Source organism: Tympanuchus pallidicinctus, unplaced genomic scaffold (genome assembly GCF_026119805.1).
Source record: "Tympanuchus pallidicinctus isolate F22 unplaced genomic scaffold, pur_lepc_1.0 scaffold3, whole genome shotgun sequence".
NCBI classification, from domain to species: domain Eukaryota; kingdom Metazoa; phylum Chordata; class Aves; order Galliformes; family Phasianidae; genus Tympanuchus; species Tympanuchus pallidicinctus.
In genome coordinates this window covers 77,257,972-77,505,626 of record NW_026294747.1, presented here as the reverse complement: position 1 = coordinate 77,505,626, position 247,655 = coordinate 77,257,972, and the positions used below count along the sequence as shown (strand labels likewise).

At 36.6% G+C, this 247,655-nt stretch overlaps 1 protein-coding gene across 3 annotated transcripts; it reads left to right on the top strand.

Annotated features, from left to right (window-relative positions):
* The first annotated feature begins 16,722 nt into the window (after window positions 1-16,722).
* Window positions 16,723-247,180, top strand: PLXDC2 (plexin domain containing 2). Of its 3 annotated transcripts, XM_052693988.1 has the most exons (15): window positions 94,153-94,220; window positions 103,523-103,657; window positions 132,652-132,863; window positions 146,625-146,771; window positions 149,855-149,924; window positions 185,673-185,795; window positions 188,605-188,723; window positions 196,646-196,745; window positions 205,548-205,643; window positions 206,527-206,608; window positions 221,065-221,125; window positions 221,486-221,639; window positions 223,167-223,205; window positions 233,759-233,919; window positions 244,227-247,180. In XM_052693988.1, exons 1-15 carry the CDS (start codon window positions 94,217-94,219, stop codon window positions 244,341-244,343), a joined length of 1,620 nt encoding a protein of 539 aa, XP_052549948.1. In that variant the 5' UTR covers window positions 94,153-94,216; the 3' UTR covers window positions 244,344-247,180. The 3 variants fall into 3 exon arrangements, with proteins under 3 accessions (XP_052549950.1, XP_052549948.1, XP_052549951.1); XM_052693990.1 differs by lacking the exons at window positions 94,153-94,220; window positions 103,523-103,657 and adding an exon at window positions 16,723-17,524; XM_052693991.1 differs by lacking the exon at window positions 103,523-103,657 and having other exon boundaries at window positions 94,164-94,220.
* The last annotated feature ends 475 nt before the right edge of the window (window positions 247,181-247,655 follow it).

Sequence of the window (247,655 nt, the reverse complement as noted above, 5' to 3'; positions counted from 1 at the left end):
TTTCCTGAGAGATTGTCACTATGCTCTATTATTTCTGAAGCAAGAGAAAAAACAAATTATTGGTCTTTTACCAAATTATTTTTTGTTTCTACTTATATAGAATATTTTTAAAGAAATTATTAATATTCAGAGTTTTCATCTTCCCGAGCTTCAATAATTTTTCACGATTCTTATTTCAGCAAAAACAAAAGAGCCACTCATCCATCGAAAGTAACATCTAACATCTAACAAAGTTACATCTAACAACTGAATAACAGCTCAAGAATGAAATGTTTACTTAGAGATAAAAATTATAGTTTTTATTTTATTTTTAGAAACCTGGCCGTACTTTGAACCAAAGCAGTAGAATTCATATTTTCATTCACCCTTTCTACAATTTCATTTCTTAATATCTAAAGGGAATGTCAAGGACAAATAATTTCTTAAATATTTATACATAGATTTCTTTCTTCTCCTAGTCAGTAATAGTCCTTGACTAACTAGCCTCTGTGTACTCATTCTGCTAATGTTGTAAATTCCACGTAGTAAAAGTGAATTGCTTCCAACAGAGGCTTGTTTTCCTGGAGTAATTTGAAGATGGTTATTTTAGCCAGATGATGAATTGTGTATTTATTCTAATTTAAACTTGTTTGTACAGTAATGATCCAAGATAACAGAAGAAATATATTGCAAGACAAAGCCTTTAAGAAAACCTAACGCCTCCTGCAATGTGGTCGGTACGTGCTTTTTAGAGTTGTTTTAGCTCCCTGAATATTGGAGTAGTAGAGAATACAGTCCCTTGATTTTGACAAATTTATCAAAACAAAGCATAGTTATGATTCATTTTGACAAACATGTTTTGTACACAGATAGCCAGATCCTGACCTTGATGTTCTAACTTGTGATGGTCCAGTAACTTTTTTCAAACACAAAGTAATGCTTCTGGCTTAGCTGTTCCATACTGCAGGGAGTTAGTAAGTCTGCTTTGCAGCCTGTTCCAGTGCTTGCCTTGCCATTTGTCATTGACTAGTACTTTGCGATTTTGAAAACCATGGAGAAGAGGAGAAAGATCTTAACTCCTCTTTACATTAAGAAATTTTAAGTGCAAACTGGTGCCTTTGTGCTCTCCTCCTTGCCAGTAAAGAGGGGCTCAGGGCTTGCTTAGAGCTTCCCATTGGTTGAGTTGTTTTAGGCTCATCAGTGCTTTGTATTGCTATCCCATTTGAAATTCCTGCATCCATTGGCTACTGCAATTATAAATGAAGTTCCCACCAATGCTGATGTATTTGCTGATGATTTTCTTGGGTGCACTTCTTTTTGTCCAAATTACTTCTAAAAAGAACCACAGATTATAAGAGAAGATCCTAGAAGGTATCCAAGAACATAACACTTCTGACTGAGCATTCAAGAAGTCAGAATGAGACACACTGGATGCACTAAAATAGATCATGTTGTGATGCTGTACTCTGGCCTCCTATGGGACACAAATCAAAACATATTTGACTCCCAACATGTATTACTGTAAGCACTAGAGAAAAATCAATTTTTTTTCAAATGTATATCTCTCCTTTTTAACATTTCTTCATAAAAGCAGTTCATTTGTCCTTGTGTTTTTGAGCAAGGTCAATAGAATATGCTTTGGAGAAGAACTGGTTAAGTTCACAGAAATGTTTAAGCAATAGCATGAAACAAAAATCGTTATCAGCTACAAGGGATGGTGGGTATTCTACTTTTCCAATGAAAATAAGAGTCTGAGACAAGTCAGCAGGCGTGCTCAACTGGGTTAAATGGGTATAACAGAGAGAAATGAGCACAAATTATTCATGGGAATTCTTTAATCTTCTGTTTAATTATGTGATCATTCCTAGAACAAAGACTTTGATTGATCATAATGGCAAGAAAATGTCAATTTGCACTCAGCACAGTGATTAGCTACAGAGAACAAAAAAAAAGAAAAAAGAAAAAAGAGAGAATGTAGTGTTTTAATTTTTTTTTGCATGTTTTAAAAGTTTGGGATGTGAACTCTAAATAATTTAGAGGTCATTATAAATATTCTCCTCCAAAGAAAGCTGTTTTCATTTTATTCTTCTTTTCAGTCTTTGAGTCCTTCCTACTTTTTCAAGTCACTCATTTTTCTTTTTTCAACAATTTTATGCTGTTCATGAAACAGTATAATTCTGTGACAAGTATTTTATGTTATATATGGCATGTGATTTTGCAAAGCTTTAGTCAACATTATTAGAATTTTGATAGCTAAGACTCTGAATACAATTAAATGAGCAGTAAGATATGGTTAGTTTAGAAACATAGTGTATTGAATGCATTAACATTAGTAATCTATTTGGTATTCACATGGATATGTTAGCAAGAAGTGGACATTAATAAGCACTACTTACAATTGGCCTCTGATGAAACTGTGTATTACAGCTGCATTAGTAGTTAAAGTATACAGCATGATTCATGTAAAGTGTTGTCTGGGAATTAATAATAAAGTGCTTTTTTTTCCTTGTAAAATGGGGCTGTGTTCATTGTAACAACATGATCAATCGTGCAGTAAATGCGGAGGTAAGTAGGACTCTCAGGGTTATGTGCTACCCTGAGATTATATGCAAAATCTCTTACTGACATGAGGTAAATCATAAGGATAAAGGACTAACCTCCAAGGTATTTTAAAACCTAAGCACAAATATCTGGAAGAGAAAAGGAATTAAATTTTTCTGCACTTCCTGTTTCTCTGCTTTACTCTTCAGGTGGATCTTCTGGATGCTCAAGAAAATTCAGGGGTCAAAATAGTCTTTAACTCAAAAGGTCTGATAACTCATAATAATTTCCTTTGCATATCAAGGCAATTTTTAGAGGAGCATTTAGTAACACTTCAGCTGCTACTTTAAAACACTCTAAAATCTGCCTATGTTATTCGCTTTCAAGATCTGTTTCTCAGAGGTGAGAGTTTTGAAAAGCAGCACCATAAAAGTATCTCTGCATTGTGTAGTTTACTTATTTTGAATATCAGAAACATGCCAATTCAAATGGAGTTGCCATTGAAGAGTCTGGGGTGACTTTGTGGACAAATGTAGCCAGCAAACAACTTTTTGGGTTGCTTGCTTTTTTGCTTTTGAGATAGATGTTGTTTGTAGGGACAGGAATCATGACAGACTGCCTTAGTTTAAAATTCATGCAAACACATGTCCAAAAGGCCAGGATTGTTGCAAAGACCCACAGTGCTATAGTACACACAAAAACATATTTAATGACTCTCTTAACTACTGAATTCAAATTCATCAAAAATGTTTGAGAAAAAAGAAAAAATAGTCTACATAAATTCTCTTACATTTAACCCTTTTATATAATTCGCTTCAGGTTTCACAATATTCTGGATTTAATAATGTGTGATTAGTGAGAAAATATTGGTATGTCTCTATTTTATACTGTGAAATTATTAACTACGGAAGTAGTAGAGTGCCACCAGAAAGGAACACCACACCACTTTTCCATTTCCTTTATGTTAAAATAAATGCTTTATGTAGGACACAAAACAGATTTGTAGGAGGATCCTGTATATCAGAAGATATTTAGTCCTTCTCTGACACCCACGTGGCATGTTTGACACTGCCAGTACTGTAAATCACCTAGACAGCCTTTAAGTTTAACAAAGACGTATCACTATTCCCTTCGAGCCATACTTTTTTTGGTGATAACACTCACTACTTTACACAGCAGCCAACAGAACTCTGTATCAAACTAGATCATTGTGTGAGCAGAAAGCAAATGTGAAGTTTTCAATTTTAAAACCACTTCTGCTGCAGTACAGACACAACAATGCTTGCTTTCAATAGCTAAGGGGAAAAAACACAGATTAATAGACATACCAGTCAAATTGCTGTAATTTCCAATCCGGTAAAACAATGGCAATTGGCCCAAAGGAAATGCCCAAAATATTTTATTTCAGTTATGTTGATAGTGAATTACACTTTGGGAACTTTTAACTTTAATGATTAAATTTAAAAAGGAGAAAACAAAATGCCACTCTTGCTAAAGGTACCTTGTCTGGTGGCTAGATTTAGGAAGTAATGTTTGAGAGGATAAATTCAATCTGTATATGTTCAATGGCTTTCTGTAAAATTCATTCCTCTAGCAATGTCCTAAGGATCTAAATTGTAAATTAGCTGGTTTAAATTTCATTTATGCATAATGTAGAACTATTTGCTGTTCACGCTTATGTTTGTGCATTTTATGAGTTATATGTATGTATTTTATACCAATATGCATTTTAAATTTTATTTTGGGGTGCATGTTAAATGCAATTTCAAGTGGTAGCCTAGTGAAAAGAAATATTCAGTTTGATTACTATTTATTTAATGTTATTTTCTTTTAATTATTTTGTTATGCCGTAAGATTTTCTGTATAACGTTTCAGCATAAAGTAATGCTGCACTGTTGCTGTTAAACGCTAATGGCAGACCTTAAAGAATAATAGAAATAGATCATGAAGTTATCTGCAACATATAATTACACATTCAATGACCCAATCTGTGCTGTATTTTGTGTATGATTGGGATCAGCATGGGTTGACAAAAGTAGTTTTTAGAAAAGATGTCATACTCTAATTGGTGATGATTTGAAATGGATGACAATAGGTATTCTGAAATGTCAGAAGTGTTCTGTAATGAGAGTGGCATTGATGAGAAAATATTAATGCGCAAACTCAGAAACACAAAATTCTACATTGTTCTATTATGAAATTAAGGTTCTGTTAGTAGCAATGGATAAATATTGGCAAGTTTAACTAATCCCCTAAAAGCTGGCATACCTGCCAACTTTCCATTAATATCTATAAAATGATTATCCATGCAAGTGTTAGTTGTGAAGAGATATAATTAAGTGACAAAATTCAGACCAGTTTTATTGAAGGGAGTAACTGAAATTTTTAAGCACCCATCTAACTTTTAAGCATCTGGTGAAAGTAATTGTTTAAGCTTTACTGGAAAACATCCTTAAATTTCACTGCTGTAATTTACCTCTTTACTGTCTTTAGCACTAGATGTCTGAGCTAATGACACAAATACTGCTCTCCAACTCATCTAGTACCCTTTCAGTCTCAGATCCCTGAAAGGAGGCTTAATTTCTGGTTCTTAGCCTTCATACATTTTCAGTAGTCATCCCTTGAAATCAAATGTGTCTTCTCAGGAGCCAGGATCAGTCTGCAAGACCCAGTCACCATAACAGACTTAAAGAGAATGAATTTGTTATATATATATATATATATATATATATATATATATATATATATGGGAAATATATGTATATATATCTCTGGGAAAGAACATCTGTGCTGTGAAATTTTGTTGTTTGGTTTTGTAGATAAGCTTGTAGCCATGTGCTGGAGGACTCTGGGGGAGAACATTTCTCTTCCTTCTCAAGATTTCTCAGCAGTTGGCCTGACCGCTTCTCCCAAGTGGTCTACATTGGATTGCATCTTCGCCTGTGCCCGGCTTACTTTGTTTACCTTACAAGGACATTTAGTTGTTGAATTTCCCCCAGACATTCACCAGTAAAGTGTCTCACTCTTTGCATGCCCCTGCTCCACTGGGACGCTAGTCATGAGTCTGCACTGAAAGGGTTTGCCCAAGCCCACAGAAGAAGCACAGAGTTGAATTTTCTAGTCTTATGATATATACACTCTTTCTTTCATGGAAAAAGTGCATTTTTTTTTCAAGTGATCTTGGGTCCTAACTGAGCTGACCATACACTAGGGTCTGTACGTACAAGATGCTGAAACAGTAACCACAGTGCTTTGCTTTGGCTCCTTTGAGCCTAACGTCTGCAAAAGACCACAAACCAGTGAAAGACCACTTTCCCTTGATTCTCATCATCTGTAAAACTGCTGTCCTCAGCTAACATCATCAGCAGACACAGCTGAACAAAGATTTATCTGAGTAGTAATAAATGAAATCATGTTTTTTCCCCTAGCACTTTGTAACTTAAAGATGCCCGAATAAATAACATGGAGATGCTAATATCTGCAAATGAGAATATAGACAAGATGATGTATATACTTTTACATCTATTCATTAGTAGAGTACAGATGTGCAGATTGCCTAATGAGCAGAGTTAATTCAATGTATTATACACAGTCCACCAAATTCTGGAGTGATTTCTGCAGAGGTTAAAGATTTCACCTAAGAGAAGACTCTATTTTGCATCCAGTTATAATTTTTTAAAATGTAATTGGAGATACTGTGCTAGCAATATTCTTAATTGAAGATTTTCTTACAGTGTCCAGAAAGTATTTTTATTCACCTTCAGTCCTGATTAGCCAGACATTTTTTCTTTTGTTAATTAATTCATAAAGGTAAAAAAGGGAATTGGAACCTAATTGTATGATACTGTATAAGGAACAGCTCTTCTAAATGGTACATTTTATGCCCTTTTAAAACCAAAATGTCTTAAAAGCACTCAGAAAAAAAGGATTATTTTTCATCATTGATAGATATATTCTTCTTGTTCTGTTTCTAAACTTAGAGTACACACATAATAACTTTCACAGATAGAAGAAATTTGCACATACTTTTACACTTTAAAATGCAATTACTTTCCTGACAGCTTTTTAAATACATGATCAATTTGGCCGAGATCTGGGGAAATTGCTTTGTTTTTGTAACTACAGTAATCAATCAAAAAGTAGAACGAGATCTTTTATCATTGATATTTCAGGGCAATGGCTAAAAAAAATTGATAGCTGAAGTTCTCTTTAGCAAATATTTTACTACACTTTTCTCTCTGAAACTCAAACATGCTTCTTTGTGATCTGCACAGGTGTGAAGATGGTTGTATCTAATAGCAAGAAATGACTAATGGCAACAGTACCCATATAGGTCAGATGCAGGATGCCTCTGTAAGACCTCTTTTCCTGCTACTTTAGTAATTTCAGTCATAGGTAGGTCTTTATATAGAACATGATTGAAATTATATAACTTTTCAGATTACTTTTGTTTGACAGTTAGAAACTTCTCACCACTAGCTGGAATTACCAAAGACTGCAATGAAGAATAAACACTTCATACAACAGAAGTCATCCAGAAAATGCTGATAATATCCAAGCTGCCCTTCTCCCTCTTTCCCTCCCACTAAGAAGCTAATGAGGGGCAGCTGTTATAAAAGACTGCAATTCAGCCTGTGGGAAGGTGGTGGGGTGGGGAATTATAGATGTCTCTTGTGGTTGGAAGGATTTAGTAGCCCTAGGGAGCAATACCTTGCTCATGGTAGGCGACGACAGTAAGCTAGCACAGATTGTATCCTCGAGGAAAGGATGAAGTAACGTATGGTTTTACCTGCAAGATGAGAAATGGTGACTCTGAGATCAAAAGACTTACAGAAATAATCTGTGCTGAATTTTAAGTTACTCAATAACATTCAGAGGCTTTATGTGCTATGTGTGTGGGTAGGGGAGGGATTGTTACGCAGATGTCATGGAACATGTTCTCAACACTGGTGTTTGCTTTTGACATCTATCCTGAGTTATTTTATATATTTTTTAAGTGAATTTGGGCTTTAATGACTGCTTTTAAGCTTATATTTATGTTTTTTCTTGGTTTAGGTAAGAAAAAAAATGTTCAGTTTTTTTTTTCTCACATTAGAAGTCTGTCTTCAGCATCTTTTCCAACAACAGTCCTATATTGTGCTGTCACACTGTCCTGGTTTCCGGGGCCAAGCCAAATTCTGCTATCAGTTGCACCAATGAAATTATGAGGAAATCCTGATCCTGGTGATGAAACACTTGAATTGTGGAGAGCAGTTTTGATGTGTGTCTACAGTGGTGTTGTTTTTACTTGAATAGCTCTTATGGCAGTTTACTTTTTTCAGTTGTGTAGTAAAACACTTTTACTGCGGTTGGCTTAATTCTCAAAGCTTTAAAAAAAAAAAAAAATCAATTTGTTTCTTTGTACTCAGTACACTGGAGCTGAAAGCCATAATGTACTGTTACTTCAGGGTCACTTCTTAACTTTTGTTCACCCTTTTGTCCATGAATATTCCCTTGAGTTCATTACAGCAATCTAGTTCCTGGATTTTTTATTTTTTTTTTAATGCATGAGCTTATCTATGGTTCTTAAATAACTGCTATCAGAGTTAAGAACAATGATAGATCTTGGGTCAGAAACAATTTACCACATGCAGGAACACAATCCATTAGACACTTCACATGAATACCCATTATACTGCAAAGTTTATGAGGAGAAAGATGTGAATGTTACAGACAGAGCAATACAAAATACATAAATAAAAACTGGTAGAGCACAGCATAGCACAGATCAGACATACTAGCAATTACTATTCCATCCTTTGGGATAATTCTGAGTTAAGTATCCACTGTTGTACATCATAGCTTTTTTCTGCAAGAAGAGGAATACCAGGAATGTTCAAAAACTCTGATGGGTGTGAACATTTCAGCAAACACTAAGTCTGAAAAATTATTGAAAATGAACTTTTCTTGCTACAGAGAGATTTTAAGAGCTACTTAGAATAGTGCAAGGGAATGGGAGAATGGGAGAACAGCATTGGAGGCAGCCCAAGGTTCCTGTCCAACCTTCCAAAGAAATGGTTGGCTTGAAGGAGTTTCTTACAGGTAGCCCTTGACAGAACTGACGATAGCAATCTATGTTGTTTATCTCTGTTGCTAAAAGTTAGTATCTACTTTTTTTTTTTTTTTTTTTCTCCTGGGGGGAAGGAATGGGGGGAAGGAGGGCGGTGAGCAATCCGTGTTGTATTTATCACAAGACATCTGAGTAATAAGATATTTGTCTGAACACACAAACATCTGTACTCACCTAATTCATCTCTTATGTCATATTGAAAATATCTAACACGCTTCTTGTCAACAAGAAGCTCTTTTACATGGAGGCTTCTAGTACCTCTCTACTAAATTTAGATAAATGTACTGTTTTTCCTTCCTAAGAAAAAGAGGTGGGTGGGAGGGAGGGTTTTCAGCACGTAATATAATTTTTTTTAAACTGTAGTAGATAGCATGCTTTGAAAAACATTTGGGGAGAACTAGTCTACTGTCAAACTTCTAAAAACAATTCACTTTGAAGACTTACAATCTCTTTAGAATTTAAGTATGTTTGACACAGACATATTTGCAGTCTACGGTTTCTAACTTCTTTTGCTTCAAAGCATCATTGTTTATGAGAGGAAGAAAAAGGTGAAGGGAGATGCAAAGAAAATACAGAAGAGGAAAGGTGGATGACGGATTATAAAGGAGAGAAATTTCGTTTACAGAACAGAGTTTGACTTGTGATGCTGTTGACCTGCCTTTTTAAGGTACGTTCCATAGTGGTGGAAATTTTCACCTACCAACATAACAAATATGGTTAATTTATGGTAAAATCCTCAGACTTTATGCAAGGGTATCAGCTTTATGGACTTATTATTCTTTACAGAAAGGAACACAAGAGAAATATTTATTTTGCATAATTTGCTTGCCCTGTATTATTGAACAGCTGCTTGGTGCCACGACAGTAATGTGGGCTGAGGAGAAACTGCAGGTGAGTCAAGATTTCATGAGTTAGGCCTCAGTTATTTTCACTCTGTCCCAAAGAACTAACTGCTTCTAAAATGACTTAATTTTTCTTAATTTAGAAGAGCAACTTTGATGCTTGTAGCTGGCATGAGGCAGACCTGGCATGTTAGTCTTCTGTTTTTATGTCTGGCTTGTATTAGGGAAACTTTTGAGTTTATATATAATTTAAAATTAAGCAGGAGTCTTCTTTCCTTACCATTTTAGATCTCTTTCCCTACTTCCACTATCTTGTAAGGCTGTGTTAAGATGGCTGTAGTAACTTAGTCTTCTCTTCCCCTGTTCTTTATCTTGCATTAAGTAAATGCAGCAACACTGGACATTTTCTGCACTTATCTCTGGGATTTAGTGTTCTTCAATTAACATTAATTAAATAGCCCTTCTGCAAAAGTTAATGTTTTCAAGACTGTTAAATGAGAAATACTAGCTGTAAATGCTTATTAAACTCCTTAATCTCTAAGTCCATACTGAAGTCTTTACAGGGGCTTTATGTGACCTAGCACTTATCAGATGTATTGACGTTAATAAAAATAACATTTGTATCCAGGATCACCTTCTTCTCCACGTTTTTGACTGCATTAGGTGCATGCAGTACCACAAAAACAAGCAATATATAAATAGGGTCATCTTGACGTAAACATGTTAAGGTGTTGAATTGTTGCCATTGAGATTAAAAGAGGATGTAATTGTCTCTCTCCACAGTCTAGACATCCAAAGAGGTTGTCAAGACTACAGCTACAGTTTACCAAGAATCTGCTTTTGCTCCATGGGGAAGGCTTAAACTTGGAGATCAAAGTGTCATGATGAACACTTAGCTGGTATGGATTTCTGATGTGGAAAAATCACTGTGCTATCCTTCTCTAGACTGTAGCTCATCATTTCTTTCATTAGGTATGTGACCAGGCTCCATGGTGTATGTGGGAGCAAAGACACATCTGGTTGTTTGTACAGGGGCTACGCAGCTCAGGGGAAGATCAGATCAGGGAAACCTCACTGCAAAGAGGAGTGGCAGCTGTTTGAAAGTAGGGATTACTGCTTTGGGCAAGCCTGTTACTTAGAAGAAGAGTATGCTTACTTGCAGTGAAATAATTCTTGTTTCTCAGAGACAGGAACCACTATAGAATCACTTTTCAATCTGCAAAATCCAGGTAGTGACCACTTCAAAATAAGACAAAAGGAAACATTGATCTGCTTTAGCCTCTGACGGTTCCTAGAGTTTTCAACTTCTTGGAGACTTCCCTGGCAAAGGAAGTATTGCCACAAGTGGAAGGAAGAAGCCTGCTGTGCTGTACTCTTCTCTGAAGATGTATTCTCTCTGTAAGCCTGTTATCAGCATGTGTCACAGTGGCATTTTGCAAATTTGCTGTGTTCCTACACACCAAATGTGTATTACTCATTTTAAGATGTTCCATCAGAACATATGAGAAAATATGCTAAGGTATTTGGCCCAGCTCTATATAGAAGGTAATTCAGTCCAGTCCAGTGGAACCAGTTTTAAAAAAAAAGTCTCTGACAAATTTCACTCTCTGCTGGCTGATGTCACTGCCTCTGTGACTTTTATTGGCCATGTCCCTACTTGCCACCTTGGTGTGGTCTTAGAAAGCCTAGGTCAGGGATGAAAGCTGCTGACATGCTTTTGAAGCAGGTTTTAGGGCATACATATGCCATTCCTGTGTGAAATTCAGGCTCTGCAGGTATGTGGAAACCAGGAAACTCTTGCAGAGGTCAGATGAACAGAGAAGCAGAGACCAAAGAGGACCAAGGAATGAAAGGGCTGCATTGCAGCTGAAAAATCATCCTCCCCTCTTTGGAATTGAGAAAATCTCTTCCAAAGTGTATAGTGTAAATTTCCTACTTATTAAAACCACGCAGAGTAAAAGACATGGACTTGAGCATGAATTTGTGGTCTTTAACTAGGTTGCACTTGCTAGGAAGACTTGGTGATTTGTTTGCTGTTGGGGAAAAACTCTTCAATATTTCTCCTTGAAATTGGGCACCTTCTTGTCAAGAACTTAGCAGAAGTATTACAATGAGTGGGTAGACAAGAGCGATGCAAGGAAAAATAGAACTCTGACACCATAAAATGTTAATGCACCAAAACCCTATACTGCTTTTCAAGAAGAGCACATGCTGTCTAATAGGACTTGTGTGCTTGTCTAAGCTGTGCAAATACCAAATAGATGTATGTTGGGCCAGAACAAAAGCAGGACTTACATGTTGGATGAAAAGGCAGGTAGAAAGGAAAGAGGAAAGGTCAACATTTAGAAGGAAAAAAAGAAAAAGGAAAAGAAAAATCTTGTATTGCGAGACATGAACTTGTATTGTGGAAGCAGGGAGATGAGAATATGGAATACAAGACAGGATAAAAGTGTCTTACCTGTTGCATAACCCATCACAGTGCCAGATACATAGCACTAGTAAAATTGGGTCATTTTTTCTGTTCTTTCTCTTTCACTTTTATTTTTGCTTACTCTTCTGTCATCCTTGAGCATCTTGTAGTTCTCCTACAGTGTTAGCGTAGCCTGCTGATCAGCACTATACGGTTAAAGTCAGCCCTATGACAAGCAATCAGGGTGCTTTCTGGTTCTTCTCTGTCCTTAGGTCCTGTAGCTGTCACTGTACTGAACATGATGAATGAGGTTCTCAGCCACAACCTTTGCTAGAGTTACAAGGATGGGACTTAGAACTCCTTGATCCTGTTTTGGGCTTTGCTGCCTTGTGGTTGTCAAATCTGAGCAATGTCCCTAGAGCTTCTGGTCACAAGCAGGCACAGGCATTGCTTGACACAGTATTGCTGCTGCCTGTGTCAGTGTTGTTGCAAAGGCATATTAATTGAAGGTCTGTGGGAACCATCTCCAATTCAGATAATTCCACTTCAGCTGAAGCTTTTTGTTTTCTCATTTTGGAAGGGTGCTTCAAAAACAAACAAACAAACAAAAAAAATTCTACAAAAAAAATCACTCTCTTAAAATTGTTACAGAGTTCAAGTAGGAATTAAAACTGGTTTGAATTAAACTTCCTGTGTAACCTCAGACGTTATTCTGTTTTATGTTGTCTTGCTTGCTGAAATGTTTCTCTTTAATTTTTTTTCCCTTCAGCCACAGGCGCTTTATCACTACAAAAGATAATGAGACTGAGTTCCAGTGGCTACCATGCCATGAATCTGAACTGTCTCTTTATACCCCTAGGAAGCACTCCACAGCCATAGATTGAGGCAGAAGCGCGAAGCAGTTCATGTGGGAGGTTTGTCATGCTGCTGTCCTAGAGATAAGCAGAAAGCTTCACTGAACAAAGCTGCACTAGCATTAACCACACAGCTCTTAGAGACAGCATACAGGCACATCCTAATTAATCACAATTATGCAAACTCATGCATTTGCATACAGCAGTGTGCACGGAGTTACAGGGAATTTGGCAGTGAAGCCTCTTGGCTGTGACTTAGCCAAGAAGGGAACCTCAGCACCTGCCCCAGGAAATCAAACAGAGAGACAGACTCTGCACTCCTCCAGCTGGGAACAAGGGAAAAAAAACAAAGGCTTGCTTAAGGTTGCAGTGTAGCTTCTATTTCCCTACTTAATGAGGAAGCTACCTTTCTGTTTTATACTTTCCACCTGAGATTTGTATGGCCCTTTAGTGATTCAGCTAAACCACTGTGCTCCTCCTTTGAACTGGGAGACTCAAAAGCAGCTGCCAGCTGGGCAGCACTCTGAATTCACAGTTCTAACACCTCACTTTGACCATGTGAAACTCATTGCCTCAGCCAGATTCCCAGCAGTGACACTACTCACCTTCCTGGGCCCTTCTCAGCTATCAGCAGAGCTCCAAAGAGAAGGAGGTGAATCTCAGTGCCAAACTGGCTGCAGAGCTTTGCGGTCTACGTGCAGCCTCCATCCGTGATACTCATAGCACTGAGCTGTGTACTGCTTGCCACATAAAGGCCACGTCTTCAATTTTGTCTCTGTATGGACCGATGCAGGAAGACCAAGTATTATTTATGACTCTAGAATTAGATGCTGCTCAGTTACAGAGGAAGATGGTGCTGTTATAGTCTGTTTCTTATATTCAGGCACGATTGCCTGCAGCACAACTACAAATGCAAATTCACTAAACAGGAAAACTCACTTTCATTTGCTCTGGAAGGGAATACAGAGATTCTTCCTGCTCTCCGAGATGCGGCAGGTACCTGTTAGTTCCTTTCTGCAAACAAACAGAAATCCTCCCCTGACTCTTCAAATTCAAAAGCAGATACCTTCCAGGCTGGTGCTGACTGCTTATGGCCCCCAGCTGCACCCATCCCAGCTGAATAAATAACAATATGTTAAAATGAGAAATGCTGAAAACTTTGCTTTTTGTGATCAGCGACAATAAGATCGGAAGACACGTAGGTTGAAGAGACTGTGCTCATTTAACAAGAAAAAAAATCTTAAGAGAATGTGTGAATGAGGGTGAGCACTTGAAAGTAGTATGATAATAGAGCACAATGAACAGGGAGAATGTTCCCACCCTTCTTTTCTGAATGACTGATATTATAACCAGAGATGCTGGTGCAATGCATGAAGAGAAAAATATTAGGCAATATCATCGTGTGCTAAAAATGAAATCCTTCGTGTTTGATTTCTATGGAACCAGTGCCACTGCAAGATACAGCCCAAGACAGGTGAGAGGAGTGTGAGGACAGAAGTACATGAAAGTAATGAGAAATGATCACAGGTACTGAATCCCAAGTGAATACAGCTCAGGAAGCCTTCAAGAAGATTTTCTTTCCAATTTACTTCTGATTTATAAATAACAATGAACAAATATGCTTCTCTGAGATGAATGCCTCTCTAGCAGTGAGATCCTGTCATTAATAATTTATACATGTATCCTTGTTAGCTTTATTTTCAGTGCAATACAGTGTTTTACTTGTGGCTTTTCACACAATTATGGCAAGATATAGCTATGTGCTGATCATCTTTTTGAATACAAGAGGGGCAGTGCAAACAGCCTTCATTGGAGGGCACCCTGAGGCATGAGGAGCACTGAATGCTGTGTGCCACCCTCTCGGCAATCATGCTGCTAATCTGGTGCGCAACTAGATGGAGCACTGCAAATTAGGGCTGCAGGATCAAGATGTTGCTGGCACTTTTATCTGCAGCTGCACACTTCAGTTGGCTATTGCTAATCGTTAACATACAGAGTTTTTGTCATCCATCCATGAAGAATATACATCTGAAACTATAAATCTTCTCTGCAAGACTGAGAAGCAGCTTGAAAATGAAAGAAAATTTGACTTGCCCTCATTTAGGCTTTTCTCAACTATATACAGAGGGCTTAAAGGATTTATTATTGTATAGTTTAGCAAGATGTGCACTTTTTCTTCTAGTGATTCAAGCCTTTCTTAACATTTACTATAATATTGTAATATGCTAATTTATGTTTCAAAAGAACAAAAGCATATGAAAACAGGCCTTGAACATTCTCCAGCTCTTACAGTTCTTATTCTTATCTAACAATGATCCTGACAAACAGCTGAGAGAGGCAGTTCTTCCTTGGCACTGACTTCCCACTCCTTCCAGCAAAGGCCAAAAGCTCAATAATATGCTCAGCAGCTCTGGTAAAACTTGGGGGAACTTTGGCAGTACCACTGAAAATCAAAAAACGTTTCTGGTATCAGCCTTCAGATATACAATGCGTTGCTATTTACATTGTATAGCAACATACATAGGTTGCTCCAAAAGTGATGCCTCCCATTTATTTCCAAGGAAAATATGACAGATACAAAGAGAACAATAACGTTATTTGATAGAGCAAATTATCAGCTATAAAACACCATTTTTTGACATGGTCACCACCATTAGCTATGCATTTTCACCAGTCATGAGCAAGAATCTGCACGCTGTGCTTGTCAAAATCTACACCAGTGGAGGTGACTAACTATTGCCATCATCACTGCTGAAACTCCCATCACCTCAGTGCTCACATTCACTGTTTGGTCTCCATAAGCATTCAGCAAGTGTCAGTGAATGACAGTGGGTGCCATATTTTCCACAGCGAGGAATTCAGTTCCACACCTTTGCTTCTTCTGCACTTCTGACATGATACCACTCTGTCAGACCAACCCTCTGCTGCCATCTGTCACATGGCAGCAATGTGTAATGGAATACTGGGGGGAAGATTCAGCATCTACCACCATGCCACCAACATCTGCCTCTGACACTGTGGGACAACATCACAAAATAGGAGGCATTACTTTTGGAGCCACCCTCGTGAATTCTAATATTTTTGTTTACACGTCAAATACTTCTGCTTATCCTTCAAATATTATTCTCAAAACCACAAGGGTTCTGCTTTCATGGACACATAAGTGCATCAAACATTAAAGAGCAAGGCAATTACAGTGGGGCTGATGAATTCTTAATCTCACGAACAGCAGTAAATTGAGGGAGAACACAGTCTCATCACTGGTCGTTCCTTTGTGATTAAGTATTAGATATCTGCAATGTCAAACATTCTGTAGCCCTATTTATTTGATTAATTTAATTGTCACTCTAATTAATTTAATTATTTCGTAGCAAGGGTTGAGAGGTGCATTCACGGCTCTGTAGGGAGCTCGGCTGATTCTCAGCTTCGTACTTCGCCGAGCGGTTACAAAGCCACTGCCCTTCTCGTTCGGCTGTGTCTGAGTGATGGATGCGCCCTCTGCTCGCTTCTGCCTCCGTGCCGCTGTTCGCAGATTAACACAAGGGATGGGAGAAATCACAGAGCGTTAAATTAAGCGTGTGGATACGTTGTTGGAGGACGGACCTCTCAGTCCTTGCACTTTCGTAGCGATGAGCACACCTAAGCACCTCTGACTTGCGGAGGGGAAAGGAAGAAAGACAGAGGAGGGGTTTGCGGGGGGTGGAGAGGGAAGGAGGATGAAAGGAAGCTGGTTTCTCCGGAAGCCAAGTAAAAATATGGAGTAGGGGGAGGCAGTAGAGGGGTCTTGCAGGTTTGTTGCTCGGCAGAACGGACCCATCCTTACAAAGCAACTTCTGAATCTCCGGGCGAGGCTGGGCCCGGATCTCCTCGTCCCGCAGAGCGGCGGGTTCGTGCCGCGGGGCTGTGCGTGCCGCTCCACGGCCTCCCCCCGCGGCTCCGGGACGGCGCCTCCTGGGCCGAGCGGCAGCCGCGGAGCGAAGCGCTTGCGCCCCGCCGAGCTCCGGGAGGCGGCAGCGGGGGCTGCACCGGGAGCAGTGGAAGCGCCCGCCTCCCTCCACTGCACTCGGCCTCGCGCTGACAGCCGCGCGGCGGAAACCGCCCGAAAAGAGAACTTGTGCGTCCCTGGCTGCCGCCCCGCTGCTCGCATCCTCTCCTGCAGCGCATCCGCCCGCCCTCCGGGCGCTGCCCTCCCATCCCGGGGCTTGGGGCCGGCCCGCCTGCTCCGAGCAGGGAAGCTCGTTTCACTCGGAGGGGTTTTGTCGCTCTCGGTGTGCCGAGGGGAGGCACCGTCCCTAAGGCACCCAAGCCTCACCCTGCGGGGGAAGGGAGTTGGGTGGGGGCAAGCCAGGAAGGGAGGATCTCCGCGGCTCTCCTAAAATCAATCAGCAGGCTGCAAGGAGGAAGAGTTTGGCACTTCGCAGGCGAGGCTGGGCTTGTTTTCCCCAGCGGGGATGCCGCTGAACTGAGAGCTGCCGCGCAAGTTGGGGGGACGGAGCCCTCCCCATCCGCAGCTCCCCAACCCCGCTCCAGCCCCCGCCACCCCTCAATGAGAGCTCCTGCGAGGGGAGGGCGACTCGGTGCCTGTTAGGGCTGCTTCCCGTCGCCTGCCGGACTTCCACCCTCCGACGAGGAGCGGCGCGCACCCCGCACCCCGGAGAGTTGTCTCGGCAGCTCCGTGCTATGGCGAGGCTGCGGAGAAGCAAACTAGCCGCTGGATTTCTATTACTTTTCCAGTTCCTGAGTGAATGCTACCAGCTCGCCGGCGGAGAGACGCCGAGTCAGAGCCACGGTAAGTAAAGCTGGTACCTGCCGGACAGGGCAGCACCAACGGGCCCGGGGCCGGGGGGGGGGGGGGGTCCGCGCCGTCACTCCCAGCAGCACTGTGGGCCCTGGGGCCGGAGGAAGAGAGCGCGGATTGTGGATTAGACTCCCACTGCCACCCGGGGTGACCGCGGCACAGGGTCTGCACCCCTCCTTCGCCAGCTTCTCCGGGAAGAGCTCCCCCTCTCTTTATTTATTTATTTGAATGAGAACTCGGGACTTTCCTCCCTCCACCATAAGTGGGAGCCGGTACTGTTTTCCCTAGTCTCTCCGTGCAATCTCTGTAGATTCCTTCCCTGCTCCCGAAGGAGAAGAAAGGGCTCTGCTGGGAGTCGAGAGAGGCTCCGGGAAGCCCGAGGCAGCAGGGGAGGCGGGCGGGGTGCCCGGTTCCCCCCCTCTCCACAGCGGCGGGGCCCCACTGCAGCCCCAGCAGCGAACCGTAGAAGGGGAGGCAAAGTTTCCCTCCTCACCCGCTGGGAGAGCCAGCGGGCACTCCGCTTCCCTGCTGCTTGCAGCTTTCCCTGAAAACCGAGAGCTGAGAGAGGGATCTTGGAGCAGCCTCCGAGGGCTGTGGGAGCTGTTAGTTTAGAACGAGAGGTTTGTCCTGCTGCCTAAGTTTGGTTTCGGTGGTATCAGGGTCCTCCCGGAGACACCTGTTAGTGCGTGGCACACAGCACCTGCGGTGCGTTTCAGCGGGGCTCCCTGCTGACCGCCAAAGCCTCAGCGTCCCGCATTCCTGCGCTGCGGAGTGGAGAGTTACCGAGGGAAGCTCAGTGCGTCTGCAGATAGGTGTTTGAGTAGCGAGTGAGGAAAAGCTCGGTTTTGCACACCAGGGGATCTTGCTGCGGCACCTTCTACTTTGTATCTATGTATATGTACTTGTAAAAGCTCTGCTTTTATGGTTGAAGTACCAGCCAGTTTTATACCAGCTGAAATATGTCCGTGGTGTAGCAGAGCTGCCCTTTCCTCCTTTTCTGTAAGGTCTGGTACAGATGTGTGGCATTCTGTGGTCACAGAGTAAGTGCCCCAAACAGGAGATCCATGGGAGCTCTCTGCAGTGCCGGCTGAGACACGTGCCAGGCAGAGGGGACTGTTCCCAAACAGGGGCCTATTGCTGGGTTGGGAATGGTTAAAAGACCAGGTAGCTCAGCAGGTTGCTAGGGGCTCATATGGCATGTAGGGCTGAAGGGAAAAAGCACTGTCCATGCAGTGCTGCAAGATGCGTGTGGCTGTTCACAGGGGTTTGGATAGCAGTTGTTGGTGTTAGGTAATGTTATTGGGTGAAACGAGCATGGCTGTGAGAGTACAGAAAGAAAATGACTGTGTTGTGTGGCAGAGGACTAAGTTTACAAAGTTTATTCACTTATTGCCATCATATCTTTAAAAGAAAGTCTTGTTACTGACTAAATGAAATACAATTTATCAGTAGACAAAGAATAGCTGCTTGTTACTCAGTGAGGCTATTGAGTTGTAATAGTCAACAAGATCTGTGCTGGGGAGGTGCTCAGCAGAAACTGCACCAGCAGCAAGCTTATCCCTAAGTCATTGGTTAGTGCCTGGTGTGTTGCTGAGCACAAGGGGAAGTAGCAAGGAGTTAATAATAAGCAAATGTTACCTTGACATGTAATGCATTCTGAAGAAAATATATGAAGAGATTGTTGCCTTCTGCTGCTAAGGTGGACAATCTCATGCCAGTTCTGACAGATGGGTGTCTATAACCATGAAGTCTTTTCCTTTCCACCTTGAATAAAAAAGTTTACATAATGACAGCAACACTCAGATGTCATTAATGTAATCAGAGTCACATTTAACATGTTTTCATCGTTACAATTTTAAAAAGTTTTTAATGTATGTTGCTTTTTTACAGTATATAACTCAGTATATAGACTGTGTCTAGCCAGTAAGTAAAGGATTATTAAATAAAGCTGGAGGGACTCAACTTGAGGTTCTGTGAGCCAAAATAAAAAAAGAGTTGTTTCAAAGTTTCACTCTATTTAGCATCCAGTGTATCTCTTCGGAGTAACTCAGATGAAACCTTCAAAGAATTAAAGTAGAAACTAAATCTTTGAAGTAGCTGCAGTTACTTAATGGGAAGCCAGTTCTGATATGCTCAGTGGCAAAACACCATACTGAAAGTGAATGAGATTAACAGTCAAGAAATGCAAATGTTAAGTATGCCCTTAAGAGCTAGAACCAGGAGAGGGTTTCTGAGGATGGCACCAGAGGGCTACGACAATGCTTCAACAGAAACCGGGGGGGTTGGAGGGGAGAAATAAAACAACCACCAATAAATACATATATACTGCTCGTTCTTTTCCCCCCCCCCAAGTTCCTAAAATTTCCTCCCTGGGCACAATCTTTCCTCCTCCCCCCCCCACCCCCCCCAAGTTCCTAAAATTTCCTCCCTGGGCACAATCAGGTGAGATTCATTGAAGCGAAGTCATTTCCCAGGCAGGCTGGCACCCTCCTGCTGCCCCTGGGTGATGTGATGGAGCCGGGGCTGCGGGAAGCGAGGAGCGGGGCTGTCCCCACCAGAGGGCACCGCGGCCGCTGCAGCTCCCGGAGCGTGGGCACAGTTTCCTCTGCCTTGGGGAAAACGCTCTGCACCAAGAGTGAAAGTTCTTAAAGGTTTGTGTTCAGTGCGTGTTTGACATAGCCGAGCTGCGTGTGACACGAATTCAGTGAGCTGAAGCAGTGTGCTCTTTTGAAAGCTTGCCCAACAATGAGGGCTCCCGGGTGTTTGAGTGAGGGCTGGCTGCTTGCTGAAACGTTGCAATAGGAAGCCATGAAAATGTGTTCTTTAGCTAACGCTGTCAGAATAAGGAAGCTGTTATTGCAAATTCTCTTCTGTCAAAGCATATTCTGGGTATAATTTATATTCATTGGACTGTTGCTGTTTCTAAGCATCGCCATTCAAAGAGGGGTAGAATTACTTTTATGGGATAAACTACTATTAGTGCTTATTTAGTATTTATCTACTGAAATAGTCACAGGTTTGTACAGCTTGAGTTTACACTGTTTAGAACATCGCCATCACCTGCAGCTTTTATCTTACAAGTATCAAGCAAATTATTACTTAAGGCATCACATGTACCAGATTTTTTCTCTTTGCATTCAAAATTACTTTGTTGTTGTTGTTGTTGTTTTGTTTTGTTTTGTTTTCCTTTTGTACAAGATCTGCAAATAGAAACAATCACTGAGGTATCCCAGTAACATTTATGAGTAAATCCTATTGGCATATGTCAAGTTTTTTTTTTACCAAGAATTCCCTCTGAAGAAGTAATGTCTTAACTTTCAACCTGGTTCTTCCTTTTATTTTTATTTTTTCCAATTTTTGTAATCATCATTTCTGCTGAAAGTGTGGTTTGAAATATTGCTAACAAATGGCAGATAAGCCAATCTTATCACAGTCTTGATTTAGTTATTAAAGTCACTCTCATAGAAACTCATTTCCACAAATTTAGAGTGAGAAAAGTAGCGGCAGTTTCCTGATGGTTTGAAAATCCCCAGGGGAAACCAATGTTTCTGTTTGGTTGTAAATATTCCTCCTTGCAATTTTCATACTCAGAAAGGCACTTAAAATCCAGCAAACACTTGACTCTGAATCTGGCTCTTGTTCTGACCCTTAAGTAGGAGTTGATTATAAATAACAGGGAAACCACTTTCCTATGCTGTAAACACGTAGGAAATGACAAAATGATCTTTATATTTGAAAAGTCCTTTCACTGTGGGCATCAATTTATTAGCAACACATACAGGCTGTTTAAAGCAAAGCGCTGAAGCAATGTCCGCTGTGCTGAATACCACGTTCCTCTGAAAACCTTTGCAGTTCACTAAAGCTGTTTCCTGTAGGACAAGAGACTCCTGAGGCCATGAAGGAATCAGAGGAGGGAATTCAACACAGGCTAGTTTTAGCGTGAGTTAGTTGTTCATGATGTGTGAGTTTGCACATTCATTAAAGTGTTTTGGCCCAGTGGAGCAGGGCTGCTGTTCCCTACACCTGCACTGACTTCAGGAGATGGAGGTTTGAACCTGGAGCTGTGTATCCTGTGGGACTATGAGATGCTGCTTTGTTTTGAATTAAGCTAGTGATGGATATCATACCAAAAAAACTCTGTCTGAATCCTGATTTTCTCTATTAAGGAATTGAAAAACAAATTATTTTTTTTTTTCCTTTTTGAAAGAAGCTTCATCATTTGACTCTGTTTTTCACAAAAGTCACTGTTGTTTTGTTGGGCTCTCTGCAGTATTGAGCAGTGATGCTGTTGGTAACTCGAAAGGCACTGGCAATAAGAAAACTCTATTAATGCCCCGTTTTCAAAACCAATCAAGGCTACAGTCCGTGTATTGGTGTAACTGCTATGAGCACAAGTTTCCAGTGTGGTTTGTGCTTCCTAAGGAAAATTAATACCAATGCAATTTGAGAAAGCAGTAGTTAAGGTAAGCGTGTGCTGGGGCCCTGTGCGCAGGGAAGTGAACAAAAGGTCATTTGACAGAAGCATTTCTCATCTAGTACGAGGAAATGTTGTATGCTTGCCAGCAGTGTGAAATTATATCCAACTATTAGGTTTGATGAGGGCTGAGCTGGGAGTGCTAATGTGGTGCAATTGGCAGATGTTGTATTTACTAAACCAGAGAATTGCGTAATCACAGTAGAAACTCAAAGAGCCTTGGAGATTACTTTCCATGGAAAAGTATGCAGGCAAGCCACGCTAAGTGCACGTGGGTTTTGTTTTTGTTTGTGGCTTCTGAAAAATGAGCTTAAAGCATTGCTGTGAGGTAATGTTTGTGAGTGCTGGGTGCAGTATGTCATCATGGAACACTTCTACTTCCTTGCTCTTCTCTTCCTCATCCAACAAATAAACAGAGCCTCAATTAGCTTTCCTTGCTGTCAGTATTGGTCAATCAGTTGTGCTAATTGTCCTCATAAATTCTGGATTTGAAAGAGCTTATGTAACATGTTCATCTCCCTTCACCAAACATCAGTGCGTAGGCGTGTTCTTTCAAGCTGGATTTGGCCCAATGTTTTTCTCTTCTAAAACAAGCATGCGCAGCAGGTTCTTCGACCAGATTCAGGGTCAGGCTTAGCACTTAACTTGAATGCTCAGTTTTAGAAGTAGCAAACATTATGTTTGAATGCATCAAGGGAAACATAAGAATTAATATAGACATACAAGACATACAGTGATGCTGTCTTCTCTGCTCTGCAATTGTCAGATCCCAACAAGATACATAGACCAGTTGGAGAGTGTCATATGAAGAATAACTGAAAGAAATACTAGAGAGAATGAAACTAAGAGGTGACATGATAACAACCTTCAAGTACATAGGAGGCTTCTGCAGTCATGGGAATAACTTGTCCTTAACAAGAAATAATGACTTGAATTGCAACAGGGTGGATTTCTGAATAATACGGCTATGGAAGTAGATTATCTCTGAGTTGTCTTCATCACTGAAACAGGCTAGATAAACATATGTTTGAAATGTCATTCTGTCCAGAAAGGCAGCTGTTCCTGCCTTGGAGCAAATGGCTGGATGGTTTGACCTTTCAAGTTCTCTCCTAGATAATTTGAATCATTCTGTGTGAGTAGCTTTAAGTTTGTAAGAGTTCACCTTGAACTCAGCAGCTAGATAAAATTCAAGCATGAATTCCAGTTCTCTCTTAGCTTGAGGCCTCTGTCCCTCATTTGTCAATGATATGCATGGCTGTATGCATGTGATTTTAACTTATACTTTCTCTAACTACTGTATGGGAACTACTGAGTCACGGCCTGAACCTCTGATTGATCACCTGAGGTGAGCCATGAGTCAGCCAGAGGAGCACAGGTGAAGGCAATTCACCTGTGCTGCCGGAAGGGGTGGAGCTGGGCTCCAGCCCTCCTAGACCTATTTAAGAGCTGGCTACCAGTGGGGAAAGATCTCATCTGGAGATCCTTTCTTCCGGTGTTTTGTGGTGAGCCCAACATAAGGGTAAGCCTTCTGTTTATTCTCTTTTGTTATCATAGTCCACTTCACCTAACTCTCTTGTTTATATTGTGATTGTAACATCTTGACATCCATTGATTATACATTGTGATTGTAACATCTTGATATCCATTGATTATACAAACTACAGACAAGAGAAGACATTTGAAGTGCTGCTTATTAGAGTTTTCATGTTGAGAAATAAGGCTTTTAAAATGAGGTCTTATTCTAACTAGTTTTAGGGCTTATCTTTTAATACTAATAGTACCTCTGTTGCATTATAAGCAGGTAATTCAGATAATTTTTAAATCTTTTTTTTTTTTTTTTTAAAGATGTTCTCGTAAAGGCACTTTTGGACATTAAGCAGACATAAAGTCTTCTATGTTATCCTTACTTAGTAAGAAATCCTTGATTTGAATAGAAAGAGTTCCACAAATTGAATACATAAACCTTCCAATTAAAACTAAGTTTTGTCTTTGGTAACATTTCAAATGTATGTTTCACTGTGAATTCTAGGAGATATGGTCCATTTCTTTATAGATATAACTAAACCGTTTGAAAAGGCTGCTTATATTACAGAGGTGGAACACCGAGCATTTTAAGCAGCTTTTCTTACTGGCTGTGGTTACTAAGGCAGGTTCTTCTGGAAGTTTCATCTAAGCACCTAGATTCCAAAAAGAGAATAGGATGCAGTAGTTATCTAGTAATGAGCACTTAGAACTGTAATTTTTTCTTGTATCCAAGAATTACCCTTTTATTTTTTTCCCCACTGATTATAATATGAATTCTGAAAACATTGAATGAGCGATAGTGCATCTGGGCTGAATTATTACAACTTTCCTTTTCAAAAGACTTGCTACTAGGCTGATTGTAAAAGTTGAGTATCATCCATCATAAATTCAGTCTCTTCTGAAAGGTGAAGAGTTTAAGAGGGAGAGTTCATTACTATGCTGGCTCTTCTTTCAGGGAGTCAGCGATTTAACCAGAAACCCATTGGAAAATGTTATTTTGGCATCCGTAGAAAACTGAGAGCAAGTTGATTTGGAGGTTGGCAGGACTCTTTACTAGTAGAGTTGCTCTATGATGTTCCCCAGCTGCATGTTTCTGTTTTCACGTTGTGGGTGTATATGATTCTCCTTTTGAAGCCTGCGGGTATGTGTTTGAGGTGTAGCTTCAGTAACCCTGAGATATAAGCCCAAGACCTTCTGTTAGTAATCCTTTTGTGGCTTAACTGTTTTCAGAGTAGGCTCTTCTTTCCCTTCTTCACCCTCCTGTTGCCCTCCTTGCCCTCCTCAGGGATTGCTTCCTTCTCATCTGCAGTGGTTCAGTAGTTCATGTGGCTGTGCTGTAGGTCAGATTTTCTCATTCAGATAGATTTTGGAAGGTAGGAAAGGCATCCTTCAGTTTCAGTTGTGGAAAGATTTTGCAACAAGCTCAACTATGCTAAGCCTGGCTTCATGAACAGCAAGAGGCCAAATTTAAGTCTGCTGAAAGCTTAAAGGTCATTTTATTGCAGAGTATGAGGTCCATTTCACCTTGGTAACTGCAGCTGGACCTAGTTAGTAGTAGTAGTACTGATGTTAGTATCCTATAGCTGAGGACACTGCTACTGTCAAGCTTCCTATTCATTCACTGTACACAACATAGATTCCCTGAATATTTTTTGGCACTTCCCTTTTTCTACCTCAATACACAAAAGAATGTGTTAAGTAAAGAACAAATAGAGACAAACACAAAGCCTTATTTAGTGCAGCATCATATGGAACAGATTGAAAAGATCACACTGTCATCGAAGACAAGGATAAAATGATGGGGAGAATGCATGCAATATTTTTAAACCTCTCAGTATTACAAATCCTCTTATAAGAGTAGAAAAGCCTAGAAGAGTAAAATATGTGACTTCTCTTCAATATTATCAATTATTGTATAAACTAAGTAAAAAAAGGCAATGAAACAGGCTGAATTTAGAAAATTGTCAGATTTTACATGTCAAGTGGCAAGTGTAAAAAAAAAAAAAATTAAATTTATTGTTTTGATGGTGACAAAATGCTTCATTTAAAATTTTCATTTTGATTTTTAGATGAAAAGTCCTGATACAGCAATATAATCTAATTGAACAGCACTTTTGCTTGGAGTTCATGTGTGTGTATAAATACATATTCATTCATATCCTATAGTAAGCATTGACCTTTTATTTTTAATCAGAACAAGATCAGAATTTTGACTTAAGGTGGGAAACTAATTTTCTACTCATGTTTAAGGGAGATTTCTGACTGTTGAGAATTTGGCCAAGTAGGTGCTTTAAGAACAGACCATCTAATCTTGTAAAAATCTTACTATTATTTGATAACAGGAAAGGGGAAAATGACCAAAAAATTCCCAAAAACTTGTCTTGATCATGCAGTTAGAAAACTTTTCACTTGATAACATATTTCTCATTCAGGTTGCTTCTTGTTAAAATGATATTCATGAAGCAACTAAATTAAAAGAGAGCACATTTTCCAGATTGCGGCTGCTGTAAAGATAATAGATTTATGGTTTATTTGCAGTGGAAGCATTTATGTACTAGAAGCTTAGCATTTGGTGTATTGCAGAAACCTGACCTCAATATCAACACAGAATGTTTCCTATTTAAACATATATCTACTGATCTACGCTGTGGTCTGAAAACAAAGAAAATGGATAGGGTGAGTAACTATTATAGATTAAAATCAGCTCTGGTTTCCATTGACTTTTTTATTGAATCTGTTATCCATTTGCTTTAAAAATAGTTTTGTGAAGAAAGTATGTGTGATGAAATACTTTTTAGTTAAGTCTTGCATAATTTACATAGTAAATAATTTCAATGTGTAATTGGAAGTTCAGTGCTTCTTGTGTTTGCATTTAATGAAGGAAAACAGAAGGGATCTTTCTCCAATTAAGCATCAAGCTAAGCAAAATACAACAGCTTTCAGTTTTGCTTGTATTACTGTATCTAGCCTTCCTAAAACTTTCTATTTCACTTGCAATACTGCAATCTGTTGGAAACATTTACATCTTTTCAATGAGCAGATGAAATAATAGCAATTTGTCCTTACAATTTCTTGCGTAGGAACCTTGCTTGAAGGGGCCACCTAGGTCATCAGGACTTTCCCTGAGATGAAAGACAATTGTGTCCTGGATTTGTGGACCACACCCTCCATTCCACATGCCTCCATGCACTCCAGACCATCAGTCGCACTCTTTCCAGCACCCCATAATAATTTCCAGGCTCATGATAAATCAGCAGCAGCCATAAGTATAATGTGCCATAGAAGATAGCAGGGCCACTGACAACAGTCTAAGTTTCTAGAGTAGCAAAGAATTTTTAATTCTTGTATACCTTGTTTGAAAGCTTGTATTTCTTTACCTGTTTTTGCTTGGCTTTCCTGTTTAGTTTGCTTTTATGTGTGTGTTTCATTTCTTTATTTTTTTGGGTTTGGTTTGTTGTGTTTTTTTTTTGTTTTGTTTTGTTTTTTTTTTTTATATTAACATATACATCTTGTCTATGAGGACAGGCTGAGAGAGCTGGGATTGTTCAACATGGAGGAGAGAAGGCGCCAGGGAGACCTGAGAGTTGTCTTTCCAGTATCTCCAGTAGGCTGTAAGAAAGAAGACAGACTTTTTAGCAGGGTCTGTTGTGACAGGATAAGGGGAAATGGTTTCAAATTAAAAGTGGGGAAATTTAGATTGGGTATAACGAAGAAGTTTGTTATGATTAGAGTGGTGAGGCACTGGCACAGGTTGCCCAGAGATGTGATGGATGCCCCGTCCCTAGAGACATTCAAGGTCAGGCTGAATGGGGCTCTGAGCAGCTGATCCAGTATAGGTGTCCTTTTTCATTGCAAAGGCATTGGACTAGGTGACCTTTAGAGGTCCCTTTCAGCTCAAGCAGTTTTATGATTTAGCTTTTTCAGCTCATTTTCTCTCTTGCATGATCATTTGGACATTTACTGCAGAGTTAATAATGTTGATTTTGTTTCAGTTCAGGGTCATTTTCAGGAACAGCATACATGACTTATAAAACAACTCTTTCTTTAGAACACTTGTCAGATTGAATGGGAAAGGAACTACTATTATCTTTCGTCAGCCCCTTGAGCAAGCCATATCCTGAAAAGAAGTTTAGCACTTGAAATGAGTAGGTTTACATACAGTCTCAGCTGAGATTACTGAGTTCTAGCCATACTAGGGACAAGCTTAATACTACTTTCTTGTAATATTTTTCTGAATATAGTTTGTGTGTTATTTCAGCTTATTAGAGTAATTTTAGTCCTCTAATATTAAGCCTTACTGTAAGCTTGAATTCAACTTGTATTCCTGACTTTGCTTAGCTACTCTCTAGTGTATGGCCCTGGATTTTTGATTCCCAAAATTTGTCAGCATGTACTTCGTGAGTTCTGCTTATCCACTGCTGTGTTGCTGGCCACACATGTATTTCAGCTTCCTTAATTATTCCCATAATTATCGTTATCCATCAGTATCTTTATTCTTGGAAGAGGTAAGGCAAAAGCCTTATTTTATAAACAGGAAAGTGGTTTGGAAAAGTGACAACCTTGCCAAAGTAAAAAGTGTGCAAATCCTGTCTCAGAGTGCAAGAGTTACTTGCTTCTACAATAACATGCTTATCTTTCCAGTTTCCCTTTGCTGCATCAAATTCAAAGCTGTAATTTCTCATCCTTAAATTCCCTAAGATAAGATTTTAAATTCTGATCAGATCTTTGTTCAAATGACCTAAGGCTATATGGAAAAAAATCCAGATTCGAGTTGACTAAGGGTTCTGATTAGTGCACAGACAACAAGACTGACTTTGGGACTGCTGTATTCTTGCCATTTCAGATGTTCCTCTCCTCAAAGAGGCTTTCAGAAGGAGAGGGACGGATGTATCTCTTGGCTGTTTACAAATCGGATCCCAAGCTGCCATGTTTTATATTCTAACAATAATATAATCCAGTACTGATACAATCAGTGTCTCTGTCTGAGATTTTATCACCAGTGGTGAGTTTTTTGTGTTCTGCAGAAATGATGGTTGGTTTTTAAAATAAATACTGATTTTAAAATTCTGTTATTCTTAGCTTGCTAAGTGCATGAATTCCCCTCCCTCCTTTCATTTGGAAAGGACCTGAGACTATTTAGTCTAGATTAGTAAAGCCATCAATGGAAAACAAACAGAAAACCCATCAAAAATAAAATCATAAGACTTAATGCTCTGCAATATATGGTCTTACCTTCTGTAGACTCCAGTTCTGGAAAGCTTCCCACTTGAAGATTTGCTTAACAGTAGCAACATATGCCACTGTTACACTGAAGATGGGAAGACTGAAAAAGGTGTAGATGTTTAAGATTTCTGTCTGATCTTGGACCTTGGCCCAGGAGATCCCACTCCATTTACGGTAGTTGCAATTAGTTCTGCAGCATCATTGCAGACCCTAAAAAATTTTCTAGAGAGGCTTTTTTGAACGTGCAGAAAAGACCAACTGCAACATCCCCTGCTACTGTATAATATACTATATATACTGTAGTGGGTAGGAGCAGAGACCTATAGAGAGTAATGTATTCTCTAATGTACTTGTTGCATTCTTCTGTAAAAGCTGGACCCTGTGACATATATTTATTTGTTTGTGATATGCAATACACATTTAGTAGATGCACGAAGTAAATTTTCTCTTAGAATTTAAGATCTGCCTGCATGGGACTGAAAAGATGCCTGAGCTTGAGTAGTAGTAAGCATGCTTAGCTTACATCAAAGTTAAGTGCGAGCACTTATTGCATGCAGCTTCTCAAATGCAAATTTATGATTTATTGTTCCACTCTTTACACAAACAAAACTCATGTTCACTTCAAGAGATGACCCAGATATGTTAATGAACCATGTTTTTTTTTCCAACAGGCAAGTTTAGATAATGATCTGAAAGTGAGGACTTCAGGTTAGGAAGTTGTGTTCAGCCTTATCTGCGTAAGTTTGTTGTAGTTATTGTGAACTGTATAATAAAACCACTTCTTTTCATTTTAGCCCTGAGTCTTCCATATGTATATTTGAATTTCATTACTTTATCCCTATTCTGCTGTTTTATGGCACAGATTAGTGGAGGTGCATACCAAGCAGGCATTTCTACTGAAATTTAACGACTTTGGGGCCAGGGAGATTGTCAAGTGCTTATGTCTTGCAATAACACAATCAAGCATTATTGATTGTCATAAATCCACTGCAGTTTTAAGTTCACCTCTCTAATTACCAGTTAGTCTTTGAGACTGACACTGGTGCAGTTATTGGTTCTCTGTTTTCAAGAATCTATTATTTGGAGATCTAGGGAAAGATTTTCAGACTTTCAAGTAGAATTGAAATCTATTCAGTTTTTCATAAAGAAGGCAGGGAAAGATGTTGATTTACTATAAAAATAACAATAGTTGCTACCCTTGCAAGTCTTAATTTGGCACAGCACATAAAAATTTGATTGAAATATGTGCTTGAAGAAAAGTGCATATCTAAGGTCTTTGCCAAAGCTGTTCTAGGAAAAAAAAAAATATGGTAGGTGTTACTGAAATACTTGCAGGAGCATTTACATCTAGAATTTAATTTATAAAAAAAAAAAAAAAACAAGTTAAAAATTCTGCCTTCACAGAGTTTAGCAGAGACAGTTTAGCCATATGACAGCAGTTTGGGCCAATTTGAGAAGAGACTTTAGCCTTTCTTCTGAATCTGTACTGTGCTCAACAGGCCTTCATGATGTGAAATATTGTAGTGTGAGATCTTTGGTCGCGGTGCTACTAGATACTGCTTTCCCATGGATGGTTATCATGGCTTGTATGGTCCTATAAAGAGAATGAGTGGGAGTGATTTTTACCTTGGTACCAAAAGTGTACTGCATTTTCCAGAGTTGTTCAGTGTATTCCTATTTTGGGACTGGTGCCTCTCAACTTCCTTATCACTGACATAGACTATGGTTCAAGTGTAACCTCAGCAAGTTTGCTTGTGACACCAAGCTGAGTGGTAGATAGACACATCCAGAGGTACTCGGACAGACTTAAAAAAATGGGCCCACATGAACCTTGTGAAGTTCAACAAAGCCAGGTGCAGGGTGTTGCACTTGGGTTGGGACAATCCCAGATTTGTATATGGACTGGGAGAAGAATTCCTTGAGAGTAGGCCTGTGGAGAAGGACTTGGGTGTCTTGGTGTACAAAAAAGCTGGACATGAGCCAGCAGTGTGTATTTGCAGCTCAGAAGGCTGAGAGTATCCTGGGGCCCCTGGCACAGGTAAGATGAAGAGCTGTTGGAGAGGTCCAAAGGAGCGCCACTGAGATCATCAGAGGGCTGGAGTACGTCTCCTATGAAGAAGGGTTGAGGTAGACAGACTTGTTTAGCTTGGAGAAGAGAAGACTCCATGGAGACCTTATTGTGTGCTGCCAGTACTAGAGGGAAGCCTATAAATAGGAGGGATGGTGAGGCACTGGCACAGCTGCCCAGAGACTGTACTGATGGGGCTGTAGATGCACCATCCCTGGAAGTGTTCAAGGCCAAGTTGGATGGGGCCCTGGGCAGCCTGATCTGGTGGCTGATAACCCTGTCCCTGACAGGGGTGCTGGAACAAGTTGCTCTTTAAACCCCCTTCCAACTCAAGCCATCCTGTGATTTCAGAGATCTTCAAGCTCTTGAAGTAGAAAAAGAGGAACAGGTACAGTGGAGTATGTGGGTTGATTGTGAGAGCTATCAGATGTGCTGTGCAAAAGTAACAGACTGATTGAATTCACTTTATATGTTTCAGTAGCCATATTAATTTGACAGGGCTATTCAACCTAAAAGTCTATAACAAAGAGATCAAAACATTCATGTAGATTTTAAAAATATGTATGTTACTTTGAGTACAAATATTCTACTCCTTTAATTTAAATCTGTAGGGAGCCAGAAAATGAGGATAGAAAAGATTACATTTAGAAATTCTGTAGAGAAGCATTGTTCTTTTAGGGGAAAATGCTGTTTTCTATTCTAATTCTATTTCTTTTTCAGTCTTTTTTAAATAAAAAAAAAAAAAAAAAAGGGGGGGGAAGACTTTCTCTGACTGTACTGAAAGCCACAGGCAGGAGGAGTCAGCCCTTGCAGAGTTTGAGGAATGTCAGAAACTACTTTCTTTAATTAGAGATGACAGGTGAATTGGAAAATATAGGTTCCTTACCTATGCCTTCCTGCCAGGGGACTGCTCTTGTCAATGTCTGCCTTGTTTAAAAAAAAAAAAAAAAAAAAAAGCACAGAGGAATGAGAAGAATTTTTGTCTACACCCATACTGGGTTATGCTTCTTGGCATTCAGAAGCAAGGCTTCCTTTTTTAGTTCCGAAACACCTGTTTAGCAAGACACCACAGGATGGGGGGGAGGGACTGACAGGGAAGGTAGAGCACCACAGACTGGAAGGCTCCCACTTTTAAGATCCATTTGTTTATACAGTCCTATAAAAATGCTTTTCTGCAGGAAGGAGATGAACTAAAATAAATAAATAAAAATGATAATGATAAACATAAGCTGAATTTGTTTGGCTCTATGATAATTTTCTGTATATTTACAGCTGTACTGTGGCAATATTGGTTCACTTGGAGCTTGACAGAATATCCTCTGCCTACCATTGCAAATCACAGTTAGAAAGCACTAAGAACATAGCCCAAAATAATGACTTTATTATAAATGGGATGCTGAATGTACATGTGTTCTGCTCTCACTGTGCATTCGTCTGCAGTCATGGGCTATACTTCCCTAACTTGTTGGCTCATGTGATAGATCATTTATCTTCATTTGCCAAGGCAAATTGCTCCAGTCTTTGTCTTTCCCAGGAATCCTTAAGCATGTCTGTGGTTCAGGGGTGCCCATCTCCCTCAAATTGCTCTTTCCTTCAGAGGAGGCACTTCTGCTCTTACCTAGGGATTGTGATGCCCAACTGCCAGTGTATTGGTGGTAGAAAGGTCATTGAACTGTAGCTATTCCTGCTGTTTGTGCTTATCCAGCCAGAGGGCATTTGAAGAATAATAGCCATCACTCTATAAACATACTGAGATATCCCATGTATATTTCATGATTTAAAATCATGTCATGCTTTTTCTTCTTCCCATCACTTTTGATATTTATGCTGTTATATGTTTTACTTAGCATTTATGAATTTAGAATGGATGGCTTTGAATTTTGAAATAACTATTTGTAATCTTCTCTGTAGGTTTCATCATCATCATACTTTAAAGTGCTTCGTTAAGACTGATGGATTTAGCCACAAAACTGCCTTGTCTGATAATGGATATTATTTATTTTCATTTCACCAATGGAGAGCTAGAGTACTGAATGACTTGCCAAGATCACACGCAGGAGGTTTAGTATACAGTCCAGAAAAATATCCCACCATCCTAATATTACTTTCACGTTTAACCTTTAGAATAACCATTGTGGTTTTTCACAGGGATGAAAATGCAGACTTAAAATTCATTATGGAAGAAGTAGTCACTGAGACATAAGTTGATAGCCTCTTTACAATTTCTGTCAGAACTTCACCATCCTGCCAGCAGCTTTTTAACTTTTATTTAAATACTTGGCAACCCATGACTGTTTTTCCCTCTTTGTTACTCCAAGATGCCATTCATGCTTACTGAGCCTGTTAGAGTTGCAGCCTCTTAGAGTAATTAGGGAATTTGTTTTGCTTCTGTGAGAATGCTAATATGTACTTAAAAAAAATAAATTAAAAAAAGTATAGTTGTACAATTCATAATTTTTTCTTCTCAACTTTCTCATCTTCTTTTCAATATTTTCCTTCAGTACAGTGAGCAGTCAATAGAAGTGCAACTCAGGTAAAGCTAAAGGAGCAGTCAGAAATCTGTACTGTCCTGGGGAAAAGACTTATTAGAGAACTTGAGACCTAGAAAGATCTGGGCCTACTTTCCACGTCTCTTACATCCTTCTGAAGCAGATAATGAAAGCCCTAGAGATCTCTTTAGAAGAAGATAAATCTGGAGAAATGCCATAGCCCAAGGATAGTAACATGACTGAGACTTTATTTCTAAATGCATTTCACTAGCAACATGAGTTTCTCTGCCTTAATGTGAAAATACAACAGCAAATGTGTGCAACTCTTAATATTGTTTCTTCTCTTACATAAAATGCACCCGGTCTTCCACTAAATTGTACTGCAAATTCACAGGTGCAAAGAGTACTGACTTAACGTTGTAACCAAGTTGGCTTTGAGGCCTACCAGCATTAGAGGTATTCTAAAGATTGAGCTCTGCTGAAGGGCCCTTGTTGTACAGGAGGCTAGTGTGTAGGCTAGAAATCAATATGCCTTTCATTAGCCTAGTTTACACTGACAGAGATAAGCCAAGCTGCTGAACAGTTACTCCCAAAGACATGATGACCAAGAAACCACAGCCAAATGTGAACTGTTAATTTTCTTGTGCAATATATGCAACTGAGCATTTCGTCTAATTTATAGGTCTCTTGCAATGTAAAATTAATGATCTGTACAATTTATTTTAGGGTCTTATATAAATGCATCAGCTGGATGTTTTTCTTTTCTCTAAAGAACAGTTATCTGATTTGGAAATTTAATCTAGTCATCAAAAAAATTATCTCATTTCTGGAAGATATACAATTCACTGAATATTTAGAGTAGGTTTATAGGAAAAAATTTATTAAATTTTTCCTGTCTTTTCTTTAATAATGTTCATGAAGCATATTATTCATTTATCTCAGAATGTCTGGCTTTACACTGATCATACTTTTAGCAACTGAACAACAACTGAAAATATGTGAATTTAGCTGTAAGATGAAATAACTTAGATCTCTCCATTCTGTGGCCATTACTGCAGAGTTTCCTGAGTATTTTATCTTTGTTATTTAGCACTGAAGTCAGCAAGACCTAAATGCTCAAAATCTCCTTAAGTACTTCTATCTGTCAGTGTAAATGCTTATATTTTGCATTTAGTTTGGGCAAGTTTATTCACTTACAATAATGCCTGACAATGTGAAGGTCATACAGTGAACTTAGTAAGAATTTCAATTGTGTGCAGATTGGATACCAGTCATTTAGTGCTAGAAATCACAATGGAAAAAATGACAGTCATTCTTGGAACATGATGGTTTTTTATTATTTCTAACCCTATGTAGAGTATTTGAATATATCTTTCTTGAAGAATGTTTTCCATTGATTCCTGAAGAGCTCAGCTCTGTGACTGCAACCAGGCTGGGGCAAGCTGCTGCTCTGTGGAGCCCTGGGCGGTATGCACAGCTCTGTGATCCTGGTTTTCTTTGTTTCTTGAGACTAAAGACATTTAAGAAAATGTAAAATGTCAAAACTGGAAGAATGCAAAATGAATTGGATATATTTAGTGTTAGAGTTGTAGAAATGGAGGTTTCTTGTGATGAATATCCAGTTTTGCATAAATGTATAGATGAGAGATGTATACATATATATATATATGCACATATCTGTATACTTATTTAAAATTCCAAATTCATAACCCAATATATTTTCATTGCTTTTATTCTTCATTTTCCTATTTATGCAATAGACTCCATGGTCTTTATAGTAAGATATTATTTTGAAGACTTAGTGTATTTATTTCCCAGAGTAGAATTCCTTTTACCATTGGAAGAGTGCTTTCCATTTATTAAAGTTTTACTTTGGTTTATTGATATAGTACAGTGTACTGAGGAGAGCACAACCCAGTTCATCCAAGCATGATTATTATTTTCAGTATTTTATCTTCTTTTTTTTACTCAGTAAAAGTTGAAGTTACAGAAGACTGTAAATATCAAGCAAATATCTTCTTTTATTTTTAAGTTTACTTTTACTTTTTAACTTTTAATTTCTATTGTTGCTAATAGTAGCTCATTGCACTAAGTAAAGTGACTACTAGGGATATTAAAGTTCTTTTTTTCAGTCCTTACACAGGCAGCTTTCTAAGCTGTCTCTGGTGAAAATCCCAGTGGCTCAGTAACAATTTGCCTATTTGGGTTTGTAGCAGACCCTGACAGAACAGGCAGGGTCTAGCTGCTCACAGTTACTGACTGCAGCCCAGAAGGAGGAAGGTGTCTGAGACTCATGAGAGCTCTACAAGCCAGAAGGGAAGCCATGCAATAGAAGCACAGAAGTGCAATATAGTACAATCTGGTCCACCGATGTCTGATACAGTTCTTGGAAGGGTGATAAATCTTAAGGTTTTAGCATGATAGAATAGGGCCTTGAAGGTTTTTAGGTTCAAGAGCTAAAACTTGGGTTGAAACAAAAGCTGAATCGTGGTATCAATACTATAGCAGTTATTTACTGCTTCAAAACTGTACAGAAGTTTCAGAATCAAATTTTGAGGGAGAAAGTCCCCTATTTATTCATACATCAGATTGGTTTCTCTGTAGTAGCTGGATACTATATGTACTTGACATGTTATATGCTCAGCATATAAAAGCAAATAGCAAAAATAAGCTTGAGTTAAGACAAGATGATTTGAGTTTACTGCTCTTAAAATACTCTTCTCTTATTTGGGGAAGTAGAAACTGATGAGACTGGGAATGCCTAATGACTTCATAAATAGACTGCACTGGCAGATATGCCTATGTAATTTCCTGCTCTTGAGAGCTTTATGATCTCTTCAGCTCTGACTATCTGTCTTTTACCGTAGTCTTCCATCTGCTGATGGGAATGAATCTTACGATGAACAGTTGTAAGCAGCAGAACAGCTTTGTTACCTCAGCAAACTATTACCAGCTTCATCAACATTCCTCATTAGGACACCTGAAGTGATGCATTTTGGAAGGGTGTCTAATCATAGGCCCAGTGAAACATGAATAAACATAGCAGGCCCACAGGAGTTGAAAAAGTGGCTTTGTTCAAAGAAGAGTCTGGGTTTTAGAACTCAAAAAGATGTTTCATGAGTTTATCCAAACAGTTTTTGGAAAGAAACTCTTATCCTTCTTTTCCCATAATAGCAGTTCAATTAAAAAAACATTCTCAACTGAATATCAGTCCAAGTTCATCTGTATACTAGTAAGCTTTTCTGTTGTTTTTTGTTTGTTTGTTTGTTTGTTTTCCAGGGAGTTTTATAAACAAAGAAAAATGAATTCTCCATTCTTTTATTTATTTTTTTTCTTTCTTTCTAAGCCTTCATTAAATTAGGAAGATGTAGTTACTGGGGAAACAAAAAGCTTTCACTGTAATACCCTTTGCTGACTCCACTTAGCTGTCTAGAAAGCCCAGTAAGAATATTTTGAATAGTCAAAGATCCCAGAAGGCATGCACAAAAAAGATCAGCAAAAAATATTGGTGCCACAGAGGTTTACAATGAGAAAAATAATGAGAATTTCTAAACATCACCTAAATAAGATCTTTTAAGCAATTAAGAAAACAGTGGCCAGCAACTCCTATAACTAATTTAATTAAAAAGAGACCACAGAAGGTTATGTGAGGTGGCGCTGAGATTTATCATTTATTGTAATCACCAAATCAAATGAAACACTTGCTTTTCATTATGTGGGTGATTGTACTGACCGTGGGAACATACACAAGATGAAGATGCAAATGAGAATGGGAAAAAGGCAAATTCACTACCAAGGAGAAACAAAATGTACAATGTGAATGCACCCATTTCCACAGCACACACTAGACTAATCTGCCAAACTCTGAGGTCTATGGTGGGTTTGGAGAATAGAAAATACTGTTCTCTTGTTCCAGAATGAGAAAAAAAATTATTTACCTTTAATTTTTAATATCTAGGGTGCAATGGGAGAGAATATAGCCAGAATTTGCCAAAGTTATATGTACCTGGCTAATTTGAAGGCATTTAAGAGAAAGAATAGATTATTATTTCCCTTTTTAGGAAAAAGGTTTGTTGTGGGCCTTCTTTTACATCTTTTTCCAGAGAAGTTTAGTATGGTATCACACAGGAGTTGATAGTTGAAGCAGTGAGTAATAAAAGAGTTAGAGTGGACACAGAAAGACCGTGAAAGACAGAGTAGCTTCAATCTAACTAGAGATTATTGTAAGCTAGCTTTGAGATGGATCATCTTAGATCTTTCCCTGATAAAATTGTAAAAAAAAAAAGTTTAGAAGTATGTATGCTGTTGAATTACATTGTTATACTGATGATCTTTTCCTTTTAATTTGTGTCTGAAGAGAACCAGAGAATAAGATAATTAGGAGATGTTAGATGGAAGTAATAAAAAAGTTCAAATTCACACCTTTAGTGACTTAAAATCAAGATTTTTTCAAGAAAATCAAGATTTTAAGACTGTAAGCTCAAGGAAACTATCATCTACCTCATTACTGTAGAAAGACTGGATCTTAAAAATGTGCAGCAGATGTGGAAAAGACAGATGTGCTCCTAAAAGATACAAGAACTTTCAGCAGGGAGAGAGAAGTACAGTGGCACAACTGAACATAGAATGCTAAATGCAATTTTCAAGGAAAAAAATCATTCAAATTACAACAAGTGTCACCAAAGTAAAGCCTGGAAGAAGATGTAATACTTTCCAATTACTGTATCTAAGTTGAAAAAAATGCAGGCAAAATAAAAAAAAAAATAAAAATAAAAAAAAAATAAAAAAAAAAAAACAGAGAAGAGATACTTGAAATAAAGAACAAAGAGTTTCACATTGGCTGTGAATAAATTGATGCTGGAAATAAAAGATTGCTAACCAGTAAAGCATTTTGGTTCTGAATGTGCTTTCCATTAGGAGTCAGAGCTTTTTAAGAGTGCATACCTATGGTTTAATGAATATTATAGCAGATGCACCTTGTTGTAATGTGCTGCAGTCCCATCTTTAGTATAACTGCTTCTTTCAGGTCCTGTTGTGCAACACTATAGATAAAAATATTTTATCCAACTCAGGAGGTAGTGAATGAGCCCTCCAGCCTTGCTCAATACATCTTCCACAGATAGGACCTGCAAGAGCAGAGGAAGGGAAGGGTGTTGCTTTTCTGTGATTGGAGATGTAAGAGAAGTAGACATGTTCATAAGTAGCAATCCATGTTTTGGCACGTTCTTCCTTTCAAGCTTTTTTCTTTGAGGTCTGAAAAGACATTTAAACCATGCATGCTAAACTCTATAATGTGTGCCACAACTCCCACTGCCTGGAGAGCCTGCTAGAGGGGGTTTGTGCAAGAGCATCAGCTTCCAGTGCTACTGCAGCAATTCACAACCTTGCTGCTTCTGCTCCAGCTGTCCCAACAAGAGTCGTTTTCTAGCATCACGATTTGCCTGTGTACGTGCTCTAAGGTGTACATGCAGGATACCTCACACGCGCTGCCCAGTCTCTGTAATGAGCCCTGATAGCTCCCACTGCCTGCAGTACCTGGCTCTCTCTCTCCTCCTGTATACCTAACTGGCTGAACGTTGTACAGCCCCTGCTGTACAGTTCTGTTGCTACAGATTTCCCTATAGGTTTTCTGTAATGTTATCATGGTGGTACTTGCGCAGCCCTGCTGTTCTCCTTTGCAGCCTGTACAAAACTTGCAGCATATCTTTAAATACCAAGAGGATGGCTGGCCATCAATTTTTAAAACCACTGTGGCCCTTATGTAGTGGAGGAAGGAAAGTGTAGCATCCTTCCACTGTGCCTGGTTCCTCAAAGGGATTCAGGCATGTCACACAGATCAGACAACCCACTTCCCAGTTCTGTAATTGTTATACCATGTTTAGATTGCATTGGTTCCTGGAAATAATGAAATAATTTTGGTTATGTTACTAACACTGGTGTCATTACAAAGTTGGTGCAGTAATGGTTAGTTAAATTTTATCATTATGTATTAACCTGTTAACTAAAAGCAAAATTTAAAGCTAATCCAGAAATCAAATATAATTGAGGAAGATCAACAGATATTAAAAAAATAGCATGGGAAAGGAAGAGGGGAAAATTAGTATCTGTGTTTGTGTATGTCCATCCATTCCAGAACTCACACCAACAGGACAGAAGAGCAGAGCTTTGGCATACAAAGTCAAAAAACCCAGTGAGAGGTTCCTAGCTCCCTACTGCTTTGTGCCTCTCTTCTGAAGCGTCATTTGGGCAAAAGAAAGATACCACTTAGGGTTCAGTAGCAGTGAGAATGTTGAAAAAAGCATAGAACATGCAGCCAAGAAAGCTGTCTTAGTGAGACCAAGCAAGTGTAGCTCCTAAAGCTTGCTGGTGTGGTAAGGCCGAGAAGCTTGCTGATCAGTCTTGTAAAGTACCTGTGCTGTTGGAGGTGCTGATATTCTATTTTGATGACTTTGTCTTCTGAAGCTTGATTCAGTCTTGAAAAATCAGTTATTTATGAGGGACGACGAGCACTAAACCACATATCCATTTTTCAGTGCCTTTGTGTTTTCCTTCAGAGAACCCATGGAATAGCAGGGCTGTCTGTATAGGTTGGTTCAGAAACTAGAAGGCAGGTTTAGGGATATGTGTATGAGAAGCATCTACTCCTCATTAAAATAATGGAAAGGGATCTGTGAGGTGCAGCTAAATAACCAATAATCAATTCCTAAGGTTCTATGGGAGTTTGCAACTTCCATATCTTTTTGTTAAAACTTTAGAATGTGCTTTCCCTGGAAGTGTTGAAGAACCATGGAGATGTGGCACTGAGGGATGTGGTTAGTGGGTATGGTGGGGGTGGGTTGGTGGTTGGACATGGTGGTCCTGGCGTCTTTTCCAACCTTTATAATTCTGTGATTCTAAAGGAACACCGGAGTCGAGAACCCAAAATTCTATTCCTTGTTAGTTTGAAATTAAGTACTTTCTTTTGCTTCTGTCTCTTTTGATTTGCTTTCCTGAAGCACTGATTAGCTGAATGATATCCTATCCCGTATCTTTGTTAGTATCCAAGCATTGATTATACAAGAGCAGCAGATTTTAGAAAAAAACATTATAGTAATAAGAACGCAAACGTTGCAGCCAAATTTGCTCTCACTGGAAACCTCCTCCTTATAAGGAACAAGTGCTCCAGTGTGTTGTCTGACACTAGTTTAATATATTCTTCAAAGTGAATTTTATCTATGTAATTGAAGAAAATAAGAGTGTAGAATTTTAAATTTCCTTCGATGTTGGAATATATATTTCCTACTCCAGTGTACAGTCTAAGCAAACAACAGACTCATGCTGGTACAGCTTTCAGCTTTTCTCAATGCTGATGATAATGGGATGTACTCTTGACTTCATGATTCAAGTTTTACCATACACATGTATATTTCTGTGATGTCTTCAGTATTATTGACTCTCAAATTAAATATCATGGACCTCAAAAAATCATGGGATTTGTTAAGAAATAATCCATTGACATATTTCTGCTGGCTTCTTGTATAATTTCTGAATTAGATAGACTTAAATTCTTTAATCTATAAGATAGAGTAAAAGCTGCGAGAAAATTCAGTAGCTGAAAATTTTCAACTGATCTGTAATAAAATGAATTCTGTGTGAGCTAATGGCATTGTATCAGGTCTGGGATCTATGACAGCCCACAAGTAGATTAAGACCATTTAATTTCTTACATTACTTGGCTTCCTTTGCCCACTGGGCAAAGATGTGGTTTGTGCTTCTTACCTGATTTGGAGGTCTCTTCACATGCTTTTTAGCCCATAAATTAGATTGTGCCATCTTACATTGCCACAATCTAAGCTAATAAGCCCTTCTCTGAGCCTTTCCTTACTGGTGCCACTCACTGATGCAGTGAGGTTTGGTTTTAAATCCCCACGTGATGTATGTTAGTCTTTTTGTCCAGCCTGAGACTGAAAAATGCTATGTCTAAATTCTGTGATTTAAGAAAAATTTTGTCACCCTTCAGGCTTCAAGCCTTGACCCATGGATTCTTCAGGCAGCTGCTGTTTAATGAATGAATGGGTTTTATGTAGCATTAAGATGTTAACTGTGTGAAGAGATGTTTATCCCTGCTCTCCTTAATCGGTAACCAGAGCTATAGTGACATATAGTGGCATGGGAATTTTGAAGGCAAGCAATGGGGTTAGAAATCCAACATCTGGATAGAAACACACACTGGGACCTACTGTATTGTTGGGAATATGAAGCTCACTTACAATTGCTACTTAAGCACAGAATGTTCATGAGAGCTGGCTGGATTGCTGGAGAAGATCACAGATTTACTTTCAGTACTAACTTAGGGGAAAAAAAAATGTTTTCTTTTTTCTTTAGGATATTATTAATATAGGATTATGATATCTCTGGATACTGGAAAGCCACAGAGAGGTCTCTCCAGAGCTTTCTCTTTTCCAGGCTGAATAAGTCCAGCTTCCTCAACCAGTTTCTTAGGAGAGGTGCTCCAGCCCTCTGAGCATCCCCATGGCTTCCTCTGGATTAGCTCCAATAGGTCCATCTTTTTCTTATGCTGATGGCCTCAGAGTTGAACACAGATTGTTTATACATTTTATTTTTTTTCCGCTTCTTTCATTTGTATCTTGCTCCCGGTAACCTTTATGTTGCTGCACCATATCTTCCTGACTGATGGATTTTATTTTAGGTAACCTGGGGGTGAGTGTTCAAGAAAATCACTACTGTGATTCTAAGGCTTCAATTATTTCCTGGGGCTCTGCTTTTTGGAAGCATATTTTCACAGTTTCTGATTTCATGAAAAGCTTCTGATTGAATAATAGCTTTGAATTCAATTAGGAGCCATGTGTTTTTCTGAGCAAACTACATAGAAGATGGCTATTTTCCCATAAGCACCATGCTTAATTTTCTTGCAATCTATCTCCACATTACACGTGCTGCTCCTGTTGTCATTCATTAATTTTCCCTTTGAGATGCTTGCTTGTTCAGTCATTTTTTTTAAGTCTGGAAGAATGTATTTACATTGGGATTTTTCAACACCTTCTTTCTGTGAATTAATTACAAATTGAATCATTTGCTATCTGCTTATCTACATTCCTAGCAAATGATAGGTGGATGTGCATTTGATTGCATCAGTTATTATTGTGTGTTCTTCATTTACTGAGGTAATTATAATTTGACAAGTGCTGTCCATTCTTCTGCATCTCAAAGACTACAGTTAGTGAAAGGAAATTAAGCAGAAAACATGCGCCACAACTGAAAGTGCTATGTGATTATCCATTGAAATATAAAGTTGGCTTTTTTTTTTTCCTTTTTGCATCCAACTAGAAGACTTTCGCTTAACCTTTTGAAACGAGGCTTCATAAATAAAGCGTGCCATTAGTGCAGTGAAACTTTTATGTATGATTAAGTATAAAATAATAGTTGTTTTGTAACTGCGACTAAACTGTGGCTACGATTATACAATTGTTGTATAATTGGAAATGGTTTCCTTTTTGTTTTGAAGAGTCCTAATGGATGACAGTGAAAAGCAGAAACGTATATGGTTATGAAACAGTCTGAGACATGGTACAGTGAACCGTGAAGGCTCTACAGAGCATGACAGGTTGGCACATGGGATCTGTCTATCTGTAAGCTTCTTCGGTTGCTGGCCTATTCACTAAGGCTCACAACAAAGTGATTGAGAGAGTAGAAGGCTGATTTGGGCTCATATATTCAGAGTATTTAAGCACTTCACAGCAATAGGATTTAAGTATCTATGTACCTTTCAGTATCTAGGTTTTTCTCACTTTTTGTGATAAAGGAGAATACAGAGAAGTTCAGAAAGAGGGACCTTGTGTTGAACACTTTGGTCCCAATCTAACATAATCTTTAAACTTATATTCAATTGTCAAGCTTTTGGGTAATCCCAGTGAAGTACCTGTGAGATTCATTGGCTGGAGCAGAATAGATTTGGCATCCCTTAGCCTGGCACATATATGTATATATGTATATTTGCCTGCTCAGAAATTGCTTATCACAAATTCAGAAAAACACGACCATCCAGTCTGCAAAGCATGGAAGCGTCAAATACTCTATGGTGTGTGCTTATTGTCATTTTGGGTCAGAGACTGGTAAGCCCTTTCAGCTTCATTGAAATGTTGTCAGTTCAGGCTCTTTCCTGTAAAATAGTGTTATGCCTCTCCTAAAAATGAGCAAATGGGAAGCTATTGATTTTACAGCCTGTTCACTTTACTGAGCTTGATGGTGTGGATGAGCAGAAGGAATGCACTCGGTAAACTTAATTCAATGTTTCAGTAAGCATTTCGTATAAGCTAGTGAACAGCAGACATTGTTCTCTGCCTAGTCTGGACATGGTATGTTGTCTTTTTATGTATTTTAGGGGCCAAAGATTTGGAATCCTGTTGCTCTTGTACAGATTACATGTAAAGCTGAGCTATAGTTTATTATCTTTTAATTATCTTATGCCATGGTGCTGGGATTTCTCACTTCTCAATCCTGATTCACAAAATAGCAGTGGAGATGGAGCTCAGGTTTTGGAATGCACGTTGCTGCCTGGAAGAGTGTCTTGTTACATGCTGTACACACATGAGTAGAGGAGGGAGCGTATTGTGTATCTGCCTTAACACTGATGAAGAAGCTAAATTCTACAGCCAGAATTTTTGGCTGAAGTGTTCACATATTTTGTGAAATGTTATAATGTTTTGGATTCACGGTTTTATGTAGAAAAGTGCATTTGACTTCTGATCTTCGATGATAGTGGACTTTTTACATGGCACCCAGAGGAAGCATCACTCCAGCTCTCAGGTCTGATGTTTCAGAGACATCTTTTGTGCCATTGGCAAGAAGGAAGGTTGCATAAGAGATGGTTTTAGCTGAAAGTGCCAATAGCTATCTGCAAATTACAACCCCAGTACTGCGATTACAGAGGTCAAGGTGCATCCGTATGTGACAACAAAAGGTACTCTGTGGTTTGGTTTTTATAGGGCTTAACAAAGCAATTGCTTTTCTGCTTATTTGAGAAAGGAACTGATTCCAAAAATTACAAAGGATTGTAAATAACTGTAGCTGAGTTGCATCTGCTTTTTGTTGTTTTTTTCTTTTTAGTGGGTTAATTACGATTTTATTATTTTCTTGAAGGGGTTGGTCATGCACCATAAAAGCAACTAGGCTTTTTTTTTTTTTTTTTTTTTTTCCCGAGTGGTACTGCTCTACAATTAGCGTTAAATTAGCAGTTAATACAAAGCAGTGAAAGCAGCACTGGAGACTGAAGTTGTACAGTTGTACTGCTTCCAAGAGAGATGTTAAGAAATTTATGGTTTTGTTTTTTTGTTGTGTTGATTTATAGCCCCACAAATCAGCCATCTGACGGTTTTATCTCTGAAAGTACAGAGTGGGTGTTGGAGTCAAAAAACCCAGGTAACATTTTGTTCAGCTTTCTCCAGCTGAGGACAGAACTTGACTTCTGTGTTTCAGGAAAAGTCTCCTATGTTAGTGTGGAAACATGTTCTCATCCACCCTGTAAGCTTGTAACTCCTTTCAGAATGACTGTATCCTCTCAAAGTGTAATAAACCACTTTAGTCTGAGACTCTGCAGCTGAAACACCTTAGTAGAGCTGAGATACAAAGTAAATTGATGAAGGGGATTGCACAGCCCTTTACCTCTGTAACGTCTCAAGTAAAATTCAAGGCTTCTGCTGCTCCAGAAAAATCAGCTCCTGTTGCTGGGGGGGTGGGGGGAGACAAATTTTACCACAATTAATCATTTAGTTTGAGGTATGAAACGAGAAATCAGTAAATGCAGAGTTTTAGAGGAAAGTCCAGAAAAGTAAAGTATCCGGCAATCTATGCTATATATCTATATAGCTTTATATCTATATCTATATCTATAACTATGGATACTCATTTCAGACATTTTAATTCTTTGGACACAACTGAATAAGCAGTACCCCCAAACTAGAAGCATTAACTATGCCTTCCAAAGCCCTAGCTGCAGTAGTTATGGAAAAGATAAGATTGCCTTGAGATGCAATTAAATTGAATATTTTATCTCTTTTTATGTTATTCCCCCTCATCCTGTTGATCAGAATGGGACTACGTGGAATGGGATTTCACTATGTAACTTTCTCTAAAGGTTCCTTTTGATGTTTCATTTTCATTGTCAGTGAAGTTGTATATTATTCAGGGAACCACTTAAAAACCTCATTCTGCTTTTTGTTTAACATAAATATCTATCTGGCTTGCTTCATTGTATCTGTGCCAGGTATATCATTCCCTGAGGTTTTTTTCTCCTGCTGTTCTCTAAAGATATATTTGATGGTCTTTCCCTAGAATCCTCAATTCATTTAAGGCCAAGCAATGTGAAATCAAAAGATAGAGAGTTCAGATATGACCTAGAAAAGAATTGGAGGTTAAAAGACCTGCCCAGAAGGACAGTATCTCTTTGTCACAGACACCTTAGTTCTGAAAGAGACTGAGGAAAGATGGAAAAGCTAACAAAGATGGAGCATGCAAAGCAAACACATCGTCTTATAAGATTGCAAAGATATCCTATGATATTTTTGGTAACACCAAAGGAAGAAATAAAAAAGCTAAAGAAAACAAAAGTGCTCTTTTTAAAAACTTAATTTTATTTTATTTTTTCATTTAATTTACATTTAACCTGCAAGAAGTCACTGTCAAAAGTCATGCAATCTGAAGATGGCTGAATTTTCAAGAGAATAAGTCATTCACAGAGTTGCTATGAACATCCCCAAACACAGGAGATAAAAATGTGCTTCAGGGGCATGCAACATTCTTAGAGTTGTTATATATCTCTATATATTTTGAAATGCTGTTATTTCATTGGAGATTAGTTTTACTCAGAGGCTGTATTTATCCTTTTCTTCTGGATATTTTGCAGGGGAACATCGAGTGTTAAACTTTAAAACTGTAAAGTGTATTCATTTTTCTTTTGCTACAGTTTTGAAAAGGGCTAGTATAGTAAAACAAATGGAAGTTGTGGTGCCTGTCTGAGGAAATGTAAGCATTAGTTGTTCATATTTTTATTTCTATGCATTGGAGTATTAAGGGTATAAGGAAAGTGAATTTTACTTGTAATAATGGTTTATTGGACAACACTCAGGTTTGCTGTGGCTGTGGGATGATGTACTGACACATCCATTCTCTACTCTGAATTCTTTTATTTTCCTATATCTGTACAGAATTACTGCACAATTGTGTCTACATATTTTCATTTACCACTCAGATATTAATTGGGGGAAAAAAAAAATCAAATCAAACTTCACACTGGGGAAAGCTATGAATACAGAGTTGCCTGTGTGAGTAATCTGAGTTTAAATAATGTCATACATTTAAAAAATGTGGCTAATGAACACATATTAATGTGCGATATATTCATAAGACATAATTTTTTTGTTTGTTTTTACTGTGAATTTGGTCAAATACTGGAGTGAGATGCACAGAGAGATTATGGTGTTTCTGTTTTTGGAGGTACTCATGCCTCACCTGGACATGGTCTTCAGCCTTGTCTAACCAGATCTGCTTTGAGCAAGGCGTTAGAGAAGGTGATTCTGGAGGTCTCCTCTGACTTTAATCATTTTGATTGCATTTATTGTTTTGAAGAAACTCACTGCTAGCACTGTTTTTAGTTAAAATGAGTTCTCTTCCTCTTCCCTTTCTCTCAAAGTTGTGAGATGACGAAAGGTTTCTACTATTCTGTACAATCTTGTACAATGAAACTGAAAAACAGTATTAGTCAGATAAGTTTTTTGAATCTCCTTCGTAAGCAAAAAGTACCTGGGATCTTCAGGGATGCCACCTTTTTATTTCCATTTTAAACCCACTGAAATGAAAACTCAGCTTCTGTATGTATGCATGTAGTCTTTCTTAAAATTTAATATAATGGTATGTTTCACTTAAGGTAATTTCATCTGGATCTTTCAGAATACCAGGGTTAAGCACTTAACTCATTTGGTTGGAGGGGAGCAAGAAGGAAAGCAAGAAGAAAGTTGAAATATGGTGCAAGTAATTAAAAGGTTGCTTCCATCTGCTTTGGTTATACAGCAGGGAAAACTTACAGGGAATACCTCACAACTGATTTTGGATGGCATGTCACACTATACTTACTGATAGAGAAATGTCTTTTGAATTGTATCACTTTAAGACAGCACAGAGTTCAAATGAAAGATCTACAGGGAGGGCAAGAAATGAGCAGTTTTCTAAAGTTGTTTAATATGTTAGGAACTGAGACAGTAGTTTCTATCCTTGATTCAGCAGTAGATAATACAAATCAAGGAGAGGCATGGAATAATGAAGGATAATTTATGAATCTTTGACTTGGAGTATTTGAATTCCCTATGAATTCCAGAAGTTACTAGTTATGGAGAAATGATGGGACTTCAAGTGGTGTTTGAAAGAACTGTGGGAACAAAGAGAGACAAATTCCTATTACAGAGTTGATAGTAGTTCAGGGAGATGATGTATGGGGACATGAAAGGTCTAATGTTAGAGGATATGAGAGGAATCTTTTTATGGTTAAATTAATTGGTTATGATAGAATGGATAAAATAGATCTTTTAGTGCCTTCTTGAATCTGAGTGGACTGTTATCTACATGGAAATATGTGTTGTGGAAATGAATGTTAGAAGCCCTATTTTTACAGTTTGCTTCCTTTTCCAATAAGTTACTTGAACAAAAAGAAGCAAATTGTGTCCAGTAGCTCAAAACTTTTTCTGAATTATATATACCTGTGTGATATATAAATATAATGAATAGACTTAAGTATACCTACATTTCTTTCTGAAATACACTGTGAGTGACTCCAGTTTGTACTCAGCTTCAAAAGCAGTTGGACAGGAAAGGTAGGGAAATTTGGATCTGTTCTTATTTTACCTCTACTGATTCAATCATCTTCAGGGTGAACAGATTTATAACTAGACACCTGAGAAACACTAGTGAAATATGCAGCGAAACAAGAATAATTGTCATGAGAGCAGCAGTGAAAAGGCGTTTTGCCAGTTCCACAGATATCAACTAATCAGAATAATTTAAGTCTTGGACACATTTCAGAAAGGCCATTTATATAATGACTCTGAGTGAACTGTCTGGCTTAGGAGCTATTCTCTCCGTTGTTAATTTAACGCCTTTACTCTGAGAAAACAGAAGATGCTGCTAATAGTTTTAAAGAATTCTGTAGTAAAGACAATAAATGAAATGTAGTACTTTTATTAGCCAGAGCAATGATTTTCTAACTGATGGAGGGATAGATTTTTTCTCACCTATGTGTCATACTTCAGCGACAGCAATAATAACTGTACTCCATATTCTTGTTTTTCAGAAACTCCTTTTGCAAAGACTAGTAGATGGCCTGAAATGACAGAGATGGCATTTATGGAAATCACCCTTTCCATCATCCTGAAATATCCCTAATTACATTCCTTATTTCACAGTAGTTTCTATCCGAAATGTCTTTAGGCTCCCTTCTCACTTCAATTAAAACAGTACTTAACGCTAGAGTAGTTATGTTCATGAAATTGATGACTGTTGACCAGAGCACATACTCCAAGGCCTTTGCTATAAACAGCAATGTGAATTTTGTTTGCGTGAGGGTTAATAATGAAATTCTGTGAGACATCACTTAACCACAGGCACTCGGATGAAGAGTTAGGTACTCTCATACAGCTACCTATGTTGCAATACTAAGCAGTCCAGCCTTAGCTAAGGACTTTATCCAACTAGCACACATAGCTTTGCCCAAAAAGTATTTCATAAATAGTTTAGGACTACACATGTGTTAAATCTAAAGCCATACAAATCATAGGGTTTTTTGAATGTGCATGGGAGGAAAATAGGAATTATTTTGTTCTGTAGTCATGGATTCTATAATATTAATACACAACTAAATGCAAGATCAATTTTCTCTCACACCGGAGAACTCAGAGGCTATAGCACATGCTAGACACATTTACTAATAGCTTGTCAGCTTTGAAAAATCAACTAAGAAATACTTACTAAATTTGCAGATGAAGCAAAGGTGAGTAGATTAAAAGTACTTCAAGGGGTTGGATTCAGAATGATCATGACAAATGAGAGCAGTATACTGAAAGAAATAGAAGCCAATTCAATGTGAAAGCATCTGCAACATTACAGGATGTGAAAAGCTGGGCCAGACCAAAGATTCATATTAATGCTACATCCAGGCTTGTGCACTGCAGGAAAGGTACAAGCCAAACCAAAGGGAAGGACTCAGTGTAGCAATGAGACCTGTATGGATGAAAAGTGTAGACAAATATTAAAGGGACTTGGTTAATATAATAGGCAGCAGGGTAAAGTGGAAAACAAAAATGTTTTTTAGGTGTTTAAAAAGTTATTTCAAAGAGAAATGAAGTATCTTGGTCCATGGGGATAGGATGAGCATCGCTAGACAGGAAGGTAAATGAGAGTAGGGGAGTAGGAATACCCTTGTGACTGCATGATCTCTGCAATAAATTGCCTAATGACATGGCAGATTTTGAGTCTTCTTCTATGTAGACACGTGTGAAAGATAACTTCTTGTTCAATTTTCTTTGCATTTTATAAAATATAAAAAAAAGGTTCTTTTTATCCAGGTTGCTTCCCAAATCATTTTATTTGGAGACATTTCTATTTCTGAATAGCTGTTACTGGCTGAATCTTGACTGTTGTTTCTGGACTGAAGCAAAAGAATTCATGTATTAACCCTGGAAGACCTCTCGCCAGACCCAAACAAAGGAGTATCTGAAAAAAATGTGTTTGAGTTTATATCCCAGAAGCTAGGCATGGGGTACGGACTTTCACTAGTAGAATTTTTCACTGAGAGAGTGGTGAGGTGCTGGAACAGGCTGCTGAGAGAGGCTGTGGATGCCCCATCCATTGAAATGTTCAAGGCCAGGTAGGATGGGGCCCTGGGTAATCTGATCCAGTACTCAGTCTAGTGGCTGGCAATCCTGCCTGTGGCAAGGGGTTGGAACTTGATCCTTGAAGTCCTTTCCAACCCAAACCATTCTATGGTTCCATGAATCCTGAGACAAGAGAGAACAAAAGATTTTATCTATTTTAGGAAATATCTTAGGAAACATTTATTACCAGTTTATTTTAGACAGGCTTTACAAAATGAACATGCTAAAATATTGACAAGATGTCAATCAGTCTACCAATATTGCAGGACAGAAATACAACTACAGTAACAGAGGAAATCATAACAGTACTTCCTTTCAGAATAAATTAGCAGAGCAACATTTTAGATCCATTGCTAATACCCTGACAGTCTCTCTCATGGGGTTAGGACTCTGTCTCGCTTATATAACAGCGAGAATTTCCTTCATTTGTATTCTTGCCTTCAGAACAGTCAATGAAAGTCTGTCCAGGGTCTTTGTGAACCTTGAGAATCATGGGAACTTTTCTAAAAATAGAATGAAACAAATCAGGAATGAAGCAACATTATCTGTATCTGAATGGGCTTCCGAGAGCTGGCTAAACTGGTGGCAAATGCCTTTTGCTTATTTGTGATATGATCTGACACTGGAACTTAAATGTTAGAAGCTGCAAGACATGTTCATGTCTTTTTGTCAGAGTAGGAAATAATGGACGTGTCTGTGAGTATGCTTCAGATGTTTTAAATTCCAGGTTGTGTAATTGCACTTTTTCAAGCTTGAGAAGTACATATTGCAAGTACTCCTCTGGGATAATTATTGTCTTATGGAACAAGAATTTCATTACTTTGCTCAGCTAATCCTGAAGTATTAGGCACTTTAAATAACAAATAAAATAATTGAATTCATATTTTATTTAGTGAATGTGGTGCTTTGTATAATCCAAAATATCTTTTGGTTGGATTCACATTCTATGCAGCACCACCTCCAGCTCTGAGTCCCAGCAGTTGCCCTGGCTCCTAACCTTTACCTGGCAAACATCCTCTTCAGAAAGCCAATGTTTGCAGGGACAGAGGATCAGAAGGGAGCAGCTGCAGACAACTACACCTACTAGAAGTACACCTTCTAGATGTAATAATCTTTGACTCCTTGAAAATTTAAGCAAACCCCCATTTGCATGCATGAGCAGATTAAATATGTATTTTTTTCCGTGACTGAATTGTTCCACACTTGGTAGATCTGTTCCAAAGCTGAGTGGGGATGAAGCAAGCATCTTTCTTTGCAGATGCATTTAGCTTTTTCTTTGTTGTTTTTGTGTTGTTGGTGGTTTGTTTTTTGTTTTTTTTTTTCTTATTCCTTCCACAAACAAACAATTAGGGAGCAGGTTTTCTCATCTGCATTTTAATGGAACTGATCCATATTTAACTAAACTTTTCCAAGGCATTTCTAAATGTGTTGTTTCATTTTTAATCTTTAATCCTCCTTTGAACTCTTGTTTTCTGTAGTTTACCGTGGCATTCTTTAGACAAAAGAAACCAAAACACACACAAAGTCCCTTTTCTTTTCCCATCCCTCAGAAGAAACTGATGGATAATTATGTCAGTATGTGCATCTTTTGAAAAAGCATCAGAATCTGAGTTGCTTTTCAAGCAAAAATAAAGGCTTGGAAGAAGATATAAATTTTCTCTATCACTGTTCAAGGCAGCAGAAATAAATATAGAAAAATCTTTGCACTGCGATAGTGTCTGGTGAGTTAATGCAAAGCATCTATAGGATTCCAGGAGAGCCTTGCTTAGTGCTTAGTTGGTCACACATTGAAGATATTAGTTTATGAACTGAAGGTACAAAAGACAATTTGGAGTAAGTTCTTTTTCAAAGGAGAGCACAAGAATAATTCAGTAGGATGCGGCTTCTGAAAGCTGTCGTTAATGAAACCATCTCCAGCATGTGCTTCATCTCCATGCTGCTGGGTCTTTCCCTTTTCACTACGCAATTTCTTAAATTAATTTATTATGTGCATTATCTTGATGTATACTGCACTAAGAGGAGAGTTTGTCTTACTTTCCAACCAGCAGATGGATGATTTCAGCCAAAAGCATCAAATTATTTTATGCTTTCTTCTATTTCTCTGGTGGAATGAAAACTTATCAAATCTTAGAAGTGCATTGTGCCTCCTTGGGAATAGTCTTGATATTAATATGCATCTAAGCCATTCTGTCCTGTTGAAGAAGCCTGTTGCATCCCCAGTGGTGCATGGCAGTTTCACAAAAAAGCTCCATGATTCTATGCCCTAATTTGGTAGGTCAAATTACTTTTTTTTTTTTTTTTTTTTTTCCAAGCAGGAAAGCTGGCAATCTGGGAACATCTTTTCAGATATCAGTTTTCCCAGAGGTAAGATCATGCCAGAGGATTGATGTTTCTGTATGCAGAAACATTGTTTTTCTGCCAGTACTGTGTTTAAATACATTATTTGAACAGCCAATCACCCCATCTACTCAGAAACACTAATGACAGAAATAAGCTATTGATGTATACATATTTTGTCAGCTATGTGCATGAAAGAGGAAAAGTCTGTTTGATGAGCAATAGGATATCTAGAATTCCTCTCTGTATACCTCCTTCATCCTATAATGTTTATTGTTTATTCACAAATTAAGTGCTGTAATTGGAGAAAACGTACTCCTTTATTCACACAGGAAAAAAAAGAAAAAAAAAAAAAAAGCTTTCACAAATTTGAGATAGAAAAAGATCTTAAAAACAAGGGAAAACAACCAACCAAACAAAAAATCCTATTGTGGCTTGTGTGCTTGTGTTTAGGATTTGGAGACCTTTGCTTCTTCCTAACAGGGACTGTTTGCCACCTGTCTTCTATGTTCTCTCTTCTAGTTGCAAGCGGAAACTGCATTTTTTTTTTTTTAAATAATGGAGTGTTCTTTAACTTGTTAATTAAAAAACCTCCCAGTTCCACCTTCTGAAATGTTACTGACTTGACTGCTGGTTTTCTGGCCATTTTCTCTCTATTCCTATCGTTTTTAGTATTCTGGAGTTCTGTCAGGGGAGATTTTTTACTCTTTCATTACCATTTCTGTATAGTTGATGGATGATGGTCATTCTTTGCTACTTCCCATGAATTATTACTTCTGTCCACAACAGTGGATGTAACACAGGAAAAAAGAAAAAATCATTTTTGTATCTGTAATTTTGCCTTCCCTCACTATTGATTTACTACATAGGAAAGAGTTTTCTTGTACTAAATTGGTAATCTGTCTTACATTTGGTTCCAACATAGCATTCCTTGTTTTGGGCTTTGTCTGAGAGAAAGTAAGAGTAAGGAACGCATAAGGTTAAACTTTCATATGTTGGCAACCTACTTGTTCAGTTCAAAGTTGCTATTTGAACTTTGAACTGTATGTTTGTTTTTTGCTTTGCAAACCTGCTTGTAGGGAAATTGCAGTGGTCCATCAGCATCTTAAAACTGAAGTGGCATCGTTTTTCAAATAGAGATAGGAGAATTGCATGAGTTTCCATTCATCTGGGTAGCTACTGTAAGTTTAATTTGCAATTGGTGAACCCATAATAAGAGAAAACAAAGGATCAAAAAAAAAGAGAAACAAATTTAGCCCTTTTTCTGTATGACTGCTATGAAGGAAATTATGCATCTCAACTTTAGACACCCAAAGGATTTTGCTCAACCTCATTATATGCAAAACCATATCAAATTCATTACTTGAAAGAAGTCTTATGGGGAAGAGGTTCTGGGTAATGAGAAAATAAAGCACATGACATTGAGACTGCAGAGAATAAAACAAAAGTACATATTCAAAACATCTTGTGCTTTCATTTGAAACCTTTCTTTTATTTCCTTTGGCTTTTATTTAATTAATGCTGTTTTTATATTTGGGCTTTGGATATTAAGTAAGTTTGGAATCTGTTCAAATAACTGATGCCTAAATCAGCTACTAAGGCTTCCCGGTTAATCTGTACCACTGCTTAGTTTTAATTTGGACTTATGAAAAGCTTCTAATCTGCTGGAGAGGAGAGGAATGCTTGGGAAGGTGGGTCTTCTTTTTCTAGTGGCCAACAAGAAAAGCTGCATTGAAAATTGTTTTAACTAATGAGCAGCTCCATCTCCATGTTACAGTTTGTTTCAGAACAGTCTCTGAAGAAAAAAAAAAAAAAATGCAAAAAATCCCCAACAATGACTACAAAGACTAACATAAAAAAGCAACCCAAGAGCTTCATTGCTGTTCATTTCAAAAGAAACTGTTCATTTGTTGGGGTTTTATTTTTTTGTTATTCCTCTTCAGATTACCATTCTTTGTCTCAGAGGCCACCTTCAGTTACTTATTTTGAAATTCTTGCTTCATGCCACATTAGATTCTTGTGCTAAAGTTGTATTGACATAAAATCTGCACAAAATCCCAGTTAAAAAGAATACTTAGTTGAAGGAGTTGTTATGAAAACAGCTGCCAGCTGACATCCTATAACTGCAAGGCAGGAGAGGCTGGCAGGCACTTAACATTGTTTCCCTTTCTACCTATTGCGTGTGGACAGCTGAGCTGGCCTGAAATTGCATTTCAGGTAGAAAAGGGTGTCAATTTCTATCACCGGTCATAGTCAGAATCGCACTAACCACTGCTGTGGGTTCTGTTTGTTTGTTTTGTAGGTTTTTATTTTTCCACTTTTGGTTATAAGAATACAGTTTTCTATAGCAATGAAGTTTTATTTTCATAATTACTTTACTACTCCTCACTCTTAATTTCCAAAATATAAGCATATATAAAATATATAAGGATATATAAGAGAGAGAGTAGGTTTTGGGGGAAGAGAAGATGATTTTTTTTTTTTCTCCTCTCCACTGAAAAGTTTTAAGGAATGCTATCCTTGTGTGTTTTTTTTTTTTTTTTTTTTTTTTTGTTTTGTTTTGTTTTGTTTTGTTTTGTTTTGTTTTTCATGTATTGCAATGCCAGGAGAACATTCTGTTGTCACTGATGTAATGCAGGGAGTTGTCATGGACAAATATCAGGCATTTCCGCTGCATAACTTGTGTACAGACATGAGTTAAAACCAGGAATTTGATGGTGCAAGAAACACAACACCTGTTTTATTAGATTTAATATTTTGTAATGGATTGCTGATGTATTCCTCAGGCAATGCAATTTTTTCTAATACACAGTGAAGGACAAGGATTTTATATAGATCTGGATGATAATTGCCCAATGAAATTTTCATGTGCAACTAAGACAGTGATTAATTCTTGACATGAAACTGAGGAATAGAGAGAGTGTCCATCAATACCATTAAAGGGATAATAAGTCAGTATGTTTGTGTTTGGCTTTCAAAGCACAGGATGATGAGAGGAGACATACAGCCATTTGATATTAATGTGTTTATGGCTTATGTACACCTCTGCCATGAATGATACTGTAAAAAATATGTTCTTCACATGCACTTTTGATGAAACATTGAAATAGGATGTATCATTCTGTTGAGGTTATTTTTACTTCTCCGTTCATTCAAGATAAGGTAAAATGTCTTGTTCTCAACTTCCTGACTAATCAGCCAAATGCGTGCCACATTTGGGGTTTTCTTTTTGGCTTTTACAAATCATATTGAATGACTGGCAATTTAAGGACCATTTGAGAGATAGCTGTGGTCTATATATGTTTTATAGATAATGGACTTGAAAATCAGGAAGTTATCTTTCAAAAATGTACATTTTAAAAAGCAAAGCTTTATCTGATAATTTTTTATAAGGAAGTATTATATAGCACTCTAAGAAAAGCATGCACGATGATCATACTTTACTGAATCGTGTTTGTTTGTGCTTGTTGGTTATTTGAAAGTACAATAAGAACCAAAAACATCCTGAACGTTGGTATGTTTTGACAAAATGAAAGTATTTTCTAACAAAATCATTCAGGATCCATTGGAAATTTCACTTTAATGACTACAGACTATTATCTGAGCCCAAACTACTCTCTCTGAGGTACCAGTGCTTTAACAGCTGTACAGCCATATGGCTGGTATAGCAAAGAGCTTGGAAAGGACATTACTCATTGCCCAGATAAGAAAATACAGGGCATTAATTACTAAAAACCAGGGAGACTCTGCAAATGCAAACTTAACAGGGACTTGCTGTGCCTGAAGCTCTTTGGGAGGACAATAGACAAATGTCAATGCTTTTATGCTCACATACCCATTACGAAAGTCACAGCCCTGAGATTCACTGCTAGCCACCTTACAAAGCATTTCCCAATAGTGACAGTTTATGGCCTTTTCTGTCTCTTATTTATGTATGTACCTATTTAGTTGTTTTACAAATTTCATTTAAAGGCAAATGAAAGTCATGTGCCAGTTGTCTAAAACAAGGAACATGATAGTATTTCTTGAATAGATGTCAGCAAAAAATTCTGTTTTATTGTGGGAAGGTATTTACCAACTGAAACAAATTAAATCATGCAGTCATTTTATTTAAAAAATTAGCTAGTGAAGTCAGTAATCCTAGGTATATAATGTACAAGCCTGTACTGATGGATAACTATTAGTCTAATACAGTTAAGGAAGTTACTGTTGCTAAACAATATGCCATTAGCGAATAGGATTCTAACACTGACTTTCATGAGTAGAGTAAAACACTGCACTGAACTGCAGTTACAAGAAAGCAAGAAAAGTATTCCCTATGCATTTCTTTTCCTGCTCCTCAACTTTGAGGAGAACTTCCAAAAGGTTTTATTGCTCTCTTTTTGGACTTCTTAAAGTCTTGTTCTCAGGCATCCTCAATGCTTGTGAAAGAAGTTTGAAAGAATAAGTAGTTTAGTGTTTAAATGCTCAGAAAGTAGCAATAATGGTAGTTAAATGGTATGATTTTCTACCCTTTACCTGCAATGCTGTCAGATATCTGACAGCAACACATTAAAGCAATTCAGACTCTGCATCCCTCAGCAACTTTTGTTTCTGGCTCATGTCCTTAAGTTCTGAATCTGAAAGTTCAAATGCCAACAATGTGCTCTTAATACTGGTGAATTCAAAAGTTGGTGAGAATACTGTCACACCTACGTGGTGGTCTACTGGCTGGCTAATAAGCATTAATTTTCAAATCTAATCCAGCTGATTTAAGTAAGTATTATCTAACAGTGGTAATCTAAGAAAACATCCTAGTAACTGGTGCCTGTATAAGGCAAGATTTGGAGTAGCTTCAAATATTCTCTTCCCTTCAACATAACCCAATGCCTTTAAAAGAAAATGAATTAAGATATATTGTTTACACTACATTCTTTAAAAGTGAACAAATGGACAGTCTGTTTAAAGCATCTTGATATCCTTTGGGAAAATGCTAAATGTCATTTTACATCAATACCCTAAGGTGTGTAATTTTATTTGTACTGGCCTAGGACTGTGATATTCATTTTCATAATGATTAAGATTCTGTGTTGCATTTTGATATAAAGTTCTGGATGAAGCTTGTGTGTACACTTGCCCTTTCTTATGCACTCATACATACATGTGTACGCTCATACAAAAACATCCATTTAGCCTTGCGAGGAAAACCTCAGTTCTATTGTATACTATTAGAAAAAGATGTATATACTAATAGAAAAAGAATATCTATACTAATAGAAAAAGATATATATGCTAATTGAAAAAGATATCTATACTAAAAGAAAAAGAACTTCAGTGATAGAGATAGATAATTATATTCTATCTATCATTATTGCTTTGAGAGGCAGCAAAACCAGCTCTTTCCTCTGGTGTTTTCAGCCTCTGCTACAGAAGCAAGAAAGGCAGAGCTGTGTTCCCTCAAAACAGTACACTAGAGAACCTTGGTAAGCCAGAGGAGTCGCATGTTACTGGAATGCCTCACTTAACATATTAAGGATTTGATATGTAGTAAATTGTTCAGCTAACAATAGTTCATATATTTTCTTGCAATAACATATTTGTGGATTAACAAATGATGCTGCTTTAGGTGCTTTCTAACCACGGAGGAACAAGCATATTTTACAGTTAATTGTATACATGCAAATACGTTCCTAAAAAGTTATAAAAAGCAAGCCAGGCTTTTGAAGGCAAGTTGTAATTCAGATGTTGGTGTTATAAAATCAGAAATGGATGTAAGTCTGGACATACCAATATATTCACACAGTTATTTAATGTAAAAGAAAGGAATGCAGTTTTGAATAGAAGCAAACAATAAAAGCATTAAGCTAGTCAGAAAAAAATGTTGCAAGGATGGTAAACACATCAATTTTCAGAGATGCCAGCTAAGAGCTATGAGATGCTTTTGTTGGAAGGAGTGCTGTAGCAGCAGGCATTAGCAAGGACTGATGGGAGGAAAGGGAAAAAGGAACTGAAAGGTATAGGCAGTGATTCTTCTTGAAGTGTCCCTTGGTTTTTGTTAGAAGAAAATAACTAGGAGTGAGGGTAGTAAAATGATAGAAGAAAAAGAGCTAGATAATTGCAAGCAGGAAAGGTTGTACTGGCTAGAATATCTTCCTTAGTGAATACTTTCTCAGAAAAAAAATGGGGAATATAAATTCAACAATTCTTAGTGGTTAAGCAGAAACTCCAAAAGACAAGGAATTTTTCTGGTTTAGAGTTATGTTTGTTTGTTTGTTTATTTCTTAAGGACTTGGGTATTTTAATTTAGCAAATGATAGATGGGATCCTTTCTTGTTTATGAATAAATCATCAGTGTTCCTCAATTTGTGCAATACACCCAAGAGAGACAAGCAGAATTTTTTTTTTTTTTAACAGTCCTATTTCTTATTTCTAAGCTGTATTTGGGGTTCTCTTAAAATGTCCCAGAAGGGTTTGTCTGATCTGTGATGTGGTCAGAGGTGTCCAAGCTTCCTGGGGTGTCTAAAACAGTGAGTTGGAAATCCATGTAAAAAAATCATGATTGTTTTATTTGAAATCTGGTACCTCTTATATCTGCCCCATACAGACATGTAGGCTGAAGGCATTCAAAATGCTGATCAGTATATTCTTAACAATAACTTTTTATTGAAATCTCTGATGTTAGCAGCAGGATTTGTGCAATAGAAAGGCAGATTCAAACTGAATGAAGGCCTCTGATGCTTGGTTTCTTCTGCTGCTTGTTCATTTTTATATTAATAATGTTGATGACAACATCTGCATAGAATCCCAAGCACCGAAGAATAGCTAGTACATTGCTCAACTTGAATTTAATTATCTTTTCCTACTGAAGTAGGTAAGATCATAAATATGCATCCAGGAGCATATAGCACAGTATAATAGTAATCTCTGAAAGGTCAATGTTATATTTCTTAGCAGTGTTTTTCACAAATCAACATAAATGATCATCATAATTGATCATCAAAAAACTTCTAGTATAGAGCAACAGAAAGACTAATCTCACTTAGAGGAGTGAGAATTTTTCCTGGAAATAAGGAAACTAATGAGAAAATTCATTGTAATTAAGATCTGTGAAGCGTTAGCAAATGAAAAGGCAAGTAAATACTTTTTTTTCCCTTTCACTATGTACGTAATGTATAAATCTTACCATGCTAAAAAACTGTTGGAACTGGAAAGTTTCTGGAAGTCACATTGCCCGTAAGAAAAGTAAGGTGCACCAGTGTATCTTGGAATGCCTGCGGGGAGTTTTCTGCTTAGGCTGGTGGTGCCTCAAGCTCACAATCAAGCTTTCATTTCAGGAGGACTGATGGCAGGGAACTGTTGGGAAATTGCTTCCTTCTTCTTTTCCCAGTCTAGTGTACAGAATTACCTGCCATTTAGAATAATTTCCCATTAACTACCTTTGGAAATCTAGATGAATAATGTACAGAAGGACTAGGATTTTATGTTGTACATAAATCTAGGCTTTTTCCATCTTAATACAGTCTTAAGTACATTGGGTCTTTTTCTAAGCCCTGACAGCTAGTTCTGTTTGCACATCTCAGTCAAAGCCTTCATCCTCTTCAAGATCTTTATTTGATGCTATATTTTATTTAAAGAAACAAATGCCGCTAACGTATAATATTGTGATCACAAAGAAAAGATTTTTTGGAACATCAGGTATTGTGCTGTTAGTATAAATACTGTCTGCCAGATCCATCCTTGTGCTAATTTGGTAGGTAGGAATGTATCCAAAATGGACAACAAGGATATTTCGATACTGTGATATTCTTGTGAGATTTGGCTGTTCTCACACCAATGAGGTTTATGGACACTTATGTAGAATGATAGAATCATAGCATTCTTATAGTTGGAAGGGACCTTTTAAGATAATCTAGTCCAGCCCCCTGCAATGAACAGGGACATGCACAGCTAGATCAAGCTGCCCAAGCCTGATACAGCCTCAACTTAAAAGTCTCCAGAGATGGGACGTCTCTCTGAGCAACCTGTTCCAGTGCCTCACCACCCTCACCTTTTTCCTTACATCTAACCTGAATCTACCCTCTTAAAGCCTGAAACAATTTTCCCTTGTTCTGTCACCACAGACCCGGCTAAAGAGGCTGTCTCCCTATTTCCTGTAGGTCCTTTCAGATACCAAAAGGCCACTATGAGGTCACCTCAGAGCCTTCTCTTCTCCAGGCTCAGTTCTTTCAGCCTGTCCTTGTTCCATCTCTGAGATCATTTTTATGGCTGTTATCTGGACATGCTGCAACAGGTCTATGTCTCTCCTGTACTGAGGACTATGGATGCAGTACTGCAGGTGAGGTCACACCAGTGCTGAGTAGAGGGGCAGGATCACCTCCCTCAACCTGCTGGCCACACTTTTGATACAGCCCAGGATATGGTTGAGTCTCTGGGCTGCAAGGGCACATGGCTGGCTCTTGTCCAGCTTGCTGTTCTTCATTACCCCCAGGTCTTTTTCTGCAGGGCTGCTCTTAATCCACTGTCTGGACTCCAACCTGTAACCAATTCTTTGTCCATTGAGAAGTCTAACCATGAAATCCAAATCTTTCCAATTTGGAGAGAAGGATTTTGTGAGGTAGTATGTCAAAGACCTTACTGAAATACAGATTGATGACATCAGTGGATTTCCCTTGTTTATTGATGCAGTTACATACGTTTCCAAGGTAACAAATAATTGGAATTTTAGCCTTAAAACTAGTTAAGAAAGGTAGAAAAATAAACAATAGATATTAGCTGGAATTGCAGAAATGATTGGTTTTTCTGTAGGGCAGAAAAGAAATCTGGAACAAAACATAATTTCTTTAGGTTTTTTTTTTTTTGTATGTGCTTGTTACTGCCATGTGTGGTATAAAAAAGTTGCAAGAGGCAGAATTTGATGCCATCACTGGTTTCTTGATTAATTTTGCCAATGTATGGTAGCAAGGAAATAGTAAATTTTGATTTATTTTGCCTGTACATTTCTTCCTGGCAGCGAAAGTGAGTTCTTAGTGCAAGCTGAAAAGTATGAAATAGCAACTAGATGCTGTGAAAAGGAATGAAAGAGTCAAAGATTTAATCACATTGACTCCTAGTACCTACTTTTGTTTTCACTGAAATCATATCACCAATAGTAGAAAAAAGAGGAAAAAAAAAAAAAAAAAAAAAAAAGGAAAATTTACACAGAAATACCTACTTTCTTTGCTCTATACCTCTGTGGGAAAATCTGAGACTACTGCAAAGCAGCCAAAAATCGCCCTTGCTATAGGAAGCACACCCTTAGGTTCTGCAGTTTGCAAACAAACAGCATTATCCTGCATCTTGAAGACAACACTTTTCAGGATTCATTGAGGTCTCTGAACCATGAAGATGCCTTTTTATCTTCACGATTCTAAGTATATTGAATTGAAAAAAACATGGATTTTGGAAGCTTATGAAAAGATGCAGCCACAGTATTGCATCTGGGGATCACTGAAGGTTATAAACAAGGAAAAATACAGAAATACTTCTCCATGCACAAGGCTATATATATGCATAAACATATATATATAAGATAGCAATGTGTGCATGAATAGTCTCTCTCTATATACATGGTGTGAGCGTGTGTGTATACATACATGTGTAGGAAGAAAATCAGCTTTTTACACAGGCAAATTGTGATAGGAAAAAGGGAAATGGTTTTAAACTAAAGAAGGAAAGATTTAGATTAGATATCAGACGGAAATTTCCACAGAGAGAGTGTTGAGGCTGCCCAGAGAGGTTCTGGATGCCCCATCCCTGCTAGTGTTCAAGGCCAGGTTGGATGGGGTCCTTATTGCTAGTGCTTGATCCCTTGGCAGGGGAGCTAGAACTAGATAATCTTTGAGGTCCCTTCCAATCCAAGCAATTCTATGATTTTCTGATTGATACATATATACCATGATATATATGCTTATACTGCTTCAGTATATATACCATTCATATATATGCAACAGACTGGAAGAGACAGGTAGGATTTCTCAAGGAAAGGCATTATTTTGTATACCTTTGGCAAGAAATAGCATTGGAGTTTAGTATTTTATCAACTGTAATTTCCAATTCAACATGTTTGTAATGGAGACTTCTTGCTCAATTTATATAGAGGAAAAGAAGTGAAACGAGCACAGTAGAAACAATCAATAAATTAATTACAGAAGAGAGAGGCACACATGATTAGTGCATGTCCACCATGTGCACTTGACTGCACGGACAGCTGAAGCTGACACTAGAGATTCTGGAGAGCAGTCTGGTGTCAGGCATCCTGTTAATTCCCTCAGATTAATTCTTTCACCTTCTGCACCTTCATTGACCACATCATCTGCTCCATCTGGCAAAGTCTGTGCTGCTGATTGTAGTGGCTCAGTTTGAGCATGTTTTTATTTATTTATTTATTTATTTTTCTTTTGTATTTTATGGCTTCTCTACTGGCTTATTGCTGAGTGCTAAACCTAGAGGCAGAAAAATATGTTTATTAACATGGCACAGATCCTGAAGACGAAAGTCCACCTCTGCTGTGTGCAATCTACATTAACATGGTAGTTAGAAGAATATGAAAAATGACTGTTTTTTCATTTACCTTTCTGTATGTGCTTTGTTCCTATTGATAAAATTATGCATGTTGAGCTCTTACTGGATAGATTATGCAACCTATTTTCCAAAAATTCTTATTTTGAAGTTAGTGCTCATAACCCACCTTGAGTTACAGACCAAGCTGCTTGTACCCATAAATAGAATTTTAATGGTAAAATAATTGTAATAAAGTAGCATTTCTCTATCCCACTGTTAGATACCCTTTAGAATGTTTCTGTTCTTACAGTTTGCAAGAGAAACTCTATATAGCCATAAGTCACACAGACTTAATTATTTCAGAAAGGCAAGAGAAAGAGACACTATGTATGTATCCCAAGGCAAGAAACAATAGCTTGAGGGCTAATACTGCATCACTACATTCTGGGTACTAGCCTGGTTTGGACATGCAGCTGTGCTTCATGTAAGCCAGCAAGCCTTGTCTTAGCAGCTCCCTCTTGATATTATCATTTGTTTTTGTGCCAAATTGCTTCTAATGCCAGCCATATACCAGAAGGTTATAAGGTTCTCGATCAGAACAAGAGAAATTGTTGTTTTGAAAGCCATATGTTGACTGTCTTTGCTGTGTACTCTGTTAGAGCAGTTGTTGAAATAACAATGAGCAATATGACTGAAGCACAGTATTATGAATCTTCATCTCCATTAATGCAGAAGGACAGTACCATTATAATTGCATGTCATATCTTATTATTTTTATGTCTTCTTGCTATTGTGTTGTGTGACATGGGACAAAATGTTTTAAAGATTACAATCATATTAATCAATGAGAATAATTTCAATAAAAAAATGAGATGATGCATTTTACTAGTGCATGGTTAACCAGAGTGTTCTGGAAAAAGAGCAAACTCTGTCAGGGACCATTTTCCTCCCAAGATGTACTTAAAAATCATGGGTATTTCTTTCATTACTACAAGACAGAATGAGATTAACACAGGTTAAAATAAGATTAACAAAGGAGATCCTGGCTTAAAACTAAACCTGTGCTTGCTTTCTTCAAGAATGTGTATGACTCCTCTTGAAGATAGAATAAGCCAGGCTGCTTTAGATTGTTTTTCGTTCTCATCTGTTGAACAGTCTTACCCAGACTTCAGTCCTTGTGATTATCTTAGTAGTTCCATTGTTTTCAGTAGGCTTTCTTATCTGAATAGCAATTATTTCTGTGAATAAGCATTTGTACTGGTGAGCTCTTAATCAGTACTTGCAATTGCCACGTGTTAATGATGCACAGCATGTTCTACATGAAGATATGGTGACATTTGCCCTCAGCCTCACTCTGTTGCAAGTAGGCAAGACAGAATTCTGGCCTCCATGCCTTGATTTATCCTTTTTGGTCTTTCAAGGTCTTCTGAAGTGATGCTTAGTCTTAGCAAATGTTAGTTGAATCCTTCACTAAATTCAAAGGATTGCCTTAAAATGTTAATTGAAAAGGAAGAGCAAAACTGGCTTTTGGTTTTCTTCAGCACAGTGTAGGAAGGAGTCACGTTACTGCATCCTTCAGTTTCCCAGTGATTACTCTCTGATTACTTTAGCTGGATGGAAGTTTTGAGTCAGTTAATCTGTTGCCAATTACAAGTCTGGATACAAATTGAAAGCTTTTGGTTTGCATGCATGTATGGCCAGCTGATTGCCTCTTCATCCAATATTTGTAACTGTGGAATTGTGTCACTGACAGTTCAGCAGTAAGTAAATGGTATAATCAATAATCTTGATTTTGGCACAAAATTACCTGATGATTCATTTAGGAATAGGGATAGATCTCTTAAACAGATGTACTGAGACTATCAGAATATTTCTCTTATGTGATATGTTGAAACCACTAGGTGAACGTTTAATTAAAGAATCTAATATCTGCACCTTTCAGTCTATAATTGAGGATATACAGTATGTGATTAATCACTGTTTGAAATTTTACAGCTCCAACTGTGGTAAGTGTAGGGAAATACAGCCCAATTATGTATGAAGATTCTGTTTTTGTCTGCAGTGGAAGAAAGTAGTCTTTTATTTCTCCTATTCTAACTCCAGTGCTGTTTGTGTTCTTGTATTATCAGTTAGTCTGACGCAGCTCTGATCTACTCACAAAACAAATTGCCAGATCTTAGTGATTTTGCTTTAATTTTACTTCCCTTTTATTTGTAATAGCATTAGTTTTTCCATTTTCTATTAAAGGGGGAGTCAAATTCTCTGAAGGCACAAAGAGAAACAGAGAGCACAAACATTGCTTTTGGATGTCTTGTTCTTGAACAGAATGCCACTTTGCATCACAGCAAATGTCAAAAAAGCGATAGCTTGTCATATTGTCCCATGAGATCTGTTTGATTCAAAAGCTGACCATTCAGTGAAGGATGATAACTTTGTTGTTGTTGTTGTTTTGTTTTCCTGCCATAACTCAAGGTTTTTCTTTTCTTTTCTTTTCTTTTTTTTTTTTTTTTAATAATTGTACTTATCTACTTGACACCCCAGGTGAATAAGGTTGTTTTTTAACAATAACTTTATGATAAGTTTGTAACATGAATTTTACTGCCTGCTGTATATTTCTAATAGATGCTGTTTTAGCAACTGATCTTATTTTAGAAAAAATGGGTTTGCTTTTGCTAATTGCATATAGAGAGTCACTTGAATGGAGTTCAAAGAGTTCAGACTCTACCATGACTCGAAGAACAGTTAATTCAATTAGCTGAGTTAAACTTAACATAAATTATTGATTATTCATTATGTGGAACTTTTTGATGGGAGATAGAAGATCCATATAGTAAATCTATCAGGTTTTCTCTGGAATTATTTAAGATTATTTAAGGACGTGATTTCATATCCAATATAGCTCTTTTTGTGTAGTTATCTTTGGAAAAATAATCTGTATTCTCACAGATAATTAGGAGGTGATAGATTGACTTCAAGTATTTATTATATTGATTTAGGGCTGAAGAGAATGTGTTTTGTTGACTGTCTGAGACATTAAAATCTGGTATAAAGTTTTCCAAAAGACTGGCTGGAATTTTGCTCTTAACACACTGATAATCTATTGTTGTTGCTGTTTGAAAAGGAAAGTTTATATTGTCATTCCTGAGCTGTGCTTATCTCACAGTAAGAGACTCAGCTGCTTTTCCCCCCAGCAAACATTGTGGCGTGGGGAGTTCAACTGTGCTTTTCATCAGAGACTGTCAAGTAGGTACTTTTGGATGCAAAATAGCTTTAAAGATTATGCTTAAATGATCTTAAAATGGAAAAACAAAAACAAACAAACAAAACAAAACAAAAGTACTTTTAATCCCAGGAATAGGTATTACCAACTATGTGCTTCTGTGTTCATGTGACACTGTAAAACTTTTGAGTGATACATGTGATTTAAAGATTATAATCTCAACTGTTTGTTGCATCCTTTTTTAGAAAATAAAGAAGTTTAATACCTGCCTTTAGGAAGTAATTGCTAAAAAAGAATTGAAAAAGAAATAAGTCAAGTTTAGGATGAACACATCCGTAATAGACCAGACTGGGAAATTCCCTGCTGTAAACTTCACATGTATAAATGAATCTTGATATATATCAGGTATCACTGTTTGTGTTCTGAGGAGTATATGCCTTTTCCTCTTTCTACTGAAGATAAGCAAGCATAATATGTCAATGAATTTTGACTTCGGAGCAGGTTGCTCCTCTGTCTTATGCTGTTTGTAGGCTTATCACAGTGACATTACAGTTCAAAGACAGCCATAGGGCAGTAAGAATGGATTGTACCACTTGGAGTGAGATTTATAAATGGTAAATTACATATAAAATACCTTATAATTTAATACTGAGAAACTATTAGTTTCAGAGGATAAAATGATAAACACTACTGCATCTTTCATCATTGCATCTTCCAAGATAATAGGAAACAGCCTGGGTTGCTTGTTATACCAAGAATTGCTCTAGACACAGACGAAATTAGGGCAGCTAAGTGCCAGGGACATCCAACCAGCCATGGCTATGCTTTCTGCTGCATGCATCCCATAAGTGAGGAGAATCTGGGAGTCTGCTGCGCCATGTGATGGGCAGTGGGCAGTATAGCATGAAGGGCAATGTGGTTGCATTTTCTCCCAGGAGCCCTTTCCAGTCCACACTTAGGACTGGTGTGGTGAGGCTGAGTTTTGATTTTGCTTTTGTTGTCAGGAAGCCTTGGGCTATCCCTGACCCTATGGTGGAAATGTGATCATGAGGAACAGCAAATCTTCAATTACTATACAGCTGAAGTTACTGTAACACCTCACAGGTCCTGACCCCTGAAATATTCCTCCTTTAGCCAAAACTGAAGTAGTGCAGCTCTGTGGTTCTCACACATCATTATCGCTTGTTCTCTTCCCAAAATGTAGGTTATAATTGACTCTACCACATGGGAGTTTATTACACACACAATTGCTGGAGATCCATGGAAGAGAGACAGTCTTATGTATGGTCTGTTCTTTTTACGTTTAAGACAATCTCTCAGAGCAAGATTTTGTGCTAGTTCTTCAGCTATTTTTCTAAAAAAATACTTCTGCCTGATTTTCAAATTTGGCAGTGGGAGGTTCTGTTGTACCACAATTCCCTGCCCTTTCCCTCAGCTCTGTGCTAATTTGGCTAAGTTGCACATGGTTAAAATGTCCTGCCAGTGGTAAGAAGGTTCATTGGCATAGAGAATATTTGAGCATCAAATATTGGAGGTGTAGAAAAAACAGCAGAGGACATAAATTGCAATGAAAGAAATCTAGTTAGATTTTGGGGAAAAAAATTACAGAGCTGGTTGTGATTTGTAATAGTAGTATACATGTGACCTCCAGAGGTAATTAATCTGTGCTAAGGATTTTAAGGGTCTTGGTATGTTATGTGACGTACTGATGACCTTTGAGAGGTGCTGCACTTGGCTTGCAGAACCAATCTTGTAATTGTGTCTTGCCACACTCTACGTTGATCATAATAATTAGTCACTGCTAAATTCTTCTCTACTGCAAGTCCACCACCTTCAGTGTTACGTATTATTAATTTGCCAGGATTATTAGATTGCACATGTCTGGCTCACTGGGTTATGGCTGTAGATGGAGTGTATTTGACAGATGTCTTGGCCATTATCCACATTCCTCCTGCTCTGAAAAACAGAGAGCATGAGTCTGCAAGTCTGTCAAGCCAAGCCCTTTCACAACCTTTAGATTAATTTATTTTCATGTATTTATTTTGGAAAGACATCAGCAAAATGAAAGTTGTGTTCTTGCTGACAGACTTGTTTGCCAAAATTAGAATATTTTTTTTTACTATTTGCAACCTTATTAATTAGGCTCAGTCACAGAATTATTTGAAAAAATCTGACATTTTTATATGAAATTAAAAAAAATTGATTAGGAGAGTTCAAATAAATACATGACTGTTTTCAGTTCAAACCTGAAACCTCAGCTGTTTTAAATCTTTGACACAAATGTGATCTTAATTTAAAAAGGAAGAACAGAAAACATGGAAAGAGAAAAACAAATTTTTGGCAGGAACATGGCTAGACAGTCACTGGAATAAAAAAGAGAGTTCGCCGTCTCCAAAATATGGCATGATCTCACAAATGTCTCTAATTTCTTCACTATTGTTCTTTTGAAGATGAATCTGCACAGAGGTTAGGAGTGGTGTGGAAGACTCCCTATAGACTAATGAATAAGCCATTTGAAGAAATACATGTGTGTGTTAGAAAAAGGCCAGAAAGATCTTGTTCAGATTAATGTGTTTTTCATGACACTTCCTTTGTTGGGAGCCAAATTCTGCCTTGGCCCCTGCACAGATGTTTTTTCTGCTACGCAGAGAGGAGGGAGCGTTTTGATACCTCACATACACTGTTTGCTTTTGCTGAACACAAGCTTCCTGTGTTGTTTGAGGGTGGAGGAAAGACTTATGCTGCCTGGCATCAATAGTCAGCTGAAAACAAGGAGAAGGCCTCATTAAATAAGAGTTCTGGCACCAAATCAGGCCAGTGTTTGATCCTCTTATATTGATTCCTTTGATGTTCAGTACCAGCTGCATTATAATGCATCTTACATACATGATTTTTTTCTAGTCCTAAATGTTGAAGTTTTGTTTTTTTTGCTCCCTAGATCACATCATAAATTAATTAGTTGTATGTATTTTTATGCTTACATTTAATATTTTAGTGCCTAAATTTTGATTTTGAGCCTTAATATTTTTTTCTTGATGAAAAAATGAAGCCTTCATATCTAATGCATATCTGTTACTCTGTTGGAAAGAAAAATGGAAGCATGGCTGCCTAGCAGCTGTTATACAACAACACTTCTTAGAATTTTTTATCTTCCTGTTTGTACCAAAAGAAATATGCTTTAGGATGCAACACAACATTCTAAAACTATGTTAATACACATGACTGTATGAAACCTGATGCTTAAAAATCCTGCTCTGATAGAGTAAGTATAACAGTATTTTACCTCAAATTATGTAGTTTTTGGGAGGATTGTTTTTAAACTCTCCTTATCAAAACACCTGCTATATTATATATAGTTAATAGTTGTTGTTCCTAACCTTTTCCTAACACTTTGAGCAACTATCTTCTCTACTTTTTGAGAATCAGAATGAGGTTGTCAAGTAGTCAGAATGGATATTCACAAGTTTTGATACAGAAGCATCACTATACTGACATGACATAATTTCATCCTTGAGGCTCCATCTGAAATCCTCAGTTCATGTGTTTAAAAGAAAAATATATCATGTGATCGTGTTCTATCCCTTTTCAGACACTGCTGTCACTTATGAGGTCATGTAATATTTCTTTACTTTCTTTTACTAACATGTATTCTCCTATTCTATGATTCTATGATTCATTGTTCTATAGCATATAGACTAGTCTTCATCACAGTCTTTCCAAGAATTGGATTTTTTTAGTTACAAAAAATATTGGAAAAACTATGCGGATGATGTATCTGCATACTTCTCATATTTGTCCCCTACAGTGTGGACCTTCTTCTTTTGCCTGTGTTTAGCTCCTTCATTTCAGTTTCCTTTTTATGTATTTTGCATTCTGATCTGAGAGTTGCAGGGAATCTGCCTCTTTCAGTAGAGTTAATTACCTATCAATATAGTCAATTGCCTATCGTCCTAATTAAACTAATTTTTCATATTGCCACCCTTTTTATGGTATGACTACCTTTTAGACGATATCGTTAATTCTCCTGATCTCCTAACTCCCCTATTAAGGAAAGCCTGAGTATCTTTGCTCTTCCTTTCCTGCCTTTTAGCCATTGTCATAGTGTCTAGAAAACAGCTGCTCTGAGCAGCAAAGGGGTTAACAAGAATTGAAAGGACTTAAACAAAAGTGTAAGAAGAAAATAATTAGAGAATTACTTTGTGATAGGAAAGAACAAGAGATAGCTTTTTAAAACCACAAGTAGACAGTTCTGCCAGGACAGATGTCATTCTGAAATAGAGTTAAAGCTAAAGCTGCTGAAGGCATAGGACAAACAAAGCATTTGGTGTCTAACATTATTTCTGACCAGCCTATGCTCTTTCATGTTTAATTGCTTAATTATAGTTTACTGTACATTCTAATAGAACAGATTGTGAATCATTCAAGCTAAAGCAATGCATGATGCTGTGGTGCATTTTTCTAGTCTAAGTGGAATTCATTAATGTGCCTATCCAAGCAAATGAAATGATCTTTTGTGCCATTTGCTCTTGTTACTTCCTGATTTTCTCAACAGGTTAGCATCGTTTGGGGGCTAAGAGATCTGCAAGCTTAAAAAATGAAAATAAAAAATTGAGGGAATAACAAGAGTGGAGGGTTGCATTTTTTTTTGCACTACCAAAAATAACAAAGATATTGAATGACGATACTAATTAATCACACATTTAGCAGGAAACAGCAGATTTCCATTTTTCAGATACAAATCCCTGATTTGTTACCTATTTAGCATCGTCCTTAACACCTAACATAATATTGAACTTTCAGCCAGTCCTCCTACAGGCCAGTGCTGAAATATTGCTGATATTCAGCAAATTATTTGACTATGAATTAAACTGTAAATTATTAAGTCATTTCATCTTACATTTTATTTTTTTTTCCCTTCTTTATTACCTTTTCGTTTTCCTTCTTCCCACCTCTCCCCCCCTCTACTCCCTTTCCTTTTTCCCCTCTTTCTATATTAATGAAATAGAGCATAAAATATGCATGGTTTGTTCTGACAATTGTGAAATATTTGACTATTCTGAAATTTGCAAGCCTTGGTTTATAGTGAGTCCATGTTTTAGATATGTATTATTTACTACTAAACCAAGCAGCTATGTGAGTGGTGGGAACATTCTTTTGTATTATGTTAAAAAAACTCACCAGGTTTGACTATATTTTATAAATCATGATGTCTTCATGGCATGTTACAAGTGAAAGTTAGGATCAGATTTCTCCTTTTTGGGTCCCAGTGATTTTTAAGTGCTTTGCTTGAGATCATCAGTAGAGATCAAATTTCTGTTGTCTGACTTATCAATATTTGATAGACATTCATTAAAAGTGTCACCAGCTGGTTTGGATGATACACTTCAGAGAGAAACAAGACTCATTAGCTGTGGAATGAGTAGCTGCTTCTTTCTTCCTCATTAGTCCATTTGGAGTGCCCTCATGAAGGGGGGGGAAGAGGATAAAGGAACAACAACCTGATTGAAATCAAGATAAAACATTTCAAGCAGATCAGACATGTTTGACTTATGGAGGACCACTGTGAAACCTCAAACAAATGCAGCTCCTTTCCTGAGAACTGCGACGTTTCTCATGTCCCAAAGAAAAGAGAAGAGTTGGAGCTTTAAGTACATACCAGTAAGTGGGGTGGAGTTGAAGTCTGAACCCAAGCATACTCCACATCTACCTTTACAGTAAATAAGCTTTACCTTTGTTGTAGGAGTTTCTTTTTACCACAGAGAAATTCTGTTACCAACTTTGATTGTCACCCTTGAGCAGCAGGCAGTCTTTTTTAGTTGTCCTGCTTCTGATCCCCCAGTATGCCTCACAGAAAGGTGACTGCTGCTGCCTTGTGTCCATCTGAATGTTGTGTTCAGGTTCAGTGTCCAACCCAAGGGCCTTGCAACGCCACACTAAATGCTTGCGTTTTATTGTGTTCCATTAGGGGCAAGGAATGGATTATTAGACGGACACAGAAAAAAAGGTTTCAAGTTGGTGCCATGGGCAAATGCGAATTTCTACTTGTTATTACCAAACTGAAGTTGATGGCAGTAATGAGCTGCTGTTAGAAAAGACCAATCTGTGAAAAGGTATTTTCTGCATCACCTAGGAAACTGTTTATTTTTGCAGCTTGATCAGTGCAAGCATGATTTTTCAGTGCTTTCACTATTTTTCTCCCAGACCAAATTGTCAAGAGTGAAAATGAACCATTTTTTCACTTTGAAAAATATACGAACTTCTGAACATAGAGAGTTAAATGGGAGTAGGAACAATGCAACCTTGAAGGGATTAATCACAGATGGCAGTTTAAACATGTAAGCTATTTCATATAAAATATACACCCTTCTTTCTTTGGAGTGAAATAATGGAGGGAACAGTGAAGGAGGAGGGATAAGCTCAGTGAACTTTCATTTAATGGCCTTCCTTGCCAAATGGAAGAACAAACAGCAGCAGAATGAAGGTATATCAAATGTAGCTGTGTGCAGAGGGGTGTCCTGCCCTTTGGATCCTGTGAACAGGCAAGGTACTGAAATGCACAATAGTCCTGACATATATATTGTTTTGGAAAATAAGATTTTTGTGCATTTCAGTCCCATAGTCTTGAGATAAATCAGACAAGTGTGTCATATACAGACACATGCACCTTCCACCCAAGTCAAAATACTGCTAGTAAGGCCAGGCTAAAGTTTCCTAGCCTGGATAATGCTTCTCACTGCACACAGCAGTGTGAACAGAATGCTGCTACGAAGTACTGTAAAATAAACAAGTCACGAATAATTAGTTTTTTTTGTTGTTTTTTTTTTAAATATGTTCTGCTCTGATGTCATTCCTAAGACTCGGTGCATAAGCAGTGAGTAGTTTTGCTCATTTTCTGGACAAGCAGGGCAATCAAAGACATGCTGTAGTTTTCCTATGCTATGTGTCCGTAGGCACGTTTTCACAAACAGACTACAAATTTTTTCTCAGATGTAACACAGCTATCATTTCTGGCCAGTGTGTGCCTCCCAAAGCTCCCTTAGCTCATTAAATTTGAAACACTTTTCTGAGGTCAGAAGGAGCAGGTGCTGCTTATCTGTCCTACCCCTACCCACGGCACAAAATTTCTGGTCAGGGAGAGCCCAGTCCTGTCCACTGCCAAGGAAAATGTGCACAACTGGTCCCTGCCACCAGCTTGTAGACCTCATGACGCTGAAGCCACCAGAGGAGCCTAGGCTCATAGTTTTCTTCACCTTCTACATGCTCTGAAATCTGGTCTAGAGGTGTGCCTGTCAATTTGCCTGTTTTCTACAAACAGATTTTTTGTGTATAAATTATTATCTTTTGTAATAAGTGGGGGCTTGTTGATGATATTTAAACTATTAGGTGGTCAGATTAGCAAAAAGTGAAACAGGATAATCAGTCTCAATTTCCTTTTGTAGGTATGGTGATCATGGAGCTCATAGCTCAGCGGAGCAGAATTCCAGCATGCATTACAAATCGGATTTATAAGCCTAACTCCCATTAATGCAAAAAGTATGCCTGGCTTTCTCCTTGATGAAAATACATCCATTGCATTCATCTCAGATCCACTTAATTGCTGCTTAGCATTGAATTTTTCTCATTGATCAAAGTACACTGCAGTGTAATAGTGGCAGTTATGAGACGTCAGTAAGAGATGGATTCTCTCAAAATTAAGGTTCAGACTGAGGAAATCCAAGCCTGTGCTCATTTGTAGTAGGGTAATTTTATTGTTAACTGGAATGTACTGTGTTTTGAAATCTGGACATCAGGTTTTCTACTGTTAAAAATGCACAATAAATGAATGTGCAGTCCCTACCTGCTCTCTGTGTAGTTCTGATGGGCACGTGATAGTTTAATAAAGCAATTTTGAAACATGCTTCTTAGGGGCTGAAAAGAACTAATGATATCTCATGTTTCCATTTTTTAATGCCAGTGTGGCCAAAGTGACCTCTGGCTTCTTGTGTGTCTCAGAAGTCAGGATTGTTCTATGCAGATATTTTGAAGACATTGGTCTGCTTTATCTTCTGTCCTAGGGGACTGGCTGGGCCTGAAATTCTCTACCATGAAAAGTGAAAATGATTTTTGGAGTGACTGACAAATGCAATCTTATCTTACTAGTTATGCTCATATAGGCTTCCAGGGGTTGCACAGAGGATGGATTTTGCACAGTGTCTGCAGAAGGTGGTTGGTTGTTTTTTTTTTTTGTTTGTTTGTTTTTTTCTGCAACAAGCATAGATTTTTCCAGGAGCCCAGGTGTTCATGTTGTTTAAAATTACAGATGAATTCCAGCTCATCCTAATCCTTTCACTGTTCTGTCCACAGGAGGATTATGTGCTCTTTCAGGGGTGGGGACGCATTAAAAGAAATGTCTGGTGTTGTTTAGACCTACTGCAGCTGGTTTGTAAATAGAAACCAAAGTACCTGTTGCCAAAGCTCAGCTAACTTTTCAAGGCAGTGTGGCAGTAGTGAACCAAAACAGCTTTTCAGGGGAAAGCTTTTTTTGGCCAAAGAGAACATATGTGATGGCAAGTAATACTGCAGTCTGTGTTATTTATTTTTCCTGTGTGACTTTGTTTTGCATTTCAATATGCATTTACTGATTTAGATATTATATTTATTTGGATAGCAATCATATCATGTGCCAAAATTCTATATTGTGCACACAGAAAACACTCTCAAACATGATTCAGAAGCCAGATTTGTTTGAAAGATCTGAGCACATTACCAAACACATTAACACAATCAAACTGCAAAATGCATTAACAGATCTATATTGTCTTTAAATTTAAACCCTCTAGCACTGTGGAAATTCGTAACTGGTTGTGGCAGCATTGATGACCATGTTAGCAAAGACTCAGTGGTTACATAACCTGAAAGAAGCAATGCTTGCGCTAATGTACCATAACTATTAAAAGTAGGAAAGGAAAGCTGAGAATAATTGAGAGGCCAGAGAGAAAATACATTAGCCAAAGCAGAATAAATGCTCAACTAATGTCAGTCTGCCAGGATTGGAAAAGCTCTTAACTTAAATCCAGATAATTCTCTATCTCAGATCTCCTCTCTACGAATTCACATTAGTCATGAATACCAAATACGCTGATTTAGAAAGTAGACTGGAACAGAAAAAAAATATTGGTAAGGCCATACATTGGCATTTGTGATGACATACCTTCCAGACTGACCAAACAAAATTGAAAAGAAAAAAAAAAAAAAGTGAAATCTGCAGAAATCGCATCTCCTCTACGACTCTTAATTGCTAGCAGGCATTTGTTCCTGTGGTTCTTTAGAGAACAGATGGTGCCCCTGTTATTTGTAAATTGGTTGCAGTACTGCAGAAATGAATGTAATACTGCAAGTTATTACATTTAAATTGTATTCTTCCGTTTCAACAGGATAGTTTACTGCATCCACGCCCATCTCTTTTTTGAGTATTTCTAACATTTTATTCATTTTTTCCTCTCTCATGGAGGAAATGTTTGTTCAAAGAATCACAGCCCTTCCATGCCTGGCAATACATAATGAATATGAGCTTCAGCTTCATTCTTTTGAAGTTTTCACAGAGATGGATAAGTCAGAAATTTCTCATCATGATTACGCTGAAAGTAAATGGGAATATTTATAGAGTGTTTAAAGAAATTGATTACATATCTGAAGTGACAGGCTGCATTATATTATTGCAAATGCAGGATAATGTTCCAACACACACTGGCACATATGGAGACACTATAATGATATTTCCTGGCAATTCAGAAAGGAATTTCTGCCCATTTGCAAATAGAGCTTTTTTTTTTTCTTTTTTCTTTTTCTTTTTTTTTTTTTTTTTCCCCATACAAAGAATTCTTTCTCCTCAGGCCTCCAAAATTCAGCACTGAATATGAAAAGAAAAAACATGGTATACAGGTTTTCAGTCAGAAATTTGTAACCTTAAACTTAAGCAAATAATAGAAAACAAACAAAGCTGCTTCTAAAGAAAGGGCTATACAAAAAAATAACCCTCCTAGAAAAGATGTTTTCAAAAGCAGTGACTGATGGTGACCAGTAGAACATGATTTCCAGTGTAGTGAGGGGACTTAGTGCCCGAACGCCATTTGCAGACACATGAATGAGTTAACAGGGACTGGAAACAGGCATTGTTAGTGAGACCATCACCCTGTCCATTCAGAAATAATACTGATAAACTTGAAAACACTTGGCAAAGGTGATGTTTCTCACAGTGAGGAGTGTATCTATTTAGCTTATCAGTGAGCAAGTGGCAGGGTGACATTTCATCTTCTAGAGAAATCCTCATGAAAATTTATTCCAGTAGAGAGCTACTTAATTTAGTTCTCCAGACAGGCATCAAATGTTCTAATGACTGAAGGTGTCTATCAGATATATTAAGACTTGAAATGAGATACGATTTTAAAAGGCTTGTAATAATTAACCCTGAGAAAAATTCACACAGGTATTTGGCAGAGTCTCCTACATGCTACATCTTTAAATAGCATTTATGTGTCATTCTGAAAGCTAAGTTATAGCTAACAGGAGGTTGTGGATTTGATCCAAAGATAGCGAGCTGTGTCTGCACAGTGAGCTAAACTCAGGCCTCTTCCAGCCTTTCCCACCATCCATAATTCCCATCCCTTAACCTGGGCACCTTCAACAGCTTGAACTCTTATGGGGTGTTTAAGATCAGGGAAAGCTGAAGCCTTCTCTTTAATGCAAGGATGGGGTGATGGCAATTCATGATGCTTGGTGGCATAGAAACTACCACTGGCAACTGGAGCAGCTTTTTAACTCAAGTGTGCACTTGTGATAATTATTTAAGTACAAATCCAAGTGGATTATTATCAGACAGCAAAAATGGAGAGACACTACTCACCTGGTGAGTGATTCCCTTAAGGTGATTCATGAAGGTAGTGTTTCACTCCTCTAGTTGCAGCCCTCCAGAATAAGTGGATTCAGCTCCATTCTCCCTCTGGGGAGCACCAAGAGTGGATTAGATTCGCACTAAAACCAGAGACCACAGTGCATCCTCTCTCATGGAATGCATTAGTAGGGATGCAATTACCTGTCCCAGGGCTGGACTGGAGCTGTCATTGCAGATGAGACTCTCCTACACTGCTGAATGGGGCAAGAAGACTTATGTAGCACTTCTGGGTTGCTTAGCTAAGATAGAATACTCAACGATATACATTTGGACATGGCAACAGCAGCTTTAGACAGTTTCTTGGACTAATTGGGCTGTAACTGAGCCACATGTATCCTATAAACATATCCTGAAAATATTTTATGTCCTGTAATATGCAAAGGGTTACATGGGGAGATCACTGTAGTCTCAATTTGCCCAAGGGGAAATTGAAATTGCGTTATTTTGTTTAATGTGGATGGAGTATAGCACTGTCAGAATAAAATATCTGAATGTTTGCATATACATGTTTTCCTGTTTAGTGAGCTCAATTGACAGTTGTAACAGCGAGATAGTAAGGGTTGTGGAATTCCCTGCTCTGAATCTGTATTTATTCATTTATTTATTTAATGGGAAAACTATTAAATGATGAGAATTGTAGAATCTGCTCAAGGAGCAGATTTACCAGACAGAGAACCTACAGAGGCTTTAACTCTTCTGTCACTGCTGCTGCTAAGCTGCGTGTATCTCATGTCATACCACACAAGAGCAGGTATTTGCTTGCATGGACCCCTCCTTTCCATTTTTCTCTTTTTCCAACCAACATCACAGCAATAGGATAATTCCTAGCACTTTTTATTCTCTATGCTGTCGACAAATACTGTAAAGGATTATGCCTACTAACTTTCAGAGAATATCACTGAATGAATGGATAAAGCACAATACTGTTTTCTTTTAAATCGCATTCTCTTCAAGGCAACATCAAATGCCATTTCACCCTCATTTGTTCGTAAAGGATGTTTTGCTGCTGTGTGTGCGAAAGCTACTGTTTTGTGAGCATTCCTATAGAATCCTGCACTGAGTGGGGATCTGCACTGGTTATCAAGGGAAGAAACCATAGAAGTGACTGTACATGACACTACAGCTGCAATTCAAAATGTAAATAACTGCCTTAATGAGAAGCTGCTTTCCTTTCAACATAGTGTTCTCCTATACCTTTCCAGTATTTAGTACAGAAAACATTCACCCTTCTGGAATCATCTGAACTGTTGTAAAAATTTACTCTGATGTAAAATGTTCCAACACAAGGACAGCTCATTTTGCATTGTGTAGCTCTTTTCCTGCGACAATAAAAGCTGTGGTGGGCTAACTGCAGCTAGATATTACCAAGCTCAGAAAATACCAAGAAACACTGAATCTGAATGAAATGTGAAGTTAAACAGGCCCAGTTTGATATGCTTCGCAGGAGCTGATAGCATCTGAGATAATACCGGATAGTTGCCATAGTAAAGAAAAGTACTGAAGTTATTATTTGAACGTATGAATCACAATGGGCACACTTGCATCAATGTGCACTCCAATTGAAATGGAGATTATTATCCTCATACATAGATTGAGAGGACTTTTCTGCTGTGCATTCTCCTCCTATGCACTGAGCCAGCAGTGAATGCCATTCTCTGGGTCTGCTCTGGATCTGTAAATTCCACATCAGCCATGAATGCAGAAATGAAAAGATAGTGTCACGCTTCAGCTTTTCATTCTGGAAGCAGAGTGCACACACCAGAGGAGGAGAATCTCAAAGTATTCAGTAATTAAATTAATGCAAGCATAAGAAGAGGAAAGAAAGCTTTGTCTTGGTTTTGACTAACTTTCACTATGTCCCTTTCAGTCACAGAAAAATGTAGTGTTCAGCTTTGTTCTGTAGTTATTGTCAAGATCATTCATCTACCCTTTTTAACTTATAAGGCATTCATGCACTGCATTTTTATTTAAAAATAAAATATAAGGTTCAGGCCATTTTTTGGGGGGCTGCTCAGTTTGCATTTCTATTTTTTTTCTATGATACCTTGTTGAGCTCCTAGCTGCATGTCATTGAGAGCCTCTGCCTTCTGGCATGGTTTGAAAGGGGCAAGTGGAGGTGTCTCATTCAAATTCCACAGACTTTTCCTTCAAAACATTTGCACACACCTTCTTCTGCAATCCAGTTATACAGGAAAAAGAAAATAGTGCAACAACAGAGGAGGTATTCATGAAAAAATGAATCATGAAAATGATGTATGAAAATCATGAACCATGTATTCATGAAAAAAAAATGAAAGATAGGGCCCACAGCAAGCCACTTTATGTTAATGCTTCTCACTGATTTAATTCCTTAAGGAGAAAAGAGATCACAATTAAATGGCATGAAAACAGGAGGATCTCAAGGGCTGTCTGTTGTATGTGGTCTCAGAATTATGGAGCAACATTTACCTCCCTGCTGAGTTTTCACTTCCTACCAGTTTTGCTGTACATATGTGTCCAATTTATTGTTTATTTTATTTTTCCTTGCATTTTTTGCTTTCCCTAACCTTATTCCCTGGGATGTTATTTCTGGTAGCAGGATGCAGGGTTTAGATGAATGAATGACTCCACAGGGGTTCATCTGCTTGCTATTCTGCAGAGATCCTCCTCCAAACCCTTTAGAGCCTGCTGGCAGCGAGTACACATCACTGATGTGTGACTCCACAAGAGCTTCTCTTCAGTGCTACACAATATTCTCCAGAATATTGTTTCTAATTCTAGTCTGTTAAACTCTGACACTGGGTCAGGCACAAATTGCAGGCCTGTTCTGGTTTTAGAGAGACACAGGATGATAAAGTGCATGGGGAGACTCAGAAGTAAAATAAATCTATATGTAGGTGTGATGTGTGCGTTTAATGCATAAATAGGCTGTCAGTCCCCTGACCACAAGCCCAAACTTTCAGAGAGATTTATTGAAGGAACTTGCAGCAGGTTTAATAGCAGTGCATTTGTACCTGAATAAAGGCATCAATAATCAAGAGGAAATAAGCTGAATGGGAAAGAGTATAATAGGAATAAAACCACACTTGGATGAGCTGGCAAGAGCCCTTTTAATAGATGGGTCCAAACCAACTAGCTAAAACAGTGCAACTTTCATCTTGTTTGAATTGGATGGACCTTCCTCTGATAGAGCTACTTTCACTTACCCAGCCCAAAAAGATGGTGTTCTGTTGTTTTTTTCTGTTTATTTTTTTAATGAATCTCTCATCTCAAAATTGGTTCATTTCCTTTCATAAATGACCATGAGCTCTGTTTATTAGTTTTGTAATTTTTGATAATTTTTTTTCTCACCTTCTATAAAATAAAATCTAATTGCAGTTATCTGCACAATTAGTCCTTTATAAAGATGCTAGTGTTTTGCCACATTTCCCATCAGGTAAATTATCCTCTCACCTTGTCTGTTTGGGGGCACATGGAAGTTAAGATGGCATTTTCAAGAGAGACGCAAGAATCACTATAATGATAAGCTTAGAGTTCCTCAGTAGTTGATTGCTCAGATTGTTTTTTTGCCAGCTGGTCTACTACAAAACAAAGTTGGATCGTCACTTGGGATCAAATCAAAGCACCAAAGTATGTGTTGGTTTTTGAGGGTTTTTTGGGGGGTTTGTTTTTTTTTTCTTTTCATTTATCTCAAATCAAAGGATATGCCTAAACATAGTACATTTCTTTGTCCACTGCCTTGAAAGTATCCTATCTGGTTAAAAGATTGTTATTTGCATGAGTATCACTTCCATTTTTCTAAAAATAGACAATGCTTGTTCCATGTCTATGAAACATAAGCAAAATCCTTATGGAAGGTGCAGAACTCCAATTCTATACAATTGAAAGTCCTTATATTTTTCTCATTCTGCTGGTATACCATAGTAATAGTTATTTTCTGTGCTGTAAGAAGCAATGATTTTAACCATCAGTGAATCTTTCCTCACTTTAGTTCATTACAAATACATTCAAGACCCTGGGAAAAAAAAAAAAAAAAAACCAAGCAAGTAAAAAACAGCAGAGAAGTCAAATCTCATACAAGGAAAAATCAAATCAGACATTTAGCAAGAGAAATAATTTACATGAAATCATTTCTACATTGGAATTTTTCAGTCATTTTTACATTTGTTCTAGATTTTACCTTTTGATCTGTGGAGCATGGAGGCATGGACTATGGATGGACTATGTTAGATTGTATTGTTTCAACAATTGAAGTGAACAGAAAAAATTGTATATCTTGAGACTTAGTAGGAGATGATAAATGAAAACTTATGTGGAACATGAAGTATGTTTTCTTAGGGCATTCAATAATGCTCAGCAGTCTCTGGGAATATGAGGAAAAGCATGCAAGCAGCTCTATGGAAGCACACTTTTCCAAAAAGAGAAAGTGAGGCAATCAGTGGAGCATAACTGTTATATGAATTGGTCTCCAAAATGGTAACAGATGAACTAAATGAAATCTCTTTTTCCTCCTGGCTTGTTCCATTATGCTCTTTTTGTAAAATGGCAATAGAGCAGCTCTTTCAAATTTCATACTTAATTTGTATGGAACCAAAAAGATATTGGTATTGTTCTACTTCCAGCTAGGCTTCTGTGGGAAATGATTATCTGAAATGCAGTTTCAGGCACTGAACTTATGCTAGTTCCAAGCTACAACACCATGACATTTTAATTTTAGGCTCTGATAACCAATATCCTGCAGGTCTCAAGTCCACTGAATGTAACAGTACATTTGAGTTCTGACCTAGCTTCAAAGGGTTGTTTCCAATTGTAGTCTCTCCACAACAAAAGACCAGGAAGACCTTCCTTCCTGAAGGAATCAGACCATCTATTTTCCTAATCAGAACAGAGTTCTGTCCCTAAGGTGGGAGACTTTCAAAATAGGTTACAAGAGTTTGCACATGTTCAGTACTCACTCTGCAAGTGCTGTTAAATTAAATAAATGCTTGTTAATGAGAGCTAAAAGTACATCACTGAAAAATATGCCAAATTGCTTGAAGCCATATTAAAAGCTTAGTACATCCCTCCAATATTCAAGCATGGATGGAATGTGTTTTTCAGTTAAATCAATAGCCTGCAGTGTGTGTTTACAAACAGGCAATCTCCACTTAATGGATCTACTTGTCTTCGGTTTATCTCGTGTGCGCAGTCAGTCACACTGAATGTAATTAAATTCCTTCTGTAGTGAAATCTCTAACCTTTTTCCTTTCTTCTACTTCCTCTATCACCACAACCATCACCACTGTTTCTTAATTCCCTGTAATTGTGATGAAAGGAATCCTACCTTCCTCTTGCAGCTCAGTAGGAGCAACAAGGCTTCCATTTTTTCCTGGAAGGCACAGCAGACTGAATGCCAGACCTTCTCTATTGGTATTGTGTAATTGCCTGCACTTTATCCTGAAATGTAGTAAAAAACTTTGCTGGCAGATAGACTGCGTTTAGTTCTGTATACGACATTTAAAACAACATTTTAAGTAGAAAGTGTATTCAGCATAATGCTCACTCAGTTAATGGATCTGAAATTGCTAGTTTTACTGCAATAGCCAGAAATCTGTATTCATTAAAAATTTTAATATCTTGATGATATAGTTTCATATGCATGAGTGGCTATAATGTCTGACTCCTGAAAGTTAAATGTGTAGCAGTACAGGTATTCAGTCATCTGTCCTGCTGCTTTTCTCTGTACTGTTTGAATCCATGGCTGCTGGATTCACCAATCCAAGCACAGCAGTACGTCATTGACTTTAAAACCAAGGTTAAGTCCCTGGAGCCATCATGAAGATGAGCAGTTTCCGAACTGTTGAGGTCAATATGAAGTTGTATTGGGAGAGGAAGGATTGCCATTTAATGTCATCTATACTGAATATCAGTATGTAAAACTCACTGTCTGGGTGCTGTGATGGATCTCTAGGAAAGAACTTTTTGTACAAGTTCAACATAAGTAAAACTGAATCTTATGCAAAGTGATCTTATAGAAACTTATATGACATACAGGTTAAGTGTGTTTGTAATAACAGCTGGCTCTCACTATCTGAACATGTCTTTCCATATGTTTGGAATATGTTTTAAATCTGTGTTTCCCTATGTGTTGACTATAGATAGATAGATGCCCCATATTTTTACATAAACAAAAAAGAATCAGATTTCATGTTTAAATTACATTTTAATTATATTTTAAATTATAGATTGAGTGGTTTTAAAAATACTGAAAAAAGAAGAAAGGGTGAGGGTACAATTCCTGAGCAGAGGCAGCTATTTTTCCAGTATGAAACCCAGGAGTTCTCCTTTGGTAGCCATGTAAATTCCACTCCTACTGCACAGATGCCTTGCAGCCCTGTGAAAATAAAAAGACTTCTAAATATGCTATATTTAAAAATGCATGCAACTCCAAGAAGCAGGATGATCCACTGAGAAAAATGCTAAACAAAAGGACTTGGCTTAACTGCCAGGTCTTCTCTTTTGTGTTCTCATGCTGACAATATTACTGTGGTTAAAATCAGAATCTGCATAATTTATTTATACATACATTTGTTGCTGAATGTAAATCTGAATTTTTTTTTTTGGAAATCATGACATATAACTGTAGCTGCCTGTGGAGCTGTGTTAGTCTGAGACTAATCATTACCTAGGAGCCTTTTGTAGTCAGCGCGGAGGAGTGTATGAAGTGCTAAGACAAGTGAGCTTCTGGATATACCACTGCCCTGCCTTTGAGTGTTGTAGGAGTCACAGCATCTCATTCAGTCTAAACAGTAACTTTAATTGCTGAAATGAAGTGAAATTAACCTTTTTGCTCTCCCCTGAGCCTCCTCTTCTCCAGACTAAATCCCAGCTCTCTCAGCTGTTCCTGAAAAGACTTGTGCACCAGACCCCTCACCAGTTTCGTTGCCCTTCTCCAGGACCTCAAAGTCTTTCCTTTAGTGAGGGGCCCAAAACTGAACACAGTACTTGAGGTGCGGCTTCACCAGTGCTGAGTAGAGGGGGATGATCACCTCCCTGCTCCTGCTGGCCACACCATTTCTAATGCAGGCTAGGACGCCGTTGGTCCTCTTGGCCACCTGAGCACACTGTGGGCTCATGCTCAGCCGAGCATCAACCAACACCCCCAGGTCCCTTTCCTCTTCACAATCATCCAGCCACTCATCCCCAAGCCTATAGCGCTGCAAGGGGTTATTGTGGCCAAAGTGCAGGACCCAACACTTGGCCTTGTTGAACCTCATCCCATTCACTTCACCCAGCAATCCAGCCTATCTAAATCCCTCTGAAGGGCCTCCCTACCCTCAGGCAGATCAACACCACCTCCCAAATTGGTGTCATCTGCAAACTTACTGAGGGTGCACTCAATCCCCTCATCTAGGTCATCAATAAAGATATTCAACATATAACTTTCCTTCATTCATGTTTAAACCTCGTATTATTATTATTATTATTATTATTATTATTATTATTATTATTATTATTATTATTATATTACATTTATTTATCTCGTCTTTGAGATAGTTGAATCTTGTATAACACTTGCCATTCTTAAGCCAGCTGAAGCCCACTGTGATTGTTGATGCTCAGGGTGTGATTGACAGTCCTTAGTATGGAGAAGAATTAGCTCCCCTTCATGTACTAAATCTCCTCATGGACTATTTAATCTGCAAACAAAGCTGTAATCTTTTAGCAGGAGTTTTCTCTACTTTCTATTTCTAAAAACAACTGCAAGAACAGATAAGGAATGATAATAGAAATAAGAAACTGAAAAAGAAAGAAAAGAGGACAAAAGAGTGGCAAATGTTATAAAAGAAAAGCATATTTGGAACAGACAATTCATTAAACAAGAAAATCAACGTTCTTATTCTCCTAATTCTTAATTACAGGAGATCTTAGCTGCTTCTGTTAATTTAATATATAAATGGGTATGTACATGGATTTCAAACGAGCTAAGGATTTTGCTACTTCAGACAATGTGGAAATATGAGATTAAGTATTTACCCTGAAGAGCTAGACAAATTGGACAATGAATCCATCAGAGAAGGCGGCTATTCCCCAACTTGATTTATTTTACTTTGTTTTGCTTTGCTTTGCTTTGTTTTACTCTATTTGAAACTGGAATGACAATGGATGCTTCCAAGTATTTTCTTAAATTGTCAGAAGCACTGATGTTACACCTTTTTTTCAACTTTGAAAAAAAGCAATAAGAAATTTGATACTGGATAACCTGTGAAAAGATCAGTACAAGCCTGTTATATTCTTTGTTAATGCTTTTGTGTTCGTCTCCTAGTTAGATCAAGGGTAAAGAACCAGCAACCTTGCAGCTGTATGTAGCTTTAAACCTTTGGATTGTCTGCAGCTTGATTTCACTCTCTGTGGTACTAAGCTGTGACTCAATGTGAGGCTCATCAAAGCTTCTTTCAGTATTTTTTGCTGTTTGCTTTTTTTTTTTTTTTTTGGTGAGGTTTTAGGATTTTGAGGCTGTTGATTTTTGTTTTGTTGCTTTTGCTGATGGATCGCTTTTTATGTTTTATTTTAAATTGTTTTGCCCATTTCCCATTTTGTACTTCAGGTATTCATTCTCCTCACATGGAAAAGGGTCTCCATGTACGGCTGAACATGTTGAGATGTCTGGTCTTTTGTTTCATGCTGCCCTTGTTTTCCACCTGGCTTTAGGATTTCTCCCTCAAAAGTCTTTGATCAAGGATGAGATTAATTGATATATAAATTTGTTGTGATGGCATGAAATTTGGACATGGTTATGCCTAAGCAGCTTCATTAGAGGTAAAATACAAAAAAAATAGTTTTATTTCTCTTTGGATTTGCTTCCTAATTGTAAGGAAGGACACAACTTGTATCAGTACATCGTACATTCTGCCAATATAAGAAACATGTTTTTGAGAAAGGGAATGAAACTACTGCCATGTCTTCATGATTGTGGAGCAGATTTTTTGGTCCTTTTGGCATTCTAATAGTACACAAGAGTTCTGTTAGCTTCATTGGACCATGAACAAACTCTTGAACAAATATTCCTACTGACAAATAGACACCCAGAGAAGCATTTTTGGATGCTGAAATTATGCTGTATTGATTTACTGAATATTTCACAAACATTTATTTAGTTCTGTACGCTCTTTACTTCCAAGGCAAGATAGGTGATTTAGAAAGTACTCTACTATGTTTAATCTTCTGTAGGAAGGAAGAATGCAAGACACTAAAAATAAATTAGTAATGTATAGTCATATTTCAGCATCAGATCTGCTCTGCCTAGTAATAAATCAATAATGGGGAAGATTAAGGCAGCATATTGAAAAACTATGAAGACAGTGGTGACACTTGGCAAAATTAATCTGGGGAAAGAAAGCACAATACAGGTTTGAAGAAATTAGTCCAAATACGAAAATATCTTATTTTCTGTAGTTTTCAAAGATCACTGACATGTTTATAGATTATCTTATGCTAGTGTTAGATTTATAAAACATCTGTGCGTTTTTTCTTCACAACAAAGAATTGACTATGAAGTTTCCAAGTTTTTACATAATTTAAAGCATCTCTTCTTAGGTAGTGCTCTTATGCTATCTTATAACAGTTAATTGTGAAACTTTTCTGTTGCTTTTGTTTTTACCAAGTTCACAGTATGAAAAGGATATTAAGGATGCTAAGGGGGGCAACAAAGCTGTTAACAGGCATGTCTGCGAAGAAGGGCTAAAGACACTTGGATTGTCCTTTGTGGAGAAAGGGAGGCCAAGAGGCCACCTAACTGCTCTCTAAAATTTCTTGTGAAGGAGAAGTAGAGTGAAGTGCAGATCTCTTTCAGCTGATAATTGCAACAGGACATAGGGAACAATACAAATGTGTGTCAATGGACTGGACTACAGGAAAAAATTTTTTATTGAGATGATGGACAAATACTGGCACAGGTTTCCTAGAGAGGTAGTTGATTCCCAACTCCTTTTCAAGATGTACTTGGATAATGCTTTCAATAACATGCTTTAACTTTTTGTTAGCCCTGAGGTAGTCACGCAGCTGAATTTGAGGATGTCTGTTGGTCACTTCCAACTGAGCTAGTCGAGTCTGTTCTAATCTAGTCTGATCTATTCTAGTGTATTCTAGTGTAAGGTGTATTCTGTATATGAGAACATTCCAGTATAAAATACCAAACTTGCTTAATGCCAAATTTCATAATGAAGATAATGATGAGTTCAGCAGACCAATACAGCAGGCAAGAGAAAGAATTCTATGACAAGAAATAAAATTTAAATTAAAACAAAAGTTTAATTTTTATTCATACAGCTCCATTAGAAACAGAGTCAATCTTTATCACTGCAAAGTATCAAATATATATATGTCCTCAATTTCCACAAGCTTCACAAGGAGATAATCTGGGCAGTGATCATGGTTGTATAAAGTTCAGTATGTGAGATGGGACTATGTAGTAGTAGGTATTATTGTCGGAATCCTAGCTTCTGTTTACAGCATGAAATGGTTAAAAGCACATTATCTTGTGTGTAGATGCTTTGAAAATGGATGTGAATTCAAACTGTCCAAATTACTCAGTCTGATAAGGACCTGATTGAATAAGGGGCACTAGCAGAGTTACAGAATTGAATTCTGCTCAGAATAACTTTCCTAATACTTTCCAATCTTAGGGAAAAAATATACTTCTTGTCAAATTGCCAGGTTTGGATGTCTGCACTCTCATCTTTTGGTGGATATGTCATATGAGTATTAGTTACTTTCCTGATTAAATCTTAATGATTCAGATGATTAAGGCCAAATACAATGTATATATGTTATTAGAAAAATCATTTTTATTGGTTCTGTTTTTTTCATTCCTATGCTTTTAAAATAAATATATATACATTTATAGTGTGCAGTGTTGAAAAACTTGTAGTAGCTATGCTTTTAAGTCTGCTATGTTTGTTGCTTGTAGTATGCTGTAGTTTTGCTGCCATTTACTTTGCAAGAGTGTACTCTCTATAATACTGCAAGCTTGTTAAGTACTTTGATAGATGATGCTTTCCAACATCTCGTAAGAGGCTAAGCATCTGACCAGCTGGCCATTGTTCTTAACACGTCGTCAACACAGAGTCTCTTGTGATGTGCATGTTCAGTTAAAAAATTGTACAAATGCTGCATTCTGATTTAATAACAGAAGAATTTTGTTCATATGTACTCTGTTCCCTGAGGAAGCAAAGAATGCAATGATTAATAACCTCAAACATCTATATTTACTTCCTCTGAGTATTTTGATTGCTTTGCACATAGTAAGTTCTACAATATTTTTCTAACACACTTCAGGTTATGCATATTTTGCTATCTAAATTCTTCCTGTCGTATTGCTTATATGTTGCTACAGGAATCCCCTAACATTATGAATCACTTAAACCACCTGCATTAGAATCCACACAGGAGATGAATATGACTGCCCTATACACTGGCAGGCATTACTTTAATCTCACTACCTCCCATGCCAACAGCAGTGACATTAAAACAAATATTTTGTGATCCAAGAACACAGAGATCCCAAGCACACCTCTGTTGTTACCCCTTTTTTGGTACCAGGATGGCTGACGTTCTACAACTGTAGACAAAACAATCTGCACTCAGAAATTATTTTCTGGGCAAACCCAGATCTACTCACATACAGCCTTTACAAAGGGTTGGGTAAATTTGACTGCAAATAATAATAGGCCTGGCTACATTCATCATCCTTGGTAATCAGGCTTAATATTTAGTTACTTAACATGTGTTTTTTGTTTTTCCGCTTTGATGTTAAGAAATCAAAACTTTGTTCAAGGTTTAGAAATATTTCTTTTTATTTATATTTTTATTTTTTAATGAATATTTTGATAACATGGATATTTTTGTTTAGTTCTCTTACTGTCAGAAGAACATACAATTTTACTGTAAAGAAAATAGATAAAATGGAATAGGATAAATTATCTGCCTTGCTGTTCATAAAAACAGCATGAAGAGGAGAGGTGTCAGGGGATGTTCTGAAGGTCTCTGAGCTGTTGCTAAGTGAACTCCAAGTTTTTTTTTTCCTGAAAGGAGAAGGAATGTCTCTCAGGCTCTGTGGCTAGTTTGTTTGCTCAGTCGTAGTGCAGAAGTGAACTCCAGAGCAAGCAGGCTTATATGAGCCCTCTCAACTAGTGCTGAGTCTGGTTCAGAATTGGGCATGCTGCAGATGCCAGATACTGACATTTCGAATTGCCATCAACAAGGCCAATCTTAATTTTCTGTCCATGAAAAGTTATTCATTATTGTTGATAATTAGAGCAGATTGGAAAACGTGAAAGAGGCATTATTTTCTTCTGGTTTAATTTTGTGTTACTTTTTGTGCACCCAAGCATTTTCATGTTTAAAATTCCTATCAAGCTCTACTTTTCCTTCTGTGTTTTTTTGTTGTTTTTTTTTAAAAAAAAGTTAATTTGGATCTTCTTATAACTTCAACTTCAATTTCAAGCATCCATTTGTATTTTTGATTAACATATGTATATTTTTTTCATCAATGTTGCTCCTGTTGAAAGAGGCTGGGCTTCCTGAAACAATTACTGTAAAATGCAAAGTGTTTGCTGTGTTTATTTGACCATAGCTTAAGTTTATCTTAATGAGGTAAGTTCTGTTTTGAGCTAATTGGATGAGAAAGGGTTTAGATATTTGCATAAGGATGGGATTAGTCACCAGATACTGACAGCCAGGCTCATACTTGCTGAACATAGCCTGCAGTGTGCTAACAGGAGTGTTACCTTTAGGTAACCTTTAGGGTCTGAAAACATGCCCAACTTTTGCACATACCTGGCATTAATTTTCTCCTCTTTTGGATGAACTGTCAAAGGTCCCAAACCGTCTGGTATTTGCTACTCTAAAGACTAAATCAATAAAACAATAAAACAAAGAGAATAGATATGGCTCCATAATATCAGCAGAGAGGGTGTAAATTTGCAAGGGAAAGAGACTCCTGGTAATATTAGAGGAATCTCAAGTCACTTATTTACTAGGCCAAATGAGTTGGCCTCTCTGCAGAGAGGCAACTTCTTCATAGCTGCATTTTCTCAAAGCAGCATGCACCATGCAGAAGGACAACTCAAAGCTTGCTGATGTTGCTTAAGGGAAATCAAGGAACGATACATTAAATGTTTTGCAAGTAACACAATACAATTTTCATTCTGCACAGATGGTTTTATGTTCCTTTAGAAATACTCCTGAAATTGCCATGTGCAGATACTCAGAAGAAATACAGTGGCCACTACATCCATGTCTACCAGTTTCAATTTATGAATTTGCCTGATGACTTTTCAACTCTTAAAACATTTCGCAGTTGAAGACACTGTGAGTGTAATCAATGTAATGGTGTTCTGTAAATTCAAGTGTTATTTTTTTATATGCTGTTACATGAGCATTTCATTCTTGAAATTAAATGATGTACTTAAAATTGCCTCAGTAACTGTAGTAATTACTCTCAAGTGCAGTTATATAGCACATGTAGTGATATTTCTCTTTTTACCTCATTGTTAGAAAGATTACAGTGTTTCTGATTGTGTTTCTATAGAAAGTTTCTATAGTGTTCTTCTATGGCTGGTCTTCACCATGTTCACCTAGGTACATAAACATGACATTACTACTGAAAAGAAACCTACGATTCATAAACTATGCAGTGAGGCATTTGAGCAACCACATTTCCTAAAACTTAAGAGTATGAGCCCAGGGTTTCTTCACTTGTAAATACAGGCATTAATTATAAGGCCTTGATGAATGTAAGCTTCCTTTTTTTCAGATATGTTCTGCTCTAAAATTCTAGATTGCTAACCTCCAACTAGCTAGTGAAATCACATTGTTTGGGAGCAAGTAAATGTTTCTCTGAGCTTATTAGTATTTCCCATATTCTACATATGAGATTATACATGTACAGATCATTTTACACAACTATGTGTATAAAATATGGTTTCCCTGTAATATTGGATAGAGGGAGTGAGGTACCTCCAGAAGCAATACTTCTATTCTAATGCATCTGCGATAAACAGTGTGGACAGTTCCTTCTGCTGCATGGACAAATTTTATCAGAAGTCTACGTAACTAACTTATGCATGCTGTATAGCATGTGTAGAATTATAGTCCAAAAAGAAATAGAAGAGATAAATGAAATCTTTGTGTTGATGTTTACCACGAAGATGGAAACAACAAAGACTTTCACTAAGAAAATCTTGTGATCGGAGAAGATTGCAGAAATCTTGTGGATTTCTTTGTGGAGGACATGGTGGAGAATGTTGAAAATAAGAGGACTTTAGAAGATGTCATGAAACAAATTGACAAAAAATAGCAGACCTCAAGAATGAGGGAGTTTTCAGTAAAGACTTCTTATATCACTCATAAGTGAGTACTAAAGTACTTAACCTCTTGCCAATTCCTTTGGACTGAGGAGCAGAGGGAAGCAAGTATGCCTGTTTGTGTAACAGGCCCTTGGAATCAATGGCACATAGAAAAAGTACATCTCAAATAAAGGAACAGTTGTGCTTAGAGGACAAAAACGCAATGGTACTAACTTCACAAATAGAAACATGGACCTTGACTTGCTGACCAGCACAGCTGAAGAGTAAGATTGAGATTGATAGTTTTATGAATGCTCCAGATAAATGAACAGGAATCATCCAAAAATAAATAGATATGTAGGTTTTCCTAATAAGAAAATGCAATTTTGAAAATTCTACTCTTCTACATTGCATACTGTGTGCAACTCTGGTCTCCCTTTCCCAAAAAGGGCAGAGTAGAATAGGAAAAGGTAAGGAGAAAGGCATTAAGAACCCAAGGTTGTTTTGTTCATTGTTATATTTTCATTTTCTAGTGTTCTCATAGTATCTACAAGAGGATAATATATCATATAGGACTACCTCAGAGACTGAAAATTAGTTTATAACTATATTAGTTGTGACACATTAATTCTATGACAGGAATCCTTCTTCCAATGTCAGCTAGATGAAACTGACAATAAATAACTTCCTGCAGTAGCTCAACGGAAGCAGTCTCAATTTCAGTATTGTGCATCAATTTTTCTTTATTCTAAACAACACTCTTGCTCAATCAGGATGCTTATTCTCTTTTCTTCATAAAAAGGGATATATTAATGTTTGGGTTTTTTTTAATTCTATCTATGAGTTGAGCGTCTTTATGATTCTCACATGTTTCAGCTATAAGGCCATAAAGATTCATTTTATTAATACAGCCATAAGGATTCATTTTATTAGTTGGACTGACTAGAAGGTTGTCCTCTAAGATTGTGAACTTTTAAATGTCTGTGCTTGCATGACTCAGTTATAGAAAGAGATATCTCGAGGGAAGATGAAAGCTTTTAATAAGTCTGTTTTTCATTTTGACTGTAAATATGCTGTGAAGAGAAAAAGCTTCTAAACACCACTTTATTGTCTACAGCAACACATTGTTAGCAGAACACCTCAGGGGGAGAGTAGTTGTGATTTTCTACTTAATAGAAGCACCAGCAGGCAGAATTCTCATTCTCTCTCTCTTTTTTTTTTTTTTTCATTTTGTTTTATCTAGTGTTTTCATCAGGCATAGGAAATGTAATAGGCAATTACAAACAAACATGGCTTTAATTGTTTGTTTTAAATTTTGAAATAGAAGTAAAAGATATTCATTAATTCCTTTTCTTTCAGATGTTCTACAAGAAATTTACTCATTTTTCATTGTTGTTTTGTCTCTAATATTTTTGTCCCCAAACACATTAAAAGTTAAATAAATGTGTGTTCTCTAGATAAAACTGTTTAGTGAAGTTTGTAAAAATTTTTTTGAACTCTGACTTGTATTTGCATAATAAAAAGCCCCATAAAATTGTAATGAGTTGATACGTTTCTATGCAATGAATACTGTCTGTACATTTGTTTTGCCTAAAGCCAATTCCAAGCGCAAAAAAGAAATAACAAGAGCAATGAAGAGCCTGAAACATGTTTGCTACAGAAATATCATAATCTGCATGGAAGAGTTTCATTTAGGTTTATTCAGTGGTTTCTGTTCAGTGATTTGTTCTATAAAAGTTAAGAAACAGTTCAAAATTAGAAAAGCCTTGATCTTATTTTTCATTTCTAGTCCAAATGCGGCATGAGGGAAAATACTGCTTACTAGTTCTAATATTCAAAAAATGCGCGGACAAAAATGAATTTGAATTTTAAAAATATATAGATAATACTCATTTTGCATTTAAAATTACCAGACTTACTTAATAGTAGAAGTTTACTACTAGAGATGTTATACTAATAGAGAAGTTTTACTACTTCCCTGAAAGAGTGGTCAGGCACTGGAATGGGGTGCCCAGGGAGGTGGTGAAGTCACCGATTCTGGAGGTGTTCAAGGAACATCTGGACGTTGTGTTGAGGGATCTGGTTTAGTGAGAACTACTAGTGATAGGTGGATGGTTGGACCAGATGATCTTGTAGGTCTTTTTCAACCTTTCTGTGATTCTGTTTTGGTAGATGTCATATTTTTATAATGTCTTTAGTGAAGTTAAATATTTAGATTAAATTATATAAGTGAGAACCAGTCCACCTAGCATTAGGCGATGAATTGTAAGTGTAAAGTTTGCCTTCCTAGTCAGTTGTAAAAACAAATAGTACTGTTTTAACAACAGATAGAAATCATCTCATCATGTGAAGGAAGAATCACTCACTGACGTTTCCTCCAATCTCCACTGACTATAAACAGATCCTGACTGACTAAAGGGCTTACATTTTACATGGATAAAGTTAGATTACTGTAAGGGAACTGTTGAGTCGTGGCCTGAACCACTGACTGATCACCTGAGGCAAGGACTGGGTCAGCCATGGGGGAGCAGGTGAAGGCAATTCAGCTGTGTGATCTGAAGGGTGGAGCCTGGCTGCACTTCTAGACCCCATTTAAGGGCTGAATACTACTGAGAAAGGATGTCTTTCTGGAGATCCTTCCTTTATGGAGCCTTTCTTCTAAACCCAGATCTCTAGATATGGGTGAACGTTCCTTCTTTGTTTATTTCTTTTCCTATTTTCACCATGATAACCTTTCCAGCTGTAGAACCAACTATAACAGTTACTCTCAAACTATAATAGTTTAGGTGGTGTGGTTTTTGTTTTTTTTTTGTTTTGTTTTGTTTTTTGTTGTTGTTGTTGTTTGATTGTTTTTAGTTATCTAGAAAAGAGATACAGTTTTCTGTTCAGATGTATAGAATACTATTTAACCATTAGGTAACCAGTAAGTAAAAAATATTTCATTCAATATTTTCTTATTTAAGTAATTGTGAACATTAACAGTTTGTACTGGTTACTGTTTTATGGATATATATTCTTTTAAATATAATGTGGTTGCAAGAAAAGGTGAAAAATTATACCAGTTAGAGGGATTCAACTTTCAGGAAAAACAAACGTAAATATGAAAAAAAAAATAAACTGAAAGATTTAATAACCTTTTCTGTTTACTGATTTACCTTTGGATTGGATTTGGTGATTCCAATCATCTTGATTTAGATCTGCACACCCTGACATACTGTGAGTTGTTCCATTAACTTTAATGAGTCTATTTCACATGCAGAGCTAAACACCTGTGGCAGTGTTTGCAGGAACTTGCACTGGAGCGCAATGTTTCTGTTTTAGTTATTACTTAAGCTCGTTTTTAGTATTAATTTAAAGTACTAATACACATATTAGCCCCTTCATCTACAAGTTATATGTCAGAAGTAGAGTTGCTGAGGAGGTTTTTCTGTAAGCAGCTGCAGTGAGTTGCATGATTCTGATCTATTCCTTCAGCAACTGGTCTATAAACTAGACAGAAAGCAAGGACAGATAAGAGTAAATAAGCAAAACACCTGTGCTTTTCTAAACCAGTTGTTTCTTCTAAGCCTGTTAACACGGATAAGTATGAAGATACTATTTAAATGTGTTCACTTTCTAGTGTAAAACTAGGTAAGATCTAGTAAAATGACTGTGTTCAACTTTACAGAATATCTTATTGTAACCTCAAGTTAAAAAGAAAAGTTTAAAAAGTCACATACGTATTTGCCAGGATTTATAAAACTGACTGTCTGAGCCACGTTCAGGACAGTGTTTAATCTAGCATAAACTCATTCTATTATAAATGCAAAACAATGCCACATAATTTAAGTTGCATATTGCTAGGACTAAACACACAGTAATAGATGTCTCAAGGTAGCTCTTCCTTTTCCATCTGAATATTCATTCTTGCTGAAATTGAAAAAGGGATTTTAACATCTATCATTTTTTGTACCTAAAGTGCAAGTGACAAATGGCAGTGAAAATCCAAGTTAAAGCTAGGACTAGAAGCCAAATCAATTGACAGGCTGCATGTATGGTGTTTCTGATTCAAACAAATTCAGTAATGTTGTGCGTTTTATTAGATTTTCTGTTGTATTTCAAAGGTCAAAGGAAAACATTGATAACAGATGACGGAATTGCTTGTTTTGTTGTTATACACGCTAGAACTCCTTGCAAACCTGCTCAACTTATAATTCAAAATTCATCTTCTGAAAATGCCAGCTCTCTTAAGAAACATTCAACAAATACACTTACGTGAGGCTTTTTCATGAAATATCTAAGGGTAGACTTTTCATTCTGGCAGTGAACTGTCTACAATGCTAACATATTATTCCTCTGAAATAGGCACGTATTCAAGAATAGGGATGAACAGATCACTTTAGCAGAAGTCCAGACATCCAGCAGGCAAATGGAAGTGTCATAGTTTTCCTAAAGCCTCATATTTAAAAAGTAGGTCAGGTGGAGAAGTAGAACTCAGAAGAGAAGACATCTGTGGTTTAGCATAGATATAAAAAGTAAACAAAAAAGTGTCAGGTAAGGTATGGATAGGCAGACTACCAGTACTAGGCAGAGAATGATTACTCGGTCTCTCAGCATGGCTGTTTCAGGAGAAAGAAGAAATACCTCTAACTCTTACGCTGATAGACAAATGTTTTTGTTACAGATGAACAGGATTTTACAAACTTACTGGTATCTTGTGGCATTTTGTTCTAAATATTACAAAAATTTGAGTTCTCAGAACTTTGAAGCAGACTCTTAGAGAAATGGGGGGTGGGGGGGGGGGGGAGATATTATTCTGTTTTTCAAGGTTTTTTTGTTTTTTTTTTTTTCTTCAATGATGCACCATGAACTACCATTCTGAAAGCAGCACTAACAGAAGTTGATCATGTTTCATTCTCAGCCCACCCATATGAATGAACGGGTTTCTCTCTACTCTTGGTTCAAAAAGCAGCAGCAGCTGATGAGAGAGTCAGTATTTTTGGCACTTGTTTGCTTTGTGCATGCCACAGGAAGCAGTTATTCCTCTGCCTGGCTGCAGCGAGCTCAGGTCATGCTCACTGCATTAGTTGTACTGCCGTGTTTATTTTTGCTTACTGACAGAACCTGAAGCATTGAAAAGAAAGGGAGGAGAGAAATGATTCCCTTATTTCTTTTCTTATAACAACCCCAAGCGTTCATAAGGATAGCGTGATGTTTAGGCAGTGTATTGTAGAAGTATGGAAATTCCTTTAGTCTCCAGAGATGTGGAAGAAGGGCAGAACTTTTTTTCTGTAGGACTGCTGCATGTAAGGAGCAATAATATGACACCTGCTAGCCAAGGTTCTATTTATGAGAAGTTATTGTTCGCAATCATATCTACTTCGCAACCTCTTATACAGCATTAAAGAAGATAACAATTTCCATCTAGTTATCTCCAGTGGTTATAGTCTGAATGCTTTTATATAGATAGATAGATAGATACACACACTCTTGACGTGTAAATTTATTCTGTGCATTTTTAGAATACAGATGTCATTTTATGTTACAGAAGACCTATTTTCACATTCTGTAATGTAGTAGACAAAAAACCCTGTGCCAGTGGGAGGTGTACTGATTTCTGATTTCCTACTTATAGTTAATTAGTTTATTCAGGAAACAGCAAGTAAAGATGCTTCCATTCCCTTTCCAAATTCCTCCTATTTCAAAAATCAGAATGAAAACTTTTGACTTTAGGAACTGATCTGAATATAAAGATCCTCTCTTTCTCTACTTTTCTTTACAGAAATTTGGAAATTTGTAGAAATGATTTTGAATATCTGATATCTCAAGCGATTTGTGAAACTTTTTTCCTGGAAATGCTGTTACTTTCTTTATTATGTTTTTTATTTTATTTTAAAAAGTATTAATTTTAATGAAGTAGTCAATTTCTTTCACAACAGCAGAAAGAAACAAACTGAAGTAGTATCCCTTATAAACAGCTTTATTATTTATGTCTACTTACATGACCTGCATATTGAAGTAGTAATGGTATGATGTTTATGAAATTACCTTAGTTCTGAAGATGTGGTTGGCAGCAAGATTCATTGGTGGTTCTGTTGTTTGTTTTGTTTGGTTTGTTTTTTATGATTCTTTGTCACAAATGAAGGCTAATGTAATCTCTATAATTATCATTCTCCAATACCTTAGGCAGCAAAAGCTGCACTCCGTGAATGAAGTTATTATTATTATTATTATTTTTAACAAATTCAGCAGACTTTAGTACCATGTTTGCACCTGAAAAGGAGCCCAAATTCTTGGTGGGAGTTGCCATGTAGGTGTATGGAGAAGAACCTTTCACAGTTGGCATCCTTAGCTAATTTAACAGGTGCAAGTAGATGTCAGCAACAAACGTTGATAAAGCTAGCTTTTTTCCTCAGTTCAGGGAATTTGACCCATTACTTATTTTTCTAGGCGAAGAGGTTATTTCAATGTATTCTAAAATGTTTTCTAGAATTGCTACATGATCTGGTTCACCAACACATAGTACAAAATAGAAGTGTTGCTTATCTACATTTGATCAGAACACTTAAGTAGCATTTATACTATCTGTAAAGACACTTAATATTTCTTGTTTAAATATGTACTGTATAAATATTTTATCCATATTTTAACCATATGTTGCAAAGCTTCTCACTTCCTGTCTGCGTTTTCACTGCAAGGAAAAAAAATTCTTGAATTTTAAGAGTATTTTATTCATGTACTATCACACAATTTTATGTGTCATCAGGTGGAAAAAAATAGGTGTTTTTAAGGGCATATTGATGATCACAGCTTTAATCTTTGATTACAGAGTGGCCCTTATTGGTAATGTTTTCAGGGATTTTTTATTTGTGTGTTTTATTTCACATTTCATTGCTAGTGATGTAGGAAAACAACTGTTTGATATTATGATAGATCTATCTTTTTAAAGTATTCTCTAAATAAATTATTTTTCTGTTTTCGCTAGTTCAGAGTAGATAAGACCCTGGAGATGGGAAGGGGAATTCAAAAATTGCTTAATCCAATACTATCTTTTTTGCAATTAAAGGTATTAATGAACTCATTGCCTTATTTTGTCTTTGCTGCTTCAGCAATTGTCACCATTTGCACCTGTGATGTTCTTTATCAGTAGCTTTTTTTACAGAACTGAGGATTCTAGCTAGACACACAAAAAAGGTAGATTTTGCTTTTTTGCGAAGGTGAAATAAGAAAAGACGTGCCACCTTTTTCCAATAGAAACACACAGTTCTATTTTCCAGAAATGTTTCCAATGTGGCTCACTGGAAGACCCTATGCCAAGAAGCATTTTTCTTCCCTAGTGAAGAAAATGAACTGGGGGGAGGGGCCGGGGGGGTAAGGGGAGCTAGAGGAAAAAATAAGTGAGAAAAAGAAATAGGTCAGAAGGGGGGGCGAGGGAGGAGGGGGTAGGGAAACATATTAGGCTGGGGAAAAAGGGAGGGATTTGGATGAGTAGAATATATGGCAGATGTGCTGTGTAAAGAGGGTGAAGCAGCCATCTATCAATCCACCATGATCAAAGGCTCCACTGGAGAATGGAAGGTCCAAGTTACTGAGGATTGTTGAATTCAAACCGTATCCACACAGAATCCTTCTGCGTATAGGGAAACGCTGGCTACTTTTAAGCATATAACTTTCCATGAATAAATCATATATCTATATACTTCATGTTCATCTGAATTTTAGTAATGGAGAATTGTAATACTTTTAATGATGTTTTCATTTTTTATTTTTAATTTCATTCTTTAATTAAAACTATATCTTAAGTAAATCAACTGATTTATGAATAATTTATTTTTAACTTATGAGTAATTTATATTTGTATGTAATAGGGCAACAATAGAATAGGCAGCATGGATACATAAACTGGCTTTCAGTGAATGAAGTGATAGGACACTGAGGTCAATACTGTCAAGAATTTGAAATGTATGTTCCTAACCTAACTTGATATCAAAACTGGGAAACCTGCTTTGAACTGTTCCTCTATTCTTACAATTGATATGCTGTCATCTTTCCCAGCTGCATTCTCAGAACTTGTAGGAGATGGTATTTGCCTTTGCTTTAAACAAGGTGTATTGAATAAATAGACAGCTTTTTGTTGCTGTTGTGTCTCTGCTATTTAGTATTACTCTACCTGTTTAATATTATTCAGTATGATCAATTGGAGTTGTAGATAAGGAAGAAAACAGGAAGACACAGAACAGTTTCAAAGACAACGTGTCAGTAAAAGGGCCCATGAGAGCAGCAGGAATGCCAGTAACAGGGAAGTGTCAAATGATCCAGTGGACCGACAAGATCGTAAAGTACAGGATTAAACAAGAGAAAGCTTAAAAGTACCTCCCAGCCCAAGAGAAAAGAGATCCAGCCAGTTTCTCTGAAAATTTGCTGAAAAACTGTGGTAGTTCATGATTCTTTGTTGCCAGGACTGCGGAGGCTTTTGCTGAAAGATGAATATTATCTTTAATGATGTTTTTATTAAAATTAATTCAATTTACTAAAATAAAAAAGGAATTCTTCATAAATTAGTTATATTTTTATGTAGCAAGTCAGCAGAGGAATAGTCAGAATCAATACATGGACCAACATTCAGTCAATGAAGTGACAATGAGATCCTTAATCGCATTCTTCATTTCAGTGGGAATTTAGAGATTTTAACATCTTATTTCTGAGGTTCTGTACCAAGCTGTGTAGCTCACTTGTTGAATTAATCCTCACTGAGAAAATAATTAATATATAGTTCTGGTAAAATGTTTTTTGGTATCTTAAAAGAAATTTGGGTTCTAGAGAGGTTGTTTCTGTGTTGTTTTTTACAAGTATCTGTGGGATCTTCATTTAAGAATAAGCTTTCTTAAGTCAAATGGAAAATAACTTGTTCAGTAGATTTCGTCTAGGAGTGAGGTGATACAAGTGTGTGTCAGCTGAGATACGAGAGTCAAGGAATGTAAATAAAATTGTGACAGTAGGCACAAGAATGTTGTGACTTACATTCAGATAAAATACAGCAGGACCATCTCTACAGCTGATCATCTCTAAAAAGACTTGGGCAGTATCTCTCTGATCTTTTCTCAAGAGGTGGGAATAAGAAGTTATTTACTAGAACTCATCTCTTGAGAGCTCTCTTGATTTCAGCTGTTTACCATGTAAGGTGTAGAACAAGCCAATTCACAAATATTAATAATTTCCTTTGTCCCAAATGGTTTTTAGCTTAGTCTGATAGCTTATCCACAGTGTCCGTATAATCACTGAACTTTGTCTAGGAAATATAAGACAAGCCTGTAATTGTTGTTAGTTTCCTGTAGCAACCCTGCTAAACTAATGGTGCTGTTGAATTTTGAACAAATTGTTTTCTGTGATTTGAATTAATTCCAGTCGTCCAGGGAATTTAATTCTTTGCTCTTTTAAATGCATTTAGCTATTCTTGTAGAAGGGATTATGTTGATAACTTGCTTTCTTGAAGAAGCAAGCAACAAAACGATGTGTGATGTCTTGGAGTTGGGTTATTTTTCTTTTTAGAGAAGCCAGACTTCTGACTTTCTGAAATCCAGGAAGCCAGAATTTGTCCAACATGAGGGCCTCTCACCATAGGCTGCTACTAACAGTTACTTATTTTATTTTTTAAAGCTTTTAATGTTTTGTTCATTTTTGATGGCCGTTCTGAAGGATATTTAATTCACTTCATACAGTTCAACTGGTTTTTTTGTTTGTTTTTTTTTTTGGATATGTGTGAAGGAGAATGAAAATTATTAATATATGTAGAATTAATTCTGATGAATTATTCAACATGTATGGAAAAATTGTATAATCTCTTTGGATAATCCTCCCATATTAAAGCCTTCAACTTTTTTGAGATTGAACAATTTTTACTGATAATTTGGAGGTGAATTAAAAACAAATCTGTTTCTAATTAGCCAGATGGATTATTCAAAGAACTAGGCTGTTTGCGGTGTGTTTGAATTTTAGTTTGTGATCTCAGATTAGAGTTTTATGTAGCTGGTTATCTGAATATCTGAAAAATTGCTAAATTTTTGAGTGAATATAATTGACAATTTGAGGAAAAGATGGCAATTGTATTCAAAGTCATTAAAAGACAAACATTCACCATGTGATGTTTTGACCCTTAAATAAATGTTAGGGTTTTTTTCCATCTGTTTGAGAAGAAAAATAGATACCAGATTATCAGTTTTCTCTAATCATATAGGATGAGAGTTTCTTGAAAAATCTATCTTATGTTGCTTGTCCAACCTTTTATTTATTATCTGAAAATATGGCAGTGCCATCTCACTGGTATCAAAAGCTAAGTTTGGCTTTTGAGTAAACTCAGTACAGAAATCCAGTGCAATGTGTTAGACTCCAGCTTATGTTAATTTGATAATGCTCATGATGGGAATTTCTGAAGAGTCACAGAAATAAACATGCTCCAGTGGTGATGTTGTCATGAAGTGTGATATTTGAGGCTCTTGTAAGTAAGAATTAGATTACGTTTTGCATAGAATTTGAAAGATTTTTTTTCTGCAGATTTTTTTTCTGCAACCCTCTCTAGAACCTAAAGCTTTAGTCTTCCATCTTCTGGATGTAGTAACTGAAACTGGAATAAGCACTGAAGAAAAGGCAAAAGGAAATGGAGAGCTGTCAACATGGAGAAAATAGAAAGGTTTTGGCTTACTTAGCGTTCTAAAATGAAGGCTAAGCTGTTGATTCTTATGCTTGATTAGCAGGGTAAATAACAGAGGTGAAGACCTACTTAAGCTGAAGAATAGTATGGCATAAGAATAAGTTTATGTTGAATACATTTAGGCTGGAGTTTAGGATACATTTATGTGAAGCATTTGGATAGCTTTCCATTCAGTTTGTAAGACCAAGATATCTGAAAAGGTAAGGACTTCTGAAGCAATAGAGGTGAGAAGTTTTCTACACTGAACACCACTTTCTCATGGCATGTAGTGGGAATTGCTAAGATATGCAGGCTTTTATCCCACATTCTGGTCATAAAGTGAAAGAGAAATGCAGCAGTCTGTCTGTTCGTCCAACTAATGTCTGCAGAAAGGTTTTAGATACTCCAGTGATTAAGGTCATGTTTTCAAAGATGAAAGTGTCAGAAATGCAAACAAGCATACTGTGGTGTTGGGTTGTATTTTTTTCTCAGAAGCACTTTGTTAAGCTTTCATTTCAATCAGCTGGAATTGAGCACTGAAAATCCAGCCATTGATCTGCCTCATTTGATATGTAGCAAACTGCACATTTCTCCTTAAGGCCCTTGAAGGCAAAGAATAAAATCTATTTGGTATCATATTTTATAAAGAATCAACACCAGGAGAATAGAAATTCTAAACTTCTGAATGTTTGAGGTTTTTTTTAAATGATGTTTGCATATATTTTAGCCTGATATTGCCTATTGATGTAATACTAGTCTCAAGGTGTTTGGAGCAACTCATATTGTGAAGAAAAGGCAATGCTTCTGTTCATACCAGTTGTAATCTGTTATGAATATGTAGTTTTGCTTTTCTTTGGGTCACAACATAGTATGAAGCAGAAAATACTAAAAATATGCATTGCTAAGTCCAAAAGATTCTTTGTCAATGGTCTTCGATGCAGCATTAGCTCTAAGATGTGCCCTAGCACTTCTAGAAGGCAATATTGAGAAATGTGATGCATTGAGTGTGGTTACAATTAAATTCCATGTTGGCTTAACTGCTTTTTTTACGGGATTGAGAACTTGCTTAAAGAAAACTCTAAGTAGAGCAGACTGTTTGTATGCACAGTGTTTCAGACTGTTACAAATAAAACTGTCATTCTTGCTTTCTGTATATTTTGGACATGTATTTCATAGTAATCCACAGCTCAGAATGTGCTTTTGAATTATTTTTCCAAAAAAGCAGGTTAAAACAAACTGATACGTTTGTAGGAAAAAATCCAGATGCTAGTCTATTGCAGTAATCACCATTATGACAAATATTTTGTAATGCACACAGTTTTATGGAGAATGATGGTTCCTGATGTCCAAAATGAAGTAAAGCAGCTGACAGAAGCCTCAACTTATCCTACTCTCAAAGACATCTGCATATCTAACTGCAGTGGCATCTACATGTCTTCTGGGTGTACACAAGGTTAGGCTTAAAGAGACAGTAAGTGCTTTTTTTTTAAAAAAAGAGTAATTTGAGTAGCACTAGGGATACATAAATCTCATTAAATTTACTCAGGGAGAAGGGGAGTAAAAAGTTAACTATTCTTTAAAACATGAATCATTCTCCCTAAATCTATCCAGTGACAGCGTAAGCCAAGGTGGTAGTGTCTCATCAACTGTTAATTGGTTTTTTATTAAGTGCACAGTGGACATCATTGTGATTTTTTTTTTTTTTTTCATTGGGCTTGTCATATCTCTCAGTATAACTGATACTTATTTTTATCCTTTGTAGTGCACACCATTAAATTGCCAATTGAATTATGTTTAAACTTAGTATCTGAGATCTCAAAGTCAAGTTATTTTGGTAGGGGAATATAAAGAATCTTACTTTTTTTTTTAAATTGATTACTGTCAAACTCAAAATGCCACCCCTACTGTAATTTGAAGAAAATCTCTGAAAGTGGTCAAAAAAGTATCAAAAGATGTGAGGTGGGGTTCACAGAACCTTGAAATAGTTGGCAGGAACCTCTGAAAGGCATCTGGTCCCAACCTTTGCCAAAGCAGGGCCACCTAGTGCTGGTTGCCAAGGACCTTATACAGATGTTTTTGGAAGATCTCCAAGGAGGAAGACACAAACTCTCTGGGCAGTCTGTGTGTGTCTTCTATCACCTGTACCTGGAGTTTTTCCTGATGTTTAAACAGAACCTCTTTTCTTTCAGTTTGTGTTCATCTTTTGTTTTTGTGTTGGGCTCTACTGAAAAGAGCCTGGCTCCATCATCTTTGCACCCTCCCTTCAATGATAAGATCCCTCTTCTCCAGCTGAACAATCTCGGCTCTCAGCCTCTCCTCAGTCCCTTGATCATCTTGGTGGCCCCACATGGAACTCTTTCCAGAATGTCTGGATCTCTCTTATCCTGGGGCCCAGAGCTGGACACCAGGTGCAGCTTCACTGAAGCTGAATAGAGGGGAAGGATCACATCTCTACAACTGCTGGTGATACTTTGCCTAATGAGCTACAGACACTATCTTAGTGGAAAGGGCTTTTTCTGCAGGACTGTTTTCCATCTGGGTTCCCCACAGCATGTACTAATACCTGGTATTCCTTCTCAGGTGCAGGATTGTATGCTTCTTGTTGAACATCACTATTATCAACCCAAAAGAGGTTCCCTCTTCTGTCATTTCTGGTTTGAGTTTTTCTTAAATGGAATAAAACGAAATCAAGCAGGTTATTTAATTTCCTTTAATGTGAAATTCTGTGAATATATTCAACAAAGGGGTGGACAAATATCAGCGCTCAAAAAAATGTGATTATCGAAACTTTGGTACATCTGCAGGCTGTTGTTTAAGCAGTTCTTCAAACCTGACTCAAAACATACGCTACTTGAAAGTGTTATTTTGCTATTTAAGAAAAAAAGTCTCCAAAGTTATCTTCCCTTCAGCTCAGTAGAATATCTTTGACATAAAAAGGATTACGTTTCTTTTCCAGACTGCTACAAAGCAATGACAAACTAGTCATCGTCTGTACATTTTCATCCTTCCAAACACGTTTAGAAGGTGACACCTTGGGATAGTCAGATAGTTAATATAGCCACTTCATTAGCTTAGAACAACACATGGAAGAAAAAAATCAGGTCTTAGTAAAGTAATTGAAAGCCCTCATTAACTTAGATGAAAGCAGTGCTTGGCATTTCTGAGTAAATTGTCAATGGAACAGCAGCTGCAAATCTGAATCTGTGTCTGCAGATTGCACGCAGATTTGATTTTTATCTTGTAATTAGAAGAATCCCTGTTAACTCCAAGGCGAAAGCTATAGCTACCAGGTTGTTCCAACTGCAGAAAGGCATTGGCCCTGGGTGGCCCTTCACATTACTCAGGTAATGTTCTGGTTAACTGGAGGAGGGGAGAGAAAAAAAAAAAAAAAAAAAAAAGGCAGAACTCTTCACCTCTGATCTTAAAGAGCAGCATTGTGTAGAAAGTTCTTCACACTAAATGAAATAATTTTTTTATGTAATAATCTTATAACCTGTTACCTTTCTCTCTTTATGCTTATTATACTCCAGTTAATCACCTCAAGAAAACACCCCACCATCAAAAGAAAGGCCTCTTCAAACAACCATCTTTCACCCACCACAGTTAGCAGCTATTTTGAGGATTTAAATGAGGCTTTGTCCTCAGTGGTATGCCTGTTACTGCCAATAATAAAATCAGTTCTGACCACACAGAAAGTAAAACAAAGTCCTTAAGTCTTCCCAAATGCTAGGCTCTTGTAGCAGCTACACGTTACTTTATCTATGTTTTATTATGTTCTATAATTGACAACAGATAAGCTTTAAGGCATTTGATACTACATGGTGCAATTAGTTATACGTGTGCTTCCAAGTATTTTTCCTTCATGTGCAGCCTTGGGTAGTGCACGCTATAGTGTTTGTTTTCTGTTTCATTAGACTTGGCAGAAAGATTGGTACTTTGAGAGAAAGTGATACAAACCATACTAGAGCCTGCTCTTGCACTGGTCTCTTAACAGAGCCTATTTTAGAAGCAGAATTGCTCCTGGAGAATGGTCTCCAGCTACTGAGATGAATGCCTTTGCCTGCCTTTGGTTTCAGTCAGGTACACACAGAATACATTAATGGAGTAGAAGCTGTTCACAGCAGTTAATCTGGCAAATTAGTACTTAGGCTAGAGTAGTCTAGGTGTAAAATTCCTCTATAGGAAGCTTTATTAGAGTTGTTGTTGTGTTCAAATGGGCATTGTATTCTTTCCTGTGAAGTATTGATGCATAGTAATGAATACATCCTGTGGTTCTCAGAGCTGGGTTTAGCTGCATTATGTAAATTATTTCCTATTATACAACAGAAGAGATATTCCACTCTTCCTGTATCCTAGTAGATGTGAATTTAGATCATCAGTGCAGCCAAGCCATTTCCTTCCAGTCTGTAGCCTGTCCTCGTACTGGTAAAGTGAATGTCAGTGTTGAATGCTATTTTGGTAAATGCTGCCCATACTTCCTCATGCTTGATAGTATGAGTTGTCCACTGAAAAGCTGTAATCATAGATCTACAGGTTAGTATATGATGGAAGAAGTGTGAACTTTAAATCTGAAAGAAAAAAAAGCCTTTTGGACACCAGCAATTCTGCTACCATTTCTGGGAATGCAGCATGCGAGACTATGAAACACTTAAGAGAAAATTTGGTTACCATGGCATGGTCCAGAAGATTTGAAAATAGGTTGTATGCCTATATCTTTGATGTGAAGAAGGCTCTACTGAGAATGTGACTGTGACATGGAGCACAGCTTTGGTGTACTGTAGGAGTTTATATTTGATGTTCAGTATTAAATATTTTGGGGATTTTATTAAACCCTTTGGCTTGAAACTTCTTTATTGGCTCTCAAGCACATCTCTTCTGAGGGGCTGAAAAGCACTCTAGTCAAAGTCAAAATGACAGGCAAGTCAGAGCCTCACTGCTTGCCATGCAGTGCCCTTGTACATGATCCTGCCCTCACACTGTAGCTACAGACAGCTGATGGCAGAACAGGGCTCAGGGGGGTGTCCTGCCTGGCTCTCCCTGAGTTCACGGTTGTACCAGGGCTGCAAGGACTGCTAGCAGCAAGAGAAACCAGTCTAGTGGGCAGCGTTCTGAGCAGTGCAAGCATCTGCAGTGCTGTGTCCCACTGCCTCCTGGCTGCTGGGTGTAAACAGCTGTCCACAGACCACAGTATGCTTGGCGGTCCTTTGCCTTTATCACCCAGGCCACCTCAGGGCAGTCTGTTATTAACTTGCCTGTGTGTTAAGCATGGTTTAGTGTTTCAGCCTCTGGTGCTTTTTACTTGCAAAGTCCTTGAACTTCCACAGACCTTCTCAATTTTAATGCTTTTGGAGAGATACTTTTATTCTGCAAATACAACATTTTCTGTAATGAGGAAGCTGGAGGAAAATGTCTTTTCTTCAAATCGCTTAAAAAGAAACTGAATTTCACCCTCCTCATGAATTCCATAACTTTCTGTAAGTTTGTTCCTCTTTCTTCTAAATCTTTTAGTCAGTAAGAATGTACAATGATTTATATCAAAGAAAAAGTAATATAGTAAAAATGAGATAGTAGGTACTTTGATATATAGCCTGAAGAAGTCAAGGTCCTCTATTACTTGTGATTGAGGCAGCAATAGAAAATAGGAGCTTGCTGGGAGACCCTGGAGTAAAAACTGCAGGAGAGGGTCATCTGTCTATGCCATAATGTTCTTCATCTTGTGGTGTGTGTTTACCAGGTTAAGGCAGAAAGGGCTATCAAGCTGCAAAGAGAAACTGGAAATCCTCCTCTGCCTAGAAACTTAGTTGCATATTTAAAGTTTTTTCCTTTATCAGATGATCTCTTGCATCATCACCCACCCAGCTAAAATTAAGGCCAGGATAAACAGGATGTTGAAATAAAATGTTGCAGCATACATATGAGCATTACAAATGTCTGTGCAAACCACACAACTCTGTCTTCCAGCAGCTGGATGTAGAAACTTTAGAGGCAAGAGTGTTCTGGACTGGCAGTCCAGATATATTAATGCATAAAATCTCTAAAAGTTCTGTGAATGCTCTCGGGTTGGTATTGGGGCACATTGTTCTTAATTCGTCCTTTGTGCATGAACAAAAGAGGCAGGAATCTCACTTGCAAGGCTGCATTCTTGTTTTGAGAGCAAAGCATGGGTTGGCAGTTCTGTTTTTTTTTTTGTATTGTTGGTGAGTCATTGGCTTTCCTAGAGTTGGGGGGGTTGGGGAACCACGTTATTTTATCTTGTAGAGACATTTTTTAAGAGGTAGGGAAACACTGTAATGTGTAGCCTCATACCTGAGTCACACCAGGGATTTACCTGACTCTCAAAATCCAGCACATAAATTCACCATTATTTCAGCAATCAGAGGAAGAAGCTGCTTTAGAAAATGCTATTAGACTTCTACTGGGAAGTAGTTTGTTATCAACAGTTAGCTATAGAGAATATCATAATGCATATTCACTTTTCAGTCAGTTGCATTTAGAAATTTGAGTTTACAGCATTTGGCAAAGAATTGTGCATAGTTGTTGATATCACTGCCATTTACCTGCAGGACTGAGCTACACAGTCTGAATTGGTTTGCTGTCACCTTGAGGTAAAACTGTGCAACATCTGTGTCCCGAAACAATAAAAAAGACCTGAATTATAAAACCTGAATAATATTTTATGACCTCCTCTTTAGCTCTATAGTTACTGTAAGCATTTTATTGGAAAGGAACGGCATATTACCTGGAGTGCTAAGGAAGTTGTCAAAGGTTCATAAGAACTTTGTCTTCAGGTTGTATATACTTTTTAGTGAAGTTTGGCTCCTTTTTCTTATTTTTCATCTTTATCTAATCTATAGATATTCTACTTTGGGGCAAGTTTGTCTCTGTTTTGACACCATCTGCATTGTTATTGTTTTATCTGTTTACATTATAGTATATATGAGCAAATGTAAAGCTGATTAATTTCCAAAGATTAGCAATGTATTTTTATTATGTAGACTTGAGATTGTCATGGGGTGTTGAAGGTTATGCATTTCATGCTTTGCCTGTCTGCATTTCCATAAGCCGAAGCACTAGCCTAATTGGAATGCGTGAAAATGACAGGGTGTCAAATGAATGCTTCCCTAGTATTATCCAAAATCAGTTTGTTCTTTTCCTTTTTTATGAGAATGAATGAGAATGAGAACTAAATATTGTGTCATAATTAGTCTCAATTAATGTCCAAGAATCTTCATCTTCATTACAGTAGACTCATATGTGTGCTACCACTGGATAAAATTCATACTGTGTGTAAGAAAATGGAAATACCATGAATTTTGATACTCTCAATGTCTTTCATCTGTATTCTTCAATGCATTAAATGTCTCTTAATGGTCTCACCAAGCCAACAGGCATCTGTATCAGTCAACTGTTATTCAGCTCAAAATTAGACAAGGAAAACACCTAGCAACTTGGCTGTCTTCATGGAGTGAATGATTGAGAACAGATAGAAAATGAGTTTAAAGTAATTTTAGGATTATATGCAGCTGTTAGAACAATTTCCTTGCAAAATTAGAAATGATAACAAAGTACTTTGTGAAGTTCATGCAGTTCTGTCTGTCTTTGCTTTTAAAATATCAAAATCTCTATATTATATTCCTAGTGGCCTGGCTGCATTTTGAATACTTTTGAGCTTTAAGACTGCAATAGTAGCTGTCATGTTAAAGCTCCTCTTCTACTTCTGGAAACCTAAAGAGTAAATCTTAGCTTATACTCTGCATGTACTGAATTTCTCTCTGCTGTGCCAAACCTTTGTTTCTACTTCTGCATTTTACAACACTGAAGTCAATTTATAAAAATAATTCTACTTTTTGATACTTGTAGAGTTCACGGGATCACTGAAGTCAAAATGAAGATAAATAACATAACTATTGCTAAAGCTTGCTTAACTTGGTGAAGAGATTTTGCATCCTGGAGAATGCTGTTTGAAACACTTTCTAAAACATAGCTGAGCAACTAGATATTAACCTGAAATATTTTCCCATGTATTCTTGAGCTAATTTAACAGCCAAACTATTTTCACTGATCTAGATAAATTGTTTTACCAAAGTAGGTAGAAAACATTTTAAAATATAGAAAATATGATTTTGTATAAATTCATCTAACAGACACGAATGATGATTAAGCTCCACATTCTCAGTATATATATAAGAAAATCTATCCAAGCCTCTACATTTCACAAAGAAAAAACATACATGAAAGCAGCTCAAAATAAGTAAAGATTTATAAACAGTTTCTTCTGTTGTTCTATTATGTAATTCAATATGTTTGTAATTTCTTTATATTTAATCAAAATCTAAAATACTTATTTCTTATGTTTATTATTTTGTCCAATCATATCCTTTCCATTTACCATTAGTACATGCATGACTGTCCTTATACTCACTTCTCCTTTGAAAAGCAGAAGTCAGCTGCTTGGTTTATGTGTATTATTTTAAGTGATTAATTCATTGAAATATAAAGATTAAAGGAATATTACTAGGTTATTGCACAGTAAAATGTTCACTAGGGATAGTTTATACATTAAAGGAATTAGCCCTGCAGCTCTGTTTGAATCTTTACTTTTTTTGAAGAGCACCAACAAAGCTGTTCTGTAAAAGCTTTCTATGTCAGTCCCTGGTCTTGTCCTCCAGGCCTCTGTGGTGCAGATACAATAAATCTCACTCTGAATTAGGAAAATAAACTTAGTGACTACATTAATCATTAACTTTTCCATATTGTATTATAATATACTGTTTTTAAGGTGGTGACCCTACTATTCTTCATTTCCAGAGTTTACAGTTAAGTAATTTATTTTTAAATTACACATCTATCAGTCTCTGTACAGCTGTTTTTTAAATTTTAACATACTTTTTAAAACTAATATATATATTTGTATCTCACATTACTAGGCCAATGAAAATAAGTCATCCATACTTCTGTTACTGCCTTTTTCATTATTTGTGTTTTTCTAACCCAGAGAGATTTCAAAGCAGAAGTGAACCCAGAGCAGAGGTGCAAATCATGTAAATCCTAACTTCAAATACATATAAATATATATATTTTACATCTGCATTAATAGTTTGTCTTTCTGAACTCTGAGAAAGTTTTGAAAAGAGCTTCCTCCTTTGTCTTGACATGTGGCATTACCCGAGTGACTTTCTAAATGTGGTCGGTCTGTTAAGCTACTGAATTTTCTAACCTTAACCCAAGTTTATCTCTACCAATAGTGTTATTCACATTTCTTACATTGGGAACAAAGGAAGGACTCCCAGTTTGACAGAAACACGTGTGTATCTATAGAGATTTCATGAGCATAGGATAAGGTTTGCTTCAAGCAGAAGATTGTGCTTTTCATTTAGGATTAATTAAATAATTAGGCAGAAGACAGAATCGTAATGCATTAGGGTTGGAAGAGACCTCTGAAGGCCATCATTCCCCTATAATGAACAGGGACACCGCAGCTACATCAGGTTGTCCAGGGCTTCATCCAGCCTTGCCTTGAAAGTCTCCAGGGACTGAGCATCAACCGCATCATTAGGTAACCTATTCTAGTGCTTCACCACCCTCACTGTAAAAGTTCAAAGAAGAAAAGATAACATTAGGTAAACTTTATATGGTGCACTGCTTGCAAATTCTTCCTTAGTTGCTCCAAAATTTTTCATAGCTAAGATAGAGCCAAGAAACTTGTATCCTTTACCCGTAGGTTGGTACATGCAACAGTACAGCTAAAAGAGGATTTTAAGCATTTTGAACAGGGGAGGAACAGATTATGAGGATTTCTTTGCCGGGTTGTAAGTGGGCTGCTTTGTTTGTTTTTTGCTGTGTGGCTTCACTGCTTGGTATGGAAGCTGTAACTTGTGAAACAGATTTCTGCACAACTGGCTTTTGTTTTAAAAATTTGAGCAAAAAGTAAATGTTAAATTTTCTTTTTGAATATAAAATAGGGGGAAAGACATCTGCCAGAAAAGTTCCAGGTTATGTACCTTTATATGTACCTGCATTTTCACTGTGATTTTTAAATAGTAGATAGTGGTTTTGCTTTATCATCTTGACTAAAATGTCAAATGAAACCAAAGCAGTTAGTATGCAGATCATCACAAAATGTTTGCATGGATATAGTTGTTGTATGTAAGAACACGGATCCTACATTTGAGTACATCTGTGTATTTTTGCAGTTCTAAACTTTTCTGTGGGCGCAGGCACAGTCAGTGTCCCTGTGCAGCCTGACCCATGCCTTCTCCCTTCTTGCAGGGGTGACCTACTGGGTGCTGCCTTGCAGGTCAGGCTTCCCTTAACATGACAGTCAAGGCTCTGGGGTTTCCCTCTGAAAGGCTGGGAGTTTAGGGATAATTTGCACTGGGATAACTTTCACAGGGATCCAAATAAGCAGGCATTCATTTCCCTTATTAAGGACTGGCCCTGTGCCTGCCGAAGTCCAGAGTTTTGGGTCTGCTCTCGAATCTTTGTGTGTGTCGTCTTGGTTGAAAGCTTAACTGGTATCATATCAATGCACTTTGTTTATCTAAATCACAGAAACAAAGGTAAATGCAGATATTTGTTTTTCAGCCAATGCCTGTGGGTTCTTGTTTTTTGTTGGTGGTTTCTTCTTGTTGCTTGTGCATTAAGTTCTAATTAAAATGTCTAGTATTTAGAAACTTCCTTATTTGTCTTCTGCAATTATACTGCTGAGTAAGAAACAGGGGGTCTTTGCAAAGAGACGAGTAAATTAGTTTTAGCTAACTGAATCTGAAAAGCAGAGCACGTGATCCTTTGGCCTTGCTCTGAGAGCAACTAAGCCAACATTTTGGACAGCAAGCTTTTGAATATCAGGCCCAGGAAAAAAAATGTCACAGATTATTAGAAGTGGGATGGATGGAAGCAGGCTTTACTGGAAACTGGCTAAGCTTACATCATAATTGCTGTGCTGAAGCAGTAAACAGCTGCTGATCCTGTGATCTCTCTGGTGAAAAACAAGCATTTGTTGTAGTTATTTTTCAGATGTATGTTGTTGTTTGCATGGTATTTCAAGAGTCCTGCTTGGTGTTTATATCATTAGCTCAGTGTTCTACATTACAATAAATGTGTTTACTTATTACAGAAGCACTGACCCTTAAAACATCTGCTTCTCAGCTGAACATCCACGACTTAGTGGGTGTGGGTAGCTTCTGTTAGCCACTCTTTCATAATATTTTGCAGTCTTTGGCAAGCATTTTGAGTCTGATTCTGACCTCAGATGCACTCTTGTACAATGGGAATTGCTGCATTTGAGTCAACAGCATTCTTCCAGTTTTATGTCAGTGCTGAGGACAGAGGACATTGCAGTCAGTGGGCCTCAAGCTAATTTTTGCCTGCTGGAGTTCTTTAAGCAGAAGATACAAACTCTAGTGGCTTCAGACTAATGTCAAATATCTTCTAGACACTCACTAATAGAAAATATGGTAAAAAAGTTAATCAAATCATCACGATGTAAAAAGGATTCTGTGGTTGTCAGCATCATTACAAGTTGCAACCACAGTCTGAAGGTTTTGGAAGAGATCACAGAATCCTGGAGATTGGAAGGGACCTCTGTAGATTTCTAATCCAACTCCTTGCTAAAGGAAGTTCCCTACAGTAGGTTACATAGGAAAGTATCTAGGAGGGTTTTGAATATCTGCAGAGGAGGAGACCTCACAACCTCTCTTGGCAATGTGTTTCATTGTTCTGTCACCTTCAAAGTAAAGTTTTTTTTCCGTGTTTGTATGGAGATTTCTATGTTCCAGTTTGTACCCATTGCCCCTTGTTCTGTGATTGGGCCAGGCTTTTTTCAACAGCGTCCAATCAATTGATTCCTACCTGTTAGATATTTATAAGCATTGATAAACTCCCCCCCTTCCCCCCAGCCTTCTCTTCTTCAGGCTGAACAGTCACAGCTCTTTCAGAATTTCCTTATACAGGAAACGCTTCAGGCCCCTCATCGTCTCTGTGGCCTCTTGGCTGAAATCTCCAGAAGTTCCCCGTGTTTCTTGAACTTGGGAGTGCAAAACTGGACACAGGACTCCAGATATGGCTGCATCAGGGCAGAGCAGAGGGGGAGGATTAGCTCCCTCAACCTGCTGGCCATGTTTTTTTTTAATGTACCAGAGAGGTACAGTGCTGGCTCATGACCAACCTGCTGCCCACCATCCAGGTCTTTTTCTGTAGAGCTCCTCTGTGGCAGGTCATCCCCTAACCTGTATTGATGTGATTATTTCTCCTCATGTGCAGGACTCTGCACTTTGCCTTGTTGAACCTCATAGGATTCTTCTCTACCCAACTCTCCAGCCTGTACTACTGTAATATGCCTTTTTATTCTATATGTCTCTGACCTCAATACCTAAATCCTGGACAATGACTCAGAAGATTTTTTTGGAGAGGATGAGAGCTCTGATTGCTTCATAATCTGGGGAAATGGCTGGGAATACCTATCATCACCTTTTCCTGCTGTGGGGGGAAGACTATATTAAAATATCAGTGGTTGTTGTAGAAATGGAGAAACAATCATTTTAAGGGCTTTAATGTCATAATGAAAAGTCACCATTTTTCTCCCTGCCCCATTTCCAGCCTTCTGTTCAATGAGAATTTCTCAGCACACTCTCTTTTTCTCCCATCCCAAGCAATTTGCCTCTTAGTTTGTGATCCATGTCTGTTCTGTCTTTCATATCCAAGTCTTGCCCTCCCACCTCCGTTATCATGCTCCAAGCCTGGGGAAGTGGGAGCCCCATCTCAGACCTATCCCTCTTTAGCTGTGTATTTGCCTTCTCTGCCATGGAGGCCATGTGAGAGAAGTAAAGATACTCAGTAATTCTGAAAATACTGTTTTCAGTCAAGATGTCTTCAGTATTCTACTGGTTGTAAATTAAACATGATTAAAATATTATGAGGAATCAGTCATCCTCTGTAGCTTATCTCAGAGCACAGCCTTTATCACATCCTTAACACTTCATGCAGTAATTTTTTAATTAATCATTTTTTTTTTTTAATGGATTAAACTGTTACATTTTTCTATTACAAATATTTAATGCTGACAAGAGTTTTCATGAGTTGAATGGACTCTCCTAAGAACTTCAGGCTATACAAATTGTTTGGAGGTAGATGACAGCTATCCAGAACCAAGTGAAAACAGGACTACACAATACACAGAAACATCTTCATAGTGTTAATTTGACATGTAAATAAACCACATTCACATCCTGAATGAAACCATCTGCTAATGGAAAGTAATCAATGTTTTATTTGTAGCTTCTTTTTGATATGGAAAACTGGAAAACAGTTTTGATATTTCCAGGTCATAGTTTTAGTATGTCTCCTTAAAGAAAGATCTTGATAAAGCTATTCTGATGTTGATGATGTCCTGTGGAAATTAGTGATTGAGCATGGAGAATGGAGCAACAGATGGCATAGCCCCACATGAGGTCAGTAAGCTGTGGAAATTTAAAAAAAATAATAATAATAATAAATAAATAAAAAAAAAAAAAAAAAAAAGCCAATCCTGAAATTAAAAACAGGTGGCAAAAATATCACTTGGAGACTTGGCATCTGTAAGTAATCAGTTACTGTAAGAGCCTTGGTCAGGCACAAATTAACTTCATTGCTAATTGTATTTTCAATAAGTAGAGGAAAAAGCAGCTGTATTTATTTAGAATCACAATACAGCATAGAAATATGAGAAAGTATTTGGAACTACTTTGGTGGAGGTTTTTTTGTTGTTGTTTTTTGGGGGGGGGTAGGAGGGGAGGATTAGCTTTATTTTTTCCTTTATTTTTCCCTAATATTTGGGTTGAGAAAAAGCATGTTTTACAACAGTTTCAGCAGTGCTGCTGGGATCAGGGCTTCTCAGAGCTTTCAGACTGTTTTTCACAATGTCTACGTAGTTTCCCGCTATTAAAAAGCGCAAACGAATAAACACAGCTCATCTGCATTTGATTTTGGGAGACGATTTCTAATTAGGAACTACAAATGCTGTTTTGACTAAAACCATGATAACAAGGGGTGTCATGTTCTTGAACTTGATCCTTTATGGTAACCCTTTCTACTCCCTGCACATAATAGTTACCTAACTGATAATACATGTGCTTGACTGACCCAGCAATGATTTTCCTAGCAATTACAGGGACTTGCAGAGCAGGCAGTGTGTCAGTGGGTGCTATTCTGAGGAACCTAAATATTAACATAGCTACTTGTATGCCATATTGAAGTTTTGATCAGTTTCAAAGCATATAAACAGGAGTTAGTATAAGTTGGTGTTGTGACAGAAGTTGTTGTGTGGGCTACTGGTCTATTTGAAAGATTTCTAGTACCCAAAGGGGGAAAACGGTGTGGGTGGGGGGGAAAGTTTGGTGTTGATCACCTAAAATACTCCGAGTATAAAGGATTTCAAGTTATTCAGGAAAAAGTAAGCTTTTGTCTAAGGAGTAAATTAATCCAGTAATGTTACAGCCAGAACAACCTTTAGAACTGTGGTATTTGAGAGGATTTAAAAACAGGCTAGATGATCTCCACCTGATGTTGTATGAGACATATAGATTTGTGAGAATGTAGAGGTATCTGCTTCCAGAAATGTGAGAGTCTGTTTCAGCTAAAATAACTGTTTTCCAAGGCTGGATGTTTCAGAGAGGCTCTCACCTCCAGTGAGATTCCATGCAATATGGAAAACAGCTTGATATCAAAGGGACACTGAGCCTCCGTAGGCCCACTGAAATCACTTGATCATCAGGAAGACACACACATTTACATATTCTAGAATGTGTGATTATAATTCTAACTCTTGAACTCTATGCAGATAGTACTATCTTATAAGGATTAAATCGACTTATTTAATGGAAGAACCAGGAAATGAAGCTGGTTTTCTGTGGGGGTGTATTTCTTGTTGGCATGATGTTCAGGAATTGCAACTATGCCGCCATACAAAAATTTTGCCTCTTTGAGATCCTCAAGCCAGGCACCTGCAATATGTAAAATACTCAGTCACATCAAACAATGCCAGTGAAAGTGCTTGGTAATATAAAACATTCACAAATTCATGTTTTGACAGAGATGTTCCCTCATGGGCCCATTTCCCAGCCTATCTGCCATTGCATAGATCATTATCTTTTTTTCTGGCAACAGAATAATATTCCCGTGGCAATTGTAGCAATCGCTTATATGGAACAATAAATATCAAACAGTCTTAATGTGAGTTTAACTTATAAATGTGGTTTAATAGCTGAATACAGACAAAGCAGCATCCTGTGACTAACCAGCTCTCTGCAGGCCACCAGCAAGTACTCTCCTAATCACTGTGATGTACAGCACATGTTTTCCAGATTGCTTTGTGAGGTGTAAAGATGTCCATTTCTTGGATATGTAGTGTATCTTGAAGTAGAAAAATACTAGATCTCTATCTTTCTGAGTTTTCTAAAGTTGAAGTTATCTATCTAGCCACAATATAAGCACCACAATATAAAAGGAAATATAAGAAAAGTATAAAATTATTAGAGAAGGCTACAAAGATGGTGGAGGGTCTGGTGGGCAAGATGTGTGAGGAGCAGCTGAAGTCTCTGGGTTTGGTCAGCCCAGAGCAGAGGAGCTGAGGGGAACCCTCATGGTGGCTGCAGCTCTTCTCAGAGAGCAGAGAGGCAATGCTGAGCTCTGCTCTGTGTGACAGCGACAGGGCCCAAGGGAACGGCATGGAGCTGCATCAGGGGAGGAGCAGCAGGGGGTCAGGGAAAGGGTCTGCATCAGAGGGCATTGGGCATGGTGCAGGCTGCCCAGGGCAGTGGGCATAGCCTCAAGCACAGGAATTCAAGGAGCGCCAGTACAGCGCTCTCAGTTGTAGGGTTTGGATTTTGAGTGGCCCTGTGTGGAAACTGGGAGTTGAACTTGATGATCAGTGTGTGTTCCTTGCAGCTTGGGAGATTCTAAACTCTCTGAGAGATGCAAAGTGAGCCTTATCCGTGACTATAAATTTTATGGTATTGCTGCTCCGTATTATATGTAATCAATAAATCAACACCTCCCCCTGCCCCTTTTTTTTTTTTTTTTGCTGGAATCTATACGTCACACTGGACTCAACCCATAAAGCCATTTCATTCCAGTCCATATGTACATTCAAACTTTGCTATTTTGCCACTCTCTTGACTCATTCTCAGATTTTTTTCCTCCGTGATTTATATTATTCATGGAACACTAACAAATGATAATATACTTATGGATCGTTCTTTAGATTAAAACATCTAAGTTCACTGTCCGTGTTTGAACAGTGCCCATAAAGTGCAGTGAGTGCTACACACTCCTAATGTAACATATTTCTGATGTTAATGAGAAATATGAAAGATCTTGATTTTAAAATTTAAAAATACATAGAAATTCTTTTCCTAAAACTGAGAAAATATATATTAGCCAAATAGCTTTCAGGCTTGTTGGGTTGCTTATTGGAGCAGTCATTTCCTCACTTTGTGCAGAGCTCCACAGAGTCTTACTCTCCCCTAAGCTTCTTCATCTTCCTCTGACAAGTCACTGAAGAGTGTAACATCTAATTTCAGGCAATAATGTTAGGAAGAGGCAGTAGGCAAGTGGGACCAGAAGCCATGGTCAAGGCTAGGACACAATCTGGGCATGCAGCAATGCCTCCTCACTCTGCTTTGCTTCTTTTCCCTGGCAACCTGGTTGAACAGAAAGGGTGCAGTGCAGGGACTGACACTGTGCAGCTTCTTGGGTGACCAGACTGAGCTGGAGGAGCACAGGTAGCTGAAGGCATGGGTGACGTAGGTAGGTGACTTACTGAACTGGGAACAGGAAAAAACCTGAGGAAACATCTGAGAGGAGAATTTTCCTGTATATTTCTCTAGCTGGTAATGGAATTGTAAGGGCTTTGAGTGATGGAGCTAATTAAAGTCAGATGTTAGGATACGGGAAAGATAACTAGATTGGATGGGAAGAACACTGGAGGAAATAGTTTGGGTTCTAATACCAGGGCATTGCGTATGGTAAAAGGGGAATGTGCACATGTGGACAGAGGGAAACACAAGAAAAGGATAAAGGAGACTCAGTTTGCAAACATTTGAGTGTCTCAGTGCACTACAGATCTAAATGAGATTGTTTAAACTGGTATTTATGAATTTACTGCTATTTAAAGCTTAAGCTACAAAACAATCTATTAATGAGTCCATATTTACCATGAATAATGGTGGTACTTGAGAGTATTAATGGTATTGAAATATCTTTCCCTCTGAAAACAAATCTCTCTCTCATTTTAGGCAGCTTTCAGTTTCCTTACTTCAGCAAAACTGCTGTGGATAATACATCACATTGTTGGTTTTTCCCTTCTCACTGCATTCATATGAGGGGAGGAGGATGAATGTGCTGTCTTTTATTACTTTTCTCCTCCTATAAGTGATACTTTCATCCTCTTTTTATATACAGATGTTATGAGACAGGCTTAGAAACTGCTTAGCAAAATTATGTAAAGGCAAGCATACGCTGTTGAAAACCTGCAGTTTTTAGAACACAAGATTAGTCTGAGGCAGAAGAATTTGTGACTTTTTGATTTGCCATTTAATGGAAAAAAAGAGAAAATGGCCACTATGAGTTAAGTCTCTGTCTAAGGAGCTCAAAAATCCTTTATAGATCCATTCAAACTTAGGATATGCTAGCATTCTATGATGCTAAACAACAGTCATTTGAAAGCCTGTAGTTCATGGAAGTGTTAGTGGTTTTGGTGGCTTATTTAGAGCCCAGCAATGTGCCCGAATGCACCAAACTACGAGAAGCTTCCACATGGCTTGACATAAAATCTGAGATAAGTAGCTTTTACTTTTGAAGCAAGTGGGTATTTATTGTCAACATCCATTAGTGTCAATATTGATTAATAAACACTTTTTTCCAACTGTGCTTAAGGTTATAGATGTGATAAAGGATATGAGCACTGACAAACTGTGCTGTCATAACAAATTTGTAGGTTTCAAACTCTCAGATGTCATTAAAGCCTTGTGTTTCTTGCTGCTAATACTTGAATCCCACTCATTTGTGAGTGTGGAAGGTACCTGACAACGAGAAACTGTAAACAAGTATAGATTTCTTGTAGTCAGATCATTTCCTATTGGTTAAGGCACTCCTGGGGGTGGGACGAAGAACTCGAGGCTGCTTTTTTCCTGGACGAGATATGCCATCTCCTGTTTTTGAAGTTCTTCCAAAAAATATTGCAGTCTAATTGGAAGAGGAGAGAAAGGACAGTTTATAAAATTGCGGGAACTATGACTAGCTCTATTTTAAGAAAATTTTATGCTGCATTTTCAGAACATTCTTTTGCAGTGAGCACACCATTTCTGACAACAGAAAGCAGGAACAAGTGAGCGACTCAGAGAAGAAAGGTGATCAAGCCAGCTCATGGTGAGGCAGGGATACCAGATTACTTTAATGACTGAGTTTTCCTGGATCCTTTAATGCTAGATAGTGCTGTGCATACATTTATCTGAAAACAAAACAAACAAAAACAGAATCCAGGCTTGATGACAGTAGTTGTTTTGAAAGTGTTAGGTCTGTGGGACATACAGCAAACAGAGCCAGCATGTACAAGCTTACTAGCCACTTGTCTGGACACTTAGATCCAGGAATTGATAGTTTACCCTGCTGTAACTTAGACATGGAATTACGTATCTGTAGTGACTAAGCTGTTTCTTGGCGTGTTTAAGAAATAAGTCAGCATTCAGCTAAAAAATTAATTTAACATGAACTATTTAATGGAACGGAACTGACAGCCATGTGGTGGGTGAGAGGTTCTAGGCACAGTTTAAGTCCTATTTAAGTTCACCAGTTGAGACTTGCTTGAAAAGTAAGTGGTTTGGCAAGTGTGAATATAGGTGCCATTGACGCGGTGTTTCTGCCCTACTACTTCTCTTCATTAAGCTTATTAGGAATGAAACCAAAATGACTACGAAAATATTCTTGAGTAATTTGATTTTTAGTGTCATACAGTGCCCAGGAATCAGGTAAATATTTGCACTCTTATGACACTGAATGATGTCTGGTAGTTGTAGAATTGGTTTTTCACTGCAAAATGTAGAGTTGGTTTCCAAACCTTACTGGGTGTCTGTGGCTCTTGATGGGCTGTCAGCCAGTCTGCAGGATAAAACTTTAGCAATAAACTGCATTAACATGCAAATACAAGACTGCTATAAAACATATCTTTTCATGAAATTAGTTGGTGCTGTGTAATTGCATCTCAAAGGTAGATTATGGGGAACCAGAACTGACTGCTGACTCCATGCTTCATCTGGAAAGGTGAAAGAATAGCATATTGAGGTAGTGTTTAGTATGTTCTTGTGAAGAATAAAATCTCGAATGAGAAGAAACAAGAGGGTGATTTTTTTTTTATTTTTTATTTTTTTTAATCTGTTATATGGATATCTTATCAGTCCCTTTGTAACCATAGCCATATCTCAACTCACTTATTTTCCCAAATCTTTCCTTGTGTGGAGGAGTTCTGTTGTTGATTAATAATCCATGAGAAGGTACACATTTAAGTATCACTGTGTCCCATAACTTTTTAAACCTGTTATATTCAGACACGTTCCCTCTTTCTTTGAATTTGCCTTCTGACCAGGGATAATAAAGAGGTCAAGCAAGTGCTGAGTAGAAAAGTTAATGTTGTGTGCCCTGATGATTGTCCAAGAAGAAAACAAACCTTTCCTCAAGATGGGTCCCTTTCTCATAGATCCAGCCTTTCAGCTATCAATGCATGGGCAGGGTTTTGAATGCATCTAATGTGATGGGTCTGCCAAATCTGAGCCTCTCTAAGCTCAGCTCCAGTTACAGAATAAGCTCCTCCAAAACATTTAAACATACCTGTATTTTTTTAAGAAATGTACTAAGCTTTCTTGTTGTTATATATTGTCTCCTACCCTCTGAAATAGTAAAATAACATACTCCTCATGTGACAATCACAAAATGTTGATCTTCTCTCATTACATAGCTCTCTCTTCCTCTTAGTAAGCACAAGCACAGCTAAGAGTGTTGTAAATCTGTCCTTTCATAAGTGAAGCATGATGTCATTTGAACTGGTTCATCCCTGCGCAGTTTTCAAAACACCACGTGCTTTGTAGCGTGGGAGTGTCAATCTCTGCCTCCTGGTTAAGAAAAGACGTAGATGAATCGTACCTACGCAGTATGTTAGCAAAAACACTCCATCAGAACTGCAAATCTGTTACTGTTTTTTTTCTTGGGAATGTTGTGGTAGAATTGGAAGGCATACAAGAAAAATATCCACATTTATTCAGTCTTTTTTAGGACGTGTCTGTCCAGGTAACTAATCTCCATGTAAATTCTTTATAAGTAGATGCCACCCATGCAGCCTTTGTTTTATCTGGGCATGAGGGATATGCATGTAAGCAGTGTCAAATGTAAAGTATGTTAGCAAGTATGCTTGCTTATTTGTAAATTCTAAAACTGGTTTAGAGGAGTTGAGTCCTTCCAGTGCTGTTGGTTGATTTAAAAACTACAACATTATGTGCAGTGCAGTGGAAAACATGCTGTTTCTGCACTTTACTCTGTGCTAGTTTGTCTGTCTTTTGGGAAAAGATAAATGCAGTATTCAACACACCATATACTGAACAGTCCAATTAAACATTTACTAGATAATTCCATTGCTTTGACACATTTCAAGATTGGTGCAATATTTTCTCTTCTGTTTCTCCATTATCTCTGCCAGTTTTCAAAAAGACTGTTTTTCTTCTGCCAAACAAAAAATGCCTTTCTATCATTCATATCTCTCCTGGCTTAATTCTTTTATGTCTGTGCTTCTTGATTGGTTTGATACAGCTGTTCTTTGACTCTAAACATACATCTACAACAGTCCTCCTTGCTGTATGATTTATTTATTTTTGTTCCCACATCAAATCTAGCAATGCAGATTTTTTGCCAGAACTTAAGAACTCTCTTAGCTCTAATTTCCTCTCATTAGTGTGCTAGAAACATGTTTTTCTCCACAGATCTCCTTATGAAGCTGAGATTTTTTTTTTTCCTGGAAAGGAGCTGAAGGCATTTAGATGCATTTTAATTTCAGTTACAAAATTAATCTGGTTTTGATAAGACACAAAATAGTTTTCCCCTGCACAGTAGCAGTGTCTGGAAGAAATAAACAGTTGCATTTGGAAAACAAAATGAAGTATAGCTGTTGTCTAGCACTTGCCATCAGTAACGCTGGATATGCTTAAGAGGAAGTCAGTATCTTTATCCACGTCCTACAGGTAGCAAAATTGTTGTATTTGTTGATCTACTATGCACCAATACTATAAGAACTTAAGTAATCCAAGCATCTACAGCACATTTTGCTTCTTTTATAGACTCAGCCTCTACACCTTTTATGTTTAACACTTAGATTTCTCCTCTCCTTTTTCTTGGAAAGTTGAAAGGTTCTGACTTCTCTCATGGCAAGTCTTACAAAGAGCCAAATTTTTGGTACTCTGTTACTGAAGATTTCCACTTTAGATAATTTACTGTATAAAATCACTGTTTTGGAAGTCTTTAAAAATACGTAATGCATACGGATGAATGGGTAAGGCAAGATATTTTCTTTTAATTATTTTTTTTACTATTGTTTTGAAACAAGAGATACAAAAATGAGAGAACTAGATAAATATATTGGGAAATTTATCTTTGAGCAGTATTTGTGAGTTTGGGGGTGAGAAGAGGAAGTGAAACAATTTTCAAGCTCTTCTTTTAAAAAAGTCATCTCTGTCATTTCTTGGCTGTGTCATCTCTAGCCTAAAGAATAAAACACTATAAGCATAATTCAGTGTATCTATAAAGCTAAGAAAATCAGGTCAAATGCATCTTGAGAACCTTTAAGTACTAACACTTAATGTATTTCTCAATCACTGCTGACCTAAGCAAGTAACCCCACCGCATAAGCCCAGTGAGACTATCTTAATTTTCCTGACCTTTAAAGCAACTCTATTTTTTAAAATGTCCATTTATTACTTTTACTTTCTACGGGACGTTTATGAAAACTCTGTCTTGATACCACAATGTAGTAAGGACTGGCACTAAGCTTTTACTTTTTAATAAATGTGTTAATTAATTCCCCAAATGATCTATCTATTTATCTGCAGTTGGAATAGTCTCTGTAAATCCTAAATTGCTGTTGGTCCAGGAAAACTTCAAGTGTAGAAAATGAAAGAAGATGTAAAATTTCTTTATTTAATCCATAGTGGGAAAAAAAAATAAATAAAAAAGGTTATATTTTAAATTTTGTCTAAAATGACTTGGAGAGTTTTAGCATTGAGCTGGAGCAATGCCTCTACAAACAGCTGTAAATTTTAACCTTTCCATCTTTGAAAACTGTCCTTTACTGCCACAGTGGAAGAAGTCATGCAATGCTTTTCTGCAGTTTTTATGTCAGATACTATTGCACTCCTCACTACATGTTTCTGTGCAACTGTGATTGTTTGTTCGTTTTCCTGCTTTCCAAATCCTGTGCCCTGTGAAACAACTTTTTCCGCAAACCGCTTCCTTTCTACCACTGAGAGGGAGGCCAAGAGAACTGAGGGTACAGCAGGAGAAATGTTTAATGTTCCAGTCACTCCAGGGCTGCATTGCATGATCTGCCTCATTTGAAGATGTTCAGGTTTACTCGCATTCTGAGCAGCTACACATTTTACACGGGCTGTGTTTTAGCCAGTGCCACAGGCTCAGTAAGGAACAAATTAGGAACAACTAGGCAACGTAAGAGTTTGTCGCAGTTTGCAGAAAAAAAGAAAAAAACATTGTTAACAAAGTAATTACAGTCAGAATCATGGAATTGTAGGGGTTGGAGGGGACCTCCAGAGATCATCGACTCCAACCCCACTGTCAAAGCAGGTTCCCTACACCAGGTCACACAGGTAGGCATCCAGGCAGGTCTTGAACATCTCCAGAGAAGGAGACTCCACCACCTCCCTGGGCAGCCTGTACCAGTGCTCCGTCACCTCACTGTAAAGAAGTTCTTGCTCACATTTGAGCAGAACTTCCTATGCTGCAGTTTCCGGCCGTTTCCCCTTGTTCTGTCTCCACTCACTACTGAAAAGAGTCTGACAGTCAGTTAGGCACTCCTGACATGGAAAGGTAGGGAAACCCTGATTTATAAGTGTCTGTCAGTGTTGTACTGGGTGAAGAATTATGCCACTTTTCTTATCTTTTCCATTCTGTCAGGTTGCTCAAATTTTAATCTGTCTGCGCAATCATGTTGTGCACAAGTGTATGTTAGGATAGCTCCATCACATTGATATTTGAGCTTTGTTTTCCTATCTATATGCCTTCTTTGCTTGTGCCGCTAAACTCAGTGAAGTTACCTTTTGTGTGAAGACTGATATCTATCCCTGTGCCTGACTCCAGGTCAGCCTGACAAAGCCACGCTATCCTCCTGATGCTGCTGCAGTATGAGTATGAGCACAACAGGCCAGCTGTGAGCTCATAGACATCGTCTTGGCCAGAGTGGTGTCCCTGGGATTGCTGCTCTTTGCACGCTATGAAAAGACAAGCACTGCTTCTCCTAATCTGTTTTTCAAGGACCAGGTTTGCATCTCTCTTAGACATTAACTGTCGCTGAGGCTAAAAATGAAGATAAGTCTTCTACCAAAGTTGCACTTGCTCTGCCTGCTAGGAACAACATAAATTAGCCAAACAAAAATTGTCTGACATATCTGAGATATTTGTTGCCTTCTGCCAGGGCAGCTCATGCAAAAACAGTTCCAGACATATGCTGCAGTTCAAATTATGAATAAGTCTGTCATTTTTGTATGCTTTTCTCTATTGCCCAGAGACAGAAGTTAGACTTAATGATCTGATTGCAAAATTGTCAGTCTAACTTTTTTAACTCCATTTTATTAGCTACATATGCACATTGATGCATGCCTTCTAGCCAAGTGGATTTCTTACTTATCCTAGTTAAGCCTGAATCTTGAAGAGAAGCTGACTCACCATGGTGCTGGCATCCTTCAGCTTTTCTCCAAAATAAAGATGCCTCCAAATGGGAGCTGTGAGATGAATGTATTGATGATCGCACTAAATGCTTGAGTCTGATGTTGGCAATTGTGCTGCAATCCATTTATTGACTACAGGAAAAAAAGCCTGCATACACTTGTAGCTGTTATATTTAAATAAAGTAGAATTAGTATTCTCAGGAAAACCCTTGAATCTAGATTGGAAAAACAAGAATTTACATATAAATAGAATATTGTAGAGTCATCTCAATTTCTCTTAGATTTCTCCTTATCAGGACATTTTTTTGTTCTTGTTGAATTCTTAAGCTTTTCTTGCTTTTTACACAGATAATTTTGTGACTTCTTGAGAGTTTGTGATATAGTGAGATTTGGACACAAACCCTGTTTTTCTGTGCTTGAGTTTGATAACCCACAAGAAAATATAGTTTGATTATTTTGAGTTGTGTGCCAGGAAAGCAAAAAACATACAAATATGCTTCTTTTTGTCTTATGTGTGAATTTAATATGTGATAGATATCCATCTAAGTTCATTTGGGTGTCTATATTACCAATTGGGAATGCTAATGGGAATGTGGATATGAAACTTTCCCATAGTGTAAGCAATTATTAAGTGATTTTAATTATGTTGATTGTCAATAGCTGAAAGTAAAATGTAGAGTGAAGAATCCCAGCACTGTTCAGTGGAAGCAGAGGGACCTGTTATCTTCTTTTCAGGTGGGATTACGACAGTCCCTTCTGTAATGCAAAACTGTGTGCTGGAAAGGAGGGCAGGAAAGTAATAACTAGAAGTATTCCTTTGAGTAAGCTTAAATCTACAGCTGTAGTAAGACATTTATAGGAATCTCCAGATGAAAAAAGGTTGAAGGCTATAAAATAAAATAAATTGTTTGTATAGCAATAACCAAAACTAGATGAGGGGAAACAGAGAGTTATGGCAGAAATTACACAAAAAGGAGTTAAGATGCTCCTTGCTAAAGTAAAGAGAAAACTTTTTACTTTCCTATTTTTCAGTTTGAGAAGCTGTTCCTGTTGTGCATTGTACAATGAGATTAAGTTCCCTGATCCTTTTCCAGCAACAGTAGCTGATAGGCTTTTATAGCATACTACTGAATTTTTTCATGGGTTCCATGAAGCCCAACTTCCTGACCCTAACTTCCACTGAAATTTGATGGTTTCTCATCTTTTCTAATGGTTGCAGTTGAAATACAGATTCATGAGGCACGGTATAAAAAATTACTTAAGCTAAAGAAGTATGGTGACATTTTCTGTTCCTTGATAAATAAATTTGTGTATTTGATATTTGATTTAGCTAGCATTTGAGTTGTGGCAGATTTAGAAAGATGACACTATATCTTGTACACAATCTGTTGAGTAAAGGTTTCAACATGTATTTCTGGGCTTCCAAAGAAAAAAATTCTTGTTGATTATGGTGCATTTATGAAATTAGTCAAATTGCAGAGCTGGCCTAAATATGTGCAATCATGAAATGTAATTAACACATGTTTTAGAAATGCAATCCTGAAATTCTGATGTACTGAAATAACCCAGAAATCTCTGTTTAACCTCATGGAAGGGGGGAGAAAAAAAAAAAAAAAAAAGAATTTGAATAAGAGCAATGAGGGAATTAGGGGTAAATTATTTACCTACTTGACTTTTTTTGTTTCAAAATAGAGGTTCTTTCCTCTTTGGTGACATTTCTGTCACCAGACAGGTGCAAAGCAGAGACCCTCTGTCTCCACCATGGCTGGGTACTTACTTACTTATTAGAAGATATTTTTATAAGAAAAATCCACTTAGCTGATCTGTAAGAACTGCATTCAGGAATCACAATATTGTAGTAGACAAACTCCTCTACTACTCATTTGTTGACTTTCAGCATTGATTTATGTTAATAATATAACTATTGAGCAGTTCTGGGTATTTTTCTAATGTAGGCACATCTTCCTGTCAATAACCTCAGACTAACTGCACTACTTCAATAGGCAGGTCCTGATGTACAAGAAGATAAAGGTTTCTGTCATGTGTTCTCTGTCAGGTTAGACTGCTAAATTAACCTGCAAGTTAGTAAAAAAAAAAAAAAAAAAAAAAAGGACATGCTGAGCACATAGTGGTTTAACATAGTGATAGTAAAGCCCTGGCTTTAGATGTGAGCAGAAGTGAGTCTGTCTGTAATTCTACCTCCACTTCCCTTACCAAGTTTACTTTCTAATTAATTCTTCACTAGGTCCATCCAGAACTAACTCTAACTTAAGTCAAGGAGGAATGATCTGCAGGCATAATTACTTGCATTGCGAATTTTATGAAAACTTCTGGGAAAATTGTTGAAGGATCAGGTCAAAAGACCAACTTAATTACACCCATTATAAAGTCTATTTTCACTGCTTCTAAATTGCTGTGGTACAGTGTCACTCTGGTGACACAGGTATTTGCACAGAATTAGAAAACATAACTGCTGTTATTAATGCAAAAGCATAGTAGGCCATGTTGAAAACTGTGGTTCCAATTTTAATAGGCTTGAAGGCTTATTTCAGTTCTGAGTCTCTGCTCTTACAGGCTGAACAAGCTCTCGCTCATCTGGTTTGCCAATATTATAATTTCATTATTAATCAGATACTACAGCCTTTGGCTGCTTACCAAATGATTTGAATGATATGCTCTCCTTCAGTGTTAATTAGTGCGAGCTCTGAGATCTCAAAGATAAGAGCATAATACTTTGGTACATTTCCTCTAAAGTGCCTTTTATGTGATTTATTAGTTACACAGAGGTTTCAACCAGAAATATAAAATAGTTCTAACTTGTAAAGGATTACAATTTTAGGTTTCTGAATGCTTTTCCTTCATGAGCTGCCTGTATTTAGAATCTGAAAATTTATTTGATCTATCAATTATCTGAGAATGTGTATATATTATTTATTTCAATTAAAATTACTTGAAAGGAATAGAAAATACCCTGTTTGACTCACTTCAAAATATATATATCTTATTTATCATTTTCTCAATATTAGAGGTATGTCAAGATACACCTCAGGAGCCATGCTGGATCAGAAAGGGTCATGCCAGGCCCATCGCCTCTTTCTTTTTATCCCCAGTAGTTTGAGGAAAATGCTTTGTGAAGGAGGTGGTCTACAGTAAGTTTCTGTCTTCACTCTTTTAAAACACATCCAGATTTTACCTCCGGTTATAGCTTGAGCATCTCCACTCTGTCAGTCCAGGTCCATTAATCACATCTAGGGGTAAAACTGGTAGAAGTTTTCACAAATACCGAAGTTACTGTCTGTAAACTGAAGATGTTTATCAGATCGTGCTTTTAATACTTTCTGTTATTAGATTTAGAAGTATATAGTGCATTTTGGATACAGTTAGATCAATACAAAGCATCTTGATGTTGATATGGTTAGTGGGTGTGAAGTAATATTTATCAAAGTAGTAGTATGCTAACAATATGATTTAGAACATTTTCTATATTTCAAGAGAAAAAAATCATGTAATTAAAATAGTTGAAACAGGAAAAAAAAAAACTATGTACTGATGAGATCAAAGTTTTCTTCTATATGGAATAACCCATAGCAAATTTTGCAGGTGCCATGATGCAATTGTACTGTATAAAAAAAAAAAAAAAATAAATCATGAACTGTTAGGAGATAAAAATGTAGATTTGGCAAGCTACTAGAAGTACCCTGATGTGCTAATTTTATTTTTCTCTCCAGCACTGTATTTTTACTATTTTAGAAAGTAGTTTGTTATGTTACAAAACCTTACAGCTTAGAAGTCGTATTCATTTTTATTCAGGATTTGGTAAAACAAATTATAATCCCTTCCTTTGCAGGCAAGACTCAGCCTGAGGTGAAAGGGATTTAAAGACCTCCTGTAACTTTAGTATTTTTTGTTTTCTAATTTAGATGATTACCTCAACATATTAGTTGTTGACCATAAAAAGAAAATGGGCTGCAGTGGGAATGTGGAATGAGGGTAGATGTGTCTTTGCCTCTTTCTTTCTGAATGTAGGTTTGGTGCAGGAAAGGTGATTCAGAGGAAGAAAATGGGGTTCTGCAGATATTGCACTATAGTTCAGGAAGCCATTTATATGTATCTAATGCACCTTGGTCATTGCAGTGGGTGTTGAGATGTCTTAATACAGCTGTGGTGGGTGGTAAATGTTACTTCCATGGATCAAGCCTTTGGTGTTCTGCATCTCAGACAGAAGGCATGTATCTGCAACTCTGTCGGATTCTTTTCAATTTGCTAGCTTGTGGGCATCCCTATCCCTGTAGCATTGTGGCAACTTCTTCTAAGTTGGAGCAGGGAGGGCAGCTTTGAATAGATGCTGATGAAGACAGCAGAGGAGTGATCGAGTTCATCTGTAGAGCTGTCCCTCTGCATCAGGCAGCTGATTGCTTGTTGAAGCAGGCAGCAAAGTAGCAATTTGTTGAAGACAAGTCTTCTAAGCCTTTTAAGAAATTCAAGAAAACGCGTTTTGAAGAGCCACCAATTAAAGGAAAACAAGCTTGATTACTCAGGGTGTAAGGAAACTTCTAGCTAGAGATTGCTTATTTTGTCTGTCTGTTAAATTCTGAGTTCTCTAAGTGACACAGTACTACAATAGCATGCGGTTGAGAGTGATTAAATAACTTAGGAAATGAGTTTATTAGATTTTTGGCCAATTAGACAGGAAGAAAGAAAGGATCACTGGAGCTTAAATTCTTACGGAGATTTTTTTCTGTACTGTAAACTCTTTCTGGTCTGTTAAGGACAACAACTGATAGACTTTGGGGCAGGGTGCAGGGATTATTCCAATCGCTTGTCACCAATCAAGATCTGTATCCAGCAATTCACATAAACATGCTTAACTTTGAACTAGAGAATTGCTGGTGGGAGTTTCCTTATATACTTATGGAACCCTGTCAGAGCTTTGAGAAACAGAGGAGGGGTTGTGCAGTTAGGGCTGGGCTGGTCTTGTCTCAGCTGTTTGACTGCATCCATTTCTCCTTATAATGTTGATATTTACCATTTCCTTTGACCCCAGAAACTGATTTAAAAGCAATGTCTTTGTGCACTTCGATAAAGTTTCCTTTTTTGGAGTGGTAATGCTAAAAACAGAACGTCCTGCTCTGATGTGGGTGATGTTCGTGAGCTTTGGCAGCATGTAGGTGTCACTACAGACAAGGGTTTGGGACTCGATGACCCTTAGGGGTCCTTTCCAATCCAAATAATTCTATGACTCTAAGATTCTCCTGTAGTACTGATTCCTAAACGATCTATGATGTAGGAAAATGGTATTTATTATATCTTTGGTAGGTAGTTTTCTATTTTTCTGTGTCTTTTGTGTCCAGACAGCATATTTGATAGTTAGTATGGAACTTGGAAGTAGTGTCTGTTGCTCAGAAGCTTCTGCCAAACAGAAGGAGCAGATTGCTACTGCAAATGAACTATTTTCCAGTGTATTTCTTCATCTGTACTCATTTTATTTTACTCTTTGTGACTTCTAGTTTGCAGCTAACATTTCATTTGGAACCTCCAAGTACTGCTCTTAGAACAAGTTCCACTTATTCCTGGAAAATGCAAAATAGAGCAGTCCTCTGCTTCTCCTCTGTGGCCCAAAGCATACAAGGCAATATGAAAAGCACGTTTGATTTTTAGTGCTAAGTGTGATAAATTACTGGAGCCTTACTGTACTCACTGTAGCTGAAATCAATTAACAAAAACTAGTTGGGTTGGGAGAATTGGAAACTACTTAAGAATTTGTGGATTTTTTTGGTAGTTATACTGGCATGAAAAAGTTGTGAACAATGTGAATAAAGTGCATAAGGGATATATAAAGCACACCACCCATCTCCACTGGTGCTTTACAGGGGATGTAGTGAGTGCCTGCAACCTTCACACACCATTCACATTTATCAGTTGAGCAGCTTTATTTCTGAACAGCGACAGACGTTCATGGGAATTTCATGCCTCTCAGAATGTTTATTTGGCTGGCCATCACCATGACTTCCAAGCTATTTCCACATAAAATTAGCAGCAGAGGTTAAGTTGATACACAACTTCAGTGTTTCTCAGTCTCCTTTATTTTTGGACTCCTTTTGATTAGATGTTAATTATTCTTACATTTGTTTCATTTTGGAAAGTGACAGCTATAGGTAGACAAATGTTAAAGTCAAAAAATGTAACATGGAAAACTTTTCCCAGACTTAAAATAGGCAGGAAGATAAAACACATGGGATGGTTAGAGGAGCCTACAAAACTTAGTCCAAATTATTATATTTTTTCCGAAGCAGAATTTGCTGCTTATTCTCTCAGACTGTTATGGTTTTGTTGGTTAATCAGAGATATAATTGGCTATTCTACAGAGTAGTTTCAAAGCATTATTTTAAAAATTTAATATTACTATGTTTTAGACTATGATCAGTAAAAGATAGTCCCAGCTGATTTATAACCTTGTTTTGTTTTGTTTCTCACACAGGTGTGCTTTATCAAGTTGTTCAGAGCTTCCCTGGCGTGGAGAAAAACTTGCAAGTGGATGCATATGTAAATAGCCACAGGTGGAGAAGGCACTCAGAGTCTCTTAAATCAGTCAGCACTAACAGAGCCAGTATGGGGCAGGATTCTTCTGAGCCGGGTGGTTTCACAGATCTGCTGCTAGAAGAGGGACATGAGAATGCCACTCAGATCGAGGTACAAATTCATTTCACTTTTTATTTAATTTGTTATTTTTGAAAGGGGGGGAGGGGAGGAAATAAATCAAAAAAGGTGAGTTCTTCAATACATTCATGCCTTAGCAGTTGAATATAGCCTTGTGATTGTGTGTCTGTCCCTGCAAGCATGTGGAAATCTGTTTTTCCTCCTGCCTTGAGATTGGAGAACATCTCTTCTGGTTTCTGTGGAGAGTCTCTTGAAGATGTCTGTCTCTGTGGAAACTAGTTATGGAAAGTACTCTGTTGTAGCAGTGCTTTCTACTTAACTGGAAAAGGAAACAGTATATATAAAATAAAATAGAAATTTTTAAAGTTCCTCCATCTTGCATAGATATCATGTAAATCTCCTTGAAAGTCAGTTGGGTCTTTAAAGGTGTTCTCAGTTTAGAGAACTGTAGGTATAGTGGAAGTTGTCCATGAATAACTTCAGATCCATTGTTGTTTTCAATTGGTGCTAAACATATCTAGCTACAATGATTTGTGTAAATTCTATTTATCTTACAGATAAAGCTGTAAATAAGTATTGTATTAGTATGGATTTTTTTTTACGTACTAGATTTGGTTGTTCTCTAATTAATAAAATCTCTATTGTGTTTATCAATAAAATACAGCTTGTAATAGACAATACTTAAAATTTTCTATCTTTGCTCGCAAAGCTTCAGTGCTTTTTTCTACTGTTGAGGAGCTCATTCTCAAACGAACAACAGTTTTTAGGTTTAAGATTATAAACTTATACAGTAAGAAATGCAATATAAAACTTGTCTGTGGAGATAATGATGAGTCAAAATAATAACTCATTTTTCAATGTTTTGTGCTTTTTCTTTTTTTTATTTGATTTAAAATGATTTGTTTATTTTGCCTCATTCCCCACCATCTAGCCATACTTGTAGCAGCTCACTCCAGCACAAAAGATTTCAATCCGGTTTCTAATTATTTTAGCACATAAAGTATGGTGTCTTGGATACAGGAATGTTTGTGTAGCTGATCTTTCCATGGCTCAGAGGTAGACCTGTGTGCATTGTCACTTGTGTATCCAGTCTGTTGACTTCCGCGCTCCTACAGCATAAAATGAGTCAGAGCTGCCTCCATGATACTTGCATTTGGCAACATTTTGGGGAAAAATGAATGCTTGAAAATGGATGTATATTGAACGATGTTTTCTGTAGCTACGTTTCCTGCCTGATTAATGGCACTGCAGAGTCTTATCCTCAAACTATCCCTACTGAGTTTATTAAATTCAGATTCTGTGCTCCCCTATGTCCCTTTCTTATTCTAGTCTTCCTAGCATGGTAAAATAACTCAATTATGTTCTTGCACGTTATCGGATCTTTTTGTAAAATCCCCACTAAAACACACAGGTTTTTTTTTGTTTTTTTTTTAAAGTGAAAATTGGTGATTGGTGCCTACCTTTACAGAAGAGGTAAAGTGTATGACCAGAGTTCACAGTAGAAGTGTTGCAGTGTTCTGCAGCTTAGGAACTGGAAATGCTTGCTGGAAAGCATATTCATTATTATTTTTTTTTTTTAAAACTCCTCTTCTGCATGTGTTGCATGTCTTGTGGGAGAAAATCCATAGAATGAGTACTGCTTGGCACTCGTATTTAATAACACTGCAGTACTACTACATTTCTTTATCACATGTACTGTTTATCTCTGAATTATTATATGGACTTTCCCTGCATGTATGGAATAATCTTCCACTGGAAGCCTGATCAGTAATGAACATATCTTTTAATTTTTGTTTTTGTTATATTCTTCCCTCTACTGATGAGTTTACTTTCTACCCAGATTTTGCTCTTTTTTTTTTTTTTTTAATGGCAATTAATTCTGCGCTCTACTTAAAAATAACTCAGAATGTTTCCTGTGTGATCAAATCCATACAGCCACCACGTGGCAAATGATAGAATCCATCTATGTGCATGATAGCTCATGTCCATTAGATTTTCTTGATTTAGGGCAGTGAGATTTATTTTACTTTTGTTTTCCTTTAGAATGGCACCACTCCAAATCTCCCTAATCCATAAATTATATTAAGATCAATCGAATATGAACTTCAGACCTCCAAGAGCAGCCTCAAGAAAGTGCATTTTTAATCAGTTTAATCATGTCTTTGCAGGGTGGACCTGCCCCCATCCTGAAGGATAATAGTGGTCAAATTGTCTTATGCTGTTACTCTGGTCTGAAAGCCCGAACAGTGCAACCACTAGGGATGCCAGAAACATTCACTGTCACCCTTCTCAGCTTTGTTTGTCCTCTTTCATTTGTTTGACAGTGTTATTCAGGAACTCATACAAACTAATGCATCAGATGTTTTCTTGAATAAGATGTTCTCTTGAACCAGACTCTCTGGAAGTTGAAATATATTGCAGAGATAAGCTGAAGCATTGGATATAGTCATATTATGTGCAGAACCATTGGAAATGGACATGGCCTTCAGAAGGAGGTGATGGAACCTTCTCAGAGATCTGTCCTGTTGTTGGAGGGATAGGAATTGCATGGGCCCGAGGTGGAGAGTGGTGGCAACCCAAACCAAAACTGGTAGTGCTAAGAAAAAGGCAAGGGGTGGGAGGAACACCTTTCTGCTGTGGAGTAGATCTTCTGTGTGTATGGCATGTGTGGTATCTTCTGAAGAGTTGACAGTGAGCTGGAGATAATAAGGTAAGATTAATTTATAGCAAATGGATATCATAAACACATTAGCAAATGGTATGAGATTATGAAAGCACTTCTTCCTCTTAGTTTAATAGGATTTTTAATAATGTTCCAGTTAGAGATGAGAATGTTTTAAATCTAAAAGAATTTCCCAAGGATAGAGGTTGGTCCCATCTGCTTTCTGGGACCAAGATCAGTACGTATTTTAATGTTTGCATTTTTACTACATAATATAAGAAGAATGAGTGAGTGAGACCTTAATAAGTGTGGAAAAGGGTGAGATACAGTCTTGTACAAATGGACACAAATGCTACAGCCCTATAGAAATCCCTGAAGTAGATGGCATTTAAATGCGTGGGGAATACATTGTCAGCAGTCCAAATTTACAGAAGAGTGAACCCTGAAAATGCAGTACTCTGGTGACGCAGTGCAACCAGATCGGCTTCTTGGCCCTGTGGCAAATGAAAACTTCAGAGTGTTTCTCTTCAAAAGTGGGAGCTTCTCCGGGTAAGGCTTGTATAGGAGAAATACGAATTGATTACTGCTGTTTTGTGTTTTTGTTCTTCCCCTTCCAATCTATTTTGGGACTCTGCTTTCCAATCTTAGGAATCAGGATTGGTTAGGTTTGTTTTTGTTTTTGCTTGTTTGCTGAGTAAATTACCTCTTTTTTTAGTGTGCTCAGAAAATTCAGAAGTGCCTTTTATTTATGGTAAACAAGCCCAGGAAATGCAATGGGTAGGTTAGGATTTGTTGTTGCAATCACTGTATGTCCTTGGAAAAGTAATGAGCATGAAAATAGGTCTCAATAAATATGTCTAGTTTGACATATCTTCTTTCAAACAAGGAGAAAACTAGGACAATATTCTTTTTTTTCACCTGTTCTCATAAAAGCATGGTTATTAAGTAATTGACTCTTTATTTTAACAATGTTAATGCTTCTAGTTAGATTCATGGTCACGTTTTGACTTTTGTATTAATATCCAAAGCACTGAAGTCATCCAAAGGTAATGAAAGCAGGTAGCAGAAGTTCTTGTTCCTCTCTTACTAGAAAGGGAGCTGATCTCTGAAATGCATCCAGTGTGGATGTCAGGTTCCTAAAACCTGAGCAAATGATTTTTTTTTTTTTTTTTTTTTTTTTTTGTCACAGTGCTCTCTAATGTAGGAATGACCATAGGGCACTGAACAGAGGGGCTTAATAGTGCTTTAATATATAATTATGCGTCACACAAAATATAGCATAGTTTTCAAAGTCTAAAATACATATCATTTTCTAAGTGGTGATGAGACATTATGTAAGAGCTCTGTACAGAGATTATTCTCCAGCATTTATAATTTTTTTTATCTTGTTTCCCAGGTATTCCCATCAAAGCAGCTCCAAGCACAGACTTTATAAATAATTTCTAGAAAAATTGCTTGGTCCCATCCCTGACCATAATACTCGTGATGATAGAAATTATTGCTGTTTCGCAAAATGAGCATAGATTTTTGGTAGGAAAGATATTCCTATGGATATGACTGATATCTCTTCTTTTGTGTACTGCTTTTAACTAAAATAGAGTTGATGCTATCTGAGGGCTCTCTTCTTTTTCTCCTTTCTTTAGTTTCTCTAGATGTTGTTTGGAATGTATGTTTTTAGCAATCCTTGTAATTTAGACCTGGAAAGTGTCTTGTCTGTCAGAACTCTAGTGGATTTCTTTCTGGCAGCACACTTCTGCTGAACTTTGCATTTTCTCCAGGAGTTACTGTCCAAAAAGAGGCTTTTCCCTTATCAGTCCCTGTCTCTTGACAGCAGTGAAGATGTCTGGTTCTGACTGGCAAAAACAGCAGAAGGGATTGAGTTTGACAACCCTTGGGATTTGAGAGCAATTGTTCTCATCTACTGGCAGTGGTGTTAGCATACTCACTGCTCTATTCTTACTGCAAGTCTGAGCAAGGAAAAAAATAATGGTTAGGATTAAATTCCACTCAGCTGAACAAATGATAAGGTGTTCCTGGAATTACTGCTCCAATGCACTGCATTAAAAGTAGAAAAACTTGTTTGTGCGCAACTGTGTGTAGCCTTAAAACTAAGCAGTATTGTGATTGCACAGTGAGCTGCTAGTTTGGCCAAGCCCACCTCTATCTTGCTTCTATATATAAAATTGTGTGTATATATTGTATATGCATATGTATATATGTAATTGTATATATACACATATATGTGTATATATAATATATGTATTTATTTTTTTTCCCCATCACAATATTTTAGTGCCATTTGTGGCTGAAGGAATTAGAAATAAAGACCAGTGAAGCCAGGGCTTCCTAACTAATGCTTCCTATTTTATTATGTTGGCTCACAATGTCAGAGGTGAATGTCAGTGGTATGGCAACAGAGGTTAAACCTTCTCACCAATATCCCATTACGTTTTGTTGTTATGTGACAGATGGCAGCAGTGGGGCAGTCTGACAAAATGGCGTCACGTGGAAGTGTGGATGGGACCGTAGTCTGTCACCAAATTCCTCCATGTGGTGAAAATTACACCTGTTGACATTCATCAATGCTTGCTGAATGCTTATGGAGTTCAAACAGTGGATGTGAGCACAGTGAGGCAGTGGGTGGTGCATTTCAGCAGTGGTGACAGGGAGTCACCTTCTGTACTTTATAAAGTGCACTAGTGCACTTTATTTTTTATGAATATATGCATACAGGCTGTTGTTCATTGATGGTGAAAATGCATAGCTGATGGTGGTGGCTGCTGGAAAATAGTGTTTTGTAGCTGAGAATTTTCTCTATCAAGTAGTGTTGTGCTCTTTTTATCTGTAGTTTTCATGGAAATTCATAAAGTATGTCTGGTCTAAGAAAGTACTGCTGCTCTTGTGACTTCTTGGCACTGCACCTTTAAATCAATGCCATGTTATTTTTTTTCACAATGAGAACTGAAAGATTAAAATAGAAATTTATGATGTACCACAGGAATCTTGGAATATGCTGGAATTCAGTGAAACAATCATAGATATCTGTTGGCTTTTCTATGTAGCAGACAACCCTGAAAATAAAAACCATTTTATTTAGTTTTCATACTTAATTCTGAAACCTAGAATACGCTCTTTAAATGGTTAAAAATTGTCTATCTATCTATGATTGTCTATCCGTGTTTCTGAAAAGCCTCTATTATTCTCTGCTCAGAATAGTTTGTTGCTATTGAGGGTTCAGTTGCCATTTTAAAATGTTCACATTCAAAATTTTTGAGAAATTATTCCAACTAACAAGGTAATTTTTAGGAATATGTCATTTTGATCTCAACATAATATCCTCCTTTTCCTCAAATTGAGAGGGGGAAAAAATATTTTTGACATCTTCATGTGGTTTCAGGAGACACTTGCACATTCTCAAATGAAGCTGCTTCAGATTATATTCTTAGATGCAAGTTTCTATGAATTATTGCTACATCCAGTACTTCAATGATTATTTTTAATATCTACTAAAAAAAAAAAAAGCTAGGAAGTGATTTTTTTCTGGAATCTGTACAGGTGAAATGAAACAACCAATCCTCTACTCTCACTGATTCAATACATTAAACATCCTAGTCCTCTTACTAAGTGAGAACAAACAGTATGTCACTTGCAACTAGAATTAGAATCTGGGATCATCATTAATTTACTTTTTTTTTCCCCACACTTGTCCAGCTGAATTTTCTACCAGTGATGTCATACTTCCTAGCTAGCCAGCAGACCCATATGTCACTGTCTCATTTCCTGTCAGTTGCAAAAGGGTAAACTGGACAAAAATGTAATATATCTTTTTGTATTGAATTTATTAATTGCTTGCTTAAATCAAAGCAATTGTGACACTTGCATAGTGATGGTCTTTAGATGGACTTGAATTCATTATCAACCCTGCAAAAAGTGCTGAAGAAATGATCATATTGGTAGTTTCGTTTTTCTAAATCTAAAGGAATGATAATTCTACTGCTAACTCAAATATATCTGAAAAATGAAAAGGTTAAGACTTGAGGGAACAACTGTTCTCTTTTTCTTTTAAACTTCCATGCAGGGAGAGGAAAGAAATTAAAAATGAGTTTTCCTTACTCCTAAGTAAGGGAATTCACAATTCTCCATGGTAATCTTTCGTTCATTTCCACATGCTTAGCTATGTTGGCATGTGAGGCGTTTAACATACTGATGATAATGAATTTTTACAGTAAGGAAGGATACAGGGGATTTGGAATTTAATGGAATCTGCCTTTGAATTTTCTTGATGGTATTACTTCGCATTTCTGTTTCCCTCTTCATGTTCCTAAAAACATATTACAATTACTCCAAAATCACTGAACTCATGACTGAAAAGCTATGAGAGGTATCGGCAACAGACCTACTTTTTTTTTCTGACTTAATTCTTTCAGTCATGCATATCACAGCCCTTGCTTGCAGAAGTTGGCTGAAAATATCTTCAGCTAATGGAAGATGAGTGTTAGGTGGGACTGTGTACATTGGGTAGGCCACTCCAGTCACTTCCTTTCTGACCACGTTCAACTTGGCTATATCCATTCACAAGAGATATAACAAATACAGAAATAGATAAAAATTTAAAAATGTGAGAGAGACCATGGGGACTTAAGATGAAATCCAGTTGCCTAGCTTTTTGGCAGAAAGGTTATGCTGGATGTTTCTTTCCCCATGTGTAGAATACAGATCTCCTAAACGTGTTGAACCATGTCTTACAGACTCGCATGGCATTGGTTCCTCTGCTTAGAAGTTGCATCTCAGCCCTGGTCATTACAGTCAGTGTTTGGGGTTTGTTTTGTTCTGAACTCTGATGAGCTGAAAAGAGACCTAAACTGACAGTGTCTGGCTTCCATAGAGTAGTAGAAATCTGAGCAACAACTTCATAATTTTTCATCTCTATCTTCCTCTCTAAGCTGTGAATTAAATTTGGCATGTTCATTGTGGATTCCACCGAGCTCTATGTTTTAGTAATTAAAGATTCAATAATGTTATATGTGGGAGTTAATTTAGAAAGTGATTGACTTGTAGTTTTGTTTGCAATCTGTTTAAATGTGATGATCTCTAGAGAAGCCATGGTAGTACAGATCATTCTTAAGGCTCTAGGATGGACATACTGATGTCTGAACAGCATGGTCTTGACAGAGTCATGAGTGAGGTGGAAGTTTCAAATTAGGCTTTATCCTTACTTTGGCCATCTTTCCCTGAATTTTGCAGGAAGAAAAGCTGCTGCTTTAGTAAACGAGCATTCCTGTTTGTATCAACTTGATATCTATCAGTCATAACTTATTCTTACAGCCTACTGCTTTATGATTTCAGCTGTGATCCCTGACAGATCCCTGAAAGGTGTCATTAACTGTTCAGGAATAACAGCACCCAAATAAGTGTGGAGGCAGCTTCCTCAACTGACCTACAGAAAGTCTTAGTCAGCTTAAAACTACAGCTCCTGCTATTAATTTAATTGCTCAGAGCTTTAACACTGTATTTCCTGATTTAAGTTTGCCATCTTCTCTTCTTATGTGATGCTTCAATATCTGGATCCAAAAGAAAAAAAGAAAAATGAAACAAAGTACAGAATGCTGTTAAACCAAATTTATGCTGTATCATGAGGATAAAATAAATACTGTACAGATGATACAGATGAGGCTGTATGTATGTCACAGCATTTGCATGCCCTCCACTATAAGGGCAGGCTGAGGGAGCTGGAAATCTTCAGCCTAGAAAAGAGAAGGCTTCAAGGATACCTTATAAGCAGCCTTCCAGTACCTGAAGGGTGTCTACAGGAAAGCTGGGAACAGACTTTTTAGAAAGAAAAAGGGGAAATTGGTTTTAAAGTGGTAGAGGGTAGATTCAGAATAGATACGATGTGGTGTAGGCCTAGGACTTAGCTTTTTGTTACATTTACAATCATTTATAGAGTTTCAATTTTATAAATGTCACTTATACATTAAAAATGGAAAAAAAAAAAAAAAAAACCTGACGTTTAATAATCACGATAAAATCAATTTGCTGCTAAGTGTTTTCATAGTAATTTTATTAAAATGTCTTCCATGTATTTTCTTTTTAGTAGAGGGGGTGGCACATAGCAGTTGAAGGCTTACTGCGAGAATTACTCAAAGTCCTGCTCCAGCAAATCAGAAACAAAACTGCGTAATTAACATTTCTCTACTGTAATTTTTTAGTGAGTTACTTGATCTTTTTTTATTTTTTCTTCTTTAAGAAAGATGTTGGTGAAACTTTTGCTCTTTTGAAGCTTGTCTCTCATGACAAGACATTCCAAGGAGCTTTATAAGACTGCTAAATAGGCTGACAGTTTTCTAGCCATCCCTAAAAGGGAAGCTTCCTTTCAGAAGCAGCTGAATATCATGAAAAAGGCAATGGCTCCAAGCTGACTCTTCACAAAGCCAGTAAGATTAAATGGCTTTTTGGATTAATAGCAGGTTTATGGCTTCCTTCTTTGCCAGGCTGTCTGTCAGCATATGTGATTCTTCATTATAGGCGCTGTCAGGTACTCCAACAGGAAAGTGCACTTTAAAATCCTTGGCACTAAAGCTCCAAGTTGATGCAGAACCATAGAAATTCATATGCATACAAAAGGGTTAAAGTCATGAGCTCAGGTCTTGTTTTTGAGCCCAGTTGATGGTGTCATTGAGTGTTTACAGAAACAGCCTCCAGATGCAAATCTGTGAGATTCTAGGACTCAGCCTCCTCTGAAAATCCCATTATTTGAGGACTCCAACACATACATGAGTGGAATTCTAGTACTTTGTGGAGAAATCATATGGTGTATTCTTAGAGAATACAGTGTGAGATGAAGTCCTTAATGCCAATGTATGCAAATAGAGGATTTCCTCTTCTTTTAGGATGTGCTCTTCTCATTCATTAGACATGGCATTCAAAATAGATAGGATGTTCAAAGGGGATTTTGCTAAGGCTTATGTAATCAGTGGTAAAGTTCACAGGCTGTCTTCAAGTTACTGACTGTTGATGTGGATGATGTAGGTTATGTAGGGGAAACAATGAGGCAGTCTTGTAAATTCTGTATTTCCTGAGATGCATATAGAATAAATGTTTTTGTTAAGAAACTGACCAGCAGAGGTTATCCTTGATACAAAGCACTTACTAAAGGAAATTTTTGAGCATCGGAGAACTCCTCATAATAATCGTGCTCTTTAGACAGCAGCCACTATATATATTCTCCACAAGATTTCCACGCAGTAGTTTGTGTGCCTCCTATCTTGTGAAATTAGTGCTTTTACTTTTTGAAGGGTCAGGAAGTGTCTGATCTTATAAATCTTTAAGATTTTATCACTGCTATGTTACAACTATAATTGCATGCTCTTGTGTTAAAATGCAGTTAAATGAAAGCAGCATGTTAAGTGTTGTTTTTCCTCATTTTCAGTGACCTTAACCTTTCTATTAGGACCTCATCTCAGCATCAAAAGTCTTTTCCCATGCTCCCTCATTTCTCTTGCTAATGACTGTAGTGCTGGGTAATGCTGAACATGCAACATGTGTCTTTTTCAGTCCCCAAAGGTAGAGGTTGGGCAGAGAGTGGCCTGAGAGCAGCCCTGAGGAGAAATATTTGAGAGTGTCAATTGAAAAAAGACTCAACATGAGCTGGCAGTGTGCTCTTGCAGCCTGGAAAGCTAACTGTATCCTGGGCTGCATCAAGAGGAGGGTGACGAGCTGGTTGAGGGAGGTGATTCTACCCTTCTGCTCTGTTCTTGTGAGATCCCACCTGGAGTACTGCATCTAGTTCTGGGGCCCTCCACACAAGAAGGAGACGGAGCTGTTGGTGAGGGTCCAGAGGAGGGCTTACGAAGGTGATCAGAGGGCTGGAGCGTTTCAGCTATGAGGACAGGCTGGGAGAAAAATGGAGTTCTTCAGCCTACGGAAGAGAGGCTCTAAGGAGACCTTATAGTGCTTCCAGTACTTGAAGGGGGCCAACAGGAAAGTTGGGAAGGGACTTTTTATAAGGGCATGTAGCAACAGGATGAGGGGAATTGGTTCTAAATTGGTAGTTAGATTTAGACTAGATATCAAGAAGAAATTCTTTACTGCAAGGGTGGTTGGAGACTGGAACAGTCTGCCCTGAGAGGTTGTGGATGCCCTCTCCCTGGAAACATTCAAGGCCGGGCTGGATGGAGCTTTGAGCAGTTTGGTCTCGAGGGAGATATCCCTCCCAATAGCAGAGGGCTTGGAACTAGAAGATCTTAAAGGTCCCTTCCAACCCAAAACAGTCTATGATTCTAGAGTCCAACATCAGGCGTCATTTCCATGCTGCTCTCTTGCACTGTTTTTGTCTGATGGATACTAATAACATGCAGAATGATAAGATCAATTTTCTATTAAAAATTCAAAAATCTTCAGCAATTAATTATGGCTTTAGTTTACTGTTGTTACAGGCTATGATACAGAGAGGAAGTAAGGAAATAACTAGTGCTGAGTGAGGCTGGGTACAAATAACCAGTTGAGGAAACTGGTTTTGTTGTCTGCATGTAGGATTATCTTGCTGCTGGCTTGTTTTAATAGAAAAGGTGTTGTGTTTTTTTTGTTTTTTTTTCTTCCATGAAATGAATTACTAGGTCTACTTTTCTTCATTAGGGAAATACTTGAAATTGCTAACTCATTTCTTCTTGCTAAATTTCCCAATCTATATTTTATTTTCTTTGTTCTCTCCCTGAAAAATGTTCTATTTTTAATACATAATTACCTGTTTTCTCCTTCCAGAGTTTCCAATTTATTGTGCAAATACAACTTTTAGAAAACATAATTAGACAATTACAGATTAATTTCATAAGCTATTCCTCTATAAACGCTCATCACATCAGAATTAAAGTCAACTTTGTGAACACACTGTTTGATGATGAATTTCCTCACTACTGATTTTTGGAGCAGAAAAAAAAAGCACTTTAATTTCATTAAAAAGTACGCATAGTCTGCAATTTTAGCAATAATTGGGCAATAATTAATTTTTTTTTTAAATCATACACCTGTTCCTCTTTTTTCACTGACAAAATTGAGCATCTATAAAGTCTTAACTTCATATTCCTGATGGCTTCAGAGTTCCTTCATTGATGTGTTGCGTCAATGGAAATCTGACAATTCCATTTCAATACTTAGAATACTTGAACAGTTGCCTGTTCTTAGACATGCAGTCTAATTGTCTTCAATTACCAACAATTCATAACATCTATTTCCAAATATTTGAAGATTAATGTCCTTGAATTTTATTTTATTTTTCTGGTCTAAGCCCATTATTTAACTTTTAAAGTAAATACAGTGATAAATTAAGTGTTGTGTGAGCTATTCAGAAAGAGCAGTCGGGCTGCCCACGGAGGTGGTGAAGTCGCTGTCCCTGGAGGTGTTCGAGAAACACATGAATATGGCACTGAGGGACATGGTTAGTGGGCATGCTGGGGATGGGTGGATGACTGGACTAGGTGATCTTAGGCTCTTTTCCAACCTTAATAATTCCATGATTTTAATGCTATGTAATATTCAGTGGATGCAAGGACTGGGAGAAAGTGACCAAAACTAAAGCTGTTGAAATCTAACTGCCGTCTGTCTGCGTGCTCTAAAATAATTTTCTCTGGTGATATCTTTCTTACAGAGAAACTAATGGTTTCTCTACAGTGTAGTGTTGTGCAGCAGCAGAGTTCATCACTGGATGCCAGCAGTTTTTTTCACTGCTTTGTTTCAAATACAGCCTTATAGATGGTAAAACTGCATTCATTATTGTCTGCGGTTTGGATGGAATTGAAAAAATTACTTGAAAGAAAAACATTCTTTCATATAAATTTGACAGAAGCTCTTATTCCTAACCTAAATTAAGGAGCATATGTAAGCATGGGACTCTCAAAGTTAATTTTCCCTTCACTTTATTTAAAAAAAAAAAAAAAAAAAAAAAAAAAAAAAAAAAAAAGATGAAGGCTTGTACATTGGCTTCCATTGTAAGCTACTTCTTCACACAGAAGAATACTCTATATGGAAGAACTGTTTCTGCTTTTTTTTTTTTTTTTTTTTTCCTGTATAGCTCTCTAAGCTCTCTACATTTGTTTATCTGTGGTATTTAAAAAATAATAATAATTTATTTAAAGACTAATTTTTAAGTAGTTTGGATAATCTCAACATATCCAAATTCTGACTTTGACAGAAATTTTCGGAATATCCTATGCTTGGATTTTTAGGCATGTAGTCATTTTTCTATAAAAGATTTCAGAAATTCACTTTTTTGTGCTAAATAAGAGCCAGTGATTTGCATGATTTAGAGTGAAAACTGATTGCAGTGGAATGGCATGCAGATTATTTTGAGTGTTGGCATCTCAGCTTTGTCATCAAAAATAGCCAGATATTGCCAAGACGTTGACTGTCACCTGAACCATGAACTTGATTGCTGAGCTGGATACATATTCTGGCTGCAGAATTTGGTGGACCACTAGAACAATCTCACATATTACATGTCGGATTTGTATATTTTCTCTCTGAATTTGCTGTGACATGGACATGGCAGCAACTGCTGTCATTTTAAAGACTGCAAAAAAATTTCCATAAATATGTATGTATGGATGGCAAATTCTCTCTGAATGGCAAATGTACCTTAAAATAATGTTTTGGAGATTTAAAGTGAAACTGTTGTAAAACGATAGCTATTAGGAATGTTATAGATGCTCCCTAAAAGGCTATTTTAATGAATTGCATTTAGAAAACTTAAAATTCTTCTTAAGGTGTTGGCTCTGAGTACTACTTACCATTTTGTTATTATATGGTAGCTATTACATGAGCTTAATAGTCACCTCACTTTGAAAGCAGTCATAAATTTTGCTGTAGATTTCACTATGTGGTTACAGGAATGGTATGGTTAGGATTTGGAGATGGAGAAAATTATGGTATGTATTTGCCTTGCCAAATGCTCTTGGTTGGAGGCAGAAATATATTCTGTAACACATTTGTAATTTGTAGTTTTGTTCTTGACCACTCGCAATTTTTCTGCACTCTGAGTAGCAGCAGAACTCTGTATTTCAAGTATGAATTTTATATAACACTAAGATGCATTTTTCATTCTGATCTTTATTTGCTGTGTTCTCCCCCTCCCCTTTTAGGAGGATACAGATCATAATTATTATACTTCAAGGACATATGGCCCATATGATTCTACCAGCCGGGATTTATGGGTCAATATAGACCAAATGGAGAAAGACAAAGTAAAGATTCATGGGATCCTCTCCAATACCCATCGACAAGCAGCAGTAAGTTGTAATACTCTTTTTTTACTGACATGGATGTCTTTCAGCTGTGAGTGATAAAACAGTTCCAAGTATCAAAATACTCCTGTTTAGAACTTCATTTTTGAATTTTAGTTAAAATTCTGAACAGTGTTGCTATCAAAAGATTTCAAGTTGCGTTTTTGTACTTGATGTAAAAGTCCTTCAGAAACGCCTTTAAGATATATTTATATACGTATTGTTTTTAAGGTTAGATCTCAAACTATCTAACAGTAAACTAGTTACATTGCTGAAGTCAGAGATGTTACTGTTATTTTCATTAGAGACAGAACTGGGCTGAGATGTAGTGGTATTAAACTGAGCAGAAACAGGAATTTAATTTGATTTTTTTCTCAGCTTTGAAACTGTTTTCTGTTATATCCCTGGTGCCAGCCAGGTGACTATGTCAGGGGGATGTAAGTGACAGCAAGAAGAGATACCCCAGTATTTAATTCTGAACACAAAAAAGCAGACTAGGTTAGCATTTGTGTAACAGAGGGCCCAAATCATAAAATTTCCTCACAGTATAAAAGACTGGAAGAAGCCAGGGATAATACAAATGAAGGGCTTAGGCAATTATGTATCTTTGGAGTAGATTTAATAACACACTAACTCAGGTATTTTCTAAGACAGTTTGTTTTTAAAGGGTGGTGAGTGAACAGAGAAAGGTACCAAAAAGTGTCCCAAGACCTTGCTTTTTGTCGTCTGGAATTCTGGTACTTGAGAGAGAGAATGGAAACATGCAAAAAAAAAAAAAAAACAAAAAAAAAACCACTAATACAGGAGTTAAAAAATACCTGTTCAAGCTTAAATATAGATAGATAGATAGATAGATTAATTATCAGGCCTGGGACCTAAATTTTAACTTGTTTTAATAATTACGGAAGATAACTCCCTCCACACTCTCTTTCTAAGCATTTTTGTTTCCACTTGGTTCATGAGATTCCTTGCTTCAGAATGTTAATTCCAAGAAGGATCTTTTGTTCAACTATCATTCTAGAGGTTTAAAACGAAGTAATGTTTCTGGGCAGGATATGGGATTGATGTGGAACATGGTAGAGGGGAACCTAGTACCTCAGACTCCTGAGCATGAGGGCTTTGATTTACTCTCCCTATAGCAAGTAGCTGTTAAATATTAATCTTTAAAATATTCCTCAAATCTTGTTAGTTCTTTAATACTCTATTACATTATTTAATTGTCTATACTAAGTACCTATTATGTTGTTAGAATTTAGGGCATTAGTTTTTGATTGAAATCAATGGGAGATCTATATCTGATTTGAGTGGGCATAGGCTCAAGTCTTTATCTATTACAAACATTATCGTTATGCTAATATCTTTATTACAGCCATTTAGAGGACTGTGAAAGACAACTGTGCTCCCTTAAAAGCATTTTAATGTTTATTGTGTTATTCAGAGGGTTAATGCTAATAGAAGAAAAGGGATAATACTGTTTAAAGGATAGAGAGAAGTTCTGGTCATTTTTAACATGATCGTGGAAATTATGTGAGGAAAAGCAAGGACATAATCTGAGTGGAACATATAAATGAACATAGCATACAACTTCCCAGTAATGAAAACTTCAGAATGTGTTTTAATTTCAATTTTTTTTTGTTTTGTTTTGTTTTCTTTTGTGTATACCATTGTGATTAAATGTTTGGTTATGTATACATATTTACATACATACAAAAGATGTCATTAAAAACTACTCATTCCAGTTAACACAATGCAAATTAATTCTGTATTCTTATTTTTAAAAAAGAGGCTAATCTTGTCAAAATACTATCTTCTATTTAAGTGGAAAGAAAATCTGGTTTAAAGTTGCTGTAAATCTTCAGCTGTTAATTTCTACTAAATAATTCTGTAAATGTTTCTGGTAGATGTAAATATAATTCTTACTGCGATAATAAATACTTTATTATTATTTAAAAAAAAAAAAACTAAGATAGTACTTTGTCTTGTTTTCTGTTTTTTTTTGTGTGTGTGTTTTTTCTTTAATTTTAATAAATTATCGACTATTTCCCTTTCTTAAGTGGACACATGAAAGCTTAGGGATGAGGGACAGTCAACAACAATGCTTTTTCACAACATTTTTTCTGTAGTAACTCCTTTTAAATGCCAAATAGTAAAGAGCCACAGGCCATTATGCAAGTGGTATCTTTCTATGGGATATAATATTTAAGCCATGAAAACAACTTAGTAGAAGTTCAGCAGTTCTTTCTGTCAAGACTACTGGTATGCTCATAGTTGAAGCACATAGAACACCAAGTGGTGATTGAGTGGCTACAGAAGCTAACAAGTTTTGGGAGAGCAGTAGAATAGATGAGAAAGGAGAAAGCGGAGAAGGAAAATAAGTGTGAATTTGAATGGTACTTTATGAAGACCTTAGGTGAGGAGAAATCTGTTCTCTAAATCTCTAAATCACAGTTCTCTGCTATGATGTCAGCTGATATAGGATAGATCGACAGAGGAATGAAGTTCCTTTCTCCCCTCCCCCTTTTTTTTTTTTTTTTTTTTTTATTATTTTGCGCTAAGTTTGCTAGTACTGTTGTTGCTTTGTTTCTTTATAAATAATTTCAGGTCCTTGTTAGTAAGCAGGTCTGCGAAGTTGATGAAGAAACTCTTTTCCACTTTTCATCAGATAAGCAACCAGGTAGCAGCAGGGTGTCAGGGAGAGCATCTGAATCTGAAGGAGCATGTGGCTGAGGAGTAAACTACCTGCTGCCAAAGGGATCAGGCATCCTGCAAGACTTGTATAGCGATGACTCTTCTTAGCAAAGAGGTTTAAAAATAATTTTAAAATCAACGCATCTTTCTAATTTCATTCTCATGAAGTAGTTATTATGTCTGTTTTATTTTCTAAAGTCTTCAGTTTTGAATGTTCGCTGCTTTCAGGTTTTTAAGTGCCAGAATTGTTCCTAGTTAGCTATTGCCAATTTCAAATTTAGAATAATGAGGCTTCAGTAAAAAATCAAAAGCAATGATTGAAATAGGTATTTGAAGTGGAGGACTCTTCATTTTGTTTTCTGCACAATATTGATTTTATTTTCTGGTGTTATTCCTTTCAGAGAGTGAATCTGTCCTTTGATTTTCCATTTTATGGCCATTTTCTACGTGAGATTACAGTGGCAACTGGGGGTAAGTGGCTTTCTAACCATTTACTTTGAGTAATTTGAGAAGAGTTTCTTGCAGTTATTTAAAATCCCTTTTTTTCTCCTACATATGTCAAGAGAAACTGCTGCATTTATTTCTTGTTTTCCAGAAGAAGAAAATAGCAAAATATCAGTATAATGGAAAACCTCAAGCTACTCAAGTTTAACTGTTATAAAACCTTCTCAGTAGAAGACTATAGTATTAATGGCTTTCTATTTAAGTATTCCAGTTGTGTGTCTATGTCTGTAGCATTTGCATTTGTAGAGATAGTGCTGGAACCAAGACAAGTAGGGAAAACTTAGTGTGTTTGGACTTCATGAGACAGAGGATTTTCTATGTGATAAAGAGAAATGCTGATGGAAGTATGTAGCTTGTCCTTTATCAGACAAGCTTGTTGTTGGGTGTGGCTGTGGTACTGTGTAGTGTCTACTGCAATACCACAGTTGGTGAGAGGTATGATGCAGCCTAACCTCCTAGTCCTGTAGCTCTGTATGCCACTGGTGGCTCATGGCTGGGGTCTTGTCTTCCACCACCTCTGGCTGCTGTTTTTGCAGATCTCCTATTGTACGGACAGCCTCAACACTTTCTTAATGCAATTCTCCTCCTGCACATGCTCCTTGAAGGAGTATGGAGATGGAAGAGGAGACCAGAGGAAAATTAAATAATATGGAAGAAATCAAATAAGCAAATAGAGGAGTAAAGATCAGAAGGTAGAAAAAAGAGAGGCAGAAGGAAGCATTGCAGAGAATCACAATATCCTCTCATCTCTAACATGTTCAGCAGGTTCACAAATTCTAGTTGATAGAGCTCTGCTGAGAGATACAAGAGGACAAGAAACAAATATAGAAGCTCCTGTTGCCAGAACTAATCCTAAGTCCCTGGTTAAGTTTTCTCCTTCTGATGTTGTGTGTAATCAAACATGTGTCACTGGAGCTCTGAGCAGGGAAGGTAGACCTAAAAATTTCGGGGGGGGGGGGGGGACACAGAAACCAGAGCTTCAACAAGAGTAGGAGGAGTGCAGGTTGCTGACTGACACTGTGTTAAGGTCTCCATTTTTGTTTCTAAAGTAGAAGAATAGAATAGGTGAACAGAGTTGAAAAAAGTCCAATATTAAATGGTCAATTTGCAGTCAAAAATTTAAAAAAAAAAAAAAAAAAAAAAAAAAAGATTATAGGTTGACTTCACTATCGAGGCATTTTCTTCTTGGCCAGCAATGTTCTTGATGCTGACATAGATGAGCTATAAACAACTGATTGTAATGCTGGGGATTGCCTAAATACCATTCTACACTTCTCATGTTTTGGCACTTGATCAATGACGTGTAGTTCCATATCCTGTACTAGAGGAGTTAAATTTCTTGTGGTGTGAAAGAATGCAGTGATGGGTGCTGCACAACTAAAGCAGCAACTTTGAGTAGGAAGAATGTTCATTCTGTAAATGTTCCCTAATTCTTACTGCTGAATTTGATTCATGGAAGCATTTGAAGTTCACTCTTCAAGTAATTTCTCTATTACCAGTCTTAACTTTTAATAGAAGTCCTGAATCTTTACCACTTGTGTCATTAAAATGCTACATTCATCAGGTCTACCAACTGCTCCCAAAGACCTGAGAGTAAAATGAAGCTCCCAAGAAGAAATGTGTAATAGTAAATTGTGAGGAAAAAAATTTCGTGTAGAGAATTTCAAAATAAATAAAGAAATAAATACTTGCAGGCATATGTACTTAACTGAAGTTTGCAACACTCCTTTCTGTTGCTATTAAAGGTAATGGAACTCTGAATGATAGTTCTGCTTCTTGTTTTTCTCCGCTTCTACTAAGTGCGATAGTACTGCAGTGAATAGATTATGGATTAATGTGATGCCAACTGGGACTTTAATATCAGCCCCTTTACTAAAGGCTGTTGACATTAACACAGAGATACTGCTGTTTCTCATGTGTCACTCATTATTTTAAAAACTCAAAATTACATATGAAAAAGTAAGAACTTCAATGTTCACTCTTGATAAAGCTCTGTAACTGAAGTCATCCTGTCCTTTCACAACAGGATGCAATTTAGGCAACTTTAAGACTTTAAAGAAACTTGGAGGAAAAGACAGACCTACATCAGTCAGAACTCTGATAAATGTTCTGCTTTTGTTCTATTTGAAATTTTTGTTCCAATAAGTTTTTTGTGATTCAGCATGTCTTATATCAGAGTCACAGAATGGCTGAGGTAGGAAAAAATCTCTGGGTCTATCTGTTCCAACCCCTGCTCAGGCAAACACCCAGAGCAGGTCACTGTCCAGGTGACTTTTCAAGATATTCAAGGAGGAGGCTCCACAACCTCTCTGGGCAACCCAGGCTCAGGCACTCTCTCAGTACAGAAGTACTTCCTGATGTTTAGAGACAGAACCTCCTGTTTTCCATTTTTTGCCCATTGCCTCTTGTCCGGGCACCATTGAAAAGAGCCTGGCTCCATCCTCTTTGTACCCTCCCTTCAGGTACTTATATGCATTGATTAGATGCCTGAGACTCCTCCAGTCCAATTTTCTCCCCTCTCCTGATAGGAAATGTGCTCCCTTGATCATTTTGGTGGCTTTATGTTAGGTGATCTTGAGTATGTCCATGTCTCCCTTGTATTGGGATTTCCAGAACTGAAGACAGTACCCAGGGACAGCCTCACCAATGGAGTAGAGGGGAAGTATCACCTCTTTTGACCTGCCTTGGCTGGCTTTTGGCTAATACGGTCAAGAGTACCATTTGCCTTTGTAAAGCTGAATGCACCTTGCTGACTCACATTCAGCTTAATGTCCACCAGGACCTCCAGGTACGTTTCTGCAGAGCCACTTTCCAGCTGGGTGGCTACCAACAAGTGCTAGTGCCTGGAGTTGTTCCTGTCTAGGTATAAGACTGTTCATTTCTCCTTGTTGAATTTCACGGGATTTTTGTTTGCCCCACCTCTCCAGGCTGCTCTGCTTTAAAAGTAAATGGTAAGGATAGCCTCCAAGTGCTTTTTAAACTGTATAGTCTACTGTTTCTTAGCAGCTAACATTTTTACAGTGGCATTTTCATTATTGGAGTTTTGGAAGACTTTCAGAGGTTATTATGGAGTAAAAAAGAGTGACAAAGTTAACATGTACAGATCCCATATGTCAGATGTATGCTTCTTGGAGAACAAGATGGGATTAATTATGTTAATGATAACACTTCAAACTGTTTTTATCTCCAGCCACGAATTAAATAACCTTGTTAAGAGGAAAATTAAGGACAATGGCACATTAAATCCCTGACGCAATAGAAGTAGTTTCTTCAATTCTTCATGTAGGTTGCATAGTGGTGTAGTTTCCAAGTTACTTAAGATGACTTTGAAATTGTTGAGGTGTATACTCAACTTCTTTTTCTGTTTAGTGAATACTTACTAAGAACAGGGATTAAAAATAGTTAATTTGAGCACTCCATTCACTGTTGTCATCAGCGTATCTTTAGCAGGGCTATTTGCTTCATTATTAGAAGTTAAGACAGTTTGTAGTATTAGAAGTTAAGACAGTTTGTAGTATTCTTATTAGTTTAATTAGTGGTTTGTGGTTCCTCGGAATGTGGACATCTCCCCAGATTTTCATATACTCTGTTTTTAAAACATCCTCTTGTTCTCTTGTGACTTTCATTTGTAACAGTGGAAATGCAATAGTGGATTTGTCATTAAAAAGAAAGCCATGTGTAATTACCTAAGAATCAGAGTTTTTCTCATAAGTAGCTATCAGCTTGTTCTGGTTTTTTTTGTTTATTATTTTAAGATTTCCAGAGCTGTTTCTGCTAAATTTTCTGTCGTTAGGGAGCTTTTCTAGACTGATCCCATAGAATTATGTCATGACTTGAAATTTCTGACACTTAAATTGTTTGTTTTGATCCATCTGTCACATTTTATTCCCAAACAAAATGAGTTTTGCAAAATAGAAGTCGGTGCAAGTATTAACATGCTGATTATTACTGTATGCATGGTTGAATGGTTCTCTAGCAAATTCATCTCAGTTAATTATGATATTGTTATCAAAATGAATTGAAAGAAATTGTTACTTCTTGAATGTGAGTTCCTAAAATTTTAAGTGTAATTACTTTCAGCAAACAAAAAATGGAAATTAGATCTGTGAGCTAAATCCTGAAGTTAATTTTTCCACTTAACCTTAACTTGGCCAAGTAACTATTAATTTCCAAATTGAAACTGCAGTGAAACATTGAAGCTTAGTTTGCTCTGGTATGTGAATGTATGGATTCCAACAAGATGAACTGTACCAGAATGAGAAGCTTTTAATGGTCAGAGGGCAGAATAAGTGTGAAGTTCACCTTTGGAGTTGCAGCAGTGTATTAAGGAGCCAGGAACCCCATGAACTGAATGGGATGAAATATACTTACAAAGCATGTACTATCAGGAAGTAAACATTAACATAAAAGCAGTTGATTACTATTTAGTTAAGGTAAGTAAAAGGGCTAAGTGACACCGTTATTGCCTTGTAAAAGTTTAGCTGATGATGGGTTGATCACAGATAGTTGTGGAAGGGACACTTAAAGTGCATAGGGTCTGAAATAAGTCTGCCATGAGCTATGTCGTAGTCTGCAAATTTACAAGTCAAATGAATAAATTATATACAAAGGAAACAAATCATCTAGCTGTATTGACTTCTATATCCGTTTTGATCAACCTAAACTCATGTACAGCCAGGAGAGACATAATATAGTCAGCAGCCTATGAATACCAAAGGTAGACACTTCAAGGAGGTTGGTTGGTTGAGTTACATCCTGTGTTCAATTCTCTCTGTTTTGTTTACTCTCTCTCTTTTATATGTATGTATGCATGCGTGTGTCTGTATATTCTGCTCTGAAATTAGTGCCTCCTATTTATTATGTTGCCCCCACAACCTCAGAGGCAGGTGTTGGTGGTATGGCAGTAGAGAATGAACCTTTCTGACAGTTTTCCATTACATTCTGTTGCTGTGTGATGGATGGCAGCAGGGAAGCATTTTGACAAAACGGCATCTGACCTTGGAGTACATTTGAAGTAAAAGTGTGGAATTGAATTCCTCCATGTGGAAAAAAATTGCACCCATAAACACTTGTTGATGCTTCTGAAAACCAATGACTGGATGTGAGAATAGTGGGGTAGTAGGTGGTGCATTTCAACTGCGATAACAGCAACCATGGGGAACCTCCACTGATGCAGATATTTATGAGCGTAGCATATGGGTTCTTGTTTGTGACTGGCAAAAATGCACAGCTAACATTACTGACTACATTGAAAAGTAGTGTTATTGAGCTTTTAGTATCTGTTGTAGTTTCCATGGAAATAGGAGGCATTACTTTCAGAGCAACTTCTGTGTATATGTATGTGATACTACAGAGAGACATTCTGAGATGAGGAGCTCAGATGTAGATGTTTACGTTTTGAATGTATTAAGGTGGGTTAATGAACTATTGAGTTATTTTACCAGCTAGCATGAAGGCAGCTTCAAAACTGTACACCTAACCCATACAGTAGCAAAAACATAAATGCAAATCAGGAAAAAATATGAAACAAACAATTCAAAGTTTTTGCAGAGAAAAATACTATTCAAAGTGTTCTTCATAGGCAGGCATTTTATGTAGGAATTGCAACTAGTAAGTTCTTTTAGAAAGCTTGTCAGATGCTAAAACAAAGGTAGATAAAAAGGCACCTTGTAGGCAATTGAAATAGCCCTGAAAATATTTCAGATGTTTGATATGGCCAGGGATGTCAAATACAGTATGTATTGGACAAACATAGCTAAGGATGACAGAGGACTGATGCAGAGTCATAGCAGCAGGAGCAAAAAACATGCAGTATGTTTTGAAGTAGGGTAAGGATGGGCTGTTTATACACCAACCATGTATTTCCTCATTTCTGTAGCTTATTGCTCAGAGTTCTGGAAATTAGAAAGCTTGTCAGACACTTCCAGAGTGTCCAACATACCCAAAGCCTTGATGCATCTCAGCAGAGCAGTCAGCTATTCCAGGCTGAGATTTTTGAGACAATGACTCCTTGTCATCTTGTGGGGAGTACCCCTGAGACTGGGGATTCGTTGTGTAGTCCGGATGAAGCTGGAGCAAGCAGTTACATTTGTAAAGACTATGTTGAGAAAAGTTGCCAATAAAATAACAGCAGCAGTACTAATGTTTGATAAATGAGGCTTTGATGGAGGAACATCCTGAAGCAGTAGGCCTTGACATTATTTGTAATAAGCATTAATACTACCATTAGTAAAGGCAGGATTATTGGACAAAATGAAATTACAATATTAAATCTCACTGTGATCAAATAAATGTTAGCAATTTTCTGAAACTGAAATAAAGAATTCTTTGTATGGTCATGCCTAACATCAGTTTGTGTCTTTAAAAATATTTGTATTTATTAAAGAGGGGATCTAAGGTGACACTGCTCAGCCTTTCATCAAAACTGAAGATGTTTTACCTGCTACTGACCCAAAGTGACCTTACAGACACTGAAAATATTGAAATCCATTTTCCTTTAAAACTTGCTGTTATCAGAGCTTGCATCACTGAGCCACTGCGAGGCACCTGAGCACGGTTTCTCAACAGCTCACCAACTGGAACAACAGATTCACAGTCATCTTTTATTCCCATGAGAAAGACTCATGTTTATTCCAGTATCAGACTGTTCAGAAGTGTGTGTATGATTTGTAACAGCAAAGGGAAAAATTTGAGTTAGCTAGCTAGTTAGCTGCTTAAATGTGTAATTTTTATATGTTATGAAGATTCTTTAGGGCATGGAGTAAGTAAACAAAAAATGGTATCCATGTTTAACTGTTCTTTTCCTAGACACCCCAGGAGGAATGCTATGAAAAATAATTGCCAAACTCGAGAGAATTCTAATGTAATTTTGTATCATGTTTTGCAATGCTTTATTTTCAGGGAGTAAAAAAATGGAAAAAGGGTATCTATGCTGCAGGAATAGGATAAAAGACTGAGGTTGCACTGCCTGAGCTCTATCTTTCTGTTTTGTCCCCCAAAGCAATAGCTCTGAGCAGGAAGGAAATCTGTCTTCCTGGGTGGTGTGCTAGAAGATGTAGAGAATGTCACTGTACTGAGTGGAGCATATTATTACAGCCTGACAGAAATTTCTGGTTGTTCTGCTGCTCTGATCTCTTCAACAAAGGAGTCTCCAGGAAATGTCACCCTTAATGAGGAGCAATTTGATAACAAAACCCAACCTATGGGTGACAGCTGTTAAATGGTAAGGGTGATATAAAGCAGGGTGTGTATCACAGTGTTTCTGGCCAAAATCAGTGACTATGACTGCCATGTGTCTGTTGCAGGGGATCCTACTTGCCATCACCAGCAGGCAGCTTGCTCTGAAGGACTATGGAAAGTTGCCTGCTGACTGCAGAGATCCATTCAGATAATTGCCCTTTTTAGCTCCTTACATCCTGTCTTTTTCTGAAGTATTGTATTACGATGCAGCTGTTAATATCTCTTCCTCCCTGTACAACTTTCTTTGTCTTTCACTCCTGGGACTAAGTGTCCCTTTTGGAACCACCTTTCTGTAAGGGCCTACCTTTCTATCATACCCTAGAAACTCTGCTTTGTCTTGCTTTCCATCAGCAAATTCTATTTCTGTACCTGCCCTTTTGCTTTTTCTGTACAAGTTAGACCAGAAACAGTTAGGGCAAAGATAATGATAAGCTTTGGGGGAGAAAAAAAAATCCATATGCTTTGACATCACTCTGACCTTGACACACAAAAGGCATTTGCCAGATTTGGACAGTAAAGTTTATTGGAAGTAGTTACACAGAAGTAGTAAGAAAACTTAAAATGACTATGCTTGTATTTGACTATGAGACTTTGATTCATAGAATGACAGATAATTAACCAACACATTTGTCTACATGGAATGTCAAACAAATATTTAAATAATCTTGCAGATTGGATAATAATAACTTGCATGGCTTAATGTTAAGGTAAATAGCCTACAGGATAGCCAGCTGAACAGCAGGGAATTAGTAGGTATATGCAGTGTCTAAGATAAAATTCTACAATAAAGAGTGGATTTATAGCAGCCATATCTTATGTTGTCTTATTAGTAGCATTACAAGGGTTCAATAATACTGTGTTTTTACATAATAGTAAAAATTTTTAATGCATGACCATCCTGCATCTCCCACTAAATATAGTGTTTATTTGGTCCGTTATCTGAGTTTAAAAAGTAAACTTCATTTTGCTGCAGATCCAATAGACTTTGTAAAATCTGCTGTGGATATCCAGCCTCATAAAGTTTTATGTAGTTTTATTTTGTATTTTCTACCCTTATAGCTCTTTTATATCCTATTCTTAATGTATAAGGTAGATTAATCAAACACTGCAACCCCCAGTGGAAAAGTCATTTATGAAAATAAAAAATTATTTCCAAACCAAGACTCACCAATCGAAATCTCATGAGAATAGTGGATGAGATATTTGATTTCTAATTAGAGTAGGAAATTTCTTATGAAGAATGGGAAATTACAGAACTGTAATGGTTAGAAAGAATCTCTAGTCCAACCTCCTCGGTTAAAACAGTTTTCCTACAGTACACAGTAATCTACAATAGGTGGCACAAAAAAATATCCAGACAAATTTTGAATGTCTCCAGGGAAGAAGATTCCAAAACCTCTCTGGGCAGCCTGTTTCAGTGCTCTGATGCTGTCCAAGTACAGATTTCCTTTTTTCTCATGCTCAGATGAAGCTTTCTGTATTTCAATTTTTGTCCATTGCCCCTTGTGCTGTTGCTAGGTACCACCAAAACAGGCCTTTTCTTGCTATGATACAGTGTTGTATCCGAATCATAGAATGAATTTGGTTGGAGGGGTAGTTCCAACCTATCTGCAATTTGCAGGGTATCCAGCCACCATATCAGGCTGCCCAGGTTGCTGTCTAGTCTGGCCTTGAGCATTTCCAGAGTTGGGGCAGCAACAGCCTATCTAAGCAATCAGTTTCAGTGTCTCACCACCCTCTGAGTAAAAAATCTGTTCCTAACATCTAACTTAAATCTTTCCCCTTTTAAAGCTTTGTCCTATCAGACAGTGTAAAAAATCAGTTCCCCTCCTGTTTGTAAGTTCCTCACAAGTAGTGGAGTAAATGGTATTTTGTTGTTGAAGTCTTGGACCTCATTAAGCGTGCTTGGTCCATAAAGCCAAGTATCATAACATATTCTATATGTCTACTTCACAAAGTAAAAAATAGTTATATATACATATATGCTGGCAGTTGGTCTCAAACTTTTAAAATATTTTTTCAAATGAGATCTTTCAAAGCATGGGTGAGTTAGAGACCATTTGGGCTGAGAAATGTGTTGAATATGCAGCTCGTAATCAGTATAACTTATTTCATAAAAGGACTACGCTAAATTGCAATATTTAGTAAGAGGTGGAGCATTATTATTTTGAATTCTTTCCAGTTACAATTTAAGTCTATCCTTTTCCAAAAAGTTAATGTACAGCTTTGACTAAAGCTTGCTTCTTTGTCCTCTTAAATAAGATTTGTTTTTAGAAAGCTCGGTTCCTAATAATAGCAATTAAATACAAAGATCTGTCACAGGCTTTTCAGTCTGTTGGTCCCATGTGCATTAGAGTGAAGGCTCTGTAGTTTCTCAGAGGAAGGCTTTTGTAAATGGAAGATTAAGACTTGGAGTGTGAAATCATACATGTTATGTGATGCTATTGCTGGCAGGCACCATATAACAGTGCTGGTAGCTCACAACAACCAGGAGGCTTTGTCTCCTTTGTCTGTCTGTACCTGTAATAAATATATGTTCTTAATCCTAATATGATGATGAAATTTCTATTTTCTCTTATATTTATGGTTAATTCTATGGACTCCTGCATTGACTGGTTTGTCTGACTCATGAAGCCATTTGGCTTCGTTTCTCACTCAGAGAATCTAATTTTGTTTAAGTAATAAGAGGAAAGAATTACAAAAATCCTTGAAACAAAGTGTTAGTTTCCAACTTAGAATATCTTGGAAGATAAGTTTATTTTTTACCTCTTTTTTGTGTTTCAAGCTTACTAATTCATTGGCAGTTTGTTCAAAGTAATTGTAGCAGAAGTGTGGAGATTCTGTTTGCTTTCTGTGCAGTAAATCAGCTTGTTGTTGTCTTAAATAAAATTTTGAAATCTTAGAGAGGCTTAATTAAAATCAGTGAAGGATTTAAAAATGAATACTGAAATCATTGCTGGAGAAATATAATTAGCAAAACAAATTGTGTCCTAAAACATTTCCAGAGCAGCCTGTAGGGACCCAGTGCCAATCCTTGCTGAGGAGAAGGCTGGAAATATTCTGGGGAAGCCATAAGACGACATCAAGAAAAAAACCATCCTACTGCTGGTAGCTTGGCCCCACATTAAAAGGCTGTTTTGTCACTTAGTTTTACATGTTACCAGTAGCCTTATTAAAAAATAAATGTGATTTCTCTTCCTTGTTACTAAGCATCTGCTTTGTATCCAAAGTTACTGATTACCCATAATTTCCATTTCCTATCTGTGTTTCTGAGGTCTGCTGGAGAGCATGAAAAGAATGTGAATCAAACCATGTTAGCCCTTTTATGTTTATTACTTCACATAAAGTATTCTAATTTCCCTATTTGGGATCTGCTAATGTCAGAGGAAATGTCTACACCTATAATTTCACTAGGAACAGGCAGTATTGGGAATACAGATTCTTCTAATATCTTGATGGTACTGCATTGTGGATGTGATGGCTGTCTTCCCTTTTGGCTCCTGGAGAAATTTAAGAAAAGCCAATTGCTACTCTACATTTAAAAGAGTGTATGCAACTACTGTCTGAGTCACATTATGAAAAATTACTTGTCCTTTTCCAGCCTCTTCATTATAATAGAATCTCTTTCTTGGCATCAACCTTGTGTCGAGGCAGTCCTTGCTAAATTCATTACCATTGCAAATTGTCAGATTGATATCAGCCAGTTGTCTGAAACAAAGGGCTTTGAAATAGGTTACCATGGATCTTTGTCAGTTTTGGCCTGGGACCTAAACTGGAATCTAAATTTCTTCCTCACTTCTCCTTACAATTTTTGCCTTGACTCCATTCCCATCCTTCCCTTCTATCAGTCATTTGACTGAGTGACGTGCCCAATCTTGAAGCTTCCTCCTGCATATGCTTGCTCCTGAGGAGATCTTTCCAGATATAAGCAGGGGAGAAGAAACATCTACGATCAGCTAGTAGATTAATTCTGTGCTGAAGTGTTGATTTTGTTATAAGACTGTCATGAACGTTTGCAGGGTTAGAAAATGGAGTGTTATTATTTTTGTAGAATGGTGACCTCAAAAGCAAGCCATTGTTTTCACGTGCTTTATTTCCACTTAATTCAAACATCTTCTTCATGTTTCTGAGCATTGATGGGACTATTAAAGCAGTTTTTATTTCAGGTCTATTACCACTAAGACCATATAACAGTAATAATTCCACATATGACTTCTTTCTGGTTGTGATGTGCAAGTAGATTCCCAGTTCAGCTCCCTAAGGCTGCTTGTGGCCATGCTTTTCTTGCATGTTTCCAGGAAATAAGATATCCAGAATGACTGCAAGTTCCTGCTCTGACTCACTGACAAGTCCTAATCTTAGCTACTAAAGAGTAGGGAGTGAATAACCAAGGGTGTAGGCCCAACTGTGCATCTCCTTCAAGTGTTAGCAGATTCAAAGCTTTCTTGTGTTTTCCAGAGACAACACTGGCATAACTTGGTAGAAAGGATCTGCCCTGCTTTTCCTGTTAGAAGTGTTTTAACCTTGCTATACTAAATCTGTTCCAGCTGCCATAGAGCATATAACTCTATTAACCAACCTGAAAAAAGAAAACCAGATCTTGTAAAACCAAATCACAACCTTTGATACCTAAGGGGCCAGTTATCTTGAAAAGTACTTTTGTAGCTATTTATTTACTCGAGTGGAAATGGTTGTTTTTAATTTGAGGCTCCTATATGTAGTAGTCTGGGACAGGCGTGCACGTCTGAGAGTAGTCTGACTCTAAAGACTGTTGAAGAACACTTGGATGTGGGTTGTTCTAAGAGTCAAAGGACTTTATTGGCTTGCTAAAAGTGACTCTGGCATTATCCTATTGTTTCATCAAATAAATAAGTTTTTATTAATATAAAAGGTTATTAACAGGATCAAGCTAGCTTGGTAATTGGAATAGCATGAGCTGAATGGCAGTAGATGTGGGATTCAATATATCTCAATGGGCAGGTGCAGTGAAGCCAAATAAAGCAAGTTGTTATTGTTGTTATCAGGGTGTTATTTAGAAGTAGCTTGATAGTGCAATAAAAGTAAATTTCTGTACGCTTTTTTTTTTTTTTTTAACTGCAGTTTGTTTTCTGCTTTCATTCCTTATCTTATGTGGAGGAGGCATGAGGCATAAAAGAATGATATTATCTCAGGAGTGTTCACTATGATTCTTAAATTCCATCTCTTTCAGTCCTGTGCATTAAATTACAGAATTTGCTTCTTTGGAGTAGTTTTCTGTGCTTTATAATTAAAAGAGATTATACATATTATCCTTTTTATTTTCAGATTTCTATCTCCTAATTTCTACCTGCCTAACAGAATGAATTGCAACCAGTATTTTAAGGTCAAAATTATGTTCTTAAACCATGAGTCACATTTCATTCACAAAAGATGTTCTCTAATCTGTTAGACCTGGAGACTTTAGGGCCTCCTTAACATACGCAGCAATTATGTGAAATGTACACCTTCCTTTTCCAAATAATGTGTTCCTACCTGCTCCTACTGCTTCATTTCCTTCACCTTAGCAGCTTTGAGCTGTAAATTGTTAAGTGTCAAATTGCAGTTATGTCAGCAATTATGTGACTCTCCTCCTCCCTCAAAAAGTCTATGTCCATGTTTTCTGGAAATATTCTTCAGGTCTTCTTGAAAACATATTATGTTTTCTTAGCTGTTCTACTAATTTCCTGGCTTCTTTTAAATAGTAGCATGAAAGAAAAAGCCACTTTTTAAATTGGAGGAGATACACTTGCACTGCCTTCAACATCCAGCCAGCAGCTCGATCAAATGCACAAAAATCTCTCTTTAAAGAAAACTCCAGAGTTTTTACAACTTTTCCACAAAACCCATAGGTTTTATGACTGTTTTAGTTATTAAGTCTAACTTCTAGTATAAACATGGGCTTTTTATAATACAGAAATGAGGAAGTTGTACATTCAGCTGTAAAAATGTCAAATAGTATTTGGCAATAATTCAAATGTATTCACTCAAGATGTATTGAAGAGTTTTGGTAGAACCACTTCTGTCCTTTGGTACTTCTGAGAACCTGGAATGTTTTTAAATCTTGTCCTACTCCTCAAACTGAAAAGTATAATTATTCCAATTTTTATAGACATATTTTTCGCCTGTTTTCATGGAGGAGAAAAGGACAGCAGACGTTCCTGAGGTGTACCAGTGATTTTAACCTAGCTAAAAAATACCTTAAGTGTATCTTATCAAGCATTCTGAAAATAAATTGTTGGAGTCATTTCATTTTCTGAGAGACAAACTATATGGAGTTTATTGTCAGTGTTGCTTATTGAGAAGACACAGTTTTGCTGGATACTGAAACAGAGCCCAAGTATAAAGTCTACCCATAAATGTACATCTTAAAAAGTTGATCAATTGTAAGGTATAGCAGCACAGTTATCAGTTATTTCAGTAGCTTTAATTATGTACATTTAAAGTGTAAATTTAAAATTTACTATGGTAAATTGTGTACTTTGTTTACCATAAAACAAAAAGGTAGAAAAATATATGTGAAGTACTTTTTATCCTAAGTATATTTTAAAACTCCGGTGGTTGTCAGTTTGCAGACTGGAGTTTTATGTGTATGTTTTATTGCCAGGAAACTAACCTACTTCTGTCATGTATTCTTGTTAAGTTCTTGTTAAGATTGAGGTAATTGGAAGAATCACATTTGTATTGTATCTCGTACAATATTGTTTTCCTTTCACATGTGTTGAAGGTATTTATCTTCCAGGCAAAATTATAGTACTGGCTAGGCAAGCTCAGGAAGATTCTAAACTATTTCTGTGTTGACGTTTGTTTTGTTAAAAATTTAGTGATTCTGGCCCTCAGTTTAGATATTAAAAGTCAACTCTACTAACTGAAACCTCTTAAACTTACTAAATGTTTAAAAACTAAATATTCAGTGCTTCCTATTTATAAATCTTATTTTTTTTTTTCCTAATACAGCCATGTATTTCTGTTTTTACTTTGTATTCACTTTACAAGGATGCCACATTCAGGTCAGTTTTTTTCTTAGTTTTGCTTCTAAATGATGCCTTATACAATGAAATGTAATCACCTTTATTGACTTGCTAATCCTCCCAGTGTCTGCTCACAGTGTCTGCTGTACTTGCCAAGGTGTAGTCCATAGAAAGCTGCCCCAAAGGAGACAGCTCTTCAGTTTTACTTCTTTAGGGGAAATCAATTGCAGAAACTGAGGACAAGTAATAGCTTTTGTCCTTCTACAGATGTTTGTAAGGTTTGATCTTTTTGATGTGTCCTGTATGAAATAGCTCGTCGGATAGAGACTTTTTTTTTTTTTTTTTTTTTTTTTTGCAATGATAGGCACCTATGAGACACGTTATAACATTTTTGCTGTTTTATCTGTATAATGTTGTTTTTGGGAAAATGTTCCTTTTAGAATAGTGCTAACTTATAAAAGGACATGAATTCCAAAATACGGAGCTACTATTCCGTGCTAATAGATGCTTGGCATTAGCATGGTATGGCTCAACTTTGAGAAAATTCTGAGGTTAGTTCTCTGTCTGTGCATACTGTACCCCTTGTATGATGGGTAGTTAGATGATCAGAGGGTAGAATACATGACTTTTCATTGGGAACATCCTGACTTCCCATTTGTCTCTTCTTCATCATCACTCTCAGCAGTCAGATGCATCCCCTCCACTTGTTGGAAGCCTGACTTCTGAAAGAACAAACAGCAGTGTTTGTAGGCACCTTATCAACTTGTTGGCACTAAGGCATAACTTTCTGATGTGCGCATTAATTGTACTGGAACTGAACAGCAATTCTGTAGAATGATGGTTGTGTTGTAACAATTAAGTTATGCATTTTGATAATATGGCAAATAACTTTGTCACCTTGGTGTATTAATGTAAAACTGAGACTGTGTGGAAAAATAGATATTTAGCAAGCAGACAACCTGTCCTTTAAGCAGGACCAACAGTATATTCTGGTGGTCTCCAAAGATAACAGTATACAAGGATAAACTTCAATGAAAATAGAACGCAAAGTGTAGTGGAAACGTGAGCTCATTTTGAATAGGTTTACAGAGATCCTGTCATCTCATTTTCTGTGGCAGACTAATACTCTTGTTTATATTTTTACTTCAGATAATCTAGTATAGTTCTTTCAATCTGTGGGGTATTGTCTTTTTTTCTTTCTTTTTTTTCTTTTTTTTCTTTTTTTTCTTGTTTCTTGTTTCTTGTTTCTTGTTTTCTTTTCTTGTTTCTTGTTTCTTGTTTCTTGTTTTCTTTTCTTTTTTCTTGTTTTCTTGTTTCCTCTTTCCTCTTTCCTCTTTCCTCTTTCCTCTTTCCTCTTTCCTCTTTCCTCTTTCCTCTTTCCTCTTTCCTCTTTCCTCTTTCCTCTTTCCTCTTTCCTCTTTCCTCTTTCCTCTTTCCTCTTTCCTCTTTCCTCTTTCCTCTTTTTTCGTTTTTCTTTATACTTCTGTGGCTCTCTTTAACATCCAGAGAGTCTGCACAACTGGAACAGTGAAATTAGTAATATTATAATTTTTACTCATTAATCAAAAGGCCAGTTGAAAGACATGTTTTGTCCTCAGGATGTTTCTGCATGTGTAAGTATTAGGAATTCTTTTCTCTCACATTTTATTATAATGAAATGAGTCTGAGAATAGTAGAAAATTGTACAGATTGGTGGAACCTCATTCCTGGAGATGAGGAGAAAAGCCCCAGCCTGCCAAGGAAGCATTGCTCAGGTTAGCTCCAGGAAAATTGAGGTCTTTTCATAATTCCAAAAGATGATGACCTAGATGATTCTAGTGTGTCCTTAAAAGGCTACTTGTCCTTAATATTGAATGGACATTCTTTTTGGATGTCCTGGTTTTAGATGTGATAGAGTTGATTTTCTTCATAGGGTCTGGTATAAGGGTAAATTTTGTTTTTAAGAGAAATACAACGTTAATAACAAATAGATGTTTTAGTTGTTGATGAGCAGCGCTGTGCAGAGCCAAGGACCTTTCAGTTTCTCAGCTTCTCCTACTGCCCTGTTAGTGACAGTCTGGAGGCACAAGAAGCTGCAATGGGACAGAACCAGGACAGCCGAGCTGAACCAGCCAAAGGGATATTCTGTACTACGTGGTTGAAAAATTGTAAGGAGAAGCCACTGCTTGGAGATTGGCTGGACTGCAGTTGGGAGGTGGTGAGCAATTGTATTGTGCATCAATTATTTTGCATATGTAAATATATGTATGTGTAATTATTATTTTTATCATTACTGTTATCTTCTTTCTCTCTTCCGTTTCTATTTTACCTCAACCCATGATTTCTTCTCTTTGAGTAGAACCCTCTGAGTTCTTCTCTCTGATTTTCTTCCCTATATCACTGGGAGGTGAGAGGGATCAACAAGCTATTGTGTGGTACTTAGCTACCTGACGAGTTAAATCACACCATGGGGAAAGAAGAAAAAACTAATTTGGTAGGACATCCTATGTCTAGACATAGTTTATGGGAATTCTGTACTCAGAACAGTTTTGGAATATGCTTTGATGTGGCCCCAGAAAGATTATAAATTGACATTTCTTCGATTTGAGTAAATATATGTCAGAGAAGAAATAAGGGGGGATAAAAACTTATACATCCATTTTCATACACTTATTTACATGACGTTAGATTTATGAAAGATATAAATTACTGGGTTTAGTTGATATAAAGCTATGGTAGTCAGCTTTATAAATCCATCTTTAAGAGCTTGAGACATTATGTAACTCGATGGGGATTAGGGTCATTTTACTGTATTGCTGTATGCCATAAAATGATGATAAAAATATCTGGACTTTCTTATGAAACATTATTTTCTTTCTATCCCTCTTCCTCTGATAATATTGAATTTTAGTTGCGGCTATGCTTCTGCTTTGGTTCTTTTTTTTCCTGGAGATTTTCATTTGCATTATCCTGGAAGTTTAGTCTTTTTTGCTATCTGAAGGTAAGAGCAAAGGACAATGATCAAATCATCAGCTTTTCATATTTTGTCTGCTGTATTTAACTTGACAGGGCTATCTCAGGCTTGTATTTGTGTTCTATCCATTAGTTTTTTTCACAACATATATTAGACTTCAAATTCAAACAGATGAATCAGAGAATATGTTTTTTTATTTTACTTCATTCATCTCTGGTCATGTCAATTCTTTGTGGTCTGTTGACTGTCTCAGAGATTCAGTTTGATTTGTCTCTTGTCTTACTGTCTCTAGTCATTTCATTGTCTTTTTGCTGTTATTTTGGCTACTGTGTATTGTTCTTATTTAAGAATGCTGCCATTCTACAGACAACTTCTGCCCATATTTCAGTATATTCTCAAACTTTAAAAGAGTAGAAAGAGAACTTTATAGCTGAAAGTTCAATATTATGTCCTCAAAATCTGTAGATTTGTTATTGGCTTCAGCAAGACTGGGGTCAATCTGTGACGAAGTTTAGCCTTATCCTCCTATTGTGTCTCACCATTAACTGATTCTGAAAGCTGCTTGTTGGCAGAACAGTGCTGTTTATAACAGACTTATGGTAAACCTCACAAACAAAGACTGAACCTCTGATTGTGGACTGCACAGGCCAGCCAGGATAAATAATCATAGAATCTTTGAACAGTTCAGATTAAGGAACTTCAGAGATCACTATATCTGGCTGTGTACTTAAAGCAGAGGGACAGTAAGTGAGCCTTGCCTAAGATATATTTATTTCTTCAATGTATTTAAGTACATGAAGTGTGGAGGTAAATTTTTAATTAAAAATCGATATCAGAGTTGCAATAAAATTGGAGATTAAATATTTTAACTTTCAAGCAATGTTAGAGAGGTAAAGCCACAGAATATGCTTAAGATAGGAACAAAAAATTCTGAATAATACAGGAAAATGAGTTTAGTATTGTGGAATAAGCATACGGTGGATTGCCTGTAGGAATCTCTGCTTCATAAATATTCATCTGTCCTTCAAGTTCAGCTGTAGTCAAAGAGCAAAAGCTCTCGTAGACTCAGTCAAGCAAGGCAGATCACAGACATGGGGGACAAGGATCCATTACAATTCTGTAGTTTTTGTTCCATTTAATTTTTGTAAGACGGCATGGACTTATTTATCAACAAATTCATCTTTATGTTGTTAGACCAATTCACTGTTTTCATCTTAATTAGTTGTTACACAGTCCTCAAATAAAATTAGAATTGAAAATAACTACTTAAAGCTTTTTCTTAAATGTGGCAATATTCAGGTTATTTGGATCACCTTAAAAGGAACAGAATGAACTACTTCCATTTATTTCAGATATTCTGACCAATTCTTTTGACCAGTTATGCTGACCAGTCCTTACCATAGAAAGAATTAAGGCTTAACTGCTTTAGTGGTTGATTCCATGAAACCAAAATTAACTTCATGAAACAATTTTCCTTTCATCTGCTCCAGATAATCAGTGAATTAAAATCTCTGGACTAGAACATCATTTTCTGTTACTGCTATAAGGAGATTCCAACTTAGTATATCACAGATATCCTGTGATAGATATCACAGTAGTAAACCTGAAGAAGAAACAAAAGGTGCCCCTGTAATGGGCGAGTGAGTAGAGAAACTTCATGGAGATGCTGAATAAAAGAAACTCATTGTAAGATCTTGATTGATATCTATGGATACCTTCTCAAACTTGTAAGAAAGTTGAGAAAATAAATAGCCATAAGAATAATAACTCAGTGCATTATCAGTTAACTGGATGATTAAAATGAAGAAGCATTTGGATTTGACTCTAACCCATCAACAAAATGAACACAGTGTATGTATGAATTTGTAATGTGATGTGCATTTTATGAAAGAAGAGTTTCTATAGCAACACAGCAGAAAATCGATAAATGAGTTGTGGTGTGATCTGAACAGTGCCTCACCACCAGGTAAAGTTTAAAGTAGTAGGAAAGCAGCATAGTTATCAGCAAACTGCAGACCATTTGTGTAATTCAGCCAGCCACTTAATTTTATTCATGGATGACTCTAACTTCATCCTGTAAGATTGCCCTATTCTATAACTCTAGTTTCTCCAACAGTGCAATTTAAGAATGAAATTGTTCTGCCCTATGGGGCAGGCGATAGCAGTTTCAATAGTATGACAGTAAATACAAAGAGCCATGACTAGATTAGTTTAGCAGATCTGCTAGTGCTTTAATGACTTTGGTCTCCATTAAATGTTCTGTTTCCTAGTATATCAACTTGATCTCATTAAGCTACTGAGTTTGGAAAGAAAAAGTCATGAAATGCTCATTTACAGAATTTTTTTTTTTTTTGTGCAGAACTTCTTATTAGTTTGAATAATAATGGATATGGCAAAATACATATACTAGTCTTGCATGCATTCTCTTTTATTTAGTCATAGTAGAAATGATTTCTAATTGTAAAAGAATCTCAGAAACAGAGTGTTCTTTACAAACTCCCTTCATATTTTTTGTATACATTGATATGATTCTCCTTTAGCCTTCTCTTCTCTAGGCTGAACATTCTCAGTTCCCTCAGCCTTTCTTCATATAAGGATTGCTCCAGTGCCTTAATTATGTCAGTGACCCTTCACTGGACTCGCTCCAATAGCTCTCTGTTTTATATTAGAGAGTCCAGAGCTAAACACAGCACTCCAGATGTGTCACATCAGGAATTAGAAGAGGGGAAGGAAGAATCACCACCACCTCCATCAAACTGCTGACAGCAGTATTCTAAATGCAACCCGTCAAGCAACAAGCATACTTTTTTAACCTTTTTGACCACAAGGTCACACTGCTGGCTCATGTTTGACTTGATGTCCAAGAACACACAAGGGTGGTTTTCTGCAAACCTTTTCAGCTGATTAGCCTCCACTATATATCTCTGTAAAAAGAATGAAAAGAAAACATAAACTTTGAACTTCAACTAATGCTGCTTCCCAAATCGTGTTACTTCTCATCTACGTCAAATAATCATAAAATAGGCCAAATCAATTACTCTATGGTCATTATACCAACTGTGACCTGTGAGTTTTTACCAGGAATAAAAAACAGATGCTTTAGATCAAATTTCAGTGTAAACGGCACACTATGAATCTAACTACAGACTCTCGTTATTGAAGGAAGGGCTGCATCCAACTGCAAGAGGAGGAATCTTACAAAACTTTTCTTCCACTCTTGGTATTTTTTTGCTATCAACAAATGTATGTTCAGTTGACTTTCATCAGCTAATTTTATGAAAACGGAGCGAAAAACATCTGGAAGTAAAATATCGTTGTATACCTAGCTATGTACTTTAATGAGTCTCATTCCATTGATTCCAAGTATAGCACATAGCACAAATAGCACATAGTCTCTGTATAGCAGTGCATTATAGCAGGATTAGAAAGACTAAAAAATGAAAAAAATGAAATCTGTGGAATTGAAATGCCCCAAAATTTTAAAAGAATGACTTTTTGGTTTTCTTCAGAAAGGAAAAAAAATGCTTTTGTATTTGTAAATGTTTCTTGTTGAATTCGTCTGATTTTTTTTTTTTTTTTTTTTTTTTGAGATCATGTTGATTATAGAGGTCTTTATCAAAAAAGTTTAGTTTAGTAATCTATTTACGTCTCAACACAATCAGTCTGGATTCCGTCTAATTGCAGTTGAAAAGATATTCTTTCTGTGAGGTCCTGCTACTTCAAAAGAGGTATTTACATTACTGTATATATAGTAGAGGCTTCATTATGTGGCAGTAATGAAATAAAAAAAGACTACAAACGAGGTAGACTGCTCAGATGGAGGGAGGATATAGGATGTCACAGTGAGTAAAGGTCCTTTCCAAACAAACTAAAGCTGTAGGAATAAGTTGCTTAAAATTGTGTGTTCCTTAGCAATATAATAACGATAATAAAAAAAGCTTTATATAGGAAAAAGCAGTATATAGACCCAAGAGAGCTTTTGATAAGCCTTTCTATAACAGGGTAAACATTAGGTAGTGCCTGAACATAACATTATGAATTCTTTATGTCCCATCAACTCCCTTGCCTGGAAAGTCAAATGATAACCTGGCAGGAGAGTTTATTACGCAGCTTGATAACAAATACCTTATCAACAAGCATGCAATTTTTCTTCCTATTTATCTGCTGTTTTAAAAGTCACAGCCACTGCCTGAAGTAAATCTTCATGGTAGAGCACTGTAGCAGTACAGCACAATTTCACTTTGCTCACGGTATAGGAATTCACTCCCATTAAGAGCAAGCTATACCTGATGAGCTAAAGGAATGTATTATCATCAGACCTTCACTCTGAGAAATGGGGTAAGAGTAGGTTGCACCTGCTGAAGGTAGATGATTTATCTCAGTTCAGTAAGATGCTCATATCTCTGCTACCAACACCTGTAAACATGCCAATAAATAAAATGAGCAGTCCTTTGCTGAAATGCAGTGTCAAAATATGTGAAGATCTTGCCAACGGGAGACCTAGCAGGGCAGGAAAATGCACAGCACTTTCCTAAAAGCAGCTTACAAGAGCTAGTAGACTTCTCTTGTTCTAGTTACATTCAATAATATTTTATGCAGGAGGAGAAATAAGCATTAAATATTTTTGAGCAGGAAAAGATGCAAAATCTGATGTTATTACACTGCAAAAAAAATTAAGTACGCAGGCCATGTAACACTGATAATAAATTGAAATCGAAAGAGTGACTCTTAGGCACGGAATCCCTTGTTCTACTATTTTAGAAAAAATCTCTCAGAAACATAGTTAAAATTAGGTGAAGCTCAGAAATTTCTTGCAGGGTACCAGTAGTGGAAAAGATTACAATGGTAACTTGGACATCAGAAGACTACTTCATCAGGAAAGGCCCAAAATGTTGAGTACGTGCAGCCTTTAGAAAGAAGAGAAGGCACATTATAGACTGAATGCTTAAGAGGTTAGAATGAGTGTCTTAGGAAAGATCTGCTCTGACAAGAATGAGAAAGCAAAAGAATTTGGCTTGTAATGTTGTGAGAACTGACAGAAAACACAAACTTTAATGTGAGCACAAATGGATCGATAGCAGTGAAAATGTAAGATATGTGCAACTGAATAGTGAGTGCTACTCTGCATAGGACTAAGTCTTCAATGATGGTATCTTAAATTCCTTTCGTAGTCAGCACAAAAAAAGGGGAAAAATCAGGGAGTACTTTGGTAAATCATAGCACCTTTCATAATTCCCTTTCCTATTGCAATTCCATTCCAGCCCCTGCAATTCTGTGATTCTGTGATTAAGGGCTTATTTGGATTCAAATATGATATTTTCAAGTGGTAAGTGTAAAAGAGATTCCAGCATTTTCTCGGAGACTGGCAAAATTGTACCTGGGATATCTAAGAAGAAAACTTGTCAATGATTAAAGTAGATTTCATGATGAATTTTGTTGCTAACACAGTCAGGGAACTTCTATGCATTGTGTTTCACTTTGCTAACTTGGGAGTTCAACAATACTGTCTTAGGATATAGCAGAGTGTGAGTATTTTGTTGTGTGTTCTCTGTGCTTCAGACACTATCGAGAGAGATGCTTCTCAAGTGGATGTATCAGGTCATTTGCTGGTTTTATCTGATGTACACTGTGTTGAAGTAGTAACATTTTGTCATTTGTACATAAAAAAACGTGCAGCAGTTTCATTCAGGCATTTACCAACAAGAGCTTCTACTAGCTGATATTGATATCTGTTCATGAAACTTCAATGGGAGAAGATTCCAGTAGGGAAGCAGGATTCTGGTTTTGAGGGCATAAAGACTGTAGCATGACGTTATTATCATTACTCTTTCAAGATTGTAGACACTTAGTGGGTTTGTATTCTATTGTAAGCAAAGGGTCTGGTGCCAAACATCAGTTCTGGTGCATGGAGGCAGATCCATTCTGTAATGGGGTTTTGAAGAAAGTTTCTTCAGGATGATAGAAAGGACAAAACTTTCACTTCTGAGAGTAATCAGAATTTCAGAAAAGAGTTTCAGAGAAAGTAACTAGCCACGGTGTTCTCCTACTTGGGTTAGTGCACTGCCAGGGTGGTCCTGTTTCAGCCTTTCCTTTGGGAAGCTGTGGAAGGAAAAGGAGCACCACAATACAACTCTGTACACAGCTGCACTCAAGCAATGGTATCTTCTTTAGAGCTTTTCTGATCTTAGTTATAAGCATACATTATTTGCATAGAATCAATATAAGTCACATCAGTTACAGAAATTCCTTGTTCTGCTTTTTGAGGTGTTGCATTTCTGCTTAAAGTCAGAATTTGTGTGAAGACAGTAAAGGATGGTTTTATGTATTTTTATGTCCGTGATAAATTTTAAAAGCAAATAACCAATGCAGTATTGCATCTCTGGCATTATAAGCCAGAGAGAGCATCCAGGGAAGATGTAAAATGTCTATATTCAGAATAGTGGGTTCCCAAGATGTGGTCTTCTCTGGGGAATGAGGTGTGCTGAGCAGTACATTACAATTCTGATGAAGCCCTTATGGCATGACAGATGTAGAGTCGAAAACTTTTTGGTACGTTTGGAAGCAATGAAGCTCAGTAGGGCCAAGGCTCAGTGTGGCTAACATTGTAGGAGAAAATCTCCTATCATGGTTCATTGTGTCCTTAGAATCTTGCAGAATACCAAGGTGTGGAAGAGCTACTGGTTTAACCCTCTTTTCTCCTCAATGAGTCCTTTTGCACCATCATTGTCTGAATCTCCTTCAAATATTCACAAACTTTTGCTCTATAGTATTCCTAATATACTAGAGCTTCTTTCATGTTTTGGTTTGGTTTTTGTTTCTTGTTTTATTGTTTTGTTTTGTTTTGTATATTTCCCAGCATATAATTCTACTACCTAGAGATCTGGGAAAAAAAAAAAAAAAAAAACAATTCACCCACAGAATATTTGCTCACAGATGCAGTTTTCTGTCAAGAAGCAGAAAACTTCTGTGCTTCTGTGTCCTTAATGTTGATTTATAAATCTTTGGTGTGTTCCTCATATCACTTGTCTGCATAGATAGCTCAGATGTTCTATGTAGCTATGTGTACTTTTTCCTATCTTATTATTGTCTTCAGTGCGTGTGTCATTAATCCCCATGATAAGAGCCAGACTGCCTTCTCTTGGAAGCCACCATGAAGTGTCCATGTTTTTAAAGCAATTACAGTTCCAAAGAATAAACAACTGAATATGACCTGCAACTGCTGTGCACAGAGACAAAGCACAGACAGAAGTGGCATTTGTACGGGTGTTTTAAGCTCTTTCCACAAGCACTGTTCATAATGATGCAAACAAACACTGACTCTACAAACCACTTAAGCATTATGTCTCTACCTAAAGATAGGGAGCTGTAGGCCCAGACAGTATTTTTTTCCTCTTGGTTACATATGTCCAAATCCCTTGTCCCCCCTCCCCATCTTTTCCAGATTCAGTTCCATCAAATATAAATACAAAATAAGAGCATTTCTAAGTGTTTCTACCTATATTTATATATTACGCTCAGCTATAGTTTTCCATCTTACTGATATTACTGTAGTGTCTTGTCAGGCTGAAAACATCCAAGAGATAATTGCTGAATGTTCTGCAATGGTTTTGAAGGAAAGCAGCCTGTGGCTTTTAAAATGAGATAGTCCAGTGAATGCTGGAGAACACAGTGCTCTGTAATACTCTTTCAACTGAGTCCTGAAACCCAAAGAGGATGGGCAACCAATTGTGTGAGCGTGTTTGCAAGGAATAAATAGCACTTATGTTCAGGTATGAGAAGTTTCTTTTTTATTAAGTGCCCCAAAATGTTTATCAGGCAGGGCATTTGAAATTTTTTCTTAATTTCTTGACAAAGATCTTGTCAAGAAAAAAATCTTGAAGTTATTCCTCTTCATCTGTTAAAGAATAATTGCATTTGTATCTTACCAAATGAGATTATGTACTCTGAAAAAATAAACATGATCCTCAAAGAATGAACATTTTAGAATGTATTCAATTAGCTCTTTCTATCACTTCTATCACTTTGTTTACTTGTTTCATCAATAAAGTCTGACGTATCAGTAGATGTGGCTTCAGTTTGCACATGTGATTCAACCAGTTTTATGTTCTATCTTTTCTGCTTATTTTTTTAATATTTTGTATAGTATGCAGTAACTTAATCATCTTTATCATGAGGATAACTATAGCTGTAAACGGATACATATATAGCACACTCCAATATTGTTCTGCACAACACAAATAAATAACACTTATGGAATTCTTTTCCAACCTTTAAAATTCTATGAAGTAAATGTTTTAAACTTCTTTCTGAAGAATCCCATAGTGTGGGTTGTGTGGGAAAAAAATCTCTTTTCAGAGATAGAGCAACATCAAGAGACAATTTTCTCAAGAATCTGCTAATTTGACCTTATCCTTTTTTATTTTGTTGTTGTTGTTGTTTATTTGTTTGTTTTGATGTTGTTAGTGGTGATGGTTTGTTTTGTTTTTTTTGCTCCTGTGATGCCTTGCTAACATCAATCTGAAAGATAGGGGTAGTTCCAGGGAATTGCAGCCCTAAGCTGTTGTTTTTTTCTCATGTGTCATTGTTAGTTGTGCTGGTTTGAACCACTTTATGGTGATTTCCTGTTTGCCTCCTTGCCTGTCTCACTGTGATTTAAACCTAGTCCACAGTCCTCTTTCATTATCTGCAGGTGACAAAAGTTCTGGCTTATTTTCTGATAATCTCTCTGTTGATTTGGTGGGACAGTTTATTTCACCATAGCCATTCCAATAGCAGCTTGTGAAAACAGCAGCTTTTGGATGGGAGTAAAAGTGATTAGTTCTCTGAAGCAGCTGTGGCAGTTATGGTAGCAGCCAGGAGGATGCCAAATCATATTTTTATGTACTTTCAAGGGAAATAAATAGTCTGCAATTTTTTGCACAAGCTGAATGAAGTAAAAAAAAAAATTCATAGGTTCTCCATTTTTCCTCTGCTGCCATTCATGGCCTCCAACAATGAAGACAACTGTGTGCTCAGGTGGTAGCTGAAAGCAGTTTTGTTTCTACATCTGCCTGTGCATGCTTCCTGAATTCAAACCTTAAGAACTTCATTGCTTTAAAAAAAAAAATAGAATGTGCACGAGACTTTATTTTGCCTGCTGACGTTTCCTGGGAGGTAAGATTTTCTTCTTGAATCTTGTGGATTTAATCCATTAATCTCTCCTTCATTATTTATCCAAAAGGAATTGGCTAAAATGCTCATGGAAAAAAATATTTCCACTTTTCTATAGCTGATATCTTATGAGAAAAACTTCCTATTCTGCAGCATACAGATATTTTCCCCCACTCAATGCTGGTACTGCCTTATTGAGATTACAGCTGATGTTTCTCTGTCTAAGAATGTCTAAGACATTAAGAGTAATCTTCTAGCTGCCCTGCCACAGCTTATATCTTTTGGATGCATGAGAAATCCTGGGGCTAAAGTTACTTTCCATAATATTGAAAAGAATTAGCATATGTTCTTTGGGCAGAAACAAAATGTCTTTTTCTTGGCAAGTAAGTTTAAACATAATTATGTTGTAACCTGCACTTTGGTTTAGGAGACAGGGATCACCATTTATGTACCCTATAATTACATGGTATTTACCACAGATATCCTACTTCTGCTTGTAACTTACCATATGATTAAGTGACCGAAATTTATAATCAGTGAAGTGTATGCTGCATGATATGCATCTTCCACAGAGTAGAACAGTATCATAAATAAAGGATTGGTAAAACTGGTAAATTAAGAATTGGTTTTAAAAGGGTCTGTTCCTGGGGAAAAGGGTCTAAAACCTGGGGAAAATAGGACTGAGGAGAGATATGATTAATGCTTATAAATATTTGAAGGAAGGTGGGAGACAAATGCTTTTTTGCTTTGGTTTGGTAGAGATAGTCATGTTGACAGAAGTTCACGAAGAGAGGAGACAAATTGCTCATGGAGATGTGAGGAGTAGTGCCCCAAGTTTTGATCACTAGGATGAAGTCATGGAAAGGGGCAGAGCTGTCTGCTTCTTCATTACAATGGCTGTGTTCAAGGGGTGCTTTCAGAGAGGGGATACAGAGTGTAGTCAGAGACCACTGTGACATGCCTGTGAATCATGAAACCAGGTGGGAATCGAGCACCAGGCAAGCATGGGCTTGCTCTCCTGAAGTACAAGGCATGGATAAATGTCTTCCTCTGTCTTAGTGATCTGAGACATATCTTCACTGCTAATTAGTCCTGCCTGAGAAAGTCCATACTGCCTCGCATCTCTAAATGTTGTGCCCAACATGAACAAATATGATGGAGAAACAAGGAACCGGAGAGCACATAGATAGGCAGGATGTTAGGAGTGGTAGTATGGGAGAATAGACACAGCAAAAAAGATTTTGAGTATTTTCAAGTTTGATACTACAAGAGTTTTATTCAAAGATGAACCTTATTATTATTATTATTATTATTATTTATTTAATGTTTTAAAACCTCAAAATACCACTTTTCCTAGTTCCATACAGTCATTTTATTTATGACATCTGTATAGATATGAAAATATTTTATCCAACCAGTAGAGATGTATACCAGAAACAGAGTGCAAAATTAGATTTCCCAACAGCTCTATTCAAGTCTCATACCAACATTTAGCAATACCAAGGCTACTGCAATGACACAGCTGCTAAGATATTCGGTCTAAGCAAGATAATGCTTCCACCATCCTCTTTTCTCTGGTTCCAGCTTGTCTAGGAACAGTTCTTGTCTCTGTTTGGCTGGAGTGGAGAGGCACTTGGGAGCTATCGTGTGGCAGTATCTCACTGAGTAGGTACTGTATTTCATGCATCTGTCCAAGAATTTCCTCTGGGGAAGTATGCTTTTGATCAAAAAGGAACTGATACAAGGCATTAGACTTTAAGTTATCTTTAGTTTTGTTTCTCCTTAACTTGAAAGAATTCCCAGTTTGGAGTCATGAAAAACAAATAAACAGATACATCGTTGAGGGTTACTTGTAGTCCATAACAGTGTCTTACTTACAAAGGTTCATATTGCTTCCTTGTTCCTCCTAGTGACATCTAATAACCCCCTGACAATGGATGTCAGTGGCATGTCAGAAGGGAAACCTTTACTGAAAGAGTTTCATAAAACAAAAAAACCCCCAAGTTCCTTTGCTCAATTGAATGTGGGATAGTCATTAGAATGGGTTATATTCCACCAGATCATATATTTTTTGCAACAGTCATGAGTAACCGGGAAACTACAGCAAACTAATAAATACATTGCCATTTACTGGGTGACTTGCATTACACATTCTCAATTTTTCCAGATAATACATTCAGTATTAACAAAGAGGGAGGAAAAATAATGGTGAGAAACTAATCTTCTGATCTAGATAAGGTAGTATAAAAGTACATATGAGGATTCTGACTGGCTTTTCTTTTTTCTCTCAAGTACACATAAGAAATCCTTGTAAGGTTACGCAATTAAGAAGTAGTGTTTTATTTTTATACCTTCTTGGGTTTAGCTTTCAGATAGCCCACTTTTCAGGCTGAAAGAAGAGGGTTAGTGCATTTGGTCTAGCCAAGGAAAAGTAAAGCCAAAAAATCCGTTTAATCTGTCTCTTAATTCATTTTTCCTGGCAGGCTGTAAAAAAATATAAAATAGCATGAGACTGATACATTTTTATACACTGATATTGTAAGCCCATTAAGGTATTTAACTTTCATGGATTGTCTGAAGGATATGTAGATGCTGTTATCCTTTAATTATACTGTAATCTTAGTGCAATTACCATGATGCTAACATTCTTCCACAATATTCCACAACAATAAATTAGCCATTTAGGAATAAATGGCATTATTTAAAGCTTACTTCAGTGAAGTATTGAAGAAATATTAATATAGTTATATAGGGCTGCTTGTGAAAATACATGACACTATCTGTTTCTAGCATTCATTATTCTGGTATATTTTAGGGGTGTAAAATTATAGCGTATTCTTGAATTTGCTTAATTGTGAAACAGCTGATGGAGACATATCTGGAAAAACAATGAAAACATATTTTACATGCAGTTTCAGGGACTTTAAACACTGATGCAGTGTTTGTCAGGCTCACCAGTTAAATATGTGAGCAAACACGATTTCTGATCCATTTTATTTCCCCTGCACTACATCTTGCCATTTTTTCCCCTGAACATAAACGTGTCTTCTGTGTTCTTCAGTGGTGTAATTCCAGTAACAAGGACAGACAGACAGATCAAATGTTTACTGTTACTGCGTAGAAGATGAAAGAAGTTAAGACAAAAAAATAAGCGATAGGACAACAGAATCATCCTGTAACTAAAATGCATGTCAAATTTTGCAGCTATTCTCAGCAGCTACAGACAAGGCAAGAATTATGCTAGTTAATACAGCTCAAATACCTTCTTCCTGTTTAGGGACCTGATCTGGTTATTTTCAGTTAAATTCTATGATGTTGTTTATAATTACACTAAGGCAAATTAAGTATAAGAACGGGGTTAAACCAATGTAGTAACTAGTTCAATAATATCTTTGTACAGCATCAGTCTAAACAAATGCCTTCTAATTTAATGAGAACATGCATTTGAAGTAGTAATGTTTTATCTCTCTGGAGAAGAGTAGCAGCAACAGAGCTGAGGCTTTCCCTGTTATTTGAAACAATTACATTTATTTTTAATAAAAGATGAGCAGGAGGAAGTGTTAATGTGTGTGGAAGAGTCTGGTTTTTATAGTCTCATTTACGTGGCACAAAATATAATTGTGTTTCTTATTTGAACAAAGGGGAGGTATTTGCAAATTGGTTGTTTTGTGTGCTGCAAGTTTGAAATTAGTTTTCTTTAATAGTTAATGATAAATATTTATTAGATGCTAATTTTTAATAAAGTTTGTTTACAAAAATCTTTTAAAAGATGCAGAAACGCTGGTGAATAACAGAAGAGAATTGTCTGCTTTAAAGTGGCATTTTCCAGTAGTAGGATAATTGAATTGAACATCAACGATGCTTTGGAAACATAAATGCATACCTTATGGAGTTACGCTGGTGTTGCATACCTTATATCAATCTCGGTTGATGATTATTTTTGTAACAACACTCCTAAAATTTTCCTGGCAAAATTTCCTGGGGAAATCTTGGTTATTTGGGCATACGAGGTCATATCTTTACCAGATGGTCACTGTGTTCTCCAGTGTCTTTCTATAGTGAAAATGGGGTCATAGTGAAGTGGAGAACTCTGAGGAAGAATTTTTGATCCACTTTCCCACTTTTTTTCTTTGGTGCAGTAGTATCTCTGACAACTGAAGACATCAAGATGGCAAGTGAATCAGTTTTCCCTACTAAGCTGTAAGGAGCTTTTCTTTGTCTTGATAAATGATGTCCAGCTCTGCTTGACTAAAAGCCAGGCATGAAGTACTTCTTTGGCTCCAAAGCCGATTACAGAGTTCTGTTTTTTGTTTGTTTAAATAGGCCCAAGATAAATGTTTTATCTCTTCTGTCTTAGTATCTTTTCCATCGTAGATGAGGAAGTAGATCCTCAGATGAGTTAACGTCATTCTTCAAACAATGTATAATTACAAGGCCGAGTATTAAAGTTGTGAGAATTTTGAAAACATTTGTCTATATGGTACTGTACTTGTGCTGATTGTGATTTCCATCAAAAAAGATCAGTACCCTGGATCTAAAACGGTAAAGAGGGAGTTGAAGCACCATTACCCATGAGGTAGTTTGGGGGTCACAGGAAATATCACAGGACAGATTGCCTCAGAAACCTTTGATTATGCTGAGACCAAACCAGAAGTGGCTAGAGAATCAGGAAGCTCCTGCCAGTTCTGCTGCAGTTTTCTCTCTTGGCTGCACAAACAGCTTTCAGAGGGATTTGGAGGAAAATGAGAAGTTGTATGCGCTCACCCCATTTAAGTTGGAAAATGAACTGGGAGAAATGAAAGAAATAGTTCCTCTATTCAGCAAAACATTTCACTGTGTGTATGTGTTACTACATCTCTGCTAAGCTTGTTTCGTATTTGAATATACAAACTAAAATCTAGGCTTTCCCTTGGGTGATCTGGGTTGAAGCCTACCCTCTTATGGAAACCATTTCTGGTTCTGTTGTTTTGGAAGCTGCTCTGTTATTTGCCTTCTAGTTTATATGCTGCAAGGGCACTTGAGTAAACCCACACTGAGCTGTATGCTTGAATGCAAGCACTGCCTTCACCCAGCGATTGTTTCTCTCATGCAAAACCATTCATTGTTCATTAACTGTAAGCAGACTGTTTCTTTTCCAGCTAAGTAACCGCAGTTTATGCTATTAATAAGAGTTTTAATGTATGGTTTCACTTAACATTAGGTGCCTGATAAGAAAGTAAGTTATTTTTCAAAAGTCATTTCTTTCCTGTAATTCTTTTTATTATTATATTTAATATTTTGTATGCTACAGCTTTTCTTTTTATAGGAAAGAAAAAAAAAAATCTGTTTTGAACTCCAGGTTCTTGTCTCACACTTTTATTGCTTTTTTTTTTACTACATTATTTTTCACTTATTCTTAAGTTCCAAGAATCATCTTGTCAGTTCTCTAATCTGGAATTAAGCTACTTCTGAAAAAAAATATTTTCAATATTTTCAAGCACATTCTATGCCAAAACCAGCTTGCTGAAGATTTTCTGCCATGGTCTGGAACATGGTTGGGTTCCAGCTAATGTGGAAGGTGAACTTTTAAAACACATAGACTTTGTAGATTTTAAAACTGAAATTCATGTCTGTAATGGGAAATATGAATGCTTCTGTACAAAATGTATATGAGCCAATACATACTATTATTACAAAAATAATGATAAGAGTTTAGTTCTTTTTTTGTTGTTGTTGTTTGTTTTTTTAATGAAGTTTGGGCCAAACTTATCTGACTTTTAGTCAATCAATGAAAAAAAAGGAAATACAGTTACAGTTCTATTTTTAGTGTCAAACTGCTTACTGGTGTATAAACAAAGTAGTTAAGAGTATTCCTATTCTTGCTAAATGCTTTGGTATTTCAGGAAGAAAAAGAAATATTGTCTCATATTCTTATTTCCAGCAGAGATCATTTTGTAGAACAAGCAGTTTTATAGCGTTTTTTTATGAGAACAATGTGATGACTATTTCAAGGAGTAATTCCACATCGACTTATTTTATTACTGTTATTTAATACCATTATTTTTGTTATATTTTTCTAGCAGCTGCAGTCATCCTTTTTCCCCTGAAAATTTTCTTTTTGCCAGAACATCTTTTCCCTTTTTGAGAGAATGGCCAGCTGTGCAGCTAGCATCTGGCAAAGTTCAACCCACCTGGTATTATGTAAGAAGTCATAATTTTCAAGAAATGCTGAGATTCTAACATGGAGTGTACTCATCACAAGTACAGAGGCATATAGTTATGTATATTCTCTGTATATCTCTGCTTTTAAGGCATGACCAGTTATTTTAGGTAATTTTTTAAAAATCACACACAATATTATAATCTAAACCGGCTTTTGCTCCAATTCAACTAGATGCTAAAGCGCCAAACCAGTTTACTGTAGCATCAGATACGTAAAACCAGTCTCTGTGTTACCTAACATGCAGTGCCTTAGAAGTGAGAAGATGATTATCAGTATAGATATTTCATTTTTATTTTGCCTGCATATCCCATGTTTTGTCATATCTTTATAGATGCACAATAGCAACTTCAAAAGCCTCATTGTCTGTGCTACTTTGAGTATGTATTGTTATTCTGCACAGCAGGGAAACATTATAAAAAAATGTCCTAATTGATACTGACTTTGTGTGCAACAAGGATTAGGAAAAGGAAACCACAGAAAGCTTACTGTGCATATTGTTTTAATCTTATTTTCAGATTACTTGTTTCATCAGTTGTGTCCTCAGATCATGATGTGCATCCAGGGCTATTCCACTTAAGCCACTGAAATGACAGGCTAGTATAACCAACAGAAGTGATGGGAGAGCTCCTTTTTATCATGTTTAAACATAAGTGAAATGTTAGAGATGGTTTGCCAACCCAAAAGCTTCTACTGAAATAGCTGTGCTCTTTTAGAACAGAGTACACCAGTTTTCCAGTTTCTCAAAAGTTTTCCAGGAAAATTTCCTGAGCCAAGAAAGCTACTGCTGAAAATTATAAATTGCATCAGATAAAGAGGATATTTCAAAGTGAAGAGTTCTTAAATGCATTTTGAAATCAACTGAGGTCCTGCATCAAGAAAAAATATGTTTTGACAGTTTAGTAGCAATATATATTTATTACATATCTATTTCCCGTAGTTTTTGTGACTGTTCTTTTGCTCATTATGAGGAGTAGGAATACATCCTCATGGATTTTTCAATTGGTTTTGGCATTAGTCCATCCTTTGTTTTTGTTAGATTTATATATTCATGTGAAACTTACAGTATTCTGAGCACTCTTTCCTGTTTGATAACATTCCAATGTTTAGGAACATATTTAGATATAGTAGTTGAGAGATTTGGAAGAGAATACTTCCAACCTCTTGCACAAAGGAGAGATTAAGTGATTCAGGAAATTGTAGGTCTGAAAAATTCTTCCTGACTAAATTAATAACCCATGAGCATTTGACACTGTCAGAAAATTAGGTCACAGATAGTATTAGCCAATTTTCTACAGAATTCCATTCAGGAATAAGTTAGTTTTACATTTGCTGCTTTAAGTTGTAGTGACAGAGATAAAATGTCCATGCTCCACAGTGGCTACAGCCTCTGAATTTCTGGGATGATTTGAAATGACTTTGTGTTTCTTTTCAAGTTGTTCCAATGCAAGACTGGAGTTCTCATTAGAATGATCTTCATGCAAGGCCTGCCTGCTTCCCAGCTATCATCCACCTCATGCTTTTCATTTTTGTCTAAAGTAAAGCTGTGTCCAGCAAACACTTGGAAATACACTCTTTGATTACTAATCACCTGCGCTGATTGACTTAGTTATGTGTTGTAACACAAGCAAGTCTTTTGTTTTCCTATTGTTTTCCTATTGAAAACCTGAAACTGTATGTAAAGATGGGAGCATTGCATAAGGGATGAATAAGTACTGAAGTATTAAGGCTAGGAGCAACACATGAATATGGCTTCAGAGTTTCTGTTATCTTCAAATATTAAGGAGTGATTTCAGGGTTATAGACCTACCTAAGACTGTGTTAAAATACAAGCATATATGACCAAGGAAATAATATAAAGCACAAATACTTTATTAAATTTTATTTATTTAAAATGTCTAAATAAACGTGAGGAAGTGGTTCTCAAGGCAGTGATATTTTAGAAGTATGTAGCAATAAACAGGAAAAAAATGAAATGCATTTCATGGACTATGCTTTGACAGGACTGCTGGCTACCCTAAAATGATGACTAATGAAGTCTATCAATGACTTGTAAATATGTGTGAGTGTTTTTCATTTTTTAAATGTTTTTTCTCTGTGTCAATTAGCAAAAGAGAAAAGGTTTCATTCTAGGATTTAGTAGATTGGACGTTAAAATGCCGTGTTCTTTGAATACATAGGTGTGCTTTAAATAATGTAAAGGTATTTAGTTGCCTAGATCACCACCTTGGTAACAGAATTTTTCAAAAAGAACTTAATAGATAGAATTTAAGAAAAGACACTACAGTGGAATTAAAGTTCTCAAGTCAGACTGTGTTTGGCATTTAAAGATGTTAGTCCCTCTGTTTAGTTGGAGTTCATGAACCTTAATGCAAGTTTATTTGTAGAGCATAAGTTGTTCAAAATGGCAAGGTTTTTCTGCCATTTAAGTGCACAGATGACTGTTTTTCCTCAGAGGAAATACTTGAATTCCAAACTAGGTAGAGTTTTTAAGTGAGAGCTGCTGGTGGAAGCAACCCAGGATGTACAATTGTCTGAAGACTGTTGTGGATTTGGGGATGAGCAGGAAAAACTAGTGAGATCTGACAACGCAGAGAATGTTCCAGAATTACATCTTGGCTTACAATCATGAAAAAAGCCTACTTGTTCCACTCCTCATTTTATTTTTTTGTAAAGATTGTAGCTTCTAGTTGTCTGAATTTGTCTCTTACTCTGTTTCTCTACAATTAGGAGAAAAGATTATCCCAAGTTCTGAAGAGGTAATAATTTACGAAAACAAACATGTAGATAAATAAATAGCAAAAAGGCAGATTGCTGGAAGGTGTGGAAAAAACTATGGAATATACATAGTGGTAAATGACTCATTTTGATAATGCCATATATCTGCCTTTTGTCCATAACTGGAATTTGCCTTCCTTGTGTTTGCTCTGTTTTTGTGTTCTTTTTCTGTATGGAAAATGTCTTCTTGAAGTAGTGGTTCAATTGTTTTTCTTGGATCTTGTTCTTCTGACAAGCAGATATCTTCCTGCAGTTTTAGATCTTATTTAATTCACTACAAAATTGGTGGTGGGATAAATTTCTCTCAGAAGACCCTTTACTGCTCTGGCAATGCCTGTTTAAACCTGCTATTCTATTAAATCTTTTCAGAAGTTACTGAAATAGTCACAATATTTTTTTCTTTATTGTAGGTTTCATATATACTGGAGAAGTTGTGCATCGAATGCTAACAGCTACACAATATATTGCACCCTTAATGGCAAATTTTGATCCCAGTGTATCAAGAAATTCAACAGTCAGATACTTTGATAATGGTATGTAGCAGTCCTTCATAAATAAATGCATCTGTGTCCCTTGATTCTTCATATTTTCCTAAATATTTTTGAAGGAAAAACTGAAGATTTTTTTCAGTATCTATTTTTTTAAACTCACAGGCTATTTAAACCATGTGGCTAGACATCCAAAAAATTTCTTTATCTATAAAATGGTTAGAGAGTCATCAGTTCTTTTTCCTAATTGGGTAGATTGCTGTTGTGTATCAAAGTACATAAACTAGCAATGTGTTTTACCAATTTTAAAAGGAAAGACCTGACTTCTATAAAAGTATAAGTTCCTGTTCCTTGAAAAATTATACAGAAAATACTGTCCAGCCCCTTGTCTAAAATGGAAATAAAAAGTATTCATAGAGTGTAATACCAAGTCTATACAGAAGAAAGGCAGGTGTAAGGTTAATAAACCTGTCAAAGACTGAATGTCCATGGAGTTCCAGGATTGGAATCCAATACGCTCATCTGTACCATGTGTTCTCAGCAGTCCCCTGTAGAAAAAATTGAAAGGTTAAAAGGCAAACTGCAACGTTTGCTAAGTCTAAACTCTGTAAAATATTTCAGGTGCCTTAAAAGTGTGGACATTTTTTCATTAATTCGGTTATAATTAATATTTTGAAAACATAACGTATGTGATTAAATGACATTCAGCTGCCTTACCTCAGGACTTTAGTGGTTGAATGCAACGTCACTTATTCTTCACTCTTAATTTAAAACCTAGGGATAATATCAAAAAATCTGTTTTTTTTTTAAGTGTTCCTTGATAAGTCTGTACCATCCTTTGTATGGTTGTGCACAGTGCATTAAAACAAAGATTAAGAACATGTCCAATAATACATCCTATTTACAATCAGGTGTGTACATTTTTATTCTTCAGGTCCATGATCAATATATATCCTATCACTATTTTAACCAAGTCATAAATTTCTCACATTCTCATCTTTAGTTGTTAAGAATTCAACAGAGTTGCATGAGAATATATTAGTCCTTGAATATTCTAAGAAAAAAAATAACTGTTTTCATTTTTTACATCATCTGAGACCATGGCCTGAGATTTGTCATCTTTCCTGAAAGAATTACAATATTCTGGGAAAGATACTATTGATTATCATTGTATTCCATACAAGATTTATTAGCTTCTATCACAGGGTTGAATATATTTTTGACATTTTATATTCTTCCTCATGCATAAGTTATGATGATCTTTAGGACCAAAGGTTCTTTGGGACAAAGAATTTGCAATCTTACCCCAGATTTTTTTAAAAGTGTGAGTTGTCTCTTCAGCTCCTTATAACTTATTCATTGCTGTCTTATCCCTCTGGGCAAGTGTGCTGGGTTAGAACTGCATCTGTATTGGAAAAGCACAGAGTGTGGTGACCTGTCCACCATTGTGGAGGCAATTGCCTACATTCTCATGAACCTACACAAGTGTCCTTGGGAATGAGGAGACAGTGTTTTGGAGGAAGCTGACCTCCGCTTTAGTTTGGTATTCTGACTTCTGGACTGGCTATAAATGTTTCTATTTTTGCTCCAATAGTTTTAACAGTCCCTCTACATTCCTTTAAAATGAAATTTAGTATATTCCAATAAGAATTAATGATTAACAGTTAATATATTTGATTGCAATAGGAAAAATGCAGAGACAAATGCTCAAATTACTGAGCATGTGCTGTATTTATTAAAGACACATGGGCCAATGATGCAATGTACTTACTGCAGTATGCACCAAAAATTTGCATGCTCACAGTTCAGTGACATCCTTTGACCAGATATATTAATAAAAGTTACAACTCTGAAGATCTGTAACAAACAATATTTCAAGGATATATCAAAAATACTTGAGCTAGAAGCAAACTGAGCTACCCTGAACACTCTGCAAGAAACAAAATTAAAGTGTTGTGAATCAAAGCACATAACTCCCATTAGCACCAAAACAATAATATGTTGGGTACAGTGTGTAGTCTTGGAGACAAAAAAAAGAAACATTTTCAGTAAACACAACTCTAGTGATAAGTGTCTTTCAGCCAAGCTACCTGAAAGTATCTGTAACCCTCAACATCTGTACAACATGCTCAGAGGATATGCAAGTCACTTGGGGTACATTTTTATTGCAGTAAGCGGATATTCAACAAGAGAACTCCTATGAATATTAACGAGTCTCTTACAAGTAAATCTCTGCACACCAGACTTAATATTTACTCCAGCTATGAACTGTGGTTTAAATTCAAGCTATATTTATTTATTGCTGGTTCCTAATATTTTTCAAGTTGCAGAGCCTCAGCAAGGGTTTGCACTATGCAGAAAAAAATTCACACTATTTATATTAATGCATAGTTAATGGAAGAATATGAGTTCTTCAAATAATAAGTTTCACAAAACAGGTAGTGCTATTAGCACTTTGCTTTTTGAAGTCTTCATGGTGTATATATGTAAACATATCATATGTAGATAGTGGAAGAAAAGCCATGGAGGCACACATGTGAATGTTGGATTTTGTTTCAGAGATTCTTATGCATCTCCAAACAAGTTATCTGGCCACTCTTGATTTAACAGACTCGTGTGAGTAGCTGAGGTAGTTATTTGTGGCACTATGATGTCTATCCTTAAGAAGATTTCATCTGCGACTTATGTTTGTAATACCTTCGGCTCTTCAGATGCTGGGCTGAGTCACTAAATAGAAAAATCACTGTTTTTTGTTTCAAGTAACTGCAGTTAAGTACTTTTCCTACAGTCAGTTAATATTTTTCTCACATTTTTTCTTCCCTTTGCCTCTCTACCCCCCCTCTGGGGTTCACAGGCACAGCACTAGTTGTCCAGTGGGACCATGTTCATCTGCAGGATAATTACAACCTGGGCAGTTTCACTTTTCAGGCCACCCTTCTCAATGATGGGCGTATCATTTTCGGCTACAAAGAAGTAAGTTGGGTCAGAAAACTTTCAATTGAGTGGAAAAATCTCTTTATACTTGTCAGGAATTTTCCCCCATTTTTGATGGATGTTTTGAAGTTCAACTGTATAAGACCATTTCCACATATTGCTTTTAAGTCACCTATTATGCAGAAAATTACATTTCATTGTAAAAGTGATGTTCATGTTATGGATTTGAAAAACATCAACATGGCTCAAATGTGCTACTCCTAGATTTCAGCTGGCCCATTTTGTATGATTGTAAGTGTTGGTTGTTAGCAAAGTCTTGATTGATTTGTAGATTTTTTTCCAGCTTTGAAATGTAGGGCAATATTCTCAATTTGTTCAACTAACTTAAATACTCTAGCATCAAAGATTAGTACTGAAAGGCTACCTTTCTTTTACATTTTCAATTTCTTGTCTACTGGAGGTCTTCAAGGTCTTTATATTTCAAATAATAAATAACTAATTTATGTCTTCTGTTCTGTGAGGCTTTCCATTTCTTTGGTGATAACTCTGGTTTAGATTGAAGCCATTTGGTTTATCTTCTTAGCTTCAGTATGTTGCTATCTCGATTGGGATCTTGTGCATTTTCCAAGCCCTTTAGAATTTCTGTTGTATATTTCAATATTTCTGATGAATCTTTCTTAATACTAGACTAGTTCTGAGGCTATACCTCCAAGGCAGTGTCCTCCAAATGAGCATCAACAGATGAATAAGTTTAAGTCTGCAAGGACAAGGAATGCTTTCTTTCATTTTCATTATTCTGATTATTTTAATATTTTAATCTCAGTTCAGTATGGAGAGTGTAAGAAATTGTGACTTTTCTTTGAATATGTAAATGTATTTTTATCCTCCACGTTAAAAATGTTACTAGTGATATGACTTATTTTACAGATTCGGGGAAATCTGGTTTCTCTTCTCTCTCTGCTGCAGACCAGTTGTGTGCTGTCAGGCTCAGTTATCATGCTTGTGTCAAAGCCATGTATCTAAATGAAGCAATACTACTCTCCCCTTCATTAGAAAGCTAGTGGGAGTCTGGTTATTCTACTACTAGCATTAATATCTTATGATAAATGTCTTTGCACCTTGCTAACAGGGTTGCTGCAGAATATTGAGTTATTTTTGTAGATGAAAGAAACATCTGATATGCTCACATACCTGGTTTTCCTTATCTTATAGAAGATGTGCTGATGTCTCTGACTCTTGGTTTGTTTCTGAACATTATGTGCCATAGTATTCATCAATGTGCTTTATTAACATGTTGACTCCAGCTTCAGAAAAGCTTTGCTCTGGTTACCAGAGAGGAGCCTGAGTTTTGTCAAATGACTGTGCACCAAGGCATCTTTATCTCCTATTGTTGAAACCTTTTTAAAGGAAAAAAGCTTTTGAAGACTACAGAAAATGTCCTGTCCTTCCTTCAAGGCTCAGAGAAGTGGGGAGTTACATTACTTCAATTTGTAATTTTAAAATGAATTTGCTAAGAACTATCATCAAAGTGGTGGTGTTATGAGAAAACTGCTATTCCTGGCTATCAGATCCTGAACCCTTTCTGTCAATGTCTAGAACTCTGCAAAATGAATTTAATATTGGTGATAGAAGCTGCTGCTCTAAAATGATAGTATCTTGTGTTCATTTTGCACAAATGAATGCAGTGATGCTGAATGCCAGGCAGAGAATATTTTATTCATTTAGGAGGATGGGAGGAAATGGGTCACTTCATTAGCAACTATGCTATATGATGTATGGATAAACCTAGCAAGTTCTGTGGTAGTGTTGGATGGGCTTCTTGCTCTCATTGTTTCTACTGAGAGCTTCCTCCAGACCTCGTCTGCTTTCTGGGAGTAGGTTGTGATCATCTGTTTCAGTAATCCTTAAACACAAAGAATTGGAATTTACAATTGTGGTAATTTATGGCTTTTTTCCACTGCTCAGCAATGGAACCTCTCAAATTCCCTGCACGGTACAAACTGTCACAAATTATTCTTGTCCTGAATGAAATTTCTTTAGAACTATCGCACTCATTCAAGGACAGAGACTTTTCTAGGACAGTAGTTACATACTTGTTGTCTGCAAATAATTTTGTGAAATTATTACAATTATATATTTCACTAGGACTTGTGTAGTTAATTTGGAGAATAAGATCTTTAGAAGACTGCATTCGCCATGTGCCTTACTTCATTAAAACTACCTCATTCAGGAAAATGAAATAATATTTCCAATTATTGATCAAACACAAGTTGTCCAAAGACAAAAATTGAGACACTTGTAAATTAAATCTTAACTCCAGAGCTTATGCACCCAGATAGGAATTGATTTGGTTTCTAAATCCAGTGCTTTCAGAAATATTCCATTATGAAATAATTTCTCTTGCTGGTGTGTAATATTGTCACAGGCCCCGTTAACTCCAATAAAATTACTGATTTGAGTGCTCACTAGCATGAGTGAAAGTAGAAAGGGAAGATTTCTACCATCTTTTTGGCGCCACTTCATGTTATCACATTTCATCAAAAATGACAGTGATCTATGGCAAACCTGTGAAGAATTCACTGCATTGTCATAGGAAGCTTTCAAGCTGAAACATCAGTGCAAGATATGTATCACACAGGTTGTCAGTGGTATTATAAAGCATCCCTCAGGGACTCTGTGAGTGACAATGGGAGTTTATCCTGAAGAATCCACTTATAAAATAATTTGGATTATACATTTAATGAAAATACAAATAGGAACTAGATTTTACCTTTTATTTATGATTTATTCAAACTATTTGAGATTCCCTCTTCATTTCCTTCCTGCTTCCAAATCACATTTGCTATCTCATAAAACTGGTGTTGATAACCAAAGCAAGGTCTTGGCTAGAGTCTGCTGAGAGTCAGGGAGATCTGTCCAATCTTCTGTGTTCTGTAGTTTGCCTAGCAGGAAACAGTCTGAAATGCATGCTTGTTATCTGAGATCCATAATAGATTCTAAAAGAAATAAAAATGTGGAAAAGAAGCCGAGCCACAAAAATTGTGAAATCTGGAGATATCTGAATATCTTTCAGAAAAGTGAATGAGTAAGTGAAGTAGCTATGCAGTCAAGTTTTCAAAATGAGAAAACTAGTTGAAATGCACGAGATTTAGTTTGGTATTTTGTCTAATTCTTAAATGCTTTGCAAAGGTGAATCTAGCCCTACTAAAAATCATAACTATTGTGTTTGCTAATCTGTTCATCTGATATTCTTCCTGTACATAAATATTGGATTCAGTTTAGCATTAATATCAGAATGTCAGATAATATTGGCATAAGGTCTGAATTAATATCAACATAATATTAGAATGAATATCAGCACTGAATTACAGTGAGAATATCCAAGCAATTTTTATGTTCTCGGTACAGTTTTTTCTTTTCCTTTTTGGAAAGAAAATATGGCAAGGTCCAAAAGCAAGTCAAATATGTATTTATTTCCCAATTTAGTATGTTTAACAGGCACATATCTTCATTTTATGCAACACTTTGCTTACACCATTAGTTGGTGTTCTGGCAAGTGTTTAATATGTCAGTTGCAGGAGATGATACACTTCTGCTATATGTAAAATATTGAAGGTACTGAACAATCTATCCAGTAGAAAGAAAAAAAAATGGAAGAGTATTTCCTGCAAATGAATACTTTGGTATAATTTAGTAGCAAGTACTTTTTTTATATTGTCAATTTCTCAGAAGTTCAGTTTTCAGGAGCTCTTTTTTCTTCTTGAACAATGTGACCATTATAATCTTTTCCTGCTAGTGTGTAATGTTCCACATACTTTGTTTTGTTTTCCTCTGTGATTAATGCAGGACAAATTAGGCAGAAGTACCAATGACTTTGTTAATGGTTTATGATATTTTTCTGAATTTCACTCTCTTGAAGGCTTTCTTTGTTCATTTAAATAGCAATGACTCCCTGTTTATCCAGAAACCTTTATAAAAGTTGAAATGCCTGTTCAGTTTGCCCAAAATGTGAAGTAATATAATTCTGAGACTTAGTGTTCCTTTCTACTGTACAAGTAGGCAGAAGTGAATGTGTGTGATTAGTTACTGACACTTGTATAAAATTGATTTTCCTGCTATATGTGATAGAATGTATTTCATTTTGAGGCTCCAAACACTCCAAGCCTCCTGATTGTTAATAGAAAATTTAAAAATTGAACAATCTGAACAAATATTCTGCCTGCGTTATACGTTTTTTGCACTTTTTTGTCTCTGCTATTATTATTATTATCAAAAATATTAATATGGAAGTAGGATCTCTGGTTTCATGAGGTGTTCAGTTTATTCAACTTAAAACCCCAAAATAAGTTTCATGCAATTTGGTCTTTAATATTTGTTGAGGAAACTGGCAATGGAAATCCTATATAAGTACTATTGTATTCCTAATTATTATTTTGCAGCTTACTCTGGCTCTTATCTTTGACTCGGGTTTGATGTGGGGCAGTAATTGCACCCTGCTTACCATCTCCTTCAGAATAAGGTCAGAGGCCATTATATTATTCCTTTTTTTTTTTTTTTTTAAGAGTAAGATTCTGACTAGCCCTTTTTCTGAAAAGAAAAAACTTTGGGAGTTCTCAGATGGAAAATACTGTCTAGATTACTGTGCCTAAGGAAGAATGGAATTCAGCATAAATTCTAAGTATTCTCCCTGTTGTTGAATTACTTAATCAGCAACAGAGATGTCAGCGTCCCCAAAGCATTTGGGAAGCTCATTCATATACCTGTGATTTACACAGTATAAGAGTTCATATTGTTGATGGTAGAATCAACATATATTTTGGAATGATTCTAGTTAAAATCCATCATCCTTACACAATGTCATAAAACTCCTTGCTCAACTGTTCAACTTGTCAGCCTGTCACGACATGCCTTGTCATTCAAAGGAGAGATTCAGAACAGTAGCTATTTGCTTACTAACTGTGTATGGATGTAGTTTTCAATAAAAAACATGTCACTTATCAAAAGCTTCCTATCAAAAGGGTGTATTCTCTAAAAATACGTAATATGGTAAATGTCCACTTTATCCTTTTATCTCGTTGAAAAGACTTCCCCTGTAAGCTCAGTACAATCATCACTGATAGACTTAAATGTTTTTTCTGTAAAATCAGTTATTTCCCCCTACTATAAGAATAAAAATATGCGTTTGAAAATACAGATTTAATTACACTGCAGTTTTTCAAGAGTTTTTCTTAGGTTATTAATTACCTCTACTTTACATTTTTGCTCCATATGACTACTTACTGGACGTAAGTTATATCACAGTTTGAAGAGCTGGCTACACTCATTTAACTTGTGAGACTTCCTTATCTTACATATTTTTTTCTGCTTCTAAAGCACTTATTCAAAATTTCAACAGCTTTTTAAAGTTGCTGCCATTTTTCCAGCACACTTTGCAGATCATACACCTACCTGAACCCAGTTCCAGCTTTGTTTTGTATCTCTAAACTGATTCCTTTCTTCATTTGCTTCATTTCCTTCCTAAGTTGAAAGAGAAATAGTCACTGCATTCTTCAAACCAGTGACTTGATATTCTGACTTGATATTGTGTTCTCAAAATCTTTCAAGAGAGTTTCCCTCATCATTAATGTATGTATTTCTCCAAAGTATTCTGAGATTGTGAATAATTTTCCCTTGTTTTGTTTGTGTTCATGCTAAAGAAACTTTATAGACTTGTTATGAACTCTGTAAGTCTTTTATTTGGAGGACTTTGAAAGTATGTCTTTTCAATATCATATATCATATTCTCCAATATATGCATTGCAGCTGAGCTGATACAAGCTTATCTAATAGCTGATACAAGCCAAGCTTAAAATGATGTAAAAATAGCAGTATTACCGAACTATTTCTTGTAGATCAGGTATACAAGAAGCTCCAGATAAATGCAGCCAAAACAGTACAAATTCACAGATTGTAGAGAATGTAAAATAATTTGAAATTTATGACAGCATTTAATTTACTAGAACTCACTTTTTATGTTGATTTTCTCAAATTTAACTTTTCCTAACCTGATTCTAGTGAAATCAAAGCTAAAGGATATTTTGGGAACAAGGAAAAGGAAAAACAAACTACATTTAAACTCAAATACAAGAAAACATATCATTGTTGGTTGGTTGTCAACAAGACAATTCTGAATCCTCATTCACTGGATTATTAAAGGTTTTTTCTTTAGATTTTATCTGACAAGTGAAAAGCACTGTCCAACAGTATAGTTTTGTTATTTTCACATAGATAAACCAGAGTATACTATTAGATTAGCTGAGTTAGCACCTTGCATCTCAGTCTGTAACATCTGATCCAGTTTCTTCTGTCTTCAGTCTAGTAATTCCTGGTTAACTATAGGCTAGCTTTCAAAAATAAGATATCCAGCTGTGATTTGAAAGCAGCAGTGGGTAGAGTGTGATAATTTCCTTTGGCAGTTTATCCCAGTGGTTAACAACTATCAATCATAGAAATCTTATTCTACTTTGAAACTGTGTGCAGTTTTCAACTTCTGGTTGTACCTTTCTGTACTGAATGCAAAAATTCTTTAGCCCTAGAGTTATTTCTCCTCATGGCAGTAATTGTTCATGGTAATCAAGTCAGTATTCCACTTTCTTTGGAGAAGACAAATCAATCTCTTTAACAGTATTAATGGCAATTGAGAACTACAGAAGCTTTCAAATGATTTTTGTGACTTTTTTGATCTTCCTTTAGTTTTCAGAATCTTTTCAAGAAATAGACTCTCTTAAATTCTGTGTAAAACTTCAGTAGTTATCTAATGTGTATAAATATAAAGCAGCGTCACTCTTAGGTTGTATTTCACTGTTTATGTAATCAGATATCACATCAATTAAGTTTCTTGCTCTGATTACTCCTCTGAAAACTGGTGTTGCTCATTCAGTACCATCCAAAAAGTCCTTTCGGAACTGTTGATTTCCAGAAAATGATCCTCTGACTTCTACTTCACACTTTGTTATATAAGCTGTAACTTTATAATTTTCACAAGTTCTAATTTGCTAATTCATCCAAACATTTCACTATTTTTACTCTGTGAGTATCATTTGAGGAACTGGTAGGCAGTAAATTTATGTTTCCTTCCCAGACTTTAAGAAAATCTGATCCTTGGATGATGGATAAGTTTGTGATTAGTCTGATTAACTATATTAATATTATATACATTTTACTTGTCACTAAGTAAAAACCTTACAGAATTCTACTATACAATTCAAATATGCAATGATCAGCCAAAGCTGCAGTCTTCTCCAAAAAATGAAATAAAATTTGATAACGCCTACTTTCATAAAACTATGTTACCTGGCATCAATATCTCTGCTCTGTAAAGCTGGACTAGTAGATAACTCTCTAAGTCCTTTTATTCCTTTCTGTAGATGTCAATGTATTTCTGACATTTTCAAAATTTTCTAGAACAATTTCCCCACTACTCCAAAATATGTTGAATATGAACATCCTCAGACTAAAAATATTTTCAAATAGATTGTAAAACACTTTTCAGTGCAAGTTACCTGAGTCATAAATTTTTATTTGCTCATCCCAAACTGAACTTTCTATTCAAGTGTTTAATAGCAGACAAGAGGTAATGCCTCCTCCATGCCTGATACTAGCACCTCATACCAATTTGTCTTCAACTGGGGGAAATAAATTACTGAAAATTCCTGCTCTTTTCTCTGTCATTATTAACAATATCCCACCTCTAAATTTTGATTAGACTATTGTTATATAAACTTCTAAATGAAGCGGGACAAAATAAAATTGAAAACTCTATTTTCAATCTTTAATTCATCCTTACTCATAATTTGGTGTATTATATTACATACTTATATAAAGTTACAATGGCTAAGTGTTCATTCTGAAAATATTGTTAATTTTTGGCTCAATTTTTTTAGTTCAATTGTTCATGCGTGTCCTCCTTTTTTGTCTTCCAGATTCCTGTTGCTGTGTCACAGATAAGCTCAACCAACCACCCAGTGAAAGTTGGACTATCAGATGCGTTTGTGGTCGTGCACAGGATCCAACAAATTCCCAGTATGTAGTATGTAGTCACACTAATGATTTGGAGGCCGAGAAACAAATATAAGCTGATTACATTAAGGATGATTAGCAACACAACAAATTACTTCCCTAATTTCAGCTTGTTAATTCAAGTGTAATTTTATTTGCATGGTAATTCCCAATGTGCATTTCTCTGTCATTGTTTCTTTTATGCAGATAAAGTAAGTAAACAAAACTAAACAACCAGCCAAATAATGTAAACTTAAACTGTTTACTCACAGAATTTGGGATTCCATAAGATTCTCCATCTGAATTCTCTGTCCTTATTCATAGAAATGAAGAAACAACCTGTTCAGAAAAGTCATCTGGATCAAAATAAAAAATAAAAAATGTATTCAGGCTGGAAGTTCTTGATACCTCTGAACTTCAAATTCATGTACACATAAATGCCATCTTGGGCTCAATTTTGACAACAGAAATGCAGATGATATTTAATTTTACCTGACATTAACTGTACTGTATATGAGTTGACTCAAAACTAGGAGTAGGAAATCAAGTATGATTTCCTTAATGCTTTGTTTTAATGCAGTGTGCTCAGACCCCTTTGAGATGTGTAGCCATTAGAGAGCATGCTTGCTTTCAGTCTACATTTTTATTTATAGATTTGAAACAGATTTGGTAGATTCAATTTTTGATGATTTTCTAATAGTATGGTGCAAATGAATGGAACTGCAGTTGGGCCAGCCTCCTTGGCCTGAGTCCAGGTTTGCTCTAAAGAGTACTCTGGTAGAAATGTGATGCAGATGAAGCTGTTAAAAACTGACCTGATCCAGCTCATCTTTAAGACAACATGCAGATGGGGCTGATACTGAAGTTGAAAGTACAGTTGCCTCTCTCAACTCATTTAAACAGTCTTAGGTATGAGGAAGGATAATTCTAATGGCATGAGATTATCCTATTATGAGAAAATTGAGAGTTTTAGCTTGTTGTGAACTCAACGTGGTGTGAGAGTGGTTAGAGTCCAGATCTCACTTAAGAGATCAGATCTTAGGAGAACTTTGGTTTTGATACACGATAGATGTGATGTGCCTATGGATGGCTGCATAGAGTACTTTTGAGCACTTAGGAGTAAATGATTCTAAGCAACTCATATTAGCGGTTTAAGCAGTGTTTTAACTGAATGATCTGAATATGCAAGTCTTCAGATTTTACAAGCTACTCAAACAACTTTTTTTACATATTTTTATGTAGAGTGTCTGGTATACGTGAATCTTTATTCTGATTTGAATATTTCTGTAGAACTGTTTCAGACATGCATCTTGTTTTACTAGTAATACAAAGTGAAGCATTTGCTGAAAAAATACTTATTTGCTGATCTTCTTTTAGTAAGTCGTCAACCTTTTTGTCACGTGACTCTGTCTGCTAAGTGAAGCGACTCTAATTACCACAAAATCTGTCTAGTATTTCGTCTTATTAAATTACATTAAGGAGTGACAGATAAGTAAAATAGAATGTGTGTATGGAGTCATGGAGTCTAAAACACTGCTGCAGCAACTGATATATTCTCACTGTACCCACATTGCTACGTGACATTCACTACTTTGCTCCTCAACAACTGCTTCTGTGAATGGTGGTAATCTGTGATTACTTTTACTAGTTTACAGTTTACAGTTAGAGCTAGTATTAGTCAGGGGAATCATCAATTTGTCATAGATTTTGCTGTGGCCAAATTGTTCTTTCAGTGAGACAAGTTTTTATTACTGCATATAGGCAACATAATAGCATCCTTGAGAGAACTACTATATAGTGTTGGCCACAGAGAGCCAGTGTCATTTGTTCTTTAAATACTCATGTTCTACCATTTCAGAGGTGTTAAATCAGCCATGGCTCTAATCAGTTACTGAAAAGCATTATGTACAATTTTTTTTCTTTGTTTCTTAGCTCTTTCAGGCAATAGAAGAAAATAAATTACTGTTGTCTTCTCCCAGAAGAAAAAAAAAAAAAGATATTATGGCTATTAGTTCTTTCTCAAAACTTTAGAAAAGACTTTTCCATGAAGCAGAATTCAATTTCCCTTTATGTTCATGGATAGTTATAAAAAAAAACAAAACCTTCTGCTTTATGTTTGAATTATATCAGTTATTTATGTATACATCTTACATTTGAAAAGAAACCAAACATCAAATGCAATGCAAACCTTTTTGAATGGTAGCACACTCTCAATTCATCACCCATATAATATTTTATCGGAGAATATTAGTTACTCTGACTACTCAAATGCCTACCAGAAAATGAAACTATTACTCAGACAATAGTATAAGACTAACGTCACATAACTTCGGATAACTGAGAGCTAGTTAAAAGGTATTTCTCACTTTCCAGACGCAAGGGAGTAGTACTTTTTCTTCCCAGTGTAAAGTTAGCCCAAGTCTAGGATCCTTATGTTCAATTGGCCATTGGATGTGCTTGTTGCTCAAAACTGACATCAAAATAAATCTGGTCTACCTTAAACTTAGAAAGTTAACTGTCAAAAGGTGGAATATTATAAAGGCATTTCAAATTTTAATGTGGATAAAGCTCTACAAATATCTCCTAAAAAGACTAATACAGACAAGAACTCATTCTCAGTCTGAGCTACTAAATTTTATGAAATTATGAATGTTCATATGTTCAGTAATTGTTGAGAACAAACAAAGAAATGGGTGGAGTGAGAGTATTTCTTCCCTTCTTGATAATTAGAAGCCACAGGAAAAGAGATCTGAGAGTGCTAGGAAGGAGGAATTTAGTGATTAGGATAAGGAATACTAAAGGGGTTTATTTTGGATGTTCAAGATTGTTGTTGGAAGGAAGTAAGATTAAAAGCTCAGGTTCATAAGAAATAAGTTTTGTTTTGGCAGATTGTGAAACAAAACCAGTATTTTGTTCCAGAAATTGATCTTGAACATATTTTAAAACTTGAGAATGCCTTAGGATGGTAAGGGGAATGGACGGAGAACAAAGGATGATAAGCCAAATTGGAAAGCCATCAATAAATATGTTCCCAAAGGCCTTGGTATAGCCTTGAATTCCAGTTTCAGTGCAACTTCAACTGAAGCATATTTTCAACTGGCAACTCTGCATATTGAACTATTTTCTGCTGACTCTTTTCCAGCAAGACCCATGAAAACAAAAAAACAAAAAAACAAAAAAACAAAAACAAAAAAAAAAAACAAACAACAAAAAAAAAAAACAGAACTTTAGCATTATCTTCCTGAATGGTAAAAGAAGACCAGCAGTTTATGTTGGTGATATTCATCATATAAAGGTGCAGAGCAGTCAGATAAATCTCAAAGCCTAATTTGCTGCTGCCTTGCTGGTGGATATGTCATTTACCACCATGTAAGGTGAACAGTATTTATTCTTACTTTCCCCTAGTGTAATTAACAAAGCAGAGTGCCAGATCCTCCAGGCCTGCATGTTCATCTGCCAGGTGGTTGGGTACCTAGGCTCTATGTGTCAAAATCAAGAATAGTGAGGGGAAGAGACAGGTGGGCTGCCAATCTTTGATGAAATAACAGCACTTCCTCATCTGATATGAAGTGATTAAAGTTAAAAATATTTTTGCCAAGGCCTTAGATGACCATCAACCAACCTAAAAATTAGACAATTGGGTGCAATGATGACTTAAGGGAACTGAGAGCAGCACCATGAATTGGGGTAAATTTGAAATGGTGTGGAGGCTTACAAAGTAAAATGGTGGGTGATAGTCACAGACCATTGCTGTAGCAGAGTTTTTGTATGTTGTTCATAAAGCAGAGCCTGCTTCACTGATTTTTTTTTAATTCTCAGGTTATATGTCCATGAGATTCAACTTCCAGGTTTGGCAGATTTTCAGTAACATTTAGAAGAAACATAAAATGAGTATACTTAGAGAGTCTGACTTTTGGTGTAAATTCGAGTGTGTATGTCCATAACAAAAGCAATTGTGATGGCTTCATTGCAGACATGTTTTTTCTCAATGTCTTCAATATAAATTAGTTAATCTTAACAGTCTTAACAATATGAAGCTGTTTAAGGGAAAAAGAAATCACTTTGACATTCTGTTTCCCTTATATTTATTGTGATACCATCATACCATACATGTGGTACCACGCTGACAAAATATATAATTGCATGATTTTTTTCTACTCAGTAGTGCTGAAGTACAAGAGCTGCTCTGAATGTAATACTTTCTATTTTACTGTGTTAGCCCATGATGTCAGAGATGGGTGTTGGTAATATGGCAGTAGGGGTTGAACCTTCCTATCAGTATTCTGTTACATTTTGTTGTAGTGTGACAGATGGCAGCAGAGAGGCGCTCTGACAGAATGGCATCTGACATAGAAGTGTGGATAAAGCAAAGGTGTAGAATTGAATTCTTCCAACAAACAATCAAACCAATGTTGGATGAATATTTATGGAGACAAAACAGTGAGTGTAAGCACAGAAAGGTGGTGGATGTTGCATTTCAGCAGAAGTGAAAACAATGGTGGGTCACCTCTCTGGTGCAGATTTTGACGAGCATGGTATTCAGGCTCTTGTTCAGGGCTGATGAAAATACATAGCTAATGGTGGTGACTATGTTGACTATTGTTTTGTAGCTCAGAATTTGCTCTACCAAATAATGCTACTATGGTCTTTGTATCTGTTGTAGTTTGTAAGGAAATAAATAGGAAGCATTACTTTTGGAGCAACCTACGTACCATGCAATTGTGTACAGTGCACTAGGGGTGTGCGCCACTCTTCTGTGTCCTTTACATTTTTCAGAAATTGCTAGCAGCATAAAGTGGATATGTTTCATAAATTCTTTACTTCAAATTGATTTCTGTACTTCATCATTTGTTTTTTCTACATCAGCCTGACTTAAAAATGAAAGTACAGCTGTACAAATACATATGGCCATGTATAGCAGTTTTTGGTAGGCTTATGGCAGATCTTGATTCCCTAGAAACCTTTCACTGTCAAAGTTTTTTTATTTTTGTGAACATATAATTGAAAAGCTCAGACTGTCTTCTCCAATATATTCATGTTTCACTGGGTTGCAGGTTTTAGTTCAAGAATGCTGTACGAGGAAAGTTATTGCACAGTGGAAAAGTACTAGAGAGATTATGCATCTGGACACATATTTAGAATAGTATATTACTAGCTACTGACCCTTCAGGTATGTTACAAAGACACTGCTTCTCTCTGGTGCTCCATCTCCGCTCTCTATTTTGTACATTTAGTTAACTGGAAGTTCTGTTCCATGAAATATTTACATGTATTTAGTTTTAAAAGACTGTGATAAAAGCAGATAGAAATGCTTTCTCACTCCAGTATCTTGCACATCTATAATTGACTGATCTACCACTTAATCCCTTGAAAGAGTTCTTTTAATGGCCTTCTGACCCCTGCATGCTATCTCTTTAGGCCACTTACCTCAAGTAGCCGGTGTTTTCCTGTGCTTCTTTTCTTCTGGAAATGCGTATTTGGATTCATAGTCAAAGATAACACAAATATATTCCACAGAAATAAGCAATAAGCAATTTGGTAATTTGTAAGTTAAGCCAAATGTACAAAATAGACCCTGTTACTGAAAAAAAAGTGTAAGCTTTTCATATTATACAGTTATAAAAGGTGTTTGAGATAACCAGACCTACAGAAGAATAATTTGTGTGGATAGGAGAAGAATATCTGCATGTTTTCTGAAATTCAGAACCAGAAATGATACTTAAAAAATATGTATGTATGCAAAAGTCCTTCTCCTTTCTTCCTTTTCCTGTTAGAGCTGATACTGTATTGCATCTGTTCAGCAAAATACCCACGTTATGCTTATTTTTTGTCTGTTGCTAAAATAAATGATTTCTCTTTCTCTTGCCAAGTTAGGGCACATGCTGAGGTACTTGGGCCCATTACTTCTTTGTGATTCTGCATTTATATTTGTCTGTAAAATAGTTAAAGAGACAGCATAACACAAAGAATAGCTTCCACCTGAGTGAAGGGCATGTGTCATAAGCTGAAGAAGGGGTCTTTGTGGAGTGATTGAGGGAGAGTGACAGAGGACAGTACTCACATTTCAGTTTATCCTGTTGAGTTTAACGTTTCTAGCCTGTTTATTTAAGATGCAGGTTCGGAATGCTAAATAGAAAAAGGTGCGCTGCACAGCAGGTTTCCAGTCAGACTTTCAAGGGAATCTACACCTGCATTTTTATAGCCTAGCCATGCACAGGAATTTGAATGCTTGTGTGTTTAACTGTCTGCCTGCAAGCGGTTAGAAAGTGACTACCCAACTACCACTTTGTGCACAGGTTTCCCACAGTAGACAGTATGCATTTGGCACAGCCCTCTTCTGGGTGAAGGAAAACAAGATCCTACCTAAGTATGCCATGTAGAGGGGTTGAATGTGATCAATAGTCATGCTGGATAATGCATGATTAAAAATATGTGTTTTGATACCAAACATAATTCACTTCAACATCAGTGTTTTGGCAGTTTCGTGTACTGGGTGAGATGAAAGTGTTTGTGACCTGGATTTTTGGGAAGTCCAAAACTCCTTATGCCTTGGTAGCCTTGCATGGAGTGTGCTGGGGAATATGTGGAGTAAACAAGATTATAACACAGCAGTCCATACCAAGGCAGATGAAATGAAATGGATTTCAGCTAAAGTGCCAGCAATTGCATTTTAATTTAAGCATTATTTTGGGTTTGTTTGTTGGTGTTTTTTTTTGGACAGAAGTATAAAGATTTCTGTGGAAACATATTAGAGCCTTCGGCATTGGCAGGAGTTCATTTCAAATGCATTTTCTGATCATTCTGATTTGGAAGGTGCTCTTATTGGAGTTATCATCCTGGGAACACAGACTTCTTACTGATGGAGAGAGATTTTCCTCACCCCAGCAAAAGATTAGCTTTATCTTAAAAGCCCTTTCTTCCTCTTGGGTTTGAAGGATGTGGCTAAATAGAAGGTATTTGTTAGGGAAAATGTTTGGCACATTCCAGTTTCTGTCCCTTATCCTGTCAGATTGAATTTGTAGGTAAAAAGCATTGCTAACTCAACTAAAGGTACACTTCAGACCAAGAGAGAAATCTTCTATCAGAAGGGGTTAAGCAACAGCAAAATCAGCCTCAAATAAATGGCAGAAGGAAGTGTTTGGCAATGCTGCTAGTTTAGAGCTAAAAAGAAATATCGTTTTCCAAAAACCAGGTGCTGACTACAAGTGCATTAGAGCTTACACAGTGAAGGAGGACAAAGCTGCTTCCCACGCAGCAACCCTGGCCAATGCAAGAGAATTAACCCACCATAGTGCAGCTCTGTTTCTGCCACCCTCTCTGTCCCCCAAGATTCCCCCTGCTTATTCCAACTGATACCAATAACTCAGTGGTTATTTTTTGTATGCAGTGAAGAGAATTCCCAGGTTTATTTTTAGATGTTTGTGTTATGTTTAGATGTTCTTCATCCCTCATTGACTAGTAAGCTTTGTACCCTTACAGCAAGAGGCGCCTTAGCCATGGGACACCTTGGATGCACTTTTTCTCTTCCCTTAAGACTAATATTTATTTTGTAGATTTATTTGAATCATAGACCCACTAAGGTTGAAAAATACTTCTAAGATTGTCCACCTACCACAAACATTACCGTCTAAATGAGATCCCAAAGCACTACATCCACCCTTAAACACCACCAGGGATGGTGATTCCACCCCTTCCATGGGCTGCCTGTTCCAGTGCCTAAGAACTCTTTCTGAGAAGAAATTCTTCCTAATATATTTTCTTTCTGAAAAATTCCTGCAACATCCTTCCTACCACGAGACTGAAGAATACTGCTGTTTTTTGCTATGTGATTTTATGCCAACCAGGGAATGCACTTCAAGCTGCAAAAACGCATCCTTTATACCAAGCAGCAAGGTGTAATCCTTTGTGTGTAACCTTTTATTCCTCTCTGGCATGGTTTCACAGAAATCACTGATTGTATTTAGCATTGATTTCATTTGAAGTTTAGCATATCCTTCAAAGAGGATATGAATTTGAATCCAGGACATCAGGAAATCATTATGTCAGATTGGCCATATGGTGTGTACTTTTAACTTGCAAATTTTCAAATTTTCCAGCAGTTTGCATTGCAGCCATACTCTTAAAATCTGGTATACTCAAAATAAATAATTACTAATCTTGAAAACAGAGATTGCATGATGCTTTCACTCTTATCTCATTCTTCGATTTTACTGCTTTCAATGTGTTCACAGCCCACAAGAACTGTGCTCTGACTATATTGAATTTCTGCTTTGAGAAACTTGGGTGCAGTCAGCTTGTGTCAAGATTATACGTTACAGTGCATATTTAGGAGGACTTGTCTTGTCTTTATAATGTAATTTTCTAATGTTTAATGCATTTAGATATGAACTAGCCTGTAGCTAGCAAATTTGATTAAGCAGTGAAATCAGTTTTGTTTGCAAGTTTTGACAATAACTGACAAAATGAGCATATAAAACACATCTTTCAAGTACGAAGCTGAAAAACAACTTAGGAGAGCGAGAATCTGAAACGCACCCTAAAATGCCTGTAGAGTTTCTACCTAGATGAACAAATAAGAAGCTTGAGAGCTCGCTCAGCATTTTCACAGTCCTTTCCCAGGAACAGGTACCTATTTTGTCAACACTTCCTATCAATAGCTTTTACATATTCCTTCAAAATGTGTAAAGTTAAATACTTATCCTTGAGGAAAATTGGTGTCATGTTCAACTAAGGTACTGTGAGCAATCAATATATCCACTATTTTTCACAGTCTACAGGCTGCAAAATAATAGAGTATGGAAATATTTTATTTTTCTTTCCTGGTAGATGTCCGCAGAAGAACAATTTACGAATACCACAGGGTGGAGCTTCAGATGTCAAAGATTACAAATCTGTCAGCTGTTGAAATGATACCTCTTCCAAGTAAGTAAACTGTAGAATGTGAAGTAGCCAGATCTGGGGTACAGCCTCAGCTGCAACACACATACAATTTTAAATATTTTGTTTTACCTATGAATTTGGAGTAGGGACAGATTCATTTATCTTCTCTCAGATTTATTCTCAGCTGAATGATGCATTATCCATTGCATCTTCATGTATCTTAAGTTAGTTTGTAGGTACACAGCTCCCATTAGGTTGTGAGTGAAATCTGTGCCAAATAATTTTTCAAAAGAATGCTCATATTGCCTTTAAATTCTTTTCCTCAAGAAAATAGAGCAATTTTCATGCTTGCTAAACAAGCACAAATACTACTAAGTACTTCGCATCACATCTGAAAGGAACATCCCCAAACACATTTTGCAATTCGTTCATCTCTTTTGTTCAAAGTGATGTTTAGTGATATTGCAGTTTAAACTGCCAGCTGTACTGCTGTGAAAAAAAGAAACTGGAAACTATCTTTCATTTTTTTCTAATCTGATTGTATTTCTTGTACACTTTCCTGCCGATCTTATTGTCTGTATGTGTCTATATGATAGCAACACCAAAAAACACTGACGCCAAGGAAGAAAAGTTTAATGAAATATTAAATAATTTATAGAAAGATAAAAACTCTGGCATTGAAGCTGAAAGAGCTGTTGTGGAAGTGAGATTACATTTACAAATGCATACAAATGAAATCCTACAGATAAGATGTTCCTCTGTGCACTGCCTTATAGTAGGCTGATTTTGGTCTGTTATTTTGAAAATCTGTGAACCTGTATATTCCCTACATATATATAGTCAAAAGATGTATCCTCTCATACTTTCTGTGATAATTATTTGTTAGACTACTGTAATAATTTGTGTTTACTTACCTGCCTCCCAGCTTGTCTCCAGTTTAACAGCTGTGGTCCCTGTGTCACTGCCCAGATTGGTTTCAACTGCAGCTGGTGCAGCAAACTCCAAAGGTAAAGAAAAGGATTTTTCTTTTTTGACATGTATATGCAGCTGTGCTCAAAGGATATACAAAAACATTTCCAACTGCTCACTCAGCACAGAGAGATGTTATATTTGGGATTTACATACATTCATTCACATACATACTGGTAGACCTTACTTGCATTCTTTAGCCATGCAACATTGTCCTATTTCACTTCATCCATTAAAAAAAAAATAGTTAAGAAGGGTCAAAGGAATTGTTTTAGAAATTGAGCCCTTGTTCCTATTTTCTTTATCCTGCTTTAAAGTTCTTTTGAAGGACTACATGAGAAGTAGAAATCATAATAAAATTCATGTTTTCTCCCTATACCCATTGCTTTATCAAAAACAATTTTACTGCAGAGAGATCTGGGTGGCATTGTAACTATAAAGACACACTTGTTCTATAAACACCAGATTCTTTTCTCTCCTAATTTCTCATAGTTAGTGAGCACATTGGGTCCTTCAGCCTCTCACTGCCACATTCATGACAGCCTACTCAGTAGTAGGAACAAATTTTACTCTGTGGAGCAGTTGGAGCACAGACAGTAAAATGGAAACTGCAACTGAAGCTTTTTCAAAAAGTTCTTTGGTCACTGACCTTCACTGATCTTCATAGAATAAATTTATGTAGCACTGGTTCTCTCCCACTAAATGCAGAGGCATAATGGATACGTTGTGTTTTTTAGCCCTAGTGATTAGGCTCAGACATCCTGTATATAAATGGATGCATAATGAAAGGAGGAAAGGTTATTGACATTCCAGAATAGTGAGTGCCATGATAACATTTTGAAGAGCTGAAAAATAGCTGATGAACTTTATATGAAATTAAGAAGTTGGGGTCACTTCTTTGTTTTCTTAAGTCTCATCTCTCTCAATAAGTGGGTTGTTGTTGTTGTTGTTGTTTGTTTGTTTTGCAAAACCTCAATTTCTGTGGAATTAAACCTAAATTAAATCATTCTGTGAAAATACATGTCAGTCATCTTCAAGACTGAAGATAGTAACAGAGAACTATTCCAAGCAAGCATGAACAGATATTGCTTGCTTTAGCCAATTTCTTGCTTTCAATCATTGCTTGATTCTCCTTCCTTTACTAAATGCCGTAGCACTGTTGTTTCGTAGGCAGTGTTCTCGTTTCTGTTTGGATAAGTTTATTTATAACAGGTAAGATTTGAAGAGGCAGTAAGGTTCAGACTCTTACAAACATCTGTCAAACTTTGAGATCTTTCATTTTCATCTGTTTTTCATAGCTTCTGAAGAACTGCGTTTCCCAAGTTCTAAGGTTGCTGGAAAATCAGTTGTGCTGAGAACGGAAAGAATTTTATCTTTCACCATTAGCAGAAAGCAATATCAAGCATGTGGTTGCACTGTGTAGCCCTCCATGTATTTACATGAATTTGTGGCTGCCCATTCATAACTGGCAAGATGTAATTTGCTGATGAAAAATATACAGTTTTAACACAGCTATTTTTATTCAATTAAAATCCACATTTAAAAAAGTCTCATGTATTTCCCCATGAAGATCACACTGCAGTCAAAGATGAACTGCTGTGAAGCAGTTCTGCTGTTTCCCAAAAGCATTCAGCTCCACACTGCTGCACAGTTTTGTCTTTGATGATCTGCGACAGATAGACTTAGCATATTTATTTTATGTCATTACTAAATGTAATGAGTCTGTAATTTCATAAGAGCAGTCTTCAGAAATCATTTGACAAGCAGCAAAAGAAGGAACTGGAATTAATTCCTTAAAAAAAAGGATGCATCCAGAAAAGCAAACTAACATTATGCCACTGCACAGGAATCATATTTAATTTAAGATTTAAATTACTTAAATTATTTAAATTAAATAAATGACAATTTAAAAACAGTCATACTGTCCAATTTGCATCTGTAAGAATGAATGATAGTAAGCTGGATTTAAGCAAAAGCAGGAATGTTTGTAGAATCATAAATCAGCTTTGATTGAAAGAACATGCTGGAGGTCATCCAGTCCAACCACTTGCTCAAAGTGGGGTCAGCTGTCTGCTCAAGATTTTGATTAGCTGGGTCTTGAAAATACCCAACGATGATCCTCTGAACATCTTACTTTTACACTAGATTTTATACCTTATTTCTTAACTTCTTATTTTCTCCAGTTCTATCAAGAATCACATCTGATATAATAGGTGGAGGTAAAGTTCATGTGAACAGGCAACTTACTTCTCAAAATGTGAAGATTGGGTGTCTTTTTAGTAGTGTTATAGTTTAGGATCATTGTGATTGGGAATCATTCCTGTTAGCTTTGTTAATTTTCTGTTCTGTATGATACTCACATCTGCATACTAGTCCAGTGGCTCTGTTTTATCTCACTGTTTCTCTGCATGTTTATTCATTTTAGAAATATACAAAAAGTCTTTATTCCATTACTCTTTTTAGGTATCTAGATTGCAGCAGAGTCCTCAGAATCATCAAATTCAGTACCTCGTTATGTTTTTACTCCCTTCAGAAATAAATACATTGTGTTAAAATGTTCTTTCTGCATGTGATAGACTATTTCAACAAGAATACCTAACTATCCTGGTTAAAAATCATAAAGGATAGAAAGTTTTGAGTTCCTCCAACACAGTAGTTCAGTTTTTTCTGTGTCACTGCCTTGTAAATCACTGTTGACTTTTATCCCCTGTTGTGATAAACATTGTTCTACTGCAGGAGAATAAAATCTGCTTAGAAAAACAAGGGCAAAGCATTATGTGAAATATCAACAAAGACATTTCAGAAATGCCTAGAATAGAAAGTATATTAATATTTACACCTTGCAATGAGTGGGTACTCTAAAGGGTCTTTGAAGTAATCAAAAGTAGAAGCTTAGTAGCAGTGCCCAAGGAGTGCTTCTGGGTTGCAAAGTGAGGAATGACTGGACTTGTGTATCTGGGAAGTGAGAAAAGAAAGACTGTCGTCCTTGGCTTATAGGCAAAGCCTAGAGGGGAAAGGCATCTAGCCCTTGGTGCAAAAGCCTGAGCTTGCTACTGGTGGCATCCAGTATATCAGTACCACTAAATGATCCAGTGCTTTGCTTTCTGTAAAGGCAAACTGCCTGCTTGCCAAAAGAAGAGTGTGATGGAGTATTGAGGGTCACAAGTGTGACTGTAATATACCGTGAAGCTGTAGCTGCAGTAACACTTTGGTAGTCTTTGGTCTCCCAGAACAAACATGCTTCCATGTAGATAGAAAGCAAACACATATCCAGTGGGAATAACTGTTGATCAGTTCTACAGCCCCTTTTTTTTCTCAATATGACCCAACAGCAACAGTGCTATTGAGAATGGCTTTTAGTATTTTTTCTTTGCGTAAAATTTAAACCTTATATTGAATCATTCAAACAATAAAGTACAGGTGTTGGAAAAATAGAAAATGTATAGCTGCAAAAGGAAAGTAGACCAAGAGAGCCATTGCAGAATAACTGTACCTCCCCCATGTGGGCAATCTATGTTGGAATGAAAATAATTTTTTTCTTCAACACAGTGGCTTGCTTGCTGCTGTAACTTCAGCTCAGTTGCTGTGCCCACTCTTGAGTCTTCAGAGAGGTAGGTTATTCTTAAAGGTGATTCAGAGCAAAATCCTCTAATACTCTCTGTGTACTTCAATCACAGTTTTAGTTTTCTTAAGGGATCATCACTATTGGCCCTGATATCCAGTATGAAGTATGTAATGTAGTTATGTCATGACTAAAGTAAAGACACACTGTTTTCATGTGACTTCAGCAGATGGAAGATCCGTCATCAAGAATATTTTATATATATTTTTTTTTAATGTTATTTGAACAGTTTATAAAGGGGAGAACTTTTGCATTCATGAAAGAAACTAAGTATAAATACAGACACTAAGTCACATAGCCTTCTCCTACACATGGATCTGTGTCCATACACCAAAAACACTTAGTAGTCACTTGTGGCTGAAACTTCAAAAATTTGCCCTCCATTTTCTCTCACATACTAGCATGCAGAAACAGATAAGTCATTGCTGTTTATATAATCTTTCTGCGCTGCAGAAAATGTGTACTCTAGGCATTTGGTATAGCCTCCATGTTAGAGATGTCATTTTTAGGGAAGTCATTGAAAGCATTATGACAATTTTGATACTATGTTACAGGTTCGATTTGTACAACTTGGTCCTGCTGATTAAATGGTGAGCTACCTTAGAGGTATTTGCCCAATAAAGAAATTAAGTTTAGAAGAGCTATCACTGAGCTAGGATGGAAATATGATGATTAAAATGATCGAGGAGTTCAAATTCTGTAGATATTGATAAGTTTCTTTCAATGAACTTCTGGAAAATCCTAGATTTCAGCAAAGAAATAATGTTGAGACTTCATTGAGTTTAGAAATAAGAAAAGGGAAAATTCCTGCTATCTACTATAAACACAGGTGCTATAAACACAGGTTTTTTATGTGTCTCATGCTTTACTTTGTTAACACAGCATAAATGCATCTTAAAACATCTCTGGTTTATTGTGCTATTGTCCCAGTGCTGGAGAAAGAGAGCTGAAAGACTAAAGGCAAGAGCCACAAACAGTTCAGGAGATAATTTTATTCAACTGTCACTGTTGGTACCTATATTTAAATTTTAAATCCTTCAACTTCCTGTTGCACACCAGGGGCACCTATGAGCCTAAACAGCTCAGTCCACAAGGGCATTTTGCTAGCTGGCTCATTTAGGTTTTCAAGAGAAGTTAAGCAGAATAAGAGCAGTACTAGAAGTACCTTTTCAACAAACGCTGCAATTAAGTATCTAAAACCCCAAAGGTCTCTAGATCTCAAATACATTTTGCTGAAGAAATGCCTATAGCTGACTGAGCAGCGAAGTCACTGAATGCCACGAAGTCCCTCCTCTCATTATGCACCACACTACCCTTTCAAAATATTCATTGAGGAACAAAGGTAATTGAATGTGGATCCTCTGAACTAAAGTCATATCTGAAAGGTGCCCGGGACCATTAACTGGTAAGGTGCTTAACCATGTGCACTGAAATGCATAACTCCCTTGCCTGACTCCAGCTTTGAGCAGCTCCTCCTGGATTATTCTGTGTTATTTTGTGTTTCTGATCCATAGAGTGCAAATCTTCCTTTGAAATGTGTCCTGGATCAAACTGAATAAGTCCCTGTGCTGGGGTCTCTGTGGGAAGTGGTAGCCAGGACTCTGTGCGCTCTAGGCAGTTGTTCTGTCTGTGATCATGTGTGCAGTTCCCAAAGCTTCCTGCAGTCTCAAGAGTATCCTGAACTAAAATGATGAGGGGATCCTATTTCTCCAACATATCCCATGAACGGAAAGAACATCAGTAGTTGGGTAACTGAATTGTTATTGCTTTGCTTTGCAGAGTCTGTTCTGAGCAAAGTGGAAAATTAGAAATGTGTCAGTGAATAGCAGCAATAAATGAATTTAAGTTTTGATATTTCTGATCTTTTTTATGATAATTACTGCTCACATCTAAGCACGTAATGAACAAAATTATTTTGCATACCATATTGATTAGCTAGAAAGTGGTGAAGGGAAAAGTTTTAGGTATTTGAGTTTCTTAAGACAAAAAAAAAGGTTGTTGCAACCTCTATGAAAGCTTGAATTTACTCTTTTGCTTATTCTTTAAAAAAAAAAAAAAAAAAATGAGACCAGTTAATTTTTAAAACTTTTACATCTGGAAATCTTGGAAGAGGAGAATAACTGCTGAATCACATATTATCCTAGTACAGTCTTATGTAATCTGATACACTTATCAGTTAGAAAAGCTATATCCATCCAGAATTACAGTATTAGCACAAAAATAAATATTACATTATCTGACTGCATTAAAACTATGACTTAGAAAAAATATATTAATAAGAAGCATAGGATCATTTTCTACGTATAACTGACTGTTAGGTGTCTGCCATCTCATTTTTATTCTATAGCTAATACTTCAGCCAAGGTCATAGATTTCATTACAGAGCAAGGAAAGGCAGTGGACAAGATCAGGATCAAAAATAATCAACTGACAACACAGATAGATTAGCTTAATTGTGCAGTGAAGATTAATAAAATCACCTTCGGTTATTTTACCAAAACAGTAAATCAAAATCTATACGTTTTTTACTTAGATCATCTCTATAGACTCTTAAAACATTCTATACGTTCTTATTCCCTGAAGTTTTACTGTGGATTTGATGGATGAAGGATTGAAGGTTTTGCCTCAGCCTGAAAATCTTTTTACTCCTATCCTGACATTCATTACCTACCATTTGTAGAGCTCAATTTTCATTAAATGCTGTTATTAAGTGTTTAGGGAATGAATGTGTGATTGACTTTGTTCTTTTGGTTTGGGTTTTTTTTGTTTTTTTTTTTTTGTTTGTTTTTTGTGTTAAGGATATTCCATATTTCAACTTAACATTCAAAGATGTGGAGAAAACATGCTTCTTTATTCAAGAAATTCAAGCTGTTTTTATTGCAACACCATTTAGCTGAAAGTAGTGTGCTGTTATTACAAAATCAGCCTCAGTATCTTAGCCATTGAATTACCAAGAAAAAAAAAAAAGAGAAATTTGTATGGATTAAGTAAACCACCAGAGGGAGCATATATAATCCAATCAGTGTAATAGATTCATATACAAATGACAAGGAAAATATTATTTTAAATGCTTTAGAAGGGCTAGACATTTAAAATATAGTGTATTCTGAAAAAAAAATCAATAGGTGTAATTCATGAATTTGCTGATTATGCTCCTGCTTTGGGCAAAGGAAAGAAATGTGCCAGACTGACTATCTATACAATCTGTGTTCCACCAACAGCAATTCGCTATGCTGAAGTGTTTTCATATTAAAAAATGTCAGAGTCTTAACACGTGGGTCTTAATAAGCAGTTTGTTGAATTAGATCAAATCTAGTCTGTGATAAATGAGAAGTAATGTCAGTACTATTTTTCTAACTAGTATGCTGTTTCTTTCCTGATTACAGAACAATCATATTGAATATCTGAGTAGAAATTCTGTCTCTTTATCAGTCTACTCTGCTTAAACTACTGCATACTTTTCTTCCATTGAAGAGTTGAGACAGCAATAGGTCATTTTTATCAAGTGCAACAAATGAATGAATGGATGTGTAGATTTGTCAGCTGATAGAGATATGAATAAGAAATAGATTTATACTTTATTGAGTAGAAAATTGTTCCACGCCCAATTTCTTCAAATCTTTTCCAAGCTGCTCTTTCTTGATTTGACAAGTTAATTTGAATGCATGAACTGCAGGAATCTGTTAGGAAATTAGCATTCAATAATTGAGAATTTTTTATGCATGGTAAGCCTGATGGGAGCAAAGCAAGAAAAGAAAGTGGATTAATTCTCAAACTAAGTGAGCCCGTGATGGTATTGTTTCAGATAGGAAAAAAGCAGCCTCACAAGATGTCTTCTTAAGTGGAATGGCAATTCTATTTTTAAGACAGTGTAAGCTTCTCACTGACCAAAGTCTTTAATTCAAAAGTACCATTGTGGAACATAGAGCTCTTAATATGATTTTATGGAAAGTTAGCATGCAACTAGATTAACTAAATTTTCGCTGTGATTCGTAATTGTATAAATATCAGCCTCCACAAATGCAGTACTATGAATACAGTTCCAAAATTGTGTGTTTTCTTTGTGCAGAATTCTTTCTTTGTGCAGAATTCTTTCTTGTTCTGTTTGCACACATTATAAACACTTTAAAAACTGTCTTAAGCCTTCAGTTTGTCACTTTTTTTCTGCTGTCATTGCTCCTGCTTCCTTTTTCAATTTGTGAATAAGATATTACAGGAGCAGTAGCATATTCTGGCTAAGCCATAATATCTCTGCACTTCTCTTGCTGATAGCTCAGTTGCCGGTGCCCACTGGTGCTGAAGTAGCTATGTAAAGTATTACTCAATCGCTGTAAGTTCATGTGTGATAACAGAAATACAAACAGATGTACCAGCAACACCAGGCTGCTTTCAGCCTGTCAGAAGGTCTTTACAACTTCTAAAATTATCTCAGTGTGTTTTATAAAGGAGCAAAATACCAGGAAAAAGTATATGAATAAGAATGAAGTTTGGCCAATATGAATGAGGTTGGTGCCTTGATGTATGTAGCCTCAGACATGGGGTTTTTCAATATCCTTTCCAGTCTTATATATGTGGGAGTACTATAGGAAGTATAGCAGCTGTGGCTTGATGTCTGCTGATCTGGATTTCAGAAACTGCACTTAACTCTTGATTCTGTTAAATAATTCTGTGTTACCTCAGCTGAATCTGTCCTATGTTCTATTTTTTCATCTCTGAAGTGGAAAAGTAAATATTTTCCCCAAAGATGACCTTCATGTCTTTATTTTGAAATGAAGAGTAAAAATACCTCTGGAGGATGTCTGTGTAAAACATTATAAAGTAGTTTTCAAAATGCAATAAGCCATTTTTAAAATTTATTTAACAAGAATGAAATGTAAGGTAATTCGAGGCAAAGAAATAAAACACCAACATATGAGCGTTCTACAATTAAAGAGATCATTTTCAGTAGTCAAAGATAGAAATAGTTCAGAAAATAACATGTAAAAGTAAGAAAGGGAGGTTAATTGGGCTATTGGGCTAGTCAATATCCAGAGTGTAAAATATACACAATAGTGCTTCAGATCAAGTATAGTGCTTATCAAAAATAAATTTCAGTATTGCTCCTTCCCAGAGAAAGTGTTTAATGATTATTATTTTCTGCTTATTCTGTTGGAAAATCTGGTACAATAATCTCACAAATTTGACTCTGAGTCCCTCTCTCAGACTCCTTTTCCTTCTAGTTATTCAAAGCAGACCATAAGTAAAAACTTCTTTTTTATTCCTTATCTGCTTTTCAGCGTGTTTGCTTTGTTGTTGTAAGTAACATTAATATTATAGAAAAAAACTCCTATTCTTCTTTAATCAGAACACTGACAAATCCCATTTAAACTGGGATTATTTATTTCTATGAATTGAAAATAAAACTTACCTCTTTTAGCCCACATCCATTCTTAGACTCTTGCAGCAGCAAGAATTCTCAGTGAGAGTCCATATTTCTTAATGACTATCTGCTTGTTACATCAGTTATGAATATTATCTCACTCATTCAATCTCTTTCACTGTATAAAACAGCTTCTTTACAGCTGATCAAAAACAGAAACAGCTGAAAAAAAAAAGAACAGTTTAACAACTTTTCAATTCTTTGTTTACACAATGCTTGAGATTGTAATGTGTTTTATTTTAGTTCCTGTCCCATAAAATTGTGGAACAATCATCCGTTTGCAGATTGCCTGCTGGGATTTGTGTCAGTAATCTCTTTCATCATGCTTGTCATCACCTGTATGTTGTAAATTTTGTGATATGAAACACTAAAACGATAATGGGATTAAGTAGTACAGGCATGAATATTCTGCATCAGATATTCACTCTAATTTAGTAATTATATATATATTTTTTTAGAAGTGTTATTATAGTACAGACTGTTTGCATTGCTGTATATTTCTTCTTATTAAGCTTGTTGCCTTAGCTGTTCAAGAGAAGAATTTGTTACAACAGAGTGGAACAAGTCCTCTAAACTATTTAAAAAAATCATCCTGTTCCAAAATAAATTTTACTCAAGCAACATATTTTATGACAGGATAAACAAAAATAACATATTTATACTCAAATTTAGGTATATGATTGAGTATATTGAGCTAGTTAAGTGCAAATATTTTGTATAGAGCACATACAAGGGTACTCTGAATGTAATGCCTCCTATTTTGTTGGCCCATTATGTCAGATGCAGACGTTGGTGGAATGGTAGTAGAGGTGGAACCTACTTGCCAGTATTCCATTACATTTTGTTCCCATGTGACAGATGGCAGCAGAGGGGCAGTCTGACAAAGTGGGATCTGACATGGAAGTGCATATGAGGCAAAGGAGTGGAACTGAATTCCTTCATGCAGAAAGAAAATGGCACCTATTGATATTCATTGGTGCTTGCTGAACTTTTATGGAGACCAAAGAGTGGATGTGAGTACAGTGAGATCACGGGTGGTGCATTTCAGCAGTGCTATCTGCAGTGTGAAAAACAAGACAAATTCTAGACAGCCATGCACTGCTGTTGCACAATGAAATGAAGAGTGTCTATCAGCTCATCAGTGTGAATTAATAATTAAAAGTAGTACTGAAAATATATGTTTTGTACGTTCAAAAAACGTAGTGTTCAATAGCTGAGAACTTGGTCTGTCAAATAGAGTTTTCATGCTACTTGTATATGTTCTATTTTCCTTAGAAGTAAATAGGAGGCATTACTTTTGGAGCAACGTACATAAATTCATACTGCATTCACTCTCAGTCACACTTCTTTTGATAAAGTTTTGTATGTTCCAAGAGAAGTTGGAAAGTAATGAAATAAGGGAAGTACAATAATTTTTCCAGGCAGCATTATGTGACAAGAAAGTGATATTCTGGGCATAGTGGAACCAAAATGGAGTCTTTTTTTCAGGAAACAGAGACAACTGCAGACTGAGAGCAAACATAATGTCTGATGCATTTTCTTCCCCCAGAAACGCTGATTGTTTTATTTTTCACTTGAACCAACACCTCTAACATTTAATTTTTACTTCCTATCTCATCATCATAATCATTCAGAATGGAAGTACCCTCAGCTCCCTCAGCTTGTGAAGAAGTTCTACTTTAAAATATTTTAATTCTTCTCCTAATTAACTCAAAAGCCCAGCTAGTGTCATCATTTCTTCATTACATTATGAGATTTCTTTTGTGGTTAAAAGCAGAAGAGAGTTCTACCTGTACAATTTTACACTTTGTTTTCTAGATTAACTTTTTATTTAGAAGTCACTAAATATTTTAACTCACCTGAATAATAACATAGTATTTAAGAAAGCATTTTAAATTTCTGGAATGCTCTTCAGTTCCCAGAAATCCATAGTATATATACTGTTACAGATATTCAGGGAGAATAAAAAGGGAACAGTACACTTAAAGGACACATGTACATTTTAATGTGCTTCTGTTCTGATACTGGCTCAACGTGGTTTTTCCATTCAGACTTTGTCCCTTCCCAATAATTTTCCGTTATGTTTCTAGCTTTTACAAATTAAACCTTGATGAGTCTTCTGTGTAAAGAGTGTATGATTTGTTATTTTTATTAATTCTCATTGAACTCCCTTAGAAGACAAAAAGCATAGAATTTTGTCTCATGCACTTAATGAGCACCTGTTGTCATTTAAATATTCTTTGCCAAATAGAGATACATAGCATCTGGTAGATCTGATGACATCTCCTTATCTGTTCTAGCTATATACAGTCCACTGGAAGGATTCTGACATCTTTTTTTGTTACCTAGACTCAGCTGCATTAGTTATGCAGAATCATTATTGTTATGTACATGCAAATACTTTAATTCTTCATTTGCTCCCTGAACCAGTACTCCCCACTTCCACTGAAATCCTGGAATTCTTTACATTTCATGAATGTTCCTATTCTCATTTCATAGAATATATTTGTTATTGCTTTGCTAAAAGCAGATTTGGGTCATCACTTGAAAATGAAGTTGCTATAAAATGGCCATGTTGACAGATGGCATAAATGGCATAGCTAATCAAATCTGCTGCAATGTTTTTAATTGCAACAGGGAATTATCGACATGCTACTAAATGAAAGTCTTAAAAATGCATTCAATAGAGCAAGTGGTGGATTGAAATGAGTTTTCAGAGTTCTACCCCAGTGACACAGCAATGATGGTAGCCACTACATCTGAAGTCTTACTGACATATGCCTCAAAAAAAGTTGACAAAGTTTACTTGGAACCAAGTGCATCTAGCTCCTGTTTGGACTCATTACTGTATCAATAGAAAATGTTTAATAAACAGTGTGCAGGATTTGGTGTATTTTTCTCTGAGGTAGATTCATTTGAAAAATATCTGATTTACATGTTAGAATGAGGCATTCTAAAAAAATCAATTCCTGTAATGCTATTTGCCGCAGTATTTCAACCATTTGGTAGAAGAAATTCAGAACTTTATACAATTGCATTTGTGATAAGTTTTTTTTCATGTAATCTTTGCAACTTTAGTTTAACACCATTTAGATACAAGATTAGGTCTAAGATAAAGGTTCATTAATCCCTACTAGATGTAAGTACTGTTGGATCTGAGCATGTGTATGTATTTGCCATTGTTGTAGGAATTTATGAAGTAGTTCAATATTGTATCTAAACATTGGACTTCATTTTCAGATGTTCAGAATAGCCATAAACCCATTAGATTTTAGACAGAGTGGTATGAATGAAATACAATGGGTTTATTAGTGTTCAGTGTATCTGAATATTATACAATTTCTCCTTCAAGACAGAAGTTACTAACTAAAACTTTCAAACATTATGCTCTACTTGTACATGGACTGTCACATAATTTCTTTACGCTTAGCAAGGTTCTCCTTTTTCTCTCAAACATTCATGGATGCAGAAGACCCCAAAGATGGGGAGAGAGCTCCCAGCAAAGGACTCGTTTACTCACTAGTCACAGAATCACAGAATTGTAGGGCTTGAAAGTGACCTCGGGAGATCATTTAGTCCAACTCTCTGCTTAAAGCAGTTCCCTACAGTAAATAGAACAGGAAAGCATCCAGGTGAGTTTTGAATATCTACAGAGAAGGAGAATTCACAGCCTCTCTGGGCAGCCTGTTCCAGTGCTCTGTCACCCTCAGAGAAAATAAGTTTTTTCTCATATCCAAATGGAAATTCCTGTGTTCTAGTTTGTGCCTGTTGCCCCTTGTTCTTTTACTGGGCAGCAATGACAAGAGTCTGCCTGACCTCCTCCTCTTCACAGCAGCTATTCAGACATTCGTAACCTTTGATACAATTTCCTCTCAGTCTTGTCTTCTCCAGGCTGAGCAATCCCAGGTCTCAGACTTTCCTCATTAGGGAGATGCTCCAGACCCCTTATTGTCCTTGTAGCCCTCCACTGGAATCTGCATTAGTTCTTTGTCTTTCTTGAACTGGGGAGCCTAGAACTGGACACAGCAAGGAAAAGGAAAAAGCTCTTCATGTCAGTATTTCTGTACTTTAGTAAGGAAATCTCTATACTACTCTGTGATACTTTTCTGTTTGAGGAGTTTGTTTCTTTACTGCAACAGGCTTTTGGAGTAGTTAGTTGCTATGAAGTGAGTGATAAATGACATCTGTTAGGGATGGATGTGCTTCTGTATTACCATTACTAAAGGTGGAACAATAATCAATGCAAATGTATCTAATGAGAAAAAAATGGTTTTCTTAATAATATTTTGTCAAAGATGTAGATTTTGCTTGGAATAATTATACAGAGAATTTTGTAATACCAAGGGATTTGTTACAATTATTTATATCCCCTTTATTTCTATAGAAACGCTTCCAGTTCTTCATTTTTCCAAAGCAGACCATGTTTCCTGTTTCTGTCTGATGTGTATTAGCATTTGGCATATCTTGGCATGTTATTGAGAATGAAAAATTACAAAAATACAAGTAGCTGTAATAGTTGCCTTGTTTGCCAGCTTTGTCTCATTAAAAAACAAGTGAGAAGGTTATTTACTGTCCAACCAGGTAAGTTATGACTGTGGGTGCCAAATGACATCATCTGGATATGCAAAAAAGTTTAAGAACCCTAACTGGGGAGAATCACTTGCAAAGCAAGGCATTATGGTTCAGTTCTCTAGCAAACTAAGTTACTGTATAAAAGCTTGCAAAATGTTGTTTGCCACTGGAATCATTATATTAAAACGTTACAAGTTGCCTTGAAATTTCTCTGTCACATATTGCAAATAAGAAAGAACATTGAAAACAGTTTATCAACTTCACCTGATAGGATAAGAAATATGCATGTGTCCAAATTTTTTACTGCTAGCGAGGAGGTGGAAACAGCTATATAGTGTTCTCAAATTGTCTTGAACACTGTTCAGTGGAGCTGTTATCTAAAGCCATGAACACTGATCTCATGCTAACATGTGTATCTCAGTGTCTTATTCTTGCCTGATAAAAGAAGTGTCTGGTTCATTACATCCTTTGTAGGACTGCATTTTCCTGGCTAAGGAATCTGGACAAAAATAATTAACCCACTTTACATCCATATGGCTGACATCAGACTTAAAAATCTTATGGCTCAGTGCAGCCATAAGTGTAATTATCCTGTGTAAGGGACATATTCTTATTTTAAAAATATAAATTAAAAAAAAAAATCTATAATAATAAATCTCTCACTGAAATGCCATTAACTGAAATGGATGAAATGATTAACTCATACTGCAAGCAACAGCCTCTTGAATAAAAGTAACACCACAGAAGTCATATGGATTTTAAAATAAATCACATCATTTATTTATTCTTTCCATCATTCTCTTTTCCTCTCCTGTCCTTTTGTGTTTTTGTTTTCCTCCTATTTCCATCTGGACAACTTATATCTATTTCATTATTTAAAGGTGCTCCAGTGGATTCGACCGTCACCGGCAAGACTGGGTAGACAGTGGCTGCCCTGAAGAGGTATGTGAGTAGTTCTCAGCCTATCAGAGGTCTCTCATATGCTTACGATGCTTTTGATTATCACATTAGAAAGAAGGGTTTCAAGGCCAAAGACATGCTGCATATATTTTTATCAAGTGGACGTAAAGTAAAAACACTGTAAATTAAAATTGGAAGTACCAGAAACTGTACATTTTAATTTCTTTTCATGAAGTAGGAATAAAAGAAAAAGATGCCTGATGTTGGTAGTGGTGAACTACTCTAAAAGAGGCACACAGGGTGCTCCTGCACCATAGCAGTTCATTTTCAAGATTTTCAAGATTATTTATCTTATTGCTTGTTCTTTCCCAGTGTTGTGTTTGTTTGTTTTTTTCCCAACAGTCAAAAGATAAGGTTTGTGATAAGGATATAGACACAACTGAAGCACCGCTGTACTCTACAACCTCTCTTCAACCGACCACCACAAAGTTCCGAGTTTTGACAACCACCAGAGGATTCACCAGCTCCCAACTGCCAACCAGCCTACCCACAGAAGGTGAATTATGTAGACTGATTTAGCCTATAGGGCAAATGTGTCATTTAAAAGTCTAAAAAAATATTTCCTCTGTGTTCATGTTGTCCTTTTCTTTTGGGGGCAGTGGAAAGAGTGGCAAATTAGTCAAAATAGTATTTGATATTACCTTATTGCATCTTCCTCTTGCGAAGTTATGTCTTAGACATAAGGGAGAACTTTTTCTCTCAGAGAGTGGTCAGACGCTGGAATGTCCTGCCCAGAGAGGTGGTGGAGTTCCCGTCCCTGGCAGTGTTCAAGAGGCGTCTGGATGACGTGCTGCGTGATGTGGTTTAGTGCTAGTGGTGGCAATGGTGATGAGGAGACGGTTGGACTAGATCTTGTAGGTCATTTCCAACCTTGTGATTCTATGATTCTATGAAGGTAATCTTGAAGACAGAGGGAGGGAGTGCTGAGAGAGCAGACTTCTGTAGAACTGTGGTTACATATTTGTAACCACATGTTCCTTTAACTAGCAGGCCACATTCCCAAGCATACTGAAATGGATAAGATCCTGATAAAATTACTGAAGAAACATCCAGAACAGAGTTAATGAATTTTGGATTCCTTTGTGTATTGTATTTAGGTGAAAACTGGAGGTAACCCAAATAAACAACCTTATTGAATATTTCTGGTTTAGTTTTTTCAGTTAGTTGACAGTGTCATTTTCATGTAGTGCTCATTGTTTCTATTGCTTATGAGCAGAATTAGTTGGGTAAGTGATGGTGTGTCTGTTTTCATCCTTGTTTCACTGCTGCTTAAATCTTCCCTTTCTGTGGAAGAGATATCCTGCTCTCCTGCTTCTGAGGGAAATTCAGCTGAACAGAAAATTTACCCGGATTACTCAAATGGCACCTATAAAATAGAATAAAGCAGGTGGGAGATGTCTATTGGAATTGTTTGCTAGCATATAGGAAAATACCAGATGTGCTCAGAATTTGTAAGTGGCACATGACAAGACTGTAGACTGTTTTAAGCTGTAGACATTATAAGTTGAGAATCTACTGGTAAGAAGATTTGGTTTTGTTCACAAGAGAAGTTTAGAAACTGAAAATGCAAGATTTGGGCTGCAGAATTTTTGCCATATGCACACCTGCTAATGTTTTCTTATGAGAAAAGGAATATGTAAATAAATAGGATTTAAAATTGATAGGCTTTTCTGTAACTCTTAGAAGGAATTGTTTTATTGTCTTGTAGTGGTTCATGCAGACATTACTACAATAGAATGCTCAAAAATTAATATGTAACGAAAAGGAATTATTTTTAAGTGCTATGGGGTGGACTCTAGTGCCTTATTTACAGTATTTTGAATCCTCCTTTACACTGTATCAGACTCATACGAAGTAAAGCCTTGCTCAGTATAAGAACATCATGGTATCTCACACTGAATTAAGTACCAAAATGTTTTTTAATTGTGGGAGATGTACAGCATCAGAAAGAAAATAATTCCTAAGACAACTCATGATCTAGAAAAATGCATTTTCTTACAGCTAACTTTGATTTCCTTTATAGATGATACCAAGATTGCGCTGCACCTAAAAGATAATGGAGGTAAGAGATGATTTTTTGTATGTATAAATAGACTCAGTGTCTTGTCAAATTACACCCCGCTGAACTTCATTAATCAAAATCGGGCTGTAGAAAAGGTTCTACGAGATTGCCAAGGGACTTCAGCCTTTCACAGTTCTACAGAAGAGCAGAAGGACAAATAAGTTTAGCAACTGCTTAGTAAATTAAATATTTACTGTTTCTTTGTAAGACTTTAAGAAAACAAAAGGCTTAATTAGCTTCAAAAAAAAAAGTGTACTAAAGACAAAGTTTAACTGAATTAATACAGTTATTAACTGTAGTTCTGTATTATAATAATACATAATTGTTTAGCTGTCTTAAGAGAGGACATGATGCTAGTTTTAAATAATACATCACTGTGAGTGTCTGTGGGTCCCTCTGAAAGTAATACTTCCTATTTATTTCTATGGAAACGGCAACAGATACAAAGAGCACAATAACACTGTTTAATAGAGCTAATTCTCAACTACAAAAAAATATTTTTCAACATAGTCACCACCATTAGCTATGCATTTTCACCAGCCATGAACGAAAGCCTGGACGCCGTTCTTGTCAAAATCTGCACCAGATACAGAGGTGACCCAATGTCACTGTCACCACTCTTGAAACACACCACCCACCACCTCACTGTGCTCACATCCACTGTTTGGTCTCTATGAACATTCAGTAAGCACTGACAAATGTCAATGGCTCCAATTTTTTCAGTGACTGAGGTTTAAAACTGAGGTTTATTCCTTCTCCCTTTGTGACCAATGACATTTTGCTATTAGTTAGAAGATGGTTTGGTCGTTAGATGTAAGCTGGGTCTGTATTTGCTTGCTGAGGAGAATGGGAAGATTTAGGTTGATTTCTCCAGGATTTGGAACAGTCAGTCAAAGCAGAAGTTGATTTTCTGAGCAAATCCAAACAAACTGCATTTCCACTGGTATAAAGGAAAAGTTTATTGGCAGTGGTTACCTTTCATCTGAGGCAGGGGAGGCTGACTGACATGCATTTGGCACAGAAATAATGCCCTGGAATAAGGTCATCTATAAACTCAGGGCAGTACTCTTACACACTTTGTCTATGGGAATATCCCTGAATCTTTTTCTGACTGCTTGAAATCAAATGGCATTTTATTTTGTTGTGAAAAGTACTTCAGTGCTTTTAGAGATCAATAAAAAAGGTGAATCAATCAGCACTTCACTCACACATTTCCCCTCTGTCCCGTACATAAGCTGTCTTCCTAGGTGATATAGACCCATGCTCTCTGCCTGCAAGAAGTCACTTGTCTACTTTGTCCAATTTCTGAAAAGAAAAACCCCATTGGAAGTGAACTAAGTGATGAGTGTCTATGAACTAGTGAACTAAAGTGAGGAGTGTCTATGGCCTGTTTGGCAAAGTGATTTTCTCGGCTCTGTGATATCACTCTTCTTAAGTACAGGAAGTCTGTTTACTTGCAGAAAGCTGCTGCATTTTAGGACAAGCCAACAACTGATGTGATTATTCATTTCCATTAAGCTGTTTCTTTCATTGTTGAAATAATAATAATAATAATAAGAAGAAATTGACTTCAAACAACAAAGAAGCAAAGCAGCACTCCAGGATTTTCATTCACGCAGTAAACGTAGATTTTAATCTGGGGAGTTCTTTTCGATGATTCTTCAATTATGTATTGAATTTTTCAGTGACCCCTAAATTAGGCTCGGATAAAATCTCTGCAGCTGTAAGCATGTTTTTTAGTTCTCTGTGATTTGTCAGCTTTTCATAAAGAGTAAATTCTTTCAGGTCAAAAACACAGGGTTTTTGCTTTCTCGGACTTTAAAACTCTAATGAAAGGGAGTCTTATATAATGGAAAACCAAAGCTTTGTTGGATCAATGATGGCCTACAGCTTGATGTGTCCTTGGATGGTAGCTGTCAATATCTGGTTGGGCAAAAGAGGACTCTATAGAAATTCTGCGTCTCACCTCTGCCTGGAACTTTTGAAAGCACCTGTTATAAAGCAGCAGCTAAGGTTAAATTATAGTTCAGATTTAGGCCAAGGTGCATGGACTTTTTAATTATATGAGAAATCAATTTGCAAGCTAATGCTGTAATTCAACCACAATCATTTCAGGCATGTTTACAAACTTGCTTGTTTTTATTTTTTCTGTATTCCCTTTTTCTTCATAGACACTTGATAGATGCCAAACACATGCAATAGATACCTGTCTAAACCAATTTTTAATATGCTTGGCATGCCATCATGATATTAATTGTATCTTAGTTCTCTTTAAAATAAGAAGAAAAGTATTTCTAAAATTTAAGGTATATCCAGCAGAACAAATGTATGCTTTTGTTTTTAATTGCAATTGCAGTTATTTCATTTTTCTTATACCGCAGCACAGATGACTAAATGGTTTAAAAGCCTAATTTTTCATAAAAATTGTGAGCAATTGACTGTGGCAATACAGTAATACAGTATTTTCTTGTTGAGAACTCTTTGGTGGGTGATTTAGATGATTGGCCAGCACATCCAGACATTTCATTTGACCTTTTTAGACACCTTGTTGTGACAATTTGATTTTTATAAGTCCCTCTCAATCCTCCAGCTTTATAACTCAGAAGAAAAATGTGTGTGTTGGACAGTAAGTGTCTGGAAATCTGCTACCTTTTCTCATTCATCAAAATGTATTACAAAATTACTGTTGTGAAAAAAAGCAAAACTATGCAAAAAGACATCTACCTGTTTTGTACATTTATGAGCAAGTCCATTCCAGCATATGTAGGAAAAGGAAATGTCTATATCCTTCTGCTTGCTCTAGTTAGTGTACCTTTTAAAGATGGTCTGGATGTGAACATTAGTGGTGTAGAAGGTTAAAATTAGTGCTACAAAGTACGTAATTTTAGTTTGAAACATTGGGAAGCAGGATAGGAAATTATCAAACTACAATCCCAAGTTTTTGAGTCTTGCTAAAGTACTTTTATAAATCTTAAATACAGTGATAAATTTTCCCAGTGCTAGATCTGTCTCTAATTTCCCTTTAAAATTTCAGTCTTCCTACCATAGGGATTCTTGACAAATTGTGGACAAGATTCAGTCTTGTTTTTTTCACACTGCTCTCCAGCTAACTGATCTTCAGCTAACTAGCCTTATTTCATGCTGGATAATAATTATCTAACCTACTTTTTAATAATATGTTATGTTTCTAAATGATCCAATTCAGTACGATACCATATGAGTGTATATTATTCAACTGGAACTTTCCAAAGCTGAGAACAGCCCCTACAGCTTTGGAAAAGAAGCAGCCTCTGATAAAAATACTCTATTTTCTTTGTTCACTAGATACAGGTGGAAATGTATTTTACATACACGGCAGCCAGTGTGCAACACTAGTATTTTCTAGAGCAATCACAAATAGAAAGTGCTGAACTCATCTTTTCTGCTTGAAAAATAGAATCACAAATTAATAATGTTTTATTTTAGGACATTTAACTTGGGAACACTGGCAGATTGTGTTCATTTGTGTTTAATTCTTTGACACTTTGAATTATACTTAAATGTTCCTTAAAACAGGATAATTCCAGAATTTCTTGTATCTTCATTGTATCCTAATTTTGCTGTCATCATCTTATTATACTTATAGAGTATGTTGAAAAAAAAAAAAATAAACCTAGTATTACTCTGCACAAATTCAAGCAAATAAAAACAGAAGTTTTCCAAAGTAGTGCCAATAGAATGTATCTTCTATAAAGGCAATGTCACTTTCTGCTTCTAGCACAAAAGGACGTTTTACATCACACTAGGTATTATGAACCACATTACTTTAAAGAAGCATGATGTTCAAACAGTTTAGCTAAAACAGAACAACTGTATGTAGACATCAACTTACGTTTAATTCTGACTTCTTATACTGATTTATTTTGTCTTTTGTTTTCTATGCTAAATGTAAAATGATATAGGGTACCCACTCATATCATTTCTTTAGCCAGGTAAATTTTTGCTCTCTTGGAATTAGGAATTCAGCTCCATTGCCAGGTCAAATACTATGGTAAAATATTGAGCTTTGTGACAGCTGATGTTACCTAATATTGTAACAGCTTAAATTGCTTGAAACTACTCAGACTGAACTGAACACCAATGAATGATAATTGTTGCAGGACTAGGTGATATTTTAGGGCAGAAGAACATAAATCCTTAGCTAACAGTTATTGCTGTCATTCTGTAAACAGAGAAGTTTGGTGTTAGTGCATTCACATCCACTTGCTTAGTGCACTAAGCAATCAATCTTGGAGAGACTTACTGAGTTGCCCAGAGTCCGATAGCAAATTGATAGCAATTGGACAGATACTGGGTTACACATAATGATACATGATATCCTCACTCAAAGACCCCCCTTCATTCCTTACAGCATTAGCTGAACTAGGACTTTGTAAATAGCCATGATACTAAGAAAACTGTAGCAGTGGATTAACTTCAAAATGTTAACAAATGCTAAGGGAATGAACTCACAAAAGCAAGAAAATCATACTCTATTATCATGAAGAAATTGAGTCCAGAGCATGCTTTTCCTAGAAGAGGTAGAGAACACACTGTTATGGGGATTTCTCTGAGCCTCCAGAGAATTCTTCCCACTATAAATTCAATTCTTCCCTCCCACAATCACTCTGCATAGGTCATTAATCTTCTGCTCAGGAATCTGCTTTATGTGTAGGGAAAAGAAAGCTTAGCTTTGGACGACCTGCTCCGTAAAACAAGCAGTCTTCTCATAGACTCACATTCCAGGTATAAGTGGGGCCCCAAAACAGGGTAAAAAATTCAGTGTCTCTGCCAAGCTCACGTAGGTTGTATCCCTGTGAGCTAGGCTGCCTTGAATATTACGTCTTTCCTCTTGGCATATGGGCACAAGCTCACAGTCAGGCAAATAGAGGAGAGCAGTACAGCTTCCAATCTAGACATGATGCACCAATCAGAATAGAGATCTAGTGGAGTGAACCTGAATCTGTGGATGTGACTTAGTAGTGGACCATGTAAGAGGCAAGAGAGTTTCTGCTATTTGGCTGCCCAAAGAGGAAAGCAAAGACATGCAGAGAAGGTGTTGCCAAATGGCTTGCATGGATTTCTCATGCAGAAACATCTATCACACATCCTCAAGCTCCTTGATGAGAGAAATTCACACATAAAATGGTCCAGTGCCACCTATGAAGAAAGAACAGTTGTGAGTGTAAGGATGGCTGAATGTAACCTAGTTAACAGTAGCATATCAGGCAGATAGCAGGGATGGTAGCAGAGAGAAGGAATTGACCTGCCGTGTTCAACCAAATCAGTACTGATTTTCCTGAAGTCAAGGTATTCCAATAGTGTCAGTGATGGACAGTTTTATTACCCTGAAATGGAACTTGGAGAAGGGGTGTAAATTGCTTTATTCCTCACACAGATTACTTCTACAAGGCCAAGTATATATTACCCCTTTTGTGATATATAAGATGGTGTCAATCCTAAGCAGTACATGCTTTCATTGTTTATATATAAAATGCATGTAACTAGCAAAAGTTAATAACTAGCAAAAATCCAGCAGCCAACTAAGAAGTATAAATGGACTGATAAAAAAAAAAAATCAACTTTCAGTATATCACACTTTCCCTCACAGCTTCAGGACTTCAGACTGAGATATCTTATATAGAGTGAATTAGAAAACTTACAGATGTCTAATGGATAATGGGATCCCTATGAAAAATATATATATATATATTTAAAAAAAAAAAAAAAAAAAAAAAAAGCAGTGTGTTTTCAAAAGCTTTAAGTAACCTAAAGAACGCATTCTTTCAGGATCATCAAGTTTCTGTGATCCTATAATAATACTGCAGTTGGAATCTCTTGAGGTATTGGTGCAAAAAGATCCCCTTTGACATTTCAGTGACATGAGAATTTTCACATAGTTGCAATTCAAGGTGATTACTGTGAATCAAGTGAAATATTTCAATTAGAAGCATATCCAAGCATACTGTTCTTAATTCCACCTAATTTTAGATTCTGTCACCAGGTATTGGCAATTTGTTTGTGGGCTCTATAGAAATATAATCTACCACTTTAAGCTTTAATATCATAGTTACATGTGGTAAGGGTTATTAATGTTATATATAAGCACATCTGACATTCCTAAGCTAGTATTTATGAGATACTACTCTTGTATTAGTATTAGAAGCATGACATAAATCTACCCTAAATGTTCATTACCTAACATAAAAATTGTGGAGTGCAAGAGTATTTCAAAGTTAACAACTAAACAGTTTAAAAGGTGGCATGTTTGCCTTAAGAAGAAAAATATTAATAATTTAAAAAAAATAGAGCTTCTCTAACTTTTAATCTATGTAGTGCACACTCATGAGTATTATGCATAAGAGTGCATAAGTACTGTAGATGTGGTTATACTTGAACCAGCAGGCTTTTCCAGTCTGGCACCATTTCTTCTGTTGGAATGTTTTACTGGGCTGGTAGTTATACAAGCTATTTCACCACAAGACTAAGTTCATGCCAGGCAAGCTGCCGATAGGGCTGCATGTATATTCACATATGTATGTGATGGTTTCATATTCATCTGACCTGACAGCAAAAAGAAAAAATCATGTTTTGTGCTGAACATTTAGAATTTGTCCAATTCTGCCACATGACATAACAGCAAATGCTCATCTTGTAATAAATCAGTGTTCGTTCTTTATCTCTTTGTGACAAATTCAAGGATTTACCATGAAAATTCATACATTTGGTAAAAAGAGGGGAGAAGATCTCAGTTTTCTTCATGGAAAAACAGGACTGAATGACTTCCTTCAGGCTGATCACTGCTGCTTAGGACATTTATACCCTGTATATTTGACTTTGCTAGTGTACCTGTGTCAGTCAGGAGGATCAAATAAGATATTACATGATGCCCCTTAAAGGTGCATGTGCATCTAAGCAATTAGATTGGAATTTTTAGCTTTCTGATCAAAATACAAGAGTGAGAAGGGACAACATGGAGGAAAATGGTGAAACTTTATTTCCAAATTCCTGTTATGCAAAAAAATTCATTTTTATATTACCATCCATTATTTGCCCTTGAATCAATATTATTTTGTCTAAAGGAAAGATCCGAAAAAGCAATAGAACTTCACATAGTTTTCTTCCTTTTCCAATAAAAATGTTTCTTATCACTGTTCACACAATCAGAGACGTAAATCTTTGGTAAGTTGCTACTTTTCTATCTCGTATCATGGCAGACATATATATATGTATCACAGGTCTTGTTCTTTTTCTTATATATAAAACTGTTACAGTGGCAACCTTGTGTGAACCTTGGGCTTGAATAAGAGAACATATTGTATTTCATTATTTTTGTAGACCTCAATTGTTATTATGCTATACCAGTGGTGAGAAAGTATCTGTAACATGTTTACAAATGCTCTGTCTCAGTTTGTACACACCTTTGTTCATGGTAAAGTCAGCATCATAGTGACCATGGAACAGGACAAGACATTTACATGTGATAATTTCTTGAGGTTTTTGTTTTTACTGCACCAAAAAAATCTAACTCAACTGTAACTAGAGACATAACACAGTAATATAAAAGCAAAAATGACAGTCCCAGTGTGTTTGCCATACAATCGAAACACTCCTATTGTTTTTACTTTCTTTTTAGACAGCATTCAAGCAGGAGAGCAGTTATTTCATGTTTGCATTGTGTATCTTGGGGAAAAAACTTACTCTTTCTGTACTGCTACTCAGAACCTAGTGAGAAACAGAGTAACCATGCAGATGTTAACATGTTCTTTCTGCTTAAAAGGTTTATACATTAAAGAATTTGGGGGGGAGTTGTAAATAGAGTATATTGTATGTAACAACTTTCCTGAGCACAGGAAAATGAAAATTTGGGGAAAATTCCACTGATAAAGCTGTTTTGGGGAAAAAAGGTTCAAAAGGCAAATATCCTCCTATGGGTTTAGCCTTGCCTGGAAGAGCAGATGTGTTTTGAAAAGCTTATGAATACTTCTGCACGTGAAAAAGTTTCTAAGCCCTTTTTTTTTTCTTTTTTTTTTTCTTTTTTTTTTCAGCTATTTCCCTTGGTAGCTTTTTAAAAGAGCTGTCAGTTGATTTCCAAGCAGAGAGTGTTCTCAAAGTTGACAACATTGTTTATTGTCTCTATGCAAAGACAGTGAAATCAATTTCTCATGAGTATTATAGCCCTGGGGTCAATGAACTGAATTTCGATTATGGAAATTACAAGTTACTTACCCTTGTTGTTATTTAAGAATCTATTTCATTTGTTTTCATGTTTGCCATTCTGATCACTGCAGTGATGTCCACGCAGTACTCTACCCTAGACTAGGCAGCATAACGTCACCTGTTCTACTGTGAAGTGACAGCATTTTTACTTGCAAATCTGTATGCTAAATACTGAGAAAATAATAAAGCAGATTAATTTAATGGCCTTTATAAAGTGGTCAGTATCTTTGCTGAAATCTAGCATTTTTTAATATGTAGAATATGATGTTCTGCTTTCAACCATAACATAGTAACAATACAAATTATTCATTTTGTGTAAATTGGTCTGGAAATGTGTGCAAGTAATAGTTTATGATTCACCAATGTGGCACTGAAGAGTTGAGTAGAAGAGTATGAAGTTGTCAGCCAATTATGAGAAAGACAAGCTAGGAATTACCTGCTCCTTATGGGAAATTGTTACTTCTCTGTGGGGTGATTCACACAACAAATAGCTTCTCATCACTGGGAATTAATAACCCAACCCAAAGCATGTACAATAAAGCAGGCCTTCCCAGATGATCTTTCAGTTGCTTAACTTGTGTTTGCTTTGCCATTTGAAACATATGTACAAGTAATAAATATAGTTGCGGTGCACAAATTAATTCTAGAGTTTTATACACCAGCTATACCCAGCTGGAAGTGAGTAGCTATTTAGTAAATTATTACTGGCAATGCTGAGTAAAGAACTCTGCTGTTCGAAAGTTAGAGCCATCTTTTTCAGTATCACCTTTCTTCTATCTTCCTCCATGAAGGCTACCATCATGAATTGTTCTAAGTAGCATTTGACAATGAATGCATTTGGAAATGCTCAAAGATCTACATTATGGACATTATCTCCCTTATTTCACTACAATATCAAAGAATTGGTGAAAAATTTTCATTGTCTGTTCTATTTTAAAAAAAAATAAATCAAATAAGGCTGACACTGGGAAACTTACAGGAATAAGTTCTTCTTACAATGAAATATTTCCATGTAATAGTTAGAAACAGCTTGTGGCTAAGATAATGCATCTTCCTTTTTTCCCTATTGCTGTAATGGTGCCATGAAGTCATTTGTGGAACCAGCTATGCAGGCCTTCCATGGGATGCTTGAACTGTTACAGTTAATCTCAATGTGGTTAACTATTCCTATTTTCTTTTACTGCCTCTCATAGGAAGCATTTAATGTGTTAGTATCAGGAGATACTCTTATTATTTTCCAGTTCATTTTTTTTAATCTTAGTATGGAGTGTTTGCTCACCATCTTACGAACAGTGAAAGACCATGCACAAGTATTGTTGTGGTTGTTACCAATTGTATTAGCATTGTAATTGTTTGAAGCAATACTCATAATTCAATGGCTGCTTTCTGAGAGCAAATCAAAGGTAGATGACCACTGACCTCACAGGCTGCGACGTTCTAATACAACCAAACAAATAGTTCAGGGAAGTGGTACAGCCAAAAGGATGATTATAAAAATCAACCACTTTCACTATAGTCAGCTTGGCAAGCAAACATTGTGAGAGGAAATTTAAAAATGGAATTGAAAAAAAAAATGCATGTAAGTGAGATCAGAGACAAGTTCTGTATGGAGTATATCATGGAGATGATTCTAGGATTGGCAGAAAAGCAGAAAGCAGTGGGAATCTTTGGGCTTGAGCGCACCAAAAGTAGAAATCGCACAAGGATCACAGAAGTAGAAATCGCAGTAGGAATGGTCTTCTGTAATACTTGGATGTGTGTTCCATTCGGACCAAGGTTAAAATGTTGCAGGGTCATTTAACGTCCATCTGTTACAGTTTTGGCAGTTTGATTCAGTTGCACAGGGTGGTTCAAAACCCCTCTCTAAGCTAATGAATCGGCCTTTCAGAATGTTTATTATCTAGACCTCATAGAGATTTGTGCCATCTCTCAACTTGAAGCTTTAAAAACTAGAATAAAATGCAACACTCAAAATGTATTCAATTGGTACTCATCTGTAGGGCAATTGCAATGATTTTATGAGAAAATCAAAGCAAAATTCATTATGAGGGTAATTAGGAACTTCTGAATGTCCAGATTATGTTCAAATGAAACTATATTAATTTTGTTTATTGAATCAAAAATAGTAAAATGTCTGTTCATTAATATTATAGGATTGTTCAGTTGTATGGGAAAGAGCGCCTAGCATCTTTTTCCAAAATGGGATCTGGAAAGCAAGACATGTAATAATGAAAAAGCAAATGTTCAGTTACCAGATATGAAATGGAATGGATAAGACATAAGTTATTGCACTAATAAGTGTGTCATTCATGCAGCTTCCACAGATGACAGCGCTGCAGAGAAAAAAGGTGGAACACTTCATGCTGGTTTAATCATCGGCATTTTAGTCCTGGTCCTCATTGTGGCTGCAGCCATCCTCGTGACTGTCTATATGTACCAACATCCAACATCAGCAGCCAGTCTCTTCTTCATAGAGGTAAGACAAAAGTAACACTGTGTCATTATTTGGAATCTTCAGAATAGATCTTTTTTTCTTAACTAAATCTAGGAAATGTTCTTCAATTCCTAATATAAGATTTGAAGAAATGGATCTGCCTACCTAGCAGACACTGCTATTTCATACTTAGTATGTCACTTTGCTTATTCTTTAACTGTTATTGCTTTCACTTGTTCTGTTTTAAAATAGGTCATTCACAAAAGATACATCTCATATATCACCTCTCATATATTTCCTTTTCCTCAGTATATTTTTCATTAGCTTCCATGTGCATTGACATTTGCTTTTGGAACATAGAGATTTTCTATTATTTTCCTTTGGAAAAGGATTAAAATGTATTCATTTCATTGTCAGAAAGTGTTGACTGAACTTGTGTATGTATTTGAAAGTCTGTTAGCAGACATATATATATATTCTGTACATTCATTTGTAGACATTTTTTAAACACTTTACATCAGAGTATGGGAAGGACTCTTTTCACATGATTTTAACATCTAAGTCTAATATAATCTCCTTTTGCTCTTTTTATTAGTATAGAAAGAAACAGACTATGATTCATCTGACGTATTTGAGACATTTCCTTAATAATTAAGGAAATTACTATTTTTCTCCCTCAAAGATAGATAGCTAACTTAAGTGCAGACATCTAAATTGCAGATTCTGACATTTACTCAACTCAATTCTTCTGTACATGACAATATGAGAAAATAAAATTTTCTATAGCAATTCTTTTCTTAAAAAAAAAACAAAAACAAAACCACTCTGTGAATGCTTATATTTACTTTTTTTTTTTTTTTTTCAACACTGTTCCTCTGCCTTATAAATATGGATTTGCTAAACATGAAAGAAGGCAATGGTTGATCATAATACTCACCTACTCACCTGCAGTACATCCTTACTTTTTAGAGTTCGGATACTTTCTAATGTGAAGTTCCAGAAACACTGAAAATCATAGCGACATATCTAGGGATTGCTTGTGAAAAAGACTGGATGAGAAAGATATGGAAAGATAGAGACATTCATTTTTAGTGACAGTAGCATGATTTGACCTAAGATGTGAACATGAACAGGATGATTCATCTTTAAAACTGTATTATAACACATATGTTGCTGAGATACAGTGATAGTGACAGAAGTCAAAATGAATTATTAATCTGTATTCTAGGCTCAATGTAACCTTTAACCACTGGGGAACAGCATCCATATAATAAAACCCATTCCACTAAGTTTAGTCTTGAGATGATATTAGTCAATCTCTGAAGTCAAAACTAAAAGTGGCTTTTAGCAAGTAAAGTAGCCTTCTTGAAAAAAGAAAAGTATACTTAACTCTTCTATTTTTGAAAAAATGAAAAAAAAAATAAAGAATGAATATGGGAAGAAGTGAAAACACACAGTTGTCTAAAAGTTATTAGTGTTCGGTAGTCCTGCATCAAGTCTTCTAGACAAATGAAGATATGAATCATTTTATCTCTCATCACTGCTTTGAATAAAGCTTAGTCAAATAAAGAACCTGCACCATTTGTGTTTAATGTTAAAGAAATAATTTATAACTAAATTATTGATAGAGTAATCCCTACCCAATATTAAGTTAACATTAAAAATAGTGTCCATTCATTAGTGTAATTACTAATAGAAAAATATTGTTTTTACCAAAGATTCTATTATGTTGCCAAGATTCTGTAGGTAACATCATCTTCAGTTATTTTCTGTTGGGTTTTGACTTAAGGACTGTTTGAAGAATATTGAGTTAATTTGGTTTATAGTCATGAGTGATTACTCAATAAGGAAAAGTATAATGAATTAATCCCATATCCTATGCTTTTAGTCTGTTTCTCTCTTGTGTTCTCTCCAGTTATCACCCAATATTCAGTAACCATTTTACTCAGGTTTATCTATAGTTCAACCCAAATCCCAGTTATGATGCCCCTCATTTTTGCCCTTTTCTTAACAGAAATTTCCCAGTGCATGGACAGCACTGTTTAACTTTGTACTGATAAGTGCAACCCCTTGTGACACCTCTGAGTAGCATTGAATGAAATCCTGAATGCACTAATTGATTTAATTAAGCGATACACAAAAGTCAAGGAAAAGGTCATTTATTTCAGAAGAAACTATTGTCCTAGAGTAACATTATTCTATGATTATTTTTTTTACCCCTAAAGTCTGAAGGAAGTGTTTTCTCTAGTGGTTTTATTCACAGCTGTTGAATTCATTCCTCACTGGTATGAAATAATTATTTGTAAAAATGGCTAGAAAAGTCTCACTTGCCAATACTATTCAATTTGTCCATAAAGGTATGCTATTTTAAAACAATACAATCTGAAGAGCTGAATACTTTTCTAGAAAGAGTAAAAAGTAATAACGTTATTTGATAGAGCAAATTCTTAGCTGAAAAAAAAAAGAAAAACAATGTTTTTCAACATAGTCATAACCACTAGCTGTGCATTTTCACCACCAATGAACAAGAGCCTACATAACATGGTCTTAAAAATCTGCATGGCCATCTGGAACATGTTTTCCACATTTCTGTTGCCTCTGCTGAAATGCACCATCCACCATTTCACTGTGCTCACATCTACTGTTTAGTCTGCATAAATGTTTACTAAGTGCTGATGAATGTCAACAGGTGCAATTCGTTCTCCATGGAGGAATTCAATCACACACCTTTGCTTCATCTGCACTTCCATGTCAGGTGCCATTTTGTCAGAACGCCCCTCTGCTGCCATCTGTTACAGGGCAGCAAAACATAATGGAATACTGGTGGGAAGATTCAACCTCGACTACCATACCACCGTATCCTTCAACATAATAAAATAAGAGGTGTTACTTTCAGATCAATTATTCTCCTATTCAACATGCTTTTCATTCTTTAAGTTGGAATCTTCTCTAGCAGCATAGAGACAGAAGGAATTATCAAATTTTTAAGCAAGGGAGTTCCAGTCAAAGTTCAAGTGAATGCAGACTATTTCTAAAAGCTGAATGTAAACAGAGGTAAAGTCATTGCCAGCTGTCAGATGGATTTCCTCTAATTTTGTCCAAGTTGCACACCAGGTAGCAGCTTTAGATTCTTTTTTAGCTTTTACTTCTTCCCTTCTTTTTCTTCATTTGTCTTTTTCCTTTTAGATTTTTTTATTGATTTTGCATTTTTTGCAATTAAAATCCAGAAAACGTTATCAAATCAGAAGGCAAAGCATAAGGCAAACTCTTATACTAAGATTCCTTTTGTCTGTCTGCACTCATTTTTCTGTGGACAAAAGGGTTGCCACTCCTGACATAAGTTTTTATATGCACATTTTTTCTATTTTGCTCACCTTTCTTATTTGTATTTTGATCCAAAGTCCTTTTAATGTTTGAAACTTAGCTCTGTTTGAAGGACAAAGGCAACATGATGTGGCCATAGCTGAGAATTCTGTAGAATTTTTCCCAGTATGAGTGCAAGGTGTCAGATGTTGCAAGTATCTTATCCGAACTAGACAGAGATATTGCTGCCAAACGTGCATATGCAAGGCTCAGCAAAAGAATAAAATTCTCAGTGGTAGTTCTCTGCAACTAGTGAGTTTTAAGGAGTCTAAACTAACAATACAAGTTGGGACCATCTTCACCTCAGGCAAAAAGCCTTTCTCTTATATTCAGCATAAAAGGAAATACCATTCCAGATGTGTAGACTCTGAAGCTGTGGGGGTATGAATTAATTTTGACCAAAATCCTATTTTAAATGCAACTAACTGCCTTTGCCTTCATGTTCCCACCCTCCTTGAAGATTTTTCAGAGGTTTTTTGTAATAATTCAGCTGCTTATGTACCCTCACAGGCTCACACATGCATGTGCATACCTATGTCTCTTTTAGTTGTTTAACATCACTGTGGATGTTCAGGCTGGATAATTTCACAAATGTGTTTTTTTCAAATGGCCACACAGCTATGGAGCTGGGTGAGGGGTGACCTTGCAGAGAGGAGAGGAAGGAATGAGCAGCTGCAGATTTTCAGCAGCTAACAGTGCATGATCAGTGCCTGAGGGATGCACCTCAACTGTTCCTGATGTAGTTGAATTGTGTCTCCAATAGAAAACTAAATGAACCTGTGACTGTTTTTTTAGCATGAAGACCAACCAACATTCTGAATTCATGTCATTTACCCATCAGCCTCATGTTAACGTGACTAACTATTAGTATATTTTTGAGGATGGTTCCCAAATCCTGAGCTATACCTGAAGTTGTCTGGGAAAGCACTGTTAGGCATTTTTCTAACATTAAAGCTGCATAGAGGATTGTTTTGCTGTGCCTGGAAACATTCACCAACACTCAGATCTCACACCAGATTTTCTTCAGATTTTGACTTTCTGTTCTTACCTTCCCTGCTTAGAGAAAAAAAAATAGAGTAATAGAGGAGGAAATAGTCCAAAAAAAAAAATCCTGAGACTGACCTGGGTGGTTCAGAGCTCAGAGATTTTATGGGCATTTCTGGCTCACTGCTGTTCATCTCTACTCATAGCAGCACTTCACATACAACAGCCATTGTTTAATAGCCAGCCCTGTTCTCCATGCACCATTTACTGGTTTCTACATTAAAGTCACAAACACAATCTATCTGTTCAAATAAATGAAAGGAGGGGAAAAAAAAAAAAAAAGAAAAAAAAAAAAAAAAAGGAGAAAAAGAAAGAAAGAAAGAGAGAGAGAGGGAGAGAAGGAATAGAAGGAATGAAGGAAGGAAAGATAGAATTTTACAAAGATTCAGCTTCTCAGTTCCCTTAGATAGGTGGTGAACCTCACACAGCTCTACTGATTTCTTTTGAGATATGGCCCATTGTTTTTGTTATATGTATGCATTTCACTAGGATTGTACTTTTAGTTTGAATAAGTCTTGACATGGTCATCAATTCAGTTTTGTCCAGAATTTAGAGCTGAATTTAATTTCATGAGAATGATTATTAAAAAAAGATAAGAAGAATCATTTTTTCTCTTCATTCAAAGTCATGTAGCTTTGTGTCATTTGGGATATTGCCATTGATCTCACTGCCATTGCCTTGTACTGATAGCAAAGTTATTTTTTCCAAAGCTTATCCAGCTCAGCAGGAACCAGCAGGGGAAACCTAAATCAGCAACAGGGGAGAAGTACTAAAATAAATAGCCAACACTGACAACAAAAGTCAAAGGTGGGGAGGAAGGAAGGCATTCTGTTTCTTTTCCATCAGCAGCCTGCTACTTAGATGATCCTAAGACTGCGGAAACATTGTTATACTGAGAAGCATTTTAAATCACAGAGAGATAGTTTAAACAAGCAGTTCTATCAAAAAGAAAAAAAAAATTAAGTTAGTAAATGATACTACTGAATCTTACCTTCTAAAGCAATCTATTTTGTCAGAACAGTTTCTTCAAAATGTTAAATTAATGTGGTTTCAGGCAATTGATCTTATTTCTAGATATACAGTTTCCGATATTTGAAGCACCTTCCATTTCTGACTGCAGTTTGCCAAGGAAAGTAGATGTTTGTAGTAGAGACTAAAGACTGGTGTATAAATAGCAACTTAAACAATATTTCACATAAATTTAAACATGCTTTCCTTGTCTTGAGAGTGTAAAAGGCTTGAATAGCCAGGTAGATTAACAGCAGATGAGTACTAATAGAGTTTGATGACATCAGGTTAACACATTACTAATAGACTTTACTATATTTTTCTCCTTTTTCTTAATTCATAGTCTTTGCACTTTGTCCAGAGTTCTAACAATTAATCCAGTATTTAGATAGCTCTGTATTTACACACTTCCAGACTTAAGGATGTGTTTAGGGCAGTCTTTTAAATAGACTTTGATACATTTATACATTTGAATTAAGTAAAGAGTTGGACATCAATGTATAAGTAAGATGTAACCTTCAGAAGAAGCAGTGAAATAGTCCTGAAAATATAAAAGATTTGAAATACAGGAAAATAATCAATAGCGAAGACAAAGTTGGATCAAAGCATTCAGCCTAAAAACTACTCAAGAGGTGATTGCCCTAAGTTATGCCAGGGGAGGTTCAGGTTGGATATTAAGAAAAATTCCTTCTTGGAAAAGAATGATAATGCATTGGCACAGGCAGCCCAGGAAGGTGGTGGAGTCCCTGTCCCTGGATGTGTTCAAGAAACACGTCCATGTGGCAGCGAGGAACATGGTTAGTGGGCATTAGAGGAACTAGATAATCTTAGTGTCTTTTCCAGCCTAACTGATTCTATGCTGATTCTACTCAATAACTTCAGCTTTTGTATTGGTAAGTGGAAAATTAAGTTTGCTTCTCACACTGTCAAGTATTTGTACTTGCATAAGCTACATTTGGAGAAAATATGTCTGTATTTTGATGAAACTGACAGTTCAAGTTTACTGATGGATGAGAATGAAGAGTTGATCCACATGCTAACACCCTGTATCTTTCTTTTCTGGTTACTTTACACATAACAGAACTTTTAATGATCTTATAGAAGATTTGCAACATGTGTGTGTGTGTGACAAGGGTGGGGAGATGACAAAAGGGCAGATTTTTAACAGTGTTTTCTCTTTATCATTCTTCTGACATTTCAGATCTGTATAAAATTGTGCTTGTTCCTTTTTATTTATGGAATGAAAATTAGGATGAGGGTGGCATGAAAAAAATATGGGATAAGATGTAAGAATTTCAAAGATGTAATACATATTAAGTTATTTCTGTTTTTTGCTGACAGAAAATTCTGTTTTATGCAGCTGTATTAAATGAAGGGTAACAGTTAATAATTACTGCAGCTAACAAAACATATTATTGCAATTGCTTTTAAAGAATTACTATCTCCAGTGAAAAGTGTTGCTTAACTATAAGAAACGTTAGAGATAGTATATAATGTTAGCACCAAAACCTCTCAGTTCCTTAGGAAGAAGAGGGTCATCAATTTTCAAATATAGTAATCCGATAAAGCTGTATTGGACAATATCTGTCCTGTATTGATCTAGTATGTTGTTTACTCTCTATTTGCCTACGGTAGGTACAAAGTAGACTTCCTCTCTTGCTTATGTGTACTCAGTTAATTGTATTATTTTCTAATATAGATTTTTAAATCTCATAAAATTTTTCATTGTTTTTTTTAATCACCTATTAATGAAATCGTGCTGTTTAATGGACAATAGCAGCTCTATAGGGCTCAATCTTCCCTCATGTTAAAGGATATCAAAAGAAGAATCTGATCAACCATGAGAATGAACTTGGAGATCTTTCAATGAAACAGTGTGATGATACTCCTGCTTCAACCTTTTAGTATTTTGAGGTGTAATCACTTTAGTTTTTCTCTCAGAAGTGAGACTGTCCATTCTACTCCTACACCAATATTTACATGAAGGTGCTTTTTCTAGCTTTAATAATTGCCATAGGAAGTCATATTGACTTTGCAGCCACCAACAGTAGTGTAGATAGGTGTAATGTAAGAAATGTGAAAGGTGAATTTCAATTTCAGTGTGAAAGGTAATTTCAATTGACTACTATTTTTTTCATTTTCTCTTATCATTTTCAGTAGAATCTAAGGGTTTTATTTAATGTATATAATAAATTAGTCTTATGCAAACTGAGGCACACATGTCTCAGTCACAACTGCTTTCCTCTAGCTCAAATGCTTAAAAAAGTGAACTCGTGGAAGCTATGAGAAAAATCCTATTTCCGTTTTCCTGCTTCATCGCACACTGAAAGGAAGCAGGAATTACAGCTCTTCAGCGGCAGCTTGGAGGATTTCCTCTGACTTCTAATTTTCTAATTCCAGAGAATGAAGCGTATTTTTTCCTGTTAAATTGGATGAAAAAAATAAGGAATTAGTTTAAGTACGCAGCTTTTGTTCTTCCTGTTTTCTTTCATTTATTGTTTCATTAGGGTTTTTTTTAGGTCATGGAGTTTTTTTATTTGTTTTGGTTTTTTAGTCCACTTATTACTTTGCTTTGCAGAAAAAATCAAGAATGCATTAAGCTCTTCCTGAGCTACTTCAGCAACTCAAGGACCTATTTATCCCTTGGCATCAAATTGCTTTTGGTTTTATCAATTAAAATTGTAATGTCACTAAAGACTTTTGTGAGGTCAATAGACAAGTCAATAAATTGTTAACTTGTCATTGCTTTAAGATCGGTAACCACTTAAAACACTCACATCCACAGGAGTTGAAATTAAACAGACTTTCAGTAGGAATGGAAAATCTCACCATGATAAGAGTGAGCATGAAGAGAAACCACATAAAACTGCAACAAATGTTTGGAGATGACTTTCAAATATGTTGATTTCTTTATTAGCTGCTATTTATGTTGTATCCCATTGTATCAACAGAACTGATACACATCTATCTACTAACCACATTTCATCATGTAGAAAGGCAAATGGGAAAAAAAAGATTAGTAGAAAATGGTAAAATCGGATTGTAAGAACGTAGCAAGAAAGTAGAAATTAATCAGGAATTCATTTTAAAATCAGCATCTTAAGAGATTAAGACTCAGCTCATTTTTATATGCTGCCATTTGAGACTGTTTCTAATTATTCTTCCCTACTAGTTTTCCATTGATTTTCATTTTCTTCTTTAGAGTACTCTCCAGTCAAATTCTCATTTATACTGGTGTAAATCTGGAATAAGTCAGATGCATTTAGTTGAATTACTCTTGATTTACTTCTGTGAGTCTGAAAACAGAATCTGACCCCTTTATTTAGCAATAACCAAACAATCCTTCTTAATTTTGAAGCCAATTTGAATCAAGCTTAGGTAGAAAAAAAGTCTCCAAACTTTGAATAGACTAAGTTTGCTTGTTAGGAAAAGACATCCATTAAAGAAAACAAGATTCTACCTTCCTACTTTTTAGAAAGGTGTTGCATTGAAAGGCCTGCCATTTTAAATTACCTGCCAAACAGAATTTAGCTCTGGATGACTCAACGTCAACCAGATTGTGGAACAGGAGAAAAATAAACCAGTTGCTTTCATACTATATCTTCTTAACAGTATATCTTCTTAACTCCAAGATTTCTGTAAGGACTGCTGCCCAACAGCATCGTGAGTTCTGGCATACTGTCATACCTGTGCCTGCTTTGTGGCCCCCAGTACAGACATTCAGCAGCATGATATATCCTTGCTGTTTAGAAGTCAATCAAAATGCAGTATTAAAGGGACAGTAAATCAGATAAAATATTATTTTTTAGAATTAGAAAGTGAAGTAAGAATATTTTGATTTTGAGGTGGCAATGAAAATATAGGATGTAATTTACCATCCTTGTTTCTCCTCTTATTCTCCTGCAATGTTTCTACGTACCTTACTACACCTTCCAGCCTTCCCTCCAAGCAGATTGTAACAGTAGTCAGAATAGAGAAAAATGTGTTAGCATAGTTAGTAGAGAGAAATTTTCAATGAGGAATAACCATTTTAGGTGAGTGTTTTGTGTTAGCTAACATTATGAAAGAGTTGTGGCCTACTGTCCTGAAAACTATTCTCTCCGGCAGAATTTCAACAAGGTCATCTCAAATCTGCATCTTCCCAGATGTTAGTCACTTTGAAAAATCCAAGTTGTGTAAAGCACTTTCCCTTCCTATAGCCGTCACAATCTGGAACTGTTTTATCTGCTCTAGAAATGTATTTTCTCAGTCCCTTAGCTATTTTTAAAGCCATCACCACAGACACTAATGAAAATTGGTTTTGAACTCTTAAGACCCTTGCATTCAAAGGTTGAAAGAATTTAAATGAAAAGGCTGATTCCATTTGAACCATCAAAGTAAACTACTCAATTAGAATCACAAAATGACAGAATGATAGTTTGGAAGGGATCTCTGGAGGCCATCTGGTGCCACCTGTCCCTGTTCAAGGACAGCCACCCAGAGCAGCCTACCCAGGACTATCTGGACAGCTTCTGAGTATCTCCAAAAGGGGAGACTCCTCAACTTCTCTGGGCAGCCTGTGTCAGTGCTCTGTCACCCACACAGGAAATATGTTCTTTCTGGTGGTTAGATGGAACCTGTTGTGTTTGAGCTCATAGCCTACTGTACTCATGAATTATATCATTTGGAATAAAAATTCACTATTTAGTCAGTCTTGAATTAAAGAATGTGATATAAATAATTAAAAATAGTATGGTTTTGGTGGACTCAGAAACACAGCTTCCCATGGGGCATATCTCCCACGGAGCAAATCTCAGTGCTCTATTAGGCAGGAAGAGCAATAGGCATGTTTCTCCTATCATCTAATGGTGACTGTACAGCTCATCATTAAACTTTAACTTATTGTTGTACCCTTTATATTCTGAAAACTTCTTTTTTTCTTGTTGCTGTTAAAGCGGCGTCCGAGCAGATGGCCAGCAATGAAATTCAGAAGAGGATCTGGACATCCTGCATATGCTGAAGTGGAACCAGTCGGAGAAAAAGAAGGCTTCATCGTATCAGAGCAGTGCTAAAATTTTTAAGACAGAACACCAGTACTGGCCTACAGGTGTAAGACATTTACTTTGCATCTCTATAAAGAAAAGGAGCCCTAAGCTGCTGATAGTAAGAAGATTTTGGATAAGCTTTGTTCAGGAAGAAAAACTATCTAAGATACCAGATTACCATTGCACAGTAGCCTTTGTTAGTGGACTGAGACACAGTGGTTCATGCAGAACACTTGTCAATGGACACTTATGGTATCAGAACTATGGCACAAGTGCCACATTATTGGCTTTAGTATGGTGGTGCACAGTAATCAAAAATATAATAAAGCTTTGGTGCACAAGGGGATTACCCTGTCGTTCAAGTGTTCTTCTCTGGTATGTCAAAGACTGAGTGACAAATCTGTACACTTTCAGTGCAAAGAACACTGATTAGTGTTTACAGGTGATTGAGAAAATTATCTCAGTGCAAGTGAAAAAGAAAAATAAAAGAATTTTCCAATATTTCTACAAACAGATGTGGAAGTACACTCACTTTTCAATGCTAAAATAGCCTACCCACCTGAGTAAGTAAACCACAATATATATGCTTTCCAGGAGTAGTACAATGTTTCTTGTACGTTGCTGATCAATATCCTTTCAAACAATACATGATATACAAACTGATAAGAAATGAAGGCAACAGAGAATTTTACAGTGGTGAAATTGTTATTTCGTGGGAGTTCACAATGAAATTGGGCTGATTTTCAGTTTCAATGTTCATTAAAAATTAATTACCAGGTTCTTTTCAAGAGAAATCTTTCATTTCTGAGTGGTAGACTAAAGTCAAGGCAATAGATCTTTTTTATCCGACAGAAACGTTATAGATCATTTCTTAGACAACATAATAAAAAAAAAAAAAATCTGAAGATATTAAACAAATGGGTTTCTATTCTTTGCCATTTCAAAATCTTTCCTAAGAAGCACCACAGACTTCAGTGCATCCTTCCCAGAGATTCAGATAAAAGTGTTATTAAACCCTGCTGATTCATAAAGTGATTTTGTTTAATGCACATAGTAGTTGCATAAATATATATATAAATATATTTTTTTTTAATAGCTAACACAAGGCAGGCTCTTGTGACTGTTAAGACTGCATTTTTGTCATTCAGACAAAGGAAACAGATTGCATTACTGCATATTTCCACTGAGTTGTAACATAATCCTTAATGTTAGAATATCTTTATGTTGTGTGGGGAAAGTGGTTCATGTAGTCACAATACCATAACCTTTCAGCCTATTGAAACCACTCTTTCTTTAATGTCGACCCTTTCCTTCCATGTATAAGGAAAGACAACACAATAAATTCCCAACATCAAAACCAGCTACTCCTTTCATGAAAGGGATTAGTATATAATGAGACTTGGATCTTCCTTGCAGTATAGGAATCTAAATGCTTTGATAATCTGGGCCTGAGGTATTAAAATATTAAATTCAGGTATTATACATACATTTCATTGTAGTCATTGACTATCAAATTTTTAAATAGTGCATAAACAGAGATACTTGATGCATTTTAAAGCAACATATACAAGATTAGCAGTTTTGAATCTCAAGTAGCTAAAAAAAGTGGTTGATACTACCTTATTAGCACATTTACATTTTCTGTTGATGCTTGTATGGTATAAATTTGATTACTTGATGCTATTCGGTAAATAATACTATTTTTTTCTGTATTCTTATATTTTGCATAACACATTTTTTTCATCTGTTTTACATCATCTAGCATGAGACAGAAACTGTTCAAAACCTAACTGGTATTAATCTGAAGTACTAACAAACATTCTCTTGAAGCTTGGTGAAAAATCCACAGCAAGTATTCTTTTCCATTTGTGTAGGCTTCTGGTAGGCCAGATTAAATTGTAGGCTGATAATTCTGATAGCAATAACCAAATGTATGCACATACACATTTATTTGGTGGCACTCATTAAAGATATCACTGCACATCATTTAGACACTTAGTTGATGTGCAATATTTACCATCAGTTTATTTTAGGGATCTTGAAATTCATCAGCTACGATTGATTGGCCAAATAAAGCAATTGTAGAGCTTCTTTTTGAAGCATATTGGCATCCTGTTTGAAATCATTCTTATTTCAGAGCACATCCTGGGAAATTATACTGAAAAGTTTTACAAAAATCTAAAAAGTAATGCAATAAGTTCAGGAGTAATTTCATACAAGTAAAGAATGTTTATTTTATTATGAGTTTACAGGCTTGCACTTTGATTCACTCTTAGTTTTCTTGTTTTATCCATGTATGTAGTTCATGTCATGCAATAGAGCTTAACGAATATTTCTAACATTGTTTAACAAGCACGACAAATTTCAGTATTTGATTACTTTTGTTCTAAGGCTCTCTTGCACAGGTAAAGGAGGTTTATTAATATTTGCAAACTAACTTAAATTTCATAGTCCTTATTAAAATAACAGCAATTATTTTTCATTCTTTGTTTACCTCCAATAATTTGGTGGCAGATTTCACAGATATGTGGGGAGATCTAGTGTACTTCTTTTGATTTTTGCCATGATGTTATATGCTATGGATTATAACATAATGAGTTGTTGGGTTTATTTAATAAGATTGATGGGCCATGTGCTTATATCTGATAAGAACTGATATCTGAAGAGGAAAACTCCTGCATACTAATGGAATGTATAGTGTCTCATCAGTGTCTGCTTTGATATATTCTGTGGTATGATCTATTTATCCCAGTAGGCAAAAGTTGATTAAGTAACCTGTTGCTGTTTTGTAATTCCATCTGGTTTTCTAATTTTTTAATAATTAAAAATTGCCACATTAAAAATATAAATATAAATCTTTAGAAGGTGTGGTGAAACATTGATATTATCTGAGATTCTTACTTTTATCACTTTATAAAGCACCAGCATGACTGATCCAAACAGAAAAAGGGTCGTATAAACTCCTCCCAGAGACTCAGTTGAAATGTTGTTGAACAACTCAGAAAGAAATTTCTATCCAGGTCTCTGAAACAGTGGCTTCACCCACATTCCCACTGGTTCTTAATTTGAAAGTACTTCAGAATATTTTATTTGTTTAAATGTTTCCTTACAGAGTCTTTTATTCTAACAGTTATTTTAATTTATAAACACTGCCTGTAAATTTGTGTACGTCATGTGAATCTTGGTGGCGTGACTGCAACATCTCCAGAAAATGGTTTCTTACTGTTTTCCATTTTCATTTTAAAAGTTCCTGTGCACCTAATATTCTCAGTGTGTACTGTTCATACTGTTTCACAGAAAAATGAAAATCTGAAATACAAGGATTCAAAGTACATTACT

Bases quoted from the DNA above. Each gene is read 5' to 3' on its own strand.
- PLXDC2 (XM_052693988.1), top strand. The intron at 132,864-146,624 runs GTACAAATTCAT...CTCCCCTTTTAG, and splicing joins AGAATGCCACTCAGATCGAG to GAGGATACAGATCATAATTA. The intron at 185,796-188,604 runs GTATGTAGCAGT...TGGGGTTCACAG, and splicing joins AGTCAGATACTTTGATAATG to GCACAGCACTAGTTGTCCAG.